The 288,358-nt window shown below is 37.3% G+C and overlaps 1 protein-coding gene across 1 annotated transcript; it reads left to right on the plus strand.

Annotated features, from left to right (window-relative positions):
* Nucleotides 1-28,555: 28,555 nt before the first annotated feature.
* LOC150102146 (apoptosis-stimulating of p53 protein 1-like) lies at nucleotides 28,556-215,100 on the plus strand. The gene is made up of 11 exons (XM_090398659.1): nucleotides 28,556-28,869; nucleotides 68,553-68,826; nucleotides 108,767-108,957; nucleotides 116,374-117,024; nucleotides 156,540-156,967; nucleotides 162,229-162,746; nucleotides 163,240-163,451; nucleotides 173,571-173,704; nucleotides 186,972-187,138; nucleotides 199,069-199,268; nucleotides 214,684-215,100. The coding sequence occupies exons 1-11, from the start codon at nucleotides 28,861-28,863 to the stop codon at nucleotides 214,717-214,719; spliced, it is 2,820 nt and encodes a 939-aa protein (XP_090254785.1). The 5' UTR covers nucleotides 28,556-28,860; the 3' UTR covers nucleotides 214,720-215,100.
* Nucleotides 215,101-288,358: the final 73,258 nt, after the last annotated feature.

Here is a 288,358-nt window from a genome sequence, read left to right on the forward strand (position 1 = left end):
AGGGAAACACGCAGTTGGCACACTTTAGTAATACTGGCGCTTTGTAGCCTTGGTGTGATTTTAAGTGGTTGATGATGTTCATCTCCCGATGTGAGACCATGATCCTGCTTATTAAAGCTGAAAGTGACTTGAAAAGTATCATTTTTAATCTTATCGAATCCCTCATCTGACCCATTAAAACAGGCTACAAGTTTACAATCCTTCGTAAGTAGAATTCACATTAAAAAGCAAAAATATAAACCTACCAATTAAAGTGAGATTATTATTATTGTTATCATTGCTTATTAAATCTCGTCCCTCCACATACATAGATTCCATTTAAATCTAAAAGTTTCAACTGAATGTGAGTTAGCTGGTCTTCTACGGAGATGGACAGATTTCCCCCTCCTGGAAACTGGAGTTTTTCACCCACAAAAGCAACAAACGGGCAATCAATAAGAACATACTGAATTAAAAGCACATTTTTTACAGATTCAGTCGTTTTATTGTTTGGATGTCACCCGTAAGATGGCGCATATTTCCAAGGACTCCTTTCTCATTGAAATTAACTGTTTGCAATTTCACCGCTGGTGAAGTCATCGGCGAATTTTCAACATCTCCACTGTAAGATTTGCTTGAAACATATCAACTTTTAGCACGCGAATAATAAATGGTTTTGGTGCCACCAAAGAAGAAAGAACACACTCGGCGAACTCCTCCCCAAGGAGTATGTGTGTATCTGTCTCTCTGCTAATCATAGTCGCATCAGACAGGTTTAATGTTTATTACTGGTGTCTGAGTTTTATGTTCGACTCTTGTTATCTGATCTGTCCCTATTTCCTTATTCTCAATCATTGGCGTACAATTCTGTTTGTGAGTAAGCACTTATCTTTGTGGGTTCAGTACCTGATACACGTTAGTGTTCACCTATTATCTTACAAGTGGGAATCTTGTTTGTGTCCCCTGGGGGGAGCAATATGTTCGAGAAATAGATCAGATGCTTAGGAATGTGTTTGGACGATTTACCTTGAAAGAAGCGATTATTTATTTATTTATTTATTGAACCACCACAAATATACTTCATGATGAAGGACACCAACGTCTTGGGATCTGGCACCAATACATACTCCAAAATTGTGATTCTTTCTCCCACCAGTGGATAAAACAACAGTTGCATATACTTGTTTAGTTGTCATCATCATCATCATCATGCGTATCAAGGATTTAGGCCTAGCGTGGCCTGTTCCAGCCTTAGAAGTCACCGTTGAATCTTTTAAGAGGACGTCCTGGTTTTCTTTTTTCTAATGGCTTGTACTTTAAGGCTTGTTTTTGGTAATCTTTTAGTTGTTTCGTTTTACTTGTTTAGTTGTGTTTAATACAAACTATTCTGTTGATGGTAACAGAAGATAAATCCTATCCTATCAGTAGTCCTAACAGGCCCTTATGTGCCCATGACCTTTCCAAGTATTGTTGGACTCCGCAACCGTAACTCGAGGATAAGTTGGTTAGCTCTATGCCTCCCGATATGTCCCATGTCTACAGATGCGTGTGTTCACGGGACCAATTTGCCTGCTTGCGCGAGAAAAACTCCCTGATAAACTAGAGGAACAACCCTACTGTCCACGCCCGGTTAAGTTGGCTATGTCTGAGAAAGATCCTTAAGCTCCTCACGTCGGCGATGGAAATCGAACCCAGGACATTCCTTTCCCAGTCATATGGTTGCGAAGCTCATAGCCACTCGGCTAACCGCGCGGACGAAGATAAATACACCGGTCAAAATTAAATGAAAAAAAAAAAAAAATGTGGGGGTTGGGCATCTCGTATGACACGTATCGGTTTCACCACAACGGTCATTGGTCAGCATGCGACTCACCCACCAACAGATTTGTTTTAACAGATTTGTTTTACCACTGAGTCGGGCTTGGGTTTTAAATGTAAGGGTCAGTAAAAAGCTCTGCTAACCCCGCATGACACCAACTAATGAATAGCGCTTTAAAGGGGTTTCTTCCCAATTGGGATTTGATTCTATCGTACGTCCACACTTCATAGAACCGAGCTTGGCAACGTGCCAAGAGCAATTCATGCTGAAGGGGAGAAAGAAATAAAAGCTATGGATTGGATAAATAAAGGATATGGATTGGTCACCAGCACGCGAAAATCACGTGTTTTATACGTAAAATTTTCCAACTGTTATACAAGCAAAATAGTTACCACTTTAAAAACTAGAATATTCATAAAAGAAAAGTTAATTTTCAGACGTATAATAATAAACAAACTCATCCCACAAGACGGATTGATTACCCTATTATCGGTAATCAATCGGTAAACAGATTCTCCTGCTTCTGACATGCGCAGAAGTGTCGAAGGGTCTCGCATCTGTGGACGTACAGTAGGGCTTTCTAACCCGGATGTTGGGTCGTTTTCTTGAGTCTGTGCAAAGAGGGATCTAGGACAGTCTAGAACAAGGATGCGGGTGGTTTATAGGATTCATATTGTAGTGGGATAAAGACAGGCCTCACTTAAAATAACAGCATGAAATTAATGGGCTAATATGAGGGTAAAAATTCAGAAACTTGCTGGATAAATCAAGAAAGGTGGTCAACATGACCCACAAACAATGGACCGAAAGGAAGAGTTATCATGTGTTTAAATAATATAATCTCGAACTAAAAGCCTTCTTCATCTCTTCAAAGTCTCATCATGTCAAGAAAAGTAATGCATCAAAAAGTTACGCTTACTTTTTTTTTTTATGTTTAAAAAAAAAAAACTAAAAGCGTAAAGTCTTTTAATCTATAGAATGCTGTTTGCACTCTTCTTTTACTCTTTTTTTTCATTCATTCATTTCACTGTTTTCTTTGAAGCCGATTTTCTCGTTTAACACCAAAATCGATGAGATAATCAGCGTATTCATAAGGATTCAACGAAGACTTTATATAGACTTTGCGTCTTTTGTTTTTACTTCTTCAAATTAAATATTCCATGTAGAGAAAACGGTGATTAGTTTGTAAAACGTCAACTTACGCATTTACAAATTAGCGAATTTATTAAAATAAATAAATTCGCTAATTTTATTCTGATTTCATTCACTTTTTTCCCCCCAAGAAACAAACCCGAGAAAATTCTTCTGATGGATTAGCGCTGAGGCAGAAAAAATAATGAATGATCAACCAGAGTAAGGCAAGGACTTTGTTATTCCTCTTTACTGAGCTTTTGATAATTAAACGGATATTTTATTATTATTTAAATTATTAAAGGACATGCCAATCAACACTGGAAACCTGGGTTGGTTGGTACGCGAGAAATCTGATTGGTTGTTAAAAAATCGGTTAGAATTACTATTTTATTAGAAGTTCATAAATTTTTATATTTTTTTTTTAAAAATGTTATTTATAAATAATATTATTTATATTATTATAAATAAAAATAAAATATTATTATAAACTTCAGATCACGGAAAAAATTGCGTCACAAAAATCAAGTCAAAACTGCTGTTAAAAGGAATAAAGCAAAAGACATTTTTGGTTTCATAAATTATTTGCGCGCGACTTCAACTTTCACGTCTGCTCACGTTCAAGCCATGTCACGTGTCAACGTATTTTATGGTTTAATTTTGGTCTGCAGAAAGACAAATATATTCTACGAGAAAAATATAAAACCTACAACATTAAAAGGATGTATGTGCATAAATATGCAGTTACGGTTTTCGGCACTAGGTCAACGCCGTAAATACTCTCGTCTCTGAAGTGCAGAAAGCACTTTGAACAGAATGAATTACTTTAAAATCTACATAAGTTGTCAGTGCGAGCTATTACGGTTGGGAGAAACAGATGGAGAAATAAATTACTGTGCGTGTGTGGCCACGAAGACAACTTCAAATAAAAGACTTTGTTTGAAGTGCCACAAGCTCTCCTGAACTGCTTAAAAGAAAAAAAAAAAAAACGGGGGGAGGGAAACATCTCAGAACACTAGTCTGTTAAAAAGTACATTTTACTATGTGTAAGGTGTTTTAAATAGTCAGTATGCCACAGATATCACGTAATTGGTTATGTTACACCAATGCCAATTGAAGTGCGCAGACTCTGTAGAGTGATCATGTATTGTATTGTTCTCATAACAAAGCAATGCAAAACTTGAATGCTGAAAGATATAACATTTACTGTTCTCTCTTTCTAAATCTGATATTTGACTCGGGTAATTTATTGACGGTATTATTATCGCTCTAGAAGGCCTGCATAGTCTTATTGTAGTCTCCATGAAGTTAGGTATGCAAAAGAAAAACAGATTCAATGCTAGCAGTCAGGAAACTTTTACAGGTGCCAATTTCAGAATTATAATATGTTAGCCTTTATGCTTATTTGATCAATCGAGTTTTTTTTTCCTTATTCTATTTAATGTATATTTTATATTTTTATAATTTAGATCAATTTTCTGTTTTTGTGTATTATTTTGCAGTTAAGATATTTTATTTTGAGAGGGAGAGAGCAGCTGGATGCCATTATTTTGCATCAAGAAATGTTGAATATCAAATTAAGTTTATGTTCAGCATATGAACAGGAAAAAAACCGGGAAAGGAAGTAGCATCCCCTGAAAACGCGTCTTCATTTGTCTATACCTGTATTTTGGAAAGGTTTTGATCAATTTCCTAACCGCACATTCTAAGACTGGAATACAGTTCTTACACTCGTAAAACGAATATACTGTTCCAAATCAGAAGTACTCATCGGTGAGGTTCACCGGTCAGTGAAGTGCCGCGGCATGTTAACTTTACAAACCTGGCACGAATCTGGCTCTTGCGACTTGTCAGCGAACTTTGCCTGCATTAAAATATATGCGTAAAAAAACGGCGATTTCCCATTTATTAGGAAAAAAAAGAATGCAAACAATGAATGAATGTTTTTGATACTTCGTGGAATTAAAATTGCATTATTTGATTAACAATAAAATATATAATTATAACTTTCTCTCTCTCTCTTTCTGCGATTATAGTTCTTTTGACAATCGGATGTGAAGCCTCAAATTTGGAAAACTGAATCAACGCGTCCGTTGCTTAGTTGGCATCGATACTGGTTTTTGCTTGGAAAGACGGGTTTGAATCTAGTCTAGGGTGTGAGGAAGCTTTTTAAAACATTTCAAACTGAATGAAGGTCAGTTAACCAGTCTCGTAAGGAGGTGGAAGGGGTGGTTTCGTCAAACAAAATAAACCGGCCAGAAGAACAATACCTGCAATTAATGGATATGAGACATGCACACTGGCTTCATGGCCCTTACCGTAATGAAGAAAAAAAAAAAAGGTTCGGGAGGTGAGGGGAAGCTTAAAACCAGAGTTACTGCAAGTTGGATTTTGGTCTTAATGATTCTCGTAATAATACGGGCAGTGATTCGCAGCAATACTTGGCTAGAATCACTGCTGATTCTTGATATCCAGGCTTTATTAAATTTATCAAATTATCTACCTTACCAGGGCTTTTCGCCTGAACGTGAGTTAGTCAGTCTCATACGGAGGTGGCAAGCATTTCCCTCCCGGAAACTTGATTTTGTCTCAGATATATCAAGACGGAAGGAAAACGTTACACGAAGTCATAGAGGTGGTGCTTGGTACAACAGCGATAAATGGTGGAAAGTGGTGGAGTGATGGTCTTGATATGTTTGTCTGATCCTCCTTAATCTCTTGAACACTTTAACGGAACCAGATGGAGTCGTACACTGGCTTCTGACGCTATATTCAAGGTTCATAGTAATACGCTGAATTAGAAGCTTTCATTTTACGCATATGCATGCGACTGCCAATATCGATCCCCTTCAAAGAGGATTTTTTCGTCCCGTAAACTCAAGAAAATCGACCGTAGAATCCACATTATTTCAGACAATAAATACGAGTGTTAGGGTTAGGGACCACGAGATGGCGGCACTTGTTGAGCCGTCTCTCTTCACTGCATCCCACTTAATTAGTGGTAGCCTTGGGCTAGCTATCTGTAATTGGATAGCAGTAGAGATTGAACTGCCCACTCAGTCTCCAAAAGTTAGATAGGGCTAAACGGCCTCGCCTACTCCCTGTGTGTGTGTGTGTGTGTGTGTGTGTGTGTGTGTGTGTGTGTGTGTGTGTGTGTGTGTGTGTGTGTGTGTGTGTGTGTGTGTGTGTGTGTGTGTGTCGGCCAGTTTATTATCAGTATATGGAACCAAAGTATGAACGAGTATGATGGAAGCTTTCATGATAAGTAATATTAGTGTATGATCATAAAACTTCATTTACAATGGAACTACGACTTGGTGTCGATTCATATACTTCTAATTGGTGGCCCTTGATGTGTACAGAATTATTCACCCTTCCACTGAGCAAGTATCGTTAGAAAAAAAAAAAAAAAGCGACAAAAGTTATAAAAATTATCATAAAAAGGAGCGAGGCCACTCACTCCGGTTATTGGAGATTTTTATTTTCTAAACTTCGCACTGAAAACAGTCCTTCATACTCTGGTCCCATACTGCAGGACCAGAAGCTTAAGCCTCCTAAGAGTATCATCTGCTATCCACCTCCAGACCTAGAGATCCTCAAGTGGCTTGAAATAGTTCCGTGTTTGGTCTCGAGAGCATGACTACTACATTGTCTAACCCTTTGCCTTTCCAAGCAGGTTTATAACCAGTGGTGAGCTATAAGGGGCTCGTTGGGGCTCGCGAGCCCTTTGTTAAATTTTTCTCAAATTTGCGAGCCCCTTGTTCTTCTTGTTTAATAATCTTGTAGAACTAGAAAATACCACCGTGGAATGTATACATGCTACTATAATTGCTACTTTAAATTCATGTGGATTTTCTGATAACTCTTTAAAAAAACATCTCATTGCATTTTGTTCTGATTGAACTAGTGTAATGTTAGGAAACAAATCAGATGTTGCAATCAAACTTCTACAAAAATTTCCCAACGTTGTGATTTGGTATTGCCTCATCGTTTACACTTAGTATTAGACGATTTGATAAAAAACATTAAAGAAATAAATCATTTTGAAATATCTATGGATAAATTATATGCTTTTTATCATCAATCACCAAAAAATCAAAGAGAATTAAATACCATTGCAAAAGACCTTGGTATCGAAATTTTGAAGCTCGTCCGTGTGTTTGGACCACAATGGGCAGCTTGCGTTTACGAACGTCTTTTGCTGTGTGGAGAAATTACTCAGCTTTATGCAGGCATTTTGCATCTAACGATAAATATAAGGGTCTTTTTAAACCCACTTCTAAATTTGAATTTTTAAAAGATCTAGCATTAATGATTGACATCCTACAGGAATTATCATATCTGTCAGAAGCTCTACAAAGTCGCAATATAAGAATTATAAGGGCTAAGTTAGATTTTTTTTTTTTTTTTTTTTTTTTTTTTTGCTCGACGATGCGAGCCTTTGTTAAAATTTCCACAGCTCACCACTGTTCATAACCTTTCCTGCTCAAAGGATTCACAAGAAGAAAAATGTTCGAAGAATTTTTTTTTATTTCTATTCAATTCATTGAACAGAAATATGTATTAAAATCATATTATTGAATTAATAAAAAATAGATTAAAAGATTTCGAAATTTAACCCTAAAGAAGTGCGATGCTTACCATGTATTAGGAGAAACTCGGATTATAAATAGCATGTTTGGGGTTATCTGCAGCAGTTTATTATTATGGTTTTAAACTTAGATTGCAAAGACAACTTCCGAATAAATAGTGAAGATCATCGCCTTAATATTCTATTTCTAGAAATGTATGATGACGTAATAGAAATAAGCTGAAACGGAGAAAACGAATTCAGTGACGAGTCCACCCGTCTCTTTCAAATGTACGCAGTTGTTTAACACTTCAGGCTGTTTTGCGTGGGTTAAACTTCGTGGCTGAGGGCGAAATGTGAGGTCAGTCTTAGAATAAGGAGACACGTGTCCACGCTCCAGTTGACTTAAACTATAGCGTCCACTAGAGGGGATCCACAGCCTTCGTCCCCTCAAACGCTTAACTTCTCTTTTGGTATGGATCTCATATCTTGGAATGCGTGTCTTCGACAATTTAAACCAATTTCTGAATAATTATATTCTTGGGCCACATTAAAATTACTGGAAGATCACCCATAGATCGAACACTCCGGGTCTGTGTAACTTCCTTGGTTGACACAAAGATGACGCTGGCCTTACTTCTACGAACGTTTTGGTGTGGTAACTATAGGACTTAGTCGGGTATTAGCATCGAGTGGTTAGATGGAAGATATGGTTGATGTTTGCATATCTATAAGTTGATATCATTGCTGCTTATCGAACACAGGGAATGGGTATTTGTAGAAGTTGAGGTTGACGCTAACCTAGAGAATACAGTAATGTTTGTCCGTTCTTCGTTTGGCATTGAGTCAGCTCTGCTTGCGAGCAGGGAATGGTCTGAGGATGTTTTATAGGACTGGGAGTTTAATCAAACAAGAACTACTTAACAATCAGTAGACCAATCTGGCCCGAGAGACAGACAGAATCGTTCCATCGACTGCCAGAGTCTTCCCCCCAAGATATATATTCCTCCCCCTTGGGTTCACCTCCTACTGCGTGCCTTGAGGTAGTAATAAACAGTCATGTCGACTTGGTTTGGATGCGAGCGAAGTCGGCTGACGAATACGTTTCCCGGATCCACCCAAGCGTCGCCAAACTGCACGTGGCTACAGGAAAAGCGATTTCTTATCGATTCGTCTTGCCTGGCCACTCGTGTGCTGTTTGCTTTGCGTCCGCGATGGTAATGAGCGCGTGCAGCACGGAAAAGCTACGCGTGTTGACACACAGACGAGGTTGGCACGTACATTACAAACACCTGCGATTACTCCATCCTCGAGAAGGCCCACACGCATACACAACCGCCCTACTCGGATGGACTGTACGGTATCGGACGACCGACAATGCAAATACACGAGTGCCGGTGAACGACAAGAAGAAGCGTTTTTGTACTCTGGAGCAATCAGAGGAGTCACTAATGACTGGTTCAGATCCTATCTGAATAATAGAAAACAATATGCCAGCTACGGCACATTCGATAGCGCAACAAAAATAATAAAATACGAAGTCCCGCAAGGTTCGGTGCTAGGACCCATCCTATTTTTAATATATGTTAATGATTTATGTAAATACAAACTTTTTGGTAAAATGATATCCTTCGCCGACACGACATTAATATACACCGAAACAACCCCAAGGGTTGTTTCGGTGTATATTAATTGAAGATCTAAAAAATCGCATTAATATTGATATGTTAAAACTAAATAAATGGTTTAGAAATAATGGACTTAAAATTAATACCGATAAAAGGAGATATATGTACTTCACATTAACAGAGCTAGACCACAATATAACCATAGAATGGCATGAAAGGAAATGTAGGGACATCCTAAATTGTGACTGTGGCTTAATCAAAAAAAAAAAATCAGTCAAGTATTTGGGCCTCCACATCGATAGCAATCTGAAGTGGAACTCCCACATCACTTTCTTAACAAATAAGTTTAGGTTCATAATTAACAGAATATATTATGTTAAAAAAATTTTAAATTCAGCATTCTTAAGATGCTTGTACTATTCCTGGGTAAAATCCTCACTGCAATATGGTATCACCTGTTGGGGTGACGATTACTACAGTAATCTGCTTCCTTTGATATGAATACAAAACAGAATAATTAGAGCTATAGCCAGTATTGACGTTGTACATTCAACCAACGATCTGTTTGTCATGCATAATGTTCTATCACTACAGAAACTATATCTCTAGGGTTGTCTGTTATATTATACGTAAAAAGGAACGCTGAAAGTTTCTTGGTATATAATGTAGACTATGGATTACGATGCTGCCGGAACATGCTGGTAGTACCGAAGGCAAACAAAGAAATTTTTCATAAATCCTTCGAACACCTAGCGACAAGCAGCTACAATAAACTCCCAAATGAAATCAAATCTATAACCTCAGCTTATGCATTCAGAAAAAGATTGAGAGACTACCTCATGGGACTAAACAATATTGACAATTACTTTAAACGTATAAGAGATCATTATAACTCACACATCATATCCAATTAAGGTACCAATATACTAACTAGTCCATTCACTTAGGAGACTAATAGATTAACATGGACATCAAATCAAACCGTGTTAGGTGAGCCCTCATAGATGCGGTCACTGGACTCGCAGTGACTGTTTCGAACATTTAATTCTCTTGTAACCAATATGGCTACGGCCTTTGGTTACACATAAATAAACAAACTAACTTACTTTATCACTAAAACCAGTAACTTATTATAAACTACGAAAACTATCCGAAATGTATTTTACTCTATTTGTATATATATAAGGAAATGTTTATTAACCGTAACAAAATAAATAGCCCAAAATAAGTGTAATTCCAACAGAAAATGATAGTAATACTTGAACTGTATTGTATAATATTGTACTTTGAAGTATAAACTTGAATTGTATTGTATAAATATCTTGTATATGTGATGGGAATGATAATAAACTGTTAAACTGCTAGGAGCAGGTCTGGGCAACAGGGCTTAGCTAGGGTGAGGCGGAGGGGGAAATCCGCCCCGGCCGGCACTTTGAACCTTTTTGAACTTTTGCAGTTAATTCTAAAATACAGTCTCGAGAACTCGTTTCCAAATATTGTAATACTACTGCGAATTTTCCTCACAATTGCTGTAATTGTCACCAGTTGTGAGAGGAGTTTTTCTAAATAAAATTGATTAAGAATTACCTACATTATTATGAAATAGACTTTGCTAATGTCATCGACATCGATTTTGTTAACAGAAAAGCAAGAAAAATAGCATTTTAGAATGTTGAAATTAAAGATTTACTTCCAAAAATAAACATCGTGTTTTAATTTATTCCCCTATAAGTCGTTTTGGCTTTTTATAGTATTTTTGATGTAGTGAAAGGGGCGGCAAACTCAGGAGTCGCCCCGGGTAGCAAAAGCTCTAGCTACACCACTGGTCTGGGCCGAACCGCTTGTGCACTGTCGTTACCAATCTTCGATGTCGTGAGTCGATGCATCTCTCTAGCTTCGAACAGCACACAGTCCATAAAGAGGGCGCTGAAAGCAAGAGTTATTGGAGAAGCAAATAAAATCCATCACTCTCGTGAAAGTGTCAAAGAGTCCGGAGGGAAAAAGTAACCTCCGACCACCCATAGTTCAATACTGGATAGCACACCTCCGAGCTGTCCTTGAACTCCTGAGTACCTTATTCAACACTTCCTCTTCGGATGGCAAATCCTGGTTCCTCATATCGTGCCAAAAATTCCTCCTTACCACCCTATTTGACTCATCGTATCCCACCCCTCCTCCTTTAAGGGCTTTCCACTGATGTCTAGATGTAATGTTTAGAGCAATCAGCGTTGGAAAGCGATTGACAGACCTCATCAGATTTTATTCTTCCTTTGGGTCATCTCCATCTTAGCATCACAGGTTTTACTAGCCACTCTTTTCCCATCGTATTTTCATCGGCGAAGAAATGCATTGCCAATGTAGCCTTATGGGCACCAAGCGAATGATCATTATGGGTGACTTTAATTTTCCAAATATTGATTGGGTAGAAGAGAAATCTCATGATCAGAAAGAACAGGAATTTATTGAATTGTTGCGGAATAACTTTCTCAAGCAGCATGTGAAAGAAGGAACGCGAGGTCAAAGAGTGTTGGATTTACTCATAGCGTCAGAAGGAATCTCTGTCAAGAACATGGCTATTTTACGACCAATTAGTGATAGTGATCGTGCTGTTCTTTCTTGGGAAGTATCTACTTGTATTGAAGCTCCGATTAAATCAGGCTACATGCTGAACTACAAAGCTGGAAATTATGATCAACTTAGAAGAATATCATCTTTGGTCCCATGGTATCAGTTACTGAATGGAAAAAATGTCAGCAATACTTGGGAATCTTTGAAAAAGTGCTTGAATAAGGCGGTATCTGAATGTATCCCTAGTGTTCGAAGAGTAAATAGGTTGGGTGTGAAATGGATGTGCAGCTTTATTAAGCAAGAAATCCACAACAAGAAGAAGATGATGTGGAAAGAATATCGTGAGAATATTTCATACTCCGTTTCAGAAAACGGAGTATGAAAAGAAATTGGCCATGCAACTAAAGGCAATTCAAAAGAATTTTATCGTTATGCCGCAAGCAAAAGAATGTGGAAGAATAATTTTATTGAATGCAGATGGTACACGAGTGTCGGAAGGTACGGAGATTCTTCAGTTAATGAGTGCTTACTTTGCTAAGCTATATCAACCAGGTGTATGTAGTTTGGTGCACAGTGCCACTGCTACGTTGGATGAAGAGTTAGACGTTCATGAACATGAGGTTGAAGAGCTTTTGCATAACCTGGATAAGAATTTGTCAATAGGGACAGATGGAATATCTGCCCGTTTGTTAAAGGAATGTTCAGCTGAATTGGCTAGGCCTTTCACACATTTGTATAACTTGAGTCTCAGCTCAGGAATGATACCACAAGAATGGAAGGAATGTAATATAGTTCCATTGCACAAGGGTGGTGCAAAAACTGATGTCTCCAACTACCCACCTATTAGTATCTTTGGTGTGGTAGTGAAGATTTTAGAGAAGTTAGTAAGAACTCGCATAGAGAAATGGGTAGACAAGCATTCTATAGTCTGCAGGGAACAATATGGGTTTACTAAAGGAAGGTCATGTTTTAGCAATTTGCTCATATTTTATAACAATGTTACGGCCGAGTTGGATAAAGGAAATGGATACACTATGATAATGCTGGATTTTTCTAAGGCATTTATTTGAGAAGATACCACAAGATAGACTGTTATGTAAACTGGAGAATATGGGATTGGAACATAATCTCTTGACATTGATCGGGGGATGGTTGACGGACAGATATCAAAAAATGGTATACAGTGGGTGTGAATCTGCCAGATTTAAGGTACAGTGGTGTACCTTAGGGTTTAGTGCTTGGGCCATTATTGTTCAATCTATACATTAATGACATCAGGCAGGGTCTATCATCAAATCTGCAATTGTTTGCTGGTGATGCGAAGATAGGCAGGGCAATCAGGAATGCTACTGATATTCAGCAATTACAAAATGATTTGAATAGACTGGAAATCTGGGCAAACGAAAATGGCTATCAGTTTAATGTTAGTAAGTGTAAAGTTATGCACTTTGGCGTGATTAGAGATCCAGCGGCATATTATATTAGGGGGTTATGCTACAGAAACTGAAGAGGCAAGAGATCTTTGGTGGTGGATAAGAATTTAAAGTTCAAAGGTCACATAGCAAAAGTTGCAAATACAACTCAGAGGATAATTTCTATGCTGAAACGAACCTTTACATGCAAGGATAAGGAAGTAACTTTGCCTCTTTATAATGCTTTGATAAGACCACACTTGGATTACTGGGCGCAGGTTTGGTCTCCAGGGTTTCAAGGGGATAAAGAAGCTGTGGAAAGGGTGCAAAGAAGAGTTACAAAGATTATATCTGGATTATGGGATTGAGATTATGAGGACAGATTAAGAGTATGTGGATTGCAACTTTGGTTAAGAGGAGAAAAAGGGGTTATATGATAGTGGTCTATAAACTTTTGAATGGGTGTTATAGCACTTCAAATGATGAAATTTTTCGTTATATGGAAAGTGGGGAGAGAACACGGGGGTTTCCATGGTTGTTCTCAGTCAAGAACGGGGTAAGAACTAGGTTTTTCTCCCAGAGAGCAGTGAGTAAGTGGAATAATTTGCCCTTAAGGGTAGTGAGTGCATCTAGTGTGAATGAATTTAAGGGAAGGTATGATAGCTGGGTTGGGTAATTTACAACCTCCCTCGATGAGTCCTCGACTCCCTGATAATAATAATAATATTTAAGTGAGCTAATCTAACATAGGATGGTCATTCACGCATTCTTCAATGCTAACAATCTCGAGTTTCTTCCTAATGTCTTCATTTGTAATACAATTCTGCCACTGATGTTATCTGTTCACTTCAGTAATTCTTTAGGTCAACTGTTTTATAAAATAGCATCAAACACATAAATAATACTATTTTATTAAGATAGTATTATTTTACAGCGGCCATCGTTATTCTAATTAATATACTGCCTTTCATGTCGATCTCTGCTAATCAAAATACTATCTGGAAATACAGTGTATCTAGGAAGTATGGAAAATTACTAAAGAAAATTAAAGACAAAACATGAACGTGTCACATAATAACAATAATAAAATATGTGTGTTATTTAATAATTTTGTAAAGAAATTAATGTGTTTGTGTAACTATATAGCAGCCAGATGGAAGCCACGCCTCCTTTGGCAATACGGCCTATTATAGTGAGGCGATTTTTCTCCCCCTTACGGCAAACGTCGAGTTAATCATAATAACTTTTTTTTTTCTCTCGTCAGCCGAACGTTTGGCAGAACGTAATTAAAAGAACAGCAGGCCTTTTGATAGACCCTTGTGTATAAGAGTGTCCGTAGTTCTTTTTATTGGTAGAATCGATATTCTCTGTCAACCAAGTAGCAATCAACCGAATAAGTTTTCGCAAAATGTTGTTTATTGAAAGCCATTGCAATTACGTAAAAAATAATAATAAAAAAATATTTGACACAAATTAGCGTATCATGTTTGCTATAGATATATATAAATAGACAATGTAGTAATAAATAAAACAACAAAATTCATTCATATCATTTTAAGAGTTTTTTCGTTATTATTATTATTTGACACCTCCAAGGAGTCCAAAGACTCATCGAGGGAGAGTGTACCAACAGCATCCAACGATTGGTCCCTTCCAACTACTAACCACGCTCAAACTTGCTTAACTTTTTGCGTGAGCCATTAGTAGCAGAGGCTGTACCAATCGACCAACCTTTGTTGGCATTATAACAACTACAGCAACTAAATCCATGCCTGTTCTCCAAAACGTTTGTATATTGATTCAAGATTTGTGTATAATTATTTAGCGAATTTATAAACATTAACTGCTTTCTTTTTTTGACGAAAACCATTCAGAAATTGTTCTTTGCTTCTGTTTGAATTGTCAAATGCAAACAGAAGCAGAGTTTTTTCTCCGTTTGTATTCGAATTTCCTTTGGAATTTATCTGATATGCACACAGTTATATGGGGAACCGCAAAACAAATCTTCCAGAAACATATTTCGAGAACACTACCCATACACGGTACTAATGTAGTATTGGTTGATCAACCAACCTCTCGTGTATGGACTCAACATTTTTTTTTTCATTTTATTAAATATTTTATAATAATTTTTAATACACCCTTAATTTTTAGCAGTATTTATAGCGACAATAAGTTATAGATATTTTACAATTTTTGCTTTTAATGTAATGAATGGTGTATAATAATTACATTATAAAATTATACAAATTACAAAATTTTAAATTTATAAAAATTACGTATAATAATAATAATAATAATTTTTTTTTAATTCGATGATTTTTTATTATTATTAAAATTTTGATTATATATTATGCATTTACAAAACGTGTTGTTCTGTTTTTATTTTTTAACAATGAATTTCATACAAATTTTCATTTTTTTTAATGTATTAATAATAGTTTTACTGTAGATGGTAATTTATAGTTGCAGTTTAAATACATGTTTTATAGCATAACAATAAGTAATATATTTTTTACAATTTTTGCTTTTAATGTATTTAAGCGCTGTAACTTTAATGTAATAAATGGATTTATTTTTCTTTCTGATGATCTCGGTTGAGATGTGATATCTCAGTCCAGTGGCGCACCTAGGGAGGGGACCAAGGGACCCTGCCCCCCCTAAAGAAAAAGGAAAAAACACTAGAAAATTTTCCAAAAATCTTTTCTTAATTAAAATTCTTTTTTTTTTTAAAATTTATGTTGTCTTCTATTTCTATCCTACTTATGAATCAGCGATCATTGCAGATGCTCAGTCATTGGTCGTATGCGATGCGTAGTGTGTATTGTCAAATCGTCTACTCAACTCGCCCTCCCCCCCCCCAGATTAAATCCTTAGTGCTCGCTTTCCCCCCCCCCCCCACCCACACACAAGATTAATCCTGAGTGCGTCACTGTCTCAGTCTGTTAGTTATTTTTTTTATTGATTTGATTGCTGTGTTGGAAGTAGGCTGATGTTTGAGAGGTCAAATGAACATAATAATAATAATAATAATAATAATAATAATAATAATAATAATAATAATAAAACGGGTCATTTCGACGGATGTTTGTGACCTGGGCACTGAGTAAATTGCATAAAGTGGAATCAAGTAAAAATAAATAACATCTAAATTCAGTGCTGTTTTTTTTTTTGTTTTGTTTTCATTATGCATTTGACAGAGCCTCCCTGCATTATTTTACCTTTTAAAAATTTTATCGGAAGGGAAAGAAAAAAACAACAACTTGTATTTTGATGCAATGTCTTCTTTTCGGCATAGGTAATGTAGTTGGGAAGAAACTCGTAAGGTGGCGCTACCATGTGTAGAAGTCAACTAAGACCAGCCAACAAGTAAAGCACACGACACCGACCCTGAAATTTCCCTCCCAGATTTGTTCGGAGGCCCACAATCTGCTCAATTACCGGAGGTCAAAAGCCGCAGGTCTGTGTCTGACACTTCCCACCACCGCCAGTCCGTACGCCCCCTCTGCTGGCTCAGATGGTCGTGACTCTCAAGTTCTCTTCGGCAGACCACGCAAGGTGCAAATGCGAGTAGGGAACCAGTTCTTCCCACCGTCCCCCTCCCCTATTTTCATAAAGCGTGTGCTGATCACGTTATAATGTTTCCAACACCCGATGTAACTCCCCCCCCCGCGGATTTGTAATCTTTGACTCGCTAAAATTTCGGCAGGCGAAATGAATAACAAAATCTTTACGGAAATATGGCGCGCGCGCGGAGGGGGGAGGGGGTTTGAGAACATGCCATGTTTTATTTCCTACTTCGGTACCGATTTGCGGACACAAAGGCTTCCGGCGAATCTCGTTAGATGGAAAGGAAACGCTCGAAAGACGCTGTAGCGACGCCGCGAGACCTTCCACATGCCCATTAAGTGGCAACCCCCGTCGCAGTTGCAGCGAGGCAAACGGGGGACCCATTAATAGCGAACACGTGCGCGTCCCACCGCACGAAACTTTATCTGAGAACGCAACATTAAATGCGTCATATCCGACGTCGACGGAAATTCCGCACAGCTTTTAATTAACGCAATTAAACGACATCCCTCGATAACGGAAATATCGTAACGTCAGCCACCCTTCTGTTAAGTCGTCGTTTCGTTCCCTGCTCCAAATTGATGCATTTCCGTGCTCAAGTTCGTTATCTGTTGCTTGGAAGATGATACCGATTACGCAAATTAATTTACGACCACCAGAGGGCTATTAGGTGATGTCATCTTTGATATTCCCGCTTAGGTGAGTTCCATTAGTCTAATTATATCCTTGTGGGACTTGTTAATTCTCTTCCCAACTCAAATACGTCTGTGATTTGCTGATCCAGGACTGCATTTTCACATTTCTCTTGAATTTGTATAATAAGCACCTTTAACTAAAGACATTTCGGCTTTTCTCGGTACATTTTTGTTAAAAAAAAAAAAATGACAACAACAACAATAAACAATCCCATTCACTAATACAGACTCGACCTCCTACCACGGTGTTATTACATACTCTCCAGTCATACCAGAAAACCTTAAATGTGGATCATCGCAAGTCAAAGTAAATGATAAGAGGATCTTATCCTTTCCACTATCATCGCCAAGAACGTTTTCTTCTTCTTCCTCCTCAGAAAGAGAGCAATGGTAAATCGATCTCAAATACAAGTGATAATGTTCCTGCACAAAGCTGTTGATGACTAGTTGTGGGCATGAATGAATACGAAAGTTGTCCTTAGTTGTAAGCTGATAGGTGTTATATGAAGGGCTATTAGCTAACTCACTGAAACAAAAGTAAACGCATTTATCATAGAAAAGCACAGGGGGAAGAGAAAGAGGGGTGTGTGTGTGTGTGTGTGAGAGAGAGAGAGAGAGAGATGTTGGTGACTAGCACAGAGAAACAAACGGAAGATCTGATTTACTCAGATGAGGAGATCTGATTAAATCCACGAAAATGAAGACTATGAAGAATTCTTCAAATTGGATCCCATCTACTTATTGCACTACCGCTACTGGAAGAACCTTTCAAATCAAACTCAGCATCCGTTTGGCTCAACTGTTTCATGGATGACAGTCATATATCGCATTTCTCACTTTCAGTCCACTTATTCTTCATTTATTACAGCTGTAGGATGTTCAAGACACAGTTCCTTCTGATCAGTTATCAAAACGAAGCACTCCCAGTTTGTCAACTTCATTCGCAATGTCGTTTACAGATTGTATCTGATTTTCAGTGCTAATTCGCAGTACCAATCACAAACGTGAGAAGCAAATCAACCAAGCGTGGTTATAAATAATTTGCTTTGAAAAGCGCCACCAGCATTATTTTTCTTTTTGGTCACACTTATTATACTCAAAGTTTCAGCTATACATCGAAATTAAGAATTAGATTAAGCCCTTAATATGCAATTCACAAACCCGCTGTTCACTCAATCTTGATCCAATCAGCTAATACTTGTTTTTCCATGTGATACTTAGTGTTGTCTGCTTATCGTAAACACCTGGGTTCTTCGTAAAGATATCTAATGTGAGTGTATGTGATTCTCTGAAGCCGTGGTATTTGTTTGATGTCCTTCTTGTCAACGCATGCACCGTGGTTTTCAGAAAGTATTGTGTCTTTGGGCCTAAATACCAAGGATTGACTTTGATGAATTCAAACTTGCACACTTAGTTGAGTGACTTATTGCAAGTATAAATGATCAACGGATTATTAAGTGGACAAGTACGAGGCAAATAATCATACCAATGATGAACCAAGACTTGGCATACAGTCCACAAATCTATACTTCTCACAAGATACCTACACGGAAATACCGTGAATAGACGTGAGTAGAATGTGTGTGTGTGTGTGTGTGTGTACAATTATATGTTAGGAAAGATTTGCTGCTTTATAAAGTACTATCTCCCACAAGTGGGAAAGACGTAGACCATCGGATCTGTTTGTTAGGGGAGTGAAGTAATGTTTCATATGTTTCTTTGTTTAGCCGTTCCATTAGGAACCGACTTTTGTGAATGACTTTTGTCTTGTTCCACTTAACTCTATGTCTGGTGTTGATGGCATGTTCTGCAATTCCAGACTGTTCGGGTTCAAGGTACTGGATGTACGACTGGTGTTCTTCTAACCGGATCTGAGCAGATCTTCCTGTTTGTCCGAAATATGATAATCCACACGAGCAGGGAATCTGGTAGACACCTGGATAGCTGAGATGTGGGAGCTTGTCATTTGGAGACATTAGGAATGTGGAGATTTTTCTGATGGGTCGAAAAGCCACACAGATATTTAGTGGTTTTAGCAGAATGTAAACCCTGAAGTGATGAATCTTCTGGTAATTATTTTTATTCAACGAAAAGAGTGCATTGTGGGGTTCTTCCAACAGGCTGCTGTCCGAACTGCAAAGATGGCAGGGTGGAACTGTTAGTACAATGAACTCTGTTAATAAGACCATTATCTCGTTGCACGGCGACCAGTCCAATAAGGTTATTGAGTTGATTGCATTAGCGTCCTGATCTTAACCTGTTGTGAACATTTGTGAATGGATTAAAGTGATAAGTGAGAAATAACTGCTGGAGGTTGAGATAAGAATATGAATAGAGCCGCTGAATCCAACTCTCTTCTCAAAAACAACAACAAAAGACCCTGTTGTAATTTTTTTTTTTTTCACTAGGCTATGAAATAAATTTAAAAATACCAAGAAATTTTATTCCTGTTTAATCCTTAATCCAAGTGTAAGAAAACAAATTTTGCGCCTCAATTATCTTCAAGATGAGCTACTTGTATATACTTTATGCAATAATATTTTCTTGGCATTTTTCATTTTTAAGAAAAGACGTATTTTTCTTTTGAAATTGTTAATTACTGACATCTAAGTTATTCCGCTGCCATTCGTCAGGCTGATTATCTATTCATCACACAATATCACTAGAAGTCAAATAGTTTATTTTGCATGGGATTACAAGAAACATTGATTGCTGATTAGCAAATTTTCAATTAGGAGAGAGGGGGAAAAATAAAATAAAAATAAATAAATAAAACGAGTTGCCAGATCGATGTCTGCTTGGAGAAAGAAAAAAAATTCAACTCGTGACAGATTTTTGTAGACAAACTGGTAACACGAAACCAGCTTATGGAAGATTTAACAAAAGGCACCATTGCATGAAAAGATTAGCCAAGAATAAACAAAGGATTTTCATGATGTGATTATTAATGAGATTATAGAGGTCGCTTTTGCTAGCGAAAGAGAAGCCTATCACACTAATTAGGTATATTTAAAATACGATGAACTATTGTTTAAAAAATTCAATCAGAGAAAAAATGGAGCACAGAAACCGGTTTTAAAGAATATCAGATCGCAAGAGCTTTGAGGCCATTGATTTGAATGGGGCTAAACTGCGTAGGATTTTATGGTGCAGGACAAAAGCACCAACAATTCGCGAGAGAAATGCCTTAAAAGAATTGCTGTGTACGTAGTTGTTCAAAGATTTCCAGGGAGAAATTAAACCCTAACTGTATCGCTCTTGTCATTGCAGATTTGTGAAATGTTGCTGTCCCAACTAATCACATTTAAACATCTCGAAGTCTACCTGTGATGCAATTACTTCTTTTTTTTTTATTTGGGTAATCAACTTGAATATTATATTAGAACCGTATTTCTTGTGCTTCATTCTTTCTTTTTTTTTTCTTTTTGATATGGCACATTTCATATTTTGCAGAGTTTTATTGAGAGACTGATAAGTTTAAAATATAAACTGCTCAGTTAAAACCGAAAAATGTTAATTATTTTGAATTTTTTGAATTCAAACTTTTTAATTTTGAATTTAAAAATGACCACCCATTATGATCACTCAACCCTACATCTGGCCATCCAGACTGCCCGATTGGCCGTAAACAGTCAGGTGGTGTGGTGGTGATACTAGTACGGGACTTGCTCTCATGGGTATCGCCTGGATCCTTTCTCCTCATTAAACATTGGTTGCGATAATTCTTATCTGCGAATTGTTTCGGACCCGGTATTGCCTTTCATGGTGACAACCTGGCCGGATGCATCTGGAAGAGTCCAAATCCATCAGGCAACGCAGGATTTGCAGTCCGCACTCTACAAATTCTCAATCTGATTTCATAATCAGTATTCCACACTGCCGACATCATTTTTAGCACTCTACTCTGCATTCTCTCCACCATATAAGAATCACAACGGAAACCAGGAGACTAGACCTGCGCACGATAGTCCAAGTGAGGTCTTATCAAGGCCTTATAGAGGCAAATGACTTCCTTATCTTTACATGTCAAGGTTCGTTTCAGCGTTGCAATTTTCCTCTGCGTGGTATTTGCAATCTTTTCTACCCATTGAACTTCCACTTCATATATATATACTAAAACTCCACACTTGATTAGTTTCTTCAAACCTAATCCGACCAATATAATATGACACTAGATATCTTATTACACTACAGCGCATGACTTCACATTTACTAACATTGAACTGATGGCTATTTTCCCATTCCCACAGTTCCAGCCTATTCAAATCATTCTGCAAGTATTGCATATCAGCCAGATTATGCCTATCTTTGCATCATCAGCAAACAGATGCATGTTACCTGTCAAATCCTTTACAAAACCAGGAGACCAGATTTGGGCACAATAATCGAAGTGAGGTCTTATCAAGGTCTTGTCAAGAGGCAAAATGACATCCTTATCTTTACATGTGAGCATTCGTTTCAGCATTGCAATTATCGTTTGAGTTGTATTTGCAATCTTTGCTACATGACGTCTGAACTTCAACTTCCTACCTACTAACACTCCAAGATCCCTCGCTTCATCAGTTTTTTCAATCATAATTCCACCAATACAATACGATATTGGATATCTAATCACACCGAAGTGAATGACTTTACATTCTATATATATATATATATATATATATATTTTTTTTTTTTTTTAATGTATAGATTGAATAACAGTGGACCAGCATTGATCCTTGTGGTACACCACTGGTTACGTTAAATCTTGCAGACTCACATCCCCCGTATACCACTTTTTGATGTCTCAGTCAGCCATACTTTTATGCACGCTAATATTCTATAAAAAAACATTTTCTCCAATTTTTGCAGCAGTCTGCCATGCTGTATTCTGTCAAAAGCCTTAGCAAACTCCAAAAGTATCATGGTGTATCCATTCCCCTTGTCTTGTTCAATGGTAACATTGTTATAGAATGTGAGCAAGTTGCTAAAACATGACCTTCCCTTAGTGAACCCTTTTTGTTCATTACAAAGTAGAGATTCTCTGTCAACCTATTTCTGAATGCGAATACTGACCAATTTTTCCAAAATCTTCACCACCACTCCTGAGATACTAATTGGTCGATAGTTGGATACATCGGTCTTTGCACCACCCTTGTGCAATGGAATTATCATACATTCCTTCCATTCCTGCGAATCTTCCCTATCCTGAGACTCATATTAAACAGCCTGGTCAAAGGGATTGCCAGTTCAGCCGAACACTCTTTTAGCACACGTGCTGATATCAGTCCCTATTGCTGAATTCTTATTCAGTTTGTGCAACAGCTCTAATACCTCATTCTCACATACCTGCGTTTCTTCATCCAGTGAAGAGGTAACAGTGAGCTCAATGTTGCGTTCACCAGGTTGATAGCTTTTAGAAAAATGGGCATTCATTACTTGAACATCCTCTTCTGCATCTGTCACCGTCACACCATCTGCATTCAGTAGTTATTCTTTCATATTCATTCTTTCTTTTACTTACAGCATATGGATAGAATTCTTTGGGGTTATCTTTAGCCTTTCAGGGCCAGTTTCTTTTCATACTCAACTTTCCGTACAACCGTTGTAACTATTCTAGCCTGCTGCTTATAATTTTGATAACGGACGTCATCCTTATGCACACAATATTTCTTCCACAATCGTCCTTTTCTTACGAATTTCTTTCTTGATGAGATTGCACATCCATTTCACTCCTACTCTATTTATTCGTCAAACTACAGGGACACGTTCTGCTATTGCATCATTTAAGTATTTTTATTTCGTTTTAAGTATTATTATACGAAATTGTGTCATTCTAAGTAGAAGAATGCATCCTCGCCATTGCTTCACGATGTCAGATTTAAAAAAAAAAAGAAGTTAATAAACTATTTGCAACGATCAAATGAAGGATTGCATCCACAAACAATCATAAAATTTCTGCTGAACTGGTGCCATATTTAATTTACTCCCTTAATAACTACAAGCAGTCTGTTTACTTTCACAACTTGTGGCACACAATGCCCAACTCTTTACTTCGGTGCAAAGCCAATAGAAATTGAATGCTTCTGTCTGTGAGGGAATCTGTTCCTCCTTGCGCAGGCAGCAATTTTATTTTTCAATGAACGATAACACGTGAATAAATTATACTTTAGAGAAACACTCTTATTATTGAGTGTGAATTATAAATGAGGAGAAAGGCTGGTGCACAAAACACGTACATTTAAAACTACATAATACACGTAAGTGCGAGGCTCGAAAACGTATTTGAAAGTTAATTGGTTTCCTGCATTTAGGTGAAACCACTAAATAGCTGATTATGAATACGTTTTACGTGTACTTCATATTAAACCGTTTGATGAATTTTGATGAAATTTGGCGAAGATTTTACTTTTTGTGAAATCTATAAAAACGTGGATAAACGATCCGTCATTATAAGTCCAATATTTCTTTCTGAAAGTATTGAAAATACACGAGCAAACATAAGCGTCCTTAGTATAAGATAATTTACTAACACTTCAGAGTTCGTGCCTTTTAAGTAGTATGATAAATACAAGTTATACTGAAGATTAGGTTTTTCCCACTAATACAACTTAGTTTATTTTTGATGGCTAGTAGTTACGTACAAAGCTTTCGCCAAGTCCAGGATTTCGGTCTTTTAGTTTTCTATACGTAGGTACAAAAACCTATTTCTGTAATCGACATAAAAAGTGCTTATTTTTTTATAGTGTGTATCGTATTGTAGCGTGCATTACCCCTTCACATTTTTCAAGTCATGAACCCACGACAAAGTCTAGACCTTTATCGTGTAAACTCTCATCCACGCAGTGCTTAGGAGGATCACGTTCTGGAGAGCAGAGCAAATGATGGAATAATGCCAAGCACTTTGTATATCCACGAAAATTCTTTCTCTCTTTTCTTAAATTATCGTTCATCTTTCCAAAAATGCTTATCACGTTCTGATCAGCAAAGAGCTTCTGTAAATGTATGATAACTGCCTTGGAATTTGTTTAGGGCTGTGGACAACAAAAATATTTTAAACATTTGGTGAACCTGGAAACTTGTTCAATAATAGCTAATTTTCGTCTCCCCCCCTTCCCCCCCAGCCGCTCTCTGTCCATCCAATGATAAATAAACTTGGAAAGTCATACTCTTGTTGTTCTTCACTACGATATTTACGATATTCACCTGGACAACAAAAGTTTGTAATGCTTCAAGGATCAGTGCTTGGTTCACTGTTAATCAATCTCTATATTAATGACATTGGGAAAGATTTGACAAGCGACATACAGCTATTTGCTCATGATGCGAGGATAGGTAGGGTAATCAGGAATGCTGTTGATATGCAGTACTTGCAAAATGATTTGAACAGGCTGGAATTGTGGACATGGGAAAATAGTTGTCAATTCAATGAGAGTAAATGTAAAGTCATTCACTTCGACATGATTACCTATCCAATGTCGTATTATATTGGTGGATTAGGCTAGAAGAAACTGGTGGGGCTGGGGATCTTGAAGTGTTAATAGATAGGAAGTTGAAGTTTAGGGGGCCATGCGGCAAAGATTGCAAATGCAACTCAAAAGATAATTGCAATGCTGAAACGAACGTTCACATGTAAAGATAAGGAAGTTATTTTGCCTCCTCTTTACAAGGCCTTGCTAAGGTCTCACTTGGACTATTGTGCGCAGGTCAGGTCTCCTAGTTTCCGTTGTGATTCTGATATATTGGAGAGAGAGCAAAGGAGAGTGTTTAAAATGATATCAGGATTGTGGAATACTGATTATGAAGACAGATTGAGGATTTGTAGACTGCAGACTTTAGCAAACAGGAGAAAGAGGGATCGATATGATTGAGACTTACAAACTTCTGAAAGGGTTATACAGGATTTCAGTTGATGGAAATTTTCAATTTATGGAAGGTGGGGGAAGGACAAGAGGGCAGCCCTGGAAGCTGAGACGGAAGGCCGCTAAGAAGGGGTGAGGGCTAGATTTTTCTCTCACGGAGTTGTGCATGATTGAAATGGATTACCATTGGATGTTGGGAGTGCAAGCAGTGTGAATGAATTCAAAAATAAGTATGACAGCTGGTGTGTGTAGTAGGTGGCCTCCCTCGATGAGTCTCTGACTCCCTGGAAGTGTCAATTAATAATAATAATAATAATTTTTTTTTCATACAATACTTTACTTTTTTATTTTGTCTCTGATAAATAATAATAATAATAATATCACAAGATCACAAGTATATCAGTGAAGTCCATCTCTGTCTAGACACTGATGAGTGTTTGATGACCACTCGGCATTGGTCTAGACTCATCCCAGCTAAACATAAAAGTCATATTTCGATGTTTACTTCAGTCTTTGCACACAATTTACGGTGCTTTATAATCTGTTTGATGACAAATTTCTGATACATTCACTGACATATCTGCACGACAGGTTTTGTTATGTGATAAGAAAAACTGTCGAAATATGAAGGGGGAAAGGTAAGAAGGAAGAATTTTCTCGATATATTTTTTGTAATTGTAAATCCACCATTTTGGACTAAATTTTCAATCAGACTCAGTTTCTTTATCAAATAATTTCTTTTGTATACACCTATGCAAACATTACAATCAAAACACCGTTGAAGAAAAAAAAAACTCTTTCAAAGTGTGAAATAATCAAAATATTTCCGAAGAAATCATGGCTTCTACCTCATCTTTTATTGCGTAGTCCGTAGACAACTTGGGAGTTGTGATGTACTTCCTTGTTACTATAGTTACCATAGTTTCACGACAGTCAACGAAAAAATTTTACCAACTAACGTCCATAGTTTTGACCGCATTTTCCTAAAAGTAAAAAAATGAATTTTAGTGCTACCGTCTGTGGTTGGGGGGGATCAATAGTTATCAATAGTTCGTTGCAGCTGCCTATCCGGAAACGAAGCTCTCCGTGTGTATATTCGATCGGAAACAGCACATTTGGGTTACAAGGCAGGTAATCGAAGAGTAGTAGACCATACCAATCATACGTCAGTACAGGAAATTTAACTAATCAATCGGAGAAAAACGTACAAAATCACAGTCCGCATCCATCTTCAGGGGGTGTTAGGAAATGCTCGTGTAATCAAATTATTCGTATCGCGTTTAGTTTCAACCCAACGTACAGTTTTGTAACAAAAATCAAGGCAGTCCAAAGACACAATTTGACACCTCGTGCGAACCATTCAAGTTGTTATTTGAAGCGCAAATATTTCTGTAACTCTACACTTCAGTTGTTAGATGTGGCGTGCGAGAGATACGAAATTGAAACGGTGTGGACGTATTGAGAAACCAACATAATCGAATTAGGTTGTCCTAAAGCCGGAATGAAATCTCTTCTGGTGAACTCAACCTATTCTTTAATGACAGCTGATGTAGGTCGACATTATAGTAATGTGAATCATCTAAATAAGCCGACGTTTCATAAACTTTATTAACTTTAATAACTAAATACTCGCTTTCTGCGAATCAATATTCGCAAAGATAATTGTAAATATTCTTCGGTGATGTTTTTTTTTTAAAAAAGATGACCCAGGAAGATCATTAAGTTCCTCACGTCGAAAGGAATTGAACCTTCCTCATTATATAAAAGGTTTATCAAAAGTTTGTAGATTAGTTTTTTTTACCCTTCTAGTTGACGTTGAACTTATCATCCCAGTTAGCTGAAAATCACAAGAAGGCTGAAATTGTCCGCTGTAATGGTGCCCCTGAAACCCTTGATTCGATAATAGTTTCGACCTCACCATCAGTGATGGCTGAAGGATGGAGACCCACTTCCTAGTCAGTCTTCAGAAAGTTTGGGTTAAAGGAGGATAAATAAAAGACGCGTTATTTATTTTTATTTTGAAACTCACGCTATCAGAGCAACATTATTTTACATGCATAAACAACGCAGTGCTAATATTCTAAAATATATGAAATCAGAGCCTCCGTAGCTTAGTATAGACGAGCCCTTTGGTTGTGTTAAGTCAGTTAGATGTGTTTTCCAGAAGCAGTATCGAATTCACCAGTCAGTTCTTCGTCGAATTTTTCGATCCATTGGAAGAAGGAAAAAAAAGTAAACAAGGGTGCATTCAGAATATTCTAACTTTCTTTAAAAAAAAAACGGAAAAAAAGCTAGAATATCTAGTTACTCCATTCGCAAGTCAATATCGCGAGCACCGCCCACATAGTCGAAGAACATTCAAATATCGCTAAATCAGTCTTTCTGTTACTGAATGCATCAAAGAGTAGACTCCTATGGATCCTTGCGCGTCACGAGTGGAGATGGAAATACACTTCCTACTGATATTCATTGCCCCCTCCCCCCCCTCTCTCTGCAGAGCGATTTCCACACTGGAACGTCACGTTCATCCGTGTGTGTGTGTGTGCGTGCGTGTCACAGCTGGTCCTGCCTTTTGATGAGGTGATTGAGTGCATGCCTGAAGAATCCTCTCCTTCGATCAAAGATTGTCCGCGTGTTCCGCTGCGGGCTTTATTGATTTCGTCAAGTGACCTCTGCTGATCCAATATCATATTTTTCTCTTCTGAGAAGGAGGGGGTGGAGTTACGTAGCTGGAGACTGACGGACAGCTCTACCGTACTTGATAAGGTGTCGCAATTCCCTTTCGAACATCTCGCTTGGTAAAAACCGCTTTCTTTAGAATTTCTGAAGAAATGCGAGGAAGATGCCGCACGCAAGGAATGCTAATCGGGAAATTTAATGAACCCACTTGTCAAGGACACCATCGATCCACTTCTGGATAAGCAGGTGGATTGGATCCCGCTTGACAAACAAACCACTGCTGGATGAGTTTGTGTGATGATCGCTTGCTGATCTTAATCTTAAGCAAAAAGATTGTTGTTATAAATAGATCTCCCTCGGCAAGCGACTCTCCCTCCAATCCCTAGTCTTCTTGCCTTGACCTAGCTCTACGGGTAAATGAGGAAAGAAACGGTGAAGGTTCCCGTCAGTGCGTGCCACAAAAAAAAGTTTCCCAACTGGGCTGTTGTGCAACGAGCTATGACGTCATCGGTCTACCCTTTCTGGGCAAGTGGACTCTGCTTTTTGTCGTCCCATTGAGGAATGCAGTCGGACAGGTCCGCCCTCCCACCTGCTGTCACAGTTTTTTCTTAGAAGGGGTACGTGTATACCCGGGGGGTGGTGGGACGAAACTGAATCAGACGCGAAGAATGCGAAGAGACTAAATCTCGTTGACAGCGTCCCATAGCGCGAGTGAGCTGCGAGTGCTCCCTGACGCTAGTGTGCTCGTTCGGGGCTGACGTCTCCGTGTGTGTGTGTGTTGTTACGTGCTGTCACGTGATATTCCAGGCGTCGCGAGTGCAGTGCAGCCAAGGTAACGCGGCATTCCGGCCATCGGTCGCTTGGACGTGAAAATGTCGGCGCACGCGAGTGGAGCCCTACAACGAAATTCCTCTCGTGAACTCTGAGGGTAGCGGACGGTGGTGCGGACGAGGCGATAGACTGCGACCATGGTGTTGGTAAGTACGAATTTTCGTAGCCATTTTCTACTTTTTTTTTTTCTCTCTTAGAAACGGTTGCCTGGGATACACCTGGTTGACTCACGTGCTTCGAGGCGTATGACTTGGGCGGAGGAGGGTGTGGTAGGTGTTCGTTGAGCGAATGTCGGTGGTAAATTCGCGAGGTTCGCCAAGTCTCGGAGACGTCGTTTAGTGTACGCCACATTTGAAACCCCGTCCCGAGCAAGGCATGACGGGAAAGAAGCCACAGGTAACTCGCGCGAGCACTTCTCAGGTAAAAGGGCCAGTCCACCTGGCACATGACGGGGGATGGCGTTCTCTTACGTAAACACTGTTCGTGTCTGTCGGTCTGTCCTCGAAGGTCACCTATGGACAACTGACGTTTCCTGTACTAGTCGCTTATTTCATTTATTTATTTATTTATTTTTATTTATTTATTTATTTTTTGTGTGTGGAATTTTCCTTCTGCGAAGTCGCCTCTTAAAACCCTCTTTTTCTTATCCCGACTGTAATCCGTTTTTGAACAGATAAATAAATCAAACAAATAAACCCACGTGTTTTCATTCGGTCTCGATCTGCGCTCGTAAAAGTTCGGAACGGAATAAAAAAGTTTCTCACATTTTTGTGTTGGTAAGTACGAAGTCAATTTGGCCGGGAGGGTCATCCATCGTTCTCGGCACTGGCGTCGTCCTCACCTCGTATAACAGGTATTCTTTTCTGCCTCGAATTTGTGCTGTCGTCAGCAAACGCTTGTGGACTTCTCTTCCTTGCAAATCGAAATATTCAATTCCACATCCGGGGACCGTTTTTTCTGTTGAAGGTTTTTCGACATTTCTATGGTATCACATCTTACAAGCGTACTCCCAGTCGTGAATGCATCCCTGGGGGGTTTCATCACGCTTGAGTACGCAGAAAAATTTTAACGTGACCTTGTAGTACTCGTAAAGACAGTACTTGGAATTGTAGGTGATATTTCCTTGAGGGTAAACCTATGCAAGAAACCACAGAGAAAAATGGTGGGTTCAGACATCATTCAGTGATCCAAATGTTGGTCAACAGTTTTTTTTTTTTTAAACTCGAATTCGTTTAAATAATTCTGATGTATTTCCTTATTACTCAATCCAAATCTGCGATCCAAGTTAAATCTTTTTTTAAAAAAATACACTTTTTATAGGCTTTATCATAAATTATTCAGAAACGAACTCAAATTATAAATTTTTATCACTTAATTGTAATTTCTGTAATTCTTGTAAGTGTCAAGGCATGTTAGTGGTCGGAATTTGAATTGAGTCAAGGATCTCAACAGATCTGAAAGTATCTTTCATTGTAATATAAACGCAGTCTCTTACAGAACTTACTTGTACTTAAATGAGGTTGTAAAAAATCACAAACTGCTGTTGTGTGTGTGTGTGTGTGGCTTCAGATGCTACCTCGCTCTTCACATCTTTAACACCTGCTCCACCATCGCCACAAAATGTGCTGTAAGATGATGAATCTTCTGTTTCTGAGATTTAAAAAAAAAAAAAAAGCAATTCCCGTTTCACAGAGGGGGGACCCTACGTTCTCCTCAGGCTGGCTAAATCGCCTTCATCTTAGTGTCCAAAGGTTTGAAAATGGCTAACAGATATCAATTAATCTATTAATCCTCTATTAATCCTACCAGTTAGTACTCATTTAAATCTATTTTCCCATCAATTAATGTACTAATTTCGTTTTCAACCACGTCGCAAATTCCCCCGAATTGGCCATTACTATAAAAATGATTTTTTACACGAAAACAAGCATCACGTATTGTATGCAACTCACCAGAAAATAAAGTGCTCAGCTTGAGATGAACACACTTATGATTTTTAATGCACTTTCCTGGCAGAAAACGAGAAAAATTTCACTTGTCTTCGTTTAATGTAAACAATTGACGAACATGCGTGCGAAAGGGTATTTCCCCTAATATAAATTCGCTACTTATAACTACATACGCAATAGGGGAAGACGTAAAATTAACGAAGATAAAATTTGATTTTTAAGTCGCACAGTGAAAAACATATGAAAAGATGAAGGGCTATTACAGTTTGTAGAAGGCGTTTTTATCGGAACCGTGTTGTATAAGTACCGCGTTAAACGAGGGTTAATTCTGGCTGTTTATAATCCAAGTTATAAAATTCAATTTTTTTGCTTGCTTCTTTCTATTTGACTTTTTTATTTCTGTAACTGAACGATACTTAGGCAAACTTTGGCAAGGAGGTGTGATGTGCCCGAATAAATACTGTTTTAAGCATCCATTTTTTCTATGTTTTTAAATATCCTTTTTAAATTCTACAGAATCTATTTCGATCCTACTTACAAGATTTTTGTTGATATGTATAATTAGACGGATCATGTTTATTCAATAAAGTTGAGGAGCGATCTTGTTGAAGTGAACAATTTTCATAGTAGGTAACGTATACTGTTACAATATTGAGGTTCAAACTCATCCTTAGACTTACTGTTGAACCACAATCTCAACACGTCACACCAGCATCCGAATCTATTGATTGATCGCCTTCCTAACCCATTTCAACGACTTTGTTTTTATCCTCCTTTCTCCAAAGTAAAATTTCAAAGTACCACCGACAGTGCTTACAAAACTATTTCAGTCTTTCTTGGTCTTTTTAAGGAAGATCAAAATAGCTACTATCAGATAACAATACCTTACTTTATAGACGAACATTTGTCTCTGAAACTGCAAGGTTCGCAGACTTTACGAAAGATACAAATGTTCAGCAGAGGACGACAAAGCATTGCGCTGTGTGAAAGCTAATGCTGCTCAAGCGCCCAAATTAGCTCTGTTTATTTGATTCGAGTTTTCACTGACCTAGCACTTGTTTTAAACTGTCGTACGAGACGCTACAAAGGATGATACACCGATAAATTAGTCCCGCGAGTGAACTAAGGGTTAAATAATTTAGACATTCTGCTCTTGAGATCAAGCGTGGAACTTCTGAAGTCCTTTCAGGTCTCCAGTAAGAAGTCTCACATTGGACGATCTTTAAACTAGTGAGTTTAAACCTCACTGTGAGCACCTCGCCATCAAGTAAAAATAAGCAGAAAATCAGCTAGTAGGAGATGCTCTCTGGGAGCATATTATGTTCCCTGTTATCAATGCAGCGACATCTCGGTACCACAGCTTACTTGAACTTTGTTGCCTAAAAGATGCATCCCATTAGGCCGATATTTATCCATCTGGTAACGGTTACTTCCAGCTATGAAAAAATGCTCACGACTACAGCCAAATGTGGACATACATTTATTGACGGCATACTAATAAGTTCTATTACACAAAACATGTGTTATAAATTTCGTACAAATTCAATGGCAATACGTTTTTGGCAAAAGTTATAAATTTCCTAAGGATGTAGTTAAGGAGTTCTTGATTTCAGGAGTTCTTGAGACAAACTAGTGCACTCCTCTTTCAGAGGAAGGATAAGGCCTTGTTTGTTTTCTGGAGGGGAATTTCGAGCAGCAGTGCACCCCTCCCTATTGCGTCCCAAACGTTCTATGGGGTTGAGATTATTCGATTAACATCCTCGGTCTCCAGAAGAATCTCACTACTCGTGTACGATGTGGTGTGGCATTGTCATCGATAAAAATGAATTCTTCGCCTACAGCACCATGGAATAATCGCCATGACATTGAAAAACTTCGTAGCAATATTGGTCACAAGTCATAGTCCCTTTTTCCCGCACTTGTAGCTTGGTGTGTCATTAAACATAATGTCGCCCCCACACCATGACCCCAGCATCGCCCTTTCAAGTACATTTTCACGATCGTAAGCAGCATCACTTTCACGTCAGATCAAGTTTTGTCCAGAATTCAGTGGAAAAACTAAAACAACTCTCATCTGTAAAGAGTACATTAGCCCATTGGTGTCTTGTTGATTTTTTTTGGATACAACACCAGTGAAAACGTGCTCTTTGTTTTATCCTGTTGAGTGTTATCAAGTGATCCCTTTGCGCGCGATTCAAAAATTCGAATGTGTACCCGCTTTCTACTCGAAATCGTCCGTTATACAAATTGCCACAAGCTGATTCGTCTGAATTTGCAGTCTTCAGAAATAGTGTTCCTCCTTAGGTTTTGGACACCAGCGTAGACCGATAATCCGTCACCAAGCACACATCAACGGTGAATGATTCCATTAGGACAACGATGTCTTTACCATTATTCAATAGAGTGCTCTTCCACCAGATCTCGCTCCAATTAAGCATTTGTGGGAGAAAGCGGAAGAAGCAATCGGTCCTTCCGCTCCATGAAGTGGAAGCATTTGCAACGTGTAGCCAAGATTGCGTAGGTCAGCATCCCCCACCCCCCTTGGGCAGATCTTGAAGTCGATGCCCCAAACGAGTTGGTGTTCTGAAGACTAAAATGAATTAGTAATAATAGTAATAGTACAGTAATAATACAGACATCCTATTCAAGCAGATATGCGCATGTCCGATTTTTCTAGGTACGTGTGTTTTAAATAATTTCAGTAAAACCCATATAAAGCCCAAGATAGTTGAATCCTTATTTCCACGGGATCACAACAGATTCTCTCTCTTTCTCTTGGAACTCTTTTCACTCTTCAGACAGGAAAAATGGTAACGTAAGTAGTTGCGCAACGTATTCTTGACTCAACTCGAAGGTCGTTCAGTTCCAAGCGTTTGTTTATCTTGTTGTTATGTGTGCCTCTTCCTTTTTCGATGTCTAGTCAAACCCTCCCTCCCACAGCAGGTAGGTCAGTAAGAATTTTATCGTTAACTCGTTTCTGTTTATTTAAAGCGCGAAAGAATTATTGGCAGACAGTTAAAGTGGGTCAGTTGACCGAGGATTAACACACTGTGCTCGAAGAGTATTAAAAGACTGGTGTGGGAAGTAAAAATCAATGAGGACTTCTGTTTTGAATGTTAATATTGGAAACTGCGTCGGAATTTCTTTTTAAAAAAAAAAGGGTCTTACAGGACAGTTTTTCAAGGACAAAGATCTTCAGAAAGTGTCTTTTATAGCATGTACCAGGAAACATCCTTTAAATTCTGATCCCAGAAATTACAATCTTCATCATCTCCCCGAGTAACTTTGTAGCTTCTCTCTCTCTCCATGAAAGATTTGTCCACGTATCTATGTCAGACCGGTTTTTTCGGACTGGAAACTAAACATCCCTCCGGCTTAGTACAAGAAGATGACCTTCGTTTGCACTTAACCTGCACTGATCAGCGTGTGACAATGTAGTATCCATTCCACCGAGCCCACCTTTTTTTCTTTCACGCACAGCTCACTCGTTTTTACGGCGAGTGAAATCTAAACAAAATGGGTACGGGAAAAAAATCGCCTTTCATGCACACCTTTGCCTTTGAGAAGCCTACAACAGCTTTCCAAGACAGCTCAGTATTTTAAAAACGGTCTGGCTGAGACAACTCTAAGTAATCTCACGCGATAGCCTCGGAGACGATCTATGTGGCGTCATAAATAATTAATTTCTTAAAACGTTCGTGTTTGCAGAATGTTTCAACTCACTTTTAACCAAATGAAAACAAATTTGGGCAATCCTACATAGTAAGTGAATGTATTTCAAACATAAATACATCGTTTTATGTTTATATAAATTTAGGCATCTTATATAAAAAAGCTTCGCATCAAATCACGGTGATTGTATTTTATGAACATAATCAAAGTATAAACTGCGTGTGTGTTAAAATATCACACGCAGTTTATACTTATAATAAAATATAAATCGGAGAACAAAAGCTCGCATCCCAAAGTTTTCTAAACAGTAAATTCCATCGCGGTTCTGTCTTGAGATATGTGTTAAGGGGGTGGCGTAGTTAAATGTATCTGCTGAGACAATGCGTCCCGTCTGACAGATCTGTTCTACGAGGACTTCCTGTCCCGATTTTCAAATGCGTAGGAAAGGTGCGTGGTGGTCAGTGACCCTTTTGCTTGCTCGCTACTCGCGTTTTGTTCAGCATCGATACGAACCTGGTGGGTATTGTCTTTGTGACCCATTACAGCCTCGTTCGTGCTGTTACAGCCCACCTCGTCTCGGAGAAGTTTCTTGAACCACTTTGTAATTAGAACTGAGATGCGGCAGGGAGGGTTACAAAGCATCAATGCGAAGAACGCGAATTCGATTTGGGGTATCTGAATAAAAGGAATTCGTTCAAACAAAGTCGATTTGCTATACGCAGCTGGGGAAAATAAAAATAGACAGCACCGAACGACACACACACACACACACATACACACACAGGCGCTGAGAAGATTGTTATGAACATTTTAAACCGTGAATTAACATTTCAGACCTTCTCCAACACAATTTCACACATTCATCTACTTTGGCATCAATACTCGATTATTATTATTTCTATTATTATTATTAGTAGTAGTACATTTAATTAGCAGAGTTCGCAGTCAAAGAGTAACAAGAAACAGAATAATGAAATGTTTCACTGCAGACGTAAGATTCAAACTGACTTGTTGCTTTCTTGATCCAAAGTCGTTGAATTTCAGTCTCCAGATCCCTATACATACATTCACACAGTCAGTTTTTCTTCTACTCTACTTTCCCCTGGTATCGCCTCATCATAAATCACACTTATTGTTCGACTACAGTGATGTACAGCATATATTATATTCAAGATCTGTCTGAATTTTAACGTCCCGTAATATCTTGGCATTTTCATTTTCAATAAATTTTTAAACTGTTTGTTCCAAAGGGATTTTGCAAGTTGGGAACCATATTTCCTGCACAAGCTAGAGTGTACAGCTTTTGCTACCAGATCCTGCCTTTGTTTATTAGTCTGTATGGTCCATTGTCTCTTCTTTATGATAATAATAATAATAATTTTATTGTTATTATTATTACACATGTATCTCCATGGAGTCAGAAGACTCACCGCGGGAAACCCCTACATTGACACACTAACCATTATTCACACAATACCTATCATACTTCTCCTTGAATTGATTAACAAACGAAGCACCCCACAACCACCTCTGGCCCATTCACCTCCCCTCCAAGCAAAAAATTTAGTGCTAACACCCTTGCTAACCACACTCTTATACAACTTCCACTGGTGATCCCTTGCTTTCTCCCTTCTTGACATGTACTGAAAAAAGTCTTCGGCGTAAATCCTATAGAACCCCTTTAATAACTTTAAATGTTTCTATCATGTCTCCTCTTTTTCATCATCAGCTAATTTTTGAAGCCTACACACCGTCAAATATTCTCATAGAGAGCATTCCACAGACCTGCCACAATCTTTGTCACTTGCCTCTGGATCCTCTCCACAACTTCATCACCACGGAATCCAGATCTGTGCACAGTAGCCAAGATATGGCATTATTAAAGCCTTATATAAGGGAACAATAACTTTTAAAGTCTTCCTGAAGGAAGATGGTAAATGAAGGGGATATCTCCATCCCCTTCATTTACCATACTGCTCCATAAACTATTTCTTCAACCTCTTTCCAGTTTATCATCGTCAGCAAACAACTGAATATTTCCTATCGTGTCATTTATTGTATGATTGATATACAAATTAAAGAACAAAGGACCAAGTACTAAGCCCTGTGATATACCACTGGACACTTACCTTCTCCTCGACTCAACTTCTCCATAAACCACTCTTTGATATCTATACATCAGCCACCCTCTAATTTAAATCACTAGATTTATATCCATCCCCCATTTGCTCCAATTGATGTGATCTATGCGGAATCTTCAACAGCTTTTGCAGTATCACCGAGTAGCAGTTTCCCTTATCCAACTCGATTGTCGCTTGATTATAAAAAGTAAGCAGATTACGGCAAGACCAACTCTTCACAAAACCATGTTGTTCCTTATAGAGGATCATATTCCTATCCACCCAATCTTGAATTCTGTTTTTCACCAATTTCTCCAATACCTTAATCACTACTCCTGGGATGTAGATTGGCGCACAATTTGCTTGGAGCCTCCTTTATACAATGGGACTATTTTATCCTCTTTCCAAACCACTGGCACTTTCCCAATGGATTTAATAATTCATTAATAAGTAATAATAAAAATTAATTTAAACAGCTTGGTCAGAGGAGCTGACAATTCCCTTGCAGATTCTCGTAACACATGGGCCGATATGCTATCTGACCCTATGCCAGTGTTAGCATTACGGTTCTGTAATATACTAAGCACCTCTATTTCTTCAATCTCTGTTCTCCCATCATTCAGTGGCACATCTGGCATTGTACTGTCACCACCTAGATGGTACACCCTACAAAATGCTAACTCAGATAATCGAACTATTTGGTTTGGTTCTGTTACCGCCCCACCATCAGCTCTTTTTAAAGTCATTCCTTCTTTTACTCTTTAGGGTTTATTTTGGCGTCATCAGCTAGCTAGAAGGCTAAGGCTGATTTATCTCATAATTAGCCTTAGCCTTCCCCGGTCACACGTCTTGCCTGCGCCTTATACTGCTCCCGGACATGCTGATCACCATTTCCTCCACAATATTTTCTTTGTGTGAAACTCCTACTTAATGAAACTATTCATCCATCTAACTCCACCTGATTTGTCCTTATTCTAGGTATATACCCTGATACTGCTTTTTCAAACACCTCTCATGCACTACGACATCTCTCCTCCTCCACATTCTTATGCTATTGCTCTATTAAATTTGTCTCCTCAGCTTGTCATAATCACCTGCTTTGTAGCTCCACATATATATTCATTCTTAATAGAAAATTCTGCAATCTCTCAAATAGACTACGTTTTCACTTTCTCCAAGCGGAGGCAGCATAGTTAGACTGGTTAGTGTTGAGTTCTCTGATGCTATGACCAGATCCAGCACTCTCGAACCATTACATGTTGCCTCAGGTAATCATCTTTCAGCAGCTGTATGAATTCCATTTCCTTCTCTGCCCGTTACCATTCCTCCTCCCAATCTACTTCCCCATAGTTGCTAATCTACGTCCTCATCGTGCTAATTTGTGAGTTCATGTCATCTATATTCTTCCTTATACCCACCTTATTTAAATCCTTCCTTCCATCAAATCACTCCACATCATTCCTCCTGCACAATCTGCGCTCTGCCTCATCTGTGATAATAGCTCTCCGCCTCAACTCTACTCTACCATGTGGCAACAGACTCACAACGTTTGCTTTCTGATCTTATTTTTTTTTGCATGCACTATCAATTCTTTCATGTCTTCACGCGTGCCACACTGGTCACGTGCCAAGTAATTTGAACCAGCCAAAATAAACGTCTCTTTCACCTTAACTCTCTCTTCATCCTTCCAGCAGCAGTGGCATCGTTAACCTTATCTCCAGGAAAACTCAATTTCGTCACACACTCATTAAGGACTTCAAGGACTCCTGGTATCAATGAATCACGTACAAAATCCGATCCTTATTTTCATGCTTTCTGTTCTCTTTCTTTTGCTTATGAGTCATACCATCCGCCAGGTGTTTCTCCAACCACCCAATCTCGCGTTTTGTTCTGTGAAGAACTCCACGTAAGCGCGCTGTCTTTTCCATTACATTCGCGAAACATTTTCGACAAACACGTTCTCCAAAAAATCTCTCCTTCGAAAAAATCTCTAAGACCATGCATTTCGCACATGCCGCAGCGAACGTAATCACCCACGTTAAAATCGCCCGCCATTGTTTTGTGCACCAGCGCCATGGCGCACAGAACAGTGTACAAGAAAGCAAATATTAAACCTTTAAAAATCAGAAAATTAAACACACTACCTTTACAGTTAATCACGCAAACACTCATAACGATGTTAAAAGAATGACTTAATTGACGCTTCCAAAAAGAACTTATCTTTCGGCAAATTTCACCACTTGCGCTATCTTCAGCCCTCTGGTGGAGAATCTGTGCACAGTTGCCATTTGCTGTCGTTCGGATCTTTTTAATCTTCGCCCTTGACTGCATTTGCGTTGCTTGTTCTTGAACACCAAGTATCAGATCTTCTATTTCTTTCTTGACGCTGTCCTGGAGGAGCCATTGCCAAATTAGGCGACCGTTAACTCTCCCTTCAATTAAGAGTCGTGATATTCAAGCTCTCGTAGTCTTGTTTGGTTTTCTTCATATTTCTAAATCCCTCCGCTGGCAGATCATGCAACACGAAAGAATATTCCAGGATATTAAAATCCGCTAATGAGCAGTTAAGAAAATATGGTATCATCTCAAAAAATTTTTTTTTCTTTGTTTCTTTTTTTTGTATCGACTCTGTACTTTGAGACCACACCTGGAACTTTAGCATTTATTGCTCAAAAAAAAAAAAAAAGTTTGTAAGTTTGCTTTTTAGTCCTGTCTGGAAAGGAAATGAGACTTGAGAAGGATGTTGCCATAGTGACAGAATAATCAGGATTAAACATCTTTGAGATACCACAGATTCATTCTTTAAAGCGGAAGCATCTTTTGGTTCATATTTTCCTTTTCAGGTTATCTACATGAATCGTTAGAATCTCTTTTATTTCTTTCTCTCCACTTGTGTTCATCAATGCACCCAATCCATAGGGAAAGAAAGAAAGCGTATAAAGATTGTACGGGAAAACAAGGTACGGTGCGACAGATGGTTCGATTTGTCTTTTCAGTTTTTATACGAGGGTGGTCTGAAAAATTCTCGGCCTAACAATGAAAAAACCAATTTATAATTTCAAAATTTTTTTTATTTTCCAACATAATCTCCCTTAAGACTAATACATTTATTCCAGCGATGCTCCAGCACCATTATCCCGTCTCTGTAGTGGTTCCCAGTAAGATCTGCAAAATACCCAGATGTACAGATGCACCAATTGGCTGCAATCACCTCTTGATTCCAAGAAAAACGTTGACCAGCGAGGAAGAGTTTTAGTTTTGCAAAGAGATAGATGTCAGAGGGAGCGAAATCTTGGGAATAGGGTGAATGTTCCAACAATTCATAGTGCAGATCCCTTAATTTTCCTTTCCCAAAACACCTTTGTGGGTAGGTGCATTGTCCTCATGAAAGATGATTTTTTTCTTCTGCAAACCGGGTCTTTTCTCACGAATGTTTTCATCTAGTCTGGTTAAAAGATCAGAATAATATTCCCCGGTTATTGTTTTACCCTTTTCAAGACAATTAATCAACAAAATGCCTTTACCATCCCAAAACACCGATGCCATCACCTTTCCTGCTGATGGAACCGACTTTGTCTTCTTTGGCGCTGAACAACCGGCTTCTGTCCACTATTTTGACTTGCTGTTTGGATTCTGGTGTGTAATGATGAATCCAAGTCTCATCCATAGTAATAAATCGACGCACAAAATCAGTTTTATTCTTGTCAAAACGCTCCAAGTACTGTTCAGATATTTTCATGTGAGTGCGTTTTTGATCTGCTGTGAGCAAGTGCGGCACCCATCTTGCGAAAAGCTTTTTCATTTGCAATTCTTCATGCAAAATATATCCTACACGTTCTTTTGAAATGTCTATAGTCTCAGAAATTTCATACACTTTGACTCGCTGGTCATCCAATACCATTTCGTGCTCTTGATCAATGATTTCTGGTGTTGTTACACTTTTAGGACGTCCTTTAAGTGGATCATCTTCACGGCTGGTACGGCCACGTTTAACTCGGCAGCTCATTTCTTAATTGTCGAAAACGAAGGAGAAGAGTGCCCATAAACTTTTATGAACTTCGAATGAATTTCTTTTGGCGTTAAACCTTCCTTTACAAAGAATTTTATAACCGCACGATACTCAATTTTATCCATTTCAAGGGATGCAGGCAACACTTTTGCTTCAGACAGCTGTATAAAACAAATTACTTGATAGAATGACTTGCAATTTCACCGGATGCTTATGACAGATGTACCAACTTAGAAAAAAAAAATCTTGCCGATAGCGTTGCCATCTATGGTCGAGGCCGAGAACTTTTCAGACCATCCTCGTAAATAGTTTTGCCAAAATTCACTCTGTAGTAGCATCATCTACAGTGGCGCTACTACCATCACCACAAAACGCCATCTACCACCTACTACAGCCACCAACAGAACGTTTCATCAATAAATTGGGCGCGTTTTCATAGGTGGATTGGCCTGTATGATCTGAGGACCAGCGAGATAAAATCCTGTTTCAGACAATTAAATTATTTTTTATATAATCAATGTCTTTGAGATAAAGAAAAAAAAAGCTTTTATGTTGAAACAATTAAAATTTGTAATATTTTCAATTGCAGTAAAATGATTTTTTTTTTTTTAATGTGAATCTTAGGAACCCACAAAGTTCTTGCCTATACATTAGTACCGCGAGTGGGCTTGAGGGTTTAGTAATACTGTTAGTAACACTCTTACTAAACCATAAGATGCTTGTCATGTGTGTTTTGAAGTTTTATTGCTGAATTTCCAGTAAATAAAACCATAAACATTTATAAATAAAAAAACAGGAAGAACTGTATTATTAGTCTCCCATAGTTCGACTATTCCTGTGGTTGGTGAAATTGCCTCCGCGTATTTATTTTCTCCATGCCCTCAGAGCCCAAGCATAGTTTTAAAGAATCTTTTATCTTTCGGCCAACTGCGATTTCTCGAACATAAACGGAAAACACAGTTTGTCACTTCGTATTGCAAGTCAATTCCCAGAAGAAAACGAAATAAGATACAACCGAGAGCCATCTCAATGCGGTGGATGCTTTGGTGTTTCTTTGTGTTCCCTAGCAACGCCACGCGTTCTCTTTCTTAACAGGCAGAAGTGTTAAGCTCCGGTTCGGATGGTATGAACGCTTAAACTAGCAACGGGAATCCCACGAGATGCTTGCAATGACAACGAAACTTGTAGCTATCCATTTTCGTCAATTCTTGGCCGTTGATCGTCTCCTCTTTCTTTGTTTAAAGGAGCGAAAAATTCGACTCATAAATTGCGAGTGACTTTTCAAGAAGTCGAAATATTGTTTAATAGTTAACATACAGTGATTTAGCGTAAATAACCGTTAAGTGAATCCAACTCTGTGCGATGTACCCCCCCTCCTTCCACACACACACACACACACACACACACACCCATACTATCAATTCACTACAGAGGAGTTCAATGATCAACGAAGCGTGCAATTCAACTGACGATCTCAGCATGCACTGATTCGCACACTTTCTTCATTCACACTGCACATTTCCACCTGACCTTCGGGGTCAATCGTGCTTCCGAAGTACTTCTTTTTTGGTCCGCCGATTCGCATCTCTTCTTAATTCTTTCTTTCCTTAAAAGCTGCTCGGAATAGTCGAGGGCGGTAAGAACGACCTAATTTTAGTGATTGTTTCAACGTTCCTTGGAAAGATTTGTTCGTAGGCAAGTACACATGTCTGACAACAGAGAGAAGCAAAAGAGCGAAACATGCGAGATAGAAAGAAAAATGAAAGACAAAGAGAAAGAAGACATTCATGGAGAGGAAATGAGATGAAAGTAGATGAGAGAAAGAACGGTTGGTTGTGTAAATAATGTCAAAGCAACCAAGGCTATGAGCATGGTGTATTATATCTGTAACTGTGTGGGTCCTCTGCAGTGGCGGCTCGTACATAAGCACTGCGATACTGCAACACCCCCAAGGAAAAAACGAAAAAATTAAATTTTGTTTGTGTTTATAAATAATAACAATGCTCACAGCATTATATAAATGCAGTACAACATGTTAAAGGTTACAGCTTATGTTTCGACATTGATTGAATAGTTAATCATTGGAATTGTTCGATTAACGCTTTAGATTACGAAACAAATGCACTGCGATCTAACGCAGCGTCGGAATTATCACGTTCGGTCAGTTCTGGCTAGACTCGACGATATTCCTTTGCACTTATCACTGCACACGTAACAAGTGAATCCGACGCTGCTCGTTGAGCAGATAAACTGTACGCTTGCGCGCGTTATTTCTGTGAGACACGAAACTTTTATTATTGGTGTTTGTTCGTGGTGAGGGTGAAATAATTTGAATAAAGTAATTTTTTTTAATATGTGAATTTATTTATTAATAAATTCGTTACTGATTAGGAAAAAAATAATTTTTTATTTTTTTTATTTTATTTTATTTTGTATATGCAGCACCCCCAATTAAAATTTTCACAGGCCGCCACTGGTCCTCTGGCTGGTTTGTCCGTTTTGAGGAAGAAAAGATATTTTAGGAAGGACAAACACTTCCATCCCCGTGTCTTCGGGTTTTGAATCCTTATGTAGAATGTTCCTGTATCCTACATAGGATGCAAACTCTGTTTACAACTGAAGGATGTCACCACTGTTGAATGTCAAGATAAGTAAATGTGGGAGGGAGAGAACGGTTTTAAGAATCCCAAGTGATGCAATTCCGATCATTTTCATTTTATTTCTGGTCTTATTGAAGTATTGAAACAATTTCTAAGATGGTTTGGTGTGAACGGCTGGATCTTTAGAGAGGAGCAACTAGGTGGAAATATTTTCTCAGGATAGCCAATAGGACAAAGCTGGAAAGAGTCATAAACTTTAGTTTGGAGTCACTAAAAGCTGAATCAATAAACAGCAAATCTAATGGATATTCTACCGCCTGTAAGATGCAATTCGTATCAGCTACTCGTTGTTTTTTTTGGTTTGACGATCGAGGTCCACACTAAACAACCAGCCAGTAATAAACTGCTTTTTGGAGTGGAAATCAGTCTCTGTGTCGTATCTTTTCAACAAAAGAACATGCTTTTTTTTCGAAGTGTTACTAGATTTTCCAATAACCTAAAAAGAAATTATGAATTCGAATAGTGATTTGATACTGCAATTGAAATGCTTCAGATCCTCCATCATCAATCGTATCGCTTCTTTGCGTTTGGCTTTGTTATATCAAACTGATATCCAAGCCACACTTATTACAAGATCTCTTTGGTCTGCCTCCTTAATTTCTCTCTCATTTTTTTGCTATCATCATTCTGAAATGTTTGTTAAATAAGTGGTAAGCACTACGATCGCTGTCCTTAAGAATTTATCCCACATTCTTTGGTAAAAAGTATCTAAAAATAAAGAATAGATGGATGGTCTCCATTTTTTTCTCTATATGCATTTATTGTGGTCAGCTTTTAAATTTTTTTTTTTTTTTTTTTTTTTAAATATCAATCCATCACGCCAAAGGTCGCTAAACCTATAACACAACAGTGACTTGGGTATGCAAATGATTAGGAGGAACACTTGTTTTGCTAATCTTTCCTCGCCCATTCTGTTTAAGTGACCATGCCACCTGAGATTAGCTCTGCATTCCTGGATGCTGACAATGTCAATAAACAATAGTAAACAATAATTCAGAATCAATCAGCTAACGCCTTTTTATTCCCGTATATACGGGAGTAGGCGAGGCCATTTAGCCCTATCTAACTTTTGGAGACTGAGTGGGCAATTCAATCTCCACTGGTACCCAATCAGAGACAGATGGCCCAAGGCTATCACTAATTAAGCGGTACGCAGTGAAGAGAGACGGCTCAAATGTGCCGCCATCTCGTGGTCCCTAACCCTAACACAATATATTTAATGTCTGAAATAATGTGGGTTCTACGGTCGATTTTCTTGAGTTTACGGGACGAAAAACCCGAGTTTCCGGGAGGAAAAACCTGCTTGCCCGTGCCAGAGATCGACTAACTCGGGAACCGGTCGAAAAAAGGCTTAGAAAAATTTCCTCTAGTCGCCGACTAGACTCGAAACCAAGACTTCCTTCGTGCGGCCTAGCGCGGTGGTGTGCAAACGCCACATCCACTGAGCTACACAGGCTCTCTGTAAACAATAATTTTATATCTAAAATTAAAATAAAGGTAAAAAAGAATTCAATCACCATAAAATAGTGCGAAAATATTTAGACAAAGACTTTAAAATAGTTTGATGAAGTACTTAAAAAAAAAAAGTTGATTAGCCAGCATCTAAGCAACAGGCTGCAGGTTCAAATCCCGCTGTGGACATGGATGTTTATGATTGTCTTTAGGTGAATTTCTTCGCTTGGCGTGAGACTATCCCCCCCCCCCCCGCTTATTGGAGGTCTGAAGTGGCTTCAAAAGTTCATGTTTGGTCTATAGAGCAGGGTTTCCAGATTAAGTAAAAAAGAAATAGAAAGTTAATAGTAAAAAATCCTTTACCAGCTGACGATAGTATTATGAGACAATTTTTACAACTGATCTCCAATAATTTATTTGTTTTTTTAAGTTTCCTCGTATTTTATCGGTTATTTCATAGTTTGCTTCGTCAGGTACTTACCTAACCCGACAGCTTACTATACTGTCGCTATCAATTTCTTTAGGAAGCACCTAAGATCCCAATTTCTTGTAAGTATTTGCCATACATCACTCGAGGGGTCTTCTTCTCGTCTTGGCGCTGTTCCGATGGCCTCCTTGCGGAGATGTCCAAAATCTGTCGTTTAATGTGTTGGCAGCTGGTGGAACAATCAAACTCACTTCATTCTCTTTCGCCGATGCCCTACTTCTTGGCTTTCCAATGCGATCTGGTCTCGAGAAGTTGCGCTATCACTAATCGATACATCAGCAAACACATTTTCGCTCGCTCTGCTCCACGTTTCTCAGAAACGTATATTGGAAAGTTGTGTGGACTAGTACCTCGTGGCCTTTAATTACACCAAGTTAAGGGTTTACAAAGTCAGAGATGACTTCCAAGATTATTGCCGACGTAAAACAGAAAAAAGTCAACATTAAAAAAAAAAAAATCAATTTCTTGATTTGCGATGGCATAAAAATGCTTATTAGAATTCTACGATCGCTTTCTTGATAGTCTTCGGAAGTTGGAGTCATTCTCTGTTTTTTTGTTTGTTCGCCTTGATTTTCCTATTGGCTTAAAACTGTTAAGGATGAAGGCAAACGCGAGCACTTGCACGATAGATGAATAGAAGAAATTACTGCTGAAAACAAAGATAATAAAGGTGGGGGAAAAAGCTGAGACGTTGCAGAATAATTTTGGAGAAGAATTAGACAGCGGCAAACCACCAATAAAATAATCTTAATTTTGCAATGCAGTTCCTTCGTTTTCCGGAATACTAGCTGAGAAACCTATTATCCAAGGGCCTTTTCTATTACGCTGCTTCATTATATTACTTTGGTTAATTGGATTTTATGCGCGATGCAATTAGAAAGAGGTAAGCCCTAGAATTATCTACGTTTTGTAAAAGAAACAGCGTTGGAGGGAACCAAAAGTTTGACGGAAACTTGGGTTGAAATGATGCTAGAGTCATTAACCACACCAACGACACAGATTGTTGGTTTAACTTTTTCATACCAATTAAAGTTTGCGCTCCCTATTTAAATACTGCATTTGATAGCGTATTTAATAGCAAACCTGTAATGTAAGGTCAGTAATTCGTTCTTCTATCATATCCTCCAGGGTATTCGACGCACTACACTTGACAGTTGTTTCAATATCACTGTCAGATGTCTGTCCAAGCACGTGATCGTTAACTAGACGACTGCATTCAAAAAGACAATGAGTTCCAATACTGAGAATGAGCTTAATGATGTCTGGCATTTTTCTGCCCTTTTAACTGCATTGTCAGCTCGATATACACTCGGTGGTCAAAATATTACTAACATCACCTTGCTTAATAGAAATCCTTTGTAACCCGCGATCTACTACACGTAGAAGACACCAACAATGATTATAGAGTAAATTTCATCCGGAAGACGGTATCTGCACTCAAGTGCGTGTGATAATGGACAAAGGTCGTGAACCCAAAACGGCTGGGACATGATGGCATCTATTCGTGTTGGCTGTTTACTCTACAGATGACGAAGGCTTCCAATAGTATAACTGCGCTTTGTCACAAAGCAGGTGTTGTCCAGCAATGGCTACAAGAACACGATAGTAACTTTATCTGTTTCTGTTTAGCCATCAGATCTCAAAGCCACTGAACACCTTTTGGATGTGGCAAATCGGATGCAAATGCAGAATTCATCGTGTTGGCCTGGATATGATAGCTGAGAAGTCTTAGCGGAACTTCTTGTACTCGGGTTCGAGCCCAAGACCACTAGAGTGGGTATCTAATAAACTGGATACTCAGTGCATAAAAGCTTTAAAAACTGTAGGGAAAAAAAGCGAAAGATCTGATTCTCTGCTAGTAAGTTATAAGAAATTCTTTGTCTTTCTCAGACTTGTCCAAAAGAAATGGAATATTGACTGGAATACGATATGAAAGCGTCGTTTATCTTCGCATCTTTTTAAGCAAAAAATTTAGCTTCTATCAGAAGCTAAATTGTTGTCGCTTTAGCAACGGAAGTTTCCTAATGACAACAAACTACACTGCCGATAGGTTTTTCGCGTGGTAAAGACTACCCGTGTCTTTTCACACCCCATAAATCCGCATGAGCCATTAGAAACGATTCGATGGATATTTCAAATGCTATTTTTAAACTCACGTCCGTGTTCGAACGGCTCCAGTTTATTTCGCGTTACCAACAGCGCAATTTATTTCTATCAGCGCTTAGCATGTTTGCAACTGCTTACTGGAGGAGGAGGGAAAAATCATCGATTCGCTATGAGACGTTTTCTTCGCTATAAAATGAATTTTGTCATGTACAACTAGCTGTGCATGTATATGTGGTCACAAATGAAGGAATTGGATATGAAGGTGTACCTATAATCTGAATTTCGCCTGACAGAAGGTGAACCTCCTAAGTTGTTCACTATCAGCGTTAATCTAGTGTATCTCAAAATTCATCTTACAATGAAAGGCAAAGAAGAATACCCTCTTGGCAATCGCATCTTCAATTATGGTATAGTACATACGATATAACTAGCTTATGGGCTAATTCTTAAGCAGCACAGTACAGTAATCCCTCGATTAGTGCGTCCCCGATTAGTGCGTTTTCGATTAGCGTCACTGTTTTCGATACCCAAATTCGATCAGTGCGCCTGTTTTAAAGAACGCATTAAGCGCACTAATCGAGGGATTGCTGTACAATGGCTTTTAGCGTTATTGTAATATAATAAACATAGAAATAAAAATTTTGTGTCCAGTTTCTACTCAATATGTCTAAAAGTGGCCCAACAAGAAGCCTTCGTAAGTTTTCATTTCTTAGCTTATAATTAGAGAATATAAACCCACGTAGTCATCACGGTTAGCTTACTGGCTGCGCTTCGCAATATATGCCTAGGGAAGGAGTGTCCTAGGTTCGATTCCCGTCGCCGACGTGAGGAGCTTAAGGATCTTCCTCAGCCATTGCCAAGTTAGTCAGTCTTGGGCGTGGACAGCAGGGTTTTTTCCACCAATTTATCTGGGGTTTTTCATCCCGCAAGCAGGCAAACCAACCCCATGAACACACACACAGATACAGTCATAGGATGTAGACAGCAAGGAAACCACCTTGCTCATAGTCATTTCCCTAGATGCTGGCCCTAAACAGCCGAAAGGCTCTAACTTCCACAACAGCAAACCCAAGTCCTATACAGTACAATTTTAATTTTACTGTTGACAAGCTTTACTGCAACTTTGTTCAAGTATTAGACCTACAAATGAAAGAACAGTCAACTTAAAGTGCTGCCTTAGAAGACCAATTATATTACAGGCTATTAGACATTATTTCTGCAGCTTCCTAGAAGAAGGGCGTGTCTTTAATACGTCCTTCTGACGTATTTAATGCTCCAAAAGGGATAGGTAGAGCTCCTTCAGCCTCACCTAGCTTTTGACAGAGCGAGTGGTGGACCATTTCTATCCTAGTCGATACCGAAAGTTGAGTCATGGCTACCAAAGGAATCTGAAACAGTGAGTTCTACGGACAATTTTTCCGAGTTTTTGGGAGGAAGAGCGTATTTGCCTGCAACAGTGGTCGACTAACTCTGAAAAGCAAATCAATAAATAAAAGTGTCCAGAAAGTTGAAGTTTAGGGGGAACATTCAAAAGTGGCTAAAACAGTTCATCAAATCACTCGGTTACTTTCCTGTGTATCGAGCCTTGATAAGACCTTGACCTTGATCTTGACTACTGTGCCCAGATCTGTGCCCCTGGGTTTCTTCTTGATGGGGAGGAGGTGGAGAGGATCCAGAGACGAGTGACCAAGATGATAGCAGGTCTATGGAATGAACGTTATGAGAACAGGTTGAAGATTTGTGGGTTGCAGAAATTGGTTGATAGGTGGAAAAGGGGTGATATGATTGAGACATTCAAATTACTGAAGGGTTTTTATAAGATTGATCCAGAAGATATTTTTGAAAATATGACTGGTGATGGGAGGACTAGGGGGCCATGCATGGAAGCTGGGAAAAAGTGTGGTTAGCAAAGGTATTAGAGCTGGGTTTTTTACTTGGAGAGTGGTGAATGAGTGGAATAAGCTGCCAGAGTCTGTTTTGGGTGCCATGACTGTGAATGAGTTCAAGGCGAGGTATGATGGAGACTGTGTGAATGTCGAATAGTTGTTCTTGACATGATGTTAGGGTCTCCCTCGATAAGTGTAAAGACTCCTTGGAGTTGCCCGTAATAATAATAATAAGTCCTCAAATCGCAACTGCAGTCAAACCTATGGTGGTCTTTCTTCTGGAGGCTAGTACTATGGAACCAGAAACTTCGCAACACAGTCTTCTTAATCCTGACTAGTATTTATGTTTATGTTTGCTCATGTTCTATGGTCGATATTTTTTAAGTCGCAGAATTAACAATTGGAGTTTCTTTTAGGGATTAAATAAAAATCGATGTTTAGGCTATTGTTTACCTCTAGAAGCAACTTAAAAGTTTCAGAAATTTCCTCCTGTTTGTAACAAAAAAGCGAACCTATAATTCTTTCTTCTGCAGATCCCTAGGGTCGTGTAATTTACTACAAAGTTACGGAGGTCTTATTGGTTTTGTCTCATAAGCAGCAATAATACGAATTAGAGCCAGTTTCTATTTGGGACCCTCTCCTCTCCCCCACAAATATCAAAGTTCTCATTTGGTCCAAACCATACCAAACAATAAGACGGCTTGCACAATGCAGTCAATCCAGGGTGATAAAAACGAAGATAAACCAACTTGATATTCTCTGAATGAACAGAGCGATCTTTACCGATGCGTGTTGACATGAAACACGTGGGCTTAACTACCCGAATGAGCACCATCAATGGAACCGAGCACATCCGTGACTTAGTTTCGAATTAATCCCTGCCAGGTCGTGGTAGAATGTCCTAATTGGAATCCATTCATTTGTGTGAAAAGAAACGAACCTCAATCGCAGGCACATTCTACATTCGGAGTGTGTGAGACTAAATTGGTTTTGTTTTCATGGGGTGGTGATTTCTGAAGAGAAAAATACTTCACTTAGAACAACAGTTCGAGGGACACATCTAGCTTCCGGTTTTTTCATGTGATATTAACGCGATATCGAAATTTTCCACCGTGTTAGCTTTTCATTTTAAATCTCTTGCATCACGTTGCTAAACTGGCACTCCACAACAACAAACAGGTGCGTGTGTGTAGCCTGAATAACAATGAAGACTATTTGAGTCAAAACAATTACTGTAATGGATGCCTTTTTTTTGGTTCATAAAAATTCCAAACAGTTTGGAGGAGTTTCCTGAAAATATTTCGCACAAACAATAAAATCCTTTGAGAGTTGCTATGAATAAAAGTAAACAGGCCATAAAGGTTACATGGATAGGTGTATTTGGTTGAATAATGTCTTCTTTTTTAGCTGTTGGTAAGGACAAACGTATTTAACTCATGTGGGTTAAATAAGCCTTACTGGTAGTTTTCGTGGATAGAGAGAGTGAAGAAAAAATCATGTCTTTGAGTAAGGTCTAGGAAAGGGATGCTGTGGAGATTATAAAGATCTGTCATCCTTTAATTTTATATCGGCCTCATGCTCGGCTTTGAAAAAGGGGGGGGGGGGTACTAGTTGAACGGTCTTTTGTGGGAATTTCTTAGTATGTGTAGATATTGGTAGCGGATTACTGACGGAAGGAAAGAATGTGAAATTTCATCTCATGTTGTCATCTGATGAGGGAACGTCCTGGTGTTTAATTAATTTCCAGTCTGTCACACAGAAAGGCATCCAAAATTCTCGTGGCGCATACATTATTGGAGTCCCTATCGCATTTATCAGTCCCGCTGTGACACTTACTTGGTTTGACCCACTTCGGTGTGTTAGGAGGGGAGGAAAGAGGGGTTGCTGTGCACCGCTGAACTCTTTATTCAATTAACAAATCGATTTTGCGCTTCTGCGTTGCTTTGACACTTGTCAACTTCTGGTCCAATCGCCGCTCGCAGACTTCCCTTATTTTAGTCACAAAATGCCACGAGGATCTCGCGCACTCAGAAGCCCCGGGGATTTTCATCACTGGATGGGGAAGATCTGATAAGAGCACGGCCGATTAAATGTTGGGGAAGCCTTTTTTTTTTAGCCGTAGCGATTTTAAGCCTCTGTCTCCGCTGAAGTGTGGAGTTGGAGGAGAAGTGTGGAGGAGGTGGAGGAGAAGACCCACCCACCGTGGCTCAGTGAGGTTTTTAAACATAATTCCCTGATCTGATCAAAAGTATTTTTGTTTGGAAAGCGAACACGGCATGAAAAAGTGTAATCTTCCGATTGCAACTAAATATTATACGCGAATTACGTAGACATCCTCATTTTAGGAAGTGAAGAGCGCATGAAGCGTGGGGCTTATTGTTCTTAAACAACGCAGACCAAGTGATATTAGTTGCTATGGTACTATAGTAGCCCCACAGCGCATACCACTGCACCGATACGCAATTATACCTCGCGAAAACCAAGGCTTTTGCAGATACGAAACCAAGAATGTGCCTATTACATTCTTCACAAAGCAATTCACCTCTTGGCCAATTTTTAACGGTAATTCACGTTAAGATAAAAACTCGTCTTTCAGGTTTCCTTCTGCGAGTTTACGATTGAATTGTGAAGGAATATTTTGTATATGTGCTATACAAGCATTTAGAGAATATCGATGCCATACGCTTCTCTAAGTGCAAAAGAGTTGGACAATGGGAATTCCTCATTCCACATTTCGTTCCTTACAAACACTTCTTGAAATTTGTGATGCGAGGAACCTTAGAAAAGTTTCCTTCATCAGAAATATGCAAGTTATGGTGGATATGTAAGTTAAATTGTATAAAATATAGAAACAGAAATCTGAAATCTTTTATAATAAACATTTATGGCTGTTTTGAGAGGATTAATATTTAATTTTTTTTTTAAACTTTCGGCTAAAAGCCAGCCCAAATATGTATTAATATATCACATAATTTATGCGATTAGAATTACGGTTATAATATCATTAATAATACCTGATGGAGCAAATTTAGTTTTGTTTTATATCATAATTTATTAACACGTTTGATATAAATAAAACACTTCTTCCGATAGAGGGCGTAATGACGTTGATGAGACAAGCAGTGCTTCTATTATAAAAGTGACAGTAAACTGCTGGTTTAACTACCATGATGTATCAATTAACATTGCCCAACTTCTGCCCATTTTTTAAACAAGGTACTATACGCCCACAGATGCGAGACCCTTCGACACTTCTGCGCATGTCAAAAGAAGAAGAATCCATTTCGATATTAGGGTAATCGATGCGTTTCGTGGGATGATTGTTTATAATTATACGTTGGAAAATTAGCTTTTCTTTTGTGAACATTCTAGTTTTTAAAGTGGTAACTATTTTGCTTGTACAACAGTTGGAAAATTTACGTCTAAAACGCTTGATTTCGCGTGCTGGTGACCAATTCGTACGTCCTTTATTTCTTTCTCCCCTTTAGCATGAATTGATTCTTCTTGGTACGTTGCCAAGGTTTGCTCTACGAAGTACAAATCCAATAAAATACATACTTTTTTTTGATTGAACTGAATATGTTGTATCATACGATGATTGGTCTGAAAAGTTTTCGGCCTCGACCATAGATGGCAACACTATCGGCAAGATTTTGTTTTTTTAAGTTGGTACATCTGTCATAAGCATCCATGTGAAATTAACAAAAATGAAGACTTTAAGCTATAATATAACAGACAAAAGACGTGTATGTGTGCGCGCTCGCCCGCGTCACTTCCTTCTGTAAACAAATAAAAGAAAAGCTACAAACTCGACTCAACGCTTCGAATTCCACGTGAAAATAGCCGCGAGTGTAATTCGGGCAAACAGTTGCTTCCGGTGTATCGTAGAGCGGATGTTTGCGAGTGACCCACTTGCGGAAAAAAACATTGAATGTGCTGTCGGTGGTTTGTTCTACGGAAAGAGGGGGGGGGGGAAAGCGATGTCGCACCTCTACGACGCGTGCGGAACAAAGACTTATCAAGCCTCGCTACGCAACCGGAAAAGGGTTAAAAAAAAAAATGCGCAGCGATTGTTTGGTAATTTGCCTTGCGTGCAGTCTGAGAGAGGTGGCCGATGAAAGGCTGGGATGTCACATTGTGTTCGGAGTCGTAACAACAAGGCGCTGTTCACCGATGCAACTCTGTCCGGACACACGCTGCTGTGCTATTAGGGTTCGAAGTGACTTCAGGTGGGGGGGGGAGAAAGGCAGGAACCTTTGCTTTCCCCTAATGTATTACGTTGCAGCTCTATATACACTATAGCGAAATAAATATGGGGGGGATTACGTACCTTTGTGTTTTGCCTAGAAGGATGAATGCCAGTGGATGTGCAAGACTACCCAGAATACCCATCTTTCTTTCAACAGTGCAATATGTGGGAGTGATTACGACATTGAGGAAACTGATGTGTCAAAACGTGACCAGTCTTCGCAGAGTCCAAAATGTAATTCATTGGATCATCTTTTGGATGAACTGAAACGCAGCTCTGTTGTCCAGATCAATGCACCAAGAAGGATTACTTGAAGGAAGAAAATCCGAAACTGGCGGAGAGTATGTCTAAGAAGGGCGGAGAGTGTCATTCAGACCAGGAAGAGCTACACGCTATTCAGATGTTCGCAATTTATGCTGCTTGAAAACAGAGAGCTGTTCCAATAGTTCTTTCGACATAAATATTAAAATAGGCTGCACGCATTCACTGCTTCGGTCCGTTTTGATCAACTCCTGTGGATTGTGTCATCTGTTATTGGAAGTAGCTAAAGAAAGCAGCACCGAACGCAGATTCGCCCTAATGGGGAATCTTTTCCAGCATATACACTGCAGCGAAATCAAAATTTTAAGTTAATCCCCCCCCCCTTCTTCTCTCTCTCTCTCTCTCCTCTACTGCGTGCATGGGTGCACGCGCGCACTGTTATTCTTACTACCATCAAGATGATGACGGTTTTAATATCTCCATCGAAATACTGCTGGGTTTTCCCTGTCAACGTGGCTTGCACTAATCCTCTTCTTTTGTTCATTTAATAAGTAGTTAAGCAACTTATCTGAATATCGCGAATATGCTTGAAGTGTTTATTATGTTGTATGCACAATGTGCGACTTTTTCTACAATGGAGTAAAAAAAAAAAAAAAAAAAGATTTAGTAATCGATTCTTTAAGAACTCTTAGGCAAGAAACCCTGTCCAAAGAATTCTAGTTCTAGGTAAACCACGATTCCGTAAAACAAAGCCTTTGATCGAATTTCAAATCTGTTAGGTTTTATTTGACAACCCAAGATAATCAGCAATCCCTCGATTAGTGCGCCTGATGCGTTCTTTAAAACAAGCGCATTAATCGAAATCGCACTAATCGAATATAATAACCTATTTTATGGTTAAAATGTATAATTCGTTCCTCAGATTTTTTTTTATCCTTAATTTTCTTTTAATAAAAGAATTAGGGTTATGTCTCAGGGCCTAGTTAAAGGGAAACCACGAAGCTGAAAGACAATAAAACATATTCGGAATATAAATTTTATTATTCCACTTCTTAACAAACAATTGAGCTAACGTAGTTTGGCGGGCATTTTGTTTATTTTTTTCATACAACCGACGGTTTGGCCCTGTTGCCTCTTCACCAGGGGTCAGTCTGTAAGCATTGCTGCTCAAAAACTTCAGAAAGTTTTTGAGCAGAAAACTATTTTCAAATTGTTTCCGTGAAACGTCTTTGGGCTTGTCAGTGATTAAATTTTCTTCGTATTCTTCAGGATCTTCCCGCTGTGCACCTAAATTTAGTAGGTCGGAATCACTCAATTCTTCAGAATTAGATTTAATTAACTTAGATTCATTTGAAAAGCCTCTAAAATCATTTGCACAATGTGGAAGAATGGGCTTCCAAACGGCTCGCATATTGCTAGCAGTAATTTCATTCGACTTTGTGACTTTATAACCAGGCTGAGATTTCTCTGATTTGGCCAGAAAAGTCTTGGAAGGCATTCACTTCCCCCCCCCCCCCCCCCAAAAAAGGCCGGTTTCATCGACATTAAATATTTGTTGATCACAATAGTCTCCTTCTTGGACAAATTCTTTTACTCATGATTAAAGGTTAGGAAAATAAAATAAAAAAGGAAAACGATTGCACGAGATATGATCAGCAAAATGCTATGCAATTAGCAGACGACATAAATTTTGGCGGTAAATTTGGAACATAGCGTACATGGAAGTCGTGTAAGTATGCCATTAAAAATAACTTTGTAAAGTGTTTTAAATCGGTAACTAAATTATTTCATTCTGGTGAGTGATTTTTTAAATAGTTAGCCATAAAAATGTACAGATCGAAAATTTTTAAAATCTGTAACATTTATTTTTAAGATAGGCGCACTAATCGAATTTGGGTATCGAAAAAAAATGACGCACTAATCGAGGGATTGCTGCATAGTTGTGGACTACGTAGGAATTATATGGCAACTAGATTAATAAATGCTTGGCTTTAGTGCAGACTGACCTCCCTAACGTTTTCTTCTCGGCTTGCTAAGTTGTGGGATTGAGCCGCAGTTTCATAGTGTGCAAACACTGATTCTCCTGAGTTTGCGATTTCAAAAGTAATTCACCACAATACTTTTTAACAAACCGTTCTTTGTTTACAAAACAGGCAAAGTATGAATCCGTTGTTTCTGCTTTAAGTTTATTTCGGAGATAAAATTTAAGCTGACGTATTTCGGTGGTGTGTGCCAACTAACATCGTCTCGTATGCCACGAGTTCGACTTCGCTGGGCCAGAATAGGTCTTCGTAACGTTGGCTTCAATGTGAAGCCACCGAGCGTGCGGAGTAAAGTGAGTAGGCGAAGAATGTCGTCTGCTAACGAGATTATCCCTTGCACCGCCTTCATCAGGTCAGTGTTTTTGACCTACTTTAAGGTGTGTCGTTCGCTTTGTATGCTCGTGAGGGACATCGACGCTATTGAACGGAGCCTTCTCGCCCAGTTGGAACTTAAGTAATTCGACTCCGAGCTTGGTCCTCGAACGAGCGATTCCGTGCCAAGGTCCGCAGTGATTCTGTGACGTAGAGGACGTCGTTTTGACTAAATCCCTTTAAAGGTTGGAGGAAAGTGAAATCAGCATCCCCGCACATTAGCGAGCTTCCTCCGGGATATTCAGAACAACCTGTTGCGATTATCTCATACGTAAGGTCTGCCTCTCGGTGGATTTCCAACGGACGATTCTTTGTGCTGCAAGATTTTTCGTTCCACAGAGCAAACAGTCTCTTACGTATTAGTGTGTCACTTAATCCGCTGCTTGACGCCACCAGTAGATTTTGCAGATCTCCATTTTGATCCCATTTGGAGGAGGTCTCAGTCGGGTCTTGATGACACTGCCATAGCATTTAGGGAGTGACGAAGAAATGCATCGCAGTTCACAGTTGAAGTGGCGGTTCTGCTGCTAAAAACGAGCGTTTCTATAGCAACAAACGGGTTCAAGAACTCGAAGGTTGAGTTCAGAAGAAGGCTACGTTCACACCCTCTTCGCGAAGTGCACGTGACTCCGATGCAGTAGATTAACCTCACCCACAGACTAGCAAGGGTGTGTCGAATAATGGAGAGAAAGGAAAGAAAAAAAAAATCCGGCGGTTTAAAAAATAAAGTACATTGAAAAGTTTTAAAATTAATTATTTATCATTTTCCTCATCAGTTTAAATGAATAACAACCAGTTTTGCAATGTCTAGATGGTGCTCTTCCAGGCATCTGTTCAAATGAGATTCATTATGTAACATCCGCAAGACAACCCCTATACTGAGTGGACAGTTTATTAGAGAAACCTACCTAATCACGTGTAGGAATACCGCGAGCCTTCAGAACAGCCTTCGATGTGAAAGGGCATCGGTAGATCGAGTATTTCCGGAACCACCCTACAGGTGTGCTACATAAGTCGAACGTGGTCACTTCCCTGAGATTTAACGTTGGGTCTCAGTTCACCAAATTCCAAGGGTGTTTATTAGGATTGAGATCCAGGGGAACAGCGTCACTCAACCCTTACTGAACGGCATCAAGGAGTGCCAGTCCATCGCTCCAATGTCTTGCATTATTCTGAACAAGCGTGATGGCTTTGTGGCTTCTTGTTTACATCCTACTCATGCCCTTTTGTTCTCATGATGGAAAGGATATTGGTTTAATCAGTTCAGTCATTCAATGATCAATATGATCTGTCTTTTCCCGCCTTAGCTATAGTCGTGATAGTTTCAATAATCGTCTGCTCTTACATCCCATTCGAAACTGCGTCCAACTCACAATGCATTCACGCTCCAAAGTTTTTACGTTACCTCATTTAATCAACACTTTCTGATCCTGTTGATCTTTCGTCCGCCTTGCGCACACACACACCGATCATTGTTTCCAAACACACTTTCCCTGTGTTGACTTCAGAAGTTTTCTGTTAAGTGAGGACTCATCATGGGAGAGCGCTCTACACATTATGCCACTAACCACCGTTTACATGCTACGCCATCTACCGCCCACTGATAGTATTTGTCTTATTCGCACGTGTTCTCCCGCTGATTGGTCTGTATGCGCGATTAAAAACGGAGTTTTCAGAAGAAAAACCCTGCTACCATAGGACGAGATCGACTACTTCAACCATCAATTGAAAAAAGACCATATTACGACTTCTGTCATAACAAAGAGAATCGAACTCGGGTATTTTCCAATGAAGGATCCAATAACCAACTGCGCTATGGAGACATATTAATGATGCCTGAGTGTTATAAGCAACAAATCAATCAGGATAAAGTTCCCCATTCTGAAGCTACTTAGATCCCGAACTTTACCCATTTTCTTATAGCCTTGAATGCAAACGTGAGCACCTGAAGGAAACATACCGCCAGTTTAGTATCGGTGCCTGCAGCATGTTATTGGTGGAATCTATTGATTACTGATACACTGGCACATGAATGATGCCTTCCTTCCTTGAAATACGCAGCTTTCCGGTTTCAAAAGTAGAACACACTAACCCCAGCAAAATCAGAGGCACAACAGTTTATAATACAAACTACAGTTAACAAAACATAAAGTAGTAATATATTTTAATGGTTTCAGCGCAGCTCGTCCAACTTTCGTCCATTCCCACATTTCGTCCATTACTTTTCTCGTCCAGTAGGACATTTCGTCCAATCTTATTCATCCACTGCTATTTGTCTAATTGAAAATAATTGGACGAAATGCCCTGAAAGCACCTGAGTTTGAGGTTATTCGTCCAATCCTATTTCGATTTAAAAATACTTGGACGAAATACTCAGAAAGCACCTGGGTTTGAGATTAGTCCAAGGGGTTTCAGGGCAGTTCGTCCAATCAAAATCTCGTCCAGTACGACATTTCATCCAATCTAATCCTGTAGAACATTTCGTCCAATTGAAAATAACTGGACAAAATGCCCTGAAAGGGCACCCTGGGTTTGAGGTTATTCGTCCAATCCTATTACTTTTCTCGTCCAGTAGATTAGTCAGTTGACACATTGGTTGGTCAGGTTAGTCAGTTCGCATAGTAGTAGGTTAGTCAGTTGACATCGATGGGACAAATTGAGATTGGACGAAATGTCCGACTGGACGAGTCTAGTCATCATCAAATTCTTGCCATGTACCCTCAAGTTGAGTTGAGATTGGACAAACTTATAAAAGGACAAAAAATCTTGGACGAGCTGCCCTCAAACCATTTTTATACAACGTTTCTGCAGAAACCATTTCTAATTAAAAATTAATACGAAACTCCAGTTAGAGAAGGCGAACATTGTTTGCATTTTGTCCTATGAAGAAGCATAGAGGTTACCACAATGATTTCAGTAATATGATTATTTTCGCTACTTAAACACATTCATTTGTCATAAATTGGTTTTTTTTTTATCATGAAACAGAAAAATTACATTACTTTGCGATATGACACTTACCAAATACAAAAACACAAATACAGTACAGTATTAGTGTTTTGATAAATTTAAAGCATTGAGCGAGCGACGTAGTTCAGAAGACATTAACACAGCACAATTCGTTTGGTTTTTGTTCAACGGTGAAAGCGCCCTCTCACACAAATGGCTCTGAAAAAATAAATTCATCAATAACTGGGAATATGATAGCTGATATAATGAATTACTTAACTAGCGTTAATTTATTAATGCTATTGCATGCGATGTAATAAATATTATCACATAATAGAACTTGAAATGCTGCTGAATAATAGACGGTAGTGAACATCAGATGTAATACAAGTTATGAAATTTGCCAAAATTACCAGGTTGCTTCTACTTCTAGGCCATTTGCCACTTTTCGATTCACTTTTGGTTGACGTGCTGTATTAGCGAGGCCTAGTATGTCGTTGATCACATTAACGCGACATTTCGTTAGCTACATAGGAAGGCTAAATGGATTCATCATGTATTCTGCTAATTCCCGTGACTGCATCGGCTAAGATAGAAAAGGGGTAACGTAGTGAATAGGATGCCGTGGTCATGTCTGGAAATGAGTGACGATCTCTCCGCAGCTTTAACACAGTTGCTTTCCGGGATTGGGACAGGCGACATAATCCTCTTTCATTCAAATGGGATAAAAGTATTAAACGTACGACGCAACACCTGTTCTGTGCGGTGAAAGAGGAAGATGAAGAGGATTTATGCAAGAGGAGCGAATGGTTGAATCTCCGTGCGTGTGTGTGTACGGTGCAGGTGGCACTCATTCATTGCTGGCTGAGCTGTTTACTCGGATGAACTTGGGAGGCCTCGCTCATAAAGCATACCCCAAACTACTTTGAAATTCCCGACATCGCTGCGAGCTATGACTGCCTGAACCTGACACAGTTCCGGGAGATGGCACACAAAGGTCACCTGGCCGGCATGCCGTAAACAAGGTCAGACACAGTTTTTGTTCGTGCCCGCTTCGGAAGCGTGCTCGTAAAATGGGCTTCATCGCCGTCTGTTGCTCAATACGGAGTGCCAAGTGTCAAATCGCTGCAACCTGTTTTGTCCGCCCACGGCACAGCAACAGGGGTGGACACATACCACACGCGCGCGCGTGCGTGTGTGTTGTGAGAGAGAGAGAGAGAGAGAACAGGCGTGTGCATGAACGACAATGAAGACTGCTCGAACAGAGGGATGTAGCGAAGGGTTTGTCTGTGACAGATAAACGGTCAGTTGACATCTGCCGGTTATTTCTTGGAACTCCAGGCTCTCCACATTTCCCGTTCTACCATTTGCACTCGGTCGCCATGGCAACGTCTCCTGAAAACAACCCCGGCACCGCCACAAGACTCGCTTCGCTCTCGAACAACACGAATTTCCAATTTTCTTCGCACGCGAACGCCAACTCCGTTTATCCGATGTGCACTCGACTATTCGGAGAAGAACGCCGTTCACACACAATGCTCAATTCTACGGAAATATCCTGTTATGCAAGTTGACATGCAGGTGGATTTATAGAAAAAAAAGTGAAGTCCTGGAAGATTAACTTTCTCAACAGCTTAAATATATATATATATATATATATGTGTGTGTGTGTGTGTGTGTGTGTGTGTGTAGAAAGTTTTTTAACTTGGATATATTATGTATTCAAGATATCTCTCAGCCTGAGATTTTATATTTATAAGGCCAAAGCACCTTGTGGCAACTTGTTTGGTAAAATACATAATGAGCTCTGCATTACTTCAACCTTAGCATTTTCAGGTCTGGCTCCCACTGAAGAGACCTCAATAAAGGTCGAAACCGGTATGGGTTGTGACCATTTCCTTTAATGTTTAACATCATACATCTCCGCAAGGGGATGTGCTTTACATTAAGGGAAAAATACTAAGGAAAGTGATCACAGCTTTATCCACCTTTACCACGAGTTGCCTCGACTGGCACTACCAAGAGTTGCCTTGGACTTGCACTACTTGCAGGCGCAAACTTGACTTTCTTGTCTGTTTGCTTACTTGGGAAATAGGATTAAAACCAAGTTTATATAAAATTACTTAGTATCTGGAATATATATATAATTACATGTATCGTATGCGATGTCTTCTGTCACCTATAACATTTTTTTGTTCACAGGGAGAACCTGTTGGTGACTTGAACTTTCAGAGTTTAGCTAATACGTGACCCACTTTTAATAAGTTGACACAGGGTTGACCTATTTATTTTTTATTTTATTTATTTACTTTTTTTGGTCTCTTTAACTTCCTTAAATATCCGGATTAATTATATTTTTTTTAGTTACCATGCTAAACTTTTGTAGAGCTACAAAACCTGAGATTTAAAGCCCAGTTTTCCATAATATTACACTGAATAGTTCGACCTTACTGAAGAAAAGATTAATTTTTAAACTTTATTAAAATTCTGACATGTTTCCCCACTGTTTAGACTTATTATCATTAAAAAAAAAATTACTGGAATTTTACAGAAAATAAAACTACAAATATAATTAATTATGTGACGGTGCCAAGCACGAGAGAGTGAAATCTCAAGAGATGACCACACCATTAACTGCAACAATAGCTTCTATGCCTTATTTGCAAAATAATTTCCATCCGTGTGCCTTTGAAAAGCAAGCAAGTCATATATTAATATTGCATACCTGAGATCGTTAATCAGAGCTCTGTAGTATACCTGATTTGAAATACTGAAGCATCCGCCTATTGGCAATTAAAAATAACCACTGATAGCATTTGTATTTGTATGTATGTTTCTCTTAAAATCTTCGACATAAAATGGGCATATCTGCTACCAACAAGGACGAGGAAATGCTAATTGGGCTATCTTCGTGAAATTTCTCTATTTTAAGCAGTTGTTATTGCAGACCGGAACTGTCTTAAATGTAATTCTGCATTCCCAAGGCGGGCTATGAAAAGCACGGGAATCCCTGCAAATCAAAGCCACTGCTATCTTATCCAACGAGATAAGGAACATGTTTACAGCTAGCGATCTATCGACTACTGCGCCGCTAATACTATAGCGGTAAAGACAGGAATTACTTTGTCAATGTTTTTAATGATTGCGAAGCTATTAAATTTCAGTTATTTTCGCAAGTGATGCACATTAAAATATGATTCTTTAGGGAATTTTTTAAATGTGATTTTATAAATATAAATATTATAAATATAATATAAATAAATAATAATATATAATAAAATATAAATGGAATATAATATAAATATATTTCAGTGTGATAAATAAAAGAGAAAAAAATAAAGCAGACGACATATTGAAGCAGTTTTAAATCGACTGTTTTATCTCGTAGAAAACTAAAATTTTGAAAAATGTAATGCTTTGTATAATTTTGTATGTAAAGAAAGGTAGTTTATTATTTTAATGAAATTCGGATTCAGTATTAAAATAATATTTTGCATAAATTATAAATATTCGTAGAGCTCAAATGTTCGTAGCGCCATAATATGATGGCGCTTCTGTCTCTGTATGTGTAAAGACACAATAGGATATAGATATCCATATGCATGCAACACTAGCTGGTGAAAAGCTGCGTTTTAGTAGGCGGGATGACACAGACGGTTGATCAACAGACGAAAGTTGTTTACAGAATGACGGGTGATGGCGGAATCGCTGTGGGATGCTCTTTTACTGACAGTAATTTTCGTGTGGAGGGAGCTTGCGTTACAGTGGGGGTTCTACATATAGACAAGGTAGTGTTGATCCAACCATTGTTGTCATGGATACCACCATTCTATCGTAATCTACTGAACGAATTCATTTATCAGCACAACTCGAGTTACCATTCGGGTTTTATTGCGCCCCCTAGTGTTTTGTGTGGGTACTGCAGCGGAATGCGTGGACATTATGTTAACATCCTGTGCGAAGAACTTTCACCTCGAGTGTCCTTGCACAGTTCGCGGAACACTACAAACCCGAGCGTGACCGAAAGAAGCCCTTCACATACAAAACGTCCACAGTGCGTTCCGTTTTCCTGGGCTAGCCTGTCGTGAATGGGTGGCGGAGCTTTCACCATTGAAGTAGGGAGGGGGGGAGGGGAGACTGTTGGACGTCAGTGTAAACACGTATTATTCACCGAACGTCAGGAATGTGGGCGTTTGTTCTGTACACACGCTTCTAACGCCACGTGAGCGTTAGTAGCCCACATTTACCTCTCATCTCCTGCATCCTCCCCTTACGGCAGTCGTTGTCAAGGTTACGCCACTCGAAACCATTCAAGTGTCCACAGGTCACTACAAAGTATATCAATTTGTCAAAATTGTGAAGTGAGTTCAGGAAAGGGACTTCACGTGAGAATGAGTAAAACTGGACGGTAATAAATAAACATTTTCGTAATGATCCTGTTTCAAGTGGCTCATAAGACTGTTTATAGTTATTACTGTTTCTAGCATTTGACTCAAAATAAATTTTTATTTAATAAAAATATAACCTTTTTTTATACTGACGAAGGCCAATGTGACGTCATATTTCCATGAAATAAACAAATAAATTAAACACACATCATAAGCATGACATGATATATAAGGATATTTTCGCTACGGTCTTGCCTATTATTTATTTATTTTTTTTATGAAGATTTCGTCAGGAGGATTTTTTCCTTTTATAGACATGTTTTATTTAGCCAAGTTATTGCAATGCGTCTCGATAAACTTGATTTTAGCGAAAGTTTTTGAATAATTAACTATAAAAGCTCTCCTAGACTCGAGTAAAACTAAATAATAATAATAATTATTATTATTATTAAATGTCCAGGGAGTCAGAGACTCATCGAGAGAGGCTACACGCACCAGCTGTCATACTTATTCTTGAATTCGTTCATACTGCTTGCACTCGCAACATCCAAACTCAATCCATTCCAATCACGCATCACCATCTTGCCCTCACACCCTGAGAAGTTGTGGCCTTCATTCTCAACTTCCAAGGATGTCCTCTCGTCCTTTCCCCACCCTCCATAAATCGAAAAATCCATCAATTGAAATCCTGTATGACCCTTTCAGAAGTTTGTAAGTCTCAATCATATCACCCCTCTTTCTCCTGTTTGCTAGTGTCTGTAGTCTACAAATTCTCAATCTTCATAATCAGTATTCCACAATCCTGGTATCATTTTTAAAACTTTTTGTACTCTCTCCAATATATCAGAATCACAACGGAAACCAGGAGACCAGACCTGCGCACAATAGTTCAAGTGAGGTTTTATCAAGACCTTGTAAAGAGGCAAAATAACATCCTTATCTTTACATGTGAACGTTCGTTTTAGCATTGCAATTATGTTTTGAGTTGTTTTTGCAGGCCACACACTATACGCACCAGCATGTGTCTTTGCCACATGACCCCTGAACTTCAACTTACCATCTATTAACATTCTAAGATCCCTAGCCTCATCAATTTCTTCTAGCGTAATCCCACCAATAGAATACGACATTGGCTATCTAACTATGCCGAAGTGAATGACTTTACGTTTACTCACATTAAACTGACACCCATTTTCCCATGCCCACAATTCCAGCATACACAAATAATGTATGCTAATTCTCTTATTTTTATTTTATTTTATCCGCAAAACATGTAAATCGGCCGGAGAACACACGCAATTAACAAACGTAATAGACTAGCCTTGTAGCTTTTGCTTTTTATTGCTTTAACCATCAGTTCAACAAACAAACCCTCTCTAAGACGCGAAGAACCTTTATAAGATTCTTTTCCATTAAAAAATCAATATGCGAAACGAAATAAGACTGTTTTAAAGTTCACATGGGAAAAACAATTCAAAAGTTAATGATAACAGCAATAATAAAACCATTATTATCTAGAAAGTATAGTTTAAAAAAAAAACAATCTCAGGGAATAATGTAATCCATCTTCATTGAATCCTTGATTATTCCACGGAAATCGAATTGGTTTGATAAACCCGCATCCGATGTTCGTTTCAATAAGCGATTGAAGATCTTAATTCGTTGAATGTTGTTCTTAATTCCATGAAAAGAATCATTCTCCGATACAGCTGTCCACCAGTAAGCACTTGCTGGAGGTTATTTCTGAGTGCATTTTCCAGACTTAAGCTTTAGGCTCTTCAGAGTTAATCTGAAAAATGGGCATCAGAGAAATGCCATCCAACAAATGTAATTATTTTTCAGCACGCGTTTTTATTTGTATTCCTGTTCTCCATATTTTGAGTCCCCCCCCCCCCGTTTAAAATAAGGCACTGACCCAAGAACGTTCACTGCCACCACAAGGTGTCTCTGCAGTAAAATCCTCTCCACTCTCTTTCATTCTTCGTGTTAGACGAATAACGTCATTGAGTTCTTGGAGCAGCGAACCATCGCAACCATCTTTCCTGCACAAGCTACAGCGCATCAATCATTGTTTCTCTTTAAGAAGACCGCAAATATTGTCAGTATTTTAATTTCAGACCTTGTTCTTCATAATTTTCTTGCCTTATATTGACTGGCTGAAAATTAAAGATGCTCCAAGCACGTGATCACTTCCCGCTAACATGATTTTTTTTAAACAGACGAAAAACCCGACAAGCATTAAAAAACAATGACTGGTCAGCAAATATTATTACGTGTAATCATATGCGAATGATATCCATTTCATTCATTTAATTTTTTCTTTCAAAATGATAAAATTGGAAAACAACGACATCTATAAACCAAGAGCATGAGCTCATCCGGGTTAAAAGAAGTCGAACAATTGCACAGCATAAATAGTACACAAATATATCGACAATATATTTAGATAATAATATGTGTGTGTGTGTGTGTGTGCACGCACGCGCGCACGCGCACGCACGCACGCACACACACACACACACACACACAGACTCATATGTACACGTGGAATAAGAACAGTAATCACGTATAAATTGGTTATTTATTTTTATACAATTATTCTAAACAAGTTTTCAATATTCTTATAAAAATTTAGAAACTGTCGAATCAGATATTTCTATGTGTTCACGTTGTTTTCTTTTAGTATTAACAGCGGTAAGCCGTTCAAGATTTTTGGAGTCAAATAGACAGAGTGTTTGCGTATTATTTCTTTTTGTGCTTTTGGAATTAAATATTTTAGGCCCGCTTTTCTGCAGAAGTATTCTTAATACTTCTGTACTAGTTATCAGTCTTTAAGAAAAGTTGCATCCTATAAATATATAGTTCTCTAAGCACGGGCGGCTCTTGCATAGGCACTGCGGAGCTGCAGCACCCCCAATTTTTCTCGATGTATAAATATATTTATTAATTTATTTATATTTGCTTGTAATATTGAATTTTATCATCAACGATCCATACAATTCTCTTATTTTGTATAAAAAATAATAAAAATCCATTTTGTAGCACTTAGGAGGGCGCTAGCAGCACTCTGTTTACCACAGTGTCATATTGCTACGCGAACAAGCATAAGCACGTCATAGTGAGATGCGAGCTATTAACGTAATGCGGCACTGTCCGTCGCGCAGTTCCACTGTTGTTTATATGCAGTTTGCGCCAGTAGTAGAGTGTTCGTAGTGCTTATCGTGTTGTGTTTACTCCGTCTCTTTAAATATTTGGACATTACAATTAAAGACATAATGTTATAGTTAGTTATAGTTTTTATTTTAGAACATTATTGGGGTTAAGATAATGGATTTTATTTTTAATTAATTTTGAACTATACCAAACTTTATCGATAATAAACAATATTATTTCGTGTTTATTTTTTTTAAATTTTTACCATACTTGTGATATTTTATCCAAACACGTATACACTGTACTTACAGTGTGTATGTATATTTCGAAAATTTCAGCACCCCCCCCCCCCCCCCGATTTCAAGCCACGAGCCTCCACTGTGTGTAAGTGTAAGGAAATTAATACCGTATATTTAGGGTTCACTGTGCGTCTCTATATTTAATGCTGGTTAAAATGCTTATTAATTTATTTTGTAAAGAGATTAGTGGTGTGATATGTTCCTCCCCAGCTTAGTATTTTGTTAACGCAAATGTTGGTTGGTGATTTGCATTCAAACTCATCAATTAAAATTCATTTTTTTAATTATCAATGTGTACGGGGTTATAGCCCACACCTTCAATTTGATCTGTATACACTAGTTTTAAAAAAAATGCGGCCATAGAGTAGTTTGAGACTAATTATTCACATATAACCGAATTTAAAAATGTAGATATCTTGAAATGTACGTTTTTTTTTTTTTTTTTTTTTTGTTGTTGTTGTTGTTGTTGTTTTTCCCATCCTAGTAACACGCACAATTCCAGTAAACCATCTCATTGTCTGTTTTCGTGGAAGACTCGCCATGAAAGAGGTATCATGTGAAAAGTGTTTCAGTCACGAGCAAAGTAACAATAATTGGATTTAAGAAAACTTTTTTAAGCAACGTTTTACAGTCCCTTTGAGATGTTGTTCAAACTCAGTGGCGTGCGCTTCCCATTACGAGCCATCTAACTTTAGTAGCCATCAGAAATAAACAAGGACATCCCAGTGACAGAAAAAGCCCTCCGAACAGATGGAGTTAAATTGAAGGGTAGGTATCACGCACGTAACTTGTTAGAAGAGAGCCGTGGCTGCCCTTCCTGTTTGTTTGAGACAGTTTAACAGATCGATACGAGTGGTTTGTTTCGCTCCCCAAGGAGTGCCATTTATTTAAGATCCGTATTTGATGAGATGAACACACCGCGGGAACATTACAGAGTATAAGGGAGGAGATGGAGTGAGAAATGTGACTGAGAATTTTTCACTCTCGTGACCAACAGACTGAGGAAGGAATGGATGGTGATCACAAAAAAAAACCTGATAATGAAAGATGACTGGGCAGAGTTTACGTGGGAAGAAAAGCATCTTACAGGTCAGCTAACGCAGCATCGGCTGGAAAGGTGCAGAAAAACTTGCTTGATTCAGACCCACATTTCTTAAGCCAAAACGTGAATTCTGTCAACTGCGCCTTTCAGAAGACAGTGCAGGAAAAAGATAAACAGGAAGTCAGAATGAAGGGTGACATACAGACAGAGATTGGGTTAAGAATGAAGCCGTAGATGTAGGGATTGTGTCTGTGAACTTCATCTCTTCAGATAGCACACTCGCTAAAATTCTTAAATGGAAAAGACAAGAACACACAATACAACACCCTTAAGAAACGCCGTTTAAACCAACAGAGACTTTAATTTAGTCGCTTTGATCGAATTACTGAAACTGCGAATTTTTGAATTGCATTACGTAAAATATTTCATTTAAAGTACTTGGTGGAATGTTAATTAAAATTCAGCTGACAATGTGGAGGGAGCTGACAAAAGTATCTAATTCAAAGTACATCTACATTTACATAACTGCCGAGATATGACAGCTAAATATTTCAACCGAGTCTCACACTTTCGTCGAAAGCATCTCCGAAGGAGATTTCGTTTCTTTCTGACATTAATAATGTCCCGATCATATCCTTTACCCTTATTATTCAAATAGTGAGCGTTTATTCAACGGTTTAACCATGTATGAACAATCCTTCCTGCCCTGATTACTCTTTTCTCTCCACTTCAGATCCCCCAAGGTCCTGACTTGACCCTGGCCGACCTCCGAGCTATGGCAGCTAGGCAGCAACATCAGATCGAGGTCCATCAGCAGCTCCTGGTGGCTAAGGAACAGAGGTTGAAGTTCCTCAAGCAACAAGAGGCCCGTCACAGCCATGGAACTTCAGAAGGGGACCGTCTACGTTACCTAAGGGAGAAGGTGGAGGCTCAAGAGATGAAACTTCGTCGATTAAGGGGTTTGCGTGGTCAAGTGGAGCAACACCATGCTAACAACAACAATCTCAGTAAGTGAATTCTTTATTTAATATGCAAATTTTAACGCGCGTGAGGCTTCTTTCGGTTTCGTAAGCGTATTTTGCATTTCTGTGGATTCCTTGTTAAGTACTCTTTTACGTCATGGAAACCCAGAACGCCAACAAGTCGCCTGGAGCTACACTTGTTAGTATTCCGTAATGAGCCAGCTCCTTTGTCCATTACCTTAATGCCTTTATCGTTTTATTTTTATGTCACAATGCTAGGAAATGCTCATCACTCTTTTAGTTGACTTTATTTCGGCAAACCATAGTAAGTTGCTTTCCTGTAGGCTAAACTGACCATTTTTTTTAATCAGAAAAAAGAAATCTATTCACAGTGCAGCAGATAAAATTTTCTGGTGTGTGTGTGACTTTGTTAGCATAAATGTTATGGCTGTGGGAGCAGGTTGCAGAGTAGGAATATACAAAAGTCATGCTACATCTGTTGGTGGAGTCCTCAGAAACAAATTCTCCAAATTATCTGCCAGCATTTCGTTATTAATCCACAACATTCAAGTTGCTTTTAGGGAGACGACGCTTATCAGATTTGTGAAAGAATAAGTGATCTGTCTCGTAACAGGAAAAAAAAAAAAAAAGGTGACCTTTACGCCTGAAACCGAAAGGTATCATTCTGTCATTAGTACACAGATTGTTTCGAACGTGTTCTATTTATTTTATCGCGATACTTTGCACTCGGATGTGCTGTGCAAACCAAAACACACTGACGAGCGGGTGAGGCTCGCGCATAGGCACTGTGAAACTGCAGCAGCCCCAATTTTTCTCGATGTATAAATATATTTCTTAATTTATTTATAATTGTTTGTAATATTTAATTTTATTGTCAACAATCCCATACAGTTCTCTTATTTTGTATTAAAAATAATAAAAATGCATCTTGTAGCACTTAGGAGGGTGCTAGCAGCACAGTGTCATGTTGCTACGCGCACAAGCATATGCACGTCATAGTGAGATGCGAGCTATTAGCGTAGTGCGGCACTGTTCCTAGCGCAGTTCCGCTGTTGTTTATATGCAGTTTGCGCATATAAGTGATTTTGTTTAATACCTTTGACCCCTGATGTGTTTAACTATGCGATCATAGCAAGCCATGCCTTCGCTGATGTGTACAACCTATCAAATGTTTCGGTACAGAAACAAGGCGAAGATCGCATCGCATCACAAACCATACGTATGATTATGTCTGATAATAATAGAGGGAAAATACTTGACATGAAACTAGACACGGCAATATACGTCTTCGTATGGTATTAATGACACTAAGAATCTCATTAATTACATTAGTGTGCGCGCGCACACATCCCCCCCCCCACACACACACCCACAACACACGTAAAGTTATAATAATGGAATAATAACCCCATCACTAGCTATTAATCACTGGGTGTGCCAGACTGGCAAAATATCGATTGGGGTGTGGAAGGCCACTTACAAGACGAAACTTTCATTATATCTCCGCATGTATACATACACTGCTTGGTAAGAAGTTAACAGACACCGACATGAGCAAGGTGCATCGGGCCACGTAACGAGTCACGTGTTCGTAACCAGAATTAGTTTGCGGAATGCGATGCTCCCAAGTCAGGCTGCGAGGAGAAAACTGACGGAGTTTGAAAGAGGCGTTGTGTTAAGATGCCATGTTCGGCAAACTGTTAACAAATTGGGCCACCCCACGTCAATAATTAGCGATACCATACTGAAGTAGAAGCGTAGAAACTGCAAGTGCTCCCCGCAGTGAACCACACTCACCGAAAGTGACTGGTGGGTGCCACGAAAGATAACGTGTAAAAAACGCCATTCGTCGACCGAAAATTTGAATGCGGAGTTCCAATCCTCGACTGGAACCCGAATCTGCACAAAAACATTCAGAACCGAAGTTCACAACATGAGTTTCCTTTGGTTTCCTTTGGTATTCGGGTAATGCGGGGCTTGCAAGATGCAAGCCCCGCATTACCCGAACCAACATGCAGCATCATCTTGAATGATGCAAAGAGAGAGAGAGAGAGAGAGAGAAAGAGAAAGAGAGAGAGTTTACAGTGGAAAGTGGAAGCTTGGAAAGCAAAGCTGTGTTATGGAGCGACGAATCACGCTACACCCTCTACCGAGCAGAGGGACAAATGTGGGTGCCTGATGAACGTCTCTTACCGGAATGCGTAACCCCAACTATGAAATCCGGAGGTGGTGTGATCAGTAGCGGCTCGTGGCTTGAAATCGTGGGGGTGCTGCAACTTTCGAAATATACATACACATACTGTACATACAGTGCATACGTGTTTGGATAAAATATCAAAATTATGGTAAAAATTTAAAAAAAAATTAAACATGAAAAAATATTGTTTATTATCGATAAAATTATCCATTTTGGTATAATTCAAAATTGCTTAAAAATAAAATGCATTCCTTTAATTGTAATTAAAGGAATGAATTTACAATTTTTGGACATTACAATTAAATCCTTGAATTCTAACGTCCAAATATTTAAAGAGACGGAGTAAACACGATAAACAGGGCCGGCGGAAGCGAACATGCGATGCACGCGGGCGCCGCTACGAAGGGGGCGCCGAGACACGGTTCATAAGTTCATTTTTAAGAAACAAAATTTTTAGCAAAAAAACAAAAAACAAAAAATTCTTAGAATGATCAATATTAAAATAAATAAGGCCGGATACGCCGAACAAAAATTTAAAAAAAAATTGTATATTGCAGCCTCTTTGATCAGTGGGCTGTTTACAATTTTGCAGCGAGAGCAGGCTAAATGCTTTCCTGCAGAATGTTGTGTCTACTGCAGTCTATCTAAAGTGCAATGGTGAACGGATTTTATGCGCAGAAACGAATTTTCGTACAAAACATTTGTTGCTAGTTAACCAGTCATATGGTACGCATCTCAGTAGGCTACTGACAGTAGCGCAGTGCGGACTATTATTTCGTCTCTGTGTCGTGTCGTGTAATAATTTCTTGTGGGTATAAAATAGAAATGGAATCAAAAATTAAAAAAAAAAAGTTATCTCGTGCACAAAATCGTAAGCGTCATGCTGCGAAAGAAACAGATATTAAGAAACAAACTGGGGATCTTAATAAATTTAATATTAAAATATTAAAATATTCTGATGCAGATTGTAACCAACTCGATACATCAGAAATCAGAGTTGAAGAACAGTGCACATCATCCAGTTTGCATCAAACTACTATTGCAACTATTGAACAAGATAACAAGACTTAAGTGAAAAACAGTTAGGAGAAGATTTAGTTGTAGTTGGCCACGAAACTAACACATTGTTAGTCTGTAAATTTAGAAGATCCAGGTGAATGGGGAAATATTGATGAAAAATTACGAGTTGTTTTAATTGAAATGGGGCCTGTTCAAAAGAAAAATATAATATATCCCTTTTGCTGTTTTTTGCTTTTGTTGCAAACTTTTCGCACCTACTGAATCAAGTAGTCTTGTAGAAGGTTATAACGATTGGAGAAATGGAAGTACAACTTTGCACACACATGAGACTAGTTTAGCTCACATGAAAAATTTCTTAAAATGGAAGAAACTTGATAAAAATTTAAAAAACAAAACTACTATTGATTGCGAGACTTGAAGCATGTATGAAATGGAAAAGAAACATTGGACGAGTGTTTCAGAACGCTTGATTGAAATTATAAAATTCCTTGGTAGCCAAAATTTAGCTTTTCGCGGATCATCTGATAAATTATATGTAAGGAATAATGGCAATTTTTTAAAATTAGTCGAATTGTCTAATTATGGAAAATCATGTTGAAAGAGTCCTACAAAAACAATAGAGTACACTATTTGAGTAAAGACAGTCAAAATGAAATATTGGAAACTTTAAGTAACGCAATCAGGGATGCAATTTTATGATCAATTCGAAAATCTAAATGTTATTCCATAATTTTGGACTGCACACCTGATGCAAGTAAAACAGAACAAATGACCATTATTATTCGTTTTGTTAACTGTGACAATGGAAGTGTCAAGATCAGGGAAAACTTTTTAGGTTTTGCAGATATATCAGATTCCACAGGACGTGGTTTATGTGCAACAAAAATAACAACTGGAAAAATGGAACATTCCCATTGAAGACATGCGAGGTCAAGGCTATGACAATGGGGCATATATGAAAGGGAAAAAATATGGGCTCCAAAATTTGCTTTTGAACAAAAATCCTCGAGCTTTTCACGTGCCATGTGCTGCTCATACTCTAAATTTAATCATTAACGACGCAGCCAAAGTGAATGCAGACACAATTAGTTTCTTTGCAATTATTCAAGAAATATGCAATTTCTTTTCATTCTCTTACAAACGTTGGGCAATCCTTTTAAAGTTCGTAAAAAAATTAATATTGAAACAGCCATCAGAAACGCGATGGGAAAGTAAAATTAATGCAATCCGCCCTCTATGATATCAATTAGGAGAAATTTACGATGCACTTTTTGAAATTTTAAATAATGAAAATTTTAATAAAGAAACTCAGCATGAAGCACAAACATTATGTGCTAAATTGAAGGACTACAAATTTATTTGTTCTCTTATAACTGGGCATGATTAACTTAACAGAATAAAGCCTGTGAGTAAAATGCTTCAAGACAAAAATATGAACATTACACTTGCTTTAGAATCTATCGAAAATTTAAAAATATTATTACAAGAGTATCGATCAGAAACAAATTTTAAAGAAGTTCTAAAAACGGCAAAAGAACTGAGGGAAGAGGTGGATGGAGAACAAGAATTTGAAACTGGTACGGAAATTCGACGACGAAAGAAGACACGACAATTTGACTACGAGCTTCATGACGAAACGCCACAATCGCCAGAAGATAAATTTAGAGTGAATGTGTTTTATACACTTCTAAATGTTGCAATGTGTTCGTTAATAGAACGTTTTGAACAACTAAAAACATATTATGATAATTTAAATTTCTTGTATAGATTACTACAAATTAATAACGAAGATTTACGAAAAAATTATGACGATTTAGAGATTCTCTTGATGGACGGCGACAATAAAGACGTAAATGCAATAGAACTATATGGTGAGTTATGTGCTTTCCGGGATATTTTTCGGAAGGATAATTTAATTATTCAAAACCCTTTCGATATTCTTAATTTTATTGTGTCCAATAATTTATCTTTCCCTAACTTTCCAATTGCTTTGAGAATACTATTAACCTTAACTGTTAGTGTAGTGAGCGGTGAACGTTCCTTTTCCAAGTTGAGTAAAACCTACTTAAGAACAAGTATGTCACAAAAAAAGGCTTTTTAGTTTGGCGTTAATAGCTATTGAAAATGATGTATGTGCGGAATTAGACGTTAAGACCATTATTTCTAATTTGGTGAATATGAAATCAAGAACCCTAAAATTTTAATAAAAAATTTCAAGTATATTTATATAATTTCATTTATTTTCTGTTATTCTATAAAGATTTTATTTTTTGAATACTTATAAATATTAATAAAATGTTCTAATTATTTCTGAATTCTTTTCTTATTTTCTCATCTATCTTGAGTTTCTTTTATTTTCCTAAAAGATAGTTCCGCTTATAAAAATTATTAAACAATTTTTACAACTTACTAAGAATTTAGTAAAATGCAAGATTTTTTTAAACTTTAGTACAAATAAATTTTAACTTTAATTGAAATTCATTTTAATTTTGTTAGCAATTCGGGTCGGTGAGAAGGCTATAATCCCTGTATCATTATATTCAACGATTAAAGTGAAGTGGCTTTATCAAAATTTGCTTTAACTTTTGAGAATTTTTTTGAATATTCGGGTTTTTAACGATTATCCTGCCTAGTCAACACCCCCGGTTCGTTACATTTAGCGAACCAACGTGTGGCTGTTCTGTCAAAATTTATTTAAGAAATTTCAAATAATTTAAATTTTTATTATCGTAAAAGAACCACACACACACGTCTGTATCGTTACAGGGGCGCTTAGATAGAAATTGCATTCCGGCAGCAAAGACTCTGACGATAAGCACTACGAACACTCTACTACTGGTGCAAACTGCATATAAACAACAGTGGACCTGTGTTCCCTTTCATTTTGAATATATTAAATTTAGACTGACTTGAAAACATTTATGTCTAATTATATGCTGCAATGAACTGGTTCTCCGAGAGGTTAGCATAACAAATATCATTTCTGGCTAGATGGGTGAAGCAAAATTGCTTTTCATATTTCCCTTTGTCTGTATTGAAAGAACCTTGAATGGAGTGTTTGTGAGCTTTATGCTCGCCCATTGAGGGCAGTGAGGTTAACTGTGTTCAGATGAACTTAAGATCGACTTTGGTCTTTTATATTTGTGTCTTTCTGCTTCCTTATATTCCAAGGCTTCCTTGATTAACGGGTTTGGATGGATGCTTGTCTTGGTAAAGAACTTCTCAGCTAGATCTAGGAGAGAGGGGAAGAGATATAAGGGATATTAACTTCTCTATGGATCTGGGTGTTTCTTATAAACCAGGGGGCATTCAGAATCATCCTCAGGCACTTATTCTGTAATCTCTGAAGTTTTAGAAGGTTTGCATTCGCGGTGTGGCTCCACGCTGGGGATGCGTAAATGATAACCGGTCGAATTACCATGTTGTAAATTGTTAATTTTGGTTGCATGTCCAGTTTATTTTGTCTGTTGTTCATAGGGTGGAGCTGTGCTAAGACTTTGGATGTCTTCGAGGTAATGTAATGTATATGTTTGCTGAATAGGAGTTTACTATCAAGAATCACTCCAAGATATTTAACTTCAGTCTGCTATGGAATCTTTACTCCCAATAAATAAATATCCGCCATGCTGTGGATTTTCTTTCAAGTAAAGAGTATGGCTCAGTTTTTCTGGGGGGCTAACTTGGATCCTCCAGTCTGCCAGCCACTTTTCTAAAATGTGTATGCTGGCTTGAAGTCTTCTAGTTGCCAGTTTTCGGCTCAGTAATCTTGCCATCAGTGCAGTATCATCTGCATATAATGCAGTGAATGTTGTTCTTGGATTCAGAGGGATGTCCGCTATGTAGATTGAGAACAGGAGAGGTGCAAGAAGAGATCCCTGAGGTACGCCTGCTGAGACCCTGCGTCTGGTCGAAACCGTTTCGCCGACCCTGACCTGCATATATCTGTCTTTCAGGTAAGAATGGATTATTTTTATTAACTTCATTGGCAAGTTAAATTTTATCAGTTTCTAGAGAAAGCCTTCATTCCATACTTTGTCAAATGCCTTCTCTGCGTCGATGAAGATAGCAGCTGTATTGAGTTTCCAGTTTTAGCCTTTAGTAATGATTTCTACCAGCCGGTGTACTTGTTGAACTGTACTATGGGCCTTATGGAAGCCAAACTGTTCATTAGGCAAAATGCCGAACTTATCTGTTTCTGCTTGGAATCTCGAGAAGATCACTTTCTCTGTCACCTTTCCGAGGCTAGACAATAGGCTTATGGGTCTGTAGCTTTCAGGAAGGTGAGAATTTTCTCCTGGCTTCTTCAATGGCATGATGGTAGCTGTTTTCCATGTAGTAGGGAAATGCTGGGATCTAAAGATGGCATTTGTAATGTTGACGAGATGGACTATGGCCTTTCTTGGGAATAGTTTTACTATTCTGTTAGTTATGCCATCCGGTCCTGGAGCTTTTTTACTGTTTAGATGGGAGATGATATTTATCATTTCTGCCGGATTTGTAGGAGTGATTTGTTCGGAGTTAACAGTGTTCTGTCTTAAGGTTGTCCTAACATGACGATGAATCTTGTGCATAAGGTTGATATTCAGATTTGTATAAGATGGATTGCACTGAGATTCTAGGTTATCTACTAGTGCTTCGGCTTTCTCTTCATCTTAGTGAACTGTCCCTTTCTTGGTTTGTATAGGGCAGGGGTGTTCAACCCGTCGATCGCGGAGCGATTTTTAGTCGATCTCTTGTGTATTCCTCCTTATTTACAAATAAAAAAACTGAAAACATAACATTTAAGTCAAGGGATATTACATCCCATATTGTTTCATAGCCGAATAAGAAACTCAAAGAGTTTCATGCTGAATATAGAAACTATATAAGTTCGGCGAATCCAAGCGTAAGCAAATATAGTGCAACACTGGGGCAACTCATAGCAAGGGTAGAGCAAACTCCGATCGCTGTTCTTGGTATTTACCCATAATGTGAACTTAGCTCCTAGGAACTGTATTACTGTTTTACATTATGAGAGAAGGTCACTACCCAGAGCGGTATCAAACTTCATTGAGGTCTCATCAGTGAGTAGGTAGACCTAGATAATACCAAGTTTGTAGCCATCTGGGATTTACAATATGGGATGTAATATCCCTTAACTTATATAATTTCGCGTCGCCGAAATGAAGCCTGGCTCTTCATATAATTAGTAATGAAAACATAATATTTTATTTATCATTATTTTGTATTATTTTTAATTCGCTTTAAGTGTATTGCAGTTGTTTGTTTATTTTTCGTTAAAATTGTCAAATCAGTAATTTTTTTATAAGTCCGGGTAAATGAATTAATTTTGATCAGCGGAAGTCAAACAGTGAGCCGAGTGAATACTATCATAAGCAAAGTGTAAAAACTCGATTAGCTTAAATATTCCAAAGCACATTACATCGATTTTTTCCTTAGGTTAAGTCCCATGTGAATATGGTAAAAAAATAAACTTTGTTTGTCTCGGAATAGTTTGTATTAGATGTTTTTGTAAATAATTCTTTTGAAGCTAACTGTATATACTGCTTTAATAAGAATATGTTAGAGTGTTAAAAACAAAGGCAATGTTTTTGTCGCGAAGCTGTACATGGCGGCGTTAGAAAGATTGCTATTGAAAGTTGTATGTATGAGAAAGGCTTGCAGGCTCTAAGTGTAAATATCTCCGAAGTCGGTCAGAAAGAGTTCAAACAACTTTCCGATGGCCGGCACTTACAATCAAAAGAAAGCGGAGGAGAACAAAAGGCGTGCTGAACTTGAAACTTAAGATGAAAGACTCATACCGATTCTTTGGGGTTGCCAAACTTCATGCGAGGTCTCAGAGGAGGCCTAATAAAAAGGGACTGAAGCAAGCAGAAGGGATCCCGGTTCCAGAATTGCTGTCAGAGAGGAGGCAGCTCGGTCCAGAGCCGCACTCAGAGAGAGAGAGACTGCCCGGATCCACGTGGCTTGAGAGAGGAGTTTTCCCGCTTCCAGAAAGGAGCTTCTCGGTTCGAGACGTCGCTAGAGAGAGAGACCACTTCTAGGCCGCAGACAAGGTTTCAAATTGCCGAAAGGAAGAGTTCCAATTGCCGGAGAAAAGTTTCCAGGCTAAGTTAATATCAGACATTCACCAGTGTGTTGCGTTTTCATTACAATTTGATGAATCAAACGACTTCACTGATATTGCTCAGTCAATGGTATTTATTCGCATGGTATTTCAAGATTATTCAAGTAAAGAAGAAATGTTGAAAATTGGGAAGGACTAGGGGAGAAGACATTTTTTCGGCATTTGATGAATTTGTGAAACAACACAAACTTCCGCTTTTTAAACTTGTGTCTATTACTACTGATGGTGCTCCTGCAATGATAGGTAATAAATCAGGCTTCATTTCATTATGTAAAAACGATGACAAATATCCAGATTGTTTAACGCACCACTGTATTATTTACCAACAAGTACTGTGTAGTAAAAGATTAAACCCAAAAGATGTTTTGCATATTACATTTAAAATTGTAAATTCTGTTCGAGGAAAAGCCCCCTGCAACGGCGGTTATTTAAATTACAGGCAGATGATGATAGAGAACTTCTGTTGTACAATAATGTTCGCTGGCTCAGCAGAAGTCAATTTTTAGAAAGATTTCTTGTATTAATTAACGATATAAAAATTTTTCTTGATGAAAAAGGAGATATTTATCCACAATTGAGTGATAAAATATGGTTGTTACGCTTATCATTTTTAGTAGATTTCTGTACGAAATTAAGCAATTTAAATTTAAATTTAAACTTTCCAACGATACTTACTTTTATTAAAGAAAAATATAAATGACCGCGAATTTAGACATCTCCCATATTTATTAAACTTTTTCGAACAAAATCAAGAAATGCTTCGCTATGATTTAAAAGAATTTATTCGTGAAATAGAATTAGTTGAGGAAGAAATAAATTCAAGATTTAAAGATTTTAATAAAACTGAAATGATTATATCTTTTATCAATAATCCATTTCAAGAAAACTTGAACATCGCAGAAATTTCAAATAAAATTAGTGGGCTGTTTGATATAAACCAAGCTGAAGTAGAACTTGAGATGATAAACATTCCGAATAGTTTACATTTCAAATCAATAAACAATGAAGTCATTTGGAAGTATGCACGTGAAAAATTCCCAATATTAACTGATATTGCGCGAAAAATTCTGTCGTGTTTCGGATCGACATACTTGTCAGAATCCGCTTTTTCAACTATGACGTCATAAAAAATCAATTAAGAAACCAAATTACAAATGATCATTTGGATGATTGTCTGCGATTGACCACTTCATATCAACTTGACTATGAAAATATTGCGAGGTCCAAACAATGCCAAATTTCACATTAACTTTTTTTTTTTAAATCAACCAGCATTTCCTGTAACTTGTGAGTTTGTAATTAATCTGTTGTTTTTTCCAACTTTGGTTTTCCAAAACAGAGAAATAAGTATTTTATTCCAATATACTTGTTGTTGTTGTTTTTGTTGTATTAAAATAATTAAAAGTGATAAATAAATTTTTAAATACACAAAGTTTTTAGTTGTATTTTTTTTAGTTGTTTATTTTAAGTTGTTTATTTGTGCGTAATCAGATATCGGGTTGGGGGAACGTGATCTTTATAAGAGAGTAGATCGCCGATTAACTTTTTATAGAAAAGTAGCTCGCGTAGTAAAAAAGGTTGAACACCACTGGTATAGGGGATATGAGTTGCTTTTTGGTGCGGATCGCTCTTAAGAATTTCCAGACAGAATGATCTTCAGTATTGATGGTAGCCAATTTGGTTTCCCATTGATGGTTTCTGTGTTTTTGAAGAGCTTCCCGGACCTGTCTGTTTAGGTTGTTCAATACTGGTTTGTCTTGTGGGGCTCTGGTATTGTGGTATCTCTTTCTGGCTCTATTTTTCGCTCTGATTAGCTCCATGATTTCTTCTGGGATATGTTTGATTGGGTGGAAGACAGTGGATTGGCTGACTGATTCTATTGCTTTCTGAATTTGTAGAGTTAGGTTATTTACTGTTGAGTCTATCTCTTCCTTTTTACTGATGTTGGCACCGGACCAATATGATCGGGAAGAATCTTGGCTAACTTGTCCCATGGTATGAATGTGTGTGGAGGAGAGAATTGACCTGATGAACTTAGATTAAGTACTATGGGACTGTGGTCAGAAGATAATTCGTTAATTGATTCCAGTTTGAATTGGTATCTTACATTTTTAAAGATGACGATGTCTAGCACATCCGAGCTACCTGAAGGGCTGAATTGGATGGGCTCGGTAGGACCGGCCACAACAACAGAGTTGAGCATTGCAAAGTTGAATAGTGTGTGGCCTTTGTTGTTAATTGAAGAGCTGTACCAAGCTGTGTGTTTTGAGTTGAGGTCTCCTGCTATTATTATGGAGTCATTTGGACTAAGTATGGAGTCCAGATATCTGTTGTCAGCAGAGGAATGCTCGGAGGATTATAAGCAGCATAGATCATGAGATTCCCAGCATTGCAGGTATGCACCTCCACCAGTCACCTCTAGGTTTACTGTTTGGGGCTTGGCTATTGTATTATGATTCAAGTAACTCTTAATATATATGGCTGTGCCTCTACCTCTTGTGCCAATTCTGTTGTTTCTGTACATAGTGTATCCACGGATTTTTTGGTTATTAGCTGGTCTTAGGTGTGTTTCACCAATCAAGATGATATCAGCACTGAGACGAGTCGCAAATTCTTGAAGTTACAAGACCTTCTTCATCAGTCCATTTGCTTTCCATGCCATTATCTTAAGAGCTTTTGGTTTGAAGTTTTTACTCATGACAGATGGCTGTTATAATGGTTTGAGTGCCTTGCAGGAATCTCTTTCTGGAAGATGGTGAGGGGCGTGTCTTGCTGAATTCCTGCAGCATGGTGGCAAGCGAGGCTGTTAAAACTGATGTTATGTTGGAGCTTTCTAGCTCGAGAGATGTAGGAGGCTTAGTTCTTGCAGCCTCAACACATGTTTTGGTCATGGTTTTTCCTTCCTGTGCGGTTGAAGGTGAGGTGTTTCGGACTGGGGGACGACCTGCTTGGTTGCTTAAAACGTTGTTACGTAGAGGAGCAAGATTGACTTTTGCTGATCCTCGATTTTTTGGATTGGAAAGGCATCCCTTGTAGTTGGTGGGGTGAGGTCGTCTGCAGTTTGCACAGCAGGCTGGAGTTGAGCATGGCTTGGTGCATGTGATGATCTGGTGTCTCTCGTCGTACTTCAAGCACCTGAAGGCTGCCTTACATAATTTTTGGGCATACCCAAACCTTTGGCATCTATGAGACTGTCCTGCAGATGCTCTTTTCCTAAGCGGCTCAGTTGATATTTTGAGTCCACATACTACTGTCAGTTCATAGATCTGCTTTTGTGTATTGCTGATTTCCACCAGCACCAAAGTCATTGGTCATTTATCTGACCTCAGCATCCTGCTCACTTTAAGTAGAGACAGGCCCTGTCTTGTGAGGTCAGTGATCACTTCTTCAGGAGTGATACCTTCGGCTACTCACACAAAAAACCACCTGCAGGTTCTTTTCGCTGGGTAAAGTGAAGGTGTGGTATGGAAGATTGGTATTGTCCATAAATCTGATCAGTTTTTTATAATCCATGACTGTAGCAGGTTGAATTTTAACTGCCTCATCAGAATTTTTGGCCCATGAGAATGTGATGTTTTGTTCCCTGAGGGCTGATGAGACAGGAATCCATTTATCCTTATTCCTTAAGATAACTGGTGGTACCTTTTCTTTAGGTACATTGGGTGCTTCCGTCCCTGATGTTTCGGGTTCTTCGGTGTTGGTGGAGATTTTCCTCTTCGTCTTGACTGTTTGGAATTCTGTATTCGTTTCCAAGGTCTGATAGATGCTCTCTTGGGATGTATCTTCTTCTAAATTTGGGGAGTGTACAAAGTTTGATTGCGTCTGAGTAGTGTGTTCGTCACTTAAAACATCCATTTTTTCTTCTGTGACTACTGTGTGTGTGGGGGGGGATGTATCAAAAAGCTTGACTTTCCCCAGCCAGTTGTCACTCAGCAGCTTTCCCAATCTGAGGAATTCCTTGTACATCTCCTCAAATATGTCCTCATTCAGAGGTTTTGCCATGACAACAATAGGTGAAAAATGTATAAAGGCACAGATAGGAAAAGAATTGAGATTGCTCATGTGTCCAGAGCAGGTTATAGATAATCCTGTGGACTTTTGAGGGTCCACTAGCAAATCCCGTAGACATAGCTGTCTACCAGCAACAAAATATTATAGATTAGATAACTGCCCTAAAATAGGGAAAAGGAGTGTCAAACATCTAGTTACATAACAAGGGTGAAGCAAGATGCTTTTATTCTCCGTTGTCTGATAGGGAGGACGAATTGAAGGAAAGATTTATGAGCTGTGAGCTCGCCCTGGGGGGGGGCACGGAGATTAGTCATTGTTGCTAGTATTTAGGATGGCTTTTGGCCTCTTGTATTTGAAGAGGTCAGTTTCATCATAGTTTGCTGCCTGTTTAACTAGATCCTTGGGGTGTGTTGAGATCTTTGAGAAGAATTTTTCTGCTGTAGTTTGTAGGAAGGAGTAGATGTAAGGGATGTTTGTATCTCTATGCAGTTGGACGTTTCTTAAAAACCACGGTGCATCCAAGATCATGCGCAAACACTTATTTTGCACTCTCTGTAGCCTGGGGATGTTGGTGTTGGATGTGTGGCTCCAGGCTGGAGATGCATATGTCACTATTGGGCGGATCGTCAGCAGGTAGAGGAGTACTTTGATTCTGGTATTTAGCTTGCTTTTTCTGTTTATTAGAGGGTAAAGTTGTTCGATGGTTTTAGATGCTTTCGAGCACAAGGCTTTGATATGTGGGTTGAACGTCAATCTTTTGTCTAGAATTACCCCAAGATATTTTGTTTATGTGTTTGCCAGGGGATTTTGGTGTTGAATAGATAAAGGTCCCCCTTGGGAGTTGCCAATCTTCTGGTGAAAAGTATTGCTATACTCTTTTGGGGATTCACTTGTAATCTCCATTTGGAGAATCAATGTTCTAGAAGTGGTAGGTTTTCTTGCAGTTTTTTTGTGACGAGATGTGGTTGTAGAGATCTGGCAAGTACTGCTGTGTCATCCGCATAGAGTGCTAAGATGGCTGACATTGGGTTGTGTGGGATGTCTGCCATATATATCAAGAATAAGATCGGTGCCAGTAGGGAACCTTGGAGAACTCCCGCAGAGATCCGTCGCTGACTGGAAACTGTACCGTTTATTTTGACTTGTGTCTGTCCTGGAGGTAGGATTTAATTAGGTGGACGATTCTTGATGGTATGCCTGCTGAGATGAGTTTGTGTAGTAATCCGAAGTGCCATATCTTATCAAAAGTTTTCGCTATGTCGAGGAAAATTTAGTTTTACCATTAATTTACCATTAACATTACTGACAGGATGGGTGAAGCACTAGTGCTTTTCATATTCCCCTTTATCTGTAATGAGAATTGTTTGGGAATGGGAGGTTTGTGAGCAGTTAAGCTCACCCTCTGAGGGCAGTTGTGTTAGCTATGATCAGTTGAGAGAAGAATAGCCTTCGGTCTTTTGTGTTTGTAGTAATCAGTCTCATTGTAATTGACAGCTTGTACGATTAGTGGGTTTGAATGTGAACTTGACTTTACGAAGAATTTTTCTGCAAGATCACGAAGAAGGGAGGAGATGTATGGAATGCCGGTTTCTTGGTGAATCTGTGAATTTCTGATGAACCACGGTGCATCCAGGATCATACTAGGGCATTTGTTTTGGATTCTTTGGATAGGATGACCTTTTCTATTACTTTGCCAAGACAGGAAAGAAGATTGATGGGCCTGTAGCTTTGGGGAAGGTGTGGGTTATTACCAGGCTTTTTCAGAGGTATAATGTCCGCGATTTTCCAATCTGTTGGAAAGTACTGGAATCTTAAAATGGAATTGGTAATATTAACTAGATGAATTATGGCTTTCCATGGGAGTAGCTTTATTATTCTATCGGTAATGCTGTCAGGGCCGGGGGCCTTTTTATTCTTCAGATGGGAAATGATATTTATTATTTCTGTTGGAGATGTGGGGGTGATTGTTTCTGAATAATCCTTAGGCTGTCTTAGTGCATTTCTAACTTTACAATGAACTTTGTAAATAAAATTGAAATTTAAGTTTGCATAAGATGGGCTGCATTGATTTTCCAGATTGTCAATTAGGGCTTCTACTTTTTCTTCATCTGAGTGTGCAATTCCAAGATTGGTCTTCAAAGGGGTAAGTGGTTGTCTTTTGGTACAAACTTCCACATGGAGTTATCTTCTGGGTTGATTTCCCTGCGTTTGGATTCCCATTTGGAATTCCTGTGCATCTCGAGGGCTTCTCGAGCCTGTCTGTTCAAAGTGATTAAGGTTGTTTTGTCCTGCGGGGCTCTGGTGTTGTGATATCGCTTTCTGGCTTTATTTTTGGCCCTAATCAGGTCCATTATCTCTTCTGGGATCCAGTTGGGAGCATGGAGGACAGTGGTTTGAGTGACTGATGCTATTGCTGTGTTGATTTGCCTAGTTAAATTGCTTACAGCTCGGTCTATTTCTTATTTTTAATGAATGACAGGGGTTGGACCGATGTGGACTGGGAGAACCTTAGAGAACTTGTCCCATGGTAAGAAAGAATGATGGTGAGAGAGCTGATGTTGAAGTCCTAACCTGAGCAGGATGGGATTATGATCTGAGTTAAGTTCTTCTACTTTCTCCAGCTGGTATTGATATTTGATGTTTCTGAGGTTAACTATGTCTAATACATCAGAACTTCCTGATGGGCTGTAGTGGGTGGGCTCAGTGGGTCCAGCTACTATTGATGAGCTGAGTAACGTGTAGTTGAATAAGGTACGGCCTTTGGAGTTGATTGACGAACTGAACCAGGCCGTATGTTTGGAGTTTAGGTCTCCTGCTATAATTATGGAATCTGTGGAGCCGAGGATGGAGTCTAAGTCTGCTGTCAATAGTGGAATGCTGGGATGATTGTACGCTGCGTAGATTTTGACTTTGCCTGCGTTATTAGTGTGCATCTACACACCCGTCACCTCAAGGTTAAGAGTTTTTGGGGATTGGTCAATGAGTTGTGGCTTAAATAATTTTTGATAAAAATAGCTGTGCCGCCTCCACTAGAGTTAAGTCTGTCTGTCTTATATATAATATAACCTCTTAGTTTTGGGTTGGATGATGGTCTGAGGTGGGATTCACGGATCAAGATTATGTCTGGATTGTATCTTTTTGCGAATTCTTGCAGCTCGAGAATTTTCTTTGTTAAGCCATTTGCATTCCATGCTGTTATCGTGAGAGAATTTGGTTTAAATTTTTTAAACATTAGAGATAGCTGTTAATATGGATTGGGTTTCTAGATAGAATCTCTTTCTTGAGGATGGTGAGGTGCTTGCTTTGCTGAATTCATGCAGTGTTACAAGTGACGAGGTTAAAGCTGATGTGAGATTAGAGCTTGTTCGCTCTTGCGATGAAGGAGTCTGGGTTCTTACCGCTTCCGCATATGATTTGGACATGGATGAAGGTAGAGTGCCTTCCTGTGTTGCCGAATGTGAGGTATTATGATCTGGAGGGCGACCTGTTTCGTTGTTTGTGTCACTGCTTGGAGGAGCGTGGTTCGTTCTTGTTGATCCATGGTTTTTTGGATGGAAAAGGCATCCCTTGTAATTAGAGGGATGTGGTCCTCTACAATTGGCACAGCAGGCAGGTGTGGATCTGGGCTTGGTGAAAATCTAGTTATCTGGTTTCGGATAAACATATATCTTTAGCAATAAAGAAAATAAATTCTGTTGGAAGTATTCTATTGAAATGTCAAGCATTTTAATTAGTACATATCAAATATTGCGTTAAAAGAAAGTATATTATAGATTCGTCCATATTTTATAGTTATATTTTATTTTTGAATCCCGCCGTGGGCATGGATGTTTGTGATTGTCTTTAGCTCGGAAATGAGTTTCATCTCCCACGGTGTGACTACGCTTATTGGAGGTCTCAAGTGGATTGAGAAAAATTCCGTGTTTGGTTTCAAGGCAGGATTTTCAAATCATATAAAAATAGATAAAAATTCAAACCAAAAATATAAAAATCAATAAAAATTCAAACAAAAAAATAAAAAAATAATAATAAAATAAAATTCTTAGCCACTCACCGTACAATTGCACTATGGGCTACAATTATTCATGAATGAGTGTAGTGTAAAAAAATTTTCGGACTACTCATCTCTCTCTCTCCCCATTGGTAGTCTCAATGTAAATATTTTGACGTCACCAACCTCCCTTTCAATATTTTTGCGAGCTGAAACCAAAAATCCCTCCAAGAATGCTATCAGTTTATTATTATGCCCATAAATAATAAAGTACTGCTGAGACGAAATTAATCGAGATGTAAACATCGGACTCGATGTGCTTAACGTGCTAATTGTATGGAAACTCAAGAATCCACATAAAACACAAAATAATTTTCTGTAACAGCATACAAATTATACATTAAAAAATCTCACGTGTTTAAGCCTATTCCATGTTATTTTGTGAAATTATAGACAAAAGAAATAACCGTATAAAATATCCTTGATTTCGCAGAATTTAAAATAAAATTCTGGTAAACAAATACGTAATGATGGATATAAAATATTAAAACTAAACTATGCGCACCTTACACTGAAACATGCTGCAGCAGTAGGCGATACTTCAGTACTGTTGCACTTTTAAATCTACTTACAATTGCATTTGAATGTTAATTATGCTAAATCGATGTTTCGTTATCCGAAAGCTAATATTTAGCCCCATTTGCACAACAAAGTTCTTCACAGAAGAAACAGTGTGAGGGACAATAATACATAATCCAACTTCATCTTTGCTCAAGTTCCTCCCCCTCCCCCCCAGCGCCCCGACGTGAGAAAGTTCTTCGAGAACACGTCCCATGAAGATGGATCGGTCGAGGTAGTTTCATCCCCTGACCTCCCCGTTCCCTTTGATGTAACCATAACCCCGCTGGCTTTTTTTTTTTTTTTTTTTTTATGTACGTAAAAATGCGACGAACATTACCGGCTATGCGAATAGGGTCACTGCGGCTAACTCAAACTATCGGACTACAACAGAGCGCATGCACTGAACCCAAGCCCAGAGTTTGCACGTATTTCATTCAGAGTTAGTCAAGGTGTTACCAACTTCGAGTGAATGTGCAAAACGTATGGCATGTGGCTGGTAAATATAGCAAGCTACAAGTACGCGCCGCTACCGGTTGTGCAGTAATTAACTTTCGAAAGTTTATGCAAACCTCGCTTATTATCAACTTACTAGAGTCTCGGTTAAACCTCGAGGCTTTGCTTCACCTTGTAGAGTTCAGCGGCTCTTGCGCAGATGTTTCCACTTCGAATTTTAAATAAACGTCAGAAAACAGCTTAGCAGCATGGCTGAACAGCCACTGCGTTATCCTCAACAGAATGCCTTATACAAATTCGCTGTCAGTGATTTATAAGACCGTTTGCTTGCAATCAAATTTAACTCTAAGTAATAATAACAATCATATTTTTTTCTATTTTGTTATGATTTTTTAATTTTAATTTTAAAAATTTTGTTAAATGCAAAGATACGACACCATTTTGTTCATAATTGTCTACACCCATTATAGTTTTTTTTTTTTAAATTCATATATATATATTTATATATATTTTATATATATATATATATATATATATATATATATATATATATATATATATATATATATATATATATATATATATATATATATATATATATATATATATATATGTAGAAAGTATTTTTACCTTGGGTATAAATATGTTAAAGATACCAAGCAATTTTAAACCTGGTTTTACTCCATTTCCCAAGTAAGCAAACAGACTAAAAGTCAAGTTTGCGCCTGCAATTGATGCAAGTCTAACTGATCCCACAGGTAGTGCAGGATCAGGGCAACTCGTGGCAAAGGTGGAACAAGCTACAAGGTATCTTTAACATATTTATACCCAAGGTAAAAATACTTTCTACATTTATATCTCCTCCAGAGATTTTTATTTAATAAGGTTAAAACACCTTATGGTAACTTGTTTTGGCGAAATACTTACAAGCTCAGTATTACTAAATCTTGTTATTTCTAGCCTAGCTCCCACTGACGAGACCTCAATTAAGGTCGAAACCGGTCTGGGTAGTGGCCCCTTGCCTTTAATACAAAACATCATACATCCCCTTCTTGGAGATGTGTTTTGGCATTAAGGGTAAATATTAAGATTAGTGATCGGAGCTTGTTCCACCTTTGCCACGAGTTGCCCTGATCCTGCACTACCTGTGGGATCAGTTAGACTTGCATCAATTGCAGGCGCAAACTTGACTTTTAGTCTGTTTGCTTACTTGGGAAATGGAGTAAAACCAGGTTTAAAATTGCTTGGTATCTTTAACATATATATATATATATATATATATATACGGGGCGGTTCAAAATTCCACGTATCAACCATATTCACATAGGAAAGCATTGCTGGAAACGCCACCCGAAAGTGATAGGTGGCGCTGTTCACCGGCGTTCCAGGTGAGCAACTGGGGCTTCCTCATTCAAGCTTTCGACGTCGTACGAAGAACATGCGTCGTTTTACGCACGCTGTGATGGCAGACATGTACCTCGTTTACCATATTATGTATCCAATTACTATTGAACTGTTTAGTTACGCCTATCAAAATTTTTTCCACTACTTACTGCCTTGTGTTATTTATCCGCGCGGTTAGCCTAGTGGCTTTGCGCTTCGCAACCATATGCCTGGGGAAGGAGTGTCCTAGGTTCGATTCCCGTCGGAGACGTGAGGAGCTGAAGGATCTTCCTCAGTCATAGCCAAGTTAGCCGGTCTTGGGTGTGACAGCAGCCGTCCCCCTCCCCCCATTTATCTGTTTTTTTTTTCCCCGCAAGCAGGCAAACCGGCCCCCTGAACACACGCTGCTACAGTCAAAAAATACCCCCCCCCCCACGGCAGGTTCGGCGACACGCCAGTTGGGGGTTGTACTAACAAAACATCGCATCAAAATGTAACACGCGGATCCTGCATTGGAAGCGGGATAAACGCGTAGAGGAAGAAGAAGGCTACCTTGTGTTATTTCTGTATCTTTATGTCCCTGTAGTACCTTCAGGTGGCGATTCCGGTCATGCTTTCCTGTGTGAATATGGTTGATTTTGATGTTCTCTACCTCCCTTCAAAGTTCGTATGGAATTTTGAACCACCCTGTATGTAATAAGTTGACATTCATAGTGTTTTATTCATTTTGTGTAGCCATAAAATGGATTCATCTCCAAGAAAGCGTTCAAAAATATGTACTCTTTCTCAACACACATCCATGACTCAAAGACAAATTGTTAATGAGTGTGGTGTTGCTTTGGGTACTGTTAATGCAATTTCAGAGGTTTATTTACCTGTTTCATTTTCTCCTGACAGGAAAGGAAAATGTGAGTGAAAAACGAAAACTACACTTACTCAAGATCGTTTACTAGTCAGGAAAAGCAAAATGAATCCAAGATTGTCTGCTGTAGACTTGAATAGAGACTTGGCAGCTAGTGGGATTAATGTTTCTGACACGAAAGTCCATCAAAGATTGTTGGAAGCAAGGAGGACTGCCTACAGGCCATAAAAGAAACCACTGTTGATGAAGGCTCTGCAGAAAAAGAGGATCCAGTGGGCAAAAGTATGCAAAGATTGGACTGTTGAGAAGTGGGAAAAGGTCATATTCTCAGATGAGAGCCATTTTTATGCCCAAACAGAGTGAGTACCCTATGGTTGCAAATCAGCAGCTGAGAAGACTTTCCCTGTCCACCTTCAACAAGCTCCTAACACCCAGCTAAAAAGATGTTCTGATGTTAAGTTACCCATTATGGTCCAGGATCATTTGTGCCTGTTGATGGTATGATGAAAAGTGACCAACACATAAAAATTTTGGAGAAAAGAGTGGTCTCCCACAGATCCAGAAAGACAAAGAAGTCATCTTCAATAGGAGCTCGTTCCATGCCACACTTCAAAAAAGTGAAACAGTTCCTCAAAAAATCGCAATGTCCAATTGCTTCAGTGCCGAGGTGTTGATGCTCTTGACATCAACTCAATAGAAAATTCGTGGGCCATAGTGAAAAAGAGACTTGGAAAGTTAAATTGTGGTGCAAAGGATAACTTAATACAATCCATTATAAAAGTACTGTGTCGAGATGCAGAAATAAAAACTCTGTTCTGCGTTGGTAGAATCCATGCATAAGCGCAGAGGAGCACATATAAAGGATTACGTTTGAGTTTAATTTTTGTACTTATTTTCTTGCGAAATTTAAATGTTTCTTTAAAATTTAAGTGTACTCATAGACAGTACGTAGCATAGCGGCAGCCTGCCGCGGCTTAACAAGGGCGCTCGTTCAGACATTGTGGTAGGCGCCGTCGCTACGCTAACAATTCCAAGCTTATATTAAATAAAAATTATACAATGACTCAAAAAAGATTGGTTAGTCTAGCAACTATATCGATAGAGGCAGACATAGCTTATAATTTAAATTTAGAAAAGCTTGTAAACAGTTTTATTGTGCGATATCCCGTACAGCAAACATTTAATTAATATTATTATGGAATCGTTTTGCATTAATGTTTCTCTTGTTAAAAAAAAAAAAAAAAAAATCAGCTAACGCCTTTTTATTCCCGTATACGGGAGTAGGCGAGGCCATTTAGCCCTATCTAACTTTTGGAGACTGAGTGGGCAGTTCAATCTCCATTGGTACCCAATCAGAGACAGATGGCCCAAAGCTATCACTAATTAAGCGGTACGCAGTGAAGAGAGACGGCTCAAATGTGCCGCCATCTCGTGGTCCCTAACCCTAACACAATATATTTAATGTCTGAAATAATGTGGGTTCTACGGTCGATTTTCTTGAGTTTACAGGACGAAAAACCCGAGTTTCCGGGAGGAAAAACCTGCTTGCCCGTGCCAGAGATCGACTAACTCGGGAACCGGTCGAAAAAAGGCTTAGAAAAAATTTCCTCTAGTCGCCGACTAGACTCGAAATGAAGTCTTCCTTCGTGATTTTTTACAAGTTTCTCTTGTAATAAAAACAAAATAGTAATTGGGGATTTTCTTATATTTTTGTCTTATAATCCATCAGGGGCGATATTTAATTGTTTGCCTCAGGGTACAATCTAACTTGGCAACGGTCCTGCTCATAGAATCAAAGATACCTTTAAGCCTCTTGAATAGTCGAACTGACTGTCTTTCAACGACCCGTGGAACCCATTTCAACATCCCTTCACATTTTTTTAATATTAAAATAAAAAGCAACCAATTTACAAAAGAAGCGCTTGAGATTGCGTACTTATTCAAAATCACTCTCTACTTCTGTTTACGTATGAGTGTCAGCCATTATATTCAGGATTTAGCACACACAATGAATATCTTACACGCTTACAACAGAGCGTGTAAGACACTTTTGCTTTACTCCACAAACGTGTTGTTGCAGCTGAACAACTTGGACATTCAAGCGCAATCCATCATTTGGCTACACGACCGGCACATTTGAAGACCCATTCTCGTGTTTACACCCTGCCAGGCACCCATTTGGGGGTGACTGCACTGATAGTTGATCGCTTAAACTCGAATTATATAGTGGAGATCAAAACTCACTCCGTAGCTATCAGATTAAGCATCCACTTCCTCATTGAGAACGATTCTTCTCAGTCTAAAAGATCAGCGATATTTTTTTGAAGTTCTTCACTGTTAAATTGCTCGGAGCCGGTTTTAGGAGAGTAAGTCACTCCCCGCCCCCCCAAAAATGTACCATTAATTCTCATTATACTGCAATGCAGAGTAACCAGCCTACCCACGCATGCGTGGGTAACCATCAGAATGTGTAATTAGAGTGTCAAGAAAGTGGAACATCCAGGAATAGTACCCTGTTTGAAAAGCGAGTTCAAATAATGTTCAACTTGATGGGGTATACGCTCATTTGCAAGACCCTCCCGGGGGTGGGGGTGGGGGAAGAACTTGTTCCGACAGCTAATGCAAATATTTCGTCAAAGCTAGTAGTTTTCAAAATTCATAGAACTGAAATTCAGTTCTATGAATTTTCAACTTCTTGGCTGTATTATCACGTGAAAATCGAAACCTTCTCTATCCAACCTAGAGAATTGTTTAGGGAAGCCACAATCGCTCCCCCCCCAGTAGTAGGGGTGGCACTAGTAACCAAATAGGGGTAGGGTAAATGGTGGGGGATGTGACGACGGAAACGTGACATTTGGTTACTAGCGCCATCCCTACTACTCCCCACCCCCTCGTATTTTCTCGACACGTTCTGCTTGCCACGAATTTTCACAGAATTCGCCCCCACAATCTTCTTAAAAACAAAGAATGAAATAATCGACTGGGATAGATCAAGACATACAGAATGTGGACCATAGAGCAATGGAATTAAGTCGGTTCTGTGAATCAACCAGCCGATTACACTCTCTCTTCCAGTTTATTGGACGTGTGAGGGTATAGATGATGGTCAGAGAGCATTTTTTTACTCTAGTGTGTGTGTGTGTGTTTTGTCCCGGAAACTAAGTTTAGAGATGGCAACTAAATGATCTCGTCGTGTGGATTACATCCATTGGAATCATGATTGTTGGGGCCCTGTATTAAACATTCTGGGCAATTGTGCGTGTTCCTACGCCGATTCTTACAATACACCCTCTGTCCAAAAAGAAACCGAACTTTTAGAAAATAGAAGAAACTATTGGCACCACCTTTTGTAACTTTTTGTTGTCGAAAGCGGCAACCTTCATTAGTGTTGGGTCAACTGTTTATGACATTTGTTTCATTAGAAGCCGAGTTATGATGCCAAGAGTGACAGTGGGTTTTGACGAACGGTCGGAAAATGAGTTTCAAACAGAGAGCTGCGATTGACTTTTGTGATAAACTTGGTATACATTTTACCGAAACGCATCAAATGCTTCAAAAAGCATACTGTGATGAATGCTTATCCCGTACTTAAGTTTACGAGTGGTTTGAGTGGTCGTGAGACGATTGAGGACGACGAAAAGTCGGGTCGGCCAAAAAAAAAAAAAAAAAAAAAAACTGGACTGAGGCGAAGTTAACATCCAAAATCCTCCGTGAGATTGATTGAAGATGAATTGGGGATTCCAAAATCAACTGTGCACAACATTTTGACCGAGAGTTTGGCCTTCGTAAATTGAATTCGCGATTTCTTCCCCACAAGTTGACCAACGACCAAAAAATGTATCGAATTGAACACTGCAAGGACCTCATTAAAACCACTTAAAGGACTCAAACTTCCTTGATTTTTGTCTTACTGAAGATGAAATGTGGTGTTTTGAGTATGAGCCCGAAACAAAGAGCCAGAGTTCTGAGTGGAGACCACCAGAAGAGGGGCATCCGAAAAAAGTCGCTTGGAGAAGTCAAAAGTAAAGAAAATGCTGATTTGTCTTTATTTTTGTCTTCATTCGGCCTGGCCAAGCGGTCAATGGTGAGTTTTATCTCGAAGTTTTGAAGCGATTGATAGCGAGAATTCGTCGCGTACGGCATGAATATCGTGACGACCGACCGTTCGTCAAAACAAACTGTCACTCTTCGCACTGTAACTCGGCTTCTAATGAAACAAATGTCATAAACAGTTGACACAACACTAATGAAAGCTGCCGCTTTCGACAACAAAAATATACAACAGGTGGCGCCACTAGTCTCTTCTATTTTCGAAAAGTTCGGTTTCTTTTTGGACAGAGGGTGTACATTTACTTGTGTTTAAGCGTGTCTACACAATTCATCGCGGGAAATATATCGCGGATGGAAAACAAATAAAACAAGGTATCCAGTTAACTATCAAGACAATGCTGCAGAGATGACCTTCAGAAATCAGCTTAAAATTAAACAAAATAAGCAATTTAAACAATGCGGTTTAAAAATTTTGCAGAAAGAAAACAAAAGTCGTGGCATTTAAAGGTCGAAAGCATATTAGACCAAAAATAATCAAAGAATAATAACATATCTAAAAGATAAAGATGCAGATGATAAACAAAAAGTTTAGAAACTCCGTGGAACAATTAAAAAGGACACTGGATGGAAAACAATATGAGAAACTGAACTAAGAGCAATCAAAGGATGCACAAAATTGGACCACATAAGAAATGAAGACATCACAAGAGAGATCGATATTCAAAGCGTAAATGAAAAGATTGAGGATGTAAGATATCGGCTACCAAAAGAAGTGGATAAATATAGACCTAAGGGAGGGAGAGAGAGAGAGAGCAAAAGTTCAAGTTCTTTACACACATTATACATAAATGTTTTGAACACGGGTAATTTATAGATCGCTTAAAGGTTGCTTCAGTTCTTCCGCTATTCAAAGGAGGTGACAGAAATTACAGACCATATCGATATTCTATACAGTCTTAGAGGTTATTGAAATCTTAATAAAAAAATTAAATAACTATCTAAATCCCATATCTTTCAGTGCGGGTTCAGATTCGGACTACCGAATAAGCACTGCTGGAGATTCCTAACACAATTTATAGCAGAATAAATAGAGGAATGTTTACCGCAGCCGTTTTTCTTAATATTTCTAAAGCGTTTGACTGTGTAGATCATGACTTACTGCTTTTAAAATTGTCTAGATATGCTAACGGAGACCTTCAGTAATCCAGCAGAAATAATAAAATACGGAGAACCTCAGGGTTCGGTGTCAGAACTGATCCTATCTTTAATGCATGTAAATGATCTGTGTGAGTACAGACTTTATGGCAAAGCTGATTTACATGGTGATGATAGCAGTTACGTAATTTTATTGTCACTATTATAAACGGTTGAGAAAGCGATGATTGGCTGGAGCGATGGCTTCACTAGAGTCATCTAGCTGCAGAATCCTGAAGTTCTGTGAAATAGGCTTCATGTGTACATTATAAACAAACAAACAAAAAAAATTTTTAAAGTGCCGCGCAGTCATCAGGTTGTGGAAAACTTTTCTGCTCAAAGCAGGAGGTCCGCAGCTGGAAAAAAAAAAAAAAAAAAAATCTTTAAAGGGAATATTGGCTGTCGTATGGATTTTTTTTTCATCCAGTGGCAGGTCACTTGCTAAGTTGATTAGAAATAGGAGGAAAGTTCAATTACAGAACGTCAGGTTGGTCCAAATTATTTTATTATTTAAAAAATATTGACTATTATTTGTTTGTAATATTTTTCATCCCACTCCACACACACACAACGCGCACAGCATATCGCATGAGTCTTTCAGTGATTTGTTCTAAGCCTCCAAGGCATATTTTTTCCTTCATCAATCTTTGCTCCTCCTCCTCCTCTTTCTAGACCTCTCCATCATTTCTAAAATCCCTCGCGCACTTCATCAACTGTCTCTGCTAATGAGGTCATCTGTAAACAGCAATTCCCAGGATGTTTCGTTTGTCGTTCCCTCACCGAGAACATCAATTATGATGAATAAAAATGGACTCAGTGCTGACCCCTGGTGTCGATCAACTTTGATATCCACGTTCTCGTTGCACTCTTTACACTTCGCTACTTCGTTCCAATTATCCTCAAATAACTTATTCAATCTGTTTCTTAGCACACGAAAAACTCGAAGCGACATCCCAGAATGTGGAATTTCTATTGGTTCTCAAAATTGTTGTCATACACCTTTTTTATATTTTTTTTTTCTACCAAATTTTGTACGCCTTTTTTTTCATTCATTTTTGCTTTGTTTATTTCCCTTTTCATATTCTTTTTCTTTTTCTTTTCTATCTTTTGTCCTATTTCTAGCTTTTAGTTATTATACTGCGTTTTTCTGCACTTTCTCTTTCTGTTTTTTTTTCTTTAAATTATTCTTTGTCTTCTTTAATTTGTCAGACTAATAGAAAATACTCGAGTACTAAAGTCCTGTCATTTTTTCCTCTTTTGTGATGCAATTTCCTGCACAAAGAAGCTCTAAAAGCTTTGTTCCAGCGATTCTCTTTAATCCTGAATACAATGACGCGTGCATAATTGATGAGATAACAAATGGATTAGTTGAGCCTTCGTTCCGCAGTTGGCCGAAGGTTCTTTTACGTCTAATTTCATCACCTTTCGAAAGACAATTTCTTGCTTTGTTTCATTACCAGCGTATTCAGTTGCGAGTTTTCCAATAGATGCAGGAAGCTCGGACTTTAACGAAGAATAATAACTAGCAGATCCCCGGATCAACGTTATTAACTATAATAAAATGGTAGAGAGAATAGGAAATAACTGTGTTTGATGTTAATGTATCAAATATTAAATAATATTCGAATTGTGAATTCTGATCAAAGCAGTTGTCCGTTAATAAAATCATCGCCAGTATAAAAAATTTCAAACCAGCTGAGTTCAAAAATTAAAATATCTCAATACTGAAGCGAGAGAATCCTTGTGGTTTTTATTTTCCGTAGCTTTCCTGTTTGCTATGCATCCATTTACTAGTAAAAATTTCAGTGCGAAATTTAAATAAAATCATTCATCACCGTGTGCTTTTTGAAGCCTTTGATGCGTTTCGGTAAAACGTTTACCAAGTTTAACACAAAAGTCAATCGCAGCTCTCTGTTTGAAACTCATTTTCCGACCGTTCGTCAAAACACGCTGTCACTCTTGGCACTATAACTCGGCTTCTAATGAAACAAATGTCATAAACAGTTGACCCAACACTAATGAAGGTTGTCGCTTTCGACAACAAAAAGATACAACAGGTGGCGCCACTAGTTTCTTCTATTTTCGAAAAGTTCGGTTTCTTTTTGGAACAGAGGGTGTAGTTTGTCATGATTAGTCAGTAATCACACTAACATTTTAAATTATTATTGTCGCTTAATTGCACTTTTGTAGAAATCATGGTTTTCAAGGCATGTAATGGTAGTTTGAAAATGAATGGTTTGAACATGTTTAAACATGTCTGAACTTGTTTTACATCAAGGAATACTATAAAACATATACTGAATCCCCCAGAGTTCTCACGTGTGTTAAGTGTGCTGATATGTCGTTGAATTCTTCGTTTCTTTAATGTATTATAATCTTACATTCAAAAGCTAATGATAAACCTTCTGCTTCCGGTATAGATAAGAGTTTGGCTTCACACAGACAGGAAATCAGAAAAAGGTGAAAGTATTTTTAAACGATGCAGCAAAGAGCAACTCATTTGTCACTTCCCCAAATGTTGGTTTCTCAGCTTGAGTGCCGTTTGGTAAATTAATAAATGTGTCTACAAGGATCATTTTAAAAGTTCTACTATATATCTATTGTTAAACCACCTCCTACCTTGTGTGCCCTGAACGGCAGCTTATGTTTCGAATTTTGTCGTGTATGTATTGCAACGAATTCTTTTAGTGCCTGAACTTATATCCTTTATATATTAGCCCATAGAAAACTAATCTAAGAGTGTAAGTTGGGGACTGCAAGTTGACCAGGAATTTTTTTTAACCTTCTTGATGAGTTCTGTTTAAGATGATTACTCTATCGTTCAATACAGCTATCATCAGATAGATTAGCGTGTTGGATTTTCCTGCATTCTATTGCATGTATCATCCAATGAAGTTTTGGGTACCATAAAACGCAAAACTTTTGGTTGAACACACACACACACACACACACACACACACATATATACAGGGTGTTCGGGATAAATTTGACATATTTATAATTAATTATATTTTTCCGTAAGTTACATGTATTAACACACACTTCTCTTCATTTAAAAGTTTGGACCCTTCTTCATTCATATACAAGATGTCAGAAAGGATGGATAGCTGGAACCCACCTGAATCATGGAAGAGAATAACTTGTATCATGATGATTCGTGCCCGCCATCAAAATAAGGATATTACGACTGCTGCCCAATGCTCCCTGAACACAGTAAAAACAATCAGGCATGAACTAGAGACTTGCAATGGTGACTACGAGGATGTAGCAAGAAGAAAGATCCCTAGCAGACGATCTGTTTGCGTTCGTACAGCAGAATTCCTCGCAAATCTGCAGGAACAGGTGTTGAAGAACCCTGGCATTGGAATTCGGGCTTTGTTCGTGGAGTTGCTAACTGTAGTCAAGCCCTGGATAACAAGGGTAGCCAATGGTAGGCCGTATGTATGGCAGCAGGATTCGGCCCCTTGCCACACCTCTGGGAAAAGTCAAAAATGGTTGTCTGAAAATTTCTACGACTTCACCAGTCCAAATGTTTGGCCTCCAAACTCCCCAGACCTTAACCCCATGGATTATTTTGTATGGGGCGCAGTTGAAAAAGACACCAATCGCACTTCCAGTAATACAAAAGCCCAGTTAATGGATAAAATTAAAACAGTTTTTGCGGCCCTTCCCAGGGAGACTGTAGCATCAGCTTGTTCGAGGTTCCGAAGCAGAATTGAAGCTGTGATCGATGCTAATGGTGGTTATTTTGAGTAAATCTTGTTGATAGTATTGTAATTAACTCTGCCTGTAATGTTTTTTTGTCAATTCATTAAATTTAATAGATACAAAGAAGATTTTCTTTTTCCTTACGAAACTGTCAAATTTATCCCGAACACCCTGTATATATATATATATATATATATATATATATATATATATATATATATATATATATATATATATATATATATATATATATATATATATATATATACAGGATCTCAAGACCTATAACACGACAGTACCGTGTGTAGGGAGGCGATTAGAGAGAGGAAAGAAATGTGTTTCTCAAAGAGATGGAGGCTGTGTTCATTGGAGAGGGGGTGTATGGAAGATTGTTCCAAAGGACAGGTGCATATGGAATGAGGAGGAAATTGGTTCGGTTAGTTTAAAGCTGATGGTGTATGGGGATGTAAGTTTTCCGATAGATGCTCTGTTTCTGCATTGTCTTTCTAGAGACAGAGCGTCCATCGGAAAACTATGAAATCATTGAGAGAAATGTCATCTATTAAGAAAGTATATCTACTTTCCCTCACATGAATTTCTCGGTACTTCGTTTGAATTTCCCTTTGAGAATGGTTGGCATATCGGTGTTTAAGAACATTGACCACAGAAGATCGTGAAGCTTGAGTCATCAGAGAATAGCAGATGAGAATGAACCATCTACCTTGGAATGCAATGAACGACCAGAGAAGAAGCTGGCAATCTACTCACAAAGTGGAGGAGAGAGATCATCAGCCGGTAAGAAGAATGCAATGCCAGATGATCAGTTAGATGCTTCGGAAATATCCAAATCTTTCTTTCCATGGCCTGTGTCCAAAGGAGGGTTAGTTAGTTAGTTAATGAAGAGGTCTGTTATAAAAGGAGAGTGGAAGAATCCGTTTTGATAACCACTGATTAACCAATGGGTAGCGAAGAGGCCTGTTGTTGATGACCTTCTCCATCACTTGCAGGAGTGAGTATTAAGGTGAGGACAATGGGACGATAGTTTGGTGGCTGACTTTATCTTCCTTTCTAGGAACAGCCTGGATATAAGCTTGCTGTTGGATAGATTTTGAATGAGTACGACACCTTATGAAGACGATACAGGATGACTGCTAGTTCTGGAATACAAGTTCTTAGTATGACTAGATGATTACCATCTGGGTCAGGGGACTTATTAGTATCAAGTCCGTTTGAGTAATTTTCTGATGTTCTTCTCACGAAAGATGCATGCTGAAGGTGGTTTGTGGAAAAGAAGGAGAAGATTTTTCTTGGTATCTAAACAAGAGCTGCAGGAGAAGACTGATGCCAAGAGGTCTGCCCTACTGAGAGAGAGGTGTGAAAACATTGTAGAGGAAGTTTTCTCCAACAGCCTTGGCAGGGGACACAAGGCTCGATTGTCATTTGGACATGAGGCAGGCTTACTGCATTTGACGCTTTTAAAGTCTGTTTTAGATTTCTGGATGATTTTGCAGTGGTTATGGCTGTAATTATAAACTAGTGAGAAGCTGAAGTTTTTACTTGAGCCATGGAGTGTGTGTTGCACTTTTAGCTTGGACTCTTTCAGGACATTTGTTGGAAAAACCAAAACTTGGATATTTTGAATGGAATGGAAAACAAAGACGTTCTTCCTATTAAGAATAATTTCATTTTATTAGATCAGCAGAGCGGAAGCAACAGTTAGACAATAAAAAAGACGTACAGAAATCTCAAACGTCATTCCAGTTGACATCACTGCAGTTCCATACGATACGCGGCTGAAGAATACTTGTTGACAAAGAAACATATTCAAGATTATGGTCAGAGTTGCCAAGAGCTAATGTTAATATCATCTTCGCAACTCATACGATAACCTTGAATTTGTTTCTTTCTCTATCGAGGGAGAAGCGGTTAAGAAAAAGGTCCAGGGTGTTCGAAGAAGGTAATGGAAAACATTACCTTCTTCCTGCTCTCCCATCTTGAGGTTAGAGTAGGGAAATCAGGGGAATTATGGGCATTGAAATCTCCAAGGAGAATTATCTTGCATTTCAGGTGTATGCGATCAACTTGCAAACAGATAAACCAAAGGATCGGAACAGTCATCAGAATTAAGAGAGCGGTAAAGGCAGCAAACGAAGACCACGAAAAAAATCTTGAGCCAAAGCAGATCATGCGGTCTGATGGCCTTGCCATGTTATATCAGAGTTGACAAACGGGAATGTTCTATTTTCCTCTTCTTACGGAAGGCATCGTGCATGGTGTACACAATGGCCCAGTTGTAGAGGATGCCAGTCAATCTCCAGCGATCAATAACAAATCGATTGTCATTTGGACACGAGGCTAGGACGTCTTTGATTGGTTGTGTATGCTAATGTTGATATTAAATTCCTGGATGTTGGTAACGTTTAGGTGGGAGAGGGTTTATTTTTTATTTTATTTTCTATTTTTTTTTTTTTTGCATGTTGGAATTTTTGTTGTTTTGTTGAGCTTCAGGTATGTTTCTATTTTTATTATGCAACTTTTTTTGTTGTTGTTTTTTTTGATATCGTGTGATCGGAGATTTTAAAGGCGGCAACACCTCTTTCATTTGAGTGCAATATTGGGAAAAAATTTCGGTGAACGTATTCGTTCCAAGTCCACACAGATCTTCTGCTTGTTTACCTTTTTATTTATTTATTTTTTTCTTGCAAGCGACTGATGTAACCCTTCACCGAATTACGGCTTCGTTTTTTAAAATCTTTCACTAGCGTTCCTTCTCCACCCCCCCCCCCCTCTATCTTATGTCGATAATCCAATAAGCAGATAGTTTAATTCAGTTCCTTCAACCGATTCTAATTTATTTTCTTAGCCATTTCTTACCATGCTTCATTAAGTTATGTTCGGTTCTTGATTTTTCAAGGACTAAACCTACATAAATTAATCAATCTTTTCCTTCCTCTGTTTTTTAGCTCTTTTAAATTTGAATACGAGATGGGGTTCTACAGTGTGGTTTTTTAATTCTTCATTTTTACAGCGGTTAAGTACGCAATTTCCAGATTGAATAAAATCCAGCAGCTAATCTAATTAATGTTATAATTCAATAAAGAATGTGGTTCTCGGGAGCCTCGGATCTGATTGCTGATGTAAGTTATATAAAAGTTGAAAAAAGGTCACGCTTTTTTTTTCTTAACAAGTTTGTGACACGATCTCAAAGTTAATCTTTCGCAAGTGGGAGTTATATAAGAAAAAAAATTAAACACAAAATTTCCCTTTGTTAGGGAGAAGGATTTAAGTACTAATATTGGTTATTTATAAAACTGAGCTTATTACATGATGTCTTATAGTTTTGCATTAATTATTTTTCAAGAAATTAGACATCCTTGCGCGTTTATATACGTTTAGCTATTACTGCATTCAATTCTTAAAAATGAAGATACATCAATAGTCTTATCTAAACGTAGAAAGTATGAAAATACAAAGTACAGAGAAGGCTTTTGCTTGATCAACCTTACACTCGTATATTAACAAATAATATGAGATAACAGCAGTTACCGTATCGTTAACTCTCGCCTAGCACGTTGGCAGTCGTTGCACTCAGCTGCTGCGATGGTGAACGATGGAGAACGAGAAACCTGCAGAAAAGAAAAAAAAAAGGTTAGGGCTAAATCAGGTTTTAGATTTATTTAGTTTTTATTTATTTCATTGGGCATTTTTATCTGCTTGGGCTCTTGCATTGAGTTGCGCTCACTAAAGAAAGTAATTTAACTTTGCACTTGTAGAGAACTCCACCTATAGGTAGAATTCACTGCATTTACACACAGTAGAAGTGCGTGTGTGTAGCCACTAAAATTAAAATTTCCAAAAATTCTGTTACGATCAAGTTGAAGGTAAAAACGAAGACGGGATGACAACTTCCGTGTGAGAGAGCAAACATCCCTTTCCTTGCCTTGGGGATCTTTCTTTTAAACGATGTCACGCGTTTTCTTCTTCGAGGCTTGTCAATTTCGGCTGTCGCAAAGGTGTCAATTAAAATAAAAAAAAAAAGAAAAGAAAAAGAGAACTTACGTACATACACCAAGTTTTGCCTTCAAATTTCTTATTTAACTTTGAGAATTATATCTTTCAGCAAAGATTAATTTCTTTATTTAATAATGTCATTAAACGACATCGATACTTTCTGTGAGAGACGTACCTTTTTATGAGTTTTTAGTTTTCAACCAGATGAAAACTAATCTGTCGCTTTCGACTAAAAATGACAAACGCTGTGGTGTTTGAAGGAATACCCTTCATTCCGTTTTAAAGAATAAACAGAGAGAGAGAGAGAGAGAGAGAGAGAGAGAGTCAGGTTAATGGTGTTCACAATCGGTGTGGGAAAAGGCATACGAAGTGTGTGTGTGAGAGAGAGAGAGAGAGAGAGAGAGAGAGAGAGAGAGAGAGAGAGAGAGATCTTTCTGTCAGAAACATACGTCTTGATGCTAGCTTTTAGTTATCAACCACGGAACGCCCCTCTGATTGCAGACAACGAAGGGATGACAGTTCTAAATGGACCAGAAGAGATGGAAAGTCAAGACCGGAAATGTGTCGCTAGCGAGCCATCATTTAACGCACTTGAACGACGCAGAAAAGCGGTTCAACTGTCAGAAGTGTGTGTTTATTAGGAGAATTCTCTCGTGAAACATCCATAAAATCATTGTCTGCATTTCATTTGTTAATTGATCATTTGGATACTATTGTTCTAGTCGACTTCCATTCTACCAAGTTGAATGCAACCTTCGATTATTGGTGTAAAGTGACGGATGTAAAAGTCATTGGTTGATACGTTCGTATGAGAATAAAATTGGCGTCAATAATCCGAAGAAAGTGTTAAAAGAAACAGTCGCTATTCGATCAGATATCATACAAAAAGATAGCGTGTTTGATCTGGTTTGGATTATCGGCTAAGCAGGCTGACACTAAACTCTCCAGTTGCACCCAAAGGGCCTTTCAAGCGAAAGCTGGACGACGTCTTGAGAGTGTTATTCTTGTGAAAGAGACGAACACAAGCAAATCACGGACCTAACATACGTGGCTTTGTCCTTCGATGTCTTGTCCTATTACTGAACACACTACTGTTTATATTTTTCAGCGTTTCTAGCAAGTTAAACTGGGCTCAAACCCGGATCTTCCCAACCGAAGGGCCTTGTCAAAACCAACTGAGCTGCGGATTGCCAAAATATCTAATTTCTTTTTCCTCTCAGGAAAGAGCTTTGTGAGTCATCATTTAACGCACTTGAACGACGCAGAAAAGCGGACCACCGATGCGCACACAGCTATTTCCTAGGCATGCAGTGCAACGCGCATTTACACTTCGGGATATCTCAGGTCAATCATAAGAATGCCTGTTCATAATCCTCTCCAGAAACCACAGTCCGCGCGGTTAGCCGAGTGTCTTTGCGCTTCGCAACCATATGCTTGGGAAGGAGTGTCCTAGGTTCGAATCCCGTCGACGACGTGAGGAGCTTAAGGATCTTCCTCAGCCATAGCCAAGTTAGCCGGTCTCGGGAGTGGACAGCAGGGTTTCCCCAGTTTATCTGGGGGTTTTCATCCCGCAAGCAAGCAAACCGGCCTCTTGAACACACACGGATTACAGTCAGGAATACTGACCCAACCATGGGCCTGATTCGTCAGCTATGCCGGTCCAGAACCCGGATAAAATTTGGGGGGGGGGATTGAGATGTTGCCGTACCTTCCCGTAAAAGGGACTCACGCCCGTTGTATCATCATACGAAACTAACTCCAGAAATCTGCTCTGAAACCAAAACGAATGCTGGACAACTGGGTTCGTTTCGTTGGCGCTAAGACCGATCAACACATCACAGCAAACTCGTAATGCAGCTTTTACATTACCATTAATGTACCAGGATTAGATCAGGTGATCTAATCCTTTGCTCGCTCACAGCTATAACCTTTGGGGAGAGGGATTAAAATAATAATATTAATAAAAAACAGAATTAAGGAATGACGGAGCCATGACAGCAAGGAGATGCTTCCTCGCTGGATTTCACCTATTATAAACAAGATTCAGTTGTTGTTTTTTCCTCTTGTGTGTGCGTGATTGTGAATCATCCACAAAAATTGCAAACTTATAAGGGAATTACATGATCTAGAAACTCTGCTGTCGAGACCAAACATGAACTTTCTGCATTCCCAAGGATGTCGAGAAATTACTTTACGGGTGGGAAAAACCGCTTTCGAACCTCGTCTAAAACTTGAAGAATCTTTATACGAGTAAGGGTGAATCAGCGGGGCTTGTATGAAGACACAAGGGCAAATGGGCAGGAGAACACACGCAATTAACAGAACATAAAACCGGTCTCAGAGTCACCGCTGTTTTGGCTGATTCCAAACAACACGACCCGACTCTATTTCTGGAGTGTTGACTCCCCTTTAAGAGCAACTACTTTCCTGAAATGTAAATAAATTTACTGGGGAAGTCGGGTTTACGGGGCTTTTTAAAAGAAAAAAAAAGTTGTAAACGTCTAAACCAAACTATTGCACGATCTAGTGTAAAACATAACTTTCAACTGGTCAATGTAAAAATTCCATTTTGTCATCAATGTAAACAATTATCTTGCAATGGGGCTGTTCCTCCGACCCCACCCCCAAACTACAATTTTTTCTTGTACTTATAGGATTATAATGACCTTCGCAAACTTGACGTCATCGTTAATGCTCTCAATCTATTACAAATGACTACATTAATGATAATTAATATCCATAAACATGTTAAATAATATTAATTATTTTAATCAATACTTTTTTTTTCTTTTCGCCTCGTTAAGAATTGCATTTCAAGACGTTAAACGAACACGACTGATAAGATGGACGCAACCGTTTAGTTTATTTTATTCTGGCAAAGTTGATTAAATTAAGGGAATGAAAGGTGTTGTACTACCAGGTGTTCGCTTACGCTTGGATTCGCCGATAGTTCTTCGGCATGAAACTCTTAGATCGTAGTTTTCGATCTCAGAGTTTCGCATACTGGCTGTAAAATAATAAGGGATTTTTATCCCCTTAATTAAATAATAATTATTATTATAATTGTGCTGTCATATTCATAAATTATGACAGCGAAAATAATTTTCAGAATTCACTAAAATATGTTTTCTATGTGTGTCGCCTACTTTGACACAATTACTACCCTGTAATTAGTTTTTAAATTAACTCATTTAAATATGAAAATAAAGAAATCAGATTTTGTGCAATACATAGCAGCAATGGTAAAATACAAAATGTGAAATATAATTCGCTGCACGAAATCAGAAGTACTTTACGAGGGTGGTCTGAAAAGTTCTCGGCCTCGACCATAGATGGCAACACCATCAGCAAGATTGTTTTTTTCTAAGTTGGTACATCTGTCTAAAGCATCCATGTGAAATTACAAGTCATTCTATCGAGTAGTTTGCTTTATACAGCTGTCTGAAACAAAAGTGTTGTCAGTATCCCTTGAAATGGATAAAATTGAGTATCGTGCGGTTATAAAATTCTTCGTAAAAGAAGGTTTAACGCCAAAAGAAATTCATTCAAAGTTCATAATAGTTTATGGGAAATCTTCTTCTTCGTTTTCGACAATTAAGAAATGGGCTGCCGAGTTTAAACGTGGCCGTACCAGCCTTGAAAAAGATCCACGTGAAGAACCTCGAAAAAGTGTAGCAACACCAGAAATCATTGATCAAGTGCATGATATGGTATTGGATGACCGGCGAGTCAAAGTGCGTGAAATTGCTGAGACTATAGGCATTTCAAAAGAACGTGTAGGATATATTTTGCATGAAGAATTGCAAATGAAAAAGGTTTGAGCAAGATGGGTGCCGCGCTGCTCACAGCAGATGAAAAACACACTCGCATGAAAATCTCTGAACAGTGGTCGGAGCTTTTTAACAAGAATAAAACTGATTTTGTGCGTCAATTTATTACTTTATTACTGTGAATGAGACTTGGATTCACCATTATACACCAGAATCCAAACAGCAGTGAAAACAGTGGACAGAAGCAGGTTGTTCAGCGCCAAAGAAGACAAAGTCGGTTCCATCAGCAGGAAAGGTGATGGCATCGGTGTTTTGGGATGCTAAAGGCATTTTGTTTATTAATTATCTTGAAAAGGGTAAAACAATAACCGGGGAATATTATTCTGATCTTTTAACCAGACTAGATGAAAAAATTCGTGAGAAAAGACCCGGTTTGCAGAAGAAAAAATCATCTTTCATCAGGATAATGCACCTGCCCACAAAGGTGTTTTGGCAATGGGAAAATTAAGGGATCTGTACTATGGATTATTGGAACATCCGCCCTATTCCCCAGATTTGGCTCCCTCTAACTTTTGTCTCTTCCCAAAACTAAAACTCTTCCTCGCTAGTCAGCGTTTTTCTTCGAATCAAGAGGTGATTGCAGATGTAGAGAGGTATTTTGCAGATCTTACTGAGAATCACAACAGGGATGGGATAATGGCGCTGGAGCATCGCTGGAATAAATGTATTAGTCTTAATGGAGATTATGTTGAAAAATATAAATAATTTTCATCATCATGCGTATCAAGGATTTAGGCCTAGCATGGCCTGTTCCGGCCTTAGAAGTCATCGTTGAATCGTTTAAGAGGACGTCCTGGTTTTCTTTTTCCTAATGGCTTATATTTTAAGGCTTGTTTTGGTAATCTTTCTGTTTTCATTCTTTGAACGTGTTCCATCCATTTATGTTTATATTTTTTAATTTTTTCTATTACTGGTTCTTGGTTTAATTCTTTCATAATTTCTTCATTTCCTTTGTGATCCAATTTGGTCACAAAAAATATAATTTTGAAATTATAAATTCGTTTTTTCATTGTTAAGCAGAGAACTTTTCAGACCACCCTCGTATAATAAAATCAAATTTGTTTTATAATAGCAGTGCTCTGTTACTTTGTCATACAAAAACATGAAGAAATGTTAGAACAGAAAGTCATTTGTTATCGTACTTTTTTTTTTATCAAAGGAATTGTTCGTTATATGTTTATTTAGTCAATTTTCAATCGATACAAGTATCTAAAATAAAGTAAAAATTTAAGAATTACTGAAATAAAGAGCCAAAAGGCTTCACTTCGGCGATGCAAAATTATATAAATTAAGTGGATATTGAACCCAATATTATTTCAAAGCCGAATGTATAGAAACTACAAGAGTTTCGTGCGGAATATAGAAACTATAAAAGTTTTTGCTGATCCAAGCATAAGCAACTTTTCAGGACAGGGACAACTCGTGGCAAAGGTGGAGTAAGTTCCGATCATTTTCCTTAGTATTCTCCATAATGCAAAGCACATCTCCCAAAGAATTTTTTGGGGAAAATGATAACTTTTTAACAGTAATTTTGAAGAGTGTGCATTATAAATTGCACCTCAAAAGCAGTATCTGCTTTTAATTTGCAATTAAAAGCTTAGATGAAAAGAGTTGCGGTAGCCGATAACTACAACCATTATTTACACTGTACGTTAAAAGAATGATAACAGTTACGATAATTACGAATTAATAAAAATAGTCACGACTAGCCGAGTTCCACGTATTAAATTTATTTCAGTCATTACCATATGTATTATTATTGAATTATGTTCAGTTGTTAGTGTTTCAAAATTCAGTCTTTTAATAGCCCCAGTGCGTTTCAACATTTGACTGCAAACGATTTGTATGTCAGTAATGACAACATTTTAATTCCATACATCTAAAAGTTTGCGGATATGAAACTATTCAGTAACATGTTTTCGTACTTACTTAAAACGATTATTTCGGAGCAATCTTGCCCTTTTGTGTTTACGTTCCTGTTGAATGCGTATCCCCGTAGCTAGCGTGTGACAGCCATCTGCTAACCCTTTCTGACAGCGAACAGAACATTCGTTACGCCCATTGCTGACATATTCAACAAAGCCTATTAAAGTTTACCGTAATTGAAACTCTTCCTTTGGCGATCTGTGCGCCACCTGCCACGAAAGCTCTAAACGCGTAAAGCATAAATTAAATCTTTATTCTCTGCAAAATATGTATTATGTCGTCTGCATCGAAATTACACAAGGTAATTCAATTAATTTCACCTCACTAATCAAGAAATGACAAACTGTCTAGCCAAGTAATTGCTGGATTATATGTGAGCCTCAGTTGTAAAATTTAAATAAGCGATTTGTTTGCTTCATGTTCAAGAAGTAGTATAATTTATTTTCTTTATAGCGTCCGCATTTTAAGTGACTCGTGTCGAGAGTGGCGTACTTTGCGGTAATGCTCTTGTTTGAAGTAGCATAATTTATACTAATTAGCGTATACTAATTGATTTATACTAATTAATTTCATCGCATAGGTGCTGAGCTAGAATCCATCAGGGCTCTGTTTAATGAAAAGGAAAAGGAGTTATCGCTTGCTGTGGCCAAAGTGGAAGATCTCACGAGGCAGCTCGAAGACTTACGAGGCGGCAAATTAAACAGTCCCATGCAAGGATCGTCTCCCACCTCTGCCACGTTAGAGCTTGAAAAGCTAAAGAGGGAACTGCTAGTAAGTAGATGCATTACGTTTCCGGTTATCATCTCTTTAACGCAATCTTCAGAGCATGTAAACTTAAATGAATTTGCATTATACAACGGCCATTGATTAAAATAAATTAAAAAGTAAAAATCAATCAATCAATCAATAAAATAATGAATAAATAATAAAATAATGAATAATAAAATGATAAAAAGTTAATTAATTAAAAATAATAAACAAATTAATTAAATAATGAATAAATAATAAAATAATGAATAATAAAATGATAAAAAGTTAATTAATTAAAAATAATAAACAAATTAATTAAATAATAAATAAATAAATAAAATAATAAGTAAATAAATAATAAAATAATGAATAATAAAATGATAAACAAATTAATTAATTAAAAAATAGTAAATAAATAATATGATAATGAATACATAAAATAATACAATGATAAATAAATAAATTAAAAATAATAAAGACAGAAAGAAAATAATAAATTAAGTAAACAAATAAAATAATAAATTAATAAATAAATAAATTAATGAATAAATAAATTAATGAATAAATAAAATGATAAACAAATTAATTAATTAAAAATAATAAATAAATAAATAAAATAATTAATTCATTAATTTAGAAAATAATAAAGAAAGAAAGAAAACAATAAATAAATAATAAAATGATGAATAAATAAATTAAAAAAGAATAAATAAAGATAGAAAGAAAATAATAAATTAATTAAACAAATAAAATAATAAATAAATAATTTCATAAAAGAATAAATAAATAAATAAATAAATCATTTATGTAATTCTTGTTATTAACAAAATGTAGATAGATATAAAATGTGCAAATAAACTTTTAATATAAAATTTTGCGCACCATTAAAGGCTTATAAAATCATTTCATGTACTGTGTGTGTGTGTGTGTGTGTTTTCCTGAATTTTTGTAAATCTCAAACTGGTTGCATAACATTAACTGCATACGTTTGTTGACAATAATTAATCAGTGAAGGCGCAATACAATAATCTCGAAGGCTTCGTTAAAGGCTCCTGATTCCTTCTCTCCTTCTCATTTGCGTTCGTTGTTGTCATTTCCTTTCCGCGATGCTTAAAATTCTCACCTCGTCATCTGCTTCTTATTAAGCCAACGAAATTCCACACGCTTCCTCTCTGAATTTTCATGTGTGCAAATTTGCTGTCACCTTTCGACGGATATGCAATTTTTGAACATTAAAGTTGGCAAAATTTCAAACTCTCGAATGTTGGTCTTTGATATTCAGCCCAAGGAACGGTCATTACCACTCGCAGATTTCCACTTCTTGTTTTTGCACGGAAAGATTGATGTTGGGGTGTTGTTATTCTCATTACTGGGTTTTTTGCCATTAGAATGATAATGAACCGCGCTTATATAAAAAATTTGCACGCAGCCTATTTAGAGCTACGAGCCATTTAATATAATTTTAGTTTAATTATATTATACAGAATAAATCCGCAGGAGAACACTCGCAGACAGAAAATATTACTAATGGTGGACGGTAGATGGCCTTCTGTGTAGTTGAAGATTAACACGACACAAAACGCCATCTACCGCCCACCACTAATAGTATTTATTGGCTTCATTTTATTGCTTGAAAGAATAGTAAATCATATTAATAAAATTCCTAATTCAGTTTTAATTTTCTTTCAGTCTTCGAGTGTTCTGTAGTCTGACAGTTTTGTGGTTTATGAAATTCTGTTTAACACTGTGATGATTGCAGCTTTTTTTATTAGATTACGAAAGAAGATGGTAAAAAGATGGAAAGATGGAAAAGAAGATGATTTTTAGTGAAGATGGTAAATTAAATATGGAAAGAGACAACAGAATCAACAAAGCTGGTATGGTAGGAAGTCAATTGAATAAATTCATATGGAATAGGAGAGAAATTAGTCGGAACACTAAATTAGCTGTATGCAAGACAGTGTTCAAACCAGTTTTAACTTATGGATCTGAGAGCTGGGTGAGAAGTAAAACACTTCTGACTCAGCTCTCAGAAAGTGTTTTGAGAGGAAAGATTAGCAAAAGAAGTGTTCTCTGCCAGGTTGGCAGCAAAACGACCCAGAGGAAGACCAAGATATAGGTGGATTGATACGTTATAAAGTGTCTTAGACGATAGAAATATAAGATCTGATAATGTTGGAGTCTTGACAAGTAACAGACTGATTTGGAGGAAAATTGTAGATAGGAAGTTAGTAATGATGGTACATTTTTCATATCTATACTATCATATCCTGTATACCCCTTGAGGGTACATGACAGGAATTTGATTATGATGATGATTACGAAAGAATGATTACGAAAGATCATTATATAAGTTCATGACTGTAGTTCACCCTAGTTCCTCATTATAAACCATCAAAAAAAAAAAAAAAATAGTAGCCCACTGTGATAGCAACTTGGTGATATCAATTGTTTCACTGAGCTGCCTGCTATTTGGTACAATCAAATCACGATTTCAATTAGAATTGTTGAATTTTCTGTTATGTATGCTTGTTTTCATGAGGCCAGAACAGGCCAAAATGTACCTAAATCCTTGAACCGTATTCCGATGTTTATAATTTCTACAAATTTATTCTTGGAATTTATTAATATAAGCGCTGGAAAAAATATGATGTCTACATGTAGCGTAAAATGAAAAAAATGGTGTATAATGCAAAACTTTCCTCCGTCGTACTCAATTAATATTCTGACACTTTTTACACGTTTATAGTAAACAGTAAAAGGTGTTTCGAAAATCGCCTCACGTTAAGAAGTACTTAAAAGTTGCGGAGAACTATCGAACATTAATCGAATATGAATCGCAGGACGAACAAACGCAAAGAATAAAGCCGATACATTGTTATTTATTAAACTCGGTTAGACAAGAATGCAATTAATGGGCTGTTCAGAACGACACAGCGTTTTATTTTCTGTTAATTTCGCTTGCCAATAAAACAATTTGTTGTAATTCGCGACAAATTCCATCACACTGACGGATGTATTATATATTCATCTTTACAAAACGACCAAAAGTGCTTATTGTACTGAAAATAGAGAATGTAATACGCTCATTTCACCTTTTTTTTTTATTAATCTCACACAGAAAATTTTAAATGCAATATTTTTTTATTATTTTGCACTTTCCTAGGGGAGAAAGTGCAAAACGTTGTCACTGCGAGCAGTTTCCTCCGTTTTTTTTAACGATTACAATCCAAATAGGAATAAAATATTAGACAGCTTCTGATTAAAATTTATCTTCGCCATATGCAGACGATTTCTTTGACAGCGTTCCGCTCAGAACAAGATTAACTCGTTTTAATGGACGCACGATTTTTGTCGGCTGCAAAATTATCAGCAGAGCGCTTGAAAACAACAGTTTTATTAATGACTTCTGACAAGTTTATATCAGGATATCTGGGGTCGAGATTATTGATTTTCTTGCGATGCTCTCCAGAATTATTTTTAATAATCGCCTTTACGAGGAAACATCTTCGGAATGTTAAGCTAGTTAAGAGTTATTAATTCCAAGGTTTTTTTTTTTTTCCTTTATATCAGTGTCTAGACGAAACCGAGCCCGAACAGTAATGAATGCAACTTTCGCTTTTTTATACCACACTTTATGTTCTTCTTTGTATCTGAAATATGGTTTATAAGCCTTCCTTCCGGTTCTTTTTTTATTATTATTTTTTCCCTGAATTTAGCTGGTCCAATTTTTATTAATGATAGTGTATGCAATAAATAAATAAAAATAAATCGCCTTCTACAACACTCAATGGTTTTGTGCTATTCCCATGTTTTGGGAATAGCACAAAAATGGGAATTTGTTCGATTTTTTTTTTTTTTTTTTTTTTTTTTTTTTTTACGCAGATGCAGATCATAATTTTGCAAACTGATTTCCAGAGTGTTATGGAAAAAATACTTCTAACGTGAGCTGTATGGATTGAAAGAGTCCCCTGCAACTCGATAAATAACTCGCCGAAGAAAGAGGGAAATCGATTCTCCTCTGTGACACGGTGACGGTGGTTTTTAGGAAGTGAATAATGTTGGCATTGTGATTCAACTTTCCCATGATGTGACATAATACATTACAGATTGTTCCAAACACGAGAAAGCGTGTGTGGTTGCATCAGCATTGTTGCATGGAGACGAGCATAAACCGAGTTTTAAGCCTAGTTCGGACTGCTATCAATAACATTTCGTGTCACTTCTGTTTGATAGCGAGAAAACTCTTGTTTTTGTGTCGACTAAAACATTCACCGTCCTGAATGTTTTAGTGCGTTAGTATATATAGTCAACCTCGTATGGCAAGGAATTATTCATATTTTTAGATAATTACATGTTTAATAATTGATAGCTAGCAGCAAGTTTATTAATGGTCATTAATTTGTAGATGCGTTTAATAATTCACATTTATGTCTTTATTAATAGGCACATCTTATTCTTTCGTCAGAATAATTAAGTTGCGTTTTTGTAATATATTAAAATTAAAAAGAAAGGTTCCATAGAACACTCGTAATCAAAATTTCTCATTTTATAATAGCATAAGAACAACAAAAAAAGGTGTGACGTATCACAACTCTCAAACCAAGGTTTCACTTATCAAATAAAGAATAATTTATTACAACTAACTTTCTTTTTACACTTAATATATTTTTTTAAAAATATTTTCTGAAAATGATTAATTGTAATATTCATAAAATGCTTAATTATTCATTGTAGAATATTTCTTTAATCATCCAATAGAAATTAAGTTGTCAGTTTGTTATCGGCGCACTCAGTTATAATAATATCTCTAATTTATTGTGGAGTATAAGTATACATTATGAATAATTAATTTTAGTATGCTTCCATATGATTTCCAATCATAAACGATTTAAAATCTAGTTCCGAACTTGTATTGCTCATTTAAAATCCAGCAGGCGCCGTAGATTATTTGTGTTAAATGATATCATTAATTCGCGCCAAGTTCCATATTGCAGACGATTTTACATTCTCGCTCATTAGTAAAAGAATATTTTAGGTCGTGCGTTTTGGTAGCTATTATGCGCATATTTGCCAGCATTAATTTTAAATTATTACACAGTTAAGAAAAAATGCTGACCATATAACACCGATTTTTCGTCACACGCTATTTAGCATAAAGTTTCAAATAATTTCGAAACTTTACTTAATGCTCTTTAATTGATAGGAGGTTTGTAATGCTTGTTTTTTAATCGATCGATTTAGCACCAAGAGTAGAATTTAATAATAATAAAAATCTTGAAGCAGATGTGATCAATTGAAAATAAAAATAAAATTTAAAATAAAATGAAAAGGAAGTCACATCGGGGGATGATGAATCATGTGCCGTAGTACGAAAATAAATGACCTAATACTTGATACAGCGAGGAGTGAAAACAGAATATGTATAGCGAAAGGAAATAGCAAAATATTGCACAGAAAATGTTGGCTCCTTGTCTAATAAGATTTTATCTATTTTCCGGGTACTCGCATTAGGAATATTCCAAAATCAGTTGCCAATTCAGGCTGCTTGGCTATCACAATTACAAAAGGCGGCAGCATAAACATCGAACTCGCGAAGTCTTTTGGTTCAGCAACAATAGCAGACGACAGCAGGATATGCATTTGTCTCACATTTGAATTCCTGACTTCACTTCTGTCTAACTAACATTTAAGATCTGCGATTTGTGCAATTGTCTCACATTCTCAGAATTCATTCTCTTTAAAATAAAGCGAACAATTCTTAGTTTTATTTCGAATTGCTTAAATAAGAGAAACAGCAGGTCTTTGAAATAGTCGAATTTTCTTTCGTTCTTCTGACTTAATCTTTCATTGATTACTTCCAAGCGTTCTTAAAACAACCACATCGGACTAATTTCTTGAAGTAGTTTCGCGTAGCTCTGGGAAATCCTTTTGTTGTTGGCCGTTTTTATCATGCAGATTGCTTCATTACAGTGTAATGCAAGAATGCGTTCGTGTTTTTTTTTTTTTTTTAGATCGAAGAATAATTTCCCGTGTATCAGATCCGTCCAGTTGCTGTAAAGACCTGCGATCAACTATTTTGTTAACAGTTGTAGTTGCGTGAGGAGTATCGTATTGATGTCCCACAGGTGACAGAGCCAGGAAAGTCAATAAAAAAAAAAAAAAAAAAAAAAAAAAAAAAAAAAAACTTCTTACAAGCTAATAAGGGTAAGCTATCCACAGATATGTTATCTAAAGAAAATTCAAGAATATCGTGGTATTGAGGGCAGATAAAGATTGCTGCTTGAAAAAAATATGTCATAATATTATTATGATGATTTTTATAATTATATAATTTATATATTATTTATATTATTATTATATAATTTATATAATTATCATAATTGAAGACAAGATTTTAATTGCATTGATGTTTGTTTTTTTGGAGTTGTGTAGCTCAGTGGGTGTGGCGTTTGCACACCACGATGCTTGACTGTAAGAAGAAAGACTTGGTTTCAAATCTAGTCGACGACTAAAGGACATTTTTCTAAGATCGACTGACCGGTGCCAGAGATCGACTAACCGGTTCCCGAGTTAGTCGATCTCTGGCACCGGTAATCTACCCTAGAACTCACACTATTTTTCAGACAGTAAATGTATTGTGTTAAGGTTTGAGACTACGAGATAGCGTGGTCCCTAACTGTGAAGAGCCGTCTCTTCACTGTGTGCTGCTTAATTAGCGATAGCCTTGGGCCAGTTATCTTCGATTGGCTACCAATGGAGATTGAACTGCCCACTCAGTCTCCAAAAGTTAGACAGGGCTAAAACGGCCTCATCTACTCCCTATACTGGAATAAAATGCGTTGGGAGATTTTATTTTTATTTATTTATTTATTTTTATGTTTGTTTATCTGTTCATGGGAGTTAACATTTAAGGTACTGGTAGTAGATGACATAACTTTGACCCTCTCTAGGCAAAAAAAAAGGGGGGGGGGTTCAAAACCATGAAAAAGAATAGAGAATACTTCATCACAGAAACTATGCAGATGCCTACAGTGCAAGATCATTATTGAACAGAAAACAGAATAAATACTATGGAAAGAGAACCCCCTCCACCTTATAGGGTTGTTCCCGACGTGTCAAAAATATTTACTTGAGTTTTACCGAATCTTCCACGATTCATCTTCAGAGGTGAATGATGTTGCGACAATACTCACACACGCACAGTTTGTGTGTGTGTGTGTGTGTGTGCATTATCATTCTCTGTAATTTTTCCTAAATTTTTTTAGTCATCCATTTCGATTTACAAGCTTTGACTCTGATTCGGGCAACCCATCCATAAGACCAACTGAATTACTATACACACATTGCAATTTTATATATTATCATGTAGCTTCTTTTGTTTTGACCAACACTACTGACTATTATCATTTTAATCTTCATCATATCTATTTCCAGTACAGGACCAAAATGAACGAACAACAAAATGCTCGTATTGCCCAGCAGAGGGAGACACTGTCTAAACGGCGGGAAGAAATTTCTCACATGGACCAAAGGATTGCCGAACTGCAACAGCGACTTCATCGAAAGCGTTTGCTGAACCAACAGCTGAGCAGTCAGTTATACTCCGCATCTGTGGCTAAGCAGGCGCACATCAGGCCCACGAGCCATAAACTTCGCACGCCCACGCCAAATATCGCGGCGGTGGAACCACTGAAGAGGGTGATTCCAGAATCGGACCGAGTCCAAGAAGACGTTAAAATATCCACCGAAGACGAGTTCGTTCCAAACAAAAAAGACCCAAAGTACCAAACGCTGCCATACAACACGAAGTTCCCGGTGAGAGAGACTTCGTCTCCATCTGATGGACACGAGAAGACGGAGGCCCACCCCCATCGCGCAGTACAAAATGCACCGAACAGGAACTATTTGCCCAATAAGCCCAGTCCACCGCACGGACTGGCTCACTTGGCTCCAAGGCCATTCGGCTCCACCTACAACTCATCTCTTCTGGGACCTCTGGCAGCCTCCAGCAGAGGGCAGCACGCAACTGCAAGAAGTTCCAACTCCGGCAGTACCACACCTACTTCTTCAGTCCCCTCCACCACAGTAAGTTTTCTTTTATCTTAAATCATGTTTTTAAAATTTGTCGATCGAATACTTCTCATTGCATTCTATATATACCGTATATACTCGAATATCTCTCTCTCTCTCTCTCGCAGCCCTGATTTTACTTTACGAAATATAAATAAATAAAATAAAAAAGTTTCGCATTTAGTTTGCACACGGAAAAAGTTTATGACGTTAAGAAATAAATAGACAGCGAATATTGTTATGGCAGTTTTAGATATTTTGGAATTCGGGTGAAGAGAATCAGCATTTCAACCGAACAATCGTCGGCTTGCCTTTGTTGTTGAGTCGTGCGATCTAGATTTTGAAGCAAAAAAAGCTAGTAACTGTAAATACTTTTGATTTGAGCTACAGATATCCAAAAAATATTCACGGAGAAAAATACTTGGTGACAATCAAAAAGAGAAAAAGAAGGAGAAAAAATTGTAAAAATATTTTCTTGTCTTTGTGAATTTCTAATTTCATGTGATGAACTAATTGTGTATGTAATTATATATCTGAAGAATAAGCACAATATGTTGTATTTAATTCATTTCTTTAGTACCTGGTTCCTCTCTCTCTCTCTCTCTCTCAAATTTGTATTTTTATTGATTTTCATGTAGCCGTGAAATCTCGACGAGACCAAACATTAAACTTCAGACCTCCAAATAAACGGGTCACATACGGGGAAAATGGAATAAATCCCACACGTAAAGAAGGCATTCACAAATATCCATTTAAGGCCCACGGTAGGATTCGAACCCGCACTTTGCCAAACTTGGTTTAAATAGACTTCAACTAACAGACAGAACAAATGTCACTTTAAACGAACACGTGATATATTTAAGGCTCTTATACGGACTGCTCTTGTAAAGCTAAACAGTGACACTGTTCACACACGAAACAAGACTTGAATGCCTCCATAGATCTAGAAAATTAATTTTTAAAACATCACTCGATTTGATCACATACTACCTAGGAGTTACCAAAATGTCTTCTGACGTCTTATCTGTTGCCAATCACGCTCAAAGTGCTAAACCTAATTTTCAAAAAAAAAAAAAATATATATATATATATACAGTGATTTTTTTCTGGAAAAAAAGGTGCCGGTACTCACCATGAAGATGTTATTCCACACTTTTAACATATCCTCCGATATGTTAAAAGAGATGTTATATATGTTGAAATACACGAGGATGTATTTTAACATATACACCCTCGTCGCCTCTAGATCGCTTCTTGCGTTTGGTATCAACTGCAGAATGACGACCTAGGCGGTGGTTCCAGAACCTAGCAGTGGCGGCCGGTGAAAATTTTAAGGGGGGGGGGGGGGTTGCTGCATATACAAAATAAAAAAATAAAAAATAAAAAACTTTTTTTTTCCTAATCAGTAACGAATTTATTAATAAATAAATTTACATATTAAAAATTGCCTCATTGAAAATATTTCATCCTCACCACGAACAAACACCAATAATAAAAGTTTCGTATCAATAGCAATGACAAGTGCAGACGAATATCGGCGAGTCTAGCCGGAACTGATCGAACGTGATAATTCCAACACTGCATTAGATCGCAGTGCGTTTGTTTCGTAATCGAAAGCGTTAATCGAACAATTCCAATTATTAACTATTCAGTCAACGTCGAAACATAAGTAGTAACCTTTAACATGTTGTACTGCATTTATATAATGCTGTGAGCATTGTTATTATTTATAAACACAAACAAAATTTAATTTTTTCGTTTTTTCCTTGGGGGTGCTGCAGTGTCGCAGTGCTTATGTACGGACCGCCACTGTTTGCTGGGGTTGAGATGAGTGAGAGAAGATCCTACTATCCTTCTACTATCAGTGCAGAAGTTATCCGTACAAGCAGAGATGACCTAGATGAAGTTACTATAAGATTCATCTGAGAGAAACCCCTTTCACATTCACTGGAAGATATTGCAATTGTGTCCAAAGTGTGCGTTCGAGGAAATAATATGTTCGGGACTTTATTTTCTAGAAGATATTCACGGAAACCACGAACTGCTTCTCTTTCATTAAATACTAACTTTTTAATTTCAGCTTCATCTAATGTCAGATGCTTCCCAAGATTTTCTGGCCAAATACTTGGAATCGAAAATCTTAGCACGTAAGGCAAATGAGCATCATCTCCTTCAAGCAGACGCTTTCCAACAGCTTCTTTCAGACTTTTATAGAAAGCAGATGAACTTATTGCAGGACTGTCTTTCATTTTTGCGGAGCTCAACCCCTTTGAACTTCATGTTCTTCTGACTTTGAAGGGAAATACTGTAGTACGGACCAGGATTTTCAATTCCTTCTTCAAAAAGTTGAACTGTATTTTTTATCTTCTTGTTTGCTTTGTAGAAGTCAATATTTCTCTCTTGTAAATCTAGACATAGTTCACTAAGTTCTTGGAGAGCATCACACATAAGGCCCAAATCAAGAACAAATTCGCATGACGTTATTGTTCTTAAAAGGTCCTCATAAAGAAAGCGATCTGTTTTGCTTCTTCTGCTGTCTTCGTTTGCCTCCAAAAAGTGATGGACGAGGGCCTCAAAGTCTTGCCACACCGCAGAAACAGTGCGAAAACTATATGCAATCCAGCGTGCTTAAAATTCTGCCAATTTTAAGAAATTGAAGTTCTAGAGTCACTGCACAGTCATGTAGTTCCCTAGCATTCTTAGGTGAAGCATGATAAGTCACATGAACTTTGTCCATGAAACTCTTCAAGCGATTCACTCCTGCCACATTGTTCACTGTGTCACTAACAAACGATTCCAGGCGACTGTTAGCCCAATGCCAGAAAATAACTAGGAAACGTCTCTTGCAAAAGAGCCTCCTTACATCATTACGCACACCAAACAACACGTCTGCACCATCACAAGTTACAGACAATAAATACTCCTTTAAGTAATCTTCAGATAATCCTAAACACTCAAGATGACTAATTAAAGAGTTTAGAATTCCTCTAGCAGTTACATCTGATAATTCGATCAAATCTAGGAAAAGACTCACAGGAGCCGAAAGTTCAAGAACTACAGGAATAATAACAATTAATGTTGTCATGTTACTCACAGTTGTCGATTCATGAATAAGTAACGATCTTTTGTTCTTGGAGTTCACTATATTGTCTATTAATGTTTTTCTCATTTCATTTGCGATATGGCTCACAATGAAGAATACATCCCATGGCTGGGCCATTCAGTTCCTGTAAATTTATTTCGTCTTCAAAGTGGTTAAATGATTGATTTCTCCTCGCAACTTTGTAAGTGGTTCGAAACACTTTTCTTGTTACGTCCTTATTATGAGACAAAGTATTTAGGAAAACTTTCTCTAATGTTTCGTTTTTTGCTTCAGATTTTATTTTTTGGCATGCTTTGTGCGCTGCACTCTCCTGTTGATGGTAAATCTTTTTTTCTTAATGACATTAACTGTTGTTTGCGAGATTCTCCAAAATGACCGATTCTACCAATTTGCTGAAATTTTTGTTCCCATGTGTTTATCTACAGCAAGACTTCCGACATCACGACACACTTTACAGCCCAACATTTTATTCTTGACATACAGCCACTCGTTTCTCTCGCAGAAGTGTTCCAACATTCGGGCCAATCATTATCAGAATCTGCTTCCTTTTGACCACGTGGATCTTCGGTCTTGGTTTCGTGATCCTCTTCACCGAGTGTATTTTCGGCGCTATCTTTCTGTTTTACAGGATCACAAGTAGATTCAACAATTTCTACTTCTTCGGTCTTCCTTTTTTTACTCATTGGCATAAAGTAATGACTTATTTTACTCATTCTGAACAATGATTAGATTAATTCAACACTCACGTGAACACCTGCCTGTTGCAGAGTGAATATAGAATTGAGAAACCGATATTGGAAGCAATCGGAAGTGAACACAACTTCCTCTTTCCGGTTACGTACCAACCTATGAAACAGGAAAGCAAGGTACCAACTTATGAGTAATCAAAACTGAAAATGCAATTCGTGAACACAGTACCCTCTACCGGAATATTTATAATACATTTTGCTGTCAATAAATCTCACATTTTTAAAAACTTAAGAAAAAAGGTGCATACCACCAATAAAAAAAGCACTGTATATATATCATCATCATCAGCCATTGTCGATCCACTGCTGGATGAAGGCCTTTCAAAGATTACTCCAAAACTGTCTGTTCATGGCTCTCCTTTTCCATGTCACTCCTACAAATCTAAGGATATCATCCATCCACCGTGATTGTAGGTCGGCGTCTTGGCCGTTTTTCCTCTCGTGGAATCCAATCCAGTACTTCTTTTTGTCCATCGTTGATCTTGTCTTCGAGCAATATGCCCAGTCCATTGCCACTTCAGATGTTTCACTCTTCCTATGATGCCCGCGACTTTGGCTTGGTTTCTTATCCACGTATTCCTTTTATGATCCAATCTTGTGATACCAAGCATACTTCTTTCCATACAAATTGTGTTGTTCTTAATTTTTGATTAAGAATTTTGACACACGATTTTTGATTGTGTACATATATATATGAAAAAATGATCATTAACTCGGTTAACATACATATTTTTTAAAAAGAATTGAATGACTAGAACCGAGATTTAAGTAAAAAGGTTTTAATATTAAAACACGACTAGTTTCGGCTTAAACGCCTTCATCGGGTGACATTATAAAAGAAAGAAAAAACACTAAAACACTGAAGCTTAAATAAACTATGAACAACATAGAGAGTCTCTCTATTGACATAATTAGCATGAAAACGTTGTTGTATTTGAAGCTGTTCTTTCATTTGTTGCATTGTTGGCAGAGTGCGTGCTTGCTGCATCACGTGAACGCCAGTACATGATTACAGCTGAATGACTATCTGGGCAGTTGTAGCTTAAGTTGTTATTTAGATGAACAGGATTGAAGATGATTTCTCTAGATTCCACGATTTTTCTCTCCATTCATCATTGCAACGGAGGATGTTAGTAGATTTTTCCCAGCAGCCTTTGTGACTTTGGCTTTCATCATTAGGATTAGCCGAGAAAAGGATATGACTTGATAATGCACTGGCTCGCTGCCTCTTGTAAGTAATGTCTCTCATGTGTTCTTCCATACGCATTTCGACAGATTTGTCTGTCTGCCCGAAATAAGGAATATCTCAGTCACATAATATTTTATATACACCAGGGTATACATGTGTATACCCTGGTGTATATAAATACATGGTGTATACAATAGTATACACCATTTGAGATGATGATGACAAGGTTTTGGGTGGCTTATTAAGAAACGGATCTTTGTAAGTGGAGTGAACAAGGTTCTGATATTTCTTCAATCCTGTTCATCTAAATAATAACTTGAGCTATAACCTCCCAGATAGTCATTCAGCTGTAATCATGTACTGGCGTTCACGTGATGCTACTAGCACGTACTTTCCCAACAATACCACAAACGAATGAACAGCTTTAAATACAACCACAACGTTTTAATGTATGTCAATTATGTATAGAGACTCTCTATGATGTTCATAGTTTATTTAAGCTTCAGTGTTTTAGTGTTTTTTCTTTTTTCTTTCTTTTATAATGTCACCTGATGAAGGCTGTTGCAAGCCGAAACTAGTCGTGTTTTTATATTGAAACCTTTTTACTTAAATCTCGGTTCACACACACACACACACACACATATATGGCCGAAATTTCTTCCTAATCCTACAAATTGGGAATATTTCACACATCGCTGAACTTGTTACCTCGCGAGATGTGTCACGGTTTCGCCCACCAAATAGCAACAGAACGAAGCAGGACTTTGTGAAAATGACAACTCTACTTACCGGTATCCCCGCAAGGCAAGTGAACTCAGTGAGAACGAGATTATCGCTCAACTAGTTTCTTTCGTAACGTATTAATTCCTGAACTCTGCATGTTGTAAACATTCCACTATTCTGAAACGCGATTTCTGCGTTTGTTCAGTGAACCCCGCTTGGTGATGCAATTCGATTCTAAAATATTCAGAACTTCATCGAAGTATGTGAAGTTGCGAATGATTCGATCACGCTGACCATTTAGTAATCATTAATAAGTTTTAGTCAATGACTTAGTTTTCAACTGCTTAGCTTTTAAAGGAATGCTTATTTTATTTATTTTATTAAATTTATTTCTTAAATACGAACAGAAAGTTTAAAATAAAGCATTTAATTTATTAGCTGTTCGTGATTGTGATTGTTACTGCGCAAGTGTCATTATGGCACTTGCGCAGTAACTGATAATTGACTTTTGATATTAATGGCTTTAGGGGTGAAGCAAAATCTTTTCATATTCCCCGCTATCTGGTTAGGGCTACGGTTTGGGAAAATTTTATGAGCAGTTTGCTCTCCCTGAATGGGCATGGAGATTATATATCGCTACAGGAGGTTAAAATAGCTTTTGGTCTTTTATATTTGAATATATATCCGTTGTATCGTAGGCTACAGCTTGCTGAACCAAATCGTTGGAGTGTGTGGACCTTTTTAGGAAAAACTTTGTTGTTAAAGATTCTAGAAAAGATAGGATATAAGGAATATTTGTATCTCGATGCAGTTGATTGTTTCTGACGAACCATGGTACGTTTAGAATCATTCACAAGCACTTGTTTTGTACACATTGCAGTTTGAGAACATTACTATTGGAGGTGTGGCTCCAGGCTAGAGAAGCATAAGTGACTATGGGACGAATCATTAGCTGGTATAAAAGCAATTTGATTCTGATGTTTAGCTTGCTGTTCCTGTTAATTAGGGGGTAGATCTGGACGATGGCTTTAGATGCCTTTGCACACATAATGTTGATGTGCTGGTTAAAAGTTAGTTTTTTGTCGAGCACGACACCAAGGTATTTTGTTTCTGTCTGCCAGGGAATTTTAGTATTGAATAACAAAACATCTCCTGCAGGAGATATCGATCTTTTCATGAAGAGAATGGCTGAGCCCTTTTGGGGATTTACTTGTAATCTCCATTTGGAGAACCATTTCTCTAACTTTAGAAGGTTTTCTTGAAGCTTTTTAGTAACAAGGTGTGGCCGAAGAGATCTGGCTAATAAGGCTGTATCATCCGCATATAGGACCATGAATAGATGACACTGGATTGTGCGGAATGTCTGACATGTATATAGAGAACAGTAATGGAGCCAGTAGGGATCCCTGCGGTACGCCGACCAAGATATGGCGCTTGGATGAGGTAGTACCATTTATCTTGACTTGCATACTTCTATTCTGTAGATATGATCTTAGTAGGCGTACCATTTTAGTGAGATACCGGGTGAGATAAGTTTATGTAGCAATCCAAACTGCCAAATTTTATCAAATGCTTTGGATAAATCTAGAAAAACAGCTACAGTGTATTGATGCAAGTTGTAGCTGGTGGCAATATATTCAACTATTCTCAGGATTTGCTGGGTAGTACTATGGTGTTGCCAAAAACCAAATTGTTCTTTAGGAAGGATGTTTAGTTCATTTGCTGAAGCTTGAAGTCGTGAGAGGATAACTTTCTCTGCAATTTTATTCAAGTTGGAGATGAGACTGATAGGACGATAATTTTGAGGCAGGTATGGGTCCTTGCCTGGCTTATGTATTGGGATTACATCAGCCTGTTTCCAGGTGGGAGGAAAATAGTGAAACCGTAAGATTGCATTTATGATTATAGTCAGGTGCATTGCAGCTTTTCGGGGAAGCAACTTGATCACTTTATTTGTGATGCCATCTGGACCAGCGGCTTTTTTGTTCTTTAAATTTTTTTATGATACCATATACTGTATTTCAACAAGTAATGTGGATGCAATATGATCAGCACCGGTATCAGGGAGTTTTAATGAGTGTCTGACCTGTCCATGAATTTTATACAAATGATCGAAGTCTAAGTTATCATATGAAGGATTGCACTGCTCTTCTAAATTTTTGCTATGGCTTCTGCCTTTTCTACGTCTGTGTGAACAAGGCCCTGGTCAGAAAGTATAGGAGGAAGGGATCTGCCTTTATTTCTGATATTTCTCAGTAGCCCCCAGATAGAGTAATAAATAGATGAGATAGAGGCTAACTTTCCTTCCCATAATTGGTCTCTGCGAGCTTTGAGTGCATCTTTCACTGCCCCATTTAGTGTATTAAGAACTATTTTCTCTTGTGGCGCGCGACTGTTGTGAAATCTTTTCCTTGCTCTGTTTTTTCCCCTGGTCAAGTTCATAATGTCTTCGGGCAGACTACCACACTTCGGGACAGATCTATAGGAGTGGCTGCCATTATAGCGGAGTTAATTTGTTGGGTGAGGCTTGTGAGTGCGGTTTCGACATCTTCTTTAGAATTTATATGAGGAACAGGTCAAATATAATCTCGGAGTACTTTTGACAATCTTTCCCAAGATATGAATGAGTGAGAGGGAGGAGATGGGTATTCTTATTTTCCCAGCTGTAGAATTGGGTTGTGATCAGATGACAACTCGTTGAATGATTTTAGGCTCCACTGAAGTTTAATATTTTTCAGGATAGCTATATCCAGGATGTCAGCAGTGCCGAACGTACTAAGATGAGTTAGTTCGGTGGGGTTTGCCACAACAGCATGGCTTGATCCTATGTAGTTGGAAAGGATGCAGCCATTCTTGTTGGTGGTTCTACAATTCCAGGCAGGGCACTTGGAGTTTAAATCTCTGGCAATAATGATGGACTCTCTAACGCCCAAGATGGCATTTAGATCAGAGTGCAGTAGAGTTTTTAAGGATGGGTTATAAGCTGCGTAGATTTTCAGTCTGCCAGCCGAGCTAGTGAATACTTCCATCTGTGACCTCAAGGTTGGTGGTTGGAGGGTTGTTTACAGAATGATGTTTGATATAATTTTTAATGAAGATGGCAGTGCCGCCACCTCTACAGTTTAGCCTGTCTGTTCTGTGTAGGAGATATTCCCTTATTTTAGGGCTGTCCGAGGGTCTTAGATGTGTCTCGCTTATTAGAAGATCTGTCTGATATCTCCGAGTAAAGTCTTGGAGTTCTGAAGCTATTTGCATTCCATGCAACGATCTGAAGAAAGGTTGGAAGTAGTTTGTTTCTATCCATGTATAAGTACTGTAAGGATGGCTTGTGTTTCACGTAGGAATCTTTTAGTGGAGGTTGCTGAAGGGTTTGACATGCTGAAGTCTTGTAGCATGTTTGCTAGAGAGGCAATAATAATAGCGGACAGGTTTGTAGGTGCTGTTGGCTGATTCTGTTCTGGTGTTGACTTGCTTGAGCGGACCACATCTGCATGCTTCTTTCTGCCGTTGGTATACTCTATTCTTGAAGGCCTTTGGCTGTGGTTCAGGGGCCTCTGATATTCGTGTACTAGAGGAGGAAGACTCAGACAAGAAGTTATGCAGATGTGGTCCGCTCAAACAAGTCAACACCAGAGCAGAATCAGCCAACAGCACCTACAAACCTGTCCGCTATTATTATTGCCTCTCTAGCAAACATGCTACAAGACTTCAGCATGTCAAACCCTTCAGCAACTTTCATAGACTCCATTTTTAAATTCCACTTTATTTAAAACATAAAAAGGTGTCCTAACAGTTAGGTGTTTTCTTAAATGAAATATTAAAAATATTTTTATTATATGATGTAGCCTAAAATATGCAAACTTATTTTTATAGTTTAATTATACTGTATTTTAAACTACTATATCCTTAAATTGTTTCATGTTACATTTTTAACAAAATATGTCAAAGTATTTCTTTCTTTTTTTTAGCTGTTTAATTGCAGTTTATAAAGAAAGCTGAATTCTCCGACCAATTTCGAAACTAATGCAATAGCTGAAGTTTCGTATTGAACAGCAGATAATTTAATTAGCACCTTACAGTTTTTATTGCTTTATTATTTTTATATGAATTATATCTGAAATAGGCTGTACATCGGTAGTGTATTAGTGGTTTGGGTCGGGCTGTAAACACCAAATATGGAATTTTTTTCAAGCCACTTCAGAAACTGAAGCATAAAAACTTCCATTTGGTTCTTTATTGATTTATTGTGTTCATATTATTTCATCCGTGACATTATTTTTTAAATAACACCTTTCACTGCATTATATCTGTCTTTTTCTCAGTAATCCTTTCCTCTTTCTTGGGTATTTCAGATTATGACATCTGATATTTCAGATGTCATAATCCATCCCCTGTTATGTCATGTACTTGATACGTGAAAGTAATAATGAAATGTCAAAAGTTACTTCGATAGTTTTGAAATAACGACAGTAAATACAATAAAAAAATAATGCAGTAAGTAAAGCGCAATATTATCATTCTTATCGCATATTCAAATTAATTAAATACGCTGAAGGAGCATAAACATTGTGAATGCTGTCAGTAAATTCAACTAAACAACATGACTAATAATGAATGAAAATGGCTATCATGGCATCAAGTCACGTCTGCTGTGACGTAACGTTAGGCCTTGTAATTCCAGGAGCGCCCTCTCAATGCCATGGAAAGTTATTGCTTTACACAATTTATAATATACCTTGTTTTATTTTATTGTGAAACTGAATGTCAGTAGCCTCTGAACTGTGTTATTTTTGCCAACTAATAAATAAATAAGTCGAGACAGTCGTTTCCCCTAACAGTAAATCTTTTGTTGTTGTTTTTTTTTACACCGGATAACCTCGTCATCAAAATACAAGCAATTTATAAATGTAGTATCTTTAGTTTCGTTCACGCTAAACTTATCCGCATAACGCTTATATTTGTCTGGCTTCCATTGTCGTCTTTCTCAGTTGTTTGGGTCACATGCGTTCTCTTCCCATGACAACTTAATACACTAACGCAATAAAAACAATTGCAAGCTGCTGTAGAGGTTAAGGTTTTATTTCGATCTGTTTTCTCCCGTAATTCAGGGCGAAAGAGATTAAACGAAACCTGCTAGCGTAACGGGAAATGTCCTCTGTGTGAATATTGACTCACCTGGAAAAGTTATAACCGTTGCGTGGAGAATGGAAGCTATTGACGGGTGCGTTACTTTGCGGTGACGTCGTTTGTTGTACCGATAACGAAAAATATAATAACGCGTGCGGCACCCTGTTTCCAGAGTGCATCACTAAACGAGCAGACTGCCTGCCGGTAACGGCGAAGGAATTATACTTTTTAAGATATAAATCGTTGATTTTCGTCATGCTTCAGGGCAAAATACTTCGTGTCGTCGGGAGCGAAATCTGAAAGGGTAATGTGTGCGTAATATTCTTTCGTGACCGAACTAAAATATGTCTGAGTAGGAAATAAAGTGACTTCTGTTTGGGAAAAGCAACCAGCAAAAAAAAAAAGATAATACGTTTGTACTCTGCCATTATTACATCGCAAATCACTCTATACAAATGCTACGCGATCTACGGAAGAAACTTAAGGCGCATTAGATTACAGACTTGAATACATTCTATTTTATATTGTAATTATTATACATATTATAATGATATATTACATTATATTGGTGAACGTGGTATCATTATGTTCCTCGCTAGGTACAGGGTGAATCGTATAATAGAGTGTGGCTATTAAATATGACATTATTATTATTTTAAGCAGCCCTGCACAAGAGAAGTCTCAATTGAGAACACGACAGCGCCGTGTGGTGGGAAATAAATAAATAAACATAAAATCATGTACTGCATACCTCTAACCTATAGCTTTTATAGGTTAGAAGATTCAAGTCATTTTTTTTTTCAATCACAACAAAAAAGAAATCCACCAGGACAATATATCGAATATGAATGGCAAGTGCACCAACTGGAGGGGATAAATAGCATCATTGTCTTGTTCAGGTGATGGCATTTAACAGTTGGGGGTGGGGAACGACACTTCAGATGTCCATTTTTGTGGAGGAGGAACTGAAAGAAGTTAAAGTCAATACAAATCCTTTGAAATGTGCATGTTTTGACGTTAATATTGTATATTCGCTATATCATCGGCTAAATAGTTGAAAAAAAAAAAAAATCCTATCATCTTTTATCTCTAAAAAGAATAGGTGGAGCTATTTTAGACTTAAATTACACTTGGGTAATCAATAGGTGCCATAGTCGTGATTTTTCTCCTAAAAAAACAATATTTTTATTGCGAATAATTTTATCATTTCAATTTATTACAATGTTGCTTCAATTATATGCAGAATGTTGTTATCATGCGCATGTCTTACGTAGCATATTAACTGCGCATCACTTGTAACACAGTAGTCTCGTCTATTTGTAACGCATAATAAGGGCTCTTCTTAACTCTTTCGATTAACTGAGATTCTACGTCATCTGCCATATCATTAATTTGCGACCTACAGTGCCATTTGAAAAAGGAATCAACATCTTTTAGTACCTTGTTGCCAAACATCGTTTTTACCACATCTTTTATAGGTGGAAGTAGCAACTTTTCCCCGATAGAATGAGGTTTCCCTGTTTTCGCTATGCGCAAACTTATGATATAGGATGCTTCCAGTGCCTTGCTGTTAATGGAACCCATGGTCGAAACTATATCTTTCCCATGATTTAATGTCCCCAAGCGTCGCTGAAAAAATTCAATTGACTTATTTTTCACATCACAATGTTTACTTTCTAAACGTCGTCGGAGTTTCGCAAGTTTCATGCACTCGTTCGACAACACTTCTTAACACAAACCACATTGAGGTTTCTGTTCATTCACATCTCCACACCAAGTAAACCCGAATTCCAAATATGAACTGTTATATTTCCTATGGTATTTTTTCTTTAAACTGTTTGTTTCTTTTTCTATAATAGTATCAGATTTACTGGCCGTTACAACACGTGTATTACAATTAGGGTTAGCATCACCTGTTCCATTTGCTCTTCTTTTCAAAGTCCTAGTTCTAAGCCACTTTTCCATTATTAAAAAACGTTTCCGAAAAATATATAAATATATAATACTGGGGTTAACTCAGGACACACTTTGTCCAAGCATCACTTAGCACTTCTCAAGATATACTGAGCCTTGGTTGAAGGAGGGAAACCTTCAACAATAAAAATCAAATAAACAACAAGCAATTGGTTGAAATGTGGTCATGTCGATAACATGTTCACTTCAAATCTGACAAAATAGCAAGGGAAGGGGGAAGCAATAAAACTATATTGTTGTTCACTTCACCCCTCTTTTATTATTTTCATTCTGCTGCTACAAATTTCGCCCCAGAATGACGAATAATAAAAAGGGTGAAGTGAACAACAATACAGTTTTATTGCTTCCACCTTTGAGCATTCTGACGATACTTGTTGTTGTTGTTTTTTAAGTCTCCATTTGATTTCAATAATTTTTACTTACTTATTCAATTCTAATTTGTTTAGATAATTAAAAATTATATATTGAGAGCCTGTGTAGCTCAGTGGATGTGGCGTTTCACACTATTGCGCTTGGCCGCACGAAGGAAGACTTGGTTTCGAGTCTAGTCGACGACTAGAGGAAATTTTTCTAAGCCTTTTTTCGACCGGTTCCCGAGTTAGTCGATCTCTGGCACGGGCAAGCGGGTTTTTCCTCCCGGAAACTCGGGTTTTTCGTCCTGTAAACTCAAGAAAATCGACTGTAGAACCCACATTATTTCGGACATTAATTATATTGTGTTAGGGTTAGGGGACCACGAGATGGCGGCACATTTGAGCCGTCTCTCTTCACTGCGTACCGCTTAATTAGTGATAGCCTCGGGCCATCTATCTCTGATTGGTACCAGTGGAGATTGAACTGCCCACTCAGTCTCCAAAAGTTAGACAGGGCTAAATGGCCTCGCCTACTCCCCGTATACGGGAATAAAAAGGCGTTAGCTGATTTTTTTTTTTTTATATTTATTTAATTATTTTAAGTCCGCACCTGTGTAGCTCAGTAGAAGTGGCATTTGCACCCTACAATGTTTGACCGCACGATGAAAGGCGTTCGAATCTAGTCGCCGACTACAGGAACTTTTTCTACGCCTTTTCTCTACCGGTCCCAGAGTTAGTCGATCTCTGGTACGGGCTAGCGTGTTTTTCCTCCGGGAAATTCGGATTTTTCGTCCCGTAAACTCAAGAAAATCGGCCGTCGAACCCACAATATTTTCAGGCATTAATTATATTGTGTTAGGGTCAGGGACCACCAGATGGCGGCACTTACTAGCCGCCTTCTTCACTGTGTGCCGATTAATTAGTAATAGCCTTGGGCCAGCTATCTCTGATTAGCTACCAGTGGAGATCGAACTGCCCACTCAGTCTCCAAAAGTTAGATAGGGCTTAAAAACGGCCTCGCCTACTCCCTATACGGGAACAAAAAAGGCGTTAGCTGATTTATTTATTTATTTTATTTTATTTTTTTTGAAGTCTGCCTGCGGACTACCTGTCCCATCGTCACGGACCACCTGTGGTCCGCATACCACAGGTTGAGAAACACTGATCTAGCTAATACCGCCATGTCATCTGCATAAAAGGCCACAATGGATGACATGGGGTTATGCGGAATATCTGTCGTGTAAATATTCTTAGCCCTTACTGGCCCCGATTTGAAATAGAACCGGGGGTAGTAAGGATCCTTGTGAAACTCCAGCCAAAATACGACTTTGGGTTGAGACTGTTCCATTTATCTTGACCTACATTGATCTGTCCATGAGATATGCTTTGATTAATAGTGTCATCTTCAATAGATTTAATCTTAACACTGCTATTTAAGAAAATTATTTTCTTCATAAATGAACTCTTGGTGGGTGCATAATCAATTTCTACAATATAAAATCAAGATGCTTCAATTTGGAATAATTAAGACAGTAAAATGGAATATATTATGGATCCAACCATATTTTATAGCCAGATATAGAAACCGAAAAGTTTCGAAATTTACCAGAGAATTTATTAAAGAACATAACCATCGGCATCGAAGTTGTCTTGATATCGTAGCGTCTTTTGTTTAATTTTGGCATTAACCAAAATTAAGTGTTATCCTCCATTATTAAAGCGATCAGATGACTGCTTAAAAAAAAAAAAAATGTAAATAACCGGGAACGATTTTCAGAATAAAAGTCAAAGTTTACCAATAAAATGTGGAACTAAAATGGCCGTTGAGATTACAAAAATAATCGCAAACGATACATCGACACTTTGCGTAGTCATCAACTTTATCACCTGAACATTGAATGGGCTGGTCTCACACAAAGTTCAAAGACTTTGAACCAACATTATGACGTTCTTTCACTAATAAATCTGCAGTTCGAATAGCATAGTGCATGCCCCGGCTCTCTCCAATCCATCAAGTAGAGCTGAGCATCGAATTCCTTTTTTGTTTACAACAGGCGAGAAACACGAAAATGATACTTATTACGTCTGCGCCAAGTCAACGTAGTTGTTTAATTGCGCCTGCTTTATTGTTGCCACGTGATCATCGATCGTCAGGTAATTGCTTTGCTCCAGTATTTTTTTTTTTTTCCCTTTTAATCTGCTGTTTACTGTAAAGTGTTGTCGGTGTTTCTAACGTGTCAACGCTAAACTTTTCACAAAATGCTGCTCATGTTACATGGAAAGATGGCGATATGAAGGTTACAGAACTGGAGTTTGCCGTAAAGAAAAACATTTCTCGTCTTATTTTTATTTTTATTATTATTATTATTTATTTTTTTTTTTGTGGGAGGAGAGTGAAGTTCATTTTTTTTTGTCATTTATGACATATGTTTTTTTAATCATCTCTTATTTTTTTCGGGGATGGGGAAGAGCTTGTATGATGAAAAAAAACGCATTCTGTGTTATTTTGAGGTCGACTGAAATGTGAACTCATTTTGTAACTCTCTCTCTCTCTCTCTATTGGCTACACGTTGTCATGGTTACTCGCTTTCTTTGGTTGACTATCAGGTGCTTCTGGTCATGCTTCCACCTGAAAGTACATTCAGTAAATCTTTGATGAAGGAACGATGGAAGAAGTTGCGGAAATGTTCACCACAACCCGACCAAGCACCCCCCCCCCCCTTCATGCGTATATTTGCTGTTGACATCGAAACAGCAGTAACACGCGACTGATAGGAATCCAGACCAATAAAAGGCAATTTATTACCACACGAAGGGCAATCTTGAGGTTCGAAGCATCTTTGTTATTGGTCTGATTTCCTTGACAATTCTACCATAATTTTATCGTGATATTAAAATGGATATAAAATTTAATGAAAATGTTACTCATCTTACTGATTAAAAAAAGAAATGAGATATTTAAAATATCTCATTCTTCATAGCAATGAAGAGCTTTAAATGGATCTTATGCTATATTTAGTTATTTAATTTCTACATTAGTTAAGTTATACTTTGACTTCAATTGTATTCAGTGGGGGTTCGTGGCTTGAAATTGTGAGGGTGCTGAACTTTCGAAATATACATACACACTGTAAGTACAGTGTATACGTGTTTGGATAAAATATCAAAATTATGGTAAAAAAAATTAAACATGAAAAAATATTATTATCGATAAAATTATACAGTTTGGTATAATTGAAAATTACTTAAACATAAAATCTATTATCATAACCCCAATAATGTTCTAAAATAAAAACGATGACAAATGTTATGTCTTTAATTGTAATGTCCAAATATTTAAAGAGACGGAGTAAACACGATAAGCACAACGAACACTCTACTGCTGGCGCAAACTGCATATAAACAACAGTGGAACTGCGCGACGAACAGTGCCGCATTAAGCTAATAATAGCTCGCTTCTCACTGTGACCGTGCATATGCTTGCGCGCGTAGCAATATGACACTGTGGTAAACAGAGTGCTGCTAGCGCCCTCCTAAGTGCTACAAGATGGATTTTTATTATTTTTTATACAAAATAAGAGAATTATATGGGATTGTTGATGATAAAAAAAAAATATTACAAACAATTATAAATAAATTAATAAATATATTTATATATCGAGAAAAATTGGGGCTGTTGCAGCTCCGCAGTGCCTATGCACGAGCCACCCCTGATTGTATTTTTAACTTAAAAATTAAAATATGTGTAACGTAAGACCCCCCCCCTATTTTTATGTGATTACCACGTTTTCTCTTGTCACTATTTATTGCTATTTTGGAGCACATCGAACTGCAGTGTGCATATTTTTTATATTCTCAAATATTTTTGGCTGATTTGTGGGCTGAAAAATCGTGTCACGTCCACCATAAATGGATAACATCCTATGTCTTATTATAAATGCACTACCTGGCTAGAAAACTAAAAGTTCTAAGCACCCTACCTTTTTTTTTTTCTCCATCAAAGGAAATTAAATGAATTAGCTACAATCTGGGATTTGTACCTAATTCATCTGAGAAACTTTTTCTAAGCCTTCCTTCAACCGGTTCCTGAGTGAGCCAATCATGCAAACAGGTTTTTGGGATTCAAAAATAATTGAAAATTTGAAATAATATGGGTTCTAAGGTCAATAAAATTGACCTTAGAACCCATACTATTTCAAACAATATGTATATTCTATTAGGGTTAAGAATTGCGAGATGACGACTAGTTAGCCAATTTCTCCATTGGATGCCGCTTAAAACGAGTGATAGTCTTGGGCCAGCTCTCTCTGATGGTTACCGATAGAGACTGAATCACCCACTCAATTTCAGAAGTTAGGTAGGGCTTAAAAGGCATCGCCTACTCCTTTGTTCCACGAGAATAAAGTTGTGTAATGTCTGGTTTACTGCTTACACGGTCATTGATTGGATTATGAGAAAAATTAGAAGTGTAAGAAGAATTAAATAGAATCCTGTATCTACCTGAAGATCTAGATTGTCTAGGCCAGGGGTCGGCAAACTTTTTAGACCACTGACCCTTTCATGGAATCCTTGATCCCTCATCGACCCCCATCGTGTTAAATAAATGAATAAATGTTATCAATAATAAATTTCTCGATTTAAAAATAATAATTCCTTCACCGTTTTACTTTCTTACTGCTTCTTGATAAGAAATATTTAACGAAAATGCTTAAAGAAATTTAGGTATTTTAATAATAATAATAATTTTAATAATAATAATATTAAAAATTTAAACCCCCTTTTAACTCCTAGACATTTATCGACCCCTTGGATAGCCACATCGACCCCCAGGGATCGATATCAACCACTTTGCCGAACCCTGGTGTAAACGATAGTTTTGATATAATTAAAATGCATTGATTTACAAGTAAAATCGGAAGAATCGTATCAGCTGAAATGGTTGGTCTTGAAATAAATATAACTGAAATAAAAGTTCTTAAATTAGAATTAAGAATTACGGCCTCTCGTGACTTTTGAACAAACTGGTAAGATGGAACTCCAGGCTCGTGATCCATGTTAGTATCGGCCTGATTTGTAAAATAGTCATTTGTTGTCTTAACTTAGCGCACTATTGATCAATGGATAAAGTTGTTCAATTATTTTATTGGCCTTGGAATAAACTTAGGATATATGGGATCCAAATCGGAGCCTTTTATCAAGTTGTATTGCCAGGTATTATGCTCCTGGTTGCCATGGGATGGGGGAAAAGATCTATCTTTTCCTAAATAAAAGCGCAGAAATTTTATCAGCATTGACGCCAACTCTTCATTTTCGAAGCCATAGTTCAAGATCATTTGGCGCGTTTTGTAGGCATTTGGTTATAAAGAGTTTTGGAGTGATTGACTTACTAAAGCAGTGTTTCTGAAAGTGTGGTACGCGCATCCCCAGGGGTACGCGAAAGGTCTTCAGAGGGTACGTGACAATTTTCTGCTATGCATCATTAACGCATGGAATCATTATTAAGAAAAAAATAATTATTTTAAACGTATATATTTCTCAATAAATTATGTATGGATTCTCCTACTCAAATTATGAGTTACTATTGCCACGACGTTCACGTCCAGGCGATGGTAACTCACTCCCTGTGGTAAACAACACGCCCTCCCCAACAACGCCACTATACCGAAGACGCAGGAAAAACAAGTAGTTTTATTTTATCCTTGAATAAGGTACAGAGACCTAAGTACAGAGAATAAGGTACTGATTGCAATTTCTGTAAGTTCTCAACAAATACGCAATTAGAGACAACTGGGATAAAAACGGCACTAACTAATGAATCACATCTTTCCTCCAACAGAAACTACTGTATAGACTCAAGCAAAACCATATGTTGCCAGTGAAACATGGTTTTGCTTGACACCATCCCGTCGTGAACGTGTTAAGACTAAGAAATATATAGTGAATGTGTTTCAGATATTATGGAATTCGGTCGAAGGGAATTAGCATTTCAACTCAACTGTTGGCTTGCCTTTGCGTTTGATTCGCGCATTGTTTTGTTAATACCGCACCAATCATATGCACTTATTCATGGCTGCTCTATCTCTTCTGGCCTACCATTGCTGTCTGTTTTGCCCTCTGCTTTTACTTCTCATTAGTCATTTGTGAAGGATTGTTCATTACGAATCTCAAGTCTTGTAAATTACTGGTAATTTTTTCTTGAAATAATGGGAAAGAAGATGAAGCTATTTGGGTAGATGACTTTGACGATACACACAAGGAAACTGTTCTCGATGCCAAAAGTAATGATAGCGAGTAGGAGCTTCATGGTAAATCCCACCATTTTTGGTTGTTGTTTTTTTTTTCTGAAAAACTTTAGTTTCCGAAAATCCCCGCATATTTCTCGCACCACGATTTTTAAGCTTTAATTTTGAGAAAAAAGTGCGTTGGTTAAAAGATTGTATTTATTAAATGTACAAAAGAGAGGAACATAGTAGATACAAGTAGCTGTAAGCAACAAGAAAATGTTGATATTGCATCTGGATCAAGTGAAATTGATAAGTGTGTGTCGTCTGACATCTCTAGAGAACCAACTAGGAAGATGAAAAAATCTTCGTAAGTGTGATGTGAATTACTTGAAATGTGGATTTTCATGGACTGGAAATGAAGAGGAACCAAATTTTGTTCTGTTAAAAATAAATCATAATTTTTTGTTTACATGAACATATAAATTCAAATAAAATAGACAGTGAAATATAATTTTTATTTATTTATTGTTAATAATGAAAATTTAAGAAAGGGTACTCAGATATCTGAAGTTTGAGAAACACTGTACTGCGATGTATCCAAGTATTGCGATGTCATCTGCATAATAAGTCGATATAGTTGAATCTATACGAATGTCGGTCGTGTAAATGGAGAAAGGAGATAATAAGGAGCCTTGCGGAACCCCTGTTGTAATTTTGCGTTCCGAAGATCTGAAGCTCTGTATGTAATTTGACTTTGAATTTTCTGCCATTTACAAAAGATCCGATAAGTTCAATTGGATAAATTGGAAATTTCGCTGCTGTAAGTTTATCAAGGAGGTCATTACGCCATACGTCATCAAATACTTTAGCTATATCGAGGAAAATTGCACCTGTTCTTTGTTTCCAGGTTTCATATATTCCACAATTCTTTGATCTTGCTGAACTGAACCATGGCTTGGTCTGAAAGCAAACTATTCATCTGGTATGATTTTAGTTCTGTTCGATGCTTCTTGCAGTTTGGGCTTCAGGAATGGAAGTTTGGTTTCCCAAAGGCGTATCGAACCAGATTAGTAGCCCCATTGAGCTCTTAGCGATCTTGAGGAGTTTTATGGGAGCGACGTCGGATTTTGCACGGATAAGGGTTCGAATTTCCTCTGGTAGCTAATGGTGTTTTACATGAGGTACTATAGAGGTAACAAGCCAGACAGTATACATGCTTTTCTAAGTGCATTACATCAGCTAAGGAGCAATAAAATCCAGAAGTGCAGGAAACTTTGTCCATTTGGTAATGGACGGACTGACAGGGGTGTCGTCTGAGTCTGCACTCAAGAGGAGCAAAACTGGATTATGATCAACCGCTTTTATTTGGTACTGATATCGAACATTTCTAAGAACAATTATCTCCAGAACATCCGGACGTCCAATCAATCTGCAATGAGTAAGTTTAAGCGAACCTGCAATTACAATATTTCTATCGATAGGAATTTCATTTAGGGTTTTGCAGCTTTTATTTGTTACGCTAATATTTCAAGCCAGTTGTTTAGAATTGAAATCACCTGCAAAGCGCTGGTGTCTAGTAGTTGAGATAAATCCGAAACTAGTATCTACTTGTTTGGTTCGATCTTCTTCTTCTGCAGCTTTTCCCCCTTAAGTAGGATCGCTGTTTGTAGTGAGTCTCCTCCACAACCTCCTGTCTTGGCCTGTCACCACATCCAAGTTCTTCATCCTCAAATCCTCCTCCACCATCTCCCTCCATCTCTTCTTTGGCCACGCGTGCTTCCTCTTCCCCTGCACATCCATCTGCATGACCTTTCTTCCCACATACTCTTCCTCTCTCCTCATCACATCATCAAACCATCTCAACCTTGCCTCCTGTATCTTCGCTCCTAACTTCGTAACTTTCACTGTTCCCCTGACATAGTCATTTCTCAGACGGTCCTTTTTGGTCACACCACACATCCACCTAAGCATTCTCATCTCCGCTACCTCCATCCTGCTGATGTTGTTTGGTTCGATGCGCTCTTGAAGATTTTCGCAACCAGATATAATAATTTGGGTGTTTTTCACGTCTATTTGTAGAATCCTGTGTATGGTTTGTTATACTAAATTCTGTCGACATTTCCCCCAAGGAGGCTGCTACTGTAGCGATGTTGTTGCGAGGTTACTGCATTAGCATAAGATTTTCGTAGTTATGAGAGCTCATGGAGGAGTTCCAGATTGTGATGTTGATTGTTTGTCACCGATAGCAGTGTGGAATCACGGGCCTTTTTTCGTTCTCTTCTGGTTAATTGGATGTTGAGTACAGCGTTTATGGTTTACTGAATGAGCGCTTCCCACAATTGGCAGCACGCTTTGCTGGTGTGGTGAGAGGTTTTTTACTGGAGACTGTCAGAAGCTTATCGAAACATCGACAGAGGACTGGTTCGCGGCGACTTTGCGCATGCCCGTATTTCTGGCAACGATGACATTGGCCTGACGATGCTTTCCTCTGTAGAGATTTTATAATTTTAAAAATCAATAAAAATAACTTGAAGTAGTGAATTGAATTTATAGTTTTATTTTGCATTCTATATGGAATACTCATTTTAATGCTTGAATTAAATGTTATATTATCCTTTTGTATGATCTATCCAAAATCGATCGTGACGCCATTTTATGTTTGCCTGTATGGTCCGTGAAAATCTTTTCAGTATAGACCACTGGCGGCCGGTGAAAATTTTAAGTGGGGATGCTGCATGTACAAAATAAGAAAAACAATTCATTTTTATCTAATCAGTAATTAATTTATTAATAGATAAATTTATATATTAAAAAATTGCTTTATTAAAAATATTTCACCCTCACCACGAACAAACACCAATAATAAAAGTTTCGTATCTCACAGAAACAACGCGCGCATGCGTACAATTTATTTGTAAGCGACACTGTCCAAACGAGCAGTGTTGGAATCACTTGTAACGTGCAGTGACAAGTGCAAACGAATATCGGCGAGTCTAGCCGGAACTGATCGAACGTGATAATTCCTACACTGCGTTAGATCGCAGTGCATTTCTTTCGTAATCGAAAGCGTTAATCGAACAATTCCAATTATTAACTATTCAATCAACGTCGAAACATAAGCTGTAACCTTTAACATGTTGTACTGCATTTATATAATGTTGTAAGCATTGTTATTATTTATAAACACAAACAAAATTTAATTTTTTCGTTTTTTCCTTGGGGATGCTGCGGTGTCGCAGTGCTTATGTACAAGCCGCCACTGGGATAGACAATGTTTTGTTTCACAATATGTGACCATTGTAGGTAACCATATTTTCAATGTCAGTCAAAAAAGTACTTCCAGAAGTACTTTTTTGACTGATACTGAAAAAGTGAAAGGCCGCCATCGCAAAAAATGTATAGAAATATAATTGTTATGAGAGGTATCGTCTTCTATGAAAAAAACTTACTGAAACAAGATTAGTACAAGATTGTAAGAAAAATTTAGACTACAGAAATTTAAAGAGAGAGAGAGAGAGATTTAATGCATACTTTTACATTAGGGTGAAATCAGTTAATGTCGAATATAGCTGTGTGCAAAGAAATACAAAATGTTAAGATTTGCAGTCGTTACCATACAAATTACGTGTTTTAGGGGGTGTTTCCGGCTTTTTTTTTTTTTTTTTTTTTGTTTTAGGAGGAGAAGGGGGGATGCTATCATTTTTATTTCTCTTCATTTCCATCCCTATATGCCCAGACTGTTTTTCCACTTACTTGCTGTGGCGATGGAGACATATTTCACAACGCGATTTGAAATTGCAAAATTTATCTTCGACCACCAAAGGTGCATCTTAAGAAAAGCAACCCACTGAGAGGAAGAATGTTCGTCATGCTTGCATCGAAAGTTCACAAAGTCGTACGGCTCTCCGCTCTAGTAGACAATTATGTCGTCAAGAGCAAAGGTGACAGGTTGTTTAGCAACCAGCTGTTATCAAAATGTCACAGTTTCTCACCTTTGGTTTTTAGCAACTTAATTTACTCATTGCCTTGACGATGAGGAGTCACTGCATCGATTGCACAACAGCAACAGAACATTTCTATAACGAACGAAATAATAGAATAATGGTGATGGCCTTTACCATTCTTGTTATTTAAAAAGGTAGTTAGAATAAGGTATTCCAGTCAGGGTCGTCGCCAGATTAGATCGCTCCCTGAGGCACACAATTAAATATCCCCCCTTATGGATTATAAGACAAAATATAAGAAAATCTCCAATTGCTATTTTGTTTTTATTACAAGAGAAACATTAATGCAAATCGATTCCATAATAATATTAATTAAATGTTTGCTCTACGGGATATCGCCCAATAAAACTGTTTATAAGCTCTTCAAAATTTAAATTATAAGCGATGTCCGCCTCTATCGAAATAGTTCCCAGACCAAGCAATCTTTCTTGGGTCATTGCTGTTCGCAAATAATTTTTAATTATTTTAAGTTTGGAATTGTTAGCGTAGCGACGGCGCCTACCACAATATGTCTGAACGAGCGCACTTGTTAAACCGCGGCAGGCTGCCTCTATGCTACGCCCTGTCGACGGTACCGATTCTACTTTTTTCAAAACAATAGACCAGCGTTTTTCGGTCCAAACTACACCTGATTGGTAAACTTATGTTGGTATTATATAATTTTAACGGTTCCTTGGAATCGAGTTTAGGAAACTAACTTAAATCGCGTATCCTTAATGTTGTTGTACTTGCAGGACACATTTGCATCCGGCTTCAGAATAAGGGTCTAATTACCTTTTATTAGGTGTTAGGATGGGGAAAGAGAGACGATTGGCATATTTGTAAACATATTATTTACAAACACACGTATTTATTAGGCTTTAAGTTTCCTTAAATCTTAAATCGGATTGCAGTTTGATTTTGTACTTAAAAAATTCGTAGAAATGATGTTTGCCTCTATAGCGCTAGACAGACTACCTGAAGGAAGATGGCTGTAGGTTCGATACTAGTCCCTGATCTTTTCTAAACCAATCCTGATATAGAAAAGAAAACTCATAGACAAACAGCTAAAGATTAATAAAGCGATGACCACTGTAAAATTGTGTAGGATTCTAATGATTTAAAATTGTGTAGACATGCTTGTGTTGTTCTGCATGTTGTGCATATTCACGTTTGCATGCACGAATAGCTATTGTTAGGAGGCACTTTGACAGATCAGTAAAAATTAGAAATATCATTCAATCCTTGAAAAAGTTCATTGCCACACATACTTGTTCGCACGCTGCAGTCCTCATCCCACCCAAAAGTACTAAATGCTTAACAGGTTATTCCCGGCCTTCGTGAATGCAACTGACGTGAAATAAATAAAAAAAATTGATAGCAAAATTTTCAGAGATGGAGCATAAAACTGAACTGGACTCTTTAGGATCACGGCATCTTTCGAAATGTTTTTACCGTATTTTTAGTTTATTTGGCACTGCTGTTTGCATCTATGTCAAAACTTAATATCAGTGCAAATGGGTTCTAAAATGGTGACATTTAGAGGAATTTTTTCTAGACTTTTTCTCAACACTACTTCACTAGTTTTTCGATGCTTGGTCCAGACAGGTAGAGTTTTCCTTCCCTAGAATTTCAGCTTTTAATCTTACATCTCAGATAAAATAATAATAATAATAATAATAATAATAATAATAATAATAAGAGGATCAGTGTTTTATATCTAACGTGAATAAGTTTTGGAGAAACGTATCCAAGCCATCGACCACAGGAAAAACACTATTGCAGATAACAGTACGACTGTTATCTGGTGTACGCTATCCAATTTATGCAACAGTCTACCACGTTGCATAAATTGGAGAAAATGGGTTTGGGTTATACAATATTAGCATGGATAAGAGGATGGCTGACTGACAGATATCAAAAAGTGGTATACGGGGATCTGAGTCTGCAAGGTTTAGAATTAGTCATATCTGGTGCCTCACCAGCATGATTGGGTAAGGGATGGCACTAGACTCCTCCCTGGGTTTGATTATATTGACATTACCAGGACGAGGATCAATGCCCTGCCCACTCGAGCCTGCACAGCTCGATGGGGTAGCGACGACTCAAACTGTTCGGCTGGCTGCCACTGCAGTGAGACATTGTCTCATATAGCCCAGTGTTGCTTCCGCCCCCATGAGATCCGCGTGTGGAGGCATGACGCCGGTCTCCATTCTGAACAACCGCTTTAAGAACAAAGGTTGGGAGACCATGGTGGAACCACATTATAGGACCTCCGCGGGTTTGCGTAAGCCAGACTTAGTGATTAAAAGAGATGGTGACGTTTGGGTAGTTGATGCCCAGGTGTGGGAACAGGGCACCCTCTAGTCTGTAGCCATAATAATAAGGTAAACTATTATAAAAATAACTAAGATCTAGTTAGTAAGATACGGGAGGAGCATGGGGAGACTCCTCCGAGGTTTACCAGCGCCACCATCTGTTTACATGGCGTTTGGACCGCAGATAGCTATAAGGACTTAAAACAGCTTGGGCGTACGCAGAAGGATATAAAAGTTCTTTCCTTGAGGGCCCTACAGGGCACACTGGTGCATGGTGTTGCTACCAGAGAATGACTACAATGATAACTAGAACAGGCATAGGGTAAAACACTTGTAAAAGGCTTAGGCCTGTATCAAGTCTGGACGTGATGTAAGGGTAGTACTGCCCATAACCAGTACAAAGATTAATAAAAAATAATAAAATAATAATAACAAGTGGTGTGTCTCAAGGATCAGTCCTTGATCCATTATAATTCAATCTGTAAATTAATGATATTGGGAAGGATTTGACAAGCGACATACAGTTATTTGCTGATGATGCAAAGATAGGTTGGGTAATCAGGAATGCTGCTGATATGCAGTCATTTCAGAATGATTTGAATAGGCTGGAATTGTGGGCATGGGAAAATGGGTGTCAGTTCAATGTCAGTAAATGTAAAGTCATTCACTTCGGCATGATTAGATATCCAATGTCGTATTATATTGGTGGGTATGCTTGAAGAAACTTATGACGCTAGGGATCTTTACGTTTTAGATGACAGGAAGTTTAAGATCAAGGGTCGCATAGCAAAAATTGTAAATACAACTCAGATAATACGTAATGGGAATGCTGAAACGAACCTTGACATGTAAAGTTAAGGAAGTCCTTTTGCCTCTTTACAAAAACTTGATCAGACCTCACTTGGACTACTGTGCTCAGGTCTCGTCTATTGGTCTCTGTTGTGATTCTGATACAGTGGAGACAGAGTGTTTAAAAATGATATCAGGATTGTGAAACACAGATCATGAAGACTGATTGAGAATTTGTAGGCTGCAAACCCTAGCAAACAGAGCAAACAGGAGAAAGTGGGGTGATATTATTATTATTAATACACGGGCACCTTCATGGGGTCCGAAGACTCATCGCGGGAGACCCAATCTATCATACCTCACCTTGAACCCATTAACAGACAAAAAGCATGCACAACTGACTCTGGCAACTCATTCCACTCATTCACAATTCAGTAAGCAAAAAATTAAGTTCTCACTCCTCTACTAACCACACCTTCATTCAAATTTCATGGATGACTCCTTGTTCTAGTCTCTAGTCAAGTGCTGAAACATTTCCCCTGCATCTAAAAACCCTTTAAGCAACTTAAATGTTTCTATCATATCCCCTCTTTTTCTTCTCTCAACCAACTTCTGCAATCCTAACACACCTTCAATCTATCCTCATAGAGAACATTCCACAGACCACTCACCATCTTGGTCACTCGCCTCTGAATCCCCTCCACCGCTTCCTCATCCCTAAGAAACCCAGGAGACCAGACTTGAGCACAACAGTCCAGATGTGGGCGTATCAAGACCTTATAAAGAGGAATAACAACTTCTTATCTCTACTTGTTAATGCGTTCTTCAATAGCCAAGTAATCTTATGGACTACCTTAGTAACATGTCCTCTAAACTTTAACTTTCTGTCTACCACTACCCCTAAATCTCTAGCTTCATCTATTTCCTGTAGAACAGTGCCATCAATGTGATAAACAGCTTGTAATCTATTTATCCCAAGGTGCATAACTTTACATTTCGCGACATTAAACTGATAACAATTAAAGTTTGCCCATACTGACAGCCTATTTAAATCATCTGCAAGCTCTACACATCGCCTTGATTAACTATTACTCATCCTTATTTCGCATCATCAGAAAACAACTGAATTCTGTATTTCCTTTATCATTTATGTACAAATGAAACAGCAATGGTTCTATCACTAAGCTTGCGGCACACCACTAGTCGCCTGTTTTCGTCTCGATTCTTCCCCTCTATATACTACATTTTGATATCTGTCTAGCAGCCACCCTCTTATCCACTTAACCAGTGCGATATCCATCCCCCATTTGTCTAATTTGCATAAGAGAGTTCCATGTGGTATTCTGTCAAATGCCTTTGCAAAATCATAGCCATTTCTTTTATCCAACTCAGCTAAATAAATAAATGCCATGTGATGATACTGCGTTCCCCTTTTTTTCGGGAGTTCACGGTACCATCTAGTCCCCCCAATTTTATCCGGGCTCCGGAACCGGCATAGGCTGACGAATCAGACCTATGGCTGGGTCAGTGTTCCTGACTGTAATCCGTGTGTCCTCAGACTGGCTTATCTGCTTGCGGGATGAAAAACCCCAGATAAACTGGAAAAAACCCTGCTGTCCACGCCCAAGACCGGCTAACTTGGCTATGGCTGAGGAAGATCCTTAAGCTCCTCGTCGTTGACGGGAATCGAACCTAAGACACTCCTTCCCCAGGCATATAGTTGCGAAGCGCAAAGCCACTAGGCTAACCACGCGGACATCCAACTCAGCTGTCACTCTATTATAAAAAGTTTGTGAATTACTAAGGCATGACTAACCCTTCACAAAGCCATGTTGACCCTCATACAGTATCATATTTTTATCTACCCATTCTTGAATTCTCTTTTTACCAATTTTTCTAGTACTTTTACCACCACGCCCATGATACTGATTAGTCTGTAATTTGCTACTGCAATCTTAGAACCCCTCTTATGCAAGGGATTTGTTTTGCCCTCTTTCCACTCCCTTGGAACTCAACCAGAGCTTAGATTTAATTAAAGAGCAAGGCATTGCCAGTTCCTTTGCACATTCTCGCAAAACCCTAGCTGCTGTCCCATCTAATCCCACAGCTGTATTTACATTGAGATTCTGCAATAAAATCGCAACCTCCAATTCATTCACCTCTGTTCCCACATTAGTGTCTGTCACGTGGGTTAAAGCAGTAACCACACTAGGATGATATACCCTTGCAAAGTGGTCACTCAGTAACTCGACTGTTTTATCTGCTTCCTCCTCCTTGTGACCATCATCACTCGTTAAGGTTAATCTTCCATAGTTATTCTTTCTTTTACTTGCCACATTACAACAACAACAACAAAAACCTCTTTGGAATTTCCATTGGACTGCTTGGCTATGTTCCTCTCATAATCTGATTTTTCCTTCCGTGCTGATCACCTTTCTTGCCTGAGCCTTGTACTGATCATGAGTTTGCTGGTCACCTTTCTCTTTATATACCCTCCAGAGCATTTTATTCTTCTGCAGCGCGTGCTAAATGATATTACTCATCCATCTAACTCCTACTCGATTAACCCTCTTACCCTAGGTATTATGATATACGATTTTCAGTTACGAACTTCTGAAAGGGTCATACAGAATTTCAATAGATGGAATTTTTCATTTTATGGAGGTTGGGGAAAAGACAAGAGGGCATCAATGGAAGTTGAGAATGAGCGCTGTCAAGAAGGGGATAAGGGCTAGATTTTTCTCTAGTAGGGCGGTGGTGATTGGAATGGATTGCCATTGGATGTTGTGTGTACAAATAGTGTGAATGAATTCAGCAACAGGTATGACAGCTGGTGTGAACAATATGACCTCTCTCGATGAGTTTTAGACTGCCTGAAGGTCTCTCTTAATAATAATAATAGTCATTTTTTTTTTGCTTATTTCAATGTCCTTCACACAACCCCACCCATTCCTTTACATTGACTCTCAACATTGAATCAACGGCCAAAACTTTTTGAATCCAATTAAGAATTTTTTTTTGCCTTTTCACTTTTTTTTTTAATACTAGCGGCAATTTGCTGTACTTTTTTTATGTATTAAAGTTTTAAAAAAATGAATTTAGTGTCTCATGGCGGAAAAACATGGACAGATTTTATATATATATATATATATATATATATATATATATATATATATATATATATATATATATTTTTTTTTTTTTTTTTTTTTTTAAGAATAAATTTTAAATGACTTCAGCGAGATAAAATATTAAATTTTAATGATACAACTAGTTTCAGCCTTTTACAGCCTTCTTCAGATATCCACTAAAGGTAGAACACAGTAATAAAAATTGAAGTTACAAAAAACGGAGAATTACAGGCAAAAAATGCAATACATGATTGACACAAAAACGTTGTATTTTTCAAGTCGTTCTGTCTAACGTGCTATTGTTTGTTGCATGCGAGCTTGCAGGTTCTCGTGAGCGCCAGTATTGAAGTATGGCTATCAGGGATGTTATAACTCAAATTGCTGTTCAAATGTTCAGGATTAAGGAGGATTTCCCTGGACTCCACGATTTTCCTTTCAAACTCATCACTACAGCGAAAAATGTTTTCGGATTTATCCCAGCAAACTGAGTGAGGGTTATTAGAGAAAAGAACATGAGTGGATAGCACAGATGCATGTGATCTTTTATAGGAGATGTCTCTCTTATGCTCCTCAATACGCAGTTCAACAGATTTGTTAGTCTGTCCAAAATAAGGAATATTACAGTCGAGCCATAACTTGTAAACGCCTGGATATTTCAGGTTATGATGAATAGGCTTTGGATGGCTTATAAGAGAACGGACTTTAGGGAGTGTAGTGAAAAACGTCCGATGTTGTATTTTTTTAAGGACTTTAGCCAATTTATTGGAGACTGAACTAATCTAAGGTATTGAGATGCTACCTTTAAAATCAATAGTGTCCGTAGTACGCTGCCTAGGAGGATTCAGAAGAAATTTCTTAATTGTTTTTTTTCAGAATATCCATTTTGTTTAAAGATAAGAGAAAGTTGTTCAATTTCTTTTTGGAGTTCATCTGGTTCATTTAAAAGAGATCGTGGTCTGCGTCCTAAGGTAGAAATAGTTCCGAGCTTTTGTGGTGGAAAGTGATGAGATCGACAGTTCAGATATCTATTAGTATGAGTTGGTTTTCGGTTTATAGAGATTTTAAATTTATCACAGCATCGTGTAAGAATTACGTCCAGGAAAGGAAGGCAGTCATTTCGTTCTAGTTCGGCAGTGAATTTTATATTAGGATGCTGGTTGTTAAGATGTTGAAGAAAATCCATGAGAGATGTGTGCCCGTGACTCCATATAATGAAAATGTCGTCAACATAACCTCTCCAAAGTTTCGGCTTAAATGAGAAGGACGATCTGGCTTTCGTTTCAAAATCTTCCAGGAAAATTCTTGCTAGAACCGGGGATAAAGGGTTGCCCATTGCTAGGCCTTGGTTTTGTTTGTAAATGCAGTCCCTATATCTGAAGGAGCCAGATTGAATACAATGCTTTAATAAAACAAATATCTTTTTTTAGACAATTTGTCCTTAAGTAATGTTAATACTTCCTCAGTAGGGACGATAGTAAATAATCAGATAATGTTAAAACTTGCTATGATATCATTTTCACTGATTGAAATGATTTTGATATGAGAAACGAAGTCTGTGGTGTTTTTGGTGAACGATGAAGATTTATTGGAGAAACACTTGAGGTATTCTGCAAGATGTTTCGAAAGCTTATAAGTAGGACCATCAATTCCTTCCACAATTGGGCGAAGAAGGGTGTTTTCTTCGTGTATCTTCGGAATTCCATAAATGCGTGGAATAAGAGGGTGAAGAGTACCTAAAGAAAGGCGCATATTGTGAGGATGTTCAAATGTAGACTTTAACAGATTGTTTGTGTGGTTTTGTAGTTCCCTTGTTGGATCATCCTGAAGAATTGAGTATGTAATGTTGTCTTCAAGCAATTGAAGCATTTTATTGTGGTAATCTTCAGAGGTTGAGGACGACTGTGGCATTGCCTTTATCTGCAGGTAAAATAATGATGTTTTTGTTCTTTTTAAGATTCTTTAAGGCCTGTCTTTCTTCAGGAGAAAGATTATCTCTTGGAGGTTTAGCATTATTGATAATGAAGATGGATTCAATACGGAGAAATTTTGCCAAATGATTAGGAATAAGTGAGCTGGCTTTTTCTATTTTAGTAAGTAGAGATTCTTTTGGAATAAACTTAGGTGAGGGAATGAAATTTAGACCTTTCCTTAGAATATCTTTTTCAGCAACTGTTAAAACATGTGACGAATTGTTTGCTACAACTTTGTCAGGATTAATACAGTCTTAAGTAGGAACAGATATGTTTTGTACTGTCTTAATAGTCTCAAATTTCTTCATAAGATTAAGCTTATTATTATTTTGCACCCGAGTAGCTTGCGCTTCACTGTTAAAGATAAAATCATGAAAATTATCATTATTCATAACTTCTACAAGTTTTTGAGTTAAAGACCTTTTTACGTTGGACAAGACAACGTTTTGTATCTGAGATTCTTTCGCTGAGATCTAACTTTGCTTTACGATAAATTCTTTTAGCGTGTTCTGTGTAATTGTTTCTTGAAACGATATGAAATTAGGAAAAACTTGATTGAATTTACAACGTTTTAGGAAAACCAACCTATTGATTCTCAGTCCTATTTTCTTCAATGGTTTTTAAACTTCTTTTGATGTCAGTAAGAGATGCCTCGTCATTTAGGCTACAGATGTATTCTTGATCTTCTACTCGGTTGAAATGATACATTTTTAAGAATAAATTTTAAATGACTTTAAACCGAGATAAAATATTAAATTTTAATGATAATGAGGCAACTAGTTTCAGCCTTTTACAGCCTTCTTCAGGTATCCACTAAAAGTAGAACACAGTAATAATAGTAACAGTAGTAATAATAAACAATAGCACGTTAGACAGAACGACTTGAAAAATACAACGGTTTTGTGTCAATTATGTGTTGCATTTTTTGCCTTAATTCTCAGTTTTTTGTAACTTCAATTTTTATTTCTCTGTTCTACCTTTAGTGGATACCCGAAGAAGGCTGTAAAAGGCTGAAACTAGTTGTATCATTATCATTAAAATTTAATATTTTATACTATATATATATATATATATTCTTTTTCATTTTTTTTTATTTTATTTTTAATACATGTGCATGTATACAGAACCAAGCAAACAATAACAAAATCCTTCCTATTTATCCAAATTGAAAACATATATTTAAACATAAAATATGAAACATAAAACTTGGTATTACAGTAGTTACTAATAACGGACTAAATAAAAATTGTGATAAAAATATGAAGTAAAAGTCAGGAATGTCAACCACGACAGACAATTACAGACATGTTTGTGTAACGTTGACTTTGTATCTATACCTTGACGCTACGCTACTGGTTAAACAATCCAATCAATCTTATCTCGTAGTCTCTCCAGTTCCTCGTATTGTTTATCCTCTGGCATTCGAAATATCTCACGAGAAGCTTTGTTTTTTAATTTTGAGAAAGAAAAAAGTATTCTCATCATTAAGAATAATTTCTTTAGTTAGTAGTAATTTCTTTCTGCTTACATGGAATATAACGAAATTCAGTGTTTAGGATATCAATTAAATATTGTCGAGTGATCTCAAGTCTGGCTTCAATCAAACCAGTTTCCACGCTTGAGTTGGGCAAAGCAAAAGTAATATTGACATCGCATAACCTAAAAGAGTTTTGGGTTCAACTGTTGTTATAATGATGTCACATATAACGAGGCTACACATCAGGGAAGTACCTTTATGTTGTCTTCTGTCATTACCTCGCTTGATATTATAAAATAACAGCAATTTCGCTAATTGCTGTGTTCGAAAATGTATACCGAGATTTTGATGACAGAAGAAGCACAGAAGGCTGCCGTTAGGACACATTGGATTAAAAGTGAAATTCGAAAGACATTAAAGCGTGAACAAGTTGGTAGTATACAGTGGCGGCTCGTGGCTTGAAACCATGGGATTGCTGCGAAATATGCATACACACTGTAAGTACAGTGCATACGTGTTTGGATAAAATATCAAAATTATGGTAAAAATTAAAAAAAAAATTAAACATGAAAAAATATTGTTTATTATCGATACACGATAAGCAGTACGAACAATCTACTATTGTACATGCGCAAACTGCATATAAACAACAGTGGAACTGCGCGACAGACAGTGCCACATTACGCTAATAGCTCGTATTTCACTATGACGTACATATGCTTGCACGCGTGTCAATGTGACACTGTGGTAAACACAGTGCTGCTAGCGCCCTCCTAAGTGCTACAAAATGGATTTTTATTATTTTTTGTACAAAATAAGAGAATTGTATAGGATTGTTGATGATAAAATCAAACATTACAAGCAAATATAAATAAATTAATAAATATATTTATGTATCGAGAAAAATTGGGGGTACTGCAGTTCCGCTGTACCAATGCACGAGCCGCCCCTGGTAGTATTATTCAAGTATTATTTAAAATTTCATAAACAGTCATTTTTATGTTCTTATTCTGTCGATACATTCTCTCTCTCTCTCTCTAAACCACGTTAGTAAAAAACGCGCAAGGCTATCAAAACATCAACGTAACAAACTTCAGTGCTATTCGCTAGCACATCTCAAGAAAAAATATGATAAAATAAATTCTGGTGTTTTGAATCTTTTGACCTTATAAAATTGTGTCTGCTGTTAGAGAATAGCATAATATTTAGAACAAAAAAAAAAAAAAATACTAAGAATTATGAACTTTGTTGTTTTTCAAATTACTTAAATACAAAATTTACCGAATTTTAACATCATATTTACAAATCTTTTCGTTTTCGAAATTTAAAAATAAAATAAAAATTTTAATTTAATAAATATTTAAAAATAAATAAAAATATTCAAATTAAGTGAACTTGAGGGTCTTGCTTTTTAAGTCACTGTATCTTTATTGTCTGAATCGCCATTTCTTTTCAGCCGGTATCTGAGGGAGGCAATATCAGAATATATTCCCATGGTTAGGAAGATAAACAAGGTAGGCGTTAAACGGATGGGTAGTAGTATCAGGCTTGATCTGCAAAAAAAGAAAATATTATGGAGAATTTATGTGAACTCATGAGCTGTACACAGGATAGAAAAGTTACCAGCATAGTAAAAAAAAAAAAAAGCTAAATCAGATTATAAGAAGACCTTATAAGCCAAGGGGATCAAGGGTAATTCCAAAGAGTTCTTCCACTACGTGGCAAGTAAAAGGAAGAATGACATTGGAAGGATAACCTTAGTGGGTGCTGATGGTGACCAAATCAGGTCTAATAGTAGAGTTATTGAGTGACAACTTTTCAAAAGTCTATCACCCAAGTGAGGATATCCCTGTACCTGTAGCAATAACTGATGTGAGAATTGAAATTAATGAATCAGAGGTACTTAGTATATTGCAGAATTTAAATGCAAACACTGCTGTAGGTTTAGATGGAATATCAGATTGGGTGTTGTGTGAATGTGCAAAGGAATTGTCAACGCCTCTTACTTGGTTATTTAACTTAAGTTTGAACTCTGGTATGGTCCCTAGGAAGTGGAAGGAAGGCAAAATAGTTCCTTTGCATAAAGGTGGCTCTAAGGCTGCAGTAGTAAATTACAGACCAATCACCATCTCGGGAGTGGTGGTAAAAGTATTGGAAAAGTTGGTTAAGGACAGAATTCAAGAATGGGAGGATCAGAATATGATACTCTATGAGAGGAAACATGGTTTTGTTAAAGGTCAGTCTTGACTTAATAATTTATTAACGTTTATAATAGAGTGACAGCTATTGGACAAGTGGAATGGCTGTACAGTGATACTGTTGGATTTTGCTAAGGCCTTTGACAGGATACCCCATGGAATACTGTTGCACAAATTAGAACAAATGGGAATGGGTACTAAACTGGTGATATGGATAAGAGAATGGCCCATGGAGAGATACCAGAAAGTAGTGTATGGACGAACAGCGTCCAGGATGAAGCAGGTGACCAGCGGTGTGCCTCGGGGCTCTGTGCTTGGGCCGTTATTGTTTAATTTGTACATGAGTGGTATAGGAAATGACTTGAAGGGAGATATTCAATTGTTTGCTGATGATGCAAAGTTGGGTAGTGCAATTAAAAATCAAGCTGATCTTGAGAGTTTGCAGGATGATTTAAATAAGCTGGCAAAATGGACAAAAGATGGATGTCAGTTGAATGTGGAAAAGTGTAAAGTCATGCATTTTGGGATTGTAATATGATAATCACAGCTTGTAATCTTGTAAAAGATTACAAGATGTGCACCACATTGATCGAACAGTACTCCAAGAGATTGATGAGACTAGAGACTTGAGGGTGTTAGTGGATAGAGAGTTGAAGTTCAGTTCAGAGGGCATATTGTTAAGGTGTACAAGATAGCTCATAGGATTACTTGGTTATTGAAAAACACACTAACATGCAGAGATAAAGAAGTTATTATTCCTCTTTATAAGGCGTTGGTACTTCCACATCTGGATTACTGTGCTCAAGTCTGGTTGCTTGGAGATAAGGAAGTGGTGAAGAGGGTTCAGAGGAGAGAGACTAAGTTGGTGAGTGGTGTAAAAAAATGTTCCCTACATTGATCAATTGAGAGTTTGTGGATTACAGAGGTTGGCTGATAGGCGGAGAAGAGGGGGATATGATAGAAACATTTAAATTACTAAAATGTTTTATCAGATTGATGCAGGGGAAATATTTCAGCTGTGTGATAGTGATGGAAGAACAAGAGGTCATCCCTGGAAATTAGGAAAAAGTGTGGTTAACGAGGGTGCGAGAACTAGATTTTTTGCTTGGAGAGTGGTGAATGAATGGAATGCATTGCCTGAATCAGTTGTGAGTTCTTCGTCTGTAAATTAATTCAAGAAGAGGTATGGAAGGTATTGTTTTGATCAGGGGCAGCTCGTGCATAGGCACTGAGGAACTGCAGCACCCCCAGTTTTTCTCGATATATAAATATAGTTATTAATTTATTTATATTTGCTTGTAATGTTTAATTTTATCATCAACAATCCTATACAATTCTTTTATTTTGTATAAAAAATAATAAAAATCCATCTTGTAGCACTTAGGAGGGCGCTTGCAGCACTGTGTTTACCACAGTGTCATATTGCTATGCGAACAAGCATAGGCACGTCATAGTGAGATGCGAGCTATTAGCGTAATGCGGCACTGTCTGTCGCGCAGTTCCACTGTTGTTTATATGCAATTTGCGCAAGTAGTAGAGTGATTGTAGTGCTTAGCGTGTTTACACCGTCTCTTTAAATATATGTACATTATAATTAAAGATATAAGATTTGTTATAGTTTTTATTTTAGAACATTATTGGGGTTATTGTAATGGATTTTATTTTTAAGTAATTTTAAATTATACTAAACTCTATAATTTTATCGATAATAACAATGTTTTTCATGTTTAATTTTTTTTTAAATTTTTACCATAATTTGGATATTTTATCCAAACACGTATACACTGTACTTACAGTGTGTGTGTGTGTGTGTGTAAAGTTGCAGCACCCCCACGATTTCAAGCCACGGGTCGCCACTGGTTTTGATAGTTTGGGTCTTCCGCGATGAGTTTACTGACTCCATGGTGATGCCCGTATAATAATAATAATAATAAAATGATAAAATGATTGTTATTGCATAATTAAAAAGTAATTTCACAAAAGTAAAATTTTACACAAATCTTTTTTTTTTTTTTATGTGACCCCTACTCATGAAAAATTACAAACGTGTTGGCGCTTATTTTTAGACTATTTCAAAGTAATTTTCTTGTATTGCGAGACCTGTGGAGTTTCCATAATTTTATTTTACTGTGGCACACGTGTGAATGTTTACTTATTAAAATAGCAGTTTTGTAACAAGAAAACAGTAACGAAAAGCCTTCCTAACTCGCACTCGCAGAGAATGTGAAGGAAACTAAAAATGTCACGGAAGTAACGAAGTACATGGACTATCTTGGAAATATTTGTAGCGATTTAAAAGTAATTCTATTAGTTTTAAATATCATGCTGCTTGCTCATCACTCACAAATTACACCATGGTAATGGAGCAACGATACCAGTTGACATGGAATGCTAGTGAAAGATTACCGTTGGAATCACGAAAATGTGTGATTCCAACGGTAATCTTGCTTACAAATGGAACCTTGGAAGTACTTTTAAATATGTAGTGTTAACATTTAAAAAAAAAAATCCTCCTATTATTTTAAATACCTTGCACTTCAATTTGGCTTTTACTGTAAAATGCAGCATTGATTGGGTTGGCAGTCAATAAGTAAAATTAAAGTCCTAAAGAACGTTATAGAACGAAATATCAAGCTAAATGACCACATTCTTGAAGAATGATTTTCAGTACGTTTGTTCCTACATCGATACTCAAGCTGGCATAGTGAAAAGAAAGCACAAAGCTCATCAATTCCATAAAAGTCTAACTAATATCTGGAAATTCAATCATCATAAATACTAAAATTCATATGTACAAAACTGCCAGTCAGGCCATATTTCCATCTAGTGCCCAGACATGGACTGTCAATTAGTACCATCAATAGCTTTGTCCCAAAGCTATTGTTGTAGCAGTGTCTTCAAATAATATTAGAATATGCATGGCAAGATCACATTCCCAATACTGCCATTCTTAAACAAAGCCAGCAAAGAACCCCTTTAGAAACCATTCAAAAAAATCAATTAAGATTGTTGGGACACCAACTTAGAGACATCCACCATTATCTACGTTCAGTGCCCTTGCTCTTTACAGGCTCTCTGATGAATACAGAGGAAGACACCAAGAAAACAGTTTTGGCAATACATAAGAAAAGTTCTTTTTGAAGATGAGGCTCAAACCATCTGACATTTACCATTTGGCACAAAACAGAGCAACTTAGCTCACTTTCATCCAGTAGCCTTTATCTCTAGGAGTTTTTGGTTATATGACTATTTCTGTATATAATTCCCTAATCATACATGAATATCAGTAAATGATGATGATATTCCATTTACAAAAAAAATTTCTAATTGATAATTATGTTTTATTATTTTTTTATTACTGCATGATAATTAGCCAAGCTTATGTTTTGGCATAATTCCTGATGTGCTATTAAAAACAACTTCTATTTTAAATTTTATGCCGTAAAATACATATTATCCACCTCTTTATTACTACTACTACAAGTCATCTCCATTGAAATCCCAGAACTCCTTGTGTGAACCCACAAGCATATTTTGTTTGTTAATTATTATTATTGCATAACATCTCCAAAAAATCTGAGGACTCATCACAGGAGGACACTCCACTTTATTCCACTACGTACATCTCTCTTGTCTCCCTATACGTATTCTCTTGTTGGTTTTCCTATTCAGCAAGATTTTTAAAAAATATAATTAAAAAATAAAACAATACTAAAAAAAACTCAAAAATGTAATATCTCTTCAATGTATAAAGTGCAGTAAGCCTTGTACACTTCCTGTTACTTTTTTATAACCTAGATTTTTCTTTTGTGGTATGCTAATATGAACGACGTGATTGGTATTGTAGCCTGTAGAATAGAATACTTTATCCTCTTTGAACGAGTAGAGTGATTTCATGAAGACCTGGGAATGATAATAATACGGTAGTCCATCAATTATCCAACTGCAGTTAGCAATCAATTTACTTTTAGATAACTGAAGGATTTCGTTAATTGAAGATTCAGTTATTTGAAGGTTGGATAATTGAGAAATAACACCAATAAAAATATATTAATGGAAACAAGTTTATTACAGTAACATTTGTACAAGTCTTTTTCATCAAATGATTTCCAAATTTTGAGGATCCCTTGTGGGCCCTTCTATGGCTTATTCATCTACTGGTGATATAAGTGGATAGTGAATCCTTTAAAAAGCAATTGCTGAATATTTTCATATTTTTTAGGCTGCTCCAAGTACCTCACGGAATTCTCCGACTACAGCACCAGCACGTGATAAATCTACCAATTCCTTAGGTGGCAACCAAGTTACACTTCCCCCAACTATCATGACCTCAAGTAGACAAGAAACAGTTGAAAGCAGAACAATTTCTCCTCCTCCTCCCCCTCCTCCTCCATCGCAGCACACTACCTCTGTGGGTCGAACAGTACCCCTACCACCTGCTCGGCTTCATCCTAGCCGTGGTCCATACTTCTCTCATCGTGCCAGCTTAAGGAGGGAGCAAGAATCAGCATCAGGAAGGCCAACTGTTCCACCAAAACCATCATCTCCTCAGAAACCTGTACCTCCTCCAAGACAGGCTCACCTTCATGGGTCAACACAACTTGACCAACATGCACCTGGGCTTGATGGAAACCGAAACAGTGGTGAAAGGTAATACATTTTATGAATTTTAATGAAATACTGGCAAACTATGGCACATACCACATTGGTGTGTATATGTCAATTCTTTTTCCCTAGTAATATAGACAAAAAAGCAATCAAATTATCACAAATAATCCACAAACTATTGTAATGCATAGGAATATAAATAAATGTTTTTATAGTGTAGACATGACTAGTAGAAATAAGGCCTTCATCTCTCAGTCGATATAGATGAAGTTCTTTTCAAAAGACCTGGCTTCGATTCCTGTCCATGACGTGAGGAACCTTTATCTGGTCTCTTTTGACTAAAGGTTAGTTAGCCAGTTTCATAGAGGTAGAGGGTTTTTCCCTCCTGGAAACTTGGGTGTTTCATCCCTCAGAACAGGCAAACTGGCCTGTGAACACACACGAATCTACAGTCATAAAATACATACTTAATCCCTCACTAAGAGGGCAAAATCAGTCCTAAGGGATGGTGGAGGAATGAGGAGTATCCCATTTGAATAAAAAAATAAACTAGTAGAAATGCTAAAATAAAATCATAAGCCAGTTCTTCTCTGTTAAAATTATTTATGTAGTAGCATATGAATCCTTATACAAATATTAACTTATTTGCATTACAGAAGGTCAGTTCATGGTTAGGTGAGTATTTTTATCATTAATACACACTCTCTGAAACATTGCTATTAATGAGAATGATATGCATTCCATCTAGTTCTCTTCCATTCAAGATGGTTTCAATCCTCTGATTAGAGGTTTTAGGCAATTTATGCAGACATCTTGCTATTCTTTTGCTGCATCCTTCTAAAGGGTACATATTTTTGTTTCTAAATATGTGTGTTCACAAGCCAGTTTGTCTGCTTGCAGGATGAAGAAACCTAAGTTTCCAGGAAGTGGGGGGGGGACCCTGCCACCACTGTATGAGACTGGCTAACTCACCCTTCAGTTGAAAAACCTTGATGAAGGTTATTCTCATCCTAGATGGGATTCGAACCCAGGTTTTTTCAACCAAAAGAATTCATCCATGCTGATTGAGCTACAGAGGCTCTGATGTGTATTATGGTAGCTTTAAAGCTCAGATATGAATGTGCAGCTCTCAGGATATGTGTGCTTTTATTAGAGGGTAAGCATAAAAATTTAATAATGATAAATAATTCATTTGTGTATTTTTGATGATGTCTTGAGTAAAGTAATTATTGTTTTACTGTATTTATTGTAAATATTTACTGTATTATGGTCAATGATATTGATTTAGAAGCTCATAGCATAATCATGAAGATGAATATGTATATGATATATTGCAGAGGAAAAATTAACTTGTAGGAGGAGCTAGGGAGAGGAGACGATGATGATGTTGTTCTTGCTTAGACGGATGCTAAGATAGCTAAGGCCAAGACATAAGTGTACTATGTGAATCAATTAACATGATGGTGATCATATGCTGAACAAATTTTGTCCCATTGATAAGACTGAAACTGAAGTTTGCTAATCAAAGAGTATGTGTTGTTTGTTGGACTGCGCAACAGAGATGGGGGAAGAGGAGGGGGAGGAAGAGAAAGACATGTATGTATATATATGAGAGAGAGAGAGATGAAACATTAGTCATTTCATATGAATGCATGACCAAACATGCTTTAGAAATACGTCGCTGTATATTAAGTAGTATTTGCAGTTTACTCAGAGAACTTTTGCAAATGAATTTTGTGAAAGTTAAGAAGGTATGCATTAGCTTAACTAAGTTTAAGAACCATTGGCAAATTCATAGCTAAGCGACTTTTATAGTGTAAACAATTTTGATGACTGATACAATATCCTGTGCTGAAGGTATGAACAAAAAAAAAATAACACAAATGATGGTTTTTGTATGTAAATTTCACTTTTTTTTTAATGTGGTCCCACCCACAAAAGGTTGATTTGTGAATATATGGTACATTTGTACCATGAGTGGGTTACATTTTTTATTTTTTACATAGTACAGAAACTCTGCCTTAGACTAAACATGAAACTTTTTTCAAGCCACTTCAGGCCTCCAATAAGTAAGGCAGTGGTCTCACACCTGAAGTCACAAACATCCATGACCATGGTGGGATTCAAAGCTGAAGCCTGTTGGCTGGAGAGCAAATATGCTAACTACTTGAAAGTTTATTTTTCACTTGGTCTGACTATAATAAATTTAGTTTAATCCTTTATCCAAGTATGTGCAAACAAAGTTAGTGCCTGAAAGTATCTTCAGGACTAGGGTAAAGTGGTACAACACCAGGCAACTCCTTGCAAAGGTGGAGTAAGCTACCAACACTCCTATCTCAGTATCTCCCATAATGCAAAACACGTCTCCTTGCGGATATGTATAATGTTATGCATTAAGGGAAGGGCCACTACCCAGACTAGTTTCGACCTTTATTGAGGTCTCTTCAGTGGGAGCCAGACCCAAGTGGAGATACCAAGGCAGAAGCATTAGCAAGGTCATCTCCTCCTATATATTATAGTCAGACCAAGTGAAAAATAAACTTTCAACATCTTTCTCTAAATCCAGAGTAATTTAATAAAAAGGTGGCACACTGTTTGGCAGCTCCTATAGGAGGAGATGACCTTGCTAATGCTTCTGCCTTGGTATCTCCACTTGGGCCTGGCTCCCACTGAAGAGACCTCAATAAAGGTCGAAACTAGTCTGGGTAGTGGCCCTTCCCTTAATGCATAACATTATACATATCCGAGGAGATGTGTTTTGCATTATGGGAGATACTGAGATAGGAGTGTTGGTAGCTTACTCCACCTTTGCAAGGAGTTGCCCGGTGTTGTACCACTTTACCCCAGTCCTGAAGATACTTTCAGGCGCAAACTTTGTTTGCACACACTTGGATAAAGGATTAAACTAAATTTATTAAATGCTAACTACTTGGGTAATTAAATGCTAACTACTGGATGTAGTGCATACAGATTGATATATCTGGACAAGTTATTGCTTCTATAGCAGAATTATATTGAATTATTTTGCTTCAATTCATTCAGTTATTTGAGATCAGCACTGAGTTTATTTACCATACTTTTATTTTTGATGTCTAAGAAACAAGAACATTGTTTTCTTTTCTTTCTTTTCAGATAGAATTCAGGTGGGATTCAGAAAGAATCCCACTCATGAAAGGTTGTAAATCCATTGTATTGGTTTTTAATACATGTGTAGAGGCTTAAGTGCTGTGAGGACATCATGTTGGAGGCTTAATGGATTTTTTACAACACTCAAAAAGAATTAAAATAGAATTTAATACTTCCTATATTTCGTCCTAGTCACTGGGACATCTACGGGGATTACAAAAACAATTAATGTAACATATACACAAATAACAAACAATACTAAGCCCAACCACGTGGGTGACACTAAAGTCCTATCTAGGTAGAGCGCCCTCTAAGGGCAGTAGTAGGTGGCCTGGAATGTAAGGTGGGAACTCTGGTGATGAGTGTTTCCCAAATCTTCGGAAGCTTAATGCTTTTTGATGACATGGTCAGGCTTGGCTGACCATGTTTTGGACACCACTCACAGGGTATCATGGAAGAAAACCACCATGCTCCACCACAGCAAATTCAAGAAAGAGAGACTTTTCTTAGAAGCAGCAGCTCTCAAAAACCAACCAAATCTCAATAAATACGGTTGCATTAAGCTTTCGAAGATTTGGGAAACACTCATCACCAGAGTTCCCACCTTACATTCCAGGCCACCTACTACTGCCCTTAGAGGGCGCTCTACCTAGATAGGACTTTAGTGTCACCCACGTGGTTGGGCTTAGTATTGTTTGTTATTTGTGTATATGTTACATTAATTGTTTTTGTAATCCTCGTAGATGTCCTAGTGACTAGGACGAAATATAGGAAGTATTAAATTCTATTTTAATTCTTTTTGAGTGTTGTAAAAAATCCATTAAGCCTCCAACATGATGTATTGGTTTTTGTTAAGTAATCTGAGTGAGCTAAGGGATAGATAATCTGAAAACTAGGTTTTGGGGCTAAACATAAAAATTTTCAAGCCACTGTGGGCCTTCAACAAGCAGAATAGTGGTCTTATACTAGGCAATGAAATGAATCTACCACTATCACATATGCCTACATTGGAATTTGAACTTGCACCATATTGGTTGGAGAGTAAAAGTTCAAAGCAATTGGCCAGCTAGGCCAGAACATAGTCAATCAGTAAATGACAAACATAATGCATGTATTAGCAAATAGTATTTGGTGATAACCCAGTGAACTGTACTAGCGTTTTTCAGTCATATTGCCATTTTAAAGATGTCCTAATGGTGAAAGTGATGATCATCCTGGTTGTCCTTAACCTGCTAGAAATGAAAAAATGGATAAAGTATTTTAATGAGAAATAAAAAAAGATTCAAATATCTGAAGAAATATGTGTGATGAACACATATTTCACATAATAACGTGTGACGAATACATAAGCTTTTCCACACGATCTGAAGAAATAGTAATTTCTTGTAGTACATGTTGTAGATAAATTACAATAAAGGGGAGGGATCAAGGTCTGGTTAGGAGCAGTAATGGAGAAGTGGAGAAGTGTTAGTTGGACTGATTACAGATTCCAAAATGAGTTATTATATATTTGTTTATAAATACCAAGAGTATCAGAAAGAAGGGATAAGAATTTGTTTCACTCATTGAAACAGCTAGCCTAAAAATTGATATAAGCGAAACATATTGGATAAGGATGATGTATTAATAGGAATAGAGATGAAGAGTATGGTGTTTTTCATGAGAATAAGAAAAATGAGAGGGAAAGTGCTGTTGATAATGAATAATTAATAATAATAATATTATTATTATGTGACGCATCCAAGGAGTCCAAAGAATCATCAAGGGAGGGCACCTGCTCTACAACTCTCTGTCTCCACCACTCAACCCACCAACTACAGCAAACCACAACTACACCAATGCCATCTACTGCCTACCACCACCAGTAGTATTTTCATAGACAATCACGAACATCCATGCCCACGGCAGGATTTGAACCCGCAGCCTTTTGGATGGAGGGCAGATACACTAACCACTCGGCCAACCAATATTAATTGTGTTGGACTATCCTAATATTTGGTACATACAATAATATGTGGTATGCATCAGAAAACATGCTCATGCTGATGATGTTCAATAATTTATTATTTTGAAATGAGATTTTGACACGTCAGTGCAATTCAGTTAATATAGTACATATTTATGGTTTTAATATTAACAGCTTGATTTAATACATATACCAATATTTTGTATTGCAGGTACAGTAGTCACCAACCCCCAGCTTATTCACGACACATGCAGTTAAGAAAACTTCCACCACCACCATATAGAGAACCATCTAGAGACTGTTCTCTAACTCATACTGAAAGACTCCCAGCAAATCATCAGGGGCCTGAGGAACAAAAAATAAATCATGGAAGTCCTCATCCAAGGGACAATTTATCTGTAGAAGAAATATCTGCTGCTCAGTCAAATAATGTACCATTAACCATCAGCAAACGTATAGAAATGCCCCCAGCATTTCTTTTTCCAAAACATCATGCTATACCTCCAGATAGAAGTGAAACCACAAATCAAACATCCTCATCTAATAACAAAGGCAATATCACCTCTCATGATGTGGATAGGTGCAAGAGACGTCCATACAGTGGTCATCTTCATCATGGAAATGATCTGGATGATATTGTTTTATCAATGGTAGAGGAGGATTCAACTGGACAAGAAGATCAAACAGATGTTGATACTAGAACTGAAGTATCCACCAACAGTTCTGCAGGTAAGTGTCTGTTAATGAGAAAAGTCAATAGTTTGTTATTTGAGGATTCTTGACATTGTTGTCTCATCTGCTATTTTAAAAACTTGTTATAGGCTTGATTCTAGTTGTTGATTAGAGGAACTTATTCTAGGGGCCATTTTTTAGATAGTTCTTGAATTATGTCAGCTGATTTTTGATGCATGAAGTAGGAGTTTCTTCATCTTGGAAACTCGGGTTTTCAAACTAATATTTCAGAAAAATCAACCATAGAACTTAACTATTTCTGACCTACGAGTTAAAATTATTGATAGCTGGGTTTCAACTATCAGTGACAGCTGTGAGATTAGCTGCCCACCAATGTTTCCAAAAAGGCAATAGAGGATTTTTTTAATTTTATTTTTCATTTATGTTATGGAAATGTGCTTACAGAATACAGCAAGAATGATTACTTCAGGAATTTTTCCATTAAATTAAATGATATGTTATATTTAGGATTTTTTTTTTATGATTTCAGACTCAGGAGACAAAAGTACATCAAGTAATGACTCATCCAGTGATCACCTGTTCTATGGATACAGTGCAGCATTGAGGAGGGTGAAAAAGGGTAATCTAAAAACCAAGGGGACAGCAAAGATTCAAAGGAGGGTGAGTTTTGATCCCCTTGCTTTGTTGCTGGATGCTGCTCTTGAAGGAGAGTTGGAACTGGTGAAAAAGACAGCAAAAGAGGTAAATTTATTGAAAGTGTTATTTAGAACATTTTAAGCAATCTTAATGCATTTCAAGTATTTATAAAAGAAAACAAATTTCTGAATATTGTGTGAATGAGAAAACACACAAAGCAAAAAATCAAGTAACTAGTGAATAAAATTCAAGTTGTAATAGAAATAAAAAGAACTAAAGTTATAGTCCAATGACCATAGGCTATTAAGACTCTTGGGATTTAGACCCTTGAAATCAGTTTCCCAGTTTGAGCTTTGCAGCCATATGTATTGAGATTAAGGGAATGCCTTATTACAGATAATGAACCCAAAATAGTTTAACACATTTGTAATACCTTTTATATAGTATACTGATTACCTCTGTATAATTCTTTTTTGAAAGAGAATACCCAATGTTTCCAAAGATTCTAGTTCTGTTTTTTTTTCTATAAACATTTTGAAGTGTTTCGACTTTACATTTGATTGGGATGCCTTATGTTCTAACACGTACTTTTGTTCTGAATATGTTTGTTCGAATCTAGTAAAACAGCAGCTCTTACATAATTTGTTCTTATATAGTGCCATGAGTTACTACTTTTAAATATGTATGCTTTGTGAGTAATAGTTCATTATTTTTATCCCCCCCCCCCACCACCATTCAAACCTTGTTACAACCTATCCTACACATCTTCTTATGACCTACCAGATGGTTGGGTTATAAGATTCTTCCCACTGTTGAAAACCTGCAAGAAATACATATAGGTTACTATATGAGATTTGATGGTTAAAATTAAATATTGTTTATCCCTACTGCATCATTTCATTTCTAGACCTTATCCTTATGTTCATTAACTAAAGATTTTAGTTAAGACATTCCAGCTTCATTATCGTTACTAACTTTTATGTCAGTAGATTTGTCTCCTATTATTTTATTGATTAGGTTTCTGTTTAGTCAGCCTTGCTCTTAAGTTCATATGCACTATTCCATAAGTCAGTCTTCTTCCGCATCATGATATTTCATTGCGTTTTATTTCAACACTGTTTTGCTAAACTTTACCTTCTATTTTGTTTACATGACCATTCTCTCTCTCTCTCAATTCTACTTACAAACATTCGATAATATTAACACGTTCATTGCCAAGCTGAAAATTGGAATTTTGTGTGGTGGCCAAATATTTTTTACTTGATAGTGACGTCCACGCGTGATTGGCAATGAACGTGTTAATGATGCAAAGTTCCTTTCTAAATTTCTTCATTTTTAATGTAGTTCTGTTACTGAAGCTATTATGTTCATCTGTAATTATTTTCAGAACTTATATTATGGTCTAATATATTATGGTACAAAGTCTCCCTAAATATATATATATATATATCTTAATGGATTGTTTTTATTATTTATTTTATTATTATTATTAGTAGTAGTAGTAGTATTTATTTATTTAGTTAGTTTTTTTTTTTTTTGTTACAGTTATATTAGGAAATGAAATAGTAGAGGGAGTCCTACCTTCAAAATTCCAAAATCTGGTTATAGTGAGTTCTCCTACTCTTTCTACTATATGAATGTAGTTTAAAATTTAATTTGTGTGATATAAGTAACATCAAAATTCTGATAAGTCATCTAAGAAGTAAAAAGAGTTTGAGAAATATAAACCCAAGCATAAAAGACAAGTATATAAAGCACTTTAAATTAATAATAGACTGCTGAAAGGATATTTTGTGAGAAGATGAGTCATGAGTGAATAGAAATGCTGTAAGTGATGATACTATTGATAAAGAAGGAAATCCAAGAAAACTAAGTTGGATGACCAATACTGCTTAGAAAAGCCATAATATGAATGTAAACAAATGTGAATACTACATACAAATATATAGCAAGTTTATAGTTTTAGTGTCTGTGTGGTTAGCCTAGTGGCTATGTGCTTTGCAACCATATGCCTGGGGAAGGAGTGTCCTAGGTTCGATTCCCATTGGTGACTTGAGGAGCTGAAGGATCTTCCTCAGCCATAGCCAAGTTAGCTGGTCTTGGGTGTGGACAGCAGGTTTTTTTCCCCCAGTTTATCCTTGGGTTTTTCATCCTGCAAAGCAGGCAAACCGATCTTGAGAACTCAACGCTACGGACATAGGATACACCAGAGCATAGGACTTAACCACCTTATTCTGTGAACGGCTTGAGGTCCAATGATAAAAAAAAAACCTCGACACCACAAGGTGAAAAAGGAAGATGAGATGAGATAGTTTAGCTATGCTTAATAGTCATAATACATTCCTATTATGGCTATCTAATCAATATTGGTCATCTGACTTAGTTTTCTTGATTTAGTTCTTAGTGAAAAAAAAAGATTCCTGTTTATCTTCCTTTTTGCCAATAATATGATCACTTCAGCATTTTTATTCAATCACAAGATATTCTTTCTAAGATCTACTATTTTGTTAATTTAAAGTTGCATTATACACTCATCTTTTATTATTGGGTTTATATTTCTCAAATGGTTTTGAGTTCTCATTTAGGTGACTTATCAAATTTCTGATGTATGGTATAAGTATTATACCATACAAATTAATTTTAAACTATGTTCGTAATAAAAAAAAAAAGTAGAAAAATTTACTGTATCCAGATTTTGGAATTTTGAAGGTAGGTCACCCATACCATTTTATTTCTTAATTTTTAATTTTGAAAATATTTTTTTTTCTGGTGAGTTTATTTTAAAACTACATCTTATGCCTTAATTATAATAAATTGTAGCTAAAGAGTAGATTAAGTAGGGTGCTCCGCAGGGTACTACATCTATACCACATAATCAGCAACTACACAGAATGTCACTATCATCATCATCTATGCACAACACCATCTACTGCTAATTTTATTTTTTTTTGTCTGTAAGTTGCATGTGTTCTCATGGACGAGTTTCATGTTTTGAGTTCTACCGAGTTTCTGGTTCCAGGAGAAAAAATCCTGCTACCTTCGTATGAGATTAGCTAACTTTATATTTTTATGTATTGATATTTTAAGGATACTTGTGACATAAAGATTGTATAATATAAGCACGTATTCACAAGAAAGATATTTAATTATCCAAATATTTTGGTCTGAAAATTGCAGACCATCTTCAGTGGCACTACAAGAACAGTTTTAAAAAATACAAGGTGGAATACTAACAATAGATCATTTATAAATAGAACAAGCCACGTGATGTTATATCACTAAGTATTAAAGGGAAATATTTTTAAGCAGAGACATGATTGAATTAAAGATATTAATTAATAATTTCAATAATTTTAAATAGCATAAAATTAATATGAATTAATGAGTTATCCTGATTAGACTTTCCCAGATTTTTGATACAGATATACAGTATCAAATACAGTAATAAGAGGCCAGTTTTTGACCAAAGGATGTTGTGGTTAGTTTCTATCTCGTGCTGAGCCAATCCAGATTTTCGGGTTTGTTGTGATGAATGGAGGATTGATGTTCTTGGATTCTTTTTTCTAGAGAGAGTCCAGTTTGTCCAAAATAGGAGAGATCACAGTTGCAGGGAATTTGATAACTCCAGGAAGAGACATAATTGAGCATTTGTCAACTTTGATTCGATTTTAAAAAAAAGATCAATTTTTTTTAAAAAATGCCACGACAACAAGATTATTCCCAATTTCGCTAAGATTAAAGAAACTATAAAATCAATGTATCTGGACGTCCTCTAACTAGTAGTGAAACCCTCATCCTTTCAAAAGGACATGATTTTTCTATTGTTCCTAATAAGATACCATATCTAGATTTCCTAGTTAACATTGAACGGAACCTCAGTCATCTAACTAGTGATAAAACTAATGCTCTTTCCCTAGACGTCGCTTCTTCTCTACTTAAGGCCAAACTTCTTCCTTCCAACATATCTCTTTCTGAAATGAAATCTTTACAGTCCTTGAGAAAAAACAATCACCTCATTATCACCAAAGCTGACAAGGGGAAGGCAACAGTAGTTATGGACTCAGCAAATTACAGAAGAAAACTTTCTCTTTTACTTCGCGATCGCTCCACATATCAAGAACTTTATTATGATCCAACCAACAGACAACTTAAGAAATTTAATTCTCTCCTAGATGAAGTCATCAGTTTAGATAGAGACACAATTGAAAGACTTAAAACTCATTTTGCAAGACCTCCTAGATTTTATGGTCTTCCTAAAATACATAAGATTGACTTTCCTCTGTGTCCAATAGTAGATTGTATTGATTCTCCTACTTACCGTCTAGCCAAATATCTAGCTAAATTATTGAAATCTCACATAGGCAACTCTAGTTCCTTTCTTAAAAACTCCTCAGATTTCTTAGAAAAATTGAAAAATATCTCATTGCAACCTACAGATCTTATGGTGAGTTTTGATATAGAATCTTTATATACAAATGTATCTCTCAAGGAGACTTTAAAATTACTGGCTGACATCTTTCCAGAAGACATTATAAAACTATTCGATTTCATAATACACTCTGGATATTTCTTATGTCAAAACAAAAATTTTACAGCCAAGTAGAAGGTAAAGATGATAGGCCATACAGTAAAGATGACATCTTTACTGTATGGCCTCACAACAAAGACTCCTTACCTTCTCTTTTAAACAGTATCAATTCCTTACATCATCGTATAAAGTTTACTATGGAAATGGAAAAAAACAACCGGTTATCATTTTTAGACGTTCTCTTCATCTGGTCACCTTCAAATATTCTTACAACTACAGTTTACAGGAAACCAACGTTCGCAGGTCGTTATATTCTTAAAGAATCTGCCCATCATCCTTGTCAAAAAACAGGAATCATAAAATGTCTAATCAGAAGAGCCAAAACTAATTGTTCTACTTCTAATTTTCTACAGAAAGAACTTTCTACTATTCAACAGCACATGAAACTCAATGGCTTTTCCGAAAGAAAACAACAAAGATTCAATACGTCAAGTTCCAGTTCCTTACATCTCCGGGATTTCAGAACCTATTTCAAGAATTCTGAAGAATATGAGTTAACAGCTACTTATTCACCTATTAACAAGTTATATTCCCATTTTCCTTCTTCCAAAGACAAACGCTCAACTATGTCTCTTCCTGGAGTTTATCAAATTCCCTGCAGCTGTGATCGCTCCTATTTTGGACAAACTGGATGCTCTCTAGAAAAAAGAATCCAAGAGCATCATTCCTCAATTCATCACAACAAACCTGAAAGATCTGGATTGGCTCAGCACAGGATAGAAACTAACCACAATATCCTTTGGGCAAAAACTTGCCTCTTACATAGATCCCGCTATAAATTTGAATGTTTATTCAAAGAAAGAAATAAGAATAAGAATAAGAATTTGCGGAATAAGAATTTTGAGTGTCCTTGGTAAATGTGGCGGTCGAGTTTAGCTAGTCTAGAAAACGTGTTTTTAAAGTTAAATATAGTGTGGCTTTTTGTCACAAATTGTGCTAAAATTGTGCATCGGTTAGAAACAAGTGTCCTTCAGTGGTATTATTGTTTAGAACTGTGGTGTATATATTGTGTTTTCACTGCCGTTTGTATCACTATATCAACGTGTAAAGATGGCGTCCAACAAGAAACGTACGTCAGCGGCGCGCAGGACTTCTACTACTACACGAAAGGCTGGCTCAGCATTAGATTTTTCGCAATGGATGCGTTGCGGAAACTGCTACATGTATGCACCGAAAAATGTGAAGGATCTGTGGTCGGTCTGGCAAAATGAAAAGAAAGAAAATGTCGACGTATGTGAGAAGTGTCGGGATAGGCTGGAGCGTTTAGGAATGGAAGCTGACATCGGGACCGTAGCGGAAGAACTTCGGCGGGAGTTTATGAAAATGAAAAATGACCTTCATCTTCTTCATGAGGAAGTGGAAGTGATCGGTAAGGAGATACTGGAAGTTAAAGCTGAGTTTAATGTGTTAAACAGAGAAATTAGGACTATAGAGATTACTTTAGCTGAAGTAACTAGAACAGGATTACATATGGGTGAGTCTTTGGTGAATGATTCAGTAATAAATAGTATGGGAGTGATTGGGAGTCAACATAATGAAACCACAAGTAGCCAAGAAGAAATGAGATGTAGTGAGAGTGGGGGGGTAAGTAATAGAGAGTTGAGTAATGAAGCTGGGAGAGTCATGCTGAATAGTGTAGAGAATGAGTCCATGAGTGTGAACTTGAATGAAGTTAATAGTGGTAAAATATATGGTGATTCTATGATTAAGGGTATGGAGAGTGGTATGCATGAGGAGTGCTTGGCTGATGGTACAATAGAAAGAGTGGCTTTAGCAATAAAGAGAGGGCATGAAACAGACAAGATGATAGTTATGGTGGGTACGAATGACCTGAGAGGTAGTATAAATCGGGTAGGAAAAGATTTAAGAACATTATTAGATATTGTGAAGAGGAAAAGTGTCAATGGGAGAATAGTGTGTGTGCTGCCTCGTTTTGACAATTACGAGTTAAGTAGACGAGCAATGATAATGAATGATATGATTGCAAGAATGTGCAGAAAAAGAGGTCTGGAGTTTGTTGATGTTTGGAGTGTGTTTGAAGGAAAAAGGCAGTTGTATGCTAGAGATGGACTGCATCTTAACATGGAAGGACATAAGAGATTGAAGAAGTTATTGTTTTCTGAACAGGTTGAAGTTATTGGGCAGGGAAACTAATATTGAAAAGGTTGAGTGTAAGAGAGAGAAACTTTAGCACTGATTGTGTATTTATTGATCCTTATAGGCAGAATAAATTGCAGAAGAGAGGGAAAAAAAAAATTGGCATAGGACTACGGTAGTTAGTGACTTATATATCAGTTCTAAAGCCGGTACAAGATCTAGAGGGAATCTGCAATTTTTGTATACCAATGCTAGAAGCATTAGAAATAAGAGAGAAGAATTTTTGGCATTAGTCAGTGAAATCTCACCAAAAGTTGTAGGCATTAGTGAAACTTGGCTGTCAGCAGAAGATGTGGTCACTGGAATTGAATGTGATGGGTACAGTATTTTCAGGGAGGATAGAGAAGATAGAACAGGAGGAGGAGTACTGTTGATGATAGCTGATGTGTTGCAGCCAAAGAAAGTAGTATATCATGATGATAGACATGTGAATGAGAGTTCATTTGAGGCAGTCTGGTGCGAAATAGTGACCAACGCAACCAAATATACAGTTGGATGCTGCTATAGGCCAGGGAGTACAGGGGGAGATATTGAATTCATGCATCAGCAACTTAGTGCAATGAGTGAAGGCTTAGTGATTATTATGGGGGATTTTAATTATGGTGATATCAATTGGAAGGAGGAAATATCACGTAGCAAAAAGGAAATGGAGTTCATACATCTGCTACGAGATAATTACTTGAAACAGCACGTAACTGAAGGGACACGTGGTGTGAGAGTGTTGGACCTGGTTATTGGTTCAGAGGTTATATGCTTAAGTAAGGTGACCTCGTTACCTCCAGTTGGTGAAAGCGATCATGTGGTATTGACTTGGGAGGTTGCAAAATCTGTGGATTTTTCTATTAAGAAGGGGTATGTACGAAACTACAGGTTAGGCAATTATAACAAGCTTCGGAGTGAGCTTGCAGCCATCCCATGGCAGAACATATTGCAAGGGAAAGATGTTAGCAGTGCTTGGGATAAAATCAGCGGGTATCTGAGGAAAGCAATATCAGATTGTGTCCCCATGGTCAGGAGGTCAAACAAGGCAGGCATTAGATGGATGAGCAGTAGTATCAAGCTTGAACTACAAAAAAAGAAAAGGTTATGGAGAATTTACAAGGAGAAGGGCGATCAGGACACCCATGAGCAGTACAAGGCTCAAGCTAGGAAGGTTACCAGCATAGTAAGAAAAGCTAAATCAGATTATGAGAAGACCTTAGCCAAAGAGATCAAGGGTAATCCCAAAGAGTTCTTCCGCTATGTGGCAAGTAAGAGGAAGAATGACTTCGGAAGGATAACCTTAGTGGGTGCTGATGGTATTGAGGTGACAAAATCAGATGTAATAGTCGAGTTACTGAGTGATCACTTCTCAAAAGTCTATCACCCAAGTGAGGATATCTCTATACCTATAGCAATACCTAATGTGAGAATTGAAGCTAAAGAATCAGAGGTATTAAATATATTGCGAAACTTAAATGCAAACACTGCGGTAGGCTTAGATGGAATATCAGCTCGGGTGTTGCGTGAATGTGCAAATGAATTGTCAACCCCTCTTACCTGGATATTTAATTTAAGTTTGAACTCTGGTATGGTCCCTAGGGAGTGGAAGTTAGGCAAAGTGGTTCCTTTGCATAAGGGTGGCTCTAAAACTGCAGTATTGAATTACAGACCAATCACCATCTCAGGAGTAGTGGTACAAGTATTGGAAAAGTTGGTTAAAGACAAAATTCAAGAATGGGTGGATCAGGATATGATACTCTATAGAGGCCAACATGGTTTTGTTAAAGGTAGATCCTGCCTTAGCAATCTATTAACTATCCATAATAGAATAACATCAGAGTTGGACAAAGGAACTGGCTACACAGTGGTACTTCTGGATTTTGCTAAGGCTTTTGACAGGATACCCCATAGAACACTGTTACGCAAATTGGAGCAGATGGGAATGGATATTAAATTGGTGATATGGATAGGAGAATGGCTCAGGGAGAGATACCATAAGGTGGTGTATGGAGGAGCCGAGTCCAGAATGAGGCAGGTGACCAGTGGTGTGCCTCAGGGCTCTGTGCTTGGGCCAATGTTGTTTAATTTGTATATAAATGATATAGGAAACGGCTTAAAGGGAGATATTCAGTTGTTTGCTGATGATGCAAAGTTGTGTAGTGCAATAAAAAATCAAGCTGATGTTGAAAGTTTGCAGGAGGATTTAAATAAGCTGGTAAAATGGGCAAAAGAAAATGGATGTCAGTTCAATGTGGAAAAGTGTAAAGTCTTGCATTTTGGGATTAAAAGATTACCAGCTGTGTACTACATAGATGGAAAGGTACTCCAAGAGATTGATGAGGCTAGGGACTTAGGGGTATTGGTAGATAAGGAGATGAAGTTCAGAGGACACATTGCTAAGGTGTCCAAGATTGCACATAGGATTACTTGGTTGTTGAGGAACACACTGACATCCAGAGATAAAGAGGTTATTATTCCCCTTTATAAAGCATTGATACTTCCACATTTGGATTACTGTGCTCAGGTCTGGTCACCTGGATTCCTTGGAGATGAGGAGGCTGTGGAGAGGGTTCAGAGAAGAGTGACCAAGTTGGTGAGTGATATAAAAAATGCTCCCTACATTGATAGATTGAGAGCTTGTGGATTGCAGAGATTGGTTGATAGGCGAAAAAGAGGGGATATGATAGAAACATTCAAATTACTAAAAGGTTTTTATAGGATTGATGCAGGGGAAATGTTTCAGCTGTGTGATAGTGATGGAAGAACAAGAGGTCATCTCTGGAAATTAAAGAAGAGTGTGGTTAACAAAGGTGTCAGAACAAGGTTTTTTGCCTGGAGGGTGGTGAATGAGTGGAATTCATTGCCTGACTTTGTTGTGAGCTCTTCATCTGTAAATGAATTCAAGAAGAGATATGACAGATATTGTTTTGCTAGCTTGGGTCTCCCGCGATGAGTCTACTGACTCCATGGAGATACCCGTAATAATAATAATAATAATAATAATAATAATAATAATAAAAAGCGTAGAGGCCTTACTCCATCGTCCTAACCTGAATCGGAATGACTGTATATCTGTATAAAAAATCTGGGAAAGTCTAATCAGGATAACTCATTAATTCATATTAATTTTATGTTATTTAAAATTATTGAAATTATTAATGAATATCTTTAATTCAATCATGTCGCTTAAAAATATTTCCCTTAAATACTTAGTGATATAACATCACGCGGCTTGTTCTTATAAATGATCTATTGTTAGTATTCCATCTTGTATTTTTTAAAACTGTTCTTGTAGTGCCACTGAAGATGGTCTGCAATTTTCAGACCGAAATATTTGGCTAATTAAATATCTTTCTTGTGAATGCGTGCTTGTATTATACAATTTTTATGTATTGTTTCAAAGAGTAATATGAACCAGAGGTTCAGGATACTTTAAATAGTTTTTTGTTACTCTTTATCAAAAAATTACTAATCTTTTCACACTTGTATTTTTTCAGGTAACTAATCCCAGTGCTGCCAATGATGAGGGTATCACAGCACTTCATAATGCCATCTGTGCAGGACACTTTGAAATTGTAAAGTTCCTTGTAGACTTTGGCTGTGATGTTAATGCACAAGATAGTGATGGCTGGTGAGACAGTTTTTGATTTTTCAAGTTTCATTGCATATCAGTAAAGGCAATTTTGAATTATTATTATTATTATTACCCCAAGACCTCATGGAGTCAAAGACTCATCTGGAAGGCCCTTTTATCGCACACGCACACACACACACACACACACACACACACACACACACACACACACACACACACACACACACACACACACACACACACACACACACACATCTCATCATATCATGTCTTAAACACACTCAAACTCCTTGCGGACACCACACTCTCAGGCAAGGCATTCCAATCATTCACAACTCTGCATGAAAAAAACCTGCCTCTCACTCCCCTACTCACACCCTCTTTATACAGTTTCCAGGGATGACCTCTGGTTTCTTCCCTGATCTCCCACTATTCTCTGTAGAACTTCACCATTTATCCTATAACAACCCCTTACCAACTTGTAGATCTCTATCATATCTCCCCTCTTCCTTCTCTCCACCAGACTCTGCAAATTACATCTTCTCAATCTTTCCTCATACTCTACATTCCATAGGTCAGAAACTACCTTAGTCAGTCGCCTTTGGACCCTTTCCAATATCTCTTCATCCTTCTGAAAACCCAGTGACCAAATCTGGGCACAATAGTCCATGTGTGGCCTAATCAAAGCCTTATACAATGGAACAAGAGTCTCCCTACTTCTACACATCAGTGTCCTCCGCATCATTCCCAGAAGTCTTTGTGTTGTCTTCACAATTTTGGCGATGTGTCCCCCTAAATTTTAAATCCTTCTCCACTATCACCCCCAGATATCTTATTTCCTCAACCTCCAACAATATATTCTCACCAAGCATAAATTCTGCATCCCATCTTTGTTTTCCAAATTTTAAAACCTTACATTTTGCAACATTGAACTTGCATCCCCATTTCCGTGCCCAGTCACTCAATTTATTCAAGTCTTCTTGTAAAGCCACAACATCTTCACTACTCTTTATGGTTCTTCTCAACTTTGCATCATCTGCAAACAACTGAATATCTCCATCCAAATCTTCGCCAATATCATTAATATACAAGTTAAACAGTAATGGCCCTAAAACAGACCCCTGAGGCACTTCACTAGTGACTCCTTTTCCTGGATATCGCACCCTCATAACACAACTTGTTGATACCTATCAGATAGCCAGTCTCCAATCCAATGCGCTAATCTAATATCCAACCCCATCTGCTCTAGTTTGACTGTCAACTTATCATGAGGTACTCTATCAAAAGCCTTTGCGAAATCCAAGTATGTTACTGTGTGTCCTTCTCCTCTGTCCAAGAAAGCAGTCACTTTATTGTAATAAGTAAGTAGATTACTAAAACATGTCCTCCCTTTAGCAAATCCATGCTGTCCATCAAAGATAATACCATTGTTGTCAACCCAACTCTGGATCCTAGTTCTCACAAGCTTCTCCAACAACTTAACCACAACATCCGACACACAGATAGGCCTATAGTTTGATGCTTAAGTTCGATCACCTCCTTTATGAAGTGGCACAGTCTTGCCCTCCTTCCATTCCTTAGGAACTTGACCAAGTGCAAGACTCATATTAAAAAAATATGTCAAGGCATGTGTCAACTCCCTGGCACATTCCTTCAGAATATGCGGTGATATATTATCAAGTCCCACAGCCTTATTTACATCTAGTTTACTCAACTCCCCAAACACCTCTTGCTCACTTACAGTCAGTCTCTCCTCCCCATCATCAACTGCTCTCAATCTCTCCATGAAGTCACATTCACAAGATTGAAAGATCTTTATGAACTGCTCATTAAGTATCTCCACCTACACATTCTGCAACAGCTGTCTTTATACCATTTTCTCCAATCACTGTCATTCCTTCCATAATCATTCTTTCTTTTTCTGGCTACATATTGAAAAAACTCCCTACGATTCTTTTTTGTCTCATTAGCTAATTGCTGTTCATACTTCTCTTTAGCTACTCTCACCAAACAAGTCACCCTCCTTGCCTGGTCTTTGTAGACCTCATGAAATTGTTTATTTCCACGTCTCTTATGCTGCCTCCACAATGCCCTTTTTCTCTGTATTGCATGCTTAATCTTTTTATTCATCCATCTCACACCTACCTTATTTAACCTTCTCATCCTTGGAATACATTTAGACATTGCATCTACTAGATAATTTTTGAAAATCCCCCAAGCTGCATTGATCTCTTTTCCAGCTAACTCCTCATTCCACACTACACCCGCAAGCTGTCTCCTGAGCTCTTCACAATCACCCCCCTTGCAGTTCCACATATACCCTTTTCTCACAGGGTTCCTCGCACTGCTGGCGATTACCTAGGTAATCACCTCATGGTCACTCTCACCAATTGGTGGATGATTTGATACCTCATTTATAATTACATCCTCTGATGAGATGACCAAATCCAAAACCCTTAATCCTCATGTACCCTCTGTTACATACTGTCTGAGGTAGTTATCCCTCAAAAACACAAGAAACTCATTTTCTTTACTTCCAGTTGCTATCTCATCATTCCAGTCTATATCGCCATAATTAAAATCACCCATAATGATCACCCTTTTCTTATTTGCTTGGCTAATTTGACTATACATTTCACTATCACCACCATCCACATTACCTGGTCTATAACAACATCCCACCAAGTATTTGATTCCATTCACCTCTATCTCACACCATACTGCCTCAAAACCACTGGCACTATTTCCGTCTTGAATCTCTACTTTGGACATAACTCTTTCTCTATCATCAATAGCACTCCCCCTCCCTTTTTACCCCTTCTATCCTCATGAAACAATTTAAAATATATGATTTAAAATAATTTATTGTTTAAAAGAATCAATAAATTGTTGTTTATTAAATACCTACCTACCTACAGCAAACTGCTAAGAGCCACAGGAACTGTTGGTTGGTTATAGAACAATTTACTATAGTGAATCTCCTTTAGTGGTAGCACTGTGCTACCACCAAAGGAGATTCAAAACATATCATATTTGTTGTTAGAAGAATCGCACCTATTTTAGTCTTCATTGTTTTTGTAATACCTATGATATTGATCTGGTACTTATCCAATCTTCTGCCAGTTCCATTTCTTTGCTATAGGTGCCTCTTTTGTCAAGGGTATCAATCTTGAATTCTGCTAATGTTCAATAAGGCAGTGGGGCTGGACTGGATTTCACCATGTATTTTAAGAGAATGTGGTAAGGAACTGACATTGACCTGACTGTCTTCAATTAAAGTTTCAGTACTGAGAAAGTTCCCAAGTGACAGGAGAGTTAGATAGTGTCATTGCATAAGGGAGGTGGTAGATTGGAGGCATAAGACATTAAACTGATATTTTTAGTCTTAAACTGATATGATTATTGCCAGTTTATCTGCAGTTAAGATTTTGCAAAAATTAGTGAGAGATTATATACATAATTATGCAGATGAGAGTAATATTATATGTGACGATCAGCATGGATTTGTTGATGCTTTCAGACGCTCTCTCAGTCTATCGTCTTTCATAATAAAATAAGAAGAGCAATAAGCTATTAGAGTTAATATTTAGTTAATATTTAAGTTGCAACACATGGATTTAAATTCAAGTTAGTGAATTGGATTGGAAATTTGCTATCTGGAGAGATGTGTACACAGAAGCAGTACCAAAAAAAAAAGGAATGTCACAACTGGAGTTCTGTAGGGAATGCTGAAAACTTTGCTGTTTAACCTTTATTCCAATGATATTGTCATTGAATTGCAGGGAGATATCCAACTGTTCATAGATGAAAGCTTGGAAGGGATATGAGTAATAGTGCTGATACGATGGCCTTCAGGAGGGTTTTAATAAGCTGAATGAGTGGATTGGCAAATGAATGGGGGGGGGGGGGAGAGTATCAGTTTAATGCATCTAAATGTAAGGTAGGATACTTAATCTATTAGTGAAACCACGCTAGAGAAATTGGAGGAGGCACAGGATTTGGGAGTGATTAACATTTCATATGGAGGTGATTATTCACACATTGGAAAAGAAAGCGGATGAACAAGAGATTATTCCTGGAAATAACTGCAAACAAAAGAGTCAGGTAGAGATAAAATTTGAAGTTTAGGGGACATATTATGAATGTGGTGAAGGTAACCCAGAGGATTGCTGCACTACTGAAGACTTTGACCAGCAGAGATAAAAGAGTGGTGATTCCATTGTATAAAGATTATTTGGATCACTGAGATGTGATTGACAGAAGAGGATATAATAACAGGAATAGAAGTAGCAGGGTACAGCATTTTTCGGCAGAATAGGAGAGGAAAGCATGGTGGTGGAGTACTGCTTATGATAAGTGACGACTTATGTCCTCTAAGAGTGGAGGCTTTGGAAGGCAGTGACACTAATGATTTTTAAAGCATATGGTGTGAGGTAGAGGTGGGCAAGACAGGATATTTAGTGGGGTGTTGCTACAAATAAAGGAGCACAGAAGATGTTTAGGACCAGGAGATGTTTAGACAGGTGAACTTGGCAAGTGCAAGAAGAATGATTGTTATGGGAGATTTTAACTACAGCAGTATAAATTGGGGAGAGGAAGATGCATGTAGCAATAAGGGAATGGAAGTTCCCCTCTATTACATATTGTTTAGGCAACATGTAATAGAAGGAACAAGAGGTTCAAGAGTTTTGGATTTGGTCATAGCATCAGAAGAGTTGATAATAAGTACCTCCATAGCGCAATTGGAAGAAGGACGGTACGGTGCGCCCTTCAATTGGAAGAAGGACGGTACGGTGCGCCCTTCAATTGGAAAAGGCATACGTTTGGGTCTCGTCATGATGGGAGGAATTTTTATATGAACTTTTTCAATCGAAGGTGAGTTAGCCGATCTCATATGGCGGTAGCAGGGTTTTTTCTCCCGGAAACTCGGCTTTTTCATCCCACATACAGACATATCGGCCCTTCAGAACACACACGCAATTTACAGACAAAAATACTAGCCATGGTGGTGCTGGTGATGGGCAGTGGATGGCACTGATGTAGATGATTGGTAGTAGAGGTGGAGACGGAGAGTTGTACAATAGGTGTCCTCCCGCAATGAGTCTTCGGACTCCTTGGAGGTGTCACGGAAATAATACTAATAATAACTGAGATGACATCTCTCCCACCAGTTGGAGAGAGTGACCATGTGGTTTTGACACTTGGAAGATGAACAGACATGCAGAAATATCAAAGAGATGGGAACGTATGGGGAATTATAAGGCAGGTGATTATAATAGTCTTAGATATCAACTTTTGGAAGTTTCATGGAGGGAGGAATTGGAAGGCTGGGATATCATTAGTGCTTGGGAAACTGTGAAGGAATATTTGTTGGCAGCAATAGTAAGTTGTATTCCACAAGTGAAGAAGAGGACACAATTTGGAGTAAAGTGGATGACATACAATATTAAACAGGAACTGCATTTGAAAAAGAGGCTGTGGAAGAGATATAAGGAGACAGGTGAAGAGTAGATGCATGAAGAATATAAGACACAGGCCAGGACAGTCACTAGTATGGTAAGGAAGGCAAAACGAGAATACGAGAAGAGATTGGCCCTAAGATCCAAAGAAAATCCTAGGAAATTTTTTAGCTATGTGGTCAGTAGGAGGAGAAATGATTGTGCAAGAATGACATTGTGAGATAAAAATGGGAATAGAGTGACTGATGCAGAGGACATAGTGAAATTGTTCAATGAACACTTTATTGGAGTATTTCATCCTGGAGGAGTAAATTTTAATACTAGAGGGATAGGGTAGGTTCGAGGTTTAGAGGTGCAGGAGGAGTGTGTGTTCCAAATACCGAGTACTCTGGATGTCAGTAAAGCTGTGGGACTGGATGGTATTTCATCGCAGATTTTGAGAGAATGTGCTAAAGAACTGATAGCTCCTTTGACCTAGATTTTCAATGAAAGTCTGGCTATGGGAAAGGTGCTAAGGGAATGGAAGGAAGGTAAGATAGTGCCATTGCATAAGGGCGGTAGCAGACTGGAAGTGCTTAATTAGGCCAGTTTGTGTGTCTTCAGTAGTTGTTAAGATCTTGTAGAAATTAGTGAGGGACCGTATACAGCATTGACAGATGAGGGTAATGTTATCTGTGAGAGTCAACATGGATTTGTGAAGGGGCACTCTTGTTTTAGTAATATGCTAGCCTTTTATAATAAAGTTACAAGAGCAGTAGATGAGGAAAAGGCATATACTGTCATTTTCTTGGATTTAGCAAAGGCATTTGACAGGGTACCACATGATAAGCTGCTATTTAAGTTGCAGCACATGGGTTTGGATGCCAGGTTGGTCAACTGGATTCAGGATTGGCTTTCCGATAGGTATCAGAGAGTTGTATAGTTTGGCGGTTTCAAGGAGGCAGAAGGCTACAAGTGGAATCCCACAGGGTTCAGTACTAGGACCTATATTGTTTAACCCTTATATCAATGATATTGACAGTGGATTGCAGGGGGGATATTCAGTTGTTTGCAGATGATGTGAAGCTGGGAAGGGTTTTTAGTAATTGTGCAGATGTGGTAGCCCTGCAAGAGGATTTGAATAAGCTAGACAGATGAGCAAATGAATGGTGGTGTCGGTTTAATTCAACAAAATGTAAGGTCTTGAGGTTTGGTACACATCGATGGGACACTGCATACTATATTGGAGGAGTTGTACTGGAGGAAGTAGGGGAGACGAGATCTGGGGTTGATGATTGATAGAAACCTGAAATTCAGGGGACATATTGCAAAGGTGCTGAAGGTAACACAGAGGATTGCTGTAATAATGAGAAGGACGCTGACCTGCAGAGATAAAAGAGTTATCATTCCACCCTGATCAGACCATACTTAGACTATTGTTCTCAGATTTGGTCCCCAGGATTTGAAGGGGATAAATTAACTGTGGAAAGGGTACAGAGGCAGATGACAGAAGATGATTTCAGCACTGTACAATGTTAGTTATTAGGAGCGGCTGGGAATGTGGACTGCAGAGTTTGATGGATAGAAGAAGGAGAGGTGATATGATTGAGACTTTTAAACTGTTGAGAGGTGGTTACAGGGTTGACACTGGAGAGTTCTTTCGCTTGGTTGAACAGCAAAAGAACTGATGGAGAAAGAGTGATAACAAGGGGCCATCCCTGGAAGTTATGAAAGGAAGCTGTGAGCAAGAGGGTAAGGAGTGGAGGGTGGTTGAACCTTGGAATGCATTGCCTGATAGAGTGGTGAGAGCAAGAACGGCCACTGAGTTTAAGGAGTGGTATGATAGACTGTGTTTCCTAGGAGGGACCTCCTGCGATGAGTCTTGATAGACTTTGGGTTTCCTAGGAAGGACTTCCTGCAATGAGTCATTTGACTCCATGGAGGCCTGAATAATAATAATAATAATAAAGCCTATTTCTATTATATCATTATATACATTTCTGTTATATCACTATTTTTTAATTGGAAAAAGGGATGATGCAATAGAAATGTACAAGTTGTTTACCTGTGTTTAATATGGAAGCAATTGTTCATATAGTGGAAAAGAAATAAAAAGAATGCGAGACCATCCCTAGAAATTATATAAGAGAATTGCAAACAAAGGAGTGAGGTAGGGAGTGGTGAATGAGTAGAATTTTGGTTAGAGAGAGACAGATGTCTAAAGAAAACACATTGTTGAAAAGTGTAGTGAACGTGAGGAGGTAGACAGGAAGGCTTAGTTTAAGGCGGAATAGTAGATAGTGATACTTTATGAGAGTCCTGCAATGAGTCTTGTGACTGCTTGTAAGCTTGATGATGTGATAATATAGGCATATAAATCAAAACTTTTTTTTGAATAAAGTTTGCATTTGAATAAGTTATTGGCATTTTTTGGGGATTACATAAGGATTTTTGTATAAATGCCACGCATAATGGATGATATCAGGTGACAGATGCAGAAGAGATTGTTCAATGAATAAGTGCCCGTTTTACTGAAAGCTATAAAAATATATACAACATTGAATGCACTGTTATCTCTTCACTGGATAAACAAACTCAGGTGTACAGGGAGAAGGTACCTGTTGCACAAACTAAATAAGAATTCATCAATAGGGTCTGATGGGATATCAGCATAAATGCTAAAAGTGTTCAGCTGAACTGGCTGGTAATTGGAGTCTTAGAATAGAAAATATTCCACAAGAGTAGAAAGAATGTGTGGTAATGTAAACCACAACAGAAGTATCTCTTGTGGCTTAGCACATCATTTCTGTACGTCTAACCACACGATAGAGTGGCAAAACAGCTCCATGCTATATCTGGATGATGACTACAGACATCGTTTATTCAAGGAAGCCACAGTAGTGTTAATAGCCAGCGGAAACCTCAACAGAAATCAGGGTACCATTCTAAACAGTTCGTGGAAAAACCTGATCCTCTCTCTAAATCCATCTGAACTACAGCTAGCCAGTAATCACATTACACGTTTACAACAAACACGCGTGCATGATAATGAATAAGAACAATAAGTCCTTTCAGTCTCTGTCACACGAACGTGTAACCTTAGCTACTAGTTTGTTTACAACGTTTTTATGTTCCTTTCAATTTGCATTTACTAGTTTTTATGTTTTTCCGTAAACGCTTTGAAAAAGCTAGACAGTTTGCTAGCGAAACTGGGAAGCTGTAATGTAAGATATTTGTAAATGGTCAGTATTAAAACAATAGTTCTTATGTCTAATGTGTGGTAATCTCATTGCACAAGGGTGGTGCAAAGACTGACGTGTCTAACTATCATTTTATCAGTGTTGCTGGAGTGTGGTAGTGGTGAAGATTTTTGGAAAAGTTGGTAAGAGATCGTATACAGAGTGGATTGACAGAGAATCTGGAATTTGTAATGAACATAATGAGTTTACTAGGGGAAGGTTATGCTCACGTATAATAATATCATAGATGAGTTATTCAAGAAAATAGATTTACCATGATACTTTTGGACTTTACTAAAGCTTTTGACAGGATTCAGCATGGAAGGCTGTTGCATAAGTTGAAGGTATGGGAATGGATTATAAATTACTAGTTTGGATAAAAGTGATGTTAGTCTACAAGACTAGTGTTGTACTAGTCTTGAATCAGTCCTTAGTCCATTGTTATTTAGTCTTTACATTAATGATATTGAGAAGGAATTAACAAGTGATATACAGTATTTGCTGATGATCCAAAGATAGGCAGGGTAGTCAGGAATGCAACTGATGTGTAGTACTTGCAGAATGATTTCAATAAGCTGGAATTATGAGTATGTGAAAATGACTCTTAGTTCAATGTTAGTAAATGTAAACTTATGCACTTTGGTGTAATCATATATCCAACAGCATATTGTATTGGCTGAATTATGCCATTAGAAACTGATCAGGCTAGGGATCTTGGGGTTTTAGTAGATAGGAAGTCTACAGTAAGATTGCAAATACTGAAGTGATGCAGATACAGTGTAGAGGGCATAAAGGAGAGTGTTAATGATATGATATCAGGACTGTGGAATGAAAATTATGAGGAGAGATTGAGAATTTATGGACTGCAGACGTTAGCAGACAGGAGAAAGAAGAGCAATAGAAATCTACAAACTTTTGAAAAGATAATACAGGGTCCCGGTAAATGAAATTTTTCATTATATGGATGGTGGGGAGAGGAGATTTTTTTCGTAGAGCAGTTTGTGACTGGAATGGCTTGCCTTTGGAGATCGTGAGTGCAAATAGTGTGAATGAATTCAAGAGATGTTATAACATGGTGTTAGTAATATGTGCCTTTCTTTGATGAGTCCCTGACTCCTAGGAGGTCTCTTGTAATAATGATAATGTTGCAGTTTGAAAAATTCTGTAATGCTTTGTCATCTCTTTTTTTTTTTACTTTGAAACTACAGATATCATAACAGGTGTTGTATTCTGGACTATTTACAGAATTATCTTGATGGCATAATACATAACTGGAAATTATACACAAAATAAAACAAAGATGGTGTGCATAAACAGAAAACAGTTGCTCTGGCACTTCTTGTTTTAAGCTTCAGCTTGTTTTATCTTCAATACTTTGATGCAGGCAGTCTGTCTATTACTTTCTTGGTCTACCAACTCATCTTTTTGCATTTAGTTTCCAGTCTCTTGCTACTTTAACTATTCTTTTTGGGTCCATCCTACATATACTGGCCACTGAATTAGAAACTTTTATTTAATACCATGTTGGGTCATTAATACCGATTCTCTTCGATTCTCTGCACATAGTTTGGTGAGATATGGGTTGGGAACAGCCTTCATTAAATGCTTCAGTCAATTCCTGTACAGGAATTTCTGTTTGTCCATATGAGCCTTCTCAGATGATAGTGATCTCATTCCTGACAGACTGTCTTATTACCACAGTTATGCCTCTTAGACAAGCAGTATAAGTTATTTTTCCACTGATTAAACACCTGGGATATCTCATCTTTTGAGAAACCAATCAAGTCTGCTGTTTTCAAAATCATGGCTCCAGCCAGACAGGCACCTGCAATAAGACAGGCACCTGCAATACCTTTATTGAACTCCAAAAGATCCTTTGTTTTTCCCATCATGATCAACACTATTGATGATTACTACTGACCAGCAGCATTCTTAAATACAAAGTGGCCATAAATAAAGAAGAGTTCTTCAGAGCCATGTAGCGAAAAACTTATTGGATGAAATTCGGCCAAACTTAGTATAAGTACACTCTGGAACATGGGGTATTAATTTACAGGAAAAAAAAAGTACAAAATTCTGCCACCAGTGGGCAATTGGCACTAGAATTACGTGATATTTGCATAATCTCACTATTTCTACTGACAAGTTCGTGGATATAAGGAAGACCAAAGAGGATTCATATGATTTTGATAAGATGGAAGTGCTATGGATCTCACCTTACCAGAATGTGCATCAAGTTTTACTATCAACAACAACATGATAACACTAATGTCACACTTCAAAAATTCTTGCATTGAAGGATAAGAGAAAAGATCCAATAACAATAACAAATCTTAGAAAAATGATTTTACAATATGAAAATAGCATATCTTGAGCAGTGAAGCCAGGATGAGGGCTCAAATGGATTATTTCTCAACAAGTTGACAAAGTTGCAACTGCCATCATGGAACACGGAATGAATAACACACAAGGGTCAGCAATGCTTGGACAATATCAAGGCAACTGGACATGCTATACTCAACTGTGTGGAAACTCCTGCATCTAATGCCAAGGATTTTCCCCTACAAGATCTCCCATACTCAAGCTTTACTTCATGGTGATGCAGAAACTCAACTGTAGTTTGCTCTGACGTGCTTAGCTCGAACAGAGGCGGAAGATCTTGTTGAGTGATGTTGACTCTCAATGTGGTGTGGTTTCACTGCATCATTTATTATCGGTCTTTACTTTTTCAAAGAACTTCATCCAACAGGATCAGTGAGTTCTACCGTCTCTGCTGTTAGGTATTGAGAGATGCTGCACAACTTTGTTGTTCTGCAACTGCAGCAGTGAAGATGCCTTGACTCTACCATATTCATGCAGGATGGAGCACCACCTCATATTGGATTGCCGGTATAGCAAATGTTACGAAAACACTTCACAGAACACAGAGTGATTAGTCATGCATTTCCCACAACATGACCACCTTGTTCGCCTGATTTCAACTCCTGAAACTTTTGGTTGTGGAGCCATCTGAAATACATGGTGTATGTAGGACATGTTCCTGATTTATTATTATTACATGACACCTCCAGGGAGTTCAAGGACTCATCGCGGGAGGACACACTACTCTGCTTTGCTAAATCTGGTTCTGAAGAAAAAAAAGATCTGGGTTCGATTCTTGTCATGATGAGGGTAATCCTTATATCAGCTTTTTCAATTGAAGGTGAGTTAGCTAATCTCATATGGAGGTAGCAGGGTTTTTCCCTTCTGGAAACTCAAGTTTTTTTTCTTTTTTCATCCCATGTACAGACAAATCGGCTTTCAGAAAACATGCAATTTACAGACAAAAAATCCTGTTGTTGTTTTTGATGATGATGGGTGGTAGTGGAGAGGTGAGATGTAAATATCACCCTCTCCACTGAGATGATGAGATGGAGTAAGTTCTGATCACTTGTGCTTTGTATTATGGAGAATACCAAGGAAAGTGATCAGAACTTACTCCACCTTTGCCACGAGTTGTCCCTGTCTTGAAAGGTTGCTTACTCTTGGATTTGCCAAAACTTTTATAGTTTCTATATTCGGCACAAAACTCTTGTAGTTTCTATATATTCGGCTTTGAAATAATGTTGGATTCAATATCCATAAAATTTGTATCATTTTGCATTGCCAAAGTGAAGCCTCTTGGCTCTTTATTTTGGTAAATCTTGGTACCTTTTAAAATGTGACACCTTTTGACACTCGTATGGGAAAGAATGACTTCTGCATCACTTCAACTTTGGGTATTTTATTTTACATCTGGGTCTGGCTCCCACTGACGAGACCTCAACAAAGTTCGAAACTGGTCTAGGTAGTGATCCCTTCCCATAATGCATAGCATCATACATGTCTACAAGGAGATGTGCTTTACATTATGGAGAATATCAGTTTTTTTTATTTTATTTATTTTATTTTATTTTTTTATAATACAGCACTCTCTGTATATCACTTCCCAGTATGATTGCTTTGTGTGGTACTCTTCTTTATGCTTCACAGGAGAAAAAATTCAAAACTGACTCTCATTTTTGATGGGATTTGAAACCTGATCATTGTAATTAAGAAGCATATACATAACTAACATGAAGATGTTATTTATTTCAGATACTATAGTGGCTAAGTACTTTTATTATGCATCACTTTCTGAAAAAGTGACTAAGATTCAAGTTATATGTGTGGCTAGAGGAATTTTATAAACCTTTCTTCCAGGAGGACTAAATTAGATAGGTTTAGAAAAGTCAGTAAGTTTTTCTTCACCTGTGGAAAGGTTAAAAGATTCTCCATTAACTGCTGACTCATTGATTAATCAGTAAAAATAGTGGAATGGATAGTATTGTAAAAAAAAAAAAAAAAATTACAAAAGTGAGATTTCCATGGGGAATAGTATTCCCCATGGAAATCTATTCCTTCTTTTGATCTTAAACAGTTGTCACAGTTTTTTTTACTATACATTTCAGCATTATTATCATTTGCATATTGACTGATGCGTTAAACAAGAATTATTCTTTTTTTTATTTTCGTTCATCCTGTTTCGTTCAAGAATACCTGAATAATATGGCTTTGTTATATCCCAATCACTTTATCATATTACTATTCATCTTCTCTTTGATGTAGGACACCTCTCCACTGTGCAGCATCATGTAACAATCTCCCCATGGTGAAATTTCTTGTGGAGCATGGAGCATGTGTATTTGCAAATACCCTGAGTGATCACGAAACAGCAGCTGAAAAATGTGAAGAAGATGAAGAAGGGTTTGACGGGTGTTCTGAATATCTTTACAGTAAGTTTAAAATATTTAGTGTTTAATTTTTTTTTGTTGTTGTTTAATTTTAGTAAAATACTGATCAATTATCTTTATTTATTTATAGGATTAAATAGTTACATTTTCTTCACAAGAGTAAAGACACTCATTTAACACACAACAGTTGCATCGTGTTTAGCTTAAGTAATGTCCACCTTGCCGGCCTGCTTAGCCGAGTGGTTAGCATATCCGCTCTCCAGCCAAAGGCTGCGGGTTCAAATCCCTCCATTGGCATGATTGTTTGTGATTGTCTTTGGAAATACTAGTAATGGTGGGCTGTAGATGGCGTTGGTGTAGATGATAATTGTAGTTGCAGTTTGTTGTAGTTGGTGAATTGAATAGATGCCCTTCCTCAATGAGTCTTTGGATTCCCTCGAGGTGTCATGTAATTTTTCTATATTGTCAACATGAATTAGTCTACCAGTTTGTAGAAGAGTGTTTTCTAATTGCAGTTGTACTAAATCTCACTTTGTATGTATGTGTGTGTGTGTGTGTGTGTGTGTGTGTGTGTGTGTGCAGTTTACTTTTTATGTGCAGGGGAAGATTTTTATTGTATTGTCACATACAGTAGCAATATAATTTATTTCAAATTTTGAAAGTAAAAAAAGATGGATAATAGGCACTAACAAACACTGGTCAGGTCATCATATAATGGTCATACTGCATCGACCGTTGCATGGGTTACCAAGGTTAACTCCCTCAATGGGCACGCTACCTGTTTGGGAAGGTGTTTAGGGGCAGACTAAAATACACAAAGATTATTGAAGAAAAAATGAAAGAGTTTGAGAACAGGAACCAAACCTTGGAGATTCAGTGGTAAGCCTTGAAGAAAACCCTGATTGATTCAGCCAGAGAGGCATGTGGTGAGGTTGTCTGCAAGGATAGAAAAATCAAAACTCCATGGTGGACACAGGAAGTTAAAGAGGCAGTGAAGGAAAAGAAGAAAGCATATCAAAAGTTCCTGGCAAATAAGTCAGCTTGTGCTCTTAAAGAATACAGAGACAAATGTAAGAAAGCTAAATACTGTGTGAAATAAGCTAAACAAAAGTCATGGGAGGACTTTGGCAAAAACATAGAAAATAAATATCAAGAAGGTTGCAAAATATTCTGGAGGTTGTTGAAGAAGTTAGAAATGGAAGAAAGATTGCTGTAAAAGGAGGTAGAGATGATAAAGGTGACATGAAAATGGGAGAAAAAGATATCCTTGAAGTACGGATTAATTACTTCAAAAAAATGCTAAATGAAAAAAAGCAGTGATAGCACAGGTGTAAAAAACACTCAACAGGCATACAGTCAGCAATACATATCCATACTTGAAATAGAAAAAGCCATCAGAGGCTTGAAATGTGTCAAGGCAGCAGGAGTAGATGATAATCGACCAGGAATGCTGAAGTATGGAGGTATAAAAGTCTTACAGTGGCTGCACTGCATAGTTCAGAAGGCCGGGACGGAGGGACAAATTCCCGATGATTGGAGTAGAACTCTCATAGTACCCATATATAAAAAGGGAAATAAAACTGATTGTGAGAATTAGAGGTATTTCTCTAATTCTCGGTTGAGAAGAATTGTGGAAGTAAAGCTTGGTGAAGAACAAGCTGGATTCAGGCCAAATAGAGGCTGTGAGGATCGGATCTTCACTTTACGACAAATAGTGGAGAAATCATGGGAATATAACAAAGATCTCTATTTGAGTTTTGTAGATCTGGAAAAAGGCATATGAGAAGGTGCCAAGAGAGAAGCTATTTAATATGCTACAGTTATATGGTGTCAATGGGGCATTATATCAAGCAATACTTAGTCTTTATTTAAGTTGTAAGTCAGCAGTTAGAATTGAAGGAAGTACAAGAGGATGGTTTAATGTTAAATCTGGTGTGAGACAAGGATGTAGATTATCCCCACTGTTATTCATTATCTATATGGATCACATTATGAAGGAAAGTGGTATTAAACATGATATCAAAACTGGAGATGTTAATGTCAGCTCTTTGCTTTATGTGGATGATGTTATACTTATCAATAAATCCGCTATGAGTCTGCAAGATTCTTTGACTAAATTGAATAACTGTTGCAATAGATATGGTATGAAGGTCAGCAATAAAAAGACAAAGACAATGAAGATAGGCAGAATCATTGAAAATGTCAACTGCATTGTGAATGGAGAACTTGTGGAACAAGTAAAACATTTCACCTACTTAGGCATGATTTTTAGTGAAGATGGTAAATTAAATATAGAAATAGACAACAGAATCAGCAAAGCTGGTATGGTGGGAAGTCAATTGAATAAATTCATATGGAATAAGAGAGAAATTAGTCGGAACACTAAATTAGCTGTATACAGGACAGTGTTCAAACCAGTTTTAACTTATGGATCTGAGAGCTGGTTCAGAAGTAAAACACTTGACCAAAGACTAGAGACTACAGATATGAGAATCTTGAGAAAGATTAGAGGCATGAACAGATGGCATCAATGGTAATATCATATTAAAAATGAGGATATTAAGAAAGAACTTGACATTGTCAGCATCCAGGAATGCGTCAGCAGAGCTAATCTCAGGTGGTATGGTCATTTAAACAGAATGGTCAAGGAAAGATTGGCAAAACAAGTGTTCTTTGCCAGGTTGGTAGGAAAACGACCCAGAGGAAGACCAAGATATAGGTGGTTTGATACGGTACAAAGTGCCTTAGACGACAGAAATATAAGATCTGATAATATTGGAGTCTTGAAAAGTAACAGACTGATCTGGAGGAAAATTGTAGATAGGAAGTTAGTAATGATGTAAATTTTTTATGTAGTACTATCATATCCTGTACACCCCTCGAGGGTATATGGCAGGAATTTGATGATGATATAATCACAGCCTGCCTTGTTTTGGCTGAGCAGTTAGTGCATCTGCTCTCTAACAGCAGGCCGTGGGTTCAATCCTGCCATAGGCATGAATGCTTGTGATTGTCTTTAGGTGGGGAGATGAATTTAATTGCTTGCTGTAAGATCACAACCTCACTTTTTGGAGGTCTGAAGTGGCTTGTAAAATTTACTTTTGGTCTCTAGAGCATGGTTTCTGGACTGACTAGGTAAAAAATGAATTTAAAAAAATCCTTAGCTCACCTGCAGTATGAATGTACTATAGGTTTACAAATAAGCCTTTCAATAATTGCATAATTCCATTACTCTTAGATTTCTCATCTCCACTACTTCTGTTAAAGTTTCCCCACCAAGTATTATTATTATTATTACGGGCAACTCCAAGGAGTTGATGAGTCTATCAACTCCATCAACTATTCGTCATTCACAGTCATGGCACCCACAACAGACTCTGGCAGCATATTCCGCTCATTCACCACTCTCCAAGTAAAAAACCTAGCTCTAACACCCTTGCTAACCACACTCTTGCCCAGCTTCCATGTATGACCCCTAGTCCTCCCACCACCAATCCTATTCTCAAAAATATCTTCTGAATTAATCTTATAGAAACCCTTCAGTAATTTGAATGTCTCAATCATATCATCCCTTTTCTGCCTATCAACCAATTTCTGCAACCCACAAATCTTCAACCTGTTCTCATAAGGTTCATTCCATAGACCTGCTATTATCTTGATCACTCATCTCTAGATCCTCTCCACCTCCTCCCCATCAAGAAGAAACCTTGGTGCCCATATCTGGGCACAATAGTCTAGATGGGGGGTCTTATCAAGGTTCGATACAGAGGAACAATAACCTGTTTGTCTCTACTTGTTAAAGTATTTTTCAGCAACCAAGTGATTTGATGGGCTGATTTAGCCACTTTTGTGATGTGCCCCTCTAAACTTCAACTCCCTATCTACCATCACTCCCAAATCCCTGGCCTCATCAATCTCCTGGAGTACGGTTCCACCAATGTGATGTACTGCTGCTAATCTTTTCACCCCAAAATGTATAACCTTACACTTTGCCACATTAAATTGACATCCATTCTCCTTAGCCCAGTCCTCCAAACTATCCAAATCATCCTGCAAAATTTTGACATCCTGTGCACTCACTATTGCTCTACTCAACTTTGCATCATCAGCAATCAAATGAACACTTCCTCTCAAGCCTGTCTGGCTGAGTGGTTAGTGTATCCGCTCTCCAGCCAAAAGGCTGCAGGTTCGAATCTTGCCGTGGGCATGGATATTTGTGAAAAATACTAATGGTGTATTTTTCAATGGTGATGAACTTAGTGGTGATGATGGAGAGTTGTGGAGTAGGTGCCCTCCCTCGATGAGTCCTTGAACTCCCTGGAGGTGCTATGTAATAATAAAATAATAATAATAAATTAAACAGTAGTGGCCCAAGAACAGAACCCTATGGCACACCACTAGTCACAGGCCGTCTTTTGGACTCTACTCCTGAATAAACCACTCTCTGATATCTCTCCATCAACCACCCTCCTATCCATCTCACCAACCCTATATCCATCCCCATATGCTGCAGTTTACTGATTAGAATTCCATGTGGTATCCTGTCAGAGGCCTTAGCAAGGTCCAGTAGAATCACTGTATACCCATTACCGTTATCCAGTTCAGCCGTCACTGTGTTATAAAACGTGAGCAAGTTACTGAGGCATGATCTACCCTTCACCAAACCATGCTGTCCCCTATACAGTATCCCATTTTCATCTATCCAATCCTGTATTTTCCTCTTGACTATTTTCTCCAAGACCTTGACAACAATTCCTGATATCTTGATCGGTCGGTAATTTACAACAGCAGTCTTGGAACCTCCTTTATGCAGTGGAACTAGTTTCCCCTCTTTCCATCCCCTCGGACTAACCCAGACCCGAGACTCAAATTAAACAAAATGGTCAAGGGCACTGACAATTCTTTAGCCGCTTCACGTACGACACAAGCTGGTATACCATCCAATCCCACAGATGTGTTGACTTTGAGGTTTTGTAATAGACTATTCACCTCCACTTCATTCACCACAATTCCTGTATAAGCTATTGGTTCATTCATTCCTGCAATGTCACCACCTGGATGATATACTCTTGCAAAGTGCTCGCTCAGTAATTCCACTATATCAACTGATTTGGTTACCTCCCTACCATCAGCATTCTTTAAAATCATTCTGCCATATACATTTTTTCTTTTATTCACAACATATCGAAAAAACTGTTTGAGATTCTCTTTAGCCTTCATGGCTAATGTTCTTTCATAATCCACTTTTGCTTTTCTTACCACACTCTTTACCCTTCTGGCCTGCGCTTTATACTGTTCATGTGCCTGGCGGTCACCTTTCTCCTTAAATTCCCTCCACATTGTTTCTTTTTTTACAGCTCAAGCTTAATGATGTTATTCATCCATTTAACCCCTACTTGATTTATTATTCAGACTCTAGGTATACAGTCAGCCATTGCCTCCTGCAAACACTTCTTAACCACCTCCCATACACTATCAACATCCAGCCCTTGCAGTTTTACATGCCATGGCACTGAACTAATCAAACTCCTAAGCTTGCCATACTTACCAGCCTGATAATTCCACATGTACCCTGTCTTAATTGTATATTCCAGACCTTTAGCCATCTCCCAAGTCAAGATCTTATGATCACTCTCACCAATTGGTGGCAACGTGGTCATATTCGTTACAGCCAAATTCTCAGATGTAATTACTAGGTCAGACACTCTCTGACCCCTGGTATTTTCCATTACATGCTGTCGCAGATAGTTATCCCTTAATAACCCATAAAATCCAATTCCTTCCTTCCAATCAATGTTACCATAGTTGAAAAAATCCCATAATAATTACCTTCCTTCCACTCATTTCTTCTATTTGCTTATGCATACTATCTCCACCATCTATTCCATCTATTATGGTATGATAACTTTTGTATCACTTAGAACAGACCTCATGTAGTAAGTCTTATGACTTCATGAAGATCTTGTAATAACACTAATAATTTCAAATAAATGAATTAAGAAAAATTCAGAACATTCTCAATAAAAGCTGTAAAAACTTATCAAACATTATAATGGGAATAACTGAAGCAGGTATGACAATTAATTGATCTTTGTTCAAACTTTCAGACATTTAGAATGTTTATTAACTTAATCAAAGGGAGGTAATAATAATGTAAACGTATCATAATTAAAAAAGAAATCATCCTGTGTATGTTCAAGACTATCTCCATAGTCTTGGACAATATGGAGATATTATCCCCATATTTGTTCATTGATTGTAAATAAATGTATAAATTATTATTATTATTGTATTATCTCTGGCATGGGCAAGCGGGTTTTTTCTCCCAGAAACTTGGGTATTTCGTCTCGTAAACTCAAGAAAATGAACCATAGAACCCACATTATTTCAGACATTAAATATATTGTGTTAGGGTTAGGGACGATGAGATATCGGCACTTGTTGAACCGTCTCTTTTCACTGCATGCTGCTTAATTAGTGATAGCCTTGGGCCAGCTATCTCTGATTGGCTGCCAGTGGAGATTGAACTGCCCACTCAGTCTCCAAAAAGTTAGATAGGGCTAAACGGCCTCACCTACTCCTTATACGGGAATAAAAAGGCATTAGCTGATATTAAAGATCTTCATTCAAGAGTCACGTTAACAACACAATTTGTCATATAACTTCTTAAACCTGATCACTATGTGCACATTCACTATCAAGTGATGCATTCCATAGTCCAACCACCCACAATGCAAAAGAAGTCACTTCTCACACTCTTACCATTTTCTTTTGTAACTTCCAGGGATGCCTCTTGTTTTTATGCTAATCTCCTCAACAGTTTATATGTCCCAGTCATGTTACTCCTTTCATTTTCTATCCATATACTCTACAGTTTGCATGCCTTAAATCTATCCTATAATCAACATTGTACAGCACTGATATATTATTATGATCACACCCTTCGTGGAGTCAGCACACCCATCATGGGAGGTTCATTCAACTGACAACAGTTTTATTGTATTGAATTTTAAAATCCTTCATACTCCCTGCGTTAACAACATATTCTAGTAATGCATTGCATTCACTCACAATTCTCCATGTAATTTACTCCTGACACCCTTCTTCACTGCACTCTTACATAACTTCCGGGGATGACCTCTAGTTCTTCCCTTCTCACCTTCTACTCTTTTTATAATCCCCTCTGGATTAATCTGATAAAATCTCCTCACTAACTTAAAATCTCTATTATATCACCTCTCTTTCTCGTATAATTGATTGTAAATAATGTGAAATCCACAGTCATTCAACCCCCCTCTCTCTCTAGCCAACATTCCAGAGTTCTGATACTGTCTTAGTTACTTGTCTCTGGAACCTCTCCAATGTTTCCACATAACACCGAAAACAGGTGACCAAATCTGAGCACAGTAGTCCAAGTGGTGTGGTCTGACCAGTGCTTTATACAGTGGCACAAACACCTTATCCCTACCTGTCAGTGTATGTCTTATCATAGCAGCACTACAATGTGCAGCTATGATAACACTACAATATGCAACCATCACTCCCAAATGTCGAATCGTATCCGGTACAATAGAACAGCACCATCAGTATAGTACATAGCCTTATATTTCTGCACTCCAAAATGTAACACCTTGCACCTATTAATATTCAAACTACAACTCCTGCTCCTATGTCCAAGTCAAAAGTCTATTCAAATCTTCCTGAAGGGAATTAACATCAGTGCTACTTATAATTCTCTCCAACTTTGCATCATCAGCAAACAGCTGAAGATTGCTAATCACTCCATGTGATATATCATTTACAAACAAATTAAACAGCTGGAACCCGAAAACAAAATCCTGGGGAAAGCCACTGGTTACCCTCCTTTTTTGAAACTCTGCTCCATCATTTGTTCCCATCCTCTGTAGCTTGTACACCAACTTACCATGTGGTAATTTATTGAATGCTTTTGCAAAGTCCAAAAATATTGCTGTATATGATTCTCCTTTATCAAATGCACCCATTACCTTATCATAAAATCCAAGTAAATTGCTGAAACAAGACCTCCTCTTTACAAATTCATACCAATCATCATAACTTTATAACTATAACATATAAACTATTGATTCCATAGAGGTTACCAGAATAGTAAAATATTAATTACTTTTATAGATATTATTTCTCAAAAATTTTCCAACCTCCCCCACTCCCCACCTCTATGGAATGACTGTGGAAGATTAACCTTAATGAGTGATGATGGTCACAAGGAGACGGAAGCGGATAAAATAGTTGAGTTACTGAGTGACCACTTTGCAAGGGGTCTAGTGAGATTACTTCTTTAACCTATGTGACAGACACTAATGTGGGAACAGAGGTGGATGAATTGGAGGTTCTTAGGATATTGCAAAATCTCAATGTAAATACAGCTGTGGGGTCAGATGGGATATCAGCTAGGATTTTGCAAGAATGTTCAAGGAAACTGGCAGTGCCTTTGACTAGGCTCTTTAAGTCTCAGCTCTGGTAGAATTCCAAGGGATTGGAAAGAGGGCAAAATAATTTCCTTGCATAAGGGAGGTTCTAAGACTACAGTAGCAAATTATAGAGACCAATCAGTATCTCAAGCATGGTGGTAAAAGTAGGAGAAAAACTGGTAAAAAAGAGAATTTAAGAATGAGTAGATAAAAATATGATACTATATGAGGATGATCATGGCTTTGTGAAGGGTTGGTCATGACTTAGTAATTTAATAACTTTTTATAATAGAGTAACAGCTAAGTTGAATAAAAGAAATGGCTAAATGATGATTTTGCTGGATTTTGCAAAGGCATTTGACAGAATACCACATGGAACTCTGTTATGCAAATTAGAACAAATGGGGCTGGATATGACACTGGTTAAGTGGATAAGAGGGTTGCTTCTGGACAGATATTAAAAAGTGGTAAATGAAGGGGCAGAACCGAGTCAAACACAGGTGACTAGTAGTGTGACCTCAAGGTTCAATGCTCGGACCATTGCTGTTTAATTTGTACATAAATGATATAGGAAATAACCTGAAAGGAAATATTTAGTTATTTGGTGATGATGCAAAATTAGGTAGAGTAATAGTTAATCTGATGTGGAGAGCTTGCAGAATGATTTAAATAGGCTGTCAGTATGGGCAAAAGTTAATGAGGTCAGTTTAATGTTGAGAAATGTAAAGTTATGCATTTTGGGATGAATAGATTACTAGTCATGTATCACATTGATGGCACTGTACTCCAGTAAATAGATGAAGCTAGAGATTTACGGGTGGTGGTAGACAGAGAGTTAAAGTTTAGTGGGCATATTGCCAAGATTGCAAAGGTAGCCCATAAATAAGATTACTTGGCTATTGAAGAACATCATCTGCAAAAACACCAGTCTCACTGAGGTGTGGGTTCAGATCCCACCACCACTAGCAGATGAATTTTTGCCAGCTGGCTGGCTGAGTGGTTAGCATATCTGCTCTCCAGCCAAAAGGCTGCAGGTTTGAATCCTGCCATGAGCATGGATGTTTGTGATTGTCTGTGAAAATACTAGTGGTGGTAGTGGACAGTAGATGGTATTGGTGTAGATGATGTGATTCGCTGCAGTTGGTGGATTGAGTGGTGGATACGGAGAGTTTTAGAGTAGGTGCCCTCCCTTGATGAGCCTTTGAACTCCTTGGAGATGTCACATAATAATGATAATACTAATAATAATAACTAATATCTCCCTGTAATCCACTGACAATATCATTGATATAAAGGTTCAACGACAAAGGTCGTAGTACTGAGCCCTGTGAAACCCCACTTGTGACCTTTTTTTTTTGTTAATTCTCTCTCTCATATACAACTCTCTAATATCTGTCAGATAGTCAATTATCAATCCAATCTAACCTCATTTGTTGCAACTTAAATATCAACTTACCATGTGGTACCCTGTTGAATGCCTTTGCAAAATCAAAAATAAAAATAATAAAATAAAAAATGGCAGTAATGCTATTTCTTTCAAATTCGACTCTGGCATTTGTATAAAGAAACATCAGTGCATTGTCAGTATTTCTCTACTTATTATTGAATATTCCCGCCAGACTTAATTTGACTCTAAGTTTTAAAAGAGGTGTACCGTGAGTAGACATATCGATACAAAATTAATAACGGAAAAAACTCATGTACAAAGATTATTTAATAGTATAATTTTCGCCTGTGTGTCATAGGCATCTTCAGTACATTAAGCTCAAATTAAACAATAACTGACAATTCCAAAAAGCGCCACCTAAGTAGCTGGTGTAAGATAACTAAAGAGGTCAATAAATTTCCTAAAAAAAAAAAATTTTTAAAAAATCAATACAATAAAAAGTTAGAAAAGATTAGCTGATTTGTAAAGTACTATCTCCCATAAAGGGGATAGACGTAAGCCGTGGGATCTGTTTAAGTTAGGAGAATGAAGTAGAGTTTCACATGTTTCTTTATAAAGGTGTTCCATGAGAAACTGACTTTTGTGAAGAACTGTTGTCTTTCTCCAATGAACTCTGTGTCTAGTGAAGATGGCATCTATTTTTGTTGCCTTTTGACCGTTTAGAAAAATCTCCACCTTTCTCACTTCTCCTAAGGAGAAGTGAGAAAGGTGGAGAAGTGTCTACCAGATTCTGTGCTCTTGTGGATTATCTTATTTTGGACAAACAGGAAGATCTGCCTCTATTCAGCTAGAAGAACACTAATCTTATATTGAATACTTTAAACCTGAAAAGTCTGGACTTGCAGAATATGCCATCTTCACTAGACACAGAGTTCATTGGAGAAAGACAAGAGTTCTTCACAAAAGTCAGTTTCTCATGGAACGCCTTTATAAAGAAACATGTGAAACTCTACTTCATTCTTCTAACTTAAACAGATCCGACGGCTTACATCTATCCCCTTTATGGGAAATAGTACTTTACAAATCAGCTAATCTTTCCTAACTTTTTATTGTATTGATTTTTTTTTTTTTTTTTTAGGAAATGTATTGACCTTTTTAGTTATCTTACACCAGCTACTTAGGTGGCACTTTTTGGAATTGTCAGTTATTGTTTAATTTGAGCTTAATGTACTGAAAATGGCTGTGACACACAGGTGAAAATTATACTATTAAATAATCTTTGTACGTGAGTTTTTTCCGTTATTAATTTTGTATCGTTAATTTGACTCTATAACATACCATACATTCTCTAGTCTTCCAATTGACCATCACACAAGAGGCCATCCCTCCTACCATCGACTCTGACAATTCTAGTTTACTTGACACTCTTACTTGCCCAGAGCACAACAATCTCTTCAGATGTTTTGTTCTTTCATGTTCAAATACATTCGTCTTTCACATACAGCTCTCTTCTGTCCTCAGATGCATTGTCCATATACACAGCACTGATATGATATAGATCTTGCGACCTTTCATGTCTGGGTCAGATAAAAAAAAAAATTCTGAACTTCTCTTTCAACATATTCTCACTATCATATCATTCATTATTATCTCCCAGCTCTCCTGCCATCCTGCTTACACTACCTCTCAGATCATTTGTGCTAACCATTTCTATCATTGAATCTTCATATTCAACACTCACTCACTCACTCACAAATCCATTCATTCCTTGCTCACCTGCATCTCTCACTTTCTCTTTCCCCCAATTCTCTCCCTCCTTGTTCTCTCACATCATCTGCCTTGCTCTCACTCTCTTGGTCGTTAACTCTCTGGACTTTCTCTCATTTTCTCTCTCTCTCTCTCTGTCATTTCCATAGCCTTCTCTCCCACCTGAATGATACAAACAAAATGGCATATTTGAGACATATTATTATTTTTTAGATTAAATGTAATAGCAGTTACATAGCTAAAGCACTTGCATAATAAAAGATCTGTATCTATCCTAACTGTTTTTTTTTTTTTTTACAATCTTAATAATAGTGTCATGTGCAATGCTTTTATGTCTTATTTCAGCTTTATTATTTAAATTTTTTCAGGTACTCAAGAGAAACTTGGTATTCTTAATGGTGGTACTGTGTATGCTGTTTATGACTATGATGGGCATAATGCTGATGAACTGAGTTTTAAAGATGGAGACAAAATCCTGGTGCTGAGGAAAGGTGATGACATGGAGAGGGAGTGGTGGTGGTCTCGGCTGAATGACAGGGAAGGTTACATTCCACGAAACCTAGTTGGGGTAAGACTGCATAGAATTTAATATCAAATCATACTTTTGATTGCCTTTACCATATATTACTATGATATAGTGGTTTCTTCTACTATGAAAATGATTGTCTGATTTTTTTCTTGAAAGGAGTAGAATGTTAGCCACACCATTCCTTTCAAGGTTTCATCAAAATAAGGCATTTTGGTGCATAGCAGCCATGAAGGTTAGGGTTGCACACCTATAATCCTTCAATATAATTCCATTTCCATATTCAGTATCATCAAATCATTTCACTACATCTCCATCATACACATCATTCTCTCCCTATTAAATATGAGAATAATGTTGAATTATCTATTACGTGGTATATGTTTTTTGTAGTGTAACATTCTATCAAAAACCTTTGCAACATCGAAGTATACCCGTGTATATGCATCTCCTATGTCCAATAAATTTGCCACCTTGTTATAGTTCATAAGCAAGTTTGTAAAACATGACCTCCCTTTAATAAACCCATGCTGACAAGTGCAGAGAATACTGGTGTTATCAGCCCACTTTTTGTATTCCATCTCTCTCCAAACCCTTAATTACAACTCCAGATATAAAGATTTTCCTATAGTTTTTAGCCTTATCATTATCTTTGTGAAAAGGAACAATTTTACCTTCCTTCCACTCCTTTAGGACTTGCGCTGTTGCAAGATTCTTGTTAAAGTGGTAGGCCAAGGTCAATGCTAACTGCCTGGAACATTCCCTTAAGACATGTGGTGAGGTGTCATCAAGTCCTATTTCCTTATTGACATCTAGCTTACTTAAGTCCTCATACACCTCTTCCTCGCTCGCCAGTAAGTCCTCCTCTCATTTCATTCTCTACACTTGATCATCAGATTTCACACTGAGGATGAAACACCTTGATGAACTGCTCACTGAATACCTCAACTATGTCCTCTGCTACAGTTACCAATCTACCACTTTCATCAATTAACATCATCTTGCTACAGTCATTCTTGGAGCAAGATGCTTGCTCTGTGTCAAAAAAATCTCCAGAGTTTTTCTTGGCCCGATTTGCTAATTCTGCTTTCCTGTACTTTTGCTGTCCTTACCAACTGAGCCACTCTTCTGACCTGCTCTTTATACTCTTTGTGTAACTGCTGATTATTACCATTTTTCATCTTGTGCTGCCTCCAAAGTACTTTCTTTATTTCCAGATTTCATGCTTACTCCCCTCATTCAGCCTTTTGACCTTCAGAATGCATTCACACATTGAATCTGTTATGTATTTCTTTGCCTATTCAACTCACTAATCTATCATCTAATTCTATTTACTCCAGTTTAGTTACCAACTTGTAGTGACAGTTTATTAAAAACTTTTACAAAATCAAAGTATACCCCTATATATGCATCTCCTGTGCATATACAGGGGTTCTCAAGCAGCATTTATTTCCTTACTGCTCAACTCTTCATTCCATGCTATAGCTCCAAGCTGTCTTCTAAGCTTGTCATAATCACCAGCTTTGTAATTCCACATATATATTGTTTCCTCACAAAAGTCTTCATATGGCTAGCCACAACTCAGGTGATCACTCACCAACTTGAGGGAAATACAAACCTCCACTCACAATCATATCCTCTGAAAAAACTATCAGATCTAAAACTCTCAATCCTCGCTTGCCCTCCTTTACATGCTGCCTAATTTAGTTGTCTCTCAAGAACTCAAGAAATTCATTTTCCTTATTCCCAAATTCCTATCTCTCCATTTCAATTTATAGTGCCATAATTAAAATCACCCACACCCCTTTCTTGTTCACTAACCCAAGTTGCTTATACATTTCTTCATTACTGCTCTCTGCATTCCCTGTCCTATAGTAACATCCAACTAAATATCTCTTCCTCTCAACCTCCCCTCACACCACACTACCTCAAAACCATTGCCACTATTTCCTTCTTTCGTTTACCTTACGTGAACATAATTCCTCTGCTATCATTAGCAGTATCTTCTCCCTCTCTCCAATCTTCTCCTTTCTATCCTTGCAAAAAAACACTGTACCCTTCCATATCTACTTTTTATTTAATTTAGAGGATGATATCCTGGCAGGATATCATCCTCTAAATTAAATATATTAAATATATAAATAAATAAATAAATTAATTAAATATATTAAATATATAAATTAATTATATTCTTTGTTTGATCCTTTATCCAAGTGTAAGCAAAGTTTGCACATGAAGTATCTTCTTCACAACTGGGTTACTTGTATATAGAGAGCAATGATGTTGGAATTTTTTTCCCACTTGGTTAGACTATAAATTTTATATTTAGTTTGATCCTTTATCCAAGTGTAAGCAAACAAATGTTGAAAGTTTATTTTTCACTTGGTTAGACTATAATAAATTTAGTTTAATCCTTTATCCAAGTGAGAGCAAACAAAGTTTGCGCCTGAAAATATCTTCAGGACTGAATATGGTGTTGTACTAACTTACCTAGGTAAGTAGTACAACACCAGGCAACTCGTAGCAAAGGTGGAGCAAGTTACCAACACTCCTATCCCAGTATCTCCCATAATGCAAAACACATCTCCTTGCAGATATGTATAATGTTATGCATTAAGGGGTTGGCCACTACCCAGACTAGTTTCGATCTTTATTGAGGTCTCTTGTGTTTTGCATTATGGGAGATACTGGGATAGGAGTGTTGGTAGCTTGCTCCACCTTTGCTACGAGTTGCCTGGTGTTGTACTACTTACCCAGGTAAGTTAGTACAACACCATATTCAGTCCTGAAGATATTTTCAGGCGCAAACTTTGTTTGCTCTCACTTGGATAAAGGATTAAACTAAATTTATTATTGTAAGCAAACAAAGTTTGTGCCTGAAGTATCTTCAGGACTGGGTCAACTTGTGGCAAAAGTGGACTGAGTTCTCATCACTTTCCTTAATACCCATAATGCAAAGCACATCTCCTTGCAGACATGTATGATGCTGTGCATAATGGGCATTATGCACTATGCATAATTTACGGTCTAACCAAGAGGAAAAAACTTCCAACATCTTTCTCTAATCCAGAGTAATTTAATAATAAGGTTTGACACCTTTTGGCAACTGGCATATGGAAATATGAGTTCTGCATTGCTTCAAAACCTTGGTATATCACCTCTGGGTCTGGCTCCCACTGAAGAGACCTCAATAAAGGTCAAAACCGGTCTGGGCAGTGATCCTTCCCATAATGCATAGTGTCATATATGTCTGCAAGGAGATGTGCTTTGCATTATGGGATACTAAGGAAAGTGATGAGAGTCCATCTTTGCCACGAGTTGCCCCAGTCCTGAAGATACTTCAGGCGCAAACTTTGTTTGCTTGCACTTGGATAAAGGATTAAACTAAATATATAATTTATAGACCAATGACTTCACTTCAATTACCTTAGTATCCCATAATGCAAAGCATTATGGGATAGCATAATACACATCCAAAAGGAGGTGTGGATGTGTATTATGCTATGCATTATGGAAGGGCTACTACCCAGACTGGTTTCGACCTTTATTGGGTTCTCATCAGTGGGATCCAGACCTGGAAGTGATACCAAGGCTGAAGTAATGCAGAAGTCTATAAGAGGTGTGCTTTGCATTGTGGAATATTAAAGCAATTGATAACAAGTAACCCAGTCATGAAGATACTTAATGTGCAAACTTTGTTTGCTTATACTTAGATACAGGATTAAATCAAGAATCTAATTTCTTAGCATATTTAATTTATAGTATAACCAAGTAAAAAAAAACTTTCAACATCTATCTCTGATCCAGAGTAATTTAATAATAAGATGAAACACCTTTTCACTAATTGTATATGGAAATATATAATGTCTGCATTACTTCAACTATTATATTGCTTCTAGGTCTGGCTCCCACTGAGGTGGTCTTGATCACTGCATTCCATTGGGTACTTGCCTATGGTGCTGTCTACTGCCATTACTAGGGACTGCTTCAGTGGATGCTTTCCCCTCAGAGATGAGCAGTTCTGCTTGATGTTAGCGCAAGCCTGTCACTGAGTAGAACTGCTGCTAAGTATCTTTTGAGTGATTGAGATTTAATGAGTTAAATAATTCTTCAGATTATTCATTGTGGTTGTGTGATCGGAGGGATTGCCTCGTGGTCTTTGGAGGTTGCTTTTCCTTGGGAAATGTAAACAACAAAAACGTTTACTACTGATAATTATTGTTATTAACATCAAACCTCCTAGGAGTAAAAAGTGTCTCACTGTGAGAGGTCTGCACTCTCATGTAAAAAAGATCACTTAATTGTGCCTTAAACCCAGTATTGCATTCCACTCACCAACTACTCTCCATATAGAGAACCTACTTCCTTACTCCTACAACTTTCATAGGTGGCCTCTTGTTCTACTCTTGTCTCCCTCTATGCAATAAAAAATCTCCTCTGCATTAATCTTGAAACAACCCTCACTAATTTATACATCTCCGTCATATCCCCTCTTCTTCTGTTCACAAGGCTCTGCAAATTGCATTCTCTCGATCTGCCTTCATATCTCACATTCCATAGATCTGATACTAACTTAATAAATCTTCTCTGGATTCAGCAAATGGTTTCAAACTGTTGTTTCTGAACAATTAGAAGAGGCTACAGAACGTATGAATACCGTAGTTAATACAGTAATTTTTTAACAGTCTTATATTCAAGATTGGTTGACAAAAGATTTTTTCCCTGATGTTTTATTCTGTTTTTATTAACAAAAGCAATGATAAAGTAATTTTCCATGGCTTGATAGAATCAAATGAAATTTGGTATTTATAATCATTATTCAAATTGATTGAGTCATTTTAGTTGGACCATTTTAATAGCATAATAAGTGAGAACAAAATTGTTGAAAATACATATACCAAAAATGGCTCCAAGTTCAGTTATTGTGATTCAATTATTATGACTGTGCAACCATAATGTCACTAAATAAGAATGCAATTAAAAAATATACACTTTTAGTTGATATCACAAATGCGTAAGCAAGCACCTATTAAATTCCTTTCGTCTATCTGTTCAAATGCAAGTTATTTTAAAACTCTAACTGGATGGATTTTATTAAAACATTCTATTATAAATACCAAATTTCAATAAAATCCATCTGAATAGAGTGGCCACGTGAAACTTTGAAGGGACACAAAGGGGTAAAATATGTTGAAATTCTATATATTGCAATAACACTGCTATAGTAGGATAGAATTTAAAAAAGGATGGTCCCAAGAAGCAGCCACCAGTTCAATTTTGATTTTGGTCAATAATTTTTATTGGTTAAATAATTCCAACTGATATTAATTTTATACTGACTACATGGAAGTTAATGCAATTCAGTATTTACGATATCTATTAAAAGTTTTCAAACAGTTTGAAATATTTAATACATATTTAAATAAGTTTAAGGGAGATGGTAAATCCCATATTATTCTACAGCTGGGTACGAAAACTCTGATCGAAATCATAGAGTTTCATGCCGAAATAACTATCAGCGAGCCCAAGTGTAAGTAATCACTTGGGTAGTGCAACTCGGAGCAAAGGTGGAGCAAGCTCCGTCACTGTCCTTAATATTCTTTCATAATGCAAAATGCAGCTCCTAGGAGATGTATTACTGTTTTACATTATGAGAAGAGGTCACTACCCAGACCGGTTTCAACCCTTTTTGAGGTCTCATCATGAGTAGGTAGACCTGGAATATCAAGATTTTAAGTGAACCGAATTTACATATACCTCTACTAACAAATTGCTAAACTGGTGTACTTATATATTGTTATTACTACTATAACAAGCCAAAAGTCTATTTTACCAGCAACATAAGTTATGTCGCCGGTAAAATAGCCTTTTGGCTTGTTATAGTAGATATTTAAATACTAAATTTCAATTCTGCTCAACCGTTCATAGTGGCTGGCAAAACAAAATTATCTGTAGAATATATGCAGGTTCAAATGTGATGAATATGCTATAACTTTTGATCCACTCATCAGATTTTTTGCCCTGTAGTATTCTTTGAATAACAAATTTGTTGCCAAGATATTTTTCATTAGTTAATTTATTTTTTATTAGTTAATATATGCCACCATAGCACAATGGAAAGAACAGTGGAACAGAGGAATCCTTTGGTCAATAATTTTTATTGTCTAAATAATTCCAACTGATATTAATTCTATACTGACTACATGGAAGTTAATGGATTTCAGTATTTAAGATATCTATTAAAAGTTTTCAAATTTGAAATATGATGGGCTTTTCCAATTAAAGGTGAGTTAGCCGATCTTATGGTGGTAGCAGGGTTTTTCATCCCATGTATGGACAAATCGGCCTACAGAACACACACAATTTATTACATACAAAAAATACTATTGTTGGTGATGATGGGCAGTACATGGCATTGACGGTACTAGTGTCATAGTTGGAGAATTAAGTAGTAATGGAGAGGATGAGATGTATTTAGCGAAGTAGAGTAGAATGCCCTCCCAAGATGAGGTCCTTGGACTCCCTGGAGGTGTCACAGGATTTAGCCGACCAAATTGTATTCTTATTGGTCAAACCAAAATATAGAATGATGGTACAACATGACAAAATTTCATGCCGGCTGGGGCATCGCCCGGTTAAACAAGGCCCCCGTTGTTTTTGTCAGGGAACCAGGGCGAACAGCGAAAAGTCAGCTACTGGAACAAATCTGAAAATAAACCCCAACTCAACATCACCAGAGTTAAAGATCGGTACTATCAAAGTAAGAAGCCTGAATGGCAAAGAAATGGAGCTAGCTGAGGAATTAGATAAGTACCAGATCGACATAATAGGGGTGACTGAAACAAAAAAGACCAAAACTGGTGAGATCTTTCTGAGCAATAAATACAAAATGTTATATTCAGGCAATGACAATCAAGGAAAAGAAGGAGTAGCCATAGTATTCAGCACAAAATACGAGGCTAATCTTCTTGAATGGCAGTCAGTCTCAAGTAGAGTAATGTGGGCAAATATGAGAATGGGGAACTGGACAATGAGACTTATTTGTGCCTATGGTCCCACAGAAGGTTCTACTAAGGTAGAAGTGGAGGAATTTTTTGAGGCTTTAGAAAAAGCAACTGACACAATGAAAAATGAAAAGTTGGTCCTTGTTGGGGATCTAAATAGCAGAGTAGGAAATGATTGTGAGACATACAAAAATATTTTGGGAAAATTTGGAGAAAAGAGCAAAGCTAATAATAATGGCAAATATCTGTTGGATTTCTGCTCAGGACATGGACTGGTTATTACTAACACCATGTTCCAACATAAAAATGTGCACAAATTCACATGCAGAGAAGAAGCTAGGAATAAGAAAAGTCTCATTGACTATGTTATTGTTGATAGTGATGTTTTCTCCCTGGTACAGGACACCAGAGTGTACAGAGGATTTGAAATTGGAAGTGATCACTATTTAGTCTTGAGCAGGATAAAATTGAATTTCATATTGAAAAGAATAACATGTAAGAAAGTTTTAAAGCGAATAAAAGTTGAGCAGCTCTCAGATGTGAACTGTAGGCTAAAATACACAAAGATTATTGAAGAAAAAATGAAAGAGTTTGAGAACAGGAATCAAACCTTGGAGATTCAGTGGCAAACTCTGAAGAAAACATTGATTGATTCTGCCAGAGAGGCATGTGGTGAGGTTATCTGTAAGGATAAAAAAATCAGAATTCCCTGGTGGACACAGGAAGTTAAAGAGGCAGTGAAGGAAAAGAAGAAAGCATACCAAAAGTCAAATAAGTCAGCTTGTGCTCTTAGAGAATATAGAGACAAATGCAAGAATGCTAAACACTGTGTAAAACTAGCTAAACAAAAGTCATGGGAGGACTTTGGCAAGAATATAGAAAATAAATATCAAGAAGGTGGCAAAATATTCTGGAGGTTGTTGAAGAAGCTTAAGAATGGAGGAAAGAGTGCTGTAAAAGTGCTAAATGAAACAAGCAGTGATGACAGCACAGTGGTAAAAAACACTGACCAGGCATGCAGTCAGAAATACATATCCATACTAGAAGTAGAAAAAGCCATCAAAGGCTTGAAATGTGGAAAGGTAGCAGGAGTAGATGATATTCGACCAGAAATGCAGAAGTATGGTGGTGTAAGAGTCTTACAGTGGCTGCACTGCATAGTTCAGAAAGCCTGGACAGAGGGACGAATTCCCGATGACTGGAGTAGAGCTCTCATAGTACCCATATATAAAAAAGGGAAATAAAACTGCATGTGAGAATTACAGAGGTATTTCCCTACTGAGTGTTCCTGGCAAGATCTATGCAAGTATACTTGAGAAACGGTTGAGAAGAATTGTGGAAGAAAAGCTTGGTGAAGAACAAGCTGGATTCAGGCCAAATAGAGGCTGTCAGGATCAGATCTTCACTTTATGACAAATAGTCGAGACAGCATGGGAATATAACAAAGATCTGTATTTAAGTTTTCTCGATCTGGAAAAGGCATATGACAAGGTGCCAAGAGAAAAGCTATTCAATACACTGCAGTTATATGGTGTCAATGGGGCATTATATCAAGCAATACTTAGTCTTTATTTGAGTTGTAAGTCAGCAGTTAGAATTGAAGGAAGTACAGGAAGATGGTTTAATGTTAAATCTGGTGTGAGACAAGGATGTACATTATCCCCTCTGTTATTCATTATCTATATGGATCACATTATGAAGGAAAGTGGTATTAAACATGATATCAAAATTGGAGATGTTAATGTCAGCTCTTTGCTTTATGCAGATGATGTTATACTTCTAAATAAATCTGCTACAATTCTGCAAGATTCTCTGACTAAATTGAATAGCTGTTGTAATAGATATGGTATGAAGGTCAGCAATAAAAAGACAAAGACAATGAAAATAGGCAGAATTATTGAAAATGTCAACTGTGTTGTGAATGGAGAACTTGTGGAACAAGTAAAACATTTCAGCTACTTAGGTACAATTTTTACTGAAGATGGTAAATTAAATATAGAAATAGACAACAGAATAAGCAAAGCTGGTATGGTGGGAAGTCAAATGAATAAATTCATATGGAATAAGAGAGAAATTAGTCGGAACACTAAATTAGCTGTGTACAAGACAGTGTTCAAACCAGTTTTAACTTATGGATCTGAGAGCTGGGTCAGAAGTAAAACACTTGACCAAAGACTAGAGACCACAGATATGAGAGTGCTGAGAAAGATTAGGGCAGAAACAGATGGCATCAATGGCAATATCATATTAAAAACGAGGATATTAGGAAAGAACTTGACATTGTCAGCATCCAGGTATGTGTTAGCAGAGCTAATCTCAGGTGGTATGGTCACTTAAACAGATTGGGCGAGGAAAGATTAGCAAAACAAGTGTTCTCTGCCAGGTTGGCAACAAAACGACCTAGAGGAAGACCAAGATATAGGTGGATTGATACTGTACAAAGTGCTTTAGACGATAGAAATATAAGATCTGATAATGTTGGAGTCTTGACAACTAACAGACTGATTTGGAGGAAAATTGTAGATAGGAAATTAATAATGATGTAATTTTTCATGTAGTACTATCATATCCTGTAAACCCCTTGAGGGTATATGGCAGGAATTTGATGATGATGATGATAGTAATTCAAACAATTTCAAATATGTATTGAATGTAAGCAATTATAAGAGTCTGTTAACCTAATATCTGTGGAGCTGTATGTTATGTATTTGCCATGAGGCAGTGACTTTCGTTATATGATAATAATGAGTTTCTATTCTTTTATTTATTTTTTTTTGTTGTTGGTACTGTACTGTACTATACTATTTGAGTGACAAATAAGCAAAAGAAAACTGTGTACACTGCACATTTAAAAAGATCATTAATTATTTTTTTGTACTTTTTCTTAGCTTTATTAGTTAAGAAAATTAGTACATCCTGCAAGAAATGAATACATCCTTTTGTACACCACTTCATGTTGAATGCAGATATTTTTCATCTGTTGCATTGTCTGCATAACTAATTGCCTTCATGAAAGAACATTTTACCCATTTTCCATATATATATATATATATACATACACACACACACACACAGTACCAATATATATATATATATATATATATATATATTTTTTTTTTTTTTTTTTTTTTTCAGAATTCATTTTTACTCGGTTGGAATATTATGAAAAAGCTTTAATGGCTGATACTGAGAGAAAAAAAAGGATGACATGGTATATTTGAAAAGATACTACTAGTTTACTAGTTCCGTTGAATTGATCAATATCTTCAGGTATCACACTCAAAATCTCGAGAGAAAGATTGTTCTTTCTCTCGAGTTCATCATAGCACACATGGATGTTAGAAGTTTGAGTCCAGTTTGCAACGTGTTGGCGGCGTTCGTCTGAGTTAACTGAAAAGAGAACATGGCTAGAGAGAGCGCTGGCTCTAGTCCTGTTATAGGAGATATCTCTACGGTGTTCTTCCAAATGTAGAACGATGGATTTAGCAGGCTGGCCATAGTATGGCTTTCCACAATCACATAAAATCTTGTACACTCATGGAAACTGAGTTGGAAGATGTTTCTCTTTAGGTTTACTAAGTATTGAACGAAGTTTTGGGAGCATAGTGAAGCAAGTTCTGAAGTTAAACTTCTTGAGAATTTTTGCCAGTTTTGGTGAAAGAGAGCTGATGTAAGGCAAAGAGATGAAGATTGTCGAATGTAGAGAAATTTCTCTAGATTCTTCTCATATCAATAATAGCCTAAATTTCAATCTCTCTGATGCACACATTGCCTCTGTTCAGTATTGGCACACTCGCGACAGCACGTAGTATACGTTTGTTTGGAACTCAAGCTCACATTTTGTTTTCAAACACGCTACTGTCTTTTTATACTTGTTTTGTTATTACAATTTTAAGTCTTGTAATTCTATATATATTTCTTTGATTGTGATACCTGAAAATGTTGATCAATTCAACGAAACTAGTAAATTAGTAGTATCTTTTCAAATATACCATGTCATCCTTTTTTTCTCTCGGTATCAGTCATTAGAGTCTTTTCACATATGTGTATATATATATATCATTATGTTTGTCCCTCTCAAACAAGTGGTTGGCAAACAAGAGTGGCTGACTTACAGAGAGAGATAGATGAGCTGAAAGAGCAGTGGTATGTCTGGGGAATGAGATGAGAAGTGTGAGAGTAGGCGAATGGAAGAGATGAATGCAAGGCGAATCAGAGGATGAGTGAGAGACAGTTATGGGAATGAGAGAAGAAGAGAGAATAGGAACAATAGTAGAGGAGAGGGAATGAGAGAGAGTTATGGGAATGGTAGAAGAAGAGAAAATAGGAACAATATAAGAGAGGGAATGAGAGAGAGTTATGGGAATGGTAGAAGAAGAGAAAATAGGAACAGTATAAGAGAGGGAATGAGAGAGAGTTATGGGAATGGTAGAAGAAGAGAAAATAGGAACAGTATAAGAGAGGGAATGAGAGAGAGTTATGGGAATGGTAGAAGAGAGGGAATGAGAGAGTTGTATGAATGATAGAAGAGGTGAAAATAGGATAAGTGGAAGAGAGGGAATGAGTGTCAGATATAGGAATGATAGAAGAGGAAAGAATGGAAACAGCAGGAGAGAGGGAATGAAAGGAATGCAAGAGAGCACAGGGACTAGGGATAGAGTGATGTCAGGAAGGCACGTAAGTAGGGGAGCACAGAGAGAAAGTGTTACAGGAGAGAGAGTAAGAGATGCATGTGAGCAATCGAGGAATAGAGGTAAGAGTAGTAATGTATAGAGACTCAATGATCCTGGTGTTCAAGATAGGATGCGTGAGGAGTGTTTGCCTGGAGGAACGATAGAAAGTGTGGCTTGGAAATTAAGAGGGATGAAAGTGAGATGATTGTGATGGTGGGAACAAATGACTTGAGTGGTAATGTAAGTAGGGCAGCAAGAGATATGAGATTCTTGCTTGAGGGTGTACGAAAGAAGACACAGAGAGGAAAGATAGTGTGTGTGTTGCCTAGGTATGATAGTGACGAGCTGAGCAGAAGAGCGGTGATATTGAATGGCATAATAGTGAGAATGTGTCAGAAGAGAGGATTGGAATATGTGGATGCTTGGAGTGCGCTTGAGAACAGAGAGGAATTTGTATGCAAGAGACCGCTTGCATCTGAATGAGGAAGGACGTAGGCATCTGGAGAGATTGCTGTTCTGAATGAGTCAGTGTGTCCCAGCGTGGATGGTAGCAGGTGTGGCCTCTTGTTGGAATGGGTACTTGGGAGAAGGGGAATGACATCAGGTAACTCTGAGCCCAGTGGAGTCTAGAGGGAATAATGCTGGGTATAGAAACAATGGCATTTTTATGCTTTATACTAATGCCAGGAGTATTAAAGAATAAGGGAGAGGAATTGGTGGCACTGATAGCATCAGCCTAGCCAAAGATTATTGGGATTACCGAGACATGGTTGATAGAAGAGGATATAATGACAGGAATAGAAGTTGCTGGGTACAGCATTTTTCGGCAGGATAAGAAGGGAAAGCAGTACTCCACCACCATTGGCCGTTAGATCCAATGGTGGTGGAGTACTGCTTATGATAAGTGACGACCTATGTCCTCTAAGAGTGGAGGCTTTGGAAGGCTGTGACACTAATGATTTTGAAAGCATATGGTGTGAGGTGGAGGTGGGAAAGACAGGATGTTTAGTGAGGTGTTGCTACAGACCAAGGAGCACAGAGGGTGGGGAACAGGAGATGTTGAGACAGTTGAGCATGGCAAGTGCAAGAAGAATGATTGTTATGGGAGATTTTAACTAGAGCAGTATAAATTGGGGAGAAGAAGATGCATGTAGCAATAAGGGAATAGAATTTCTAGAATTCTTGAGGGACAAATGTCTTAGGCAACATGTAACAGAGGGAACAAGAGTTTTGGATTTGGTTATAGCATCAGAAGAGTTGATAATAACTGAGATGACATCTCTCCCACCAGTTGGAGAGAGTGACCATATGGTTTTGACTTAAATGAATAGACATGCTGGTATCAAAGAGACTGGAACGTATGTGGAATTATAAAGCAGGTGATTATAATAGTCTTAGACGTCCACATGGAGAAGTTTTGTGGAGGGAGGAATTGGAAGGCCAGGATATCATTAGTGCTTGGGAAATTGTGAAGGAATATTTATTAGTAGCAATGGTAAGCTGTATTCCACGAGTGAAGAAGAGGACACAATTTGGAGTAAAGTGGATGACAAACAATATTAAACAGGAACTGCATGTGAAAAAGAGGCTGTGGAAGACACATAAGGAGACAGGTGAAGAGAAGATGCATGAAGAATATAAGACACAGGCCAGGAGAGTGGCTAGTATGGTAAGGAAGGCGAAACTGGAATATGAGAAAAGATTGGCCCTTAGATCCAAGGAAAATCAGGGAATTTTTTAGCTATGTGGCCAGTAGGAGGAGAAATTACTATGGAAGAATGACATTGTGGGATAAAAATGGGAATAGAGTGACTGATGCAGAGGACATAGTGAAATTGTTCAATGAATACTTGATTAGAGTATTTCATCCTGGAGGAGTAAATTTTAATACTAGAGAGATAGGGCAGGTTTAGAGGTGCAGGAGGAGAGTGTGTTCCAAATACTGAGTACTCTGGATGTCAGTAAAGCTGTGGGACTGGATGGTATTTCACCATGAGTTTTGAGAGAATGTGCTAGGGAACTGATAGTGCCTTTGACCTGGCTTTTCAGTGAAAGTCTGGCTGCGGGAAAGGTTCCCATGGAATGGAAGGAAGGTAAGATAGTGCCATTGCATAAGGACGGTAGCATACTGGAAGTGTTTAATTAGGCCAGTTTGTGTGTCTTCAGTAGTTAGTAAGATCTTGGAGAAAGTAGTGAGGGACCGTATACAGCATTGGGCTGATGAGGGTAATGTTATCTGTGAGAGTCAACATGGATTTGTGAAGGGGCACTCTTGTTTTAGCAATATGCTAGCCTTTTATAATATAGTTACAAGAATATTAGATGAGAGAAAGGCATATACTCCCATTTTCCTAGACTTAGCAAAGGCGTTTGACAGGATGCCACGTGATAAGCTGATATTCAAGTTGCAGCACATGGGTCTGGATGTCTGATTAGTCAACTGGATTCAGGATTGGCTGTCCGATAGGTATTATCAGAGAGTTGTGTATGGTGGGGAAATGTCAAAGAGGCAGAAGGTTACAGGTGGGGTTCCACAGGCCCCAGTACTGGGACCTATATTGTTTAACCTTTATATCAATGACATTGTCTGTGGATTGCAAGGGGATATTCAGTTGTTTGCAGATGATGCAAAGCCGGGAAGGGTTATTATTAATAGTGCAGATGTGGTAGCCCTGCAAGAGGATTTGAATAAGCTAGATAGATGGGCAAATGAATGGAGGTATCAGTTTAATGCAGCAAAATGGTCTTGAGGATAAGGTCTTAAGGTTTGGGACACATCGATTGTACGCTGCATACTCTATGGGAGGAGTTAAACTGGAGGAAGTAGTGGAGACAAGAGATCTGGGGTTGATGATTGATAGAAACCTGAAATTTAGGGGACATATTGCGAAGGTAGTGAAGATAACACAGAGGATTGCTGCAATAATGAGAAGAACGCTGACCTGCAGAGATAAAAGGGTTATCATTCCATTGTATAAGACTCTGATCAGACCACACTTAGACTATTGTTCTCAGATCTGATTCCCAGGATTTGAAGGGGATAAATTAACTGTGGAAAGGGTACAAAGGCGGATAACAAAGATGGTGTCAGGACTGTACAATGTTAGTTATGAGGATCGGCTGAGGGAGTGTGGACTGCAAAGTTTGGTGGAGAGAAGAAGGAGAGGTGATATGATTGAGACTTTTAAACTGTTGAGTGGTGGTTACAGGGTTGACACTGGAGAGTTCTTTCACTTGGTTGAACAGCGGGAAGGAGTCATGACAAGGGGCAATCCCTGGATGTTACGAAAGGAAACTGTGAGAAAGAGGGTGAGGAGTGGTTTCTTTGCATGGGAGTGCATTGCCATAGGTGGTGAGAGCAAGAACGGTCAATGCGTTTAAGGAGTGGTATGATAGACTTTGTGTCTCCTAGGAGGGACCTCCCTCGATGAGTCTTTTGACTCCATTGAGGCCCGAATAATAATAATAAAATAATAATATTTTCAAGAAAAAAATCAGGCTTCTGCTTAGGAATCTCTGTCGTTGCTTTTAAAAGAAGTGTTGTTAGAGTTCTTTTAGCAAGTTAATCCATAAATAGAATCTATTTTTGTAGTTTCTGACGCTCAGTTACCTGAAAGTAGATGTAATTACTGTACTATTGAAAACTCCTACAGTCTATTCATCTGGGATGTTTTTTGTTTTACTGCAGACAAATCAGTATCATTTAATATGTTTGTATTTGTATCATATGTACTGTCTTAATATCGCTTTAATATTTTGATATATTTCTTTCTCTTGCAGCTCCATCCTCGTGTCACCACAAGAAAGGACTCATAGAGGAAATGCGAAGAAAGTTTCTCGTCCGTCTCGTTGCATAATGATACTGGCAGAGAATTGAATCATCTCATATGACGTGCATCATCCCAGTGTCAGGAACACTGCTGATGAATGCTGCATCATCCTGATATCCTAGAAAGCATTTGAAAAGTCATGAAAGCAAAGTATTTTTATATCATCCAGAGGGCAGCCTTGTACAGTCATGCAGCCAAAGTATCCGTCCATAGTACCTACATCCGTTGGCTATTTCACAGTCCCTATTGGATCCATTCCTTGGTTTGGAGGATGGATGAGACATTCCGGTTTTTGTTGTCCGACTTGCTGTTCGGTAACAATGTATATAGTTGAATGGTTGAGTGAATATATTTGTTTACGTCTGTTGCACTGAGTTCTTATTATACACAAACACACGAGAATAGCTAATTTGACTTGTGAAGTTAAACATTTAGTTATATATTATGCTGTTTCAGAAAATATAAATCAGGTAACAGTAACCAATGTATAATTAACTGTCACAATAGGAAATCAACAAACTGTTCTTTTGTAGGAATCCAAAGAATAGTTTGTTGTATACTCAAAAGGTTTGCAGTTGTGAATTTTTTTTAGCATGATATTGATTATATGGAAAGTTAGTGAGAGCTTTTTGGTAGTGCATTCAATGTATTCATTCTGTCCTCCCCTGTAGTTCCTTGTAATATATATTTCATTTATTATATAGTTAAAGAACCCTGCTTTTGCTTTAATATCTCAGAACATTCTGAGTTCATAAAGTTCTATGAATCTTTCATGTACACTAGCAACCAAACATATTGCAGTGTATTGCCAAATTTCCTATTTGCATGTTTATTTGCAATGCAAATAAAACTCAAAAAATAAAATTATCTTTGTTACACACTTGGCTTAATCAATAATGTATACCAGTGGCATGCACAAGCGTTTCCATCCAGATGCTTCTAGGAGATTTTTTTTTATCAGTCAGTTATTAATAAAGTTAGATAAAATCCACTAATTGACAATGATTGCTCCACCACTTGTCATTTTGCTCTACTTAGAAGTATATTCTCTTCCCTAGAGGGATGTAGCCCCATATATCCATATCCTTTCCACTATATCTGCACACGTTAGCATACACTACTTGACATGGACAGATATCAGTTTGTTGTCCAGTTTTAGATAGCAGTTTGCATGTTCATTTTACAATTTGTTTATTTTGTTTTTGTCAGACTCTTTGGTTCTTACATTTTGTCTTGTCCTGCGCTTTTTGTAATGCGTACAAAGGTAGTATAAAATAAATAGTAATGTAAACATGATACAAAATAATGCAATCAGCATATTGGTGAATAGTAATGCCTGGTAAGATTTGATGATGAAAAGATCTCTTATTTGAATTGACTTTGACTTAGCAGTAAGACTATCTGAGCCAAGATCATATTTCGGAGCAGGGTATTTTCTTTCAGGTCACTTTTTTTCATTTTTATATGAATTATTAAGTGTACAAATTCAGCTGAACTGGTATAAACTGCCTCCTACATAAAGGCATGCAATTTTCATTTAAAACAATAAAATCCCAAGAGTGTGTGTGTAGCAGGGGCGAATTCTCCATGCTTGCTGTGCAAGCTCATTACTTGAGAAAGAAGTAATGTTTATTTGTTAATAAATGCATGCATTTATAAGCAATCCATTTAGGCTTTTATTTTTGTAGACAGAAGACTTCTTAAGCTTGCATGGCAATAATTGAGCTCTGCGTTCTGTATCGAAGGGCAATGCTTGCTTGTTTAATCAAAGCTACCTTGGCTTGCTCGGTTGTCGGAGCTTCCAAGTCCATGCTGCAGCACTGGGATTTCATGCATGCGCATAGCCATTTCCGCTCCCTTCACGTCGTCTTAAACACAGGCCAACACAGTCAAAGTGGCTCTAGCCAGTGAGCTTCAGCCAGCCTTTACAAGTGTGCATGTTGCTTAGAAAATTAAGTTACAACCAACTTTTTATGACGATGACCAGTTCATAAAGAAGAACCATAGGATACAATTTGTATTCAAGTAGCTAAATTGAAAAAGATAGAATATCGTTTGTAAAATAAACGTTTGTAAAAAAAATTGTATTTGTATGATTAAATGTACATAAATTTCTAAATATATAGTTTTAAATGGTCAGTAATTCATTATTCTGCTAATTAGACTTCAATCACACCTCTCACTCCCTGAATGATAACAAGAACAAGTGTGAATTTCAAGACCAGCATTCGCACCTGGTGTGTAGCCTATGATCTACAGGATACATCTGTGGAATGCTGTCTACTAGTTTAGTGGAACTGTGTTTTAGGAGATAGATGAGATTTTGGACAGTAAACAGGGATCTGAAATTCAGGGGCAACATTTCTAGAATCATAGAAATGACACAAAATATTGCTACCTTGATGAGAAATACATTGAACAGAGACAAGGGGATTAGTATTTCACCAGAATACTCTATCATACCACATCTGCATAATTGTTCCCAAATTTGGTCACCTACTTTCTACAGTGATGACAAAACTGAAAGTGTCTAGAGATGAGTAATCAAGGCAATACTCTGGAATATTAGTTAGAAGTCAATCTGTTCAGGGAATGTAAATTGCAGATCTTGGTGGATATATGGAGGCAATATGATAGCGATATTAAGTTGAAAGATTTTTATCAGATTAACACGTTCGCTGCCAACTACGAGTATACTCGTAGTTGGTAAACCAGCCACACAAGCCAGCTACGAGTATACTCGTATGACGCTTACCGCCGGCAAAGAGATTACTGTACTGACCTTGAAGAAATGAAAATGCTTGGCTTGTGGAGCTAGCATCAAAACTGTGTATTCTCATAGATGGTATATGCTCTGCACAAGCCAACTACGAGTATACTCGTATGACGCTTACCGCCAGCAACGAGATTACCATACTGACCTTGAAGAAGTGAAATTGCTCGGCGTATGGGAAGAGACTATGCCGAAGTAGCTTGGCAGCGAACGTGTTAATATGGGAGATTATTCTGAATAGAAGGTGGAACAGAAGGAGAAAATGAGAGACTATACCTGGAAGCTGTACAAGAGTATGGTGAACAAGGAAGTGAGGAGTAGAAGTTTTACGTGGAAAGGGGTTGGTTAATGAGGTACATGAGGATGTTGTCAGTGAATAAATTCAAAATGTCATATAACAAATATTATAAATCTCCCTAGGAGTTGGTTAGTTATATTTTTCATCCCACATAAAGGTAAATCAGCAATAGAACACAGACATAATACAGAAAGGATCTTGAATTTAGTAACTAAGATAAATCTGGTTTGATAGTCATAGTTGCTTCAGCTATAATTCTATCCAACTAATTTGTATCTGTTAATAACTGTAATAGTAACATGATCATCACTCTGCTTATTTGGGTCCCAAGTGGAGAAAATTTCATGTTTGGTTTATATGGTTTATAGAGTTTATAATCTGAGGTTTCTTGGATTATCTTAGCCTGCCCACAGTATTAAATGTAAGTTTGCAATATCCTTTTGTGGTTGGAAATTATTCTCCCACTTACCAACTTGGACAGTTGGTAAGTGGGAGAATACTAATGAATTATTATGTGGAATGAATAACTGGCCTATAGAAATTATAAAAAACTAAAATCTATGCACCCACTTACTCCTAGATTGTATGGCCTTCCAAAAATTCATAAAGAAGGTATACGATTACGTCCAATAGTTGATGGAATCTATTCTCCCACTTACCAACTGTCGAAGTATCTTGCGAAGATTTTACAACAACACATTCACGTCTCGGATACTTATATTAAAAACACTTTATAGATAAAATAAAAAACATCCCTATTTTTGAAGAGGATATACTAGCAAGCCTGGACATTACATCTCTGTTTACTAACATTCCAGTGGTTGAAGTCATCAACATCTTAGACAACTTGTTCCCAAAAAACATCACTACTTTGTTCAATCACTGTTTAACTTCTAACTATTTTATTTGGCAAAAAACAATCTACAAACAACTCACTGGATTAGCTATGGGTAGCCCCCCTATCACCTCCTTATGCTGACTTATTCATGGAAGATCTAGAGAAAAAAATCTTAACCCAGATCATTCCAAAACCGAAAATTTGGTACAGATATGTAGATGACATCTTTATCATTTAGGATCATACAAAAGAAGAACTAATGAATTACCTTAACCAAATCAATAGTTTCCACAATACCATCAAATTCACATTAGAAATGGAAAAAGATAAAAAACTGCCATTCCTTGACATTTTAATAAAGAAACAATCCAATAATAGTATCAACCTATCTGTATACAGAAAACCTACAAATGCTGGACGTTACCTCCATTTCAACTCAGCTCATCACATAGCTCAGAAACTTAGCATTATCCATAGTCTCAAGAAAAGAGCTATACAGTATATGACAGACAAGGATGACCTACTAACGGAATTAACCACAATATCCAGAGAACTTTCTTTAAATTGTTACCCAAAAAGACTCTATAACAAGATTCTCTTTACTGATATACCACATCGACAATGTGATGACGTCCAATACATCAGTACAATTACGATTCCTTTTGTCAGCAACCTTTCCAAAAAATTAGCTAACCTTTTAAAACCACATAAGATCAGAGTGGCATTCAAACCAATCAACACTATTCAGAAATTTTTAAGATCACCGAAAGATCCTCACCCATTCTACAAGTACTCTGGAGTATATAATATACCTTGCTCATGTGGTATTAGTTACGTAGGTCAGACCTCTAGAAGCTTTGAAACGAGAAAGAAAGAACACATAGGATATGTCAGAAATAACAGACAAGACATTTCAGGTCTTTCGTGCCACTTTGCCTCTACTAACCATCACATTGAGTGGGATAAGAGCCTTATGCCATACATAGAAGATAACTACCATTCAAGAACCTTTAAAGAAGCAGCTACAGTCGCCCGTAAAACTGAAAACCTCAACAAGAATCAAGGTCTAATTTTACCAGAAATTTGGAAAACTTTTATCAGATCATTAAACATCAAAGAAATGAACTTTCATAACAATTACGTCATGAGCCATGACGAATAAATCACGTTAACGAGACACGCACATTGTCACGCACAATACCAATTTTTTGTATGAATTAGAACCATCAGTTATAACCTAGTCTGTAACCTTCATTTTAGCTTGCTAGTTTGTATTCCCTGAGGAATGCCAATAGAAAAAGATTGGCGAAACATGTAGGAGGATAAAATAAAGCTACTTGACAAAGATTATAAAAAAAGTGTAATAGTCTTGGTAATTTGTTTATTTAATTGTGGCGAGTGAGCTTCATAGGAGCTTGGCATACATTCAACCTGTAATCAACTCTTGTCGTTCATATACTGGCCTGGTTGGCTGAGTGGTGAGTGTGTCTGCTCTCCAGCCAAGAGGCTGCAGGTTTGAATCCCCCCATGAGCATGAATGTTTGTGATTGTTCTACTAACTGTGTGGAAAGGGAATCTGTGACTCTACCACTTATTCTAGTAGAAGACTTCACTCTCCAAACCCGGTGAGGTACGGGAGTGACCATAGGGCATCTACGAACATCAAAAGTGAAATTTTTTCAAGTCTGGTCCCCTGGGTTTCTTGGGAATGAAGAAGCAGTGGAGAGGATTCAGAGGCGAGTGAGCAAGATGGTGAGTGGCCTGTGGAATGGTCCCTATGAGTATAGATTGAAGGTGTGTGGAGTGCAGAAATTGGTTGATAGGAGAAAATGGAGGGGATATGATAGAAACATTTAAGTTTCCTAAAGGGTTTTATAGGATAGACAGATTATTATTATTATTATTACATGAGACCTTTAAGGAGTCCAAAGACTCATCGAGGGAGGGCACCTACTATACAGCTCTGTCTCCACCAACTACGGCGAACCGCATCATCTACACCAACACCATCTACTGACCACCACCAGTAGTATTTTCTCAGACAATCACAAACAACCATGCCTATGGCAGTATTCAAATCCACAGCTTTTTGGCTGGAAAGAGGATACTCTAAGATGCAGGGGAAATGTTTCAGCACTTGGCTAGAGGGACCAAAACAAGCGGTCATCCCTGGAAGTTGAATAAAGGTGTGATTAGTAGGGGTGTTAGGACCACATTTTTTGCTTGGAGAGTGGTGAATGAGTGCTTTGTCTGTTAATGGGTTCTAGGAGAGGTATGATAGATTGTGTGGCTAGATTGGGTCCCTCACGATGAGTCTTCAGACTCCAGACTAACTTACATTGGTTACCTTAGAGTTTACCAAGTGCTTTGTTTTTGTGGTTTATGTCACTCTGGTCAAATAATGGTTTCAACCTGTAAATGATGAAGACATGGGTTTCTTCTTCTTATTATTATTATTATCCAGGCCCCCATGGAGTCAAGAGACTCATTGTGGGAGGTCCTTCCTAGGAAACACAAAGTCTATCATACCACTCCTTGGCCTCGTTGACTGTTCTTGCTCTCACCACTCTATCAGGCAATTCATTCCATGCTTCAACCACCCTCCACGCAAAGAAACCACTCCTTGCCCTCTTGCTCACAGCCTCCTTTTTCAACTTCCAGGGATGGCCCATTATCATCACTCCTTCCCACTGTTCCACCAAGTGAAAGAACTCCACAGTGTCTACCCTGTAACTGCTTCTCAACAGTTTAAAAGTCTCAATCATATCACCTCTCCTCCTTCTATTCACCAAACTCTGCAGTCCATATTCCCTCAGCCAATCCTAATAACTAACATTGTACAATCCTGACACCATCTTTGTTATCCACCTCTGTAACCTTTCCACAGTTAATTTATCCCCTTCAAATCCTGGGGACCAAATCTGAGAACAATAATCTAAGTGTGGTCTGATTAGAGTCTTATACAACAGAATGATAACTCTTCTATCTCTGCAGGTCAGCGTCCTTCTCAGTATTGCAGCAATCCTCTGTGTCACCACCTTTGCAATATGCTCTCTGAATTTCAGTTTTCTATCAATCATCACCCCCAGATCTCTTGTCTCTTCTACTTCCTCCAGTACAGCTCCAATGGAGTATGCATTCTCCCATCGATGGATCCCAAACTTCAAGACTTTACATTTTGCTGCATTAAACTGATTTTCCCCCATTCGTTTGCCCATCTGTCCAGTTTATTCAAATCCTTTTGCAGGGCTGCCACATCTGTACTATTACTAATAATATTTCCCAGCTTCACATCATCTGCAAACAACTGAATATCCCCTTGCAATCCACAGACAATGGCATTCATATAAAGGTTAAACAATACAGATCTTAGTACTGAGCCCTTTGGAACCCTACTTGTAACCTCCTGCCTCCTTGATATTGCCCCACCATACACAACTCGCTAATACCTATCAGATAGCCAATCTTGAATCCATTTCACTATGAATCCTGACATCTAAACCCATGTGCTGCAACTTAAGTATCAGCTTATCATGTGGCACCCTATCAAATTGCCTTTGTAAAATCAAAAAAAAAAATGTCAGTATATGCCTTTCCCTCATCAAAGGTTCTTGTCACTTTATATTATAAAAGGCAATCATATTACTAAAGTAAGAGCCCCCCTTAACAAATCCATGTTGATTCCCACAGATAACATTACCCTCACTTGTGCAACACTATGTGGTCCCTCACTAATTTCTCGAAAATAATTTCTCATAGTTGTCAAGATTTCTTAACAACTATGATGACACACAAACTGGCCTATAATTACACACTTTCAGTGTGCTACCATCCTTGTGCAATGGCACTGTCTTCCTCCTGAATAATTCTTAAGTTATGTAAATGGAAGTAACTAGTTACTGTGCCAAATAACTAAAATACAATAAAGCTATTGATCAGCATCCACTTAGAGAACTATGCATTATAATCGTTGATATTGAACAAAACATTATGCACACATGTATGTGCCAAAAATTATCACAATACTTCAATGTTGATTGACAACATTAGCAACTTACTCAACGGCCATTTCATGTATTCCAAATAATGAATAAATGAATAAATGAAAGAGTTAACAGCATTTTGGTTGAAGAGTGGTAATCAAATGCCATTTTGTGAAAATAGGTCAACTGGAATTGACTAAGGTGCATAGAACCAGAGCTATGGAATAATGGAGATTAGTCCTCTTGGAGAGTAGTGAGTTATGCTACATGCTCTTCTAGTCTGATGAACATGTTTGGATGTACAGGAGCCCTTGGAGAATGCCTTTTACCTAAATATGTTGTTCTAACAGTGAAGTTTGGAGGCGATAGCATTAACGATGTGCAGCTGCTTCGTGAGATACGGATTAGATCCATTCATAGTATGTGGAATATGATTGCTAGGTCTTCCATGTTCTTAGAATATAGAGAAATATATATAAAAAAAAAAAAATATATATATATATATATATAGAGAGAGAGAGAGAGAAAATATAGAAAACATCACATATTCTCAGATCCATTAAAACTAAATGAGATATAGGGTTGTATATTTTGTGAATTCTTTTAAACCTTTTCTTTTGAAATTAGAATTTGATATTTGACTTTTTTTCAAAAATTAAAACTATAAATGTAACGAAATTATGTTGCTTTTTGTTTAAACACTCAAGTATGTTTAAACTAGAAGACAGAATAAGAAATCAGGCTATTATCCTTATTAAGAAAACTTTAACGTTCAAATCATTTGAAAATTCTTTAGGAAATATGAGATTCTTTGTATGTGTTATGGGAAATAGGTACTCAAAAAACATCTGGCAAGCATGAAAAGGAGAAAAGAAGATCCTGACACATAGATGAGGCAGTTCTGAAACTACAATTTGGGCTTCTGCACAACAAACTATTGAACTCAATGAGTTTTTTTGCTCTCATTGGAATCCCTTGTAAAACCTCATTGGGCCCAACTTGATATTTTCCATATTTCCACATCGAGGAAGTCTGCACTACGCATTTTGGAATTCCCCAAAATGTTAGCTAATTAAACCAGCAATTTTTTGCCTTGGTCATCAAGGTATCTTCTTAGTCACAAAGATATATATATATATATATATTATGTACATGCATGCAGGAAGATAAGCTAATGGCATAAGAACCATCAGTTATAACCTAGTCTGTAACCTTCATTTTAGCTTACTAGTTTGTATTCCCTGAGGATGCCAATAGAAAAAGATTGGCGAAACATGTAGGAGGATAAAATAAAGCTACTTGACAAAGATTATATAAAAAAAGTGTAATAGTCTTATGAATAATTGTCAAGAAAAAATTCAACATAATGAAGATATATTTTGTTGGACCTCAGGAGTGTATAGAGATGAGGAACTCTAAAAGAATCTCACGAAAATAGAATTGGAAATCTGTAAACTGTTCAGAGATTTAGTAGAATCGTTTTCAGGCAACACTAAGACTGACAATTATAAAGAACTAGTTGATCAATTTATACTAAAATACTACAAGATGGAAACAAGGATATCACTAAAGATTAACTTCATTCTCACTTTCTTCCTGGAAAATGGTAGGATGTAAGAACATTATTCTATTCACAGGTAGCTTTGCATAGGTGCATACAATAGGAAGATCAAAAGTGCTTATAATACTTAAAAGCACGTTGGATTGTTTCTATTCATTTGTAAAATGAATATAAAAAGGAAATTCTCGAGGTTCTTGGATATTTAAAATAAGAACGAAAATCTAATTTGAAAAACGTACTTGAAATTTTGGCTTTTTTTATATTCATTTGCAAAATACAGGTTTTTTTTTCTTCTAATTGAAATTAGGTTGATTTTATTTTAGTTTACATTTCTACAGTTTATGTTTAGGCATGTGTAGCCCCTGTGGAAATCGTTTTTGCATCCATAACAGTACAGCGTCGGAAGAAAGCCAGTTCTAAGTTCGATTCCAGTCGATGATTAAAGGAACTTTTTCTAACCCTTTTTTCGACTGATTTCCCAGTTAGATGATCCCTGGGAAAGCCGATTTTTCATCCTAAACTCACGAAAATCAGCCGAAGAATCCACAGTGTATCGAACAATAATACTATATTGTATATTTGGTTATGAATAGCGAGATACCGGCAGGGGTTTGTCATAGTCTATTCACTGGATGCTACTTAAAATCAGTGATAATCTTGAGCCAGCACATCTCTTATTGGCTACTGATGGAGATGGAAATGTCCACTCAACCTCCTAAAGTTAGATAGGGCTAAAACGGCTTCGCCTATTTTCCTTCGGAAATAAATGACATTAGCGTATTTTATGCTTAGGCATACTTGCGACAGAGAAGTCTCAAAAAATATTTTTCAGGGCTGAAAAAAAATTCCATTTTTAAATTCAGCCCTCTAAAAAACATAAAACGCACCTGCTCAATTGAAGTTACAAAATTCTTTTTGACTGGTGTATCAATAATGGAGCCTTTTAAAAAAAAACGTATGTCAATGAGCCATTATACATCCTCTGTTCAAAAAGAAACCGAACTTTTGATAGAAAATAAAGCACGGGCCAATTATAATTATTCAAATCGTTTATTGCAATCAATAAACTCTCCCTCAGCTTCGATACAGCGTTTGGCACGGTCAATTAATTCGTTGAATGAGTTTTTTATATCGATTTTTTGGGATACTGTTGAGGGTCGTGGTTATTGCCGCTTGAACGTTTTCAATGGTGTCGTATCGCTTTCCTTTCATCGGCAAATGAAGTCGGGGGAAGAGAAAGAGGTCACAGGGTGCTAAATTAGGTGAATACGGCGAGTGATCCAACACACAAAGTTGTTTTTTTCTCAAAAACTGTCTCACAATGTTCGAACGATGAGATGGCGCATTATCGTGCAAAAGTGACCAGCTGCCGGCATCACAATATTCATGCCGTACGCGACCAATCGTTTCAAAACTTCGAGATAAAACTCACCATTGATCGTTTGGCCAGGCAGAACGAATTCTTTGTGGATAATGCCCTTGGAATCGTAGAAACAAATCAGCATTGCCTTTACTTTTGACTTCTTCAAGGTGTGCCCATATTTCATGCAATGAGAGATGCTACAACAGTTTATCCGATGTGTATTAAAACAACTTTGGCTATAAGTAAGGATTCTTACGTACCAACTTTCATTATTATTATTATTATTATTATTATTATTACATGGGCACCTCCGTGGAGTCCATAGATTAATCGAGGGAGGCCCTAAACATGCCACAATAACGTGTCACACTATCCAATATTCGCTCAACGTCTTATGCTAACTGTGTCTGTCCGTTATGCATAGTTCCATACGCAGATCGCTTCACACGATTCTTCTTTTAAAATCTCTTGATAGATGAGCACAAGACCTGCCATCAGTTGTTACTAAAGCGTACCCCAGCTTACATGATTAGCCCTCAGCATAAAGATCAATCTCTTTTAGTTATCGCTTGTGCCTGCCATATAAAATAATAATATTAGACCAAACAGGTCTATCCAAAAGCTCTTTTCAAAAAAAGTTGCATTTTGATAAGAATGAAAAGATAAACTTGAGATGGGGGGGGGGGAGGTAGAAACAGAGAGAGAGAGAGAGAGAAAAAAATAATGAATGGGAATTGGAAATTCCCATTCAACGTTGAATAGATGGTGAAACCTATTCATGGTGGTAATATTATCTGTTTAAAATATGTAGAGAAAAAAATTTGCACGTGAGAGTTGAGCCTATACACATCACGTGACAATAAACTCGCAGAGGTCTCGAAATTTGCTTTGAAAATTTTGCAAGCAGGATTGCACGTGTCACTTACAGAAAATCCAGTTGCCTATGGCACGTTATCTCTTTAATACCAGTAGATCATTTACCCACTTCCCTTACTCCACATTTAAATCGCCCCTAAGCTCTTTAATTACTTCTAAACCCACTGGGAGAGAATCGATGAGTATGTCAAGCAGAGCAGAACGATTTAATTGTAGGGATTAAAGGAGGACGTGTAATTAAGTGACTGGTTAGCTCACTTTCGCCATCTGGTGGCCACATATAAAAAGCGATTTCATTGAGAAAAGGACAACGATAAAGACAGGAGAAAGTAACCGATTATTATAAAGATGAATTATTGATTCCATGCATTATCCAGCGAGACAGCCATCTTAAAGGTATTAGGAGACCATACTTGAATCAATTTGCTGAGCACATCTTGTTTTATCTTATTTGCATTCGTTGCAAAAGAGTAAGTTTGCCATCTTATGTTCTCTAAGGAACTAAATGCTGAAAGTTCCTTTAGATAGCAAACTTAATATTTTGGTTTTTATGGGGTACATGGCGGAATTTTTTTAAAAAAATGTATGATGCATTTTTATTCTCCAAATGGACAGTGGAATTTTGCTCCAAACTTTTGGAAATCGTTGGGTAACCATTCAAGAACTTAAGCTACTGAATCACAGTTACTGATGATTTTAAAGGCATATTAAGGAGAGTAGCAGACAACTGCCGCCATCCCGTGATGCTAAACCTTAACTTCGTTTTCTTTTTCCTTTCTTTCTTTTTGGTTGAGGTGTCCAAGCTTCCAGGAGGGAAAATCCTGCTTATCTGTGCTAAAAGATCGATTAACTCGAGAACAGACTGATGAACGTTCGTTCGATTCCGAGACAGGAATCGAACTTGTAATGAGCTTTTTATTTTGTTTTTTCCCTCTTTGTCTAGTAGGAGAATGGGATTAGAAAAGTTGCCACAAGGCTACACTGGCCTTGTAGCAACTAAAACATTGCAGAAACCAAAAACACATTTTTTATCATATCTCTTTAAAAATGAATGTAGAAAACCAGTCAATTTTTAAATATATTTAAGAAAATACGAGATCAGTAATTATAAAACGCATTCTCTTCAGAATTTTAGGCCCACCTAAAGTGAGTGAGGTTTTGCATCAAGATCTATGCATCTTGTAGAGTATCATATTGAGGGGATAAGGATGCACAATTTTCTCTGGCTGAAACAACCCGAATTCGAACTTCGTCTTTTTTTTTTTTTTTTTTTTTAGCGATAACTCCACCACTCAAAAGTTGTGGGTAGGAGGGGGAGTAAATTATATGGGGTTTTCCCCCTAGGACCAAACACGAAATTTTTAAAGACATCACTAGATTTTCAATAAGCAGGGGGTGAACATTATTTATGATCTAATGACATTCGCAATCATCCTGGAAGTACTGGATTCGAACACAGAGCTCGACTGTTCACTAAAGATTACTTTTAATTTGGGCTACGATAGAGGATTTTTTTCTTCCTCATTACAGGTGGATCGGTCAGTGAAGACACGCCGTTAACATATATAATATAGTTGTCTTGGTGTACTTTTAATAAATCCCAATCAATGGAGCGGATGGTTTCAGCTTAGAGATTTGATTAGTGTTTCCCAAACCTTCAGTAACCACGTAGCCCTTTTAAAATATTAGTAACACTTAGGGCCTCCTTATCCACTGGGCTAAATGGGCGGTAGCCCAGGGGCGCCATTGATCCAAGGACGCATAAGAACCGAGTAACTTTTTCTATCGTGTGTATTTTTATAAATACAAATTAACTACCTTTATTATATTATAAATATTGTTGAATTTAATTAAAATGTACAATGTCGATATATTTTAAAATAAACTTTTTCGCAATGAAAGGTATTTAATTAATTACATGTATTATTTAATTATTGCTCGATCCAATGTGATTAAGGCGTCAACTTTTTTTAGACCAGGGCTCTCAAACTTGTTAAGACGACCTTGACATTAGCGTATGCCCCCCCCCCCGTCCCTCAGGAGAGGCAACCTGGGGAAATTATAATAATATCCCATTTAACCACGAATAATATAAACATTTATTTTTTAACATTAGAGCGCCTTCTGGTGGGGAAACCATCGCTGATGACCGTTACAGTTAGAGTTTGCCTATATATGCAACTTGTTAGCCAGTGGAACAGAGGGCAGTGTAAAGGGCGGTATAAATTTGGAAAGATGTGACAGAAATCAATACAAAGGATGGTAATATTTTTCTCCATTATTATTCTATTTTTATCGCTCACATCTGCGCAGTCTATGGAAGAAAACCAACTGATTTAGAAGAAAATTTCCTAACCTCATCATACCGACTGACCATAACTTCTCCAAGTTCAGCTGATTTTTATAATCCACATGCAGGTCCGTCTCTTTGCATTTGATTGCAGGGCCTGATTTCTAGGCCCCGAAACTGAAAATGAAGTTGCAATTTATTATTGTAAGGAATATTTTTACGTTTACTATATTAATGGACTTGAAATAATAATGGATCCAGGGTCGAAAAATCTTGAAAACAGTACCAATTAGAGTAAGCATCTAAAATCATAATTTTAAAAAATAATAAATAAAATAAAATTGTTCTTGATAACCCAAATTCAATCAAAAATTAGGCTTAAAAAAGAACGTTGGCAGAATTTGTTGATTGCACAGAAAAAAAAATTGACTCGTTCATATGCAACATATTCGTAAAAAAAGTTTTAGATGGTTTAAATGGATGTAAGTCACCATCACTGCTTTTACATGGTTTACTGAAAAACTATTTAATTTCTTTAGGAAGTAATTATGTAATATTTTGCTTAAAATAAAGATGTTTTTTTTTTTAAGTATAGAAAAAAATTTCTCTAAAATTCTAAAAACAAATCATACACCTTTATATTTTATCGTAGTATTAAAATTAAAGAATGACAATGACCGTAGAAGTTACTAATGGCCCGAAGTGAGAGGCCAAAAGTCCTTTTTAGGACTTCCAGGGTAACAAATGGCAATGCTGTAGCCAATGAAGTTTTAACTGAGGTTCGGCTATTGCCGTTACCCAGCCATGACTAGAGCTTTTTAGCTCAATACACTCCATCCACACAGATTTACTTTATTCAGATGACGGGATAAAGAGTCAAGGACTCAGTCCATCGCCCAGTTCTTTTAAGTTTAAGAAGTTACTAATCATCATGTGTGTATAACCATTGGCTGGGAGTGTTTTAAGTTATTTTACTTCCAAAAACGTTTTGTTCTAAAACGATACATAAATCAAAAATTGACCTACACTTGCTAAATAGTCTTAATAAGTTAATAAACTACAACTAATACGAGTTATAAATGTCTGTTTGCTTTGGGAATCCGTACAAGTGTTTGAGAAATCTTAGGTTCTGTGCAGCACAGTTTCGCAGCTGCTGGCGAGCTTGCTAATTTTATCTTCGGGTGCATTTCGGCATCCTCACTAGCAACCTCGCCACCCACTTTAACGTAATAAAAACCAGCACCGTTTAAGCAAATTAAACTACCTATTACCGCCCATGAATCTTAGTGCATGGCTTTAATATCAGCGTAAAAATCCTCGCCTGCATCGTCATTAGGCTTAAAAGGCACGCCATTGTGTTGGATCTTCATATAACGTCGCATTTCAAGGTAATTTCAAGCTCTTTCGATGAATACCAAAGGTTGTAGGAAGAGAGGAGTTTGTGGTAATTATTACCGAATTATTAAAAAGCGAAATTACTTCACGAAACGAACTTGTGCTTGATAAACTATATGATGAAGCTGATACCATCTTTGCAAAATATATTATATTCAGTGGATAATTAAATATTCTCTGATCAAAACAATCAATAAATAAAACATATCTTTAATTAGGTATTAGAAAATCAAGACAAAAACTAAACCGTTCTTTTTTGTAAAAATTGAAGTCCATAGAGGTGGGGGAGGGGGGAAGTACGTGTTTGTTGCCGAATTTCTTAAAGGAAGTTTATAATGAGCAACAGAAGGAGAGGGGAATCGTCTTGTTACATTATTATTGAAAATTATTACATTATACAAACAGGTCGCAACGCATCACATCTACCACCTAAGGATGTTCGTAAAACGACTTTCTCCTGATGTCAACACGTTCTTTAGCAACTCCCACTAGGTTTTCGAACTCGGCGAGTGAGGTTATCATTAAAAATCTTTACTAAAATAAGATTAAGAACATTTACTAAAGAGAAGTCACGACAATAACTATAATCACAAGTTTTCTATTGCTGATTTATTTCTCTGTTCACGGTGCAGATGTTCTATTTGGACACCTGAGTTTATTGGGTTTTCTATCCAAATAACAGCACAAAACGTTCGTTTGAGATAACTTAATTGCAAAATATATTTCATTGCTCAAGCTGAATCCGCTAGCGAGCACCAGACATTAAACAGACCGTGGACTCTCTCCGCGAGACAATATTCAAATGAGTATGACAAGGACAAGGTCACCTGGCCATGAGCAAGTGTTGGTATTCAGAGCCACAAGGGCCCTTAGGAGTTTCCTGAACGTGCAACAATGTATCGCATCTACCGAGAACGACATGATAATGAGAAAACATAAAATGAACATTGGACACGTACAGCTGATCGGTGCGGCTTTTTGCGTTGGACAGCAGTAGTTCAACGTAAGCTAATGCCTACGGCTAATGTGGGCGAAGAATTATTACACAATATAAAGCTGAGAAAAGCATGGAACTGATGAATCCTGTTTCTCGTATTTCATTCAGAACGAAACGAAAAAGATATAGCAAAAACGGTAACGTGGTATGTCGCAGGACATCCAGGAATGATTACAGAAACGACAAGGACTTCACTTTAATGGATTTCTCTTCCGGTCCACAAGTATCCTCGCCAGCAAATCTGATGAAACTGCAGATGTTCTGATTCATTTTAGTTGCCTCCGTTATAAATGAGCATCTTTAAATAGCATGTACTTTACTTTTATACTTATGGAATAATCATCCACACAATTCTCGTCCGGGTTGAGTCTCTCAATTTAGGAGCTTAATGCAACCCGCTTACCATTCCTCTGCTGCATTCCTTAAGGGCAAGTATTTATGTCTGTAGATCTCTGTGTTCATGGGGCCAAAAAACCCGAGTCTCCAGGAGGAATAATCCTCGATTTCGATATGAGCCCGGCTAATTCACCATTTGATTGAAAATACCTGATAAAGGTATAAAGTTCCTCAGGTCATAGACGGAATTGAACCCGGGTCGTTCCAACCAGAGGACTCGACTATACCTACACAGCCTCAGAATAATTACGCAATGCATCATTATTAATACATCTATATATATATACAGACACACACACACAAAAAAGAGAAGAGTAGCAGGCTAATATATACAGAAAAAAGTTGCATACAACATTAATTAGGTTTTAGAAGAAAAAAAAAAGGTAGTTGAATTCCTCATTAATATGTGAAAGATTCCTCATTAATATAACGATGATATATATATATATAATCGTAATTAAATGGATTTGTTAATTATTCTAAGATGTATGCTTCATAATCGTGTTTTGCTATGATATGCATTGAAGGAATCGTAAAACGCCTCAAACCTTCACTATGCGAGGCCTCTAACTTTAACTTAATGATCCTTTAAGTTAAAGGTGAGCCCCCCCCCACCTTCCTTAATAAGCTGGTTATGAGAAATAGGAGCGAGGAATAACACTAGAGATGACGCTAATTGCTTCTCACACAGTGTGAAAACTGAAAAGATGAATACTGAGGTTACTTCAGTATTCATCTTTTCAGTTTTACAAGATGTGAAGCAGTCTACCATCTTGCACAATTATCCACAAGTTACCTCAGTATTCATCTTTTCGGTTTTCACACTGTGTGTAAAGCGATTAGTTATTTCTATACCAGCAATAACACAACACCAACTTTTTACTTTTGCAATAGATGAAAGTCCAGGGAACGGATGATTTCTGTCAGGATTAACTTGGTATTGTAGAGCTGTTTTCTTTACTCACGGTGTTTACAGTAATCCAATGCAAGATATTTTAGCCATTGTGTATTCTCTTTAGTTCTATGGCGATAAAAATGAAGCTCACATAATTTCCGAAAGCAGATGAAAAAAAAAAAAAAAAAAAAGGAAGCAACACATTGGCTAAATAGCTATCCAATCACATACTGGCTAAGTGAACTACATCATACACATAAAACTGCAATTTCATTTTCAACGAAAAAATAAATATTTGCTGAAAGAAATCTGATATTCCACACTTCCACTTTGGAATCCGCCTACCTTCTTCTTGTTGTTTTTTTTTTAGTGTCACTTTCCAGCGCTAAAGGTTGTAAACCTATAGTACATCAGTGCCATGGGCAGTCCAAAGGATTTTTTTAAATTAATTTCTCTTTTCTTTTTCTTCTTTTTTATCCCTTTTTTGCCTGGTACAGAAATCTCACGCTCCACTCACCAAACATGGAACTAGTTTAAGTTCTTAACAGGTCTCCAGGCCCACGGCAAGATTCGAACCCCAAGCCTGTTGGTTGGCTAGCGGTAACCACCCAGCTAACTGGACCGGCTTCGTCACGTTTAGACATTCGAACAGGGAAAAGTTAAGCAATGTAAATAGAAGGCATTCTATTAATGATGAATATTCCACACACACACACACACACACACACACACACACACACACACACACACACACACACACACACACACACACACACACACACACACACACACACACACACACACACACACACACACACACACACACACACACACACATTAGCTCCTTTATTCTTATTTGAAGATCGGTAGCAGCTGGTCTCTCTCCTCCAGCCAAAACTGTGGTCCTAAAACAGTCATTTTGTCGCGAATGAGATCGCTGTCGTCTGACGTCATGCCATCACTGGCAGTTGAGACCAGTGCCGCGCCGTGGGTAGGAGGCGCCCTTGTGCAAAACCTTTCCAGCGCCCCCATTTTTGCGAAAACTTTTACTTTGTTAAAAGTACAAAACAGTTTATACGCATACATAAAAATAAATTTTATTTAACAGTAGTAGAACATTGTAATCACTGAAATTCATTAATAAGGAATTTTTAATAATAAAAATGTTTATTTCGTTAATATATAAATACAACAGAATATATGTATGTATGCATATATATATATTGTTTATATATATATATATATATATAAACAAAAATTACTTTTATTTTAATATAAAAAGAAATATTATTACATAACAAAGATAATTTGGAGATATGCTTTTAACTGTATAACAATTAGGATAAATGTAGATTTATTTTACATATTTATCCGTCTTGCTTTAGCCGCGTCAAAATTTTTAATAATATCTTTAATGTCAAATGAATCCATAATATTATTTTCAATTGATATAATTGATAAATCCGTTAGACGCTCTCCAGACATTGTTGACCGCAAATAATTTTTTATTAGTTTCAGTTTTGAAAAACTTCTTTCCCCTGATGCTACGGATATTGGTAATATTAAATAAATACGCATCAATCGCAGTATTCGGAAACGTGTCGGTTAATTTATTTTCGTATATATAATTCAAAACATCATGAGGAGCCAACTCTTTTTTAATAAAACATTGTAAAGTTTTTAATTCCTCAACTAAAGTCATACCATCAACAGCGCGATTGTCGGAAACTTGAACTTGTCGCTCAGTTTTAAGTGCAAATCTTTACAATGTTTTATTAAATCTTCATCGCTCCAATCTTTTAATTTGCTGATGTCTCTTATAATTTTAAAGTACTCGCTATGTTGTTTTAAGAGTAGGAATCTTTCTGTGACTGAAGTTATTGTCGTGGCTAAAATCGCGAAGAAAAAATTTCTTTTAAAATTTTGTTTAGGATCATGCGTTGTCTCATCTGATGCTTCGTAACCAAACATTTTTGTTTTGGTTATTTTGAGAATGTCTTGAAAAATAGGATCAATATTAAGGATCAATATAGGATCAATATTGCTACTTCTTTTGCAGTTCTAATAATATTTTCAAAATATTGGTCTGTTCGGCGAGTATTTAATTCTTGTATAACATAATCAAGATTTTCTATAATTTTTCCTATATCAAATGTCGGATTCTGCATTATTTTGCTTGCAACATTTACGAGACTTAAGATTTCGTACTAAACATGAAAGAGCAAATAAATTTAAACGAATAAATCTTTGAAATTAAGTTGTCTGCCTGAACTCTGGAATCGATATCTTTAGTTTCATCTTCCGTAATATCAAAAAGAGCCTGGTCAATTTCCTTGATATGATTTTTTAAGTGGCTTTATTGCTTTTTTTTATTTATACAATTTTCGCTGAGTGGGTGCTTACTTTGTGAAATAAAATCTGTGGTAATATTGATAACATTTCACTTCAAACAAATTATAATAAAACTGGTGATGTATTAAGTTAAAAATATTGTTAGATTATTAAGAATTCATAATAATTTGAGTGATTTTAAATTTCATTTTTATTGCATAAACTATAATTTGTAATTGTGTAATTTATATAGTACGATATAATTCAAGAATAAGAAAATTTATATATATATAGATATTTTTTTTTTATTATTTACCCGTGGTGAAATGGCGCCCCTCATCTTTAAGGTTGTACAGGTGCACAATCTGCACAACCGCACGACGCGGCCCTGGTTGAGACCAAGACTATCAATGAAGCAAGACTTTCAGGAAAAAGATTACGAGAAACAAGTGCCGCCATCTCTTGGTCAAAAACTGTATCAGGTATATATTAAGTCTGAAATAGTATGAATCCTATGGTCGATTTCTAAACATTGCGGGGTTAAAGCATCTCCAGTTTCAGGGAAGGAAAATCCTACTTGACTGTGACAAACATCGACTAACTCGGGCCACTGGGAGAAGGAACAGAAAAAGTTACTCTAATTGTACAATAAAATCTAATCTATAATGGTCCTTTTTTTCCCCCTGGTTGGCCTAGAATATGGAAGCAAATGCTATTTTCCTAGTACTACAGAGGCAGTTGATATTCAAAAATAAAAATTTAAATCTCATTTAAGTTTTGAGGGGATTTTACAAAACTACGTGAAAACAGATTCAAAAACATCCAGATTTTAAGTGCTGAATACAGCATTCGAGTGCTAGTTATCCTAACCAAATTGCATCAAATGTTTGTCAGTTAACAAAGCTATTAAAATAGAATACTTCACGTTAAACAAAACCTACCATTAGTTTCAACAAAACCAAAATTATAATTTTTGAATCAAGGAAAAAAGTGAACGTCTTAAGATTTAATTAGAGAAGTATTTTTAAAGAAAAGCAAACAAGCAAGTGAAAAGAACATCGTTTTCGGTTTAATTAGGACTTCAAATGGCAAAGTAAATCATTGAAATAATACTAGACTGACTGAAGTAAGAACAAAAAAAAATCAATGGGCACACAGATCTCCAAATTGAAATGTATTGTTAGCAAAAAATGGAAGTGATTGCAAAAGACGATCGTGCCGGAGAATAATAAAGCTGTGCTCTGTCGCATGACAGAATTAATAACACTGCATTGTGTTCGAGAGTGTGATTGACGGATGCCTCAAATTCAATTAAGAGTTGTTCACCTAGGTGACTAGTGGTTGTTCTTTAAGTCGATCCCTGAAAATCTGATTTGTGTGTTCTGGAAACAAAGCAAAGCTGTGGCAGCTTTGAAAATGTTTGGCCTCGCACTGATGCAGTGGGTTAATGCTATTGGTTTTTGGGTTGCTAAGGCAACTGTGACGCATGAAACAATTTTGCTTCTTGGAGAACCTATTATTGCAATGTTTACGCACTGTGGGAGTAGGGAAGTCACGTGGTTAGAAGTAGTTGGTTTATTCAAAGTCGGCAGCACGGATTCGATCCCCTCTTTTTCCCCTAAGGTGGCGCCGACTGAGGTTACCTTGAGAAGAAATAATAAATCACTGCAAATTAATATGTATAAAATAATTTTCCATTTCTATATATATATTTTGCTCAATTCTACTCGTTTACTGCATGTCAGATGGATGACTTGCTTTCTAAAGTTAACCTTACTAACCAGAGCCGGCGCTAGGGTCTTTGCCGCCCGCATGCAATTTCTATCTAAGCGCCCCTGTAACGATCCGGGCGTGTGTGGTTCTTTTACGATAATAAAAATTTAAATTATTTGAAATTTCTTAAATAAATTTTGACAGAACAGCCACACGTTGGTTCGCTAAATGTAAAGAACGGGGGTGTTGACTAGGCAGGATAATCGTTAAAGACTCGAATATTCAAAAAATTCTCAAAAGTTAAAGCAAATTTTGATAACGCCACTTCACTTTAATCGTTGAATATAATGATACGGGGATTATAGCCTTCTCACCGACCCGAATCTCTAACAAAATTAAAATGAATTTTAATGAAAGTTAAAATTTATTTGAACTAAAGTTTAAAAAATTCTTGCATTTTACTAAATTCTTAGTAAGTTGTAAAAATGTTTTAATAATTTTTATAAGTGGAACTATCTTTTAGGAAAATAAAAGAAACTCAAGATAGATGAGAAAATTAGAAAAGAATTCAGAAATAATAATTAGAACATTTTATTAATATTAATATAAGTATTCAAAAAATAAAATCTTTACAGAATAACAGAAAATAAATTAAATTACATAAATATACTTGAAATTTTTTTATTAAAAATTTAGGGTTCTTGATTTCATATTCACCAAATTAGAAATAATGGTATTAAGGTCTAATTCCGCACATACATCATTTTCAATAGCTATTAACGCCAAACTAACAAGCCTTTTTTGCGACATACTTGTTCTTAAGTAGGTTTTAATCAATTTCAACTTGGAAAAAGAACGTTCACCGCTCGCTACACTAACAGTTAAGGTTAATAGTATTCTTAAAGCAATTGAAAAGTTAGGGAAAGATAAATTATTGGACACAATAAAATTAAGAATATCGAAAGGGTTTTGAATATTAAAATTATCCTTTCGAAAAATATCCCGGAAAGCACATCACTCGTCATATAGTTCTATTGCATTTACGTCTTTATTGTCGCAGTCCTTCAAGAGAATTTCTAAATCGTCACAATTTTTTCGTAAATCTTCGTTATTAATTTGTAGTAATCTATACAATAAATTGAAATTATCATAATATGTTTTTAATTGTTCAAAACGTTCTATTAACGAACACATTGCAACGTCTAGAAGTGTATAAAACACATTCACTCTAATTTATCTTCTGGCGATTGTGGCGTTTCGTCATGACGCTCGTAATCAAATTGTCGTGTCTTCTTTCGTCGTCGAACTTCCGTACCAGTTATAAATTCTTTTTCTTCGTCCACCTCTTCACTCAGTTCTTTTGCCGTTTTTAGAACTTCTTTAAAATTTGTATCTGATCGATACTCTTGTAATTTTTAAGTTTTCGATAGATTCTAAGGCAAGTGTAATGTTCATATTTTTGTCTTGAAGCATTTTACTCACAGGATTTATTCTGTTAAGTAAATCATGTCAAATTATAAGAGAACAAATAAATTTGTAGTCCTTCATTTTAGCACATAATGTTTGTGCTTCATGCTGAGTTTCTTTATTAAAATTTTCATTATTTAAAATTTCAAAACGTGCATCGTAAATTTCTCCTAACTGATATGGTAGAGGGCAGCTTTAGCAATGCCTGGAACCGAGCTGCCTCCTCTTTGACAGCGTCTGGAACCGGGCAGCCTCTCCTGTCTCTCTGTGGACGTCTCTGAAACCGGGCCTCCTCTACTTCTGCAGCAATCTCTGGATCCATGCAGCCCCTTCTGTTTGCTTCAGTCCCTTTTTATTATACCTCCCCTGAGACATTGCATGAAGTTTGGCAACCCCCAAAGAATCAGTATGATTCTTTCATCTTAAGTTTCAAGTTCGGCATGCCTTTTGTTCTCCTCCGCTTTCTTTTAATTGTAAGTTACTGGCCATCGGAAAGTTGTTTGAACCTTTCTGACTGACTTAGCAGATGTTTACACTTAGCACCTGCAAGCCTTTCTCATACAAACAAATTTTAATAACAATCTTTCTAATGCCGCCATGCAGATCTATTAAATACAGCTTCGGCAATATAAACATTGCCTTTGTTTTCAACACTCTTAACATATTCTTATTAAAGCAGTATATACAGTTAACTTCCAGAGTGTTATTTACAATAACATCTAAAACAAACTATACAGAGACAAACAATATACACATGGGACTTAACCTAAGTAAACAATCGGATGTAATGTGCTTTGGAATATTTAAGCTACAATCGAGTTTTTACAGTACCATATGACTGGTTACGTAGCAACAAATGTTTTGTACGAAAATTCGTTTCTGCGCATAAAAACCGCCGTTCACCATTTCACTTTAGATTCTGGAGGCAAGCATTTAGCCTGCTCTCGCTGCAAAATTGTAAACAGCCGGCAATATATAAGGCCGGATACACCGAATAAAAATTTTTTAAAAATTTTTATTCGGTGTCTCCGGCCTTATTTATTTTAATATTGATCATTCTAAGAATTTTTTGTTTTTATGATAAAAATTTTGTTTCTTAAAAATGAACTTATGACCCGTACCCCGGCGCCCCCTTCGTAGCGGCCCCCGCATGCTCTGCATGCCCGCTTCTAGCGGCTCTGTTACTAACCTTACATTAGCTACTGGGGCCAAGGCTATCAGTGAAGGAAGACTTCCAGGAGAAAGATTACAATAAACAAGTGCTGCCATCTCACGGTTAAAAACTCTATCAGATATACATTAAGTCTGAAATAGTATGAGTCCTATGGTCGATTTCTGAAGATTGCTGGGTTATAACTGCACTAAAGATCAACTAACTGGGTCAACAGTTTTTTTTTTTTTTTTTTTTTCGTTTGACCTAGAGTATGGAAGCAAATGCTATTTTCCCAGGACTACACAGGCATTTAATTTTTCAAAAATAAAATTATAAACCTCATTTAAAGGATTCGTTTAAATCTAATCACGTTTTATTTTAGGAAAGAAAGACACACTACACCACCCTCTCAACTTTGATAATGCAGATCCTTGAGATATTTTCTCGTGCATGAAAGAAGTATCTTGGGAATCGAAGGCATGCATAGTTGAGATATGCTTATGCCAGAAAAAAGCTGGAAGGCAGCCCAAGAAGAAGAAGAAGATGAGGACCCCTTCCCCATTTATTTTAGGAAGAAACGGAGTCGTGTTTTGAAGAAGGATTATCTGTCCTCCATCAGAGACCGATTAATATTGAATAACATCATAAAGAATGAAAATATTATGATAAAAAGAGAAAGTATTTCAAAAATATTTTTTCAAACAACGGGAGGGGAACGTATGTATATGAATCGACCACCCAGTCCCTTTAAAAAACGTTTTATATCCTACCAAAACATATGAAGATAAAATAGCAAATTGTAACATCAGTGCTTTGGAAAGTCTACTTTATTTTTAAAATTAAAAAAAAAAAAAAAAATAGAAAAAAAAAAACACTTTTTTTTTTTCATTTTTTAAATAAACATATTTCACTTTGTGGAAAAATGGTAGCTCAATTAATTCGATTTAAGCGGTTTACTGGATCGAAAAATGCAATGCAATAGTTCATAAGGTGTTCTATAAACATAATCTGATTTGCAAGTTTATTTTAAGAATTAAATAAAAGTAGATAAACCTCGAATAAGACTGAAATATTTGTATTCATATATAAGCAATAAAAGTTGATTACCTGAATATTTCTTGCTCTGATTCTTCAGAATGAGTTATTTTTATCAGTTTTTAATATTTTCAATATTTTTATTGACTTTTTCCCTACAGATTTCATCTCGAATAATAAGAGAACTACAATTAATCGAAAATTCACCGCCTAACACTCATTTAAATTTGAATCATGTGTTGATTCGAAACTAACTTTGATTTAAGTAAATAATATCAACAACTAAATGTTTGTGAGCTAAAAAAAAAAAAAAAAAAAAGGTTAATTTGAAACACAGAAGTGTTATTGACATTTGCATAAACATTTTCATTTTTTTTTCTTCTCTGTTTAACGTAAACCTTTTAATGTTGTTCAATCTTTTGTCGTCTGCTAATTACATGTTCGGTAATTTCCTCCGACATTCATTCCGTCGCTTGCCGTAGCTCAGACCTGTTTTATTCCTCGTCTCTTTACTGTGCAATCAATAGCGTTTGTGAACAAATCCGACAAGTGCATCCATTATGCATGCATCAAATCTTAGCGAAGTTTAAAACCCGGCAGCAGTATTTAAAATTCACGGATTTTCGCCGCATTCTCGCATTTTTTTTTTTTTTTTTCTCGCGCGCTTTAAGTAAGGTTCGGAGCAGACTTCTTTTTTTTCGCAAAGTCAACGCGAAAGATCTTTAATATTCTAATTAGATTCCAAACGAATCTCATTCACGACCAATACCTCAAAGAAATCATTAATCAGCTTGAATTTTCCAGAAGTCCTTTCCTCTGTGAATATTTTAATATCAGTAGATATTTTTCAACACAGCTAGACTGGAAAAATAGATCGATGTTTTCACTGTTGGTCAAAATCGTTAAACAAAATTCAGGCACTTGCAACGAAGGAGGAAAAAAAAAATTCTTTTTTTTTTTTTTTTAACTCAATCTGTGTTGTGCGTGCGTGCACTGACATATCACATCACGTGTCTATGAAAATGCCCTGGTGACCAAGAAAAAACCCATCGGTAATAATTCAATAAAATTATTGAATTATTATCTGTAGACGTTTCTTCCTGGTTATGCTGTAACACGAGGGTGGTCTGAAAAGTTCTCGACCCCGATCATAGATGGCAACACCATCAGCAAGATTGTTTTTCTAAGTTGGTACATCTGTCATAAGCATCCATGTGAAATTGCAAGACATTCTATCAAGTAGTTTGTTTGAATCAGCTGTCTGAAGCAAAAGTGTTTTCTATATCCCTTGAAATGGATAAAATTGAGTATCGTGCGATTATAAAATTCTTTGTAAAAGAAGGTTTAACACCAAACGAAATTCATTCGAAGTTCATAAACGTTTATGGGCACTCTACTCCTTCATTTACAAACAATTAAGAAATGGGCTACCAAGTTTAAACGTGGCCATACCAGCCTTGAAGATGATCCACATGAAGAACGTCGAAAAAGTGTAACAACACCAGAAATCATTGATCAAGTGCACGATATGGCATTGGATGACCACAGAGTCAAAGTGTGCGAAATTGCTGAGACTATAGGCATTTCAAAAGAACGTGTAGGATATATTTTGCATGAAGAATTGCAAATGAAAAAGCTCTGCGCAAGATGGATGCTACGCTTTCTCACAGCAGATCAAAAACGCACTCGCATGAAAATCTCTCAACAGTGCTTGGAGCGTTTTAACAAGAATAAAACTGATTTTATGCGTCGATTAATTAGTATGGATGAGATTTGGATTCACCATTACACACCAGAATCTAAACAGCAGTCAAAACAGTGGACAGAAACCGGTTGTTCAGCGCCAAAAAAGACAAATCGGTTCCATCAGCAGGAAAGGTCATGGCCAGAGGCATAGCTAGGGGGGAGCTGTCCTCCCCCCTCCGAAGAAGAAGAAAAATATCATCTTTCATCAGGACAATGCGCCTGCCAACAAAGGTGTTTTGACAATGAGAAAATTAAGGGATCTGCACTATGAATTGTTGGAACATCCACCCTATTCCCCAGATTTGGCTCCCTCTGACTTCAATATCTTCCCAAAACTAAAACTCTTCCTCGCTGGTCAGCATTTTCCTTCGAATTAAGAGGTGATTGCAGCTGTAGAGAGGTATTTTGCCGATCTTACTGAGAACCATTACAGGGACGAGATAATGGCGCTGGAGCATCACTGGAATAAATGTCTTAAGGGAGATTATGTTGAAAAATAATTTTGAAATTATCATCATCATCATCATAACACTAATTACGGGTACAGACCATATTGGTCTGTTCCGGTCTCATTATCCACCCAATATCCTTTTGTCAGGCCTACCCTGCCTTCTCTTTCCAATTGGCTTATATTTTCGGATCTGTTGAGGATATCGGGTGTAAACCATTCGGTTTACATGTTCAATACATTTATTATTATTATTGTTAGTTTTTCTTCGATTGATTTTGTTTTTAGTTCTTTTAAAATGTCTTCGTTCCCTTTTTGATCTAATAATGCGTATTTTGCAGTTCTTCTCATAAATCTCATTGTTTTTATTCTTTGTTTATTGCCCAAATTTCACTGCCATATAATAATGTGGGCACTGCTAAAGTATTGTATATTTTCAAGCGTGTTTCTTTTTGTACTATGTTTGAGTTGAGTGTTCTAATTATCAGACCTATAATCTGTAAAAATTTTGAAGTTTTTAATTTTATGTCTTTTTCTCCTTCATATGATATTTCACATCCAAGATAACTGAAAGTATTTATCTGTTTTATTATTTTATTATTAATAACTATTTTGCTTCTAACTGGAGTTTGTCCACAAAATGCCATTGTTTTAGTTTTATCTATGGAAATTTTCATTCCAAACTGTTCTACTATAATGTTTAAATTATAATAGCGTATAATAGCGTATTTATTTTGTTATTCCGGGAAATTTCTATGCATGGATGGTTTAAGCTGTTCCACTGCATTAATATTTCATGAATGTAAATATTGAAAAATATTGGAGACAAGGGGCATCCCTATCTTACTCCTTGGTTTATAGATTGTTTTTCTGACAATTTTTCATTTATTTTTATTTTTATTTCATTATCTTTGTATATATTCAATATTGCATGTAGTAAAATATTAGGTATATTTATTCTTTGTAATATATCAAACAGTATATATCTTTTTACTTTGTCAAATGCTTTTTCGTAATCTATAAACAAAAGATGAGTTTCCAAATTAAATTCTCTTCTTTTTTCTATAGTTTCTAAATTATAAATTCGTTTTTCATTGTTAGGCTGAAAAGACCACCCACGTGGCAGACCACCCACGTACAGATCATATCCTTGTGTCTATGAAAATGCCCTGATGACGAAGAAAAAACCATCGGTAATAATTTAATAAAAAGTTATTTTATTATTATCTCTATCTCTTCGTGGTTATGTTATAATACGGACTGTAGTTTAGTATAAACCCAGAAAAAGCCAAAGAGATAACCACGCTACCCAGGGATTATTCAATATACCCAGGGATTATTCACCATGCATATTTTTACTGCCCCGAAGAATGTTAACAGATGAGGAACTCATTTCTAACAAGTTTCAGAATTTACCCATTTAGAGGTCACATCAGGATTCCTTAAAATATCCCCAAACCAATAAAATATTATTAGAATCAATCGTTTAAACAAGACATTAGCCATGCATCTCACGCTAAAGTTTTTAAAAAAAAAAAAGTTTAAATAGATGCAAATGAAGTGAATAAAAATTGCGAGATTATCGAGCCTGTACTTACCCACATTCTTTAGATTGGTCAGATGCGATGTATGAAGGCGTTAAAAAAAAAAAAAAATGTGATATTAATTCAGCGGTCACGTGATAATATTACATAGCAGAATACGATTTTATGCTCATGTTCGCGGTATGAAAAACTATAAAAACATCAAAATGCGAATTTGCAAATAGCGGTTTTAGAAATGTTTAAGGTCAATTTGCCATTAGAGTCATGTGACCAAATTCATCGTGATATTGAAAGGCATAAAAGCAAAAGCGAACTCTGTGATGTTACTGAAGAAGAAGAACATTCAAACGGCTTGAAGAAAGACCGAAATATATAAATATTTATCAGTTTTTCTATCAACATTCGGGCCTTCTACGACACTCGGCAGACGACAGAAGCGCGCCACAATTCTCCGCTTTAACACACGCAAGGTGGAGTCGGGTCACGTGCGTAACCATGGAAACATCCCAAGGCGCGAATGGTAAGCGGACGATGCCAGAAACAAGCGAATGTTAATAGCTCGTTAACTGGAAATTGCTTAAGTTAATGAGCTATTAAAGGCTGTGTAGGTGCTTCGAGAAACGCGATGTTCACGGCCTGATCAACTGCCGTTGCGATCCCCAAACTACAAATGAGCGATGGAAGGTAAAGGCCGTCCATCATTTTTACATGGCGAACAACTCTACACTTTAAAATAAACGACTTTCTTCATTCAAACTCTCGCCATAGTAAGGACGAATATATAGAGTCACATAGTTGTTAATGCTATCCTTTGTAGATGGAATTTGGTACATTTTTATGATAGTTTAAATCGCTTTATTCTAGCTTAACATTAATACAATATTTTACAATACTAACGATGGATAAAGCCGTGGCATAAAGAAGATATGCAAGCGGGAGAAATCAAAAAAAAAAAAAAAAATCAGCTAACGCCTTTTTATTCCCGTATATACGGGAGTAGGCGAGGCCATTTAGCCCTATCTAACTTTTGGAGACTGAGTGGGCAGTTCAATCTCCACTGGTACCCAATCAGAGACAGATGGCCCAAGGCTATCACTAATTAAGCGGTACGCAGTGAAGAGAGACGGCTCAAATGTGCCGCCATCTCGTGGTCTCTAACCCTAACACAATATATTTAATGTCTGAAATAATGTGGGTTCTACGGTCGATTTTCTTGAGTTTACAGGACGAAAAACCCGAGTTTCCGGGAGGAAAAACCTGCTTGCCCGTGCCAGAGATCGACTAACTCGGGAACCGGTCGAAAAAAGGCTTAGAAAAATTTCCTCTAGTCGCCGACTAGACTCGAAACCAAGACTTCCTTCGTACGGCCTAGCGCGATGGTGTGCAAACGCCACATCCACTGAGCTACACAGGAGCTGCTAAAAAATAAGAAATAATCGTCTGCACCAAGGGTGCTGCTGCTGAGGTGGGGAGGAGACATCTTTTTCTTTTACATCATTAAGGAAAGCCGTTAAAGGTTTTGAAGTTTTTTATAGGCCAGATAGCCTGCTATTCTAATTCCGGTGCTTGTGTATATACAACACAAACTTCCAAAGTACCCACATATTATGAATCATCATCATCACGAACCATGGGCTCACTGCCCGTTGATGTCCGATGCCTTCCTTCACTATCTTCTTCCACCTTTCTTTGTCCAGTGCACAGTGTCGCAGTTTCTGTGCACCCATTCCACACCAGTCCTTTATGTCGTCTATCCATTCTCTACCTCTTCTGATTACACCATCCATAATACCAAACATGAATGTCTTTATCTTCTAGTCCTCGCCCATTCTGCAGATGTGTCCAAACAATTGCAGCTTCCGTTTTAAAATCTTCTGCATTAGATTCTCTTTTGGTTGTATCTTCTGATAGAGCTTTCATTGGTGACTTTCTGTACCCATCGTATTCTTAGAATCTTCCTGTAGCAAGTTCTTTCAAATGTCAAAATTCTTTTTCTAGAATAAAAATTCCTTATTATCCACGTTTCAGATCCTTGCAGTACACCGCTGAAGATGCATGTTTCCAGTACAATTGGTTTTGTTTGCAGGCTGATCACTTTACTTTTCCAGATGTTATCCATGGCCTTCAGATTTGTTCTTCCCTTTGCAATTCTGATCTTTATTTCTTTTTTACAGTCCAAGTCATATGTCAGTTTACTTCCCAAATAGGTGAATTGTTCTACATTTTCTATATCAATTCCATCCACTTGTATCTTCTGTTTCATGTTCTTCTCACCAAATACCATTGTCTTTGTTTTTTCCAAGTTCTAACAAGTCCATATCTCTTCCCTATCTCATTTAACAGTTTCAGTGTTTTTTGTAGTTCTCTTTCGTCTTCTTCAATAATAACAATGTCATCTGCAAATCTCAGATTGTTAATTCTCATTCCATGTACAGATATTCCTTTTGCATCTTCCTTCAGTTTGTCCATTGCTCTTTCTAAATGTGCGATGAAAATGCTTGGTTATATTGGGTCCCCCTGTCTAGTACGTACCTCTGCTTATTTTAAATCATTTCCCCAAATCATCACCTATTCTAACCGCTGCAACTGCATTCTGATAAACATCTTTTAATATAGCTATTAGTTTTTATTATTTATTTTTTTATCAATTCCATAGGATTACAGAACTGCTAATGTCACTTTCTGGTCAATACTGTCAAATGCTTTCTGAAAATCAACAAAGCAGGTATATATGTTTTTGTTTTTTCTCCTAGCTTTCTCTGCTATTAACCTCATTGTCAAAATCTATTGAATTGTAGTTCTGAAATTTCTCAATCCTGATTGCTCGTCTGCAAGGTATGATTCCAATTGTGTTCTCAATCTTTCTGTCAATAACATCATCATCACTTTATCACGGTGACTTGTCAAGGCAATTGTCCTATAATTTTTACATTCTAGCTTATTTCCTTTCTTGTATAATGTCACTAATATCGATTTCACCCACTCCTCTGGCATTTTCCCTTCTTTCCATACCATATTACATAGTTGGTGCATTTCTGTAACCATACTTTCACCACCATGTTTAATCATTTCTCCAGTCATGTTATCGTTACCAGGACTCTTGTTGAGTTTTAGCCGTCCTGTTGCTTTTTCTACCTCTCCTCTTAAAATGTCCATATCATGCTCATTACCTGGTGGTGGTATCTGCTTCAATTCTTCAATCAGTTTCCCAACGCAATCTGAATCTAGTTTTTCTTCATATAACTCACTACAGTATCTTGTCCACCGCTGTACAATTTTCTTTATTCATCAATACTTTGCCCTTTTCATCTTTAATTGTGGTCTGTTTTGGTTGCCACTTTCTATTAATGGTTCTGATCATTTTGTATACCTCCCTTGTTTTATGCTCTCCATAGTGCTGTTCTATATTGTTGCATTGGGCTTCTAACCATTTCATCTTATCCATTCTGACTGCTTTATTCACTTCACCTCATTACACTTTCTTCTATATTGCTCTTCTATTTGTTCTAATGTATCCCCTTCTTATCTTCAACATTCTTTTCTCCTGTAAAAAATTCAGTGTTTCTTGTCTAATTCATTTCTTCTTGGTCTTCTTTTCTTCTGGTACTGTTTCTTCAACTGCATCTTCTATCGCCTTCATTACTCTTTTCACTCTTAGATTCGAATTTTTTTCTTTTCCCACACTTTTAAGTTTTTCCTCTACCACTGTTCTGTGCTTTCTTCCTATTTCTGCTTCACTTATTCGTGCTGTATCTCTTCTATTCTGATGTTGGGGTTTATGTTTTCTTTTTAATTTCAACTTGATGTTTGCAATCACTAAACTATGGTCCGAGTCTATATCCGCTGCTTGAAAAGTTGGACACTGCTGTACCGATGTTATCCATCTTCTTTTAATCGTAATCATATCGATCATGTTCTTGGTTTTCCCATCGTTTGATCACCACGTCCATTTTCTACACTCCTTTTGCTGGAATCTTGTGTTACAGCTCATCATCTCGTGGTCCACAGCAAATTCTAACCAATTTTCACCTCGTTCATTTCTTTCTCCGAAACCATATTTTCACATGATTCTTTCCCAACCATCGTTATCGATTCCGACTTTGGCATTCCAAACCCCTTCAATAATTAGCACATCTTGCTTTGGTATTGTTTCTATTGTCTCTGTCAGATCTTTGTAGAATAAGTGAATATCCTCCTCTGTGCTGTCAGATGTGGATGCATATATCTGGACTATTGCTATATTAAATGGTTTTGCTTGAAATCTTGCTACTATGATTCGTTCATTAACTGGTTTGTAGCCTAATAGTGCCTCTCGAGCTCTTTTGTTAAGAAGGAAGCCAACTCCTGCTTCGTGTTTGGTGTCATGTCCTGATCATATTACTTCGCATCCATTGATCTCTCCTGATGATGTCCATCGCATCTCCGCCAATCCTAGTACATCACACCGATATCTCTTCATTTCCTCACGAAGTAATTCTAATTTTCTTGACATCCAAAGTGTCCGTACATTCAATGTTCCTACTGATAACAGTTCTGTTTCCTTTCGGTATCCCACTTTTCGATCCAACCCCGATCGCTCGATTGGTATCGCGGACCTTGTTAATCCGGGCGACGTCTCTGAGCCGGCATGTTGTAGCTGTTGATCGTATAGGCATTAGATAAAAATCCGGTTTTTTCTTTACAGTCAGAGCATCGACACTCATCTGACCAACCGTCCTTTATCCAGGCTTGGGAATGACATGAGACCACTAAGGGGATTCCATGGAGGAGTTATGACTCGAGCATAAGTAAATAGAACTACTATATGACTTCGTCTATACAAATTCATAATTATTCACTTCTGAACTTCATGTAAGCAAAAATAAAAAAAAAAAGAAAAAGAAAAAAAAAGTACAGTATTTGGGTCACTATAAGAAATCCAAACAAAGTAATAATAATAAAGATTATCAATAGATTTACAATAAACGAACACCTGCTATAAACAGAATGAAATAGTCCACTGGCCATGTATTATTCCGCGAAAATTGAAACTGTAGAATAAGTAGCAGGATTGATTGTTCCGTCAGATGGCGTGATATTCTCGTTAAATAACGTTTTATTGGTTTTAAGTGTATATTAATATAAATGCATCAACTGCATGCGCGAATTCGATCTATAACTTTCCCAACTCGGGCTGAGCACGTAGCTCATAAATTTTTCCCTACACAGTAACCTATCAGATAGCAGGGATTAAAAGCATTATGCTTCACCCTTATGGACAGTAACGTTCTGCGTTCTACGAATTCATTAAAATACGGTATTTAATTGAACCTATCATTGCAATTTATTATTAATTTATTATTATTATTATTCACAGGTGGTTTGCAAACTACCTTCAAAATAAAAAGCATATCACACGTATCGGGTCAAACCGAAGCAGAGAGCTACCTGTGGAGTGCCACAGGGAGCTGTACTCTCCCCAACTCTATTCAACATTTACACTCACGATATTAATCAGCTACCACTCAAAGGTAAGATATTTCAGTACGCAGACGATACAGCAATAATGTCTATCCATAATAACGCAAGCATAGCCCAAACAAATATGCAACATGACATAAATCTGATCATAGACTGGCTCACGAAAAACTCCATACACCTAAACTCAGAAAAGACTAAATTAATGATATTCAGAAATCCACTGACTCGACCAGTTGATAACAAATATATAACCATCCAACATCCACTTTCTAACACAAAAAACACACAGAACAGCAAAACCACTACAATCACTCAGGTTGAAACAATACGATACCTTGGAATTACTTCGATGCAGATATGAACTGGAATAGCCACATAAACCATCTACACAACAAACTCCGAACAATAAGTGGCAAACTCTACAGGTTAAAAGACATAGTTCCCACACGCCTAAAAACACTAATATACAAAGCACTATGCCAAAATATACTAAGATACGCTATACCAACGTATGCTTTCTGTGCACCCTACAAATTTAATAGATTAATGTCGCTACAGTACAAAATGATAAAACTGATCTTTTGGGAACAAAGAGAAAATAACGATCTTTTGGGAACAAAGAGAAAATAACGACCTTATGTACATTGCAATGGCAGAACACAAAATACTGACAGCAAAACATTTATGTCACTATGCAGATTTGTTTATCATGTCTGCGATGTAGAAGTTTCGCGTGGCCTTTCCGTATTGATTATTGTATTTATATGTGATATAATTAGTTGTCTAAGGTCTTGTTATACGGTAAGTATTTCTGACTGTCCTGTAGTTGGCATCGAAATAATGTTATATCAAACTACAATAGCCTGAAAAAGAGCTCTAAGGACATACCATGAACAAGAAACACGCACCCAAAATACCGTACAAACTTAATGAAACACAATATATTCGTTCAGGCTTCCAGTTCAGCGACGCATCAATACATTCCAAGTTTGTGTGTGTGTGTGTGTGTGTGTGTGTGTGTGTGTGTGTGTGTGTGTGTGTGTGTGTGTGTGTGTGTGTGTGTGTGTGTGTGTGTGTGTGTGTGTGTGTGTGTGTGTGTGTGTGTGTGTGTGTGTGTGTGTGTGTGTGCGCGCGCGCGTGCGTGCGTGTGCGCGCGGGTGCTCTCTCGAATTTCTGAAATCATAGATTTCGTAGCTTCCCAGCAAAAAAAAAACAATAAATAATAACCCACTGGTGTCATCCTCAGATAAGCTTACATATAAGCTTCGAGGATGAAAACAGAGAAATTAGTTCCCATCCAAGATGTATCATATGTAACCAAATGCATGTAATGTACGTGTTACATGTAAACCAATGTATGTAATGTATGTAATTTACGTATTATATGTAAACAAATGTAAGTAATGTATCATATGTAATCAAATGTATGTAATGTATGTAATAACTGTAACAAAAGTATGCAATATAGAGTGATTATATCGATTGATATTGTATATATAGAGTGTAAAATTGCAAAGAAAAAATCTGTAATAATCATCATTATGTATATTTATAGTAATATACGTTGTAAACAATTATTGTTATTATTATTTAAAAAAAACTTTATGTACGAGAAAGTATTTGTTATGACATTTGACATTTATGTCTTTAGGGGTGAAGCAAGATGCTTTTCATATTCCCCGCTATCTGTTGTGGTTACAGCGAGGGTAAAATTTATGAGCAGTTTGCTCGCCCTGAATGGGCATGGAGATTATGCATGGCTATTGGAGGCTAATATAGCTTTTGGTCTTCTATATTTGAATATGTCCGTTGCCTCTTATGCTGCAGCTTGCTGAACCAAATCGTTGGGATGTGTGGACGTCTTTAGGAAAAACTTGGATGCTAAGGATTGTAGAAAATAGAAAATATAGGGAATATTTGTGTCTCTATGAAGTTGATTGTTTCTAACATACCACGGGGCGTTCAGAATCATTCTCAAGCACTTGTTCTGCACTCGCTGTATTTTGATAATGTTAGCATTAGAGGTGTGGCTCCAGGCCGGAGAGGCATAGGTGATTATAGGACGAATCGTCATCTGGTATAGCTGCAATTTGATTCTGTTGCTGAGCTTGCTATTTCTATTAATTAGCGGATAGATCTGAGCTATTGGTTTAGATGCCTTTGCACACGTAGACTTGATGCGTTGGTTGAAAGATAGCTTTTTGTCGAGAATCACACCCAGGTAATTTTTTTCTGTCTGCCATGGAATTTTAGTATTGAATAGTAACACATCTCCTGCAGGAGACATTGGCCTTTTTGAGAAAAGAATGGCTGAGCTTTTCAGGAGGTTGACTTCCAATCTCCACTTGGAGAACCAACCCTCCAGCTTTAGAAGGTTTTCTTGACGCTTTCTGGTAATGAAATGGGGTCTGAGAGATCTGGTTAGTATTGCCGTATCGTCCGCATACAGGGCCAAAATGGAAGTAATCGGATTGTGTGGAATGTCTGACATGTATACAGAAAACAGCAATGGAGCCAGTAGAGATCCCTGCAGCACTCCAGCAAATATATGGCGCTGAGGCGATGTAGATCTATTCTGAAGATATGAATGGATTAGATGAACCATTTTTAGTGAGGTACCGGCTGAGATAAGTTTGTGTAGGAGTCCAAAATGCCAGATTTTGTCAAATGCTTTGGATAGGTCTAGGAAAACAGCTCCTGTGCACTGGCGCCAGTTGTAACTGGTGGTGATGTATTCGACAATTCTGTGGATTTGCTGGGTAGTACTATGGTGTTGCCGAAAACCAAACTGTTCTTTAGGGAGGATGCTTAGGTCATTTACTGAGGTTTGGAGTCGTGAGAGGATGACTTTCTCCGCAACCTTACCCAGATTGGAGATGAGACTGATTGGACGATAATTTTGCGGTAGGTGTGTGTCTTTGCCTGGCTTATGTATTGGGATTACATCAGCCAGGTTCCAGGTGGAAGGAAAATAGTGAAATCTTAAGATTGCATTTATTATACTGGTTACGTGTACTACAGCTTTTCGAGGTAGCAGCTTGATCACCCTATTTGAGATGCCGTCTGGTCCAGGAGCTTTATTGTACTTAAGTTTTTTTAATAATATCATATAATTCAACAGGTGATGCGGGTGCAATATGGTCAACACTGGTATCTGGGAGATTTAATGCATGCCTGACCTGTCTGTGGATTTTGTACAAGTGATTGAAATCTAAGTTGTTATAAGAAGATTTGCACTGCTCCTCAAGATTCTTTAGTATGGCTTCTACCTTATCTGCAACTGTGTGGACTAGTCCTTGGTTTGAGATTATGGGGGAAGGGATCTGTTTTTATTTTTGATGTTTCTCAGTAACCCCCAGATAGAGTGATCAATAAGTGAGATAGAGGCTAACGTTTTATCCCAAACTTGGTTTCTATAAGTCTTAAGTGCATCTCTTACTGCTCCATTCGATCTATTAAGTACTGTCTTGTCCTGAGGAGCGCGAGTGTTATGAAATCTCTTCCTAGCTCTGTTCTTCTCTCTGATAAGGTCCATTATATCCTAAGGCAAACGACCAGGTTTGTGGAAGGTTGCAACCGTTATAGCGGACTTAATCTGTTGGGGGCTAGTCACTACAGATTCCACATCTTCTGGTGTACATATGTGAGGGACGGGTCCAATTTGATCTTTAAGTGCTTTAGACAATCTCTCCCACGATATGCCTGAATGAGAGGGAGGAGACAGGCATTCTTGTTCTCCCAATTGCAGTAGAATTGGGTCGTGATCCGACGACAGCTCATTTAGTGATTTAAGGTTGTACTGTAGTTTAATGTCTTGCAGGATAGCTATATCCCGGATGTCAGCAGTGCCAGACGTACTGAGATGAGTTGCTTCGGTAGGTCCAGCCACAACAGCATAGTTTGATCCAGTGTAGCTGGAAAGGATGCGACCATTTTTATTGGTAGATTTACTGTTCCAAGCAGGATGTTTTGCATTGAAGTCACCAGCGAAGACTTTTACTCCAAGGATGGCATCCAGATCTGAGGTCAATAATGTCTTTAATGGAGGGTTGTAAGCAGAAAAAATTTTTAGGTTTCCAATTGAGTTTGTGAGGACATTAATTCCTGTGATTTCGAAATTGGTGGTTGTAGGGTTGGTTATTGAATAATGGTTGATATAGTTTTTGATAAGGGTGGCTGTACCTCCACCTCTATACCCAAGTCTGTCGTTTCTGTAAATCTGATACCCTCTGATTTTTAGGGTGTTAGCAGGCCTCGGGTGAGTTTCATTGATTAGAAATATATCTGGGTTGTATCTATTATTGAATTCCTGGATTTCTAACAGTTTATTTTTCATACCGTTGGCATTCTAAGCAATAATCCTAAGAGAATCTGGGGCGATTCCCAGATTCTCTTAGGAATTTGGGAATTTTTCTTATGCATCAGAGAGTGCAGATAATATGGATTGGGTTTGCTGTAAGAATCTTTTTGTAACATTTAGTGATGGATTTCAGTTGCTGAAATCCTGCAGCATGTTTGCAAGAGAAGAGGTGATAATAGCTGATAGATTTGAATGTGGGTTAGTCAGGTTCTGGGTTTGTACTATCTGTTTGGAGCAGGCCACATCAGCATATGTTCTCGCTTGATGTTGAGGATTCATTTTCTTAAGGGGCCCAGTTAATGATGGACGAGCACCTGTTGTCATGTTCTCACTCTTGAAGGACTGAGGAGCCTGAGCTTCAGGAACTCTCGCACTAGATGACGAGGTAGATTGATTATTTGGATCGTTCCATCTGTTTTTGGGGTGATGTATACACCCTCTATAATTAGCAGGGCGAGAACCCCCACAATTAGCGCACTTAGCCGGGGTGGATTTTGGCTTGGCGCAGGTGTTTGCGGGGTGATTCTCGCCACATTTTAGGCATTTGAACTGAGCTTTGCATAGCTTCTGGGCATGGCCAAATTTTTGGCATCTGTGGCACTGCCCAGAAGATGCTTTCTTTCTCAATGGTTCTGGGGTGATTTTGAGTCCACAGATTGATTTTATATTATAGATGTCTTTGTAAATGTTATGATTTTCTACTAAGACTAAAGGCATAGGTGTCTTATTTGATCTAAACATTCTAGTGACCTTTATGGGAGGTAGATCCTGCAGGTTTAGGTCAGTAACTATTTCATCCATGTCAATATCCTCGGAGACTCCTCGTAGGACCACTTTCAGGTTTTTTTCGGAGGCAAGTGAAAATGTGTGATATTGAGTTCCTCTTGCGTCCAGTTCCTTTGTAAGATTTCTATAATCAGCCACCGTGGTGGACTGAATTTTTATGTCTTCGTCTACATTTTTAGCAGATCTATAACTTATTTGTAAGTTAGCCATGATGGTTCTAAGTGTTGTCCATCTCTGCTTTTTCCTTAGGATAATCGGTGGCACCCTTTCATTTGGGGAGGCAGAGGGATCTGTAATGGGAACGTCCTCGTCCATACCAACATCATTTGTTGGCTCAGCAGCGAGATTTTTTCTCTTCTTACGAGCGTGGATTTCTCCTTGATCAGAAGGATAAGAAGCAGAGACAACTAGATTGAGTTTTTCCTCCATTTGAGGAGAGTCTTCATTTTCCTCAACGTCGACTTCAGGTGAAGAATACAAGTTTAAGTATCCGAGCCAATCCAGTTCAAACTTTTTGAGAAGCTTTTTAATAAAAGTGAGTGCTAGCTTTTTATCGAGTGACTCGATAATGATGTCGGGGTCGATCATGCTAACAGGCCATGTCAGCTTGAACTTCTTTTGGAGTTTATCAATAAGTACAAGAGCCGGCTCTTTATCGAGCAAATCAGTGAATACGTCCAGGTCAGGCACGCTCATATCGATTTAATTGCGTATGTGCGATAAAAAATCCCGCAGGTCTAAAGGCATGCCAGCAGAAATTTTGTAGAATATCCCGCAGCCGCAAAGGACTTCCAACAATATCAAGCGTAGGCTAAAGGAAGCGATAGCAATTAAATTGCATCTAATCAAAGTCTTACCTTGATATTTCACAAAATGAAGAACGCTTCCGAGATAATCCTGATCATATCAACAGACGAAAACTTAGTCTTCTCCTTCACACTATTTGCTATGCATAATTGTGTTCATATAATGTATGTAATTTATCTGAGAAATAATAAAATGTTAAAATTATTGTTATTATTATTATTAATGAAATTATAAAAGCAAACATTGGCTACACTCAACGAATTAGTAACCCGAAAAAAGAAAACTTCAGCACAAGATTTTATTGCAAATAGGTTCGGTCAGGACACAAACCAAGAGGAACTAGCAGACTCATTCAACCATGCTTTCACAAACAACATCACACAACTCAAAAAAGACAAACTACCAACGATCAACAAAAACTACCAACACAAAGTCAACAACAAACGATGTATTTTCCACCCATACCAAAACAGGAACTGAAAGAAGCACTCCTAAAACTAAAACCAAAGACCACTCCAGGAATAGACAAAATATGACTCACAGACCTTATAACACACTTTGAACAAATAAATCCAATACTTTTGAAACTCGTGAACATGATATTCGACACAGGCATTATTCCACAACAACTAAAAACTGTAATAAATACGCCAATATACAAACACGGCAAAAGAAACGACACTCAGAACTACAGACCAATAGCTACATTACCAGTCATCTCAAACATTCTTGAAAAAATAGCACACACCAGACTACAGAACTATTTACAGAAGTACAACATCATCTCACAAAACCAATACGGCTTTCAGAAAACAAAAAGCACCATTACTTTATTAGAAGACATTGCCGACACAATAAACAAAGCTCTCGCGAAAAACAAGTACGCCGTCCTTATACTGCTGGACTTAACCAAAGCATTTGACACACTTGAACATGATATACTACTCACCAAACTATACTCAGTAGGCAGTGGCGCCCTCAGGATTTAATCTTGGAGGGGGCCGGACGCTCAGGATTTAACCTTGGGGGGGGGGGGGGCGAGTTGAGTGGACGATTTGCGAATACACACTACGCATCGCATACGACCTATGACTGAGCATCTGCAATGATCGCTAATTCATAAGTAGTATAGAAATAGAAGACACGACACAATATAAATAAAAAAAAATGAATTTTAATTAGGAAAAGATTTTCGGAAAATTTTCTAGTGTTTTTTTTCTTTGGGTGGTTCCCCGGCCCCTTCCCCACCTCTGGGTGCGCCACTGTCAATAGGTATAAGAGGAACACTGCATACATGGTTCAAGAACTACCTCTCAAACAGAACACAAGTAACAAAAATAGGCACATGTCACAGTCGGGGGGTTTACAAATAAAACACGGTGTACCTGAAGGTGCCATATTATCACCCACTCTATTCAACATATACATTAACGAAGTTCATGACATGGCCATAAGAAGTTAAATATTTCAATACGCAGATGAAACAGCACTACTAGCAATCCACACACACATTAACACAGATCTCTGCAAAGCACAACAAGACCTAAACGAAATCACAACAAGACCTAAACGAAATCACAACATATTTCCACCAAAACGCAATTCTAATCAACGGCACCAAAACACAGATGTTGATAATACACAACCCAAGAATCATACGCCCCGCATCACTATCGATACATTATCACACATACCGCTGCATTAACAACAAAAATACCTGCCAATGTTCCGACATCAAACATGTAACACACGCAAAATACCTCGGTCTCTGTATAGATTCCCATCTTAAATGGACAAAACATATAGAATACCTACACACTAAACTCCGGATCATCGCAGCAAAACTCTTCCAAGTTAAAGACATTATTCCACCCAACATAAAAAAACTCCTATATCACGGTATCTGCGAATCCCTACTCAGATACGGAATAACAGTCTATACAAATACATCAAACAGCCACCTAACAAAATTAGAAACACTACACAGGAAAATCGTGTCAACAGTGATCTGGACACCTTACACGCAACAACCAATATCCGACCAGCACATGGCGATACACAGAATTCTGAGCATTAAAAACCTGAAACACTACATGACATTAACAAGGAATTACTTCAACATCATCTATCGAAACAACAGAGACACATATCGTATAACACGACCTACAACAACTCTCTACATCCCCACGCCCTTCAACAACTCATACGGTTCTTTTGTGAGATCACATCAGATACCCACGTAACTCAACAACCTACCAAGAAAGTTAAAACACGTAGATAGCTACAGAACATTAAAAAACGAACTCTGGAAAATATACCAACAAAGTTAAGAAACCATTAACACTAATATACACATCACAAATCACTAGCATCCAATGCCTACATCCCATACATAAACAGTAGCAACAACACAAATAGTGAAGGCTGAATCCCACTCTCTTCATAAAAGCTAACCCAAGCTTCGAAGTAGGTGGGATTAACTTGCCTCACTCATCTGCAAGTAATCCTTATAAGCAAATGCAGAAATTTGTATGTATAATCATTCTTTCTCAAACTTAAAACAAAAAAAAAAACAAATAAATAAAATAAAAATAAAATAAAAATAAAATAAAAAAATAAAAATTATACAAAAAATTCTGTATAATCTTCATTGTTAACATTAGAAGAACATGCGTTGTAAATACATAATATAAAGGCAAAAAAGTATTATTAAAAAAGTATTATTGGATTCTACAAATCCAATGTAGGAACTGCAGCACTTAGTGCTGAACTCTGTAAAATTATAAGGTGCAATGTCACACAAGATGTTTATTGTATGTATAAATATTTTAGCAATCAATAAAATATATATATTTAAAAATATATATATTATTATTATTAATAATAATTATTGTTTTATATTAATATAATTATATATAAAATTAATAATAAATATTATTATTTTACATTTATAATTAAATCGAACTCGAAGATAAAATTTTTCGCTCAATCGGTCTAATCAAAGCCTTGTGCAGTATAACGATCACCTCATTATCTGTACTTATCAATGTTCTTCTTACTATTGTAGTAGATCTTTGTGCTGTTTTATCACTTTTGTCCTTTGAACTTTAACTCTCTGACCATCAGTATTCCGAGATTTCTCGCGTCCCCCACTTTCTGTAATACACTCCCACCATTGCAGTACACGGCATTACATTTCCTGGTTCCAAAGTGCAAAATTTGACATTTATTCGTATTGAATTGGCGTCCCCGCTGTTTTGTTTTATTTACAACTAGTATGACTAAAAGAGGTTAAGATCAAAATTTAACCGAAATCTGTTTTCCAAAAAAGAAAAAAAAACTCATACTGAATCAAATATGCAAAAATTGAACCAATTATATAGATATATTAAATCTATATACAACGCATCAAATAAGCAAATGCCTGTTTATTGGTATTATCTCGCTTCCAACTGAAAATGTGAGCAGTGGAAAATTTAGTGATTTATATTTTATTACATTTTATATATATATTTTTACGACAACTTCTTAACACTTTCATTGAAATTCTAATTTCCACCATAATGCTAGACCATCAGAAAAAGACCAATATATAGGTTCGATTCTAGCAGCAGAGTAGATGAACTTTTTTTGTCTTCTTTCAACTGCTCCCCGAGTTGTCGATCTCTGTTAAGGTTCCTCAGAAGGAAATTTTGTTTTGAACCACGATATCAGAAAAATCGACCATCGAACTCACAATTTTGGACAACTATATGTATGTTAGGGGTTAAGATCATAAGATGGAGCAATTATCTGCTGTATCCTCTCCGATGTCTAGAAAATCATCAAATAGTTGCGAGTGTAGCAGATGGTGAGAGCTAAGGGTGGACAGATCAGCTGCTTGCCGATTTCCTAACCTCAATTAGTTCTAAAAGAGCTCTGCCTCCCCCTTCATGGTAATAAAAGGTGTTAGACCATTTGTATTTTTTTTTCAATGAATTTTTTTTCGAACGTCACACTATCACTTAACTTCATTTTTTGGTTTATATCAAATCAAAATAAGTACTCACCCTGAAATATCCAAACAGACTAAACTGAATTTTGTTTTGAAAGGTGTAGTTATAAGAGGTTGACTATTGAAAATAAATTATTTGATTGCAACAAATACTGCATGTATTCATATCATGCATAATGCCCTACAATATTATTATTATTGTTATTTACGTGACGCCTCCAAAGAGTCCAAAGAATCATCGAGGGAGGGCAATCAACTCTACAATTCTCTGTCTCCACCACTTAATCCACCAACTACAGCGAACCGCAACTACCATCGACATCATCTTCACCAACGTCATCTACTGCCACTAGTATGTTTGCCTATAAATTGTGTGTGTTCTCAAGGCCGATTTGTCTATATGTGGGATGAAAAACCCAAGTTTCCGGGAAAAAAACCTTGCTACCCGTATGAGATCGGCTGACTCACTTTCAATTGAAAAATTCCACATAAAGATTACTCCCGTCACGACGAGAATCGAACTTAAGCCTTTTTCAATCAAAGAGCGCGACATACCGTCATTCTTCCAATTGCGCTAAAGAGGCGCGTATCATTTTAGGAAGTGTCCACCGGAGCTTTGGAAATTCTCGAGATGCTGCATACACCTAAATGGTGGTTTTGGAGATGTCTTCTTCTTCTTTTTTTTATTTTTTTTTTATTGATCTCTCAAATATTTACATGTATACAATTATCATCTTGAGTAACATTCAGTATACTATTTTACAAGGTTCAGCACTAAGTGCTACATATAATGAGTTTTCAATAATAATGATGATAACATATTTTTTCTGCTATTTTTTAAAATAAAAATCACAGTAATAATTTACAATTATATAGTTCAGAGCTACACGAGTTATATAATATTACATGTTGTAGTTTACTATTTTTTTTTTCTTTCAAAGTTTGAGAAAGAGTGATTATACAACAGTATTTACACATATGCAACTAAAATATTAAATTTCCTAATTCTCACAAATATACAATGTGAATTCATTATTTACATATTTTTTTAATAATGAGGATTACGTGTAGATGAGTGAGGCGATTAATCCTACCTACTTCGAAGCTTGGGTTAGCTTTTGTGAAGAGAGCGGGATTTAGGCTTCACTATTTATGTTGTTGCTACTGTTTATGTATGGGATGTTGGCATTGGATGCTGGTGATTTGTGATGTATATATCAGTATTAACTTATTATTAACTTTGTTGGTATATTTTTCAGAGTTCGTGTTTTAATGTTCTGTAGTTATCTACGTGTTTTAAATTTCTTGGTAGGTTGTTGAGTTGCGTCGGTATCTGATATGATCTCACAAAAGAACCGTTTGAGTTGTTGAAGGGTGTGGGGATGTAGAGAGTTGTTGTAGGTCGTGTTATACGATATGTGACCCTGTTGTTTCGATAGGTGATGTTGAAGTAATTCCTTGTTAATGTCATATAGTGTTTCAAGTTTTTAATGCTCAGGATTATGTGTATCGGATATTGGTCGTTGCGTGTAAGGTGTCCAGATCACTGTTGACACGATTTTCCTGTGTAAAGTTTCTAATTTTGTTAGGTGGCTGTTTGATGTGTTTGCATAGACTGTTATACCGTATATGAGTAGGGATTCGCAGATACCGGGTTTTTTTTTTATGTTGGATGGAATAATGTGTTTTACTTGGAAGAGTTTTGCTGCGTTTATCCGGAGTTTGGTATGTAGGTATTCTATGTTTTGTCCATTTAAGGGTGGCAATCGATGTAGAGACCAAGGTATTTTGCATGTGTTACTGGTTTGATTTCTGGATATTCGCAGGTGTTTTTGTTGTTGATGCAGCGGTATGTGTGACAGTGTATCGATAGTGGTGCGGGGCGCATGATTTTTGGGTTGTATTATCAACAACTGTGTTTTGGTGCGTTGATTAGAATTGCGTTTTGGTAGAATGTTGTGATTTCATTTAGGTCTTGTTGTGCTTTGCAGAGAGCCGTGTTGATGTCTGTGTGTATTGCTAGTAGTGCGGTGTCATCTGCGTACTGAAATATTTGACTTCTTATGGCCATATTATGAACATCGTTAATGTATATGTTGAATAGAGTGGGTAATAATATGGCGCCTTGAGGAACACCGTGTTTTATTTGTATACCCCGACTGTGACATGTACCTATTTTTGTTACTTGCGTTGTGTTTGAGAGGTAGTTCTTGAACCATGTATGCAGTGTTCCTCTTATACCTATTGAATATAGTTTGGTGAGTGATATGTCATATTCAAGTGTATCAAATGCTTTGGTTAAGTCCAGCAGTATAAGGACGGCGTACTTGTTTTTGTCGAGAGCTTTGTTTATTGTGTCGGCGATGTCTTCTAATAAAGTGATGGTGCTTTTTGTTTTCTGAAAGCCGTATTGGTTTCGTGAGATGATGTTGTACCTCTGTAAATAGTTCTGTAGTCTGGTGTGTGTTATTTTTTCTAGAATTTTTGAGATGCCTGGTAGGGGAGCTATTGGTCTGTAGTTCCGAGTATCGTTTCTTTTGCCGTGTTTGTATATTGACGTAATTATTGCAGTTTTTAGTTGTTGTGGAATAATGCCTGTGTCGAATATTATGTTCACGAGTCTCAAAAGTATTGAATTTATTTGTTCAAAGTGTGTTATAATATATCTAATAATAATAATAATAATAATAATAATAATAATAATAATAATAATAATAATAATAATAATAATAATAATAATAATAAGTTCATTAGAGATACCAACCTAACAAAATGGGCTCCACAACCTCGAAAAACTCCACAATAATCCTACCCAAGCAGACCTAGTGAATTGTTACATTTCCATCCAATTTACTAGAGATGGGTTCCATATCAGGCGCATGTTATGTCAATGGGAATGAGATCTGGTAATCTTTGGCGTTAACAATCCATTAAGGTAAATACTGTCATATTTATGGTTATTACTGAACAACATGTCCCGCTGGAGATGTCCTTCACAATCAGAATAAATGGAACCAGTGGACGTGAATGGCGACGATGTTCGCTCCACCATTCTTCCCTTGGAGAAGGCGTTTAAGAACGTCCAGGAAACTATTCTCCCACACCATCACTCCACTGATTTGCATTGTTTTGACTAAACAGTACTTTGTGTTGTTGTTACTGTATACCTTCCCCTTCGATCCGAATCAAATAAGTCGGAGTCATCTGCTTTGCTAGATAGCTGTGATACTCTGATGATTGTCTGCTGTTTATATCCCATTGAGGACAGTGGCCAACTATGTTTTACTATGCGTTTTCGCTTTGGGTTTCAGATATTCCTTTGCAGTCCTTGATTGTCTGGTGCAACCACTGAACATTTGTTACAAGTCGATTACACTTGAAGATCTTGTAGATCCTTTATGGGTCTCTTGTGCTGATTAGTTGTTTTCCTCCAAACTGACTCACATCGACTTGATGCTTTCTGGTCAGTTACCATGTAATTCTGGGTATAAACTGTTGCACGCTGCCATCCTATCAAAACAACGGTTTCAAGATATCTAACACTTCATCCACATTCAAAATCATTGAGGTCACAATCTTTGCCTATTATCTCACATACTCGCAAACAAACATCTGACTGCCATAGTAAATCTACCACCTATTTATAGCTGAAGCCTGCCAAGTGTCCTTAATCACATGTTCATGAACACGGATTGATTTTAGAGATTTCGGGGAAGGGGGAGTGCAGCCGATAATGTTCGCCATCTCCCAGTCCCAAATTTAACTAGTATTGTAGTCTAAAATAGTGAGATCTACGACCCATTTTTCTTCCCAGTTATGAGGTAAAAAACGCCCGTTTTTTAGAAAACAAATCCTGCTTGCATGTGCCATAAATTGACTAACTCAGGAACCTTCTGCTAAAAATAAATAAATAAATAAATAATTTTAGAAAACGTTCCTCTAATCGGCGACTATAAGAGGCGCTAGAAAATTTTGGCACAAAGGTAATTTATACCTGTCCGATTTTGTTCTGTGTCCTATTGTAATGCGCACGTATACAAGTATTACAATGGGACAGACAGCATATTTTTGCATTATAATAACTGCATACATAGTTTTTTTCAGCTACTTTGTTCATTTGGAGAATACTGTAGCTCTGAGGAAAATCTGATTCATTTAACTGGTAACGAACATGTCCTGGTACCAATTTTTTAAGATATCATAAATGATACTGCGTGTATCAATATGTGAAATACTTTATTACACTTTTAAAACGCAGTTTGTAATTAAAAAAACAGAAAGTAATAAAAACGCTAGGCCAAAAATTAAGTAAAAATTACCTTTACGCAAAAAACATTGTACACATCTACAGAAAATGCAGATATGATAATTCATAGTCAAATTTATTTTGCTGAAATGCAACGTTATCTTTTGCAACACCTAACTAATATTCCGTGCTAAACACAAGAAAATTGAAAAAAAAAAAAAAATATATATATATATATACAGTATATATATATATATATATATATATATATATATATATATATGTGTGTGTGTTAGAGATGTTTCCTAAATTCGATAGATGGCGCTACTTTTCAAATTGTTGTCGCATTGCTACTTAAGATAATGAACAGGTCACGGAACTAATAGTTAATTACGATGACAATTAATTTTCTCAGCTAGTGTGGAACGAATTCAAAGTACAAGTGTGGAATCATTCCGGGAAAAACTCACATGCGAAATTCTTCAGCATTAATATCGCTACATACTTCGTGAAATACTTTTTTTAAAGAAATTTTTTTCAATAAAATGTAAAATTCAAATTTCTCTTAAAATTAGAATATCATTTTTTTTAATTCAATTTTTATTATTTTTTAAGCAAGGAAGAAAATTAAACTACTACAAAACCTAAGCAAGCAATTCGTTGTTAGAGTTTTGGTGCATAATTTTTATTATTATTATTATTTTATTTATTTATTTATTTAGCGTACGGCATAATAAAGACACATGACATCAGAATATATAAATACATATTTGCGCAGACAATAAAAATGAAACAAGCAATGCACATATACAAATATCAGGTAAAAAAAAGTCTAAAATTTTAAGTCTAGTTCAGATAGCCAATCAAGAGCTGAAGGATCTGCCTCAAAAAATTCTCTCAGGTCACCAGGGTAGGCTCTCATGCTGCAGTTCTCCGCAATGTGCCGGATGATTTGGTTTATGGCCCCACAGTCACATTGGGGTGTAGGTGATCTTCCCCACTTGTATAAGCTATCTGCACAGATACCATGTCCTGTGCGTATCCTATTTAGGCTTTTCCATAGGTGATGTGGAAGCTCAATCCCTTTCGGATTTTTCTTTCCGAGTTTCTGGCCATTTTGAATTAACATTGAAATTGCTATTGACTAGTTCTTCAGCCAATATTAGTGGAGGCTGTCGGGATTTAAGGCTGATATATTGGAGGTCTTCATGTATCGGCAACAGGGGATTGCTGTTTATTTTTTTTTTGTATTCTTTTACTAGAGCATTTTGCCTGCGCAGGTTCGGTGGTGCAATATTGCTCAAAGTTGGAAGCCAGTAGAGGGGGGTGGATTTGACACAACCTGTTATTGTCCTCATCGCTGCATTTATTTGTGTCGATTTTCTTGATATGAAAACTTTTTAGCCATACTGGTGAACAATATTCTGTCGCAGAGTAGACTAAGGCCAACGTGGAGTATCGCAGCGTAATAGCAGAAGAATCGCATGTAGAACCGCACAGTTTTTGTATGATGTTATTACGGGTTCTGATCTTTAAAGAGAGATTCTCCAGATGTCTTTTGAAAGATAGTGTTCTGTCCAGGGTAACACCCAGATATTTAGGGAAATCTTGGTGCTGCAGCATTGTGTTGTTAAAGCTGCCCTGAAGTTTCCTATTTGCCAATTTGGTGTTTAGGTGAAAAGAGCTAACCTCGGTCTTATCGAGGTTTGGTGTTAGTCTCCATTTATGAAAGTATTCCTCAATGGTTCTAAGGTCATTTGTGAGACTATCTTCTGTTACTTCAATGCTCTTGTGTTGGATGGCAAGGGCTATGTCATCGGCACAAGCAAACTTTTTTGACCTAGTTGTCGGTAGATCAGATGTATATAAGTTGAATAAAATTGGTGCTAATACTGAGCCCTGTGGGAGCCCATTGTTCAGCTTTCTCAGTTTGCTCATTTTGTTTCCCAATACTACATGGAAGAACCTGTCAGAAATCATGTTACCAATAAGTCTTATGATGGATTGGCATGGTATGACTTGTATCAGTTTGTATAGCATCCCCTCTTTCCATACCTTGTCGTATGCATCAGTAAGGTCAACAAACACAACAGAGGTTTTCAAACATCTCTGGAAGCCTGCTTCGATATGGGTAGTAAGGCTTAGTACTTAGTCCGTACAACTTCGTTGAGTCCTAAAGCCTGCTTGCTCAACAGGGATAACTTCAGATATTTTTGGCCCAATTCTGTTAAGGGAGAGTCTCTCGAGAAGCTTATAACAGCAACTGAGGAGCGCAATTGGGCGATAGCTCTCTACTTGATTTTGAGACTTGTTGGGTTTTAATATGGCTATTATTTTGGTTCTCTTAAAGGCTGTTGGAAGGTTTCCGGTCCTTAAAAAGTGAGAAAAGGATCTTGATAGCCATCGACGAGCATTTTTTCCACAGTTTACCAAGAATTCAGGGTGAACATCATCAAAGTCTGGTGCTTCGCCAGTTTTCACCTCTTTCAAGGCCTCAGTTATTTCGTCTGTGGTAAATTCTCTTGAAAATTGGGAACTGCATCTGCACTTTGTCATAAGTTTTTGAGTGTTCGATTAACTTCCCGTGTGTGTTGATGATCTCGAGGGACTCTAGACAACGAGGTTATTCGACAGGCAATTTGATCTGGAGTCACCAAAGGATATTTACGAGTGATTGGGTTATTTCCACCTAACTTCTTTAACAGGCTCCATGCTTTTCTACTTGATTTTTTAGTCTAAGTCCTCTGTAGTTTTTATCCATTTTTCTCTGCGCTAATTATCAAGCTTCTGGAGTAATTCGTCAGCTATGTCACAGTCACGAGATTCTAAGTAGACTTGGTATAGCTTTTTGCAGTCTTTATTCCAGCCAGGTATGTATTCCTTTCGGAAACCCCTTGGAATATACTTCTTCGCTGTTGATATGACTGCTCCAATAAATCTGTTGTAGTTTTACTCACAGGAGGTATCCATCTTACTATTTTATCCAGTTCTTGTGAAAAATCCTGCCAGTTCGCTTTTCTCAAATTCCATCTTGGTCGTGGAACTGACCGTATTATTGGTATTTGTATTCCTACTTCTACCAGTACTGGGCGATGTTGGCTGTGTGGAAAATCTTCAAAGACTTGTCTTGTTGTGTTTATTGGTTGATTTTGCAAATTTTGAGCAAAACAGAGATCTGGGTTGTATTCCCCTCTTCCATGCTGCAACCTTAAAGGTTCCTTTGTCCTTTGCATCAAATATTAAACTAAGATTGTTTTGCTCAGCCCAGTTTGTTAATGCTTCACCATTTTCATCAGTATTATTCTAATTACAATTACAATAATTATTATTATTATTAGTGGAGTTTACAAAAAAATACATGCAAAAGCTGGTGTAATGATTGGATCCATAAATCAATTAAAGCAAAAATAACTCATTATACATACTGGAATGAAAGAATATTAGAAGTTCGATTAAAATTAAATAAAGAAAATTTAACAGTTGTTGGAGTGTATGCCCTTGAAGAAGGAAAAGAAGAAGAAAATTTAGAAAGAGTTACAAGGAATATATGAAAAATTAAATAAAACAGACCATATAATTATAGCCGGAGATCTTAATGCCAGAATAGGAATGAAAAAAATTAACAATAATATAGAAACATTTGGAGAACCAACAGTAAACAAAAACGGAAAGTGACTCATTAATTATACAATATATAATAATTTAAAAATAATGAATACATTTTACAGACATAAAAATATACATAAATATACGCGGTGTGCAAGAGGACAAAAATCAATAATAGACTACTTCATAGCAAATGAAAAAGCAGCAAACCTCTTTCTTAGACGTTAAAGTTAGAAGAGGGCTAGAAATTGACACAGATCACTATTTCGTACAGGCAAAACTAAGATTTCCACCAAACTGGCTACAAAAAATAAACTAGAGAAACAAAATCTAATTACAAAGTAAGACTTCTAAATGATTCAAGTATAAGAAATTTATACCAACAGAGGATTAATAACTTCTTAGAAAAAATACAAGAAAGTTAAGACATTGAGAAAGAGTGGATAATATAAAAGAAATTATCGCATCAGCAGTATATGAAAGTCTACGAACACATAAAAAATATCATAAAAATAAAAAATTACATATATTGGACAATGAAATAATAACAATAATTGAAAATAAAAAGCTGGCTTTTAAAAGATGGTTAAGGAGCAAAAGACAAGAAGATGAAATTGAATATAAAAAAGACGAGCAATGGCCAAAAGATAAACCAGAAAGAGACACAGAAAAAGCTGGGAAAAATTTGTATCATATCTAGGAAATGACATATACAAAATAACGACCCAGTGCGTACAAAATAGTAAAACACGTGAATGCAGATATAAAAGAAACTGCAAATATAAATTGTGAAATCGATCTAAAAGAATTCCTGGATTAGTTTACAGATCTTTGGACGGATAACACTGGCATCAAAAATAATTACACCAGAAACTTACAAAATACCTTAAATGATATGATAACAATGAAAGAATTAAAGGATAACCTAAATAAAATAAAAAATGGCAAATCAGCAGGAGAAAATGGGATAAACTCCGAACTGTATAAATTCGCTGGAAAAAAATTTCATCAAAGATTACTAAAATTTTTAAATAAAAATATATACAAATGGACAAATACCAATAGAATGGAATACAAGCATAGTAATACCTATATTTAAAAAAAGAGGATAAAACAAAACCTGCTAACTACAGAGATATTAGTTTATTGAATACATACTACAAAATATATAGCAGAATACCTAATGAAAAACTAAAAATATACAGTGAAAAAATATTATTAGAATGCCAAAATGGATTTAGAAAAGAAAGCTCTACAATGGATGCAGCTTTCTGTTTAAAATTACTTATAGAAAAAAGAAGAGAATTTAATTTGGAAAGTCATCTTTTGTTTATAGATTACGAAAACGCATTTGACAAAGTAAAAAGATATATACTGTTTGATATATTACAAAGAATAAATATACCTACTATTGTACTACATGCACTATTGAATATATACAAAGATAATGAAATAAAAATAAAAATAAATGAAAAATTATCTGAAAAACAATCTATAAACCAAGGAGTAAGACAGGGATGCCCTCTGTCTCCAATATTTTTCAATATTTACATTCATGAAATATTAATACAGTGGAACACCTTAACCCCTTAACATACAAAGACGTCTGTGACACGTCTTTTGTTTATTGCACCAAAATTGATTTTGAATTTTGGTTTCACATATAAATACAACCGAATATAGATGCCAGACAATCTTGTGCCTGTTTCCTTTCAGCCGAGAAAAGTTGCCAAAGATGCATTGCTGAATTTGATCGAGCAAATCACCTTCGCACAAAACTCGCCCAAAAAATTGGCAGAAAAACGACCGCTTTCTGATTTTTAATTGGTACGTTAAGGGGTTAAAATGAAGGTATAGAAATTTCCCGGAAGAACAAAATAAATACGCTATTATTTGCAGATGATCAGGTAATAATATCAATTACAATTTACAAAGAGCAAATTCTAATTTAAACATTATGGTAGGAGAGTTTGGAATGAAAATTTCCATAGATAAAACTAAAACAATGGCATTTTGTGGACAAACTCCAGTTAGAAGCAAAATAGTATTAATAATAAAATAATAGAACAGATAAATACTTTCAGTTATCTTGGATGTGAAATATCATATGAAGGAGAAAAAGACATAAAATTAAAACTTCAAAATTTTTACAGATTATAGGTCTGATAATTAGAACACTCAACTCAAACATAGTACAAAAAGAAACACGCTTGAAAATATACAATACTTTAGCAGTGCCCACATTATTATATGGCAGTGAAATTTAGGCAATAAACAAACAAGATAAAGAAAGAATAAAAACAAGTGAAATGAGATTTATGAGAAGAACTGCAAAATACGCATTATTAGATCAAAAGGGGACGAAGACATTTTAAAAGAACTAAAAACAAAATCAATCGAAGAAAAACTAAACAATTATAAACAAAAATGGATTGACCATGTACACCGAATGGCCAATACCCAATATCCTAAACAAATACTAAAATATAAGCCAATTGGAAAGAGATGACAGGGTAGACCTCAAAAAAGGATATTGGATGGATAATGAGACCGGAACAAACCAATATGGTCTATACCGTTAATTATTATTATTATTACTTTATTCACATAATTGATACACAGTCAAACAATATATCATATAAATAAAAATTTGTCTGGTGATTCAGAACAATTCAGATTCTACCCAAGAATCTAAGAATAGTCCGTCAGGTAGCGTCGTAAAATATGGACTGTTCCAAGTAATTCTGTTTTTTTGTAGGTCATATGGGGTCACTTCGTTGATGTTTAATTGCTGTAAATAGTTGGACAGCTTCTTTGAAGTTGCACTAAGTGCACCGATAACTATTGGAATGACTTTGGTGTGTTTAAGCCACAGTCGGCCAACTTTGATTGCCAGATTTCAATATTTAGTAATTTTTTCCAGTTCTTTGTTGTTGATGTTGTTATCAATGGGTACTGCGATTTCATTAATCCAAACCTGTCGATGTTCGATAATTGTGATGTCAGGTCTATTGTGTTCCAAATGCCGGTCAGTTTGTATTCTAAAGTTCCAGAGAATTTTTGCTGTTTCGTTTTCCATTACTGTGTCTATTTTATGCTACCACCAGTTATCAGAAGTAGGAAAACCATATTTTTTGCATACATGCCAGTGAACTATTTTGGCCACTTGATCATTTCGGTATTTATAGTCAGTTTGAGCTATTTTGCTGCAGGCACTGATTAGATGTTCTACAGTCCCATCTTTCTGATCGCATAATCTCCATTTGCTGTTATTATTATTGATGTTGAAAATTTTTGCTTTGATTGCATTAGTTTGTAATGCCTGTTCTTGAGCTGTTAGAATAAATCCTTCTGTTTCTTTTTTAATATATCCGTGTTGAAGCCATTGCCACGTCTTGTTCACGTCAATTTTGTCCTCAGTATCTCGAAGAAATTGGCCATACAAGGGTTTATTTCTCCATCGCACATATCGGATATTTTGTTGTTCCTTTTTGTAATCGGATTTGTTTCCTGTTGCTTTTAGAAGGCCCTCTTGTGTAGTTGCTTGAAGCATTGGCTCAGAGCTATTGTCGATGTAATTTCTTAAACCAATTTCTTCTTCTTCCACAGTCTGTCTCACTTGCAGCAGACCCCGTCCACCTATTCTCCTCGGTAGGTACAACCGGTCAACATCACCTTCGTGGATGTAATGCATGATGCATAGTCATTAGTTTTCTAGTTTTGCGGTCCAGTTTGTCCTGGTCTTCTTTTCTCCAATTTATTATGCCAGCTGTGTATCGGATCACTGGTATAGCCCAAGAATTCATTGCTCTAATTGTGTTTAATCCATTTAGTTTTGTTTTCAGAATATTTCTAACTCTTTTAATGTATTTTGATGCTGCCTGTTGTATAACTTTCGAGTGGAGAATATCATTGGCTTCTAATATTCCTAGGTATTTATAGTGTTCGTCAGCTCAAATTGCTTTTATATATATTTATTTATAGCGCCTCCGTAGCGCAATTGGAAGACGTGTTTTCTAGTGCTCCCTATTGTTAGTAATCCGCGCGACCCTTGCCCCGACCCCCAAGCTGCAGGCCGCAGAGGAAGACCGAAGATCAACCGTAGCTTCGCAGGCTAATGCGAAGGTTAGAAGGAACTGTAAGTACCTCTTGGTTTCAACCATTTCGTGATATGAATAGCATAATGAATAGAAATAACAATTTTGAACCTAAAGTAGATAGTGAACAAGAAAATCGGTCTGAAGGTCTTAACTCGCAGGACCTATTAAAATCCTTAAACTTACCACCCGAAATAGACTGGTCTAAAACTGTTATTCTTAAATGTGACGCAAAATGCGGTCCTTACACCGAGGAGGACATAATTAAAAGCCTTACGGAAAACAAAGTTAAAGGAAGTGATGTGTGGCATTTAGGTCATTTAAAATACAATTATGCTTTTCTATTGTCGTTCAAACAACTGACCGTTAAAGAACGATTTGCCAGCATGGGGAACATCCAAGTGAGGAATGGCACCAGTGAAATTATTAATATAAATGCATGTAGAAAATTGGAAATTTTAATACACTGGATGCCACCCCACATACCAAATCACTTGGTTGCTCTCCACTTTGAAAGATTCGGAAAAATAGAATTTTTGGAAAATATATCAACAATTAAGAATGATGACTGGTCTCATGTCCTAAGCAACAAAAAAAAATTAGTCATAGAACTCAACGAAGGTGCAAAAATTGACGACATCCCATATACTATAAGAGTGAAAAAGGTTATGGGAATAGTAGTGGTCCCAGGAAGACCGCCATCCTGCTTCCGCTGTAAAAAAATCGGACATCTACGCAGACACTGCAATGAGCCGAAATGTGAAAAGTGCAACCGCATAGGTCATACAGCAGATCAATGCAAGGGTAGCACGTACGCTTCCATATTGAGGCAAAACGAAGAGTCCCCAGACATAGAAGGCGGAGAAGAGGATGTGCAAGACACAGATGGGCATAACAAAGGTAAAGAAGAAAATAGGGAGAATAACAAAGGAAGCAACAACTCATCAACTGACAATGAAGGAAAAAAAAACTTCACGTTACAAAAAGACAACAAAACCACTGTTCCAGAAATGTCTATATCAGACGATAAGAGGGGGGAAGGCAGAGAAAGTGAAATTCCAGAAAGTCGCCCTGAGCCATTACCGAGGGAAGAGATTAGTGGAAAGAACTGTACAGGTGACAAGCAGGAAATCTCAAATGAGTCACAAATAACCTGTAATCCGAAATCCCAAGGGCAAACAAGTAGCAAGTCGCCAGCAACACAAAACGTAGCTCCTAAAACACAGCGAAGAACAAAAATTAAGGTCACGCCAAATACCACCAGAGCCAGAAGCAAAACATAAAACTATCCGAATAATTGTAACAGAACAAATCAGAACCAAAATGAAGTTAATGAGCCTAAATTGTAACGGGATAAATACCAAAGAATGCCAAAACCTGCTGATCAATGAAATTCACAAAAAATTGCCAGACATCGTAATGCTGCAGGAAACAAGAATTCACTCGCCAGAGCCAATAATACGACTAGAAAAAAGACTAGCCCATCACTACATCCTAATCAATGAACCTGCCAGCAGTAGTTCTAGCGGTGGAGTAGCTGTCCTTATCAAAAAGGCACCACACATGCAACTGCTGTCCCACGAAGTCTCTGTCAGGCACAGGACCCTAGAAGTTGACATACATCTCGACAATCAAATAATAACCTTAATGAATGTGTACGGTCCAACAAAACGTGAAGAAAAAACAACATTTTGGCAGATAATCAAAGAAAATCTGCAACAGAAGAACATAACAGTAATTGCAGGTGACATGAACTTCGTGGAACAGCCCTACATTGATCAGGAGAAAGTGTCCCAAGCGCCACAGAAAGGACACATCAAGACCTTTGTAGATTGCGGGCTAACAGATGCCTTCAGATTCTTGCATCCAAGAAAAAAGGAGTTCACACATTTCGCTCCTGGGAACGCCTCAAGAATCGACAGGGTTTACGTGTCCCAATACAGAGGCTTCACTGCGAGCAGTGTTGAACATATCCCTGTAACTTTCAGCGACCACTACATGGTAATAGCAGAATTTCAACCCCCTCACAAGGAAAAAAGAACAAAATTCGTCAACAGAAATTTCCCACTGTATAAATTTAATCAGAACTTAACGAAAGATGAAGAATTCAACAAAGAAGTACAAAATATAATATCAGACGTAGAAAAAATAGTCAATCCAATAATAGCCTGGGAAACTTTCAAAAGAAAAATTAAAAACGCAGCCATAAAAATTAGCACTAAAAGAAAACACCAGCAAAACCAAGAAAGAGAGACAGATCTAAAGAAACTATCCAGCCTGTACTACATGGATCGGACCAAACCAGAAGTTAAACAAGAAATAAATCTAATTAGAGAAAAAATTAAGGCGCAACAACTTCAGGAAATAGAAGGAGCATGGCTCCGCTCCCGGTTAAGAACCATAGAAAATGATGAGGGCAAAACATCCACAGCTTGGATTTTCGAAAAAAGGAATTATGAAAGAAAGAGAATAGAATGTTTACACTACGATGGGAAAATCATTCAAGAAGATGCGGAACTACTGCATGCTATTCACGAATACTTCGCAACACTGTTTTCGGAAAAACAAAGCGAGGAACGGGACAGAAACAAATTCCTCCCATTCATACCTAAGATATCCCAGAAAGAGGCGGAAGAATTTGACATCCCGATAACAGCAGCAGAATTCAGGCAAACAGTAAGGCATTTACCAGACAAGAAATCCCCAGGAGAAGACGGTCTTACAAACGAATTTTACAAGCACTACTTCCAAAAATTCGAGCATTTATTTATGAGAATGACCCAAGAAATATACCAAACACAAATAAAACCAGACAGATTCAGCACAGGGTACATCACACTTATCCCGAAAACTTCAGACACAGAAAAATTAAAAGACATAAAGCAATGGAGAGGGATAACACTTTTAAACACCGATTACAAGATCATCTCAAAAATCCTATCCAATAGAATCCAGAAGTACCTACAGAAATTAATATCTCCCGCACAGACTTGTGCAATTAAGGGCAGAAATATAGCAGACACAATTACTCATTTAAGATCAGTATACGAGTACTACAGTCTGACTGACAAACCCTGTGTCCTACTAGGCTTGGATATAGAAAAGGCGTTTGACACCATAAGCCACGTATATATATTCAAAGTTGTAGAGGAAATGGGATTTGGCCCAAAATTTAGGAACTGGCTGCAAACTTTCTACGAGAATGCAGAAAGTCAAGTAATCGTGAACAGGAAGCTATCCGCATCTTTTAAAATGAAATGCTCAGTGAGACAGGGAGACCCCCTATCTATGGCCCTCTTTGTCCTTGCACTAGAACCAGTCATCAGAGCGATCAACTCCAACAAAGAAATCAAGGGAACAAACATTCACGGGGAGAGCCAAGCAAAAATATTGGCATATGCTGACGACATCACATTAACCCTAGAGACGGAAACATCCATTGAAGAGTCAATGAAATTACTAGACGCCTTTGCAAGAGCTTCTGCCCTGAAAGTAAACCTGAATAAATCTCATTGCATGCTAATAGGAAAATGGGAAAAGAACCCTGAGATTCCTCAAGGCATAAGAACTCAGGAATACTTACCGGTTCTGGGAGTTAAAATAGGCGGCCCAGAAACGTATGAAAAACAGTGGAAAGAACTCCACGCAGCTGTTGCGTGGAAAATAAATACTATGCGCCCAAGACAACTATCTGTAAGAGGAAAAGCGCGAATATGTAATATATATTTATCCTCTCGCATCTGGTACAAAGTGAACAACATCCCGTACCATGGGCAATGGGCAGACAAGATCCACAGGCTGTGCGCCACCTACATCTGGGGCTCTCGGTACGAACCGATGAGGAGAACAACGCTCTTTCACGAATTAGAAGCAGGAGGTCTAGGTCTAATTAATATCCACTTAAAAACAGTTATCAACAGAGCGAAGACGGCAGAAACAGCAAACACCAAGTCATACCACGGATATGCAATAGCATTTCTACAGAAATGCCTTCCACACAGAATAATCAGCACAATGCCAGAGATTCACGGAAGAGTTCCCAGAATGTTTACAGAGATGGCGGAGGGATACGTATTTGTAACAGATCGCATCAACACTGAAACCTTAATAAGTCAAAAAACAAAAGCAACATACTACAAACTAAGCAGAACAACCATTCCCATACCACAACATAGAGAATTAAGAAGAGGACAAATCACACTCAGTCCGGTATTAAACAATATCTTCAAGCTCCCAATACATCCAAAGTATAAAACCTTCTTCTTTAAAGTACACCATGCCTGCCTACCAACCAAGATGTGGATAGTGGCTAAAGGTATACCCCTTGAAGGGCATGCAACATGTCAGTTTTGCCAGGAACCGGAGACACTATACCACCTAATGTTATATTGCAAGGAAGCAGAAGTAACTTGGAAAGCCGTTAAAAGATGGCTTCCAGAAATCAAAGTAATCAATGAAGAAATGTTATTCTGGCTAAAAGGAAAACATATAAACAGGGTGCAAACAATTGTTCTAATCCTAACGATGTACGCAATTTGGGCTCACAGATGCGACCAAGCGTATGGAAGGGAAGACAGTCCCGGAACAATATCGAAATTACATCACTACATCCAGGAGGAGATCACCAATTCGGTCCAGTCCAGAAGAATGACTACAGAAGAATGGACACACTTAACCTCCAACCTTACATCAGATGAACCCTCCAACCAACAACAGAACGACACCTTCATCACTCCTAGTGGAAATGGGGCAAATTGGAAGTAAATTCGGAAGGATACTAACTCTCCACTTCCACCAGAGGAAACAGCACCTGAGTCACTTGGAACAGACACTTGGAACAGATCTCCTACCGCAGGGAAAAAAAAGTGCTCTCCTACTTCATTGCATGCAAATGTTATTTCGCTGTACAGATGTATATATGATTTATCTTGTAGAATATATAGATTGGTAAATATATAATAAGTGTGATATATAATTATATATGGTATGTAAATAGAATTAACTGTATATTTAAAAAAAAAAAAAAAGCTGAATTATACCTCGATTGATGTAATAGAGAAAATAATGTGTCTGTAACTAAAAGATGAGATTCCCTGTTTATAAGTAAATGAAGTTAAGGCATTTTAAGAGAACAGTAATGTAACAACTACATTATAACATGATGATATAATATAAAATGAAACTTCTATTGAAGTAATGGTATAACAAATGTATATATTGTATATAGAATTCATTATGATGTAAATAATTGCAAAAGTTTATAATAAAGTTGTTTAAAAAAAAAAAAAAAAAAAAAAAAAAAAAAAAAAAAATTGGAAGAACGACGGTACATTGCGCCCTTCGATTGGAATAGGCCTAAGTTCGATTCTCGTCGCGACGGGAGGAATCTTTATCTGGTCGATTTCAATCGATGGTGAGTTAGCCGATCTCATACGGAGGTAGCAGAGTTTTTTCTCCCGGAAACTCGGGTTTTTCATCCCGCATACATACAAATCGGCCCTTCAGAACACACGCAATTTACAGACAAAAATTACTAGTTGTGGTGGTGTTGGAGGTGGGCGGTAGATGGCGTTGATTCGTAGTAGAGGTAAGGTGTAGAGAGAGTTGAAGATGTCCTCCCGCGATGAGTCTTCAGACTCCTTGGAGGTATCAGGAATAATAATAATAATAATAATAATAATATTTCTCTTGATCAAAATTAAAATTGCTAGTGTCATTAATTTTTCCTCGTTTAATAGATAAAATTGCACATTTATCTAAACCAAATTCCATTTTGATGTCCTGACTGAAAATACAAACTGTGTTCAATAAAGAATCTATTTGCTGGGCCGATTTTCCATATAGCTTTAAGTCATCCATATGCAACAGATGGGAAATTTTAATATTACATTTAGGAATTTATATCCAAGTTTTGTTTTCTTCAGAATCATAGACAAAGGTATCAAAGAAATGTTGAAGAGCAATGATGACAAGGAATCGCCTTGGAAAATTCCACGTTTAATGCTGATATCTCCAAATCGTTCATTATTCACTATTAATGTTGTTTTCCATGATTTCATAGTAGTAGCCAGAAATGAACATATGTTTTTGCTAATTCCAAATATTTTTAGTGATTTTAGGATCCAGGAAGTGTGGAAGGGAATCGAATGCTTTCTTGTAGTCTATCCATGCCATGTTTAAATTAGTTTTTCTTCTTTTTGAGTTTCTGAGAATCATTTTATTAATAAGGATCTGTTCTTTTGTTCCTCTGGATTTTTAAAAATTGCATTTTTGTTCAATCGGATAAATCTGATTATCTGATAAGTAGTGGTATATGGAATTTGCTATGATTGCAGTGAACAGCTTAAGCATAGTTGGTAGGCATGTTATTGGACGATAGTTATTTGGGTCTGCACCCTTATCCTTATCTTTCATGAAGAGAAAAGTGCGCCCAGATATCATCCAGTCTTCCACTGAGCCTGACTGCAACAAATAATTAAATTGTTCTGCCATTCGATCATGTAGACTGGTTAGATGTTTTAACCAAAATCCATGTAGTTCGTCTTTTCCAGGTGCACTCCAGTTTTTTAATTTTCTAGCTTGAGCACTGACCATTTCTTTAGTGATAATGACATTTTGCATTTGTTTTTGTTTCATTTCTGATTCTATTTCCTTAATCCATGAAGCATCTTTATTGTGTTCAATAGGATTATCCCAGACTGACTTCCAAAATTTGAGTGGTTCTTCTTTTCCGGGTGAATGATGGTTTGCATTTGTATTTCTCTGGAGAGACTGAAATAACTGACGTTGGTTCTGTCGAAATTGTATATTTTGTACATATTGGTTTATTCTTGCTTCATATCTTTAAATTTTCTGTGCAGTCGCTGTAATTCTTTGTTTTAGCGCTTCGGTAACTTCAGCAATTGTTTCTTTGGCCAAATTATATGTGTTAATCAGTTTGTTTCTGATGTTATTATTTTTCAACCGTCCTTCTTTAAAACTCTTTAAGTTGCTTAGATCATCACTATTATTATTATTATTATTATTATTATTATTATTATTATTATTATTATTATTATTATTATTATTATTCATATCTGACTGTGTTATAAATATTATTTTTGATATTTATGTTCATAAATGCAAACATAATTTGCATTTATAAATTATGTTTATAAACGAATAATTAAAGCTCTTATTATAAGTACATGTCTATATATTAAAATGTCATCTACGTATATATACAAACTACGTCACAATCGTGACAACAGCCATCTACCGCCAAATAATATATTTTGTGCTAGAGTCGATTTGCCTGTATGTAGGATGACAAACCCGAGTTTCCAGGAGGGAGAGATTTGACCTAAAGCAGCTGACTCTGTTTTAGGCAAGAAAAAAAAAAAAAAAAAAAAAGCGCATATAAAAATTCCTGTCGTCACGACGTGAATCAAAAACAGGTCTTTTCCAATCCAAGGGCGCATTTATTTTTAAGCCTTTCACTAGCATTTGGGGGCCCGTGGCAAGCGTACAAATAGAGGCCAGCATATCATATGTCAGAATATTTAAAAGTAGTAAATGAAGCTAACAAACTGTTAAATCAAATAAGTTCTATCTTCTTATCTTGACTTATATACCTTAATAACAACAAAAATTGAAACATACGGTGGTTTTTATATGATTAAAAGTCAGCAAAATATCAAAGATGACTGAATTTAATTATTATGTGCATGTCTGGCTGTTCCGCTGATGAGTCAAAATGTTTAGATGGACGGACATACACGTCATAAATTGCTGTATATTTATTCCGTAAAATTCAGTTTTGCATAAGACTGATTCTGAATATTTCATTCAAAATGAAATACTTGTAATTAATGAAATACCTGTAAGTAATGAATTTCCGGCTTTACTGGTGATAAAATGAAAACTAGATGGAATAAAAATTTTGGATCCACACAGATAGTCATATAAGAAAGCCTATGGGAGGCCTAAAGCGGCCAACGCCATGTTTGTTCTTCAGAGCAGGGACTCCAGTTTCTGTTATCCCTTCCCTTCTCCATGCAATGTTAGTGATACCTTTTAAGGCCACGTCATTCATATTTAGAGATTCATAACTTCCACCATTTCGAGGGTACATCATTTGAAACGATGGTGCCGTAGGCCGGCCGTCAATTAGTGTACGGACCCGAACCTGTCATTAACGACTCAGGAGGGTTCGCGAACCACTGGTGCATAATTCAGCTGCCAACTCTTACAGATCGTGCCTGGGAAGGGAGTCCGAGACTTATGTTATTTCAAGGGTCACTGTATGGATTATCCAAGAGTGATTCTTTCACTGAAAGCCCCCCCCCCCCCTTCTCTCTATCTCTCTCTCCATCTAACCAGGAACAAACTAATGATGGGACTTACAAACACTAACAGCGACACCGCGACGAAAAGGAATCTCCTTCAATTCCAATAAAAAATACACAACGCAACTAATCACTTCATCTTGCCAAAATCTCCAAATAAAATACTCACTTTCACATCCACTTCACTAGCATCCGTGACATTAACACCAACAAAACCGATATTCACCAACACTTACAGTCATCCAGAACAGACCTGCTACTCCTGTCATTAATAAACACAAATGGCATCTGCATCCACTACTGTCCATCTTTAATGTCAAAATTACACATTCCTTTCGTCACATGGGCTGCACGTCTGCTTCTGTAATATCAGTAATTACGTGCTAGAGAGAGAGAGAGAGACAGAGAGAGATTAATTTAGAATCCCTTGGTTTCGACCTCCTGTGACTTAAGGTTTCGTCTTCCTTGCACCATCTAGTAATATTTATTTGCTGCATTTTCCGTTCTCCAAACTCGGATAACTGCCCAGACTTCATAGCATTCCTCAGCACACAACTCCGCCATATGCGACCAAGCCATACAGATAATGAGGTCATCTTCCTAGGCGACCTCAACGTCCACAATTCCAACTGGTTTCTCTTTTCCAAACAACCGACCAAACTGGACAAGAGACAGAAATCTTAGCCACAAACCTATCGCAAATCTTTCATTTATATACACGAATTCCTGACAATCTTTTTCACTCACCTAATGCTTAACAAGATCTTTCTCCAAATGCTCTGTAGAGGTCATTTCCCCTCTCAGCACATACCACACTAGTACATCTCCTCTCTCACACACAGAACGCCGCCCCCTCCTCAAGATCCCCCAATCTCGCACCCTCTGGTATACTACAGAGACGCCAAATGGGATGACCTGGGAACATTACTTCTCCTATCCATGGTCAGACTGTTGCTTCAGCTCATGCGACCCTAACACCTACTCTGAACCAGTCACAGAAATTATCCTCACTGACACTTTGTGTCAGTGAGGATAATTTCTGTGACGGGTTCAGATTTTATACCCATTAGTGTATATCTTGTTCATCCCCCATTCTACTCAGTGCCCTCGTCTGCTTTTCAAGCCCTTGTTCATCGGAAAATGTATCAGAACAGTTGAAGAAAAAAATTCAACTTACCACAGGTGGCTTGCATCAAGAACTGCAGCTTGATACTTTGTCTATACCAAAGCTGTCATCAGCAAGTCCAAATCTGATTTCATAAAGGCCAACAGCAGAAAACTTGCCTCCTGTACAAACGAAAGCTATAGCTTCTGGTCTTTCGCTCAGACCGTTGGACGCAACTGGTACTACAACCAGTAATTCTTCAAAAAAAATTCTGATTCCTCACCTACATTCTAGACTAATGTGATCGATACACACTAATTGGTTTATACCCATTAGTGTATATCTTCCAGAAAGGGGAAAAAAATCATAGGCATGTATATTTTGTGCGAAATAATTTATTTTAGTTAGAGAAAAACATGTAAGAAATTTTTAGAACTACCATAAAAGATAATTTAAATTTTAATGCATTCTTTTAAAGTCTTAAACCATTTGAATTGTCTCGGAGACAATTCAAATTCGTAATAGCTTCAATAATTGTATACAAATTAACTATTTCTCATTCTATTTCTGATTGGTATTATCTGTGTGATATAGTAGTGTAGCGCCATCTATCAACTTCATTAGAAATTTCAGGAAATATCCATGCGGAATTCTGGGAGGGAAATAAATTTACAGTTGTCAGATCAACAAAGTTCGGCTATTTTGAATATCTGCAATATGTAGAAACAACGATAATATGTTAAATTCACTTAACTGAGTTGAGCTCTCATGAAATAATGAAGAGAATTCAGCTAAAATATAATAATTTTTTTTTTTAATAATTAAATAATGTCGAAACAACTGAATGTCCTTTTAGGGTGGTAAGATGGTTTTCGTTCCAAGAAATAAATAATAATTGTTTAAGGTTGTTCGCTATGAGAAGATCTTGCAGAGTTTTCAACAGACTAATCTCCTTCTTTTACAGTAATGACAGCTTATCCCATCGCATGTTTTATATTTCTTTAACTGAAACATCTGCGATAAAAGAAAATCAAAGTTATATTGCGTTCCCAATATCACCTAGTGGATATTGAGAACAATATAGTGTGAGATATTGGTAAGTAAATAAAACTGTCAGTTTAAAATCAACAAAATTATACTTATCATATTCATTTAGCTCTCTGTAATCTATACGAGGGTGGTCTGAAACTTTCTCGGCCTAACATTGAAAACATGAATTTATAATTTCAAAATTATTTTTATTTTTCAACATAATCTCCCTTAAGACTAATCCATTTATTCCAGCGCAATTATCCCATCCCTGAAGTGGCTCTTAGTAAGATCTGCAAAATACCCCTCTACAGCTGCAATCAACTCCTGATTCGAAGAAAAACGCTGAGCAGCGAGGAAGAGTTTTAGTTTTGGGAAGAGATAGAAGTCAGAGGAAGCCAAATCTGGGGAATAGGGTGGATGTTCCAACAATTCATAGTGCAGATCCCTTAATTTTCCCATTGCTAAAACACCTTTGTGGGCAGGTGCATTGAAATTGAAAGATGATTTTTTGATTCTGCAAACCGGGTCTTTTCTCATGATTTTTTTCATCTAGTCTGGTTAAAAGACCGGAATAATATCGAAATTTAACCACAAATAATATTTATGAAAAACTTCACTCAGACTTTGGGAATATTATTAGAAGCATCTTCTACAAGTTTAGCTGTAATGGCTTAGATAGCAGTACTGCACAAGGAGAACCTTCCGCAGAGGATGCTGGAAAGGGTATAAAGATAAAAAAAGGGTAAAAAAGTCGCAACTAATGGAATGCATAAAAAATGAGTCATCGCGTGCTGGAAGATGTTTGCTTATCTTTTCTTAGAGAGGTCTGTGAATGATCGATTGTGAAACGAATGGATGCGAAGCAGAAAAAAGCTGAGATAACAACAGAGGCGAGATATAAGAGGACAGTTTGTGATTTGATACGCGGGTATTCGCTATGACGTACGCCAGTTGCATATTATGCATCGTTATCATGTGGTATTATTGCTATTAGGAATTGTAAACTAGGGCCACTTTATCAGCATAATACACTCTTCTTTTTTTTTTTTTTTTTATCGCATTGTCCCAAACGCATTCGATGTACTTTTATCAACCAGCATTTGACTTTTTGAAGTCTTAAGATTGAATGTATTTCCTACACAACTACCGTCGTATTTCCATTAATATTTTTTCATTTACAATCTCTCTTTATATACAGCTGACTGTTTACATGGTTTAAACATGTTCGTCAATTGAAATATGACTGACTCATGTCAAGTCACTTCAGTAGGCACCAGACGGCATTCGCCTTTTAGAGAAATGGCACTTTATTTTTAGGATAAAGTTCCAAAATCGGTTCTAAAAGTAAAGTGTTGTGAGTTTGCCAGCTTGGATGTTACACAATGATGAAGGGATGTATCATTTTCTTAAAATTCATACGCTGATCAAACGTTTAAGGAGATCTGCACTGTGCTCTCACAAGAATAAATGATGCTGCGGGATCCACAAGGTAGACGTTCATTGTTCTTGGCAAAGATCTTGGTCTTCACTTTTCACAGATAATACCGCAGCTGCGCTAAATAAAACAGTTTTGTGTCTTAGCTTAATTTCATAATGCGAAGACTTGGGGGAAAAAAGGTTGGAACTATATATATATTTTTTCCCACAAATTTTCCCACTTGATTTAGAACACAGAACAGCATAAAGCCTATCACACACACTCATAAACTATAAGTGTATTCTTTTAAAAAACTAGTTTTTATAAATGTATTTGGTAGTCATCTGGCAGCAGTTACATAACGGCACATAATAATAATAATAATATTGAAGGAACTCTGAATTACTTTGAACCTACTAAAACATGTTTCACATCCTTTGCTTGGCACCGCATTGCTTTTCCTGCTTAGCGAGATATTTTAGCCTCCCATGCAGTCTGTTGTCATCGGGAAAATTTCGTTTTATTGGATTCTGTATTACTGTCTTTTCTTTGTCTTTTTGGATTCAACAGTCATCGTTTTTGTGATTCTGTCATTCTCCCAATATATACATCGTTTATTCAGGTATGAACAGGGCAATAAATACAGAATTATGCATATAACAACAACAGCTCATGACAACAATAATGTTGATTAAAATTAAGGTGAGCGAATTGGCGGTGTTATCCAAGTAGGAAATATCAGTAGGTGCACGAATCTCATCTTCAAAACAACAAGTTTATGTAGACAGAACTATTTTCTTGGAGTTTCTCTACCCGTGGTTCTATTAGTTAGTCTGTGGAGTGCACAGAACATTTGTGAGAGAAGGCATCAAGGTTGGTGTACTAACCACCTCAGTTTATTTATCTGAACTGTTTATTACACCCTCTATTAGTGATCTTTGCTCCCATTCTTCAAGAATTACGGTGTTAGTGAATGTGGTCTTCACACATACACTGCTTGGAAAGAAGTCAACAGACACCCCCATGAGCAGGATACATTGTGCCACGTAACGAGCCACGTGTTTCCAGCCAGTATAAATTGGAAGTATATGATCAGTGGCGGCTCGTGGGTTGAAATCGTGGGGGTGCTGCACCTTTCGAAATATACATACACACTGTAAGTATACGTGTTTGGATAAAATATCAAAATTATGGTAAAAATTAAAAATAAAATAAACATCAAAAAATATTGTTTATTATCGCTAAAATTACACAGTTTAGTATAATTCAAAATTACTTAAAATAAAATCCATTCTTTTAATTGTAATTAAAGGAATGGATTTACAATTTTTGGACATTACAATTAAATCCTTTAATTATAATGTCCAAATATTTAAAGAGATGGAGTAAACACGAGAAGCACTACGAACACTACTACTGGCTCAAACTGCATATAAACAACAGTGGAACTGCGCAACGGACAGTGCCGCACTACACTAATAGCTCGCATCTCACTATGAAGTGCAAATGCTTGCGCGCGTAGCAATACGGCACTGTGGAAAACAAAGTGCTGTTAGTGTCCTTCGCCCTCCTAAGTGCTACAAGCGGGATTTTTATTATTTTTTATACAAAATAAGAGAATTGTATAGGACTGTTGATGATAAAGTTAAATATTGCAAGCAAATATAAATAAATGAATAAATATATTTATGTATCGAGAAAAATTGGGGGGTACTGCAGTTTCGCAGTACCTATGCACGAGCCGCCCCTGCATATGATGCTCCCAAGTCAGTGCAACTGTGTCCGGGTGAAATGACTGCGAGAAGGGAACTGACAGCGTTAGAAACGGACGTTATGATAGGATTCCATGTTGCAGCCCTATCTGTTCAGCAATTATTGACAAATTGGGCCATCCGAGGTCAACAATCAGTGATATTATACTGAAATTCGAAGTGCCAGGAGTCATTTGCAAGCTCTACCCGCAGTGGACTACTCACCACACTCACCGAATGTGACCGTAGGGTGCTATGAAGGATAATATATAAAATCCGCCATTCGTCGGCCAACACATTGAATGCGGAGTTCAATCCTCGACTGGAACACGAATCTGCACAAAAACATTCAGAACCGAGGCTCAAAACATGAGTTTCCATAGTAAGACCGCAATATGCAAGCTCTACATTACTCGAACCAACATGCACTGTCTTGTTTAGTAGTGCAAAGAGCTTGTACAATGGGACGTGGAAGCTTGGAAAGCTGTGTTATGGAGCGACGAATCATTCTACACCCTCTAACGAGCAAATGAACAGGTCTGGCGGATGTCCAATGAATATCTCTTACTAGAGTGCTCAACCCCAACTGTGAAATTCGGAGGTGGTGGTGTGATCGTATGGCTCTGTTTTTCTGGTTTGGCCTCGGACCACTGTTTGTGGTGCCACGAACATTAAACTCCGAAAGATATCTGAACATTCTGGACAATGCAATGCTTCCTACTTTGTGGCGTTTCTACGGAACTGACCATTGTCTCTTTCAGAAAGACAATGCACCTTCGCATAAGGCTGCTGTGGCTGTACGGCGTGGTTTGTCATGAACGTCACCACACTTGACTGGCCTGCACAGAGCCCTGATCGCAATCTTATTGAATATCTGTGGGATGAACTGGAGGGGCGGATAAGATCCAGGGACGTCTGTCCCACAGCAGTCCAGGACCTCATTACATGCCTACAGGAAGAATGATCCAACATTCCCAATGATCTGTATCGTACCATTGTGGAAAGTATGCTCCGTAAGATTGCTGAAATCATCACAGTGAAAGGAGGTCCTACATCTTATTAAGATGGGGGCCGTGGATGTTTGTTCCTCTTGGAGAGAAGTCAACGGACACTATGGTGTCCGTTGACTTCTCTCCAAGCAGTATATATCCTATTGATCGAAAGCATGTTGTCCCACATATATTGATTATATTAACTGCTTATATTAATTATATTAACTTGTTCTATTATATTACAGGAGAACCTCGCTTAACGCAGTTAATTAATCCAGCAATTAATGCGCGCTAAGTGAAATTGCGTTAAGCGAATGCAATAAATAATAGGAATGATATTAATTCACCCAACAGTTACCGTAAATTTGGAAAAAATAAATTACTGTATAAGCTATATTAGAGGATAAAATTATCAAAGTTTATAAAAATCAACTGCTTAAATTTTTATTTAATGTCTTTCTTAACCAGTGGTTCTTAACCTTTTCGAAGTCACGGAACACTTTAGATTATAAGAAAAATTTGGGGAATACCAAAAGCATTAGGGTCATAAAATTATTCATGGACTTGACTCATAAAAATGGAACTTATTTTAATGCGATACTTGAGCTTGTCGGCTTTTGCAGATTTCAGCAATATCAGGTCTAATATGTGATATAACTACCCTCATCTCTTTGTCTATATTAATAAGTTTCACGCTTTTTAGTTTTTATATTGGTTAATATTGAGAAAACGAGCTCACACAAACATGATGTTGAAAACTGTAACACAATTTTCAGTGCCCTTGTGGAGAGAGAGAGCTGGGTATTCGGCTTGGACAAAAATCCAAAATTCCTCAAGAGTTATTTCAGAAAATTTCATTTTTAGACTACGATCCGTTGACAAGGTAACTAATTGTTCTTCTTGTGACGAAAATTCACAACTCGATGTATTAACTACGCCAAATGGATTTCGTATCCGGCCATAAATGTGTGTATTTAAGGAAGGAAAGTAACTTGAAATATTTTCTTCCAATATTGTTAATAGTTCTGTTATAACGGAATAATTCCCTCGATATTTTATTATGAAGCGAAGGAAACATATCTGCTGTATTTTTTTCTCATGCGCGATTTTTCCAAAGAGATACTTCTTTCTGAAAAGCTGACAATTTGTCAGTGGATGTCAAAATATTTTCATTTTTCCCTCGCATACTTGTATTAACGCTATTTAGCTAATTAAAAACACTGGCTAAATATGCCATTTTAGCACACCAAATATCATTTTGAAGACATTTTACAAACGCATCTGTACCTTCATTTTGAAAAAAGGCCAATAATTCATTCTTAAGTTATAAAATTCGGAAGAGCATTTTACCCCTGGATAATCATCTGATTTCAGTGTACAAAAGCAAAGATTCATACTTGACTTCCATAGATGTGCAAAGTTTATTAAAAAGGGGTGTTTTTAAAGGTCTTGACTTGATGGAATTTACCATATTTACAACTTGGTCTAGTACAGGTTTTAATATTGTTTTTGAAACCTGGGATTCTCTGTGCAAAAAAAACAGTGCGTAGGTATAATACTTGGGTTTGTTTTCTTTGCAAGGGTAACGAATCCTTTAATAGAGCCTACCATTGATGGAGCACCGTCCGTACAAATTCCTACACACAGCTCCAATGAAATTTTAAAATTTTCTGACCAGGCAGATATTTAAATAAATTTTCTCAAAAAAATAGGCGATCTCCCGGAGTGGTCCGGGAGATCGCCAGATCGTCCAACTCAGCGTTGGCTCCACTCAGTGACAGGCTCACCCTACCACTGAGCAGAACCGCTCATATTCCAGAGAAAAGCATCCATCCACACGGGCCATGCCGGAAAACGCTTTCTCCGGAGATTCAAACTGTTCTCCCAGGGCAACCTCCCCAAAATGTAAGTCCCCCCCCCCCTCACCGAAATTCCGGAAGAAACCTTAAGAGAGCAAAAACTTTCTTTCAATACCAAGAAACTTGAAACGTCGGAGAGGTGTAAGCGAACTCTCGGTCGGTGCGTAAAAGTATTTAATAAAATAAAGAGTCAAAAGGCTTCAATTTGGCTATGCAAAATTACAAAACTCAAGTGGATATTAGATCCTGCATTATTTCAAAGACGAATGAAGAAACTATGCGAGTTTCGTAAAAATAAGTTGACCAGAGAGCTTACGGGAATACGCCCGCTGGCATTTTTGAAACAGCTGTCAGGCCAGTGGAACCTTTAAAAATTGGACCAAATTAGAAAGCGAATACTATACATGGACGCCTGAGCAGCGCGCATTTTTTCTAAAGTGGTCCGCGGTAGGGAGACTCGTAAATGCCAGCGGGTGCATCCCCGTAAACTCTGTGGACAACTTATTTTTATGAAACTTTCATAATTTCTACATTCGGCTTTGAAATAATGCTGGAACTCATATCCACTTGATTTTTATAATTTTTGCATCGCCGGACTTTTGCCTCTTTATTTTAGTGAAAAAAAGATGTTCTACTGGTCAACGCACATAGCAGTCTTCATTTGTTAGGATCAGAGTAGCCAAT

Source organism: Typopeltis vanoorti, chromosome 10 (assembly GCF_054136105.1).
Source record: "Typopeltis vanoorti isolate ZY-2024b chromosome 10, IOZ_Tvanoo_1.0, whole genome shotgun sequence".
Lineage (NCBI taxonomy): Eukaryota > Metazoa > Arthropoda > Arachnida > Uropygi > Thelyphonidae > Typopeltis > Typopeltis vanoorti.

Bases quoted from the DNA above. Each gene is read 5' to 3' on its own strand.
- LOC150102146 (XM_090398659.1), top strand. The intron at 173,705-186,971 runs GTGAGACAGTTT...TCTTTGATGTAG, and splicing joins GCACAAGATAGTGATGGCTG to GACACCTCTCCACTGTGCAG. The intron at 187,139-199,068 runs GTAAGTTTAAAA...AAATTTTTTCAG, and splicing joins GTGTTCTGAATATCTTTACA to GTACTCAAGAGAAACTTGGT.